General features: G+C 36.7%; 2 protein-coding genes and 2 long non-coding RNA genes across 24 annotated transcripts; 1 reads left to right on the plus strand and 3 right to left on the minus strand.

Annotated features, from left to right (window-relative positions):
• Positions 1 to 4,718: 4,718 nt before the first annotated feature.
• Positions 4,719 to 77,251, minus strand: SPEF2 (sperm flagellar and cilia associated 2). Of its 7 annotated transcripts, XM_086867659.1 has the most exons (34): positions 77,106 to 77,251; positions 75,276 to 75,378; positions 70,767 to 71,016; positions 66,932 to 67,069; positions 65,849 to 65,928; positions 64,787 to 65,003; positions 59,447 to 59,635; positions 57,957 to 58,144; positions 56,578 to 56,746; positions 51,946 to 52,162; positions 51,347 to 51,477; positions 51,064 to 51,124; positions 50,503 to 50,588; positions 49,611 to 49,714; positions 48,872 to 49,119; positions 47,278 to 47,383; positions 46,349 to 46,503; positions 45,311 to 45,483; positions 43,765 to 43,892; positions 43,528 to 43,666; positions 39,070 to 39,207; positions 36,662 to 36,819; positions 35,604 to 35,778; positions 34,690 to 34,846; positions 32,725 to 32,826; positions 30,943 to 31,081; positions 29,521 to 29,762; positions 17,745 to 17,851; positions 16,541 to 16,723; positions 14,481 to 14,573; positions 13,668 to 13,841; positions 10,362 to 10,550; positions 10,113 to 10,235; positions 4,719 to 5,067 (listed from the first exon to the last, which is right to left on the minus strand). In XM_086867659.1, the coding sequence occupies exons 1-34, from the start codon at positions 77,161 to 77,163 to the stop codon at positions 4,984 to 4,986; spliced, it is 5,004 nt and encodes a 1,667-aa protein (XP_086723785.1). In that variant the 5' UTR covers positions 77,164 to 77,251; the 3' UTR covers positions 4,719 to 4,983. The 7 variants fall into 7 exon arrangements, with proteins under 7 accessions (XP_086723785.1, XP_086723786.1, XP_086723787.1 ...); XM_086867660.1 differs by lacking the exon at positions 10,362 to 10,550 and having other exon boundaries at positions 77,106 to 77,250; XM_086867661.1 differs by lacking the exons at positions 64,787 to 65,003; positions 65,849 to 65,928; positions 66,932 to 67,069 and having other exon boundaries at positions 77,106 to 77,245.
• A 24-nt stretch (positions 77,252 to 77,275) lies between these two features.
• Positions 77,276 to 229,733, plus strand: PRLR (prolactin receptor). Of its 15 annotated transcripts, XM_086867672.1 has the most exons (22): positions 77,276 to 77,328; positions 79,348 to 79,432; positions 99,036 to 99,128; positions 99,352 to 99,413; positions 100,658 to 100,742; positions 112,373 to 112,576; positions 115,634 to 116,220; positions 118,703 to 118,870; positions 151,915 to 151,957; positions 164,467 to 164,557; positions 207,700 to 207,813; positions 208,823 to 208,955; positions 212,257 to 212,426; positions 213,216 to 213,382; positions 214,218 to 214,359; positions 216,319 to 216,451; positions 220,490 to 220,659; positions 221,902 to 222,071; positions 223,026 to 223,170; positions 223,994 to 224,093; positions 225,050 to 225,119; positions 225,745 to 229,733. In XM_086867672.1, exons 11-22 carry the CDS (start codon positions 207,744 to 207,746, stop codon positions 226,753 to 226,755), a joined length of 2,481 nt encoding a protein of 826 aa, XP_086723798.1. In that variant the 5' UTR covers positions 77,276 to 77,328; positions 79,348 to 79,432; positions 99,036 to 99,128; positions 99,352 to 99,413; positions 100,658 to 100,742; positions 112,373 to 112,576; positions 115,634 to 116,220; positions 118,703 to 118,870; positions 151,915 to 151,957; positions 164,467 to 164,557; positions 207,700 to 207,743; the 3' UTR covers positions 226,756 to 229,733. The 15 variants fall into 15 exon arrangements, with proteins under 15 accessions (XP_086723798.1, XP_086723799.1, XP_086723800.1 ...); XM_086867673.1 differs by lacking the exons at positions 99,352 to 99,413; positions 151,915 to 151,957; XM_086867674.1 differs by lacking the exons at positions 115,634 to 116,220; positions 118,703 to 118,870; positions 151,915 to 151,957.
• Positions 84,036 to 96,737, minus strand: LOC111941139 (uncharacterized). Its single transcript, XR_002869864.2, has 2 exons — positions 96,661 to 96,737; positions 84,036 to 84,143 (listed from the first exon to the last, which is right to left on the minus strand). It is a non-coding gene; the product is annotated as an uncharacterized LOC111941139 (long non-coding RNA).
• On the minus strand, positions 182,909 to 187,821 carry LOC147648557 (uncharacterized). Its single transcript, XR_015280311.1, has 2 exons — positions 187,661 to 187,821; positions 182,909 to 186,482 (listed from the first exon to the last, which is right to left on the minus strand). It is a non-coding gene; the product is annotated as an uncharacterized LOC147648557 (long non-coding RNA).
• Positions 229,734 to 235,403: the final 5,670 nt, after the last annotated feature.

Here is a 235,403-nt window from a genome sequence, read left to right on the forward strand (position 1 = left end):
GTACATGTATACATATATGAATATATATATATACACACATAAATTTAGGAAACCAAGGAAAGGTGAACCTCTGTCACAAGAAAAGTGAGGAAAGGTTAAGGTTTTGCCTAATTTAAACCATTAACGGTGCATGGGCACACTCTTTCTTCCTGACAAGTACTGCTGCTACTTTTTAATTAAGAGGTACAACATTCACAGCCCAAGATAAGTACAAGTTTTTCACAAAGTACAGACAACCACTTTTTTACGTTAATGTAGTATGGTTGTGAGCTAGAAGCTTGTCAAGCCTTTTACGCTGCTAAGTCAAAACTCTGCTATTATGAAGTATAAGGATGTCCAAAGCATTGCCCCTGAGGCCAAAAATTTGAGAAGTCTTGAATGTGAAGTCTTGGATGCAAGTGAGAAGCCTCCTAAATGTCAAGTATTGATGTCTTCCTGGTACTGGGAGGTCCAGAATTGTAGTCATCACTGTAAACATGATGAGTGCTAATTGCTTGAGGATAATGACTTTTCTCCATCTATTGCAAGCTGTGTTCCTGTTAACACATGCCAGGATTGCTCTTGCTGCCAGAACACACTGCTGGCTCATGTTCAGCTTGCTGTCCACCAATATCCCCCAAGTTCTTTTCAGTAGACCTGCTCCTTAGAATTAATCATTATGAGAGGCTGCCTTTGCTAAACAGGCAATCTTTTGCATGTTCCTTCTTGAATTTTCAGGGATGTTCTGTGATGAGATGTTGAACAGCAGAATTTTCATTATACATTTTATTTAAAATAAACTTTAAAGAAAATATTTTTTTCCTACTGCCAAGGATATTTTGTAAAACTGGGAATTAAATTAAATTGTTTTTCTACTTGCAAATAAGCACATTCTTTTATAGAATCTATTAAAGGTAATAAAAGCAGTATCAACCTAGGTAATCTTTACTGATAAGCAATATCAGTATATAATGAATAATAATATGAACAATAATAATATGAACAGTATAATATGAACAATACTACAACTTGTGAAATTTTCTGATTGATGTTGCTTTAATTTCATAACTATAAAATTGCAAAGAAGTTTGTGTAGTGTGCTTGATTTTCAGATTGCATTTATCCCTCTGTTCTTTCAATGGTTTGGAGAGCTTCTCTTAAGCTGTCTTCACACACTTAGAAATTTCAACAGAGCTAAGAGGCTTTTAACAAACCAGCTGGCTTTACTTAGGAAGAGTAAAAAAAGAAAGTGTGTCTGAACCTCATGCTCAGTGGAAATTTTGAGGTAAGGACCACAGAACAGATTGAGGAACTTTTCTTGCTATTATGGCAACAATGTGACATCACTCAGCTATTTTAAAGCAAAATAACAAAACAAAACATAACTGTCTTTTAAAGTGATCTGGTTACTTGCAAAATTCTTAATCTTCCTGTACCAGGCTCTGATTTCTAAGGGACAAATCTGGAGGTATTCTACCTATATAAAGGAATGGATCATAGCCATGAAACAGACTAATATGGAGCCTGAGTTCTGTACAGAATGAATTCTTGAGATTGATTTACACTGGGAGATTTTATGCAAATTAATAAAAGTATAGAAAACATCCTAATTCAGCAGCACCTTTTGGTTTGCAGCTTTTTTGAAAGAAGATTTTTCCACAGATGGAATACAATTACTTTTAATTATTATGAGAGCATTGATAACATAACCTTTGTTCCATCTTTTCTAAATCAAACCATCCAAGGTATTTTCTATGCAGCATAGACAAGAATATCTGACATAAGTATAATTAAGGAGTAAACATTAAAAGACATCAGGCTGTGAAAACAGGATTGAGCATGCTGCATACAATTAACTGAAAGCCAAACTAGCCTTTCAGGTACAGTTTTAAACTCTGTATGTTAATATCAAAAGGGCAGTTATTTCTTCTTTTAGTTCCTATCACAAACTGTGTCTGAAAGAATTACCTATCTGGATTACAACTCTCTGATGAGGAAATTGGTTCATTTAGCTAGTTGCTTCAACTGATCATCTACTATGAAAAATTATAAATCTATTAAAAATCTGCTAGTTGTTTTGAAGCCAAGGGTTCCAGCCATTGAATCTTTGTGGTGTCTACCAGAATGAAGATAGGTTCTTGTAAAAATGATATCTGAAATCCCAATTTCCTTTGGTGAAGTAAAGAGACCAAGCTCTTCGTACTTTCTTATATAAAACATGATTTCCTACCATTCTTGACAATATTCTCTGAATACTTTTTAGTTTCAGCTATCCTGCCTGAAGTGTAGCTATCAAAGCTGAACACGATGTAACTGTAACTCTCCTGCTCCATCTGAATGCAAAACTACTCAGCATTCCCCCTCCGTAACAACAAGGACCTCTTTCATGTCTGGGTCACAGCTGGGCTGGAACTCAAAATCTCTTTAATAACTCTTGTGATACTCAGCCATACTCAAGTTGAAAAAATACATTGCAATTGTCAGGGCATACATTCTTTGCTTTGTAAATGACACCTTTACTTTCCCATAGAGGAGTATGTGCTCACTGCATGAAGCTTGACACCTCATATAACTTAATTCACTTTTTACTATTTTACACTGCTCTGCAATCTGCACTTAATTTCATTATCATTATCAGTAATGATTTTATGTCACATTCTAAATCACAGGTAAAATATATGAGCAGTGTATGAGAAGGGAGGAATACATGAAGAATCTTAACTATATAGCAATATATAATTTTCAGTAGCTGAAGCTTCTTCTTTCTCTCAGGTTTATGAACTGCAGGGAGGGTTTTTTGAAAATAATACCTTTTTTGTTTGCTCATGGAGATCACTAGTATGCAAAGGCAGAATTAAACACTTAGTAATTAAAGCTGTTTTTTAATAAGAAATTAAATTTGGAAGAAAAGAAACAATTTAAAGATTATGAAATATGCAAAAGACAAGAGAACTCCATTATAATTGTTTTTATTCATTCTATATTTTAATATGGAGTAAAAACCCAAATTCTTGTGTGAATATATACAGGTAATGTTTAAAAAATATTGGGGATGAAACTGACTAAATTGTATATGTTCTGTGAAGAAATTCTTCTGGTAGAAAGAATAATTTGTATGTATATCATAAAGTCTGTTGTCACATCTAAAACAAGGATGTTGAGGTTTTAGCATGGTTTGTGGGGGCACAACAAAGTTACATCTGTTTCTGTGCTGGTGTGGTTAGCACAAAATATGTAGTCTGAAGAGATATTAACATTTTTTGCCTGAAGCGATAAGCTGACTGGCTTCTTTCCTGAGATTCATACATCACATATAGATGCTTTGATCTGCTATCCTTAGACTTTCTTTTCAAAATGTTAATTTAAATTTTTAATTCAAAATTTAATCAACAAAGAAATAAACCTGCCATTATTGGCATCGGGCTCTAAAAATCTGAAAAAACATTTGCTGTGAGATAAATTTATTTATCTGGTCTCTTAGTTGTTGTCTAACCTTTCGTCTTTTTTTTTAATATGCTGCTATTGCATTTTTGATACACAATTGTTTTATAACTCAAAAAAGCAGTCTAGAAATCTCACAAGGATCATCATATGTGGGTACTATACTATCTCATGCACACTTGGCTAAAAAGTAATGAAGATATATTAAAATGAAAAAATATTCTGTGCAGATAACATTCTCAGCAAAGGGTAAAGGTTTGTGGTCCCCTGTGGGTTATATTATTTCAATGGGATTATTTGTATTCTTAAAAAGCATCATATGTTCAAATACTTTGCTGAATCAAACCATGGAAAAGAACCATTAAACATTTTGTACAATTTTATGAGGGCAATGATGAATACAGAAAAAAATATACCCAGAATGAATGAGCAGTGTTCACATACAAGCTACTAAGACAGTGAAGAATGCTGGAGGTTTGCTAATATCTTGGGCAGCTGACAGACTGAAAATTAGACCCTATACTGAGTTCAGATAATCACAGTTATAAGTTTCCTATGTTTAGTGTTCAGAAAACTTGACTGTAGTCAAGTGTAGATCAGTAGAATACCAGAATACCACTGAAAACAGAGATATTTTTACGCGTCTCCGTTTTCAAATCTAGGGGAATTATTTACAAAGGGTATTCTGAAATGTATGTCACAAAGATCCATGAAAAAACAGTTCCTATCTACTTACAGTCAGCCATCACTAGACACAAGAGAACGGAGAAATTGGATAAAACTGCATTTAAACACAAAGATCCTGTTATTCAGGAAAACCAGTAAGACTCAGACTTCATATAGAAAAAGCTGAAGTGGGTGTTTCTTTTTCTATATGAAGTCTGAGTCTTACTGGAGTATATGGTGCCCTTGTGTGTCAATAAAAGCCGTGTGTCAATAAAAAAAAGGACTGCAAGCAGGTCTTTAGCAGGTGGTAGAGTTGAGATGTACTGCAAGGTTAGAAAAAGAAAGGTTCAGTGGCAAAGATTCATCATCTCCACTGTCAACAAACACATCATTTTCATGAATGTGATGCCCAGTTTATCCTCGTCTCAGAGGAAATTGTTTTCATTTATTTTATTAGCTAGAAGTTGCAACATGTTTTAAAAAGATTAATTGATTACAGCATTTAATTAATTACAAATAATTAATTAACTGTACATATAACAAAAGCTGAATAGATATCTTAGTGCATTTCGAAGAATGGGACATATTCTTTTCTTTAACCAAATCTTAATGAAGACACTACCAATTCTATCTAAATTCAGAAATTGGTTTAATTTTATTTAGAAATATCATCAGACTATTTAAGATGAGCAAACTGTAACTTTTCCTGTTGGTGGTTTTGTTGTTTTGATTTTTTTTAAATTTAAAGTAACAGAAAACATGTAGTTGGAATGGGATTTTGCCCTTGCAAAAATAAACAGAAAAACTTTTCTCATGGAAGAGAGGACTGGACCTGAAAGACACATTTCTTACAGAATTTGGGAAAAAAGATTTCTAATGTTCATGAACAGTAGTTTTTCATACATTGATGTCTTCACACCTGTTTTGCTCCTCATCAATTGATTGTGCTTCTTTGGATCTTTGGAGAAAGACTTTAATATCCTATGAAAAGGAAAAAGGAAATGTTAAAAGTGATTTTATGTTGCAGCCTGTAAACTGCAGTAATAGTACCTTAAAACTTGCAGTAATAACACCTATTCTATAATAACACCCTGTCTATCCATGAGGTGAGTTTACCACTGACTAGATTATGGTGAAAAACTAACTTCAGTGGAGGTAAATTATATATTCCCCACGTTACAGATAACGTCTTCCAGCAGGGCACTGGAACTCATCCAGCTGAGGTGCTGTAATATCACTGAGATGATGTTTTCATGTTATCCACAGGACTTCATTGCCTTTGGTGGTTTTACAAAAAGTGCTGTGTTAAAATGCAACTCTTAAACACAGATCTTAAACATCAGCTTAATATTATTGCTAAAGAGAGGTAACAAGACTGTTTAAACCAGTAAATGTTACTGAGAACATACTAAGACAAAATTTTCAATTAAGAGTGTTTTTTTTTGTCATATTTCAGTCTGAACTTAAACAAAAATTCCAGGAAATAGATATAAAAGAAAATAAGTAACTAACACTTTGAATAATATATAACCTCAGTAGGTTAATTTTGTGCTTAGTTCTTTATAGCATACTCTCTGATTTGTTAATTTTCAATAATTTTGTATTAGCAGAATCTCTGCATATCCCATTTCAGCAATACTATCCATTGTAGGATGTGTAAGTAGGATGAACAAGAAATTTCTGTTAAAAAAAGTAACATGCTGAGCATTCAAAATAAAGATAAATATTTAACTTTCTAGCATTTTCTAATACTGTAAGAATTCACATTTTTTCCTTTAGAAGAATAATTAGCTGTCAGATTTTTAAGATATAATAGCATTTTTATGTACATGTATTCCAGTATATATTTTGTGCATATTTTGGAGATACAACCTTTCATTAAACGCAGGAATTGCCTGCATGTAATGATGCCTCACAAACTTGCAAAATGTCAGAAGCATTGCAGTGAATACAGGACTATGCTAAAAGAAAATATTACCAGCCTTTGGTTTTAGAGGATTTCACTAATATTTATCTTTGACTCTAGGAAACATCTCACTGTAAGAAGGCATTTTTCAGCAAATTAAGTCAGAAAACATAGTTTCAATCCTCATTTGATAAAAATAACTGTAGTACTAAATACTGTAAAGAAAATAGGGATAGAATGCTCCAACAGTTTTGCTATGTCCATCTTTAATGAAGGAAAGTTATTTTTTTTAATGCGAACACCTATTATTTGTATTTTTTTAATATAAGAAAAAACATCTTTTATGTAAATTAAAGTTTCCAAGATTATTTAGGGGTGGGATACATGATCAAGAGAACCATAGCATAGGTCTCTGTTTTTAAATGAAGTACTTAAACACGGAGTTAGATTTTCCTTTTCTTGCACACTGAGACATTTGAAACACCACATGAAAAAAGCTTCTCAAGTTTCATAAGTATTACAGTTACAGCTTATGACTAGACAGTGCATCAGCAGTGCTTTTTTCTGTCAAAACCTTGATACCTGGTTCAGTTCATAAGATGTATTTAATATAATCTGTATGAGCTCTCCCTATGACAAGAATCTCTTTTACTTTGTGAAATGATACATGGAGTTCTGCATGTTTGTTGTGTAATATTAAATGGCTGTTGTGGGTATAAACAGGTTTTGTAATAGTTCTTCAACATAGCAATAAATGTTTTTTCACAAAGGCATGTTAACTACACATTAATAGAAATCCTGCTTCAGTGGAACTTCTATCTGAAAGAGTATCTGAATTATGTTACTGAAGTGATTAACAGAATGAACAACAGTAACAGCAGTAACTATATGACAGTTAATTTAGATTGATTAAGCAAGGGCCTGTGCTAAATGTATTCAAATCATAAACACATAGAAATATGACATGATATCCCTATCTTCAAAAACAGAGCCTTTTTTTAAAGGACTATTCAGGATTTGAAGGCAGAAGAAGAAATGTAACATAATTTATCCAGTTTATCATAATGTTTTTGATATTAATAAACTCCATGCTAATTATCAAACTACCTTGTCCTCAGTATTTATAAGAATGTAGTCCACTCAAAATCACATACTGCATTAAGCATTAAGAATTACAAAAGTAGAATATATCCCAGACTCTTTTTTTAAATTTATCACAATCAAAATGCTGAATTATTAAAATATGTGGTTGTTTCTGTATTACTGTATCTGTGACAGTCTCAGAACAGATGGTAAAATTTTTAACAATAAATAATGAGGCCAAAGGAAAACCCCTTAATTGGCCAAATCGAATAGACAAACACACGCAGTGGAAAAAGCAGATTGTTTACTCCTCCCATCTGAATCAGCTGGTCTAATAAAAATCTTCTCTCATTCATTACTAGAGTTATTTAAAGGAAATTTAATTGAGCATGTAATGAAGTACCTTCATAAACATGCACTTGTAAATGTCATCTGCCTATTCTCAAGGAATAAATTTCATCTGGTAAGTGAAAAAAATGTGTTGATAATGGCAAACACTTGAAAGTTCTAGTTAGACCCAGAAAACCTTGTAATCAGGACAGAAAAGACATGATGAAAAAGTAATAGAATTTCTGGTCATATTAATTTGTAGATGTTTGTACTAAGGCTGACAGAAAGGTCAGAAACATCATGCAGGATGTTGCCAGCTCACTAGCAGAGAAAACAAAATCCCTGCAAAAGACAATATAGCTCACACAGAAAAAAAATTTTTTTGAGCTATGACAGATAGTAATACCTGACATTGAACAGGTCATCAAGATCCAAAAGAATCAGGTATCCAACTTAAATATGAAAAATTGTAAGCTAGACATTCCCTTTATAGTTCTCTACAGAACATTTTACTTTCTGTTGTTTACAACTGCATTAGTAGAAACATTTTAACTTTTAGAAACCACACCCTAACTTGCTATATTTATCTTGTAAAAGATCTCAAAATAACAGCACTGTGGTTGACTTTCATTTTTATAGACATCTCTAAGGAGAATTTCTGCAAAAATAATTGATGCTAAAAATATTGTCTTGGAAAGAAAAAAGTTTACCTGTTCCTCAAATAGGGAATTGATACAGGAAAAATCATCCTGGAGTCCATATGGAATAGACCAGAATTATAACATACTTAAAACAATGGATCCTGGGTCTCTGTACCTGTTTGCTGGTGAATATAGCACTTCTTTTTGTAAACTTGAGTATAGGTTTCACGCATAAAACAAAAGTCTGTATTTCACATTACAGTCAAGGAATGCAATAATGTGGTTTTAGTACAGAAGCCATAGAGTACTCTAATTGAGATACAGTCAGTATAGGCCTTTTCAAAAGGAATTTTGAATTACTAAAAATGAGAACTGAAGCTCTGTATCACCTAACTGTTGAGTCAGGAGATACAGACATCAATGGAACCTGCCAATTAAGCAGAAAAATGTCACATTTAAATAAAATTACACCAACATATAAACAAGATGTAGGAACTCCTCTGGGCTAGAATATGTGCACTGAAACCCTCAGTTACTGCTAAGATTCATATCCACTATCCTAAAGCTTTTCTCATAGACCAACAATTTTTATACCTGAATTGCCCTGGATATATCCTACCAGCCAGAAATAGCACAGGCCAGAGTGAAAATGTTTTAACAAGGAATCCCTGTAAATTGCCTAGCATATAGATATGGCTTTACTCAGTTTGCACCCTAATTAAGTTTTTCTTTAGTTTCATCACATTTAGTCTTCATGAAGAGGGTGCATTATATTGAATACTACAAAGTCAGTGAGTGCATAAACAGTTCTTAGGGAAGAAAACATCTAAAGAGCTGGTTTAAAAAATGCTTTGGTCTACAGGAAAATCAGTGAGGTTATAAAAAAACCAAATTATAAAATGCAGTATTCAATTAAACAAAGAGTCAGGAAGAAAGAATGGGGAAGGGAAGAAAAGGGAAGGGAGGAATGACCTAACATTGCCTAGCATCCATCTTCCCAAACTGGCTGCAACATCAACATAGGCAGGATGGACACGTGGATAGTTATAACCTTCAATAGTCTTGTCTTTGTCTTACATTTTCTATCACTTTTTACTGTAGCAAATGGAATTTTAACCCTCACTTTCACTGAGTAAAAATTCTTATATTTTATCTTTTACTATCTTTCACTAAGAATGATTATGAGTGATATAATAAACACTGGGCAATTCACACCCTACAAGTGAGGAATATAATTAAGAAACAGCAAATCACTCCTAAACTATCATGTATCATGTATCTTATCCAGATTTACATTTAGCAGGACACTATGTGGGTGATCATCTAAACCTTGTGATGACTCTATATTTGATGTGGGACACAACCTCTCATCTTCTCATGGTATTTTCTTACACCCGGTATATCACGTACTTTTTGCATAGTTTGATACCTTAAACAGGGTGATTCTCTGGGCCAAACTTGCCTTTTGTGCAACTGTTTTAATTGATGTTTAAACATAGGTGCAGGCAGCAGGGAAGAACACTTGGACCTGTACTGCCTCTGCATGCTCTTTTCTGCTGCCTGGTTGGCCTTGGAATGGAATGGGATCTACCACATATCCTACAGTGCCCTGCAGTACAATCCTGTTGGGAGGATAATTCAACCAGACTCCTTTTTGTGGATGGGGAGAAAGGCAAAGCCTAATCAGACAAGGCAGTGGAAAACTTGGAGGCAGCTCCAGGCCAACAAAACTTGTACAAAAATTGGGTCAGAAAGCAGCCCCATCTTTGCTGGATGGAATTTTCATGGAAAACAAAACACTTGTGTCCTGGGGTGACTTTATGATACTGGTACCTTCAATCGTTTAGTTTATGTTATATATTAAGTTCTGCACCTTTAAGACTGGGTTTAAGAGCAAAAGAGAGAGAAGAAAACAACCTGATCTACCCTAAAGCTGCTGGGCTGTATAGCTGATCTACACTGCATTTTCTATTGGTAGTATGTACATTAATTACACGTACATTTCTGGGTTAATGCAAATTTATGCATGTGTGCTTAAAGCCTTTGGTCCCAGACAGAATACTTACAGGAAGTTTGTATTCTTGGCATGTGTTGATCAAATCTTCCATGAAAGGATGCTTCAAAAGGAGTTCAACTGCAATGGGTGTCAGATCTTCAGCACCTAATTCTTGGTACATCTTAATGAAATGCTTCAAATAAAAATAATACGTGGTCAATTTATTGTAAAAAAACCAGTGGAAAAGCATAAAGATCACAGCATATTTTTTTAATGTATGATGCAAGCTACAAAACCATCCTTGAATCAATCTGCCTACCTTATCATAGCTTTCTGCCTTCTTCAGACAGCTAAATCTATGATAGCCTTCATCTTTACTTCCTCCAGTGTGAAACACTTTGAGTAGACATGCCACTGAAATAATTCCTTCACCTGTGTCATTCAAGACTTCATTTTCATCCTCTATTAAAGTCTTTTCATTTGACAATATGTTAGGGCTTGAAGAATCCTAAAAATTTAGGCACAGGTATCACACTTGGGGAAAAACAGTCTGTCAGAAGATGATCTGTTTCACCTAAATGCCCATTAAGAACCAATGAATTATAATTCCAAACTTCAGTTCTTAATAAACAACAGTCATCATCTCACAAAAAATTATCTACTGCACTGTAGGATGGAGGTATAGATCCTGAAAGTCCAGAAATATCCATAATTTTGGCTTTATCAAAAATTTAATAGACAGCTTTTTCCATGAATGTGGCCAACATTGCACAGAAAAATTAGTATTTCTCAGAGCAACAAAACCTAAAAAGATTTAATAGTTACAAACAACAATACCAAGAACTTTTTGTTTATTTAAGCATTAAAGTTAATAATTCTGGATATTCACATGAAAGAAGTATGAATTTTCTAGTCCAAATCTAGTCAGCACAAGAACTGTGTTTTGACCAACAGTTAGCCAGCTCTCCACAGATATAGGTACTTTCTAGTTTATGCAGAAAAATTAAGTTTACTTTAAGCAAGCAATTAGGTAACTTTGTAGTGATATTACAGCTGGTCAAAGAGAAAAAGACCCCAAAAACTAAACAGATAACCCTCATCTCTACCTGCTGTAGAGATTTGTGAGCACAAAGATGAGAAAGGACCTCACATAGGTGAACAGTGCTTTTGACTAGATTATGCCACATTGTAGATTAACCACTAAGCAGCAGGAAATTGCATGTAATTGAACAAACCATTTCTTTCCTCATTAGGAGGGAGAGAGACTGCTGAGGTTCAATCATACTTGTGCTATGTGCCTTGGGCCTTAATACATTTCATTTTGAGGAGGAGTAGTGTAATTTACAGTCTTTTAAACACACAATCAAGATACAACACATAATCAACACATAATCAAGATTACAGAAATATCAGCACTGAAGTTTTTGGGTCTCTCATTGCATTGCTTACACTGAGCTGTGAGACCTACACAACCTGTAATAACCTTATTTAAACTTAAAACAAAGTTAGTAAAAGAAGTCTCAAGAATGTTTGTCTGAGCTTCTCTTAACAACATTGAAAGCTTCAGATGTATTTCTGCAGGCAAATACCAATGAGAAGTCATTACAATTATCAACACAGAACAAGAAAAAGAGAAGAGGCAAATTAGGTGAAATTCAGTAAGTGCCTATGTAAGAGCCAGCTACCTAAGATGTAAAACTTCTTAGAGATGAGCTGGATAGCTCTTTATATTTCACCAATGAATGTTCCACTGACAATATTTACTAAATTTCCAGTACCTGGAGTGAGAATTGGGATATTTAGATCACATGTAAATGGCCACAGGGAAATAACAGCTTAGGTTCTTAATTTGATGATGAAAACCACTTTGGATGTCTTCAAGACTCTGTATTTGATGGAGCTTGGCTCAAACATGACACAATATCAAAGCACTATTTCCTTTTTGCCCCCTCGTGTTTGTGGAATAACTGTCACGAAATTCACTCTACTAAAGTCTATAGAGAAAACTAATGTAATTTACTTCAGTGGTACAGGATTTCTTTTATTGTCCTTTGTCAGTATTCAACATTATTGTTTCAGTGTGTAGGCATGGGGCACAAGGCTTCATGAGGAAGAAAGAAAATATTAAAATGATGTTTTAAATTTGGTCCAGTGATTCTGTGCACCAGCCTAGATAACTATAAAGTCAAAGAGAATCCACACAAGCAAGATTTGTTTATTATCTAATTCTTATATATTCCCAGGTTTCTGAGGGACTCTCCAAGGTGAATTAGGCACACAATCCGTATGTTCGCTACACTGTGGGACATACATCAGACATAGCACAGATTCTCAGAGCCAATGGCTTGAGTGAGAAAGCAGGCATGAGGAAATGCTCAGGTTAGATGGGACATCTCTCTCCTCAGAGATCCAGTGAATTCTGGGTTGAAGGCAAATGATCCCATTCACTCTTGACTTACAACCTCAAGAAGTTGACACGTAGTTGATAATGTTGATGTCAGTGATCTTACCTATATTCTACCAAACTTCCAAAAACATCAATGCAAACAGAAAATGGCAAAGAGGAGAATAGGTTGTGTAGCTTTATATCCAATGAGACGAAAATTAGAACTTGCCACCGAAATATGGGAAATTAATACCACAATATCTAATTGAGAGCATTCTGTGCACTTCTTCCTATGAAATGTGGAAAGTATTATTGTCTTATTCAGTCTCTCCAGTGTACAAAAACAGTTGTGATAAACAGAACACAGGGAAGTGTAACTTCTGTTGTCTGAAATTACAAAATGCTATTTTGCATATGTATATGACTGTGTAGCTCAAAATAATGCCTTTTCTATACTGTTTCTAGATATCTCAATTGTACTTTAAGTCCTGTGCAAATGCTGTCACTGTGGTTGTGACAGGGCAATAAATCATTTTATTCTCTTGAGCAGCAACCTCTTTCCAAGGTGTGTACACGTAAATAATTTATGTCTCAAAAATGACTTATACTTCAATAAGTATTCAATAATAAGCAATTGATGCATGCAGTAGGGTAATTCAAGTGTTAAGACTTTAACAATAAAAACATACTCCAGAAATACTAATAATGTTCAAATGACAAGTTTCATTTGATGTAACAATGCATTCATCATGGCTGAAAAAGTTATTTTAAATTTTTTTTGTATGAAACGAATTATTATTAAACCTTCTGATTTACTGAAAAACTAAAGATTTGGAAATAACACAACAAAGATGTGTCTGAATACCCCAAAGAAAAGTAGTGGAAAATAAAGTAAGACCAGTAATAATACCAGGTCTTGCATTTTGAGTTAACGTTTGTGTAAGTCAGATTCCAGGGACTGACAGCTGGTCAATTAGGCAAAAGAATTACTTCCATTCATATGCACAAGGAGTAGTCACCAGTAAATATCTTAAACTTTCATTACTGGCAAGCAAATTTCCAGACTTTCGAAATAATCCTTCTGAGTTTTATTACCAATGCAATGTTCCCATGAATTCAGTGAGACTACTTGTAAGGACTGGAGCTACCCAGGATATGCAAATATAGAGAAGTCTAGTTAATTTATAATTTGAAAGTACTACTACTACTATTCTCTAGTACTTTTCTGTAATATTTTACCACACATGGAAGGGAAGCTTTCTTTCTTCTGTGAATATATGTTCCAGTAGCAATGCTAAGTGCTCTGTATACACCCTCCACTGGATCAGAGTGGGAGGCGAAATAAAGCAGCATCTCGATATAGTCCAGCAGAGCAATGTCTTTTTTTGTATCCGCAAATAAACTGAAGAAAAACTATAAAAGGGCAAAAATAAGCAAATTAATTTCTATATATGGAATTAAATGAAAGACAAATCAAGGACTGTAGAGAAAAGAATGGAATATAGTTATTCTATTTACTATAATATGCAGTTATTCTAATTACTGCTAATAAGAGCTACTATACTTAAGAAAATGTTGAGACTACACTGATCAAGGCTGTGATAAATCATGAATGTGTGTTAAGTAATGCAAGGAAACAGAAACTGAGTTTCACAGAAAAGGGCGAAATTAATAAAACCTTGTATCATGACAAATATGTTCAAAGCAGTTTTTGTATTCAGATTATTATTAGCATCCTCTTTCATGGAAAATTCTGTGAGCTCAGATGCAGTGATCATTGCCTCCATTCTTTACAAAGCTGCTTGCTGTGTAGCAAAATTAATGCCATTCAGCCAAAAAGAGGAGTAATTAAGTATTTCTGAGCAGACTATGATTTAGTATACTCAAGGCTGATTCTTGGATTCCTCTCTACATTATTCTGAAGCACCACTTGACCTGAAAAAAATACCAAAAAAATGCAGCACTTACTGAAAAACAGAGACCCAAAAACCTGAAATGAGACCTCTCATGTTTAAATAGTGATCTCTTCAAAATACCTGTGTTTTCAGTTACCTTTATGAGGTGGTTTATCCTTTCTAAAGACACAGGTTCTTCGCAACTTTTTGTTATGTTTAGATCTTCATTTCCATTAAACCATAAGCCAACCTGATTTTACAAATAAATAAATAAATAAGGTTGTTTATTTTCACACGTTGAAATAAGGTGCTCTTTATATTCTAGCTATTCAACACACAGGTTACTAAGGGCTTAATTTCTGGACCTAATCAAACTGAATTTGTTATTAATATACAATGACCTAAGAATAATTAAGTAGCTGTTTGTACGTTGTAACAGATACTTGAGAAATTACTGAAAGTCAAGTAGGATAGAAGTGAATGTATGCTTTTGAAAAAAGTGAAAATTAACTATGTAGTTGTGAATCTATGCTGCTAAAGAAGCAGAATATGATATGGAGTTTCTATTCATGTTCTGGTTTCTTCCTTTCAGGATTTTTTCTAACCCCTACACCTTTTGTCCAGACTGTATTTATAGAAGAAACTGTCCATACTGTCCACACTGTCCATACTATTCAGTATGGTGAAGGATAGAGGCAAGGCTCTCCTTAGCTTGCTCCAACAACAGCAAGCACCAAGAGTCCTACAGAGCCAGAGCTATGACTGTAAATTAAAAGTGCTCAGAATCAATTCTGTAGTACTTCCTCTAGACACAGGATCAGCTAGATCTGGATAGGCATGAACAAACTTCCTGCAGAAAAACTCACTTGTGTGAAACCACACCAGGGTGTACAAAAAACCATCACAGCAGGGACAACCCAGCACCATTACCCGGAGATGGGGCCCAGCACTGCGTAATTAACCAGTATAGGTGCAGAGAGAGAGGGCAGCTGAAGCAGCTCAAATCCTCGGTGGAAGGTTATTCAAATCTGTTTTTATTGCATATTTACTACCTTGTAATATTTAAGTGATTAATTTAATTGCTTGGTTAATATTATATTTTAAATTGGATCCTATACTGAAAATGTACATTCTTGGCCTGCATGTCTTGTTAGCTTATTTGTAAACTCTTCAGTAAAACTTACAACAGAAAAATAAGTGCACATGGACCTACATTTATTGTGGGTTTTCTGGCTGTGTAGAGTTTATGCATTAGAAAGTCTGTGGTGGGCAGGTATTGGCGGGTGCTCCTGGAAGTTTTAAATTAATCAAAGAAGTTCTGAAAATGACAGGCCTCTGGACTAAGACAGCCTTTATTTATTTTTCTTTAAAATCCAATGCTTGGTGATTGGAAAAAAAATTACAATAAAGGTCCTATGAAATTTATACAGAACAGTTGGGAAATTATATTTATTACCTTATTATACTTATTATCACCAAACAAATATAGAAACTGGCAAGACTGGAGTATCTACAGACACCTATAAGTGCATATATATATGATACTTCATAGCTAGTATAGTGTGAGAGGGTGAACCAGCAAGTATCACTCTAGGTATTCTTAAAAATGCAAAGTAAAAGTAAGTGAAAATAGGCATAATTTTGCTGAAAGAACAAAAATGTACTTATAATACTCTTTCAGAAAAACCTTGCTGAACTATTTGACAATTGAAATAGAAGTTGTCTTCAGAAAACTGATCAAATAATTTTATAATTTTCCATGTATTCAAGTTTTGAGGAATAATCTTGAGAAAATTAATTATTGGAAAAAATCTAGAAACATTTAATTAAAATGAAGCTGATGAGATGAAACTGAAATCCTTATTTTTAGTTAGAGGAAATGATCTTATTCAGTGTCAAGTGAGTTAATAATCATCAAAGTGCATGAAGAATGATTTCTTTAAAACAAAAAGGATTTTCACTTGTGATTAATTAATGGGAAAAGTAGGAAAATCAAGATAAAAGTACTTTTAATTAGCCTGATTTGTGGAACTGTGCATGAGATACATATTAGGCCATAAATTTCCTGAAAACACTTTCCACTAGAAAGCTCCTTCAGACCTAAAGCATTTAAAATTTAGACTGAGTTTCTCAAGGTGAATAAATCAAACAACATATCATTCAATTCAGGGAGTTTAACAAAATAAAATTTGATTGAAAAAATAAGAGGATTATAACCTGTGTATAATGTTCCTGTGTAATGAAGCCTGATCCAGTGACATCAACAGACTTGAAGCCATGCAGTGTTTGGAGGAGTTGTGTCACAGATGGCACAGGCCAAGGCTGTGCTGCTGCCAGCAAGAATCTGCGCCAGTCAGTAAGTTCTGAGTTCACTGTGAATTCAGATGCCATGTTTTCTAACTATAAAACCAAAATAGCAAATATTGTCAAATGTGTACATAACAGTCTTTCAATATATCCTTATATCCTCATATATCCTTAGACATTTTCCTGGACACGACGTACAAGGTTCTGCAGTGAGGTTTCACATTTCTATAAAGGGCAAAACAAAAAAAGGCCACAGGCCATGGTCTACTGCCATGTGCAGTTGATATCTCTCTAAATAAACACCCTGAGTGCCCAAATAGGTATCTATATATACCTCAGCTTGTGCTTTGAGAATTTCCTTTTGTTAGTTATCCATGATAAATTTAAATCTCATTTAAAAATGGTTCTTTTAAGGAAAAAAAAAGTCTATTATTAAAATAAAGTTAGGATTTATAAGCACTAAAAGTTCTCAAAGAATACAGAGCATGGGATACATGCACATTTGGTCTATTAATAGACAGTATTTGACTGATAGCTTTCCATGGATAATTAATTCCCTGTGCTGACATTACGTTTTTATATAGTCAAGATGACAGATGTGACTAGTTTTCACTAAACTTACTGGAACTACACCACTTTAGTATTAAAATGTTTTACTCATGCAGTTCATCTGTGTGAAGAATATATGAATAAAGTGGTGAAATCCTGTGAAATTCAATTAAAATCTTAATGTGAATCATGGCTGACTATCAGAAATAGTTATCAAAACATGCTGAAACAAGTAAACATTTTTATTCCATAGGTTTACCAGCAACATCTGAAAGAGAAATGAATTCAGTATGGAAGATTTGGAAGTTTTCATGTTTCTCAGTCTGAAAACCTGGATGGTGTCTTAAGAAATTATATAATTTGCAAATTATAAATAAATAAAGTGCTGACAAAATGTCTGGCACAGTGACTTCCATGATCCTTCCTTAGTGAAACAGAAGAATTTTAAACAAAAACTGGCAATGCCCAATAGTATTATAATATTCATTTTATCATACTAAGGGCAATGCTGCATCTTCTACACAAAACAACACTTGAGCTGAAGAGAATATAGGGGTTAACTTACATCTGCAAGTGTTAAGTTCTTCCATGTATCAGGAAAGCAATTTAGTCCAAGATTCAAATTAACCAAGCCACTAACAGTCTCAATAAATACTTTCTTTGGTATAAAACCTAATAAAAAATCAATATAGAAATATGTTTAGCCTTTTAAATAGACTTTTGTTAAAAAAAAAAAAAGGTCTATTTTAAAATTTTAATGCCCATATGAGAAAGCCATTTAGTTTCCATTTATGGACTATTGATAATGCTAATATTTTCCAAACCAAACATAAAATCTCCTCATTTTAAAACGAATCATATGTGACCTATCTAATAGCAAAATTTCAAATATTTCACTGCACTACAATTCTTCTGGTACTTGTCCTGATCATCATTAAGATCACTAATCCATCCTCACTCATTCACAGACAACAATCTCATAGATTTCTGTGTATTGAATACCTACCAACGTTTTCTTCCACTCTGCTCTATTTTAATCAATCATAAGTCTATCTTCACTCTTTAAAGCAAGTGTATGCTAGAGAATAGGGTGAAACACAAGAATTGTTGTCTGTTGAACTCTGAAACAAAATTTAACTGTTTGAAAAGCCTCTCATAACTCACATTTGGGAGTTAAAACTAGCTCCACTTACTTTATTTTAAAGAAATCCTAAGAAAAGATCAGTTAAGTCCAGCAAACCCTATTCGTTTTTTTAAGCAGGAATAGAAACTTCAAATTTCATGTATGGTATTAAAACACAAAATTATGCATAAAAAATTTTAACAGACAGACATGGGTCTTTTCTTTCAGAATTGGACTTTTCTGGGTCAGTGAGAGATCACTGCAAAACCTCTGCAGTAAAACAAAACATGTAAAATAAGTTTCAAGTTATTTAAATTTTGAGAGATAAAGCTGATTTGGTTAGGTTGTGATCAATTCCATGGCATCAAAACAGGAGTTTTCAGATTACCTTTAATAGCAAATACAATCAGTGAAATACTGGAAAGACTTACTTATATTTTTCCTTTTTCCAGTTAAACTTCTTGTCTGTTTGAAAAGCCAAAGCTGTTCACATTCTATGGCTAAGACACTTTGTTTGAAGTGAAACAGTGAAATGAGATTTAGGTTTATTAAAAAGATATGTGATAGGAATATGAAGAATGTGTTTGAATATTAATTCCATTATGTCGCTATTCAAAATCAAGTTGCCAATTTGAATTAATAGTCTGCATCTCTGTAGATCTGTTTATCTCCAATCAGGAAAACCAGGATTAATGCCCTCAACACATCTTAATACAGCAGAGAGATCCTACACATATTTAATCTTGTAGAGAAGAGGACAAAAATAGATTTAGGAAGCTCAGTCTGTTGGGACAGGAGGAAGGAAGGGAGAACCACCCGGACTTGAAGCCTTTGTATCCTCCCACATATTTCAGCATGAAAGCAAAAGCTAGGAAAAAAATACTGTCAGTGGTAACAGTGTTCTGATGACACATCTTGATAGTTTTTGAGTTTATCTACATTGAGAAAGAACATCTTCTAAAAATTGTGATAAACCATGTGCTGTTTCCTGAAGCAGCTTGGATTGCTAACATAATAATTTTAAGGTAGACAGAAGTTTGTTTTTTCCATGAAAACTTCAAGCCTCAAGAATCAGATCATTTCCATATAGCACAATGAAACCTCATCACAGGAGCATCATTACTGGGACATTTCATCTAAGATTCAATAAACCAGGTAACATTTCAGTGGTTCACGGGGAAAACAGGATATGGTCCATGAAGGAGCCAGTGAACAACAAAAAACAACAGGGAAATATTTTACATCTTCTTTGCAGTCTCAGATTTTCTACTGATTTACCATAAAGAGCCCAGCTAATAATTTTTATTTTGTTTTCTGCTAAACATTTCCCTTTCCATTTGTTCACTGCCAGTCTAAATTAGCTTTCATGATGTCACACCACCTTATGTTTTAAACTCTTTAACCCCTACTATGATTTCCCTACAGGACAATAAAATATGTAGTTCCTATCTTTTTTTATGAGGTTCTGACTTCCTGAAATTTGATTTTCTTCATAGAATTCTAAAAGGGTACTAATATCGTCATATCACTTTTAGTGAAGGTACCTGACTTCAGAAGCATATATTGAAAGTATTTGAGGGACAAGGAATTTAAAGAACTTGCATCAAAACTAATGTCTGAAATTATTAAAGGATTGAAATTTAAAACATTAATCACAATTTACATAAACTATATAATTGCTTATATTAACTATAGAACTGCTGATGTGCTGTAGGGCAACTTCTTTTACTTTACTACTTCCTCCTGAAACATCTGACAAGGGACAATTCCAGTTATAACAGTTCAAAAATTTCAAATGGACTGTGACTTAATTCCTCCTATTGACATATGTAGAAGGAATGAGAGTCTCAAATGAACAGAGGAAATCCCTCATAAACATGAGGGATGAAATATATTCCTCACTGTTTTTAGATATTTTGTCTATACTTGGTGGATTTGGCTATATATTACAGAGCACAGAACTGGTTTTGAGTATCTGATTATAATACCAAACAAGAGGTGACTCATCATTTCAGCTCAAGGGCTTCATGATCACAGAGAGATGCTGAGAGTGGGCAGCTACACAGATGGTACCCAGAAAAGAATACCGGTGTCTGCAAATGGTATTCTGCAAGCAGTGAAAGAAAATAATGTCCTCTAGGAAGGAAAAAGGAAAACAATTCCCAGAATTGGCTTTTTCCACTTAGAAAGTCTCATTTTAAAAAAGGTATGCTCTTTACAAAATCCTTTTATAAGTACAAAATAAAAGAAACCAAACCTAATAAGTTTTAGTTGAATAATGTAGGAGAGTGAATAGAAAATTAAACATTTTTAATTAAAAGGAGTAGCAGGCATCTTATAAAAAGAATCAGTATTCATGAAGATTTTGAAAAACTGGAGAGATGGTCAGGTCAGTAAGTAAGTTTCACCAGAAACAGATCAAAGAACTTTCTGGAAAATGACTGCATAAATTGATACATTTATTACATTGCAGATAAAACAATTCAGGAACAGACTTTGAGCACATTGAAGAACAGGATTAGAATTCAAAGTGAACTTCAAAAAGTCTAGAATAAAAGTACACTATCCAATAAAGATAAATGTCAAGTGCCCCACTGGGCTGACAAAATGAACTGAATAAATATCCCAAAGGGAATCTTAGTGACAAAGTAAAATTTCTATAGAAAAGTCTCCAAGGATTACAGCAGATTACAATATTATGAGAAAGTACATAGGAAGTAATTGAAAATAATCCTTTTTTTTCCCCTCCCCCCTAGACGTAAAGTCTTCTGCTACAATACAACTTTGGAAACTCTAGATCAATAAGGATGGATGTAAACAAAAGACATCTCAAAAGAAAGCAGCAAGAATCATCACCTGCTTAGAATATATCTCCTGAGACGTGAGGTTGAAGGAATTATGTTAGATTCATGCATGAAAAGATTATGAGAAAACATGCCTCCACCCTGCAGCATGAAAGTGACTTTAGTGTTACAGATACAGAACTACCATTTTTTTGTTTATCTTTCTTTTTTTTTTGTTTTCAACTGTGTAACATCCTTGGGACACATTTTCAAACTTTTTCTAATCTGAACATAATTAAAAATCTCCATTTGAAAACTTTGAGGAAAAAGAACCCTCTTGGTACTTATTATGTGATTTAAAAGAAAACTGTCTGAATTCAAAATTCTAATATATAATAAACCACATATCTAATAAGGTAATCCATTAAATCCATCCTGTTGCTTATTAGGCAAAGTATATCTAAGCTTTTTTTTTTTTTTTTTTTTTTTTTTGTCTATGAAATCACAAGTACAGATATTTTATACAACACACAGTAGTGATCTCTATTTCTGATCTCTTCAGATTAATTCTCCTGGAGTGGACTAACATGCTTTAATCAGGCATTCCTTCAAAACCTACTCAATTTCTGACACACTGTTTATACCCAGAAGTAGTACGAGCATCTTTGCAAAACACCAAAAAGAGACTGTATGTCTCGTATATACACACACACACACACACATATATATATCTGTGTGTGTCTGAGATATAGCATACACAGTACAGAGCAGAGCTGAGTAATGCAGTAGGGTGTGGGATATTGGGAATCTGCTATTACTACATACATTTTATATTGAAAATAGAGAGTTATCTTGATTTAGCAGAGAGTTGATTCAAAGGCAAATGACCTCGTATTCATTTCTCCCAAATTACCTGTAGTACATCTTCATTTGCTGTTGAAGGAACCAAAAAGGGTCTTTAATGATTTAATTTTAGCTATCTTTTGATATAAATCACAGCTATTTCCTTAATGGTAGAAATATATTCTGCTGGTATGCTTTACCTTTTGAAATTATCAAGTGAAAAGGTGCATTTAGAATACACAGAATTGTGAAAATACATATTCTCTAAATCATACTTATTCTCAGTTCCTAGATTAAAAATCAAGATACAGTATTCTAATTGCAACCCTTAAAAATATTCTTACAAGGAAATAAAAAGTAGTTAAAGCTGTGAGGTATATTAATCATATCCTGTCTGTAAGAGTATTTGTTATGGTAAGACTAATTCATGCAATTAATAATCAGAAATGGGAAGATGGATCTGTTCTGCCTGTCTAGGAAAGTCTTCAGAAGAACAAGTCTGAGGAAGGTCATGTTAAAGTTTATCTGGTTTGCACAATCCATCAGGGTTTGTATTGGAAGAGCCAGATTTAGAAATAGCATGGTATCTTCTAAAAATATTTTCTACTCTACCCAATGTTATGGAGTCCATGCTCTTCAACATTTGCTCTGCAGAAGCTGTATCTGGTGAAGCAGAACTGGCAGCTTCCATGCAGGTAGCCCAAGCATGAGCTTCACTACTCTGGTGTGTGTTTATAAATTCAAGTTTGAAGTCATCAGTGCCAGAACAAAAATTATGAATATTTTCCCCCAAATCCACATTATGTTTCCGACATGGTACACAAAACATTATTCCCCTTTCATCATCATATTTTAACCAGGAGTATTTTGTTAGCCATATTTTTGGAAACTGGTGATTCCTCTTTGTTTTCTGACGTTCCAAATCTTTCTTCTCTTTCCCTCTGTCACCAGCTTCTCTGTTGCTAGCAGAATTAGTCTTGCTTTTAAATTGCTTCAATGCTCTTATGGCTACAATTTAAAAAGAAACAACTAAATAAAAAATAATTTTTATTTGATAAAATATCAATTGAATCTTTTATTTTTTTGTCCATTTTTATCTTGTTAATTTGGGACAAGAGTGTGACTTGAAAGAACAGTCATGAAACAGCAAAAGGAAAGAAGATCTACTCTTAAATCTCTTGAAGGCTTCCCAGGATTCTTGCAAGAATTTGTCAGTTTTGATTTTGATTATTAGACATTTGTCAGAGTATGCAACCCATGAAGTGCAGCAGCATCAGTGTTATTTTTGAAACAGCGAAGAGGGAAGTTATGAAGTGGAATTCAGAATGGTCTTTTAGGCAAAATGTCTCCAAAAACTACTGCTGCAGTCACAAACTTATTACTGTGTCCATCATACCTGGCATTAGCAGAAATGTTAGCTTGGAGGAAGTCTGTAAATACATAATCAAAAACCTGACTATGTCAGAATGCCTAAGATGCTTACATAGTAGCTGACATGATCTGTATTTGTATTTACCTGCAAATGACAGTATTACTGCTCTCAGAACCATATATGCATTCTTAATGCACTGAGATTGTTCTCATCTCGAAAATTTTATTTCTAGATCCCATTTATCTCCTACTTTTGCCCAGTAATTTAATGATTCTTTTAGTACACCATTGCCATAATTTTAGGACTTTGAAAAGAAAGCAATCAAACAAGAAAGAGAAACTGCATGCAGAATGGAAGCAATAAAATGAGAAATCTATTTGTTCACTGGGAACTAACCAAAGTAACTCTGCAGATGACCTAAAATCTGACTCTCCACCCTCCTTATTGTGATGGGTACATCAAGAAGAAAAATTAATGAGTACATTAAGCTAATCATAGAGAGAAATGCTATTTCTAGTGCTTTAAAATGTCTTGAGAAAAACAGTTTTTGTATGCCACTCTTTTCTATTTTAGAAGAAGGAGCAAATTTTTATATACATATAATACACAACTTGTGAGAACTGTTTGTTCCCATTGTTGAAAAAAGTGACAACTTGTTCCATTCTATTCTAAGCATCCTGAAAGGTCATAATATTAATAAGTTAGGAACATGCATTAAATACATTTTCAGTATGAATTATTCTTGTAAATAACTTAAAATCTGAGGTAGCAGCTGTGGTCCACATGGACAACAAAACAAACAGACTCAGAAAGTTTTTCTGACATGTGCCCAGGTACCATGAACAGAACTGAAAAGAGGAAGAGAAATATTCTTAACACAGAGTAAAGATTAAAAATCTTCACTAGACAGACACAAAACCACAAGGTAAGGTGAAAAAGAGGTGGAGGGCTGGAGAATTGGACCTGAAACTTGAGAAGTAAAAAGGTTGTAAGAGACAGAAACATTTTAATACCTCTATAGTGCCTACCACTTCTTTAGGCATACAGAAACCTGTGGAAATTTGCTGGTGATTAGGGAAATAGGAATCAGAGTAGACCTGTGATGCACCATTAAGGGTAATATTCCCTGTACGATGAACCTTCAGGGTTTCCAATATTTTTTTCAATTCACATGGAGAAACTGCAAATACAGGAAAAGTTGGAATCTGTCGCAGTGGTACCATGGAAAGAATAGAGGATACAAAAGGAAACCAGCCTGTACTACTTATGAAGCAAATTATGAAGCAACTTCTTCCTATAAAGTTTGTTATCAAATGAAATCAAGAAGAAAACTAACGTGGGAAAAGCTACACTAGGAAGAATTGGTTTTCATTAAAATCTTCTTAAAAGGCAGTATCATTCTCTGATACACAGAGTGACTGGCAAGCCTTTACATGTTTCAATAAACAGTGAAGAAACTTAAAAAAAAAATGCCAAAAAAAAAAATTAGTGAAGATATAACAGATTATTACCACTAGTGAAACTGAAAACAGAAAAAACAAACATTTAAAAAGCAGCATGACATCAGCATAAGTTTACACTACAGCCTGGGAACCAGGACTGTGACATTTTAAATGGAACCTGTGACATTTAAAAAAAGAGCAATCACTATGCCTCAGTTATAAGGGTGATATACAAAAGAGACCATTTCTTAATGATACACCAGTCAGTAGAGTATTTTCTATAGGCACTGTATAAAAATAACTCCATAAACTGATGAAGTAGTAAATCTCTATTAAACATTCAGATTATAAATTTACAAAGGCAACAAAATCCTAAAAGATTGTAAACTTATACTAGAGAATTATGTTACCAGTTATTCCCTTACCATAAAATTTTACTAAAATATTTGAACAGATTAGTATTCCCTTCTATTTTCACTGAGAAAACTGTTTCCATAGCAGTTCCTGCCTAGAACTTTGGATAATAATCCTTTGCAAATTACATACCAGACTCTGTAGCAATTTTATATGGATGAATGAGTGAAATAAACCCTGAAAGCTGAATTATATTCTTTGAACTTCAGGACTCTAAAAGGTAGTAATATGGGATACTTGTACCCTTAGATGAAAAAGATGGGAGTCTCAAAAACACGATACTTTCCATCCAAGTTGTTGATAGACTCATCACTCCCTATAGGTCAATTTCACTGTAAACATTTGCATAATCTATTCACTAATTATTACTGCTGCTACTATATTATAATCTTCATTAAATAGCAAGAATTGGGACTTTAAACTTAGAAGCACTGAGAATTAAGGTATTTTGTTGCTGTACAGATGTAGTGAGGGATGAGGTCCTCTGTCATGCTGACTGACATCTTAAAATTTTATACATATATATACATATATCTATCAATCTATATATACACATATATATACATATGCATACATACATACACATATTTTTTTTTTTTTCAAATGCACAGAAACATGTTAAATATGTTCCACAAATTTTTGAAATTAAATAGCATACATGACTTAGTAAGAGTCACAAAAAGAGGTGTAAATTAAACTATTGGTGGAATTACTAAGTTTTCACCTAGAAAGAAATACTTCCTCTGTCCACAAATTTAAAACTTTAATATTTTCAAGTTTTAAAAACCCACATTGAAGATAAATAGTCCTTAAAAGATATGTTAGAGATGATGAAACTATTCCTATGCTCTCATATGGATTCAATCTCTATTTGTATCAAAGCCAGGCAGTTACTATTCTTAAATTGTTTCTACAGAAGTGCTTGGGGAAAGAAAGCATAACATGTAGACATTATCGAGGGTCATTATATAATTCTGTCTCCATAAAATATTCCATTGAAAAGGTAGCATTTCAGCTGAACACACATTTTAATATAACTGTCTGCTCCCAATCTATCAACACGGTAAAATTCAATTCACAAGTTCATAATTTGAAAGCAAACAGCAATGCAACATGGACATTTTTTGTCCCTTATAATTTAGCAGACTAGTAGTTTCAGAAATCAGTGTTTTAAACAATTTTTGGTTATTTGATATAGAATTTTTTTTAAACCTTACTGGTATCTATTTTATCTAATTACAGAATCATTTCTGTAATTAAACTGTAATGGGTCATAAGGATCATGGCTGTGAAAAAGAAAAAAAATTAAAATGCCCTTGTGTGATTCAGTCATAAGATGGAGAACAAATCTGGGATAGATTCTACTTTGATCTGCTTGGTAATGCAAAACCACACCCAAACTGAATTCTCTGAAACAGCTCTGGAATTAAATGGACACATTCCATATGTGTGCGCTAATTGAAATGACAAGATGTGCTTAGAGAAGATCACAGTGCTGAAGGGAATCAAAGAGGATGACAGACAATAATAGATATTTTAATTTTGTTGACTATAAAGGCATGCATTCAAAAAGACTGTAAGAGAGAAAATAAAAAAGGTGAATGTTAGTGGCTCCATTTAAGACTCATCACAGCTCTTCCTATGAAAAAGTACTCCTATGAAAAAGTACAGGGTAATATATTAGAGCACTGTTCAAAACTTGATCAGAGAATTAGTGAAATTGATTAGTGCAGACTCATGTTGACTTTGGGCAACAGCACTTGGGATAATAATAAAAAAAAAAGTAAATTGTTTTCTCAAATGAAAGACTGTCAGTAGGTAGGAAGGTCCAGCACAGGCTAATTTTGTCCGCTGATGTTTAGAATGGAGAATAATGTGCTTCCACAGAGAGCCAAGTGTGCAGGACTGCACAAAGTTGTCTGTGAAGAATCGTCAATTCTTTAAAACTTTAGATTCCTAGGAAACACAAAACTGTTTCATAAGAATTCTTCCATGAATATCGAACATTTTTAAAGTATACTGGCACTCCTACTTTTAGCTTTAATTTTGGTAATTTGTTAAATATATCTTGAAAAGACTTCCTTTTGACATTTACCAAATAACTTGAGAGAAACCTGTTTACGTGTTAATTTCTTCTAATAGAATCACTCCTCCTTTTTTACTCTTCGTTTGCTTGCATTTCTAAGTAAAAATATGCTTCATGCAATCTCCATGATGCTTTAGAAAAGCCTAATTTCCACTTTTCAGAACAACTTTAGGAAATCCATTATTCAGAACTACCTCTATTCTACTACAAGGAGATTGGTAGATTTATTCTATTTAGACTTGCCCAATAGCCTATACTTCATGTGATTTTTTTATGTGGCTTTCAACTATGAATGCTGAGAGATATGCTGGGGTGTGTAAGAATAAGAAAAGATAGGATATTTGGCAGCAAATCTAGATCTGTTTGGAGGTTCTCCAAGATAAGGCTTTGTTTGTTACTTTTTGGTATCTCCTTTAGAGATGCTGATCAACAATTTCACTACTGCTGTGCTGGGTGCTTTAGTGTTTTTTACTCTTTTGTTCAGTGAGAGACCAACTACCGAGATGTGTATTTTCTGTTGACCATTCTATTGAACAAGGGGAGACAGAAGGCTATGAAAAATTTTCCTATGTTTTAGGAAAGAAAGGAGTCTATAATGAAGTGGTTGCCTTAGGAAACCTATGATGTGATTTATGTTGTCTTAAAATGTGTAAGAGACTGGGAGGAAGTATTTTAAAGATGATTTGCACAGCTTGTGCTTTCCATCCTAATTCAGCTATCCAAAAAAGGTAAGTATCTTAACTTAATAGACACCAAAGAGAAGATAAATTCATAGGGTATAGCACCTTATTTTAAACAATAATTCTTTCCCATTGTCTCAGAGAACAAGCAATAGCATTCTTTTACTGTTTTATGGCAGCTAAGGCAAGAAATTTCCTCTTTCAGATAGTCACACAAGTCATGTTGGGTCTTTTTAGTGAATACAATACTATCAAAAGTGAAATATTGTAGAATGATAAAGACTTCAGTTGTTTTCTTGCTAATTATTACAACTTTACAAAGAAAATGTCTGTCTTAAATATGTCAAGAATAATAAAGTTTGTAATAGACAATTTTTTTTAGATTTAAGTATTTCAATCATGAGTGATCTAAAACAAAAAAAACCCTCTCAAGTGCAAGTACCAATCAAACTGGTATCTGTGTTTCACTTCCATGGCCCAGTAAATTATTACAAACATACAGATTCCTAGTTTTGTGTCGCATTATATATCTGCAATACTGTGTGCAGAATAGGTCTCTACAGGACATTTTGAAATGCTTACACCCACATCTACACTCCTACACTAGAGACAGGATGATATGCATCTCACTGAGGGAAAACTGTAAATATCTTTCTGCCTAAACCAGTTTTATATGCAAAAGAAAATTGGAATTGCTGTATAAATACACATGAAAAGGATTTCCCAATAAAGAACTAAACCCAACTTCATTGTACCTTTGTGGCCTTACTACATGGGAAGAGTTAGATCTTGAATTGCAAGCACCTGTTTACACATTGTATTTCACAATCTTAGTGGCAATAATACTAAACTTATAACCATAATATGGAACACTGGTAATGAAACAATCTGCAAATACATGTGTAACTACTTTCCATCTGAGTTTAAAACTGCCTTACCTAAATTACTCTGTAACATTTATACAGTCTCAGGAACTATTGCAAGGCTTTTTAGGCATCCGAAGCCTTGAATTCCCATAATTAGAGGGTAGACATACAATAAATGCATGTTTAAAGGTAGAAAAAATTACATACCTGATCTAATGCTTGCAAATCACCTAAACAACAGGCACACATTGACTTTAAGAATAGAATGGCTAATTTTATACTACAGCCTATATAACAGCTTCATAAAAATACTGATCATTTTAAAACGGTGTTTTAAAATAACATAGCCTTAATTCAATGAGCTCTCAATTAGTAAAAAAAAATTAAAATTGCATTTTTAAGCAAAGTAAGCATGATACACACTGTACTGAAAACCTATTACAGGTTAAGAGAGGTGTTAGAGAAATATTAAATATGTGGTCTTGACAATAAAAAGCCCTTAGGAAAGCTATTAAAAACTTTCACGTGGTCTATTATTTCACATTTCAACATCTCCCACTATGACTTTGTTTTTCTGTGTAGCAGGATCTTTAACTGTAGTACAATCTTTAACAACACAGATAACTAATATTACCTTTAACAATATAGGTAACTAACTAAGCTCCCAATTACTCTAGATTTTAAGTAGGTAACCAACAGTCCTTTGGGAGTTGATTGGAAAACATTTCTTACCTTTAGGTGCCAGCTGTAGAAACTGCTTATGAAGTGTAGTAAGTTGTGAAATTGTTAGAGTACTACTTCCTGAGATTTCTATGCGTTGAAATTCTGGTGGAGGAACAGGGTCAGGAACAGGGTCAGGAACCATTTTTACATCGCTATTGATGAAGAAATCTGTACCTTCTAAAGTCATTTCATAGTGGATTTTGCTAGAACTCTCAATATGATGTCGTGCAACCTCTACCAGTTTTTCAACACTGAAAACGTAAATGCAGAAACTTATGAGTATAATACACAATGTTAACAACATCGCTTTAAATTTTAATATGCTTGTGCTTTAAAAGCTTTCCTAAAGCAAGAATTCCAAATCCTCTGTGTGAATTCTGTAACTACCAAAATCATTATGAAGTCTACTCTTCCTCTGGCTGCAAGAAACCTTTTGACTCTAGTCACAAATTTAGATGTAGTCAGATCTAAGACAGAAAAGACCAGGAAAAACATGAAAGTACTTTCTAAGCTAGCATACTGGAGAGGCATATGATCTCCTTTTCAGTGACTCCTGTTTTGTAATGACTACAATTTATACGAAAGAGAAAGACATCAGCTCTCTATAATGTGGAGCACAGATTTGGCTTGCAGTGTCAGGTCAAAGGATATGATATTCTGTAAACGTGGTGTTTTTGCTGGCAGATATCAGGAGAGAAAATAAAACTGGCTGGAAGGAAGAGGCTTTGCCTCTTTGAGCCATTGCCTGTTAAAGCCTTCACATCTGCATTTATGCCTCTCTTCTTGGTCATGTCCTGACATGGATCAAGCAGCACTGTCCCAGGTATGATTCAAAAGTTAGTATAGGGCAGAAATACTTTGTAAAGGGCAAAGCTATTCCTTTCCTGTAGAAATGTCCTTTAATGATACAGACATTGGCCATTCTATGTCAGACTGTCTAATTTCCTGTAGTGATCCCAAGTACATTTTATTTAGTAGGACAGAAAAATTGTGAAGAACTGTTTTTTTAATGGTCCTTGAAATAATTTTGAGAAATGTAGTATGTAGTTTTAACAATAGGTGTTATTTCCAGTGTGTGCAAAAAACAGGGAAGAAAATAATCCCACACTCCAAAGTGACAGGAGCTACTGAAATGATAGAGAGCTGTCTATTAAATGAAATAACTGATTGTCTGCTCATTAATCTGCTAAACCTGTAGTCTAGAAAAATAGCACAGCATGATAATTACCTTTACAGCTACAAGCAGAACCTTTTAATCAGCCATGAATTGAGTTACTAGCATTCAGGTTTCTAAGGTAAAACTAAATTAAATTTACATTAATTTTCTACATTTTTTCCAAATTTCTGTCTCCAGAAACAACTACATTTACTACCATAGTCTAGGTTAAAAAAAGAAAAAAAAAAATCCTATTTAAAATTGATGCTTGTTACCTTGATATTTCCTCCAAGAACATGGATGCAAGCCAATATTCCATATCTTTATAAGCCTCTTCTGCTTTAGATTTTAGTTCCACAAGAAATGCTAAAGCTTTTTCTTTTATAAGTTCTAGCCGAGATTTTGTGGCTGCCTCTGTTTAAATGGTAAAGTCATAACGAATAATATTTATAAAATGTGAGGAATATTACCAGTCTAAGCACCTAAAGTTCAACATATTTAACTGTATTTAGCTAAAAACGATAGCTTAGAGGATACTTGCTGCCTGGCTAGTCATCTTTCTGTAGTACTGTTAGGCTGCTGTAATTGTGGCTTCTCTACATGCTCTTTGTGCAGCTGCTATCAGTATGTTACAGAGGTAAGTGCATGACAATTTTTGTCTCCCTGTCTTTTCAGAGGCAGGTACTACACAGAGAGATGACCGATAAAGCTGCACTCTTAACACTAACAGAATAAAAGGCAAGGTAGATTGGTGCAACAGAGAAATTAAATCAATGTTAAAAACTTAGCTACTGTACACAACTAGTGCTTTTGCTGGACTCTGTGTATCTGTGTAATGAAAAAAAGAAGTTACCAAAAGGTAGCCAGATAACAAAGCTGAAAGAAAAACTACGATTCTCAAATACCAGCTATGTGCCTGTACAAATAGGAAATAGAGCTCAACATGTTCAGCCTTCCTTAAGTTCTTGGCTTTTTCCTTAAACATAGGATGATGAAGCAATGTCAAGAAAAAAAAAACCAACATGTTAATGAATCACTGAAATTCATATTTATGCAATTAGGATCTTCAAAGTTATTACTATTCTTCTCATTACCCCAAAATATTTACTTTTACTTTACTATTACTTTAGAATATTTATTCCTGAACTGCTTTTGTATTAAACCATGTTGAAAGATGTAGGTGTACAAGCATTTGGTATGACTGGATCTAAAGAAGTCTTATGAGTTTGTAGTTTGTTCAATAACTGCTCTTTGGCCACTATCTTTCATAATAAAATACTATGCAATAGTTAGCCCACCAAAGAGGATCCATATGATGATGGGCTTGCCAACTATTGCCAAATAGAATCAATAAAAGCTGGGTCTATCTTCCCTTTAATGATAAAACAGTCTTCTAGTCTAAACCTATCCTAAAAAAAAAAAATAATCAGAAACCATTTTCAGTTTGGGACTTCCTATCTTCAGATATCTACTTCTGGCTGAAATGAACCATTCTGTTTGAACGTTACTGGGTAAGACAGACAAAGAGACAGAATGACTGAACTGTATGTAGGTTTTAGAAGAGTCTGTCCATAAAGCAGTTTGGAAGAACAAACAAAATCTAGGTCCTACTGCTTGAACTCCATGTTGCTTGAAAAGGAGGGAATCAGAGAAAAACATCAATGAAATATGCAACTGCCAACAAATCCTTTCCCAGAACAAAACATTTCAAATACTGAATCCAATTCAATTGAATATTGAAGTGTGATTAACAACTTATGCAAAACATTTTCTTTCAGGATGAATATTTGCTTAGTCATGACAAATTAAATTAGACTAAATGAAACAGAAGAAAAAAGGAATTAAAATCATATTATGACCTTCAATATATTTACCACAGAATGACTAGTAATTACCACACTAAAAATATTTCCTGATTTCTCCAGACATGACTGTCTCTCCTTTTTCTTTCATATCCGTCCATTTTACCTATTGTCTCTGGTTAGTACTGACTAGCACACTAACCAAATTAGGAATAATAATCACCTACCAATATAAGTAACCAAACAGTAACATACCCTCATGTTTCAAGGCACTGAAATATTCTTGCTTTATTTTAAGTGCTATCTCTTCTTTCCTTAATTCTTCTGGGTCTATAGGAGCTGAATTGGCTTTTGCTCCTGCAGGAAAACAGACGTCTCAGTCTTTGGACTTTGCTTGTAGATTTGTGTATCATGAAAAACTACATTTTTGATGTAGTGACCATTTATGAGAATGCAAAGGCAGCTACTCAGCTACCAAATGTGATTTACATCTGCAAGTCATGCTAAGGTTAACAGCACATAAAAATACCCCAGCATATACAACTGTATTAAAGTTGGTTAAATAACATCCTAAAATGCATTTCTGAATGGAAAATCATGACTGAATAAGTATGCCTCTCATTTGATCCTAAATGGTCAGAACAACCTGTTTGACCATAGTATCTGTCAATTTATCACAACCAGAACAGAATAAATGTCTTTTCAATAATACTTGTTTCTTTTGGAATAAACTCAAGTTTAACAAACTATAGTAAAAATGTTATGGTATTAGTTACCATCAAAGTAGTGGAAAGAACTATAGTATTAAAAAAAAAAAATAGAAAAAAAGAAGGAGATCAGTTACTTCATGCCCTTTCAAAACTGCATTTTCACCTTGTTTTGACTTATTTATCTATGAACAGATATTGTAAAGATATTTTATCGTGTTTTTAGAGATTGCATGGAATTCTGTAGCCACATGACTTTGACTATTACTCAAAAATATTAAAATATTTGTAATTGCTTTATCCTAGAAGAAGAGCAGATGGAGATGTTACAAAAAAAAATATGATATCTCATAAGGTCAAAACAAAACACATGGTCAATTCTAGAAATGATAAAACTACAGGTGATAAACTGTATAACTCTGTTACCAACCCATAACTCTGTCCTAGGGAGTTCTCATGTTACAGGAACACTACAGCAACACTGTGTTTGAAATTAAATCAAAGTCAATACTTAGTTACAAATCCATCCGTTCATACTTCATCTTCTACTAGGAAGAATTCACAGCTTTCTACCTGGTAATCTTGTACCACTCTGAACAAAAATTTTGTTCCAAGAAGTAATCCACAAACTCCAAAATAGCCACTTAGCATGCAACAGCTGCTGAGTTTTATTACAAAACTTTTCTGGAAGTCTGAAAAATCTGCTACTCTCTTGGCTGAATTGAGTAGCTGAACTAAGCCTAAGGCTCCCTGGGGCTCACAGCCAGCTAAGTGTTTGCAAGGCTATGCTTTTGTTCACTCTGTATGGACAGAAATAACCACAGAGAGAGAGAACTGGGCATAGTGCAAATGAAATTTCTGTCAAATAAAAAAGTCAATTGTGTTATGCACAATAACTCTGCAGTTACAGCTTTCTCATTTGGAAACAGGGTACCTGAATTTCAGGCTGCCCTACACCCACACAGCTTGAACTTCTCTCTTGCTATGTAGAATATCTTAACAAAAGACACAAAAGTTTAGGCTACAGGCCTCAGTTCCTAATGAAGTTATGACATACTGCACACAAAAGGTGAACATTACATAAACTACTACCTGCACAAGGAAATGGTTGTGAGAAAATGTATAAAAAGCCTTGTATGCTACAATCTCTTCCACCACACTACCTATTTTTCTCTCCTGTAAATAAATTTTAGGTTTTTCACCTGGTGGGACAGGTTCTTGCAAGGCCTATGTGCAAGACCCACCTCAACAGGAATCTGCTCTTTTTTAGGACTTTCCATTTAGAATATTTATTTCTACATACAATGACTACACATGTTTAAATAAATACAATTGCCATTCAAAAGCCTTTCCCCACTTTTATCACCACCAGCTTTTCATATTGATGTCACATTTGACATTTTAAAAGACAAATTAAATCAAAATTAAATGTCTTGGTTATTAATTTCTGTATTATTCATATATTTACATTTCAGTAACTTCACTGTTAAAACAAAGCCTGCATTTTAAATACCTTTTTTTTTATTAGGTGATTTGGAAGATTTTTTGGAAGATTTGGTATCTTTCCCAGATGATTTGCCTGCTTGCTTCTGTGCAGCTTTCGAAGCTTTCTGTTTCAGCTGAAGTTCTTTTTCTTCCTCCATTTCTCTAAACTCTATTTCAGCTGTTACCTTGACACCACAGTCACACATAGTACAGTACATAGTATCACCTCTGTGCAATTACTGGTTTTTTCAGCCTCTACTTGCTGAAAGTACTCGATGAGAAGTTAGACACATTAAAAAATAAAGGAGATATTTAAACTAATTGATTTACTTTTCGTTATTTATTAAAAATAATATTCTGCAGCACAAACGCAAGACAGGGACATATTAATTCTTATGGTCATTGCCTGTGCCTGAGGAAAACATTAGAAAAGCAAGAATCAACAGTACATAAAGCATGGCCAGAGTTACATGGTAATGGGAAAGAAATTCATTTATTTTAAGTGATCAAAGAGAAAACAAAAATCTAACCTAGGAGCCAACCTTTTGAAAAGCTCTCCTAATTTACTTTTAGCTACAAAGAAAAAATAATGTAACCATAGGATCAGAACACATGAAAGGTTTGAGCAAACATTGCATCACAGGATTAAATTTGTCCATCTTCTCACACTTCTCTTGAGGGCTAAGAGAAGAGTTTATCATGGAATAAGATATACAGAGGCAACATTTGAAATATTTCTCAGTAATGGAATGAAAGGCTCATTTATAAATATGGAGGTGCTGAAAACACAGACTCCAACGTTTTCCTCATAAAACTACAAACATATTCAATGGAAATATCTGAGATACACTGTGCAAAGATGATGTGTTTAGGCTGCCTACTGAATAGGGGGGCTTTAACTGTACAATCCAGAAATCTTTAAATAAATAAAACATTCCATACCATATCTGACACTGCTGTTACTGCTGTTTGCCATGTATCAATAATAATATTTTCATCATTCCTGCTAGTGGTCACTCCATTTTCAGAATTCTTATCCTTAAGATTCTTCTGAGTTTTACTCTTTTCTGACTTGGTATTACCTGGTGAAGGTAGTTTCGAAGAAACCAGAGGAATCCTCAAAAGTAAAATATAAGGAATAATTTACATACTGCTTTAAAAAAAATGTTAAACCTTGGAGAATATGCTGAAAGAATGAAAATGCTATTTTCAAATTTACAATAGCAAAAAAAAGGGAGGAACTTTCCTTATGACCAAAAGTGATGAGGTATGTTCATACAAGAAAACTGTCCAGTTTAACAACTAAAAATAATAATAGATGGATAAAACTACATCAAACGACTGTGTGATCTGTTGATGAATTCCACATGGATTAGACACAGTTTCATTGCTCAGACAATTTTTAAATTAACTCTAATTAAGTTAAAATCAGGTGTTATTACTGTTGTTTTTTCTATATTGTGAAAGTATCAGGTGGTATCCCTCATCTTTTAATTTGGCATTCAGCTTGGTGCATCTTTGTAGGTTGCTTTGATTTACATCTGTTTTTATATAATTATTAATTTTATTTACATGTACATAAAATTTATAACAATAAATTTTATTTATTGGCACAGATTTTAAACCTACTAATGTTCCACAACAATACTTTACATATGTGAGGATTGTGCTGTAAACTATCAGCAACATAAAGGAAAAAAGGAAACATTTCTAAAATAGTAGATTTCCTCCTAAGGCAGCTTTTAAAATGTTTTGAAATTCAGCAATGCATGAATTTGATACAGGTAAATTAGTAAAAATATAAATAAAAAATGAGGGATAAATATAACCTCTAAAATTATTGAAGAGTCATCATTTGACTATAATACCTGGTTAAAGAATTCTTAAATCTCCATCCTTTGAAATATACACACATATAATTCCATATACTCCAAAAATCTATCAGTTCATATTTGCAATCTATTCGTTCATAGTTGTATAATTTTAAATTGCATTTCTACCTTCTTGATTCATCTTGATCTTTCTTCTGCTCTTCGTTAATATCTAACAATGGGATTCTAGTAAAACCTTGAGCATCTTCTGTTGGGATTTTTCCTTCCATTGCCCTATAATAGTCATGAAGAAGTCTTTTTGTGTCTTGGAAACGATCCAGTTCAGCCTCAAGAAGAAAGGACAAAGAGATTGCAGTTCAACATACCACAGAATAAATTTTTGTTATCACATGTTAACAGAAGCAATTTTAAATCCTAAAAGTTTGAGGGAGAGCAAAAAACACAGTCATATTTGTTTTAAAATTTATAGTATACTGAATGCATACTTCTCCTTGCATCTATAATGTATTCACACTGTCATTTCTGGGCAGCAAAAAGAATCTTAATTGTTAAAATAGGAAAATCTATTTACAATAAATTATGTTCAATGCATTCAATTTAACTACAATATATTCTGATGTATATATATATTTCCTATAGCAAGTATACTAGTGCTGACAAATTACATGGATCTTCTTGTTCAGAAGATATAAAGCATAAAACAAAAAGGGTTATTTGATGGAGTTATTTGATACAGTTTTTCTGGATCTAGGTAATTCATAGACTTTGGACAACTAAGTGTCATGAAAATCTTTTTGTGTGAATCATCTTAGAAGATACCAAGTAAGATTCAAGAAACATTTAACACCTGTCATGTTTTGATTTATTGATACAGTATGATGTTCGTTTCTAACTGACAAAACAGTACTAAATATTCATGGGAAAATGCACAAAACCACATTCACAAAACAAAGGATAAAAACTTTGTGGTGTAAACCAGTACTCATCCTAAGTTAAGGAGAAAATATCTTCAAGTATAATTGTGCACATAGAAAGAAGGAATGAAATCTGATAAACGACATTTATACAAATCTATGTGTTTACACAGTTACAGAGCCACCAGGGAAATATATGTAACTTCCAACAGAAAAACCCACAAATAACAACTCTATAACAAAGAAGCCTATTTTTGGCTGCTTCTAAAAGAATAGTCATTACATAAAGCTATAGTTATTATATTTTTAGTCCTGTAGTTTTAGGATAAACAATTGATTTATTTGGGGGAATATGTACTAAGTAAAGCAAGAAATAATGTTTTCTATTAAATTTTCCTTCATGGAAACAAAAGCTAACATATGGTTAATACATGCTAGTAATTTTAAACAGTTATTGTGCATATCCACACAAGACAGATGAAATCAGATTCATAGTGAATCTCCTCTGAACTCCACCATGCCTGCCCATGAAATTCCATTAGAACTAGGATTGCAAAGATATAACTGAATATAAAAGGAGAATAATAAAATATTTAAGCTCTGTAATACTACTTTGTCTCCTTTATGCATATAATTCAAGATGAATCTTTTAAATATTCAGGATATTTTGATATTTTGACCTCTCTTTAGTCAGTGGCCTGAAGTCTATTTAGGGCTTTATGTAGACTCTTTGAAAACAAAGTCAACAATTTCCTTACTATAGCACTGACTATTTCACAAACTTTTCTTGAATTATCACAACATTAATACAAGAGAGTGGTTCCCTTTTTTATTAAGCATATAAAAATAGCACAGAGAATTAAAGGAGTGAAAGCCCACCCTAAACTGCTTAGGCCTGGCTTTTTCATCTAAATTAGCATCACAATGCATGTGTTTAAAACACTGTTTCCATTGTATTCCTTAAATTTACCAAAACTTTCACAGAATGGTCACTTCAGTTTGCAGAAAAGCCTGTCTAGCCTAGTCTAGTCTAGAATACTCCAATCCAGTTCTAAACTAAATTTATGCACCTAGAACAGCAGTAACAGGTAAATCTTACTTTACTGCAGGACTGAATGGACTCTTGAAAACTTCGAAGTTATATATCTGAAAGCTGGGTCATATTTGAACAGCAGCAAATGACATCTCAATCTCAAAACATAACCTCATAGTTTGTGGTTTATTTTTGTTAGCCAGCAGATAAAATTTTAATCCACATCACTGAAACTACAACTGAAATAAATTTGATGTATTTGATACATATCAAGCTGTGAATGAAGTGATTCATAAATTAAAAGGAGATCAATATGATCACAGAATGAAAAAGAGCTGTAACATTTCTGTCACAAAACTCAAAATGATTCATTGGAGTTACAAAATTTTAAAAAGTAGCAGTATAATATAGATTGATAGTTTTGGGAGTTGAATAACAAGAATGGCATTTTTCTTAATCTTTCCTGTATTTCAAAGTTAAATGTATAGAATGTCATCTACTTTTTGTCTCTTAACTTTCTATATGGATTCAGAAAACACATGAACATTTGCTTAACTAAATTTTAATCCTTCACATACTTGGAGCCGACCATAAGAAATTTCTCTCAGGCTTACTGTAGCAGTCCATACCTGCATAAGTGTAAAGAAATGGTTCATTGCAATCCCCCTACGATCTGGTAACCACTCTTCATTCATGACACCAATACGTTCCTGCTCTGCTTCTTCCCTTCTTCTGTCACAGATATCCCAGAGAAGATCTCTTAGGTCCTAAAGCACAAAATCAAATATGTTAATTAATTATGAAAGAAAACTTAAACTTTTTTTTTTTTTTTTTTTTTTTTTTTTCCTGTGTCTAGGGCAACTTCCTATCTGGGGCTTTTCCTTCACTGATATAAATTCCAACACCTGGTCAGGTCACATGCCCACAGAGGGCTGACAGAAAGTTTCCTTACAAGTGTGCTGGAGAAAAGAACACAAAGTTCAGTGTGAAGGCTGCCTTGCTTTCCTCAGGCAGAGATGATCTACCAAAGCTAGACAAGTATGACACTGTGAATAGCTAAGCTCTCAACTCCACCAACAACCTTCCGCTTGAATGGTTTGCTAATTAATACCCTAAGAACAGTACTCTCAGGGGATGGGCAACATGAAAAAACTGAGAAAATTGTGTCAGATTTCAAGCGTTTTTCAAATTTGAGTAGCTTTCACACCATTTTTCTCTAATGTTCTTTTAATTAAGGTCTCTTCAGCTAGTGATTATGTCAAATAGCACTGTGTGGCTCACTGACAGCACTGAGGACCAACAAAGCAACCCACTTGCTCCCTATTGCCATCTCTGCATGGAAACAGTGACAGGCCATTATGTGTAAGATGCTATGGGAGGAGAAGAGTGCTGTTAAATACAGATGCCAAGGTAGGACAAAATGAGATGTCTCTGGCTCCAGGCAATTCTACCCTACCTGACTTGTTCTGGGACAGAAGAAAAGAAGAGCTTAGGCTGCTGGTAAAGCGATTCCATACTATTCTATATTGCAACCAGGTCTTGGTTGCAACCTACTATGTCAGATTCTGTTTCTCTCCCCATCTGAAGACTTCAGATAAATCCACTTGTCCTCTGTTGGACAAAAGCCTCAAGGAAGTCCCTGGGCTACCTAACACACCAATGATAGCTAGAAGGTAGCCAAGGTGCAGGCAATCAGATATCCATGGCTTCACATTGTGGAATATGCACATAAGAATATGCTGTTGGATGAAAAATCTATAAGTATATGACTTAGCTATTGGCAGTGGTGAGTTGACCTTGGCTGGCTACCAGCTGTCCACCAAACTTCTCTATCACTCCTCAGAGGAAAGGGGAAATATGACGGTAAAGTTAATGCATTAAGATAATGATGATAAGATCATTCACCTATTACCATCATATGCAAAAGAGACTTGACTTGGGAAAATTAATTTAATCTAAAGCCAATTAATAACACAGAAGAATAATGAGAAAAAAAAAACACCTTTCCCCCACCCCTTCTTCTTCCCAGGCTTAACTTCACTCCTGACTTTTCTACCTCCTAGATGGCACAGGGGAAATGGGGAATGGGTAATTATGGTGAGTTCATTATACATTTTTATCTGCCACTCCTTTCCCTCACACTCTTTCCCTGCTCCAGAGTGAGGTTCCTTCCATGGAATACAGTCCTCCATGGATTTTTTGGATGCAAGCCCTTCCCACAGGCTTCAGTTCTTCAACAACCACAGCAGTTGGTCCTTTATGTGTGTGCAGACTGTACTGCTCCAGTGTGTGAACTCCATGGGCCATAGCTCCTGCCAGGAACCTGCTCTGGTTGGCCTCTCCAGAGGCTGCTGCTCCTACACAGCATGTCCACCTGATACAGCCTGGGTGGACTGTATGGACTGCAGGGTGGAGATCTGTTTCCCTGTGGTACTCCATGGGCATCAGTGGAACAACCTCCATCACCATGGCCTTCTCCAGAGGCCACAGGGGAATCTCTGCTCTGGTGCATGGAGCACCTCCTGTTCCTCTTTTACTGTCCTTGTTGACCACAGAGCTGTTTCTCACATTTTCTCACTCCTGTCTTACAGCTGCCATGCTTTCCAGAAGCCACCTCTGCAGATGCTTTGCCACAAAAAACCTTTCACATAAATGCAATACCACAGAAAAAAAACACACTAATGTTTTGTACAAACTGATGTGCAGCTCTTTTCAGTATCTTCCTTAAACAAGAAGGATTTTATTCTTTGTCCTCATATTATTTAAGTCACAGTTTTGATTTACTGTAAGCAGTGGAGAAAACTGCAGAGGGATACAGTGAGTTATATTCCTCTGTCAGAACCTTAAAACATGTTTTATGAATATCTTCTTTTTCTCTCTCACTGCTTTTCTTCTCACAGTGAAGAAGCTTCTCTCTCTCCTTTACTTGTAGTAAAGTGGTGAAAAAACCTAAAAATGGATGCATTTGCTCAGTTCTCTCCTATTTGGAACAAGAGAAGTAGTGATAGCAAGCAACCGATCACATTCAATAACAGCAATGCAGTGAGAGGGAATTTAGAGAAATTGCTGGAAGACAGATAGAGATGTGCTGCTGAAGAGTGTTTCATCCACAGTAATTCTGTGTTTGTATATTTAGGATGTGTGCTGGTTTTGGATGAGGAAGAGTTGATTTTCCTCAGAGTGGTGAGTATGGGCTATGGTTTGGATTTGTGCTGGAAACAGTGCTGATAACACAGGGATGATTTTGTTATTGCTAAGCAGCACTTGCACAGAGCCAAGGTCTTTTCTGCTCCTCACCCCACCCACCAGTGAGGGGCTGTGGGTACCAGGGAGCTGGGAAGGGACTCAGACAGGAGAGCTGACCCCAGATGACTGAAGGGACGTTCCATGCCATATGGCACAATGCTCAATATATAAAGCAGAGGGAGAAGAAGGAAGGAGGGGGACACTGGGAGTGGTTGTGTTTGTCTTCCCAAGTCACCGTTATGTGTGATTGAACCCAGCTTTCCTGGGGATGGCCAAACACCTGCCTGCCTGGCCATGGGGAGTAGTGGGTGAATTCCTTGTTCTGCTTTGCTCCTGTGCACAGCTTTTGCTTCGCCTGTTGAATTGTCTTTACCTCAGCCCATGAGCTTTCTCACTTTTACAGTTCTCTCCCCCATCCTACTGGTAGCTGTCAGTGGCTGTGTGAGGCTTAAGTGCAGGCTGGGGTTAAACCTTGCCTGACCTTAAACCTAAGTCTTAACTGCCCTCTAGGCTTTGGACCTTCAAGGAATTTTACATACATCATAAAATGGGGTGGGTTATTTACATTTCCATATCCAGTAAGTATCAGGGAAATTTGTTTTTCAGGTATTAGAGCTGGCACTTTCCAATGTTTTAGAAAGGGTCAAGCTGAGATGATAGCGTTGAGGAGTCTGTGAGTTTGAGGAAAAACATTATGAAGATTTTCACTCTTTTCATTTCCTCTTACAGCAAGGAAGGATGGCTGATGGAATTCACAGAGATACAATGAGCATGGCTTTAAAAGCATAGAGGAAGATCATCTTCGCAATCACCTATAGGTTTGGGATTCACAAGGGGTGAATGGGTTATTTAAAAAAATATTTCTGAAAATCCTATATTCACTACAAAGTGCTTAGGCTTATCATAGTATCTGAGTTTCACTGCATCATATGTGAGTATAACCTCCTCTTCACATAATTTGAACTGGATAATGCCAAACATGGATTTCTGTTATGAGGAAAAGGCCAAATATTCTATCTTTGTAAAATATAGATCAGAGTGATTCCAGTCTCTTCATAATGCCATTCAGTAGAAATCAGGAATATGGATGATGATTTTTCAATCCTCTACTCCATTCTCTTGAAATATTTGTATGGAAGAGGAGGTCCAATACTTTTTGCATCTCAGATACATTAATCCATTATTCCTCAAATGTTCCTTTCAACTAAAAATGTTGTCAGTATTCCTTGTCTCCCTTTTGAGGAGCATTCCTGATACCACTCAATTAAAAATCATGTCTGTTCTGAAATCGAATCTGATTAATTAAAATATAGCTCTACTTTTGGCTTATGCTAAATCTGTCTCTGAACTTGTTAGGACATTGAGTGTTAGATTTTTCTGAAAAAAGAACTCTCATGTTATCACCTAGAAGAGATCTACCTATCCGAGGAAATTCTATGTACTTTGTAAGAATCAGTTTTAGAAAGCATGTATTATCATATATAATTTAGAGAAAAAATAAAATATTGCCAAGATTTTTTAGATTGTGATAGAAATATCCAACTTGTAAAATCTCTGAAAACCACCAAATTTAAAGAAAAAGAGAGCAGAGAAATATTGATTTTACAATGTACCACAATACTGCAGTGTAACCTAAAAACCAAAGCAAGATGTAAGAAAATTATGGTGAAACAATAGAGGAATCATTTTAAAGGATACATTATGCACAAGAGGAAATTACGTAGTTTAAGCAGAACTGTAAAGAGGAAGAAAGAAGTAAATAATATCATTCATGTTATATGAAGTTTGTACACAAGGAAATAATAGTCTAGGGTATATTGTAATTTCTGTAATTTACTTACAGTAACCCTTTGGTGTAGTTCAGCTTTTGTTTCCTCATCATCTTGCAGGTCACTAGCAATTGAATTAAAATCTGTTTGCCACTGAGATACAAACTCCTGCTTAAAATGTGGACGTTTCAAATAATCTTGAAATTTTTTTCTGTAAATTATAGTAAAAATAACTTTTGGGTTACAGAATGCCCCATGAAAAATACAAAACGTTAATTATTACTGCAATAGGATACTATTTCTACTTACCTAATATCTGCTGTATAATGAATTATAGTGTACTGTTCATCCCTCAGGCATCGAAGTACAGTTTTGATTGTATTCATATATGTATTTTCTACCATTTCCCAGTAAGGTACTAAAAAAGCAATTATCTCCTGTGAATTTTTTAAAAACATTAAAATTAATTTATTTATCTATTGGTAATTCGTTGATCTGTAGCATCAGCAAATACACAAAAATATTTCATTAAATCATACTATTGATTTTTTTTCTCTGTGTATTTTTTTGGTTTACAGCTGATTATAGACAATGTACCAACTTATATTTTTATCCTGTGAGTTTCCTTGGGGAAAAGTGGTAGGTCTCTAACGGAATGGGAAATTCCTGCAGAATATTCCAGTATCTCTTGTTTTGGATGTGCTCATAAAATAAGTGATGATATTGAATGAGCACTTAAGTAAGAAAATTTGGTCATTCATAACTGTTTGAGCTCATAAAAATCTAAGCTGACTGCCTAGTGTTGCAAAAGTGATGTTTGACTGACTGACTGTCATGAAATGTAAATAAAGGCCATGGCCAGAGGAAATCCAGCATATGTGGGCTGATTTCAGTTAACAGGAAAAACTGGTAAACATTAGGAAAGCAATTACAGAACAAATTTCAAACCATCATTGTCCACCCTTGAAAAATCTGCATCTCAAAAACTGCATGCAGTCCCAGCCTCTCATCTCAAAAAATTTAGAGAAGAACTGGAACAGATTATAGCTGGATTGGAAAACAAAGCAACACTAAGCAAAATGAATGTTTAAGAGATGCTTGTCACATTTTAAATGCCCTCAGAGGTTGATTACAGAATTATTATTCATTGCATCTCTCAATATGTGAGTTAGAGTCACCATGAATTAGGGTCACCAAATGAACCAAGGAAAGCTCATGGTTTAAAGTGAAGAAACAGAAATATTTCTTCAGAATTAACATAATCATAGAAGCTGTGTCGCAGAGAACAAAAAGTAAAAAAGCTACTAAACCAAAAAAAACATAAAAAACATAATCATGGAAGAAAAGTCCATTGAGAGCCACTAAACACAAGATACAGATATGCAGCCATTTCAGAAAACCCTTAAATTTCAGATCACTAGAATCAGAGATGTCCCTGGGGAGAAAATATTAGGAAAAAAATATACTAGGAGAAAGATTAGTACACACTCTCCCTATTACTCTTTGTAAGAGACCCACAACTTACCCTTCTCAGAGAAAGAAAAGTGATCTAGTAAGTTCGTGTTAGTATTTCATAATAGAAAAAAAAAAGAATTATTATTTTAGCAGTTGTTTTCTTCGTTATAATTGCAAAGAATAAAAAAAATATATAAATTTGAAAGTGATTCTTTATTTTTTGTATTTTAGTAGCAACTGTTCTATGTATATTTATCACAATGTAATGGCATACCTTTTATCGAAAAATATTGCAAAAAAAACCATGAAATGATGCGAAAGGTTTAGGTAGAACATACACAAAATACTAACAGAAAGATATACTTCGATATTTAAGATTTTTAGTTGGGAATTAGTGTACCTGGGGAAGTGGTTCGTCTACATAAATCCATTCATCTGATCCTGGTTCAATTGGTGGTGGTGTGTCAGGAGACGGAGGAGGCTGATCTTCTTCAGCTGTGACTGATAAAACCTGTTCTTCATCTGTAACTGGTAAAACCTTTTCTTCTTCTGGTGCTACTTCTTCAGCAGACCCTTGATCCAAATGTACAATTAGTACTTCCAAATGTATTTTACGTAGCAATAAACAGAATAGATATCTCTGCTACTCTCACAGGTTCAAAATAATGGAACAGGTTTACTCTTTCTTTACCTAGGTTTTGTTCATCAAAAATATACTCATGAAATCAGCAAAATGCTAAAGGAAGACTAGATCAGTGAATATCTAAACAAATTTTCAACATCCATAAATCCAACTTTTCAAGTTTGCTTTTGTTTTTTTCTTTTGGTGGTAGAAGACACATGAAGATTTTTCACAATAGTTATTTAAAAAACTCTGATTATTTAGAGGTCACTATTGCTGATTTACTTCATGCATTTGTCCCCCTGGATGCTTCACCTTTTTTTCTTTTTTTTTTTTTTTAATTTGTTTATTTTTCTTTTTTTTTTTTTTTTTTTTTTTTTATTTTAAATTATTCTTTCTTTCTGGGTAACAAGGAGGAAAACTGAAATAAAGATGTATCAAAATTAAATGTCAAAATCACTTCTTGTTACCCATATTTTTATCCTGCTACTGATAAATGACTATATGTTCATAACGGCAAATTAGACTTTCTTATACAATTATGCTATCCCACAGATGAATGTAATTTTAAACCAGGAAAAAAAGACTGAATTTAATGCTTTAATATTGATGTGAAATTGGCCTATATACTCCAAAACAGCCAAAGTACAAGAGAAAAGTTCAGGGTTCTGGTGTAGTTATCACTAACTGGCACATCCTCAGATTTTTTCAGGGGCAGCATATAATTTTATAAGTGTATAAGTAATTATAAGTGTTAATTATGAAAACAACGCCTTTTGTTACTGAATCCTAGAAAGTAAGAATGTGAAAACTTACTTCTATTCTGATTTTTCACAGTTTCTTCTATTATTTCCTTCACTGTTTCACACACAAGACCTTCTTCTGTCTCTGCATTCACTTTCACTAGAGTGTTTTGATGGATTGAAAACCATTTCTCCAATTTTGGCCATGTCTTTAGGAAGCCTGAAATTCTACAAAAATTATATCAATGTATAAATTTAAAACCTAACTAATAGAAAATCAAAGATTTACTAAAATTTATAAATAAATGAGAAAGATCATCTAATTTAACACTAAAAGAACTCCACCCACATCAACACCTTCATTTTAAATATAAGAAAATTTTCAAAATTCTATTGATTACTAATAATGCATTTCTAACTCTTTCATGTCACAAGCTACATTTACTTTCTAATATCACAATTAAACCAATAGTAATACGTCTGAAACAGTTAAAAGTATCAAATATTCAGAAGATAGAACTGTTTTTGATTTTGCTCTTCGTGTAAAGTTAAACATCTAGTGATTCAATTAAAATTAGAAAATTAAGTGGTTTTTGTAAATGTAGAAATGGAAGATAGCATTTTACAAAATCTCTAACTCAAATCAAGTGTATGTCACTCAAGAGCAGTCACATATGTGAGAGACCTCAGATATAAGGGCACACACAGATACACACATATATACGGAATGTATACACATAGTTCATACAATATATACCCGAGAACTAAATTCTCCTTGGAACAATACCCTGGAAAGTCAAAACACAAGAATCCTTGTTTTCCAGGAAGATTCATATTGTGCAGAAAATGAAAATACCCTTTAGGCTCCACATTATAGAAACGTCTAAGTAAGTTCTTAACATTAAGCATGTCAGTATTGTCCTGGATCACTTACGAGATTCAGATCAGTTACATGCCTTAACATCTGCCTGAAGCAATTTTTTTGTATTTCGTGTAACTTACCTATGTAGAATCTGCTCCCTGGCCAAATCAATCTTCTCTTCAACAATTTCAGTGTCTGGATTTTGACTGCTGCTCCATTCAGCCTGAGATGACTTTCTTTTATGTACTGTGTGTAAAACCACATATATAAGCATATATTAAAAAAGGCAATTATTCAGACAGTTATTAACCCAAACTAAGATAATCATTACAAGAACAAATTTGGTGTTCTTTGGTCTTACACTTTTTCACTTAAAAGTTGAGTACCAGACTTCTTAAAAGAAAGTAAAAGTCAGAGAACATGACAGAAATATAAAATTAAGCCATAAAGGACCTAAGACACTGTCCTGCCTCTTCCTCTTTTTAAGTGCATAGCCAATTACAGCACTAACACTTCCTAATGGATGCTTTTCAGCCATAAAAACCTGCAGTTGAAGAGATGGAGCATTCCTGTAGGCAGACTATTTCAGGTTTATCTACTCTACCAGTTAGAAGGTATTTTTCCAATTTCATCCAAAGTATCTATTTTTCACAATGAGCAGATATTACACGTTATGAAAAGACAAGGCATTTTCTCTTTCTGAGTATTTCTAAATTTAAAAAGCCTTTAACTCATGAGAAATATGCCATTTTCAAGTAATTTTTAGGGTTTTTTTAATTGTTCTTTAGACTCTTTCTATCATCACATTAACATCTTATGAAATATCTTCTATTTGTATTTCTGAGATTATATTAAATATAACCACATGTTCCAAGTGTTTTGGCAGCACAAGGTCTTAAAATTAGCAAGATTCAAGTGTCTATACATTTATCCTCACCAGATTTTTAGTAAAAGCTCTAAAGATTTTGTCCCATCCTCACTCCTACCTATACATAAAAGATAAATGTAAATGGTGCTTTAACTCAGGCTATTTGCTATCTGTGCACTGCAATGAAAACAACAAAGAAGAATCTCCTCATAATTTGGATAATACACAACATACTCATTAAAAAAACTTCTGTTTCATCAACGTTTTAAAATGTGTGGTCTGGAAATAAAACAGTTCTCAAAAAGCCTTTGATGCCTTTCCCTTGGTTGGCCAGAATTTACTTTGATTTCTGATCATTCATTGACTAACTGAAGACAAGACAAAGGCAGTAATCAATAGGGAATTTATTCTGGCAGTGTCAGGGAATGACCATTGGCACATCCCTCTGTTTATAATTTCTTTTTTCCCTTTCTAAGTGTGTCTCCTGAAGAAAAATGCTATTTACAGACACTCATTTGTAATGCATCATAATCTGTACCTGTTATAATTTGTCTTTTTTCTACCTGCTGTTTTATGTGACTTGTAACACCACCCACTGTGCTATCTCAGCTGCAGTGAGAGTTCAAATACAAAAGAGACTATAAATAAAAAAAGCATATACACATGCACTTGCACACTTCTGCTTTGCCTTTGACTGAAACAAACAGAATTATCTAAAATAATCTGGAAGCATTCAAGGCACAATTAATGAAAGTGATACTGTGAGATATAGAGAAATTGTCCAGTAGTGCTATTTTGAATTAATAATTATGACTTACAAATATCTGCTTGTCATTTTACTTTGTTAATAGTAGTTGATAACTTACACTTCACATTAGCTGCACGTTTCAGTACCAGACTGTCTGAAATATCCAATAATATAGAAACATCAAATGCAGGTGAGGTAGGAGGAGGCTTGTTAGGAGCTCTGGGATCTATAGCAAGGGACAGCTTTTCAGAAATTGGATCTTTTGCTTCTACATCAATCCCTGTATAGGATTTTTCAAATAGCTTTGCCTGGTTAATTGTCATTGGAAACCCTTCCACAATCCACCCCTTCTCTGGTGGTATTTTGCTAAAAGGAAGTGAAGAACCAGAATTACACAGTGAAATGATAGCATATTAGTAAAACTGAAAGAACAGCTTGCTCTAGCCATCATTCATTCTTAATACACTATATTAAATTTCCTGATGAATACAGAATATGACAGATATTATTAAACTGTAAAGTAACGGATTTTAAATCAGAAAAAAAATAACAGTGAGTCAACTTAAAGTGAAAACATCAGAAACAAAACACTTTTTGCTGTCTTGATAAATAAAGTTTTCAAAACCACTGTATAGGTTTATATCTGCTCAGAGGTATAAATGCTCAAATAAAGTTTTTGCTAAAGTAATAAATAGGGAATTCTGTTTTATAATGTACAGTACACTAATGGGAATACTACAACTTAAATAATATCCATGTAGGAACTTAACTACAGTGCTAACTGCGCCTCAAGGTAGTTGAGACGATTTTCTGTCAGACAAGAGTAGATAAAACCAAGTAGCTATACAAATTCATACAGAATGGCTTCCAACAGGATGTCAATTAGTAATTCATCGGGAACACTTTTTCCGCTCTTCAGCCATTTCTGTGATGCAGCACCAAGCTGGGCACGTACAGATAGCTGTGGAAGAGTGCAAAGTATGCTCAGAATGTCCATAACAGTCATTGAAAAGAGTAGTTGAAAAGTGTATGACTCCATATCTTATATCAATATTTATATTGGGGGTGGTGACTGTTATTTATCAATATTCAGTAGTTGGGGGGGGGTCTATTAAAGTGAATACCTTTAATTGTAAAAAATGCCTAGTTTATTCAAAATCTCCAGCTGATTTCTGTGATTAGACTCATAAAAATACTGAAAAAAAACAAGGTAGAGAAAGCAAGGATATAAAGGCTGAGAAATTAAAAATTAAGTGTTCTGGTTCTCAGCTTATTCTGGTTTCCACTACCACTGATAATTTCATACAGCAGCACATAAATTCTTTAATTTTACATGGATTATTTTATATCTTAGCTTTGGAAGTAATTTTCAGTGACCAGTAAGCCAAAGAACTCACTGTAGAATTAAGCATTTTTAACATAAAGAAAAGAAACCTTGTCATGGGATGAATTATCTGTTTGGCAGCAGCAAGCAGAAATACATTTTTGATAACTCAGAAATGTAATAGAAAATACCATATCTTACGTAAATGTGAGATTTCACATGAAAATATAGAATTTTAACATGATGTACTACTAAAAACAACATATAGAAGTACAGATTTTCACAATAAGTTCTTCTAATATTTCAGAAAATACTTGAATTGATGTCAGCAATTCAGAATGATGAAAAGGTGTCACCATTTAATTCACTTAACCATTTTAATTAATATCTTTTTATAAAGTAGAAACTAAAATTGGACTACTAACCTTCGATAGGCCATCCTGACTGTTATCCAATTCAAATTCTTCCTGGGATGGATCCTTTTCAACAGGACAATTGTCTAAAATAGGTTCTAAAATAAAGTTCGATGATGCTATTACTATAGAATTCGTTATTATAGATAAAGAATAAAAGTACATGGCTTGTTATTCTTTGAACAAATCAATACAGAAGGTACATAAAATTGTTAGAATCATAGAAGCACTGAGTAATTCAGGTTGGAAGCAACTTCTGGATGTCATCTAGTTCCAGTACAACTTTGTGCTCGAAGTGGCATCAGTTATAAGGTCAGACCAGGTTTCTTAGTTATTTACCCCATATGATCTAGAAAATCTACAAAGATGGAGACTACACTACCTCACCAGAAAATTTGTTTCAGTACTTGGCCATTCTCATGGAGAAAAGGCCTTGTCTTATGTCTAGGCAGTGGGGCAACAAGAAGGCTTTTAACAGGTATCTCCACAAAAGGCTGGGGAAAATGTTTGCTGGGACACACAAGAGACTGAGGTATCCCAAGGCCCTGAGACACACAGGAAGGAAATATTTACCTGTGATGGTTTCTGTTTGGAGCTCCTCTAGAAGATTTGGTGGTGAATTTGGTAAGTTCTCCTGGGCCATGTATCAAATATGACAGGAAATGGATTAGAATGATAATTCCATCTTACAGAAAAAACCAGCCTGTAAATTCAAGCTGACTCTTCCAGTCTTACCTGTCAAAACTTGGAATTAAGTTTGAAATAGAGTAAAAAAACCAAAACATGCTCTTTTCCTTACATGTTTCATTCCCATCTACCTGTTAGAACCAAGACCAAAACTAGGGAACATGCTTACCTCATTTTTTTCTCCAGAACTCTCTGATTCCTGTGAAATCATGCTGTGTTCACTTTTCATTTCATTTTTAAGAAAAGCTTCAATGGCCTCCTGAACCAGAGTACCAACAGATAGTACCTGAATATTACAAACTAATACACAAAAATATTAGATAGCTACAATTTGAGTTGAGTATACATACAGAGAAATTATTACAAGCAGTTAAATTAATTATTTAATTTGGGCTTCTAATGTAAGTTGTTGTCATTCTTTCTTCTCTGAAACTACTTCAAAACGTATCAACAATAACATAGCTATCTTGCTAGTCTCTTCTAAAACAAGAATCTACAAAAAATTTTACCAAAAGCATTTTCAAATTCTCACTGAAGAAGTATTAATGTTACAATAATATTAATATTACTTTCAAGTCCCAGTGTTTCTAAGTTTATTTTGGAATATAACAAAGGAATGACATGCAACCAACTCTGGCAATATACATACACATCTGCGGTTCTAGAATTATTAATGCAAGGATTTGCTCAAACAATTTTCATTGTAAGCGCAGGATTTTAACTCAAAAATTTTAAAGAATTTTAGGTAAACAAACAAACAACCTCTACCTTTTTCAATAAACTTTGCACAGGTAGTTTTTCCACTAAATAATTTTCCCAAAATACATCCCTTGACAGGAAATGAAGGAAATTCAGGTGAAGATTTGGGTTTTGGAGGATAGAACATCTCCATCAGTCTACGAAGCACATGACCCAATATGTTATTATTAAGAGGAGGTTTGTTTTCACTGTTCTCTTCAGTTGGGCTCCATTCCCCTGTCATTCTCTGCATAAATGACAAATTAGCAAATCTCAATATATCTTGTCTTCCATCTTTCTAAATATATGTATTTATTCACATACATAATAATAAAATACTGAAATTTGAATAGTACTAAATAATAACATAGTTTTTAGAATAGAACCTCTTTAAAACCTATGATTTTGTCATAATCATTAAACATTCATTGATATTCACTAATAACAAGTTGAGAGACAAGCACATGGTTTTCATAGATTTTTGTGATCTGCTTTTGTTTGCATCTGGATGGATCCCATTGAGAAAATATAGTCAAAAGTACATGAGTTAAGGACAGGAATAGATCACTCACCAGTTACCATTATGGGCAAAATAGACTCAACTTGGGGAAATGTATGAATCAAAATCAGAGCAGGATAGTGAGCACAAATCCTACAAACACCATTCCCCCAGACCAGCCTCCTTCCCAGGCTAAACTTTATTCCAAATTCCATAGCTCCTCCTGCCCAGCAGAGCAGGAAAACAGGGAATGGAGATTATGGTCAATTCATCATGTTCCTTCTGCTGCTGCTTTCTCCTCGGAGAGTGGAACCTTCACCTGCTCAAGCATGCGGTCCTTCCCAGAGGAGCTGGTCCTCCACCAATATATCCAACCTGAGTCCTTCTCATGGGCTACAGGTCACAAATGGCTCTAGGTGGGTCCCCTCCATGGGGTACAGTCCTTCATGAACAGGCTGTTCCAACATGGGTCCCCCATGGGGGTCACAAGTCCTGCCTCCAAACCTACTCCAGCGTGGGCTCCTCTCTCCACGGGCCTCAGGTCCTGCCAGAAGCCTTCCCCAGGACAGACTTCCCATTGAGTCACAGCCTCCTTCAGGGCACATCCATGTACTCCAGTGTGGGGTCCTCCAGGGGCTGCAGATGCATTTCTGCATCACCATGAGCTTCCATGGGTTGCAGGAGAATCTCTACAACAATGCATGGCGCATCATTCACCACTGACCTCAGTGTCTGTAGAGTTGTTCTTCTCACACCTTCTCTCTCCTCTCTTCCCTGACATCTGTACCAAACCTCTTGTTTCTTCTTAAATATGTTATCACAGAGGTGTCACTGCTGTCCCTTGTTGGCTCAGCCTGGGCCAGTGATGGGTCTATCTTGGAGTCAGTGATGGCACTGACTCAGGCATGGGGGAAGCTTCCAGCAGATTCTCAGAGAAGCCATCCCTGCAGCCCTCAGCTACCAGAACTTTGCTGTACAAATTTAATACATATTCCGATAATAATTTTTTCCATTCCATAAACATGAAAAATAATTTCACCAATATTATAGAATTAATCAGTAGCAGATTTCTGTATTAGAGATCCCCCATCCTAATATTCTGCATTCTAAAATTGGGCAACATCATAGCCCTGTATCACTTTTAAATCTCTGAAAATTTCATGAACAAAGATTTCAAATATATGTATTTGCCTAGCATACATTCAATAGAGAGGAAAAAAATCAAACCAAAGCAAACAACTCAAACCAATTCAAACATCATTAAGTGAAGGAAATACCAGTTCATCTACCCTGAGATCAAAAGAAATTTATCAGTGGTATGATTTACTAGGTTTTACTAGTAAAGATCATTTTACTGACAATCACACTGGAAGTATAAAAGAAAGTAGTCCAAAGACTGGAACACAGAATTGTACTTTTACTGTACCAGTTTTGCATCTTACAGCACTGGTAAAGTCCTGATGTCCCTAAGCTGGGAGCAGCTAAAAGACATTTTAGTATGCAGAATAATACTATCCCTGTATTAACATTTATTTGGTTGGAGGATATTAAACAGCTGTTTGGCAAATATGTAGACTAACAATATTTCAAATTAGGTTCTAGTTTGCCACTTCATTTTGGGTGCACAACAAAGCATTGAAGGCAAAGTCAAATGTTTCAGCAAGGAACATTCCAAGCAGGAAAAAAGGAAGAAAAAACTGGTTCACAATGAGACTAATAAAGCATGGGAAAAGATTTCACAGAGAGTCTGTGGAATCTCCATCCTCAGAATATTTGAGAGTTGACCAAATGATGCTAAGCAACCTTACCTGACTCAGAAGTTGGCCCTGCTTTAAGCAAATGACCTTCACAAACCTTTAATCCAAACCATTGTGTCATTCTATAAATTAAATATTTCATCACCATCAGCAGAAGCGAACAGTGCTGAAGTTTTAGTTAGGTTTTGAACACATGTTCAGGGTTGAATATGCACCCTCTTCCTCTGAATTTACTATATGAATCATGTATTGTCATAGCATACATTCTAACTGTAGAATGATCAATGTTGACTTTGAATACACGTCTATTAGATAAACACAATTTAATTATCAGTCTAAAATAAATATAACTTAAAATTAGAAGTCATTAATATTTTATTGATAAAAACAAATAAATATTTTTGAGTCGCACAATATCCCCTCTCTATTATCTCCAGAAAACGTATTTCTCATGTGTAATTGAAAAGACATCCTAAAACACCCCAAATACTTGCACTATCTGAATAATTTTTATTTAAACATATAGGTAGAGATGGATCAGTTGCTTTAAATTCTATTAGACCTCTAGGAAAAATCCATTCCAAGTGGAATGGGTTCCCCCATTCTTCAGTTCTCTTGCCCTTTTAACTAGGAGATTTCTCGATTGTATCTGTCATGAGGTAAAATAATTTACCCATCAGAAACAAGTTATCAGGCACCCAGGTGGGAGTTACGTAACTCCTGGTTGAATACTTCTGAATGAAATGAGAAATTATTTGAGCGGTACCTAATGTTATGCTTGGTTTTTGGTTATTGTACTAATTTATTAAGTGATTAGCCACAACTTACAACATGGTAGCTTCAAAAAATATTGTCAAAATGAAACATAATACGTAATGCGCAATGGACTGATGGCATTGCATTTTCTTGTATTTTATCAAACATATTTGACACTTTCAGCTGGTATGCCTAAGGAAAGCCAGGTGTTCTTGAGAGATGCCAAACTGCCTGTCCTGGGCTTTTTTCACAAGCATTAGGAAGATCAGCATAAACATTGGCAGAATGACCTACCAGCAAATTTGTTATCTAGAAGCAAGACCTTGAAAGAGTTAGCTGTTCACTTAGGCTTTTAGAAGACGTAATTATAAATTGGTGCCAACAATTTCACATGTCATATGATGACAGTTTTTGATGAACAATGATTCAGAAAGTCATAAGACTAACAACATCTGGGAATAAATTAATTATGAAATAATTTGAAACAGCCTGGCAGGAAAGAAGAGACTTTAAATGTGTCAATAAATTTTTGTGATATTCAGTGATGTTAAAGTTAGAGAAGACTACTGAGACTTCATAATGTAAACAAAAATAAGACTGAAAAGTTTAATTTTTCACTAGTGCTCTCCTCTGTTTCCTGCCTGTCTCTTATATCCTCCTTGTTTACTTTGTGTATAGCCCCTTTTTCACCTAAGAAAACAATCACAAAATTCATACATGAGTTGGTATGCTGTAAATCAGGACCTTATAAAGAGAAAAATCAGAAAACCATACGTTAAAAATGAACCTACAGTAAATTGAGCTTTCAGGCATTCATTACAGAAACTCATAATGAACATCTATACTTACTGCAAAAGAAATATGTATGAAGTGGCTCAGGATGTGGATAAAAAACAAATATGTATTGTAGTTATAAATCCCCAGCAAGACAAAGACTAGGTATTTGCCATGATTTTGTCACTTTCTACTCACCAGGTTATTTGAAAAGTCTAAATATGTAGCAGGATTTAATGAATATAATCATGAAAAAACTGTACAATACATTTTAACAGGAAAACATCAATCCTTAATCTTTCAATTTTGAAATAATATTGATGTATTGAAAAGTTGATGAAGCTAATACACCCTGAAAAGTATTTACTTGTATTCTAACAGAAGATTAAGAAAAATGTCAGCCATTTTTAATAATTTCAAAACATTACTATATTAAAACAAACAGTTCATTCAAACCAATAAATCTTGTTACAGAGCTGTCACTCTAAATTGCAGATATTAAAAGTTCAGATTTTGTAACATGTCCTGTATTTAATTTTACTGCTTTTACTGGTTACTTCTGCATTTTCCAATCTGGTAATATTAATTATACCATTAAAATCCAGTTAGCTGAAAATTCATTTGTATTGCAATAAACATGCTGGTCCTACAACTCAAGAAATATAATCAAGATTATATATAAGAATGGAATTGTAACTGCTACTAGCATCAAATACAGTTTTCAAATAAAACATCAAGCAATTAAAATAAAATGCTTGTCTAAGTTTGACACTAGAAACCAGTAACAGAACAAAATGCAAGACCACAACATAAAGTTTATGATTGTGAAAAAGCAAGGTGTATTATCTTCCATTATGCCTTATCAGTTTGGTGTACCTTGTATTCACCATAATCTTTCTCATCTAACAGACTCATTTTATTCAGCTCTACAAGTTGTTCTGGGCTAGGTTCATCTGGCAAAGGTTGAATTGAGGCTTGCTCATATATTGGTTTTCCATTTAGAAAAAGTTCCTTCCAATCCAGCAACAGTTTTAGTGGAACACGGCTGCAGAAAAAAGAACAAAGAAGAAAAAAAAAGAGTTTTAAACCAAAAATTAGAGCATTGGATATTTGACAATGTATCCAAATTTATAAGAATCCTAATCGTGAAACAAGCATATGCCAAACTAGTAATAGTTTATAATGCATCCTGTAATTATTACAGCCTTTTGTATTTGTTTGCTTTTATGACAGCTGTAGACACTCATAGGCTTCAGTGTTTTCATAAATGTGTCATCACACAGTATTTGGCTGGCAGAGCTGTATAGCAACTATTATGCTATCACTACTTTTCCCTGAACCAAAATATTCTTTCCTTTTGTCGTGTAAAGCTGACTCTTGCCAAAAATCTATGGAATATTTTTTCCTTAAAATCAGAATTATTTCAAAATTATATGAATTAAATTTTTACTTTAGTTAGTAATTTCACAAAACTGTGTGCCTAGGCTGGCTATTTTATCACATACTAAATAAGCAAATTCATATAATTTCCATTAAATATAATAATGTGTATTTCATATGGTTACTCTTTTAACATACAATTACATTAAAAAGCAGTAAGATTTTGGCATACTTTCTAATACTGTAAGTCTAAACCCACAGTCAAATCAATGAACACCAACAGAACCATGGCAATGAAGCCCCACTCCATTTTTAAAACATTTCTACAGCACAGGCACTTGGAGATTACTGCCTTTGGAGGACCTTCTCAGAAACCCTGTGCAACTGGGGCATGTCAGAAGAGGGAATCACAGCATGGAGGACTCAGAAGAATTTGGGCTCAGTTGCTGTGCTTTGGACAGTCCAGGCAGTTTATATATCTTGGGAAATTCATCCTGTTTGTATTACTCTGAGGAAGCATTCGCCTAGTGAATCAAATCAGGATGAGATGAGCACCATTCAATTTTTAACTTTTAACTAAGGAAGTTGTTAATAAGAAAGGAAATCAGCAGTTCCACAAACTGTGGCACCAGTGGATTTTGGTGTCCTAAGAATTCAAGTTAGTTGAGTTTCCAAGAAATTATGCTAATTAGTTTCCCCTGTATTACACACCAGTGAATCCTCACATGAAAATAATGTTACCATTCTCACATACAAGCAAATTGCAGCTGCCATGTAAAATATCTGAGGAACTACATCATTTGCTGTAATGCTTAAACCAGTCTGAATAATGCAGCCTAACAGCTGTTATTTTTACCTAGCATCTCCGTACTCACTTGTTCGTCAGCTGACGATATTCTCCTATTTTTGTTGACAGATCAATGATTTGGTCTATCATTTCCCAACATATAGAATAATGCTTTTTATAGCGTGCCTGAGCTCTTTCAGCAGCAATTTTCATATGGTGTTCTCTTTCTCTGGTTATTTGTTCTTCATTATCAATAGTTTCTTGTTTTGCAAGAGCCTAGAATTGTTTTTAAGGAGTAAATTTGAGACTGCATTGAAAACAAAAGTGCAGAGGTACACAGTGCTGAAAATTAAAATGAACTTGTTTATTTAACTTAAGAAACAAAACCAGCTCAATCCTCACCAGAGCTGCATAGCCAGCAGGCAGACTAATGCATAAACAAATCTAAACATTTTTATTCACTCTATAAATTCCCATTTGTTTGCTTTCTAAAATAGAACAAAATAAAGGAGAAACCGATTACTTCTTTTATGACAAACAGATGAAGACATATTCAGTCCTTGAGGGCAGTGAAATTGCAGCTTTCAGTGTAACAACCTGTTTAGAACATGTAATTTATCTTACTAGATTCTGATCTTCAAATAATTTCATATTATTGATGTTGTTCAATCTTTGAAAGATTTATGGTTACAGCAGAAAATTATCAGTAGTTCCTGCAGTAGTGTGCCTCATCACCACCTCCTGTGATGGTGGCTGAAAGTATACTTAAAGAGATGATGTAATCAATAGCTATAGCTACTGATTACACAGGACTCCAGCTGTGTTAGAGGATTTGGAATTGCTGATCATTTTTGACAGGAGAAAAATAAAATTTCTAATACTACATTATGGCCTACTATGAGCATAGTACTTGGCAGTTTTCCACAGAATTGTAAGTCCTTTTAATCAACTTAAAGCTTCAAAGCAGAAATTAGCGCTCATGAGTGAAACTACTCCAGCATTTGTCAAAAACAGATCTTGATGCCTTTAAAAGATCATATCTAAATGAAATTAGAACATGATTCCTGAAACAGGACCTTAGGCTATTGTCATGTTTCATCTGTGAGACTGTGCCTTTTAAACTCAGGACAAAGAGATGTTTTCCTACAAAGTTAAAATCAGTACGGAAGAAAAGATCAAAATCAGACTTTCAGTTGCTCAGCTTTATCCCTTATTACAGGATCCTGGAATAATAGAATGGTTTGGGTTGGAAGGGACCGTTAAAGGCTACCTAGCTGAAACCCCCTGCCATGGGCAGGCAAACCTTCCACTAGATCAGGTAGATTAGCTGTTCTTTCTCCCTGCAAAATTCCCCTACATTTTTAGCACAGTACAAAATTCACTCAGTCCCACAGTTACAGTTATATCCTTATTGCTTATAGCTGTGACTCTGAACAAAGATAAAATAAGGTATTTATCACTAAATCATCATGTCCCTATAGAAAAGTCCTGAAATCTAACAGTTGACAGCACAAACTCCATTTTGTAACATGAAGGTATTCTAGCACTCCTACAGCAACCCAGAGCTCAGTCTTTTACCGCTTCTCTGTCAAGAGCTTCCAGGAACTCCTTCTGTCGTCTTTCTTCATATTGCTTTTCCCTGAAAATTCTGTTTTGCCTTAGCACCTCTTTTTCATGCCGAACATGCATGAGCTGAGCAGCAATCCTGCGCTCATTCTGAGATTGCTTCATTAGTCTGTAAATAAGCTGCTCCTCCCGGTAAGCCTTCTAAAAGATAAAAAAATAATAGTACTAAGCACAGTTGATAAACTATTTCCTAGAAAACTCATCAACATCTAATATGACAAATAGGAATGTCATTATATGACAGCATTCACCTGCTCATATGGGACATAAATTCAGAACATTCATATCTATTTATTAGTACAATTTTCACAAAAAATGTAAGAATTCAAAATATGTCTTAACTGAGATACCCAGTAAAAATATGCCTGGTCAGACCAACTCCATTTTAATGTGGTTATTTCCTGTGTGCAATGAAGATGCAGCATATTTCAAATAACAGCTTCTTATCTGAAGATATACCTGTTCCTCAAAAAATTAATTTAACCCTGTTATGCACCAGTCCCCATTCTCAGCCATAATCTACAGCATCCTTGAGCAATCTCTTTTCTACAGATTTGAAATTTTTTCCTGTTTTGGGGGAATTGGGTAATTATCTTCTCCATTCTTCCCTTTTCAGCAGACTGGAACTATGAGGAAGAATTCAGAACAGAGCAAAATACAAGACTTCTGGGTAATAGTTTCAGTGTCCTCATTGGGACATGAATATAATACACTATGCGGTACTAAAGGAAAATCACTCTGAACCATTGCTTGAGATGCACACCATTGCTGTGTGCACAGACACTTCGAAGGCTGTGAATTGTTATTTTTCAAAGTATTCTTGAAAGATAATAGTATCTTCTCACTGCTACGCTTCTCCAGACTGTTCTTGGTATCTAAACTAATGCTTAATCTAAACTAAAGTTTTGCCAGTCCAAAACTCCTTTTGAGTCCTGAACAAAAACATCAATTTGCCTTATAGGTATCATTGGCAAAAACCAATGCTACAGCAGAATTCTAGAGAAAATTTCTGAGTTGTTGAGTATTTGCTTCTGATGCATCAAAACTGCTACAAATTTAAGGCCGTAAATTGGGATCTGACTTGAAGATTTCAAATTCATTTTCCTAAAAACAGAGGCACAAGTAAAGTCAATTAGTAGTAATTTAAATAAACCCCAAAAGACAAACCACACCAAAATAAAGTATCACTTCTATTTTCTTTCAGTCTAGATTTTTTTTCATCAGCTGTCTGTGACAGAGAGGGAAAAACACCATTAGTAACTTTGAAAAGCGAAAAATCCAACTTGATTGCATATATTATTTATAAAAAAAATCTGCAAAGAGGTCTAGATCTGTCCTACACAATGCAACCAGGACACTTGTAATAAAATTCTAATGCCAAGCATGCCTGTTGCAATTGCAATAATAAGAGCAAGAACTTTCTAAATAATTTAACTATTTAATGTCAATGTTGGGGAGAAGACAAAAAACAAACAAACCTATTTCCATATTTTTTAAGTTCCTTTCCCTTCACAGTTGTTTGGAATAAAGTACATTCCAATTAAATTCTGACTTGAAAATATTAAGCTAATATAAAAATATCTTAATATTTTCCTTATTTTAGCCAAAATGTGGGCTTTGCCCTCTGCTTTCCCAGTACTGAGTCTCATGGCATTGCATGACAGTCCTAGTGATAAAAGTGCACTCATCTCAGGCCTTAATGATAGACTCCTTCACCAGGATGCTATATTATCTCTCTACAAAGCCTTTCACTAAATGAGAATCTAACTTCAAATGTGTCTTTTTTTGTTCTTTATCTGTAGTGTACTATATTTGTTTGTCTGTGGAGAAAATTATCATCATACCTACAACTGAAATGGAAAACAATGCAGTCATAACAACTTCATTCTATGTGTCATTTGATACAGCTCAGGTGATAATTTTTTCCAATTGTATTGCCTACTGAAAAGTTAATCTGTTCATTTGCTCTTACCTTCATGAACTCAAGGAAATAACAGGAGGTACAGTGCCCTTTGCTGTCTCTGTTCTATCCATGTTTCATGGTACTTACTATTTCAATTAAGATTTCAAGGAAGAGCAAAGGTTGCACAATTTACTTCCTGTTGCAAGTAAATATCCTTAATTTTCTTCATTAGTTGCTGCTTGCCCTCAACCACAAATTATTACAGCAGCAATAAACCTTTACCAGTGGAAAATTGATGCTAAAAGCCTTATTCGCAGGGAACTGAAGGAGCCACCCTAACAGAGTGGTCATTTGTCATACTCAAACCATCACTTGAATGGTGTGACCAGTTGTTCCAGTGAGAAATTAAAACACCTTCTCCAGGTGAATTTTGTCTTCATAAAGGAAACTGGAAGATGCTCCTTTAGAACACTTCACAGCAGCTAAATCAGATCTTCTAATTTTAAATGGTAGAGAAGTTCAATATTCTAAGTGATCAAATACTTTGGCATGCTCACCAGGCCTAAAAAGAGCCAACAGGAAATTCTTGAGGAACATGAAAACTGGAAAAGGTAATTAGCTCAAAAATACATAACAGACAAATAAAGGTTCAGAACACCAAACTCCAAACTCAAAGTTTCAAAAATTATCCTGATTGGATGGGGAGTGCAGCATTAGTAGCTCTCTTTCATATAAAAAGGAATGCACAAAGTACTCAAGCCAAAGGCTGGCAAGTTTTGAAACTTCTGAACATACAAGGACACAAAATAAAAATTGTAGAAAAAGTTTTCAACCTAACATTTTTCATCAACATCTTCACAAAGAACTGTGAAGTGTTTGAAGAAGTCATCACAAATGGGACAACTTAGTAATACTTTGAAAAATTAAGAAAGCATAATAGACACTTTTTTCGTTTACCTACTTAAGACAACAGTGGCATCCAGTGGCCAAACATTAACGCGTTTATGTTTCGTGTTGTTCATATAGTTACTATATCATATTCTTCTATTTTTCTATTTCTGAGTTTGATTTACATACAAGTGAGACAGTTCTGTGCTGTTGTGTGGTCATAAATTTTATGACCAAAACTTAGAGCTTAGCATATATAAATCCATTTGATCGACAAGCAATCAGCTAGTAATTTGTTTCTCCTCCCATTTTCACATTCTCAATTTACTGCTGATAATAAATTATGTCTGATGACTTTTTAACTCAGAGACATAAAATCTGAACAGAGCATTAAAAATAACAGGTACAAACCACCAATAATTTGTTGAAATGGTAAAGGTTCAGTAGGGATGGAGCCATAGAACTGTCAAATACTTTCAACACCTGCTCATGAAAATCTGACTGGCATCATGCTGTGCTCCACCTAGAGTACTGTCATGTAATTGTAAAGTATTTTCTCTCCCAGGCTCCAGCTTCTAGTGTGCCAAAAAATAAAAAATAAAAAAATATTTTAACAAGATTCTTTCAATAAACTTTTATAAATATGGTTATGAAACACATTACAGCACTCTGAAGGGATGAAATTCCTTTTACTCTAAATGATCCCATGCTGTGCTCAAGATTTATGCAATGAAGGTAAAACTCAGACCTGAATGCATATAAACACTGCAATTTCAGTCACCAAACCCTTTCTGGTTCAATATTTAATACAGGGAAAAAGCAATCTTGAACTGTTTTCTATATTCATTCATTTTTAAAAGAAAATACCTCTGTTTGCCTCCAACTTCTCTTAAATCAAGTAACACCTAATGTTTGAAATCTCACAAAGTTCCAACAAAACAGTTTTTCCTCTGCTAATACAGAACCAAATTACACTAAATAGATTGCCTGCATGGTCAAATTACTGTTTCAGTCAAATGCTTATTTGTCTTTTCTTCTAGTCCCTGCAATCTGTGATTTCAATTGTTTGTATAGCAAGGCTGATTTTAATTCCTGGGAAGCTAGAAACACTATTGCTAGTTTTCACTTGATTTGGAGCCTCTCTGGAGCCAGTCTGAGCTGCTGTATCCACCAAGTGCTCCAGAGACTGGTAGCTATGGCTTTTGGAATCAATGGTCCACACTGCTGGGGCTGCAAGAGCTGAGAGTGCTTAAAAAGCAAGTTTTGGGACTGCAGTGATTTCAGGCAAGTGGGCTGCAAAACTTCTTCACGGCCAATACATATGAACATGATATAAATCTCTTTGAATAAGAACTCAGAGACAGAATATATGGAGAGATGGACTCCTGGTCTAAGCCACTACAGGTATTTTTCAAGAATATAGGTTCTGAGATAGACACTGAAAAGCATCTGAGGTCTACACGTTTACCTCAACAAATGAAACTTTTTCTTAACATTTCCAAAGAATCTTCAGATATTAGGTGCCAAGGCTTAAAAATATATACATGTACCATATCTCATTTTTTCAGAGATGCTACACATTTGAAATGCTATTATGAAATATTATTATTACTACTAGTATTACTAGTACTATTATTATTATTATAATACCAGTATTATTAGTCTTAGCAGTAGAGACAGACTCAGCTATATATGTTGAAGACATATGACCCAAACTAAGGATTCACAGGGAAATATTGAAATGAAAAATAACCAGAAATAAAAAACCCCAGTAAGTTACAAGGCTGTGTTTTGATAGAATCATTATGAAAGAAACAATCTGTGAAATTAGAAAAAATTACTTTTTAAAGGAGGAATATATGAATAAGAATCTTAAAAGCCTTGTGCTTTATGGGATAGGAGTCAAATGTAATAATCTGCAACATTCATTTTTAGAAACAATACAGACATTCTCCAGAAAAATATCTTCTATTTCATAACACATCAAATATCAAGTCTCTAACCTGCAAATAAAATTTTGATTCTTTCTATTACCCAGCACAACCATTTCAGAATTCACCAGTCCAGATCAAAACCTTCAAATGATACACTGGTAAATACAAATTTTCAAACAAGGAATGCCATGGTTTTTTGTTTTTAAATAAGAAACTTCTTTAGAACCAGTATACATTTTGATACCATAGGATATTCAGCTTTTAGGGGAGGGAGGCAGGGAATAGAAGGTAGGTCTGCAATGGATTTTTAATAATCTCTGTTCTGCTGCATTAATTTTATCCTTTTAAGTTTCTAAGTATGGTGCATAACATAAGGGTGGTGGAAAAACCTTCCATATTTTTCAAGGGTTGATATAAAATATATTCAGACGTAAGTGTGCATCAGTCCCTTTATCCCCTTCAAATTTTATTCAGCCTTCCAGAAGTACTCATTTCATATTTGTAAGTACATTTTAGATTACTAATTATATGCATATGGACTATGACTTTCAGCATACAATTTCCCACCTCTTGAGCCTCGTGTGCTGCTAACTGATCCATTAGCATTTTTCGTCGTCTCTTTGCTCGTTGTTCTCTAGAGAATGTATCTTCCTCTACACGTTTATGAATTTTCCTTATATATTCATCATCTGAATAAATATTTAACAGCTCAGTTTTTGTCTCTGGTATGGTTTCTAGACTTGTTTCTGGAAACTCCTGTGTTTGTAATAATTCTTGCACATCACTGATTAAAAAAAAAATGGGAATTATCATTAAATAATTAATATATTTTATATCAATTAAGGGTCTTTTCATACAGATGCCTGTATAGTTATGTGCAAGTCTAACATGTAGAACCTCACTCTATGGGCTCTGTGGCTACATCTTGATGCTCTTCTGTCCCACAATGTCCACGAGGTCCAGAGGAAGGTTCCAGCACTGACTTGAGCCAACTAATCATTAGTTTGTCAATATAAAGCCAAATCCCACAGAAACAGGAAAGTAGGATGGCTATAATGTCAAAGATGGGTTACTCTTCAATATAGCCATGCATTCTGTTTTGCAGTTATTAATCACAGATTTACACACAGAAATATCCACAGGAGTATGCATGAGAGTCACATCTTCTCAGTAGGGTATCACTAAGGGTGACAGAATGAAAATTACTAACAATTATTCACAAATAAATCAACATACAGATAAGTTTCAGGATAAAAGTTACTTCTTTTCCTTTGAAATGTGTTATTGTGTATGCACATCCACAAGCATTCCTATCCTGATGCAAGGCTAACTGGCCTTACAGACTAAAATTAATGAAGAAAAGATGCATTTTGAGCCTTTTCTTACACAATGTGTGGCAAAAAGTAGTGAAGAAATCTTGAGCTGTCCCTACTACAACTAAAGGTAAAGCTGTAGTAAAGCTGTCCCTACTGCAACTCTCTGAAATCAGTGCTAGTGTGACATTCACTCAAAGGATAATCACAGTTTAAACTAAATGAGACATTATTCTTTCTTCAAGTAGCTGCCTACATAGCAGACACCTGAGGTAGAACCCTGCCAGTTCTTAACAATTTAACATCCAAATGTTACCTGTCAGTCACATGGCTGTGTACTGCAGAGGCATTTCCTTTCAAAGACTTCTCAAACTTTTCTATCTCCTTGTATACATTCTGAAGAAGTAACACAGAATTTTATGTTTCCTTTCTCTTCACAAAGCAACATAAAGAAGGTTCAACAGAGCAAGTACTAGGGAATTACTTTTATGTTAACAAAAAATAAAGGCAAGATGATTTCCATCTTACACCTTTCACTTCCCTGCCCTCTTCCCCTTTCCTAGCTACACCTACTTCCAGCAGCCAGAAAATCCTAGAATTTTGCAGCTGCTCTTTCTGCAAGGTAATTATGATTTTGCATTGAGCTCTAGCAGAGGATATAATTCTCACCATATGGAGATTTGAAAGAAGATACTTTGGAATATGAACAGCTTTAGATTTAATAGCTTGTATGTATCTCTGACAGTTATTCAAGTAACTATCTTACTATGTGTTAATAAATTCTAGATTTAAATACATCTGTTGCTGTTGCCCAGTTGCAAAAAGTGGTAATAGTTGCACCCATGATGACAACACAATCCATGAATTTGAATTACAATCCAAGAATTTTTTAGTACTACAAATGCAGATTTTTAAAAAATTGCTGCATCTCTTGATTTGAGTTAAGCTTATTGTCAATTTCAGCTGTTACTACCATTTAATAAGAAGACAGTTTCATAGTGTGTTACAGAACAGTTCAAACATTATGGTGCAAAATGTTATAATGCACAAATAAAAAAGGAACATTAATGCTTTTATTTAATAATTTTATTTAATAAAATTTTATTTAATTAGTTTTATTCTTTCTAGTAGACTCATAGCTACTCTCAGCAATAAATGTACTACCTATCTGTGGAATTTATTCCATATAAAATTTCTCTTACATCAAAACAATTATTGAAAAAAATGCAAAATTATAATCATACAAGTATTCAGCCCAACTTTCACTTTTTGAATTTATATTATTTTGACAGCAGCTTTTGGATGGTGCAAGTACACTATTTGTAATCATAAATGATCCCAGAAATCATGGGGTTTGAGTTAATGTAATTAGCATTAAAACAATATAGATGAAAATTACCTCTGCTTCCCTTTTCTTCTTTAAGAATCTTTTGGCTTCAAAAGATTTTATGGCGGGTCTTGATGGTTGTTTTTGGGTCTGTATAACAGCTGCTTGAATCCTGGCCATTATTTCATTTTGTCTCCTTCCTATGTAATGCTGATATGAAGCAAATATAATTAAGCTGAAAATCATCTTCCCGGAAGAAACTAGAAGAGATTATCAGGCTCCAGACGTGAGCAGATGAGCAGCGCTTTATAGGCTTTTAAGGGCTTTCATTGAATTCTAAGTCTAGTACGGTACCTGTTTCAGGCCTGAATATAGCACAGAAACTAGGAATACCAGTTTCCTGGTACAGAAACTGAGACTACCATTAGGTAACACATTAGGTAACACCAGCACAGATGATCAAGAAATAACAAACATATAAATTACACTCATTTAATGTGCACCAGACACACTAGCACGTAAAGGTGGAATAAAGAAGAAAAACAGTTTTTATAAAAAGAAGTCAAAGATAGTAAAAAATATATAATACATCAAAAAATATATATATTCCAAGATATTTTTTTAAAATGTTATTTTGAGTATTTTGTTTATTGCTTGCATTTTCTTTTCTAGATACATGAAGGGACCTTTTTTCTTTCTTATTCATTTAGTAGCAATGGAACAGATAAATAACCACAGCAAGACATTCTCCCTTCATTACCCACATAAAATGCACGCCAAATTATTCAAGGCATTTGTCAGTGTGGTTCAACACCTGGCCATTTCCTCTACAGAAACTACAAACTTTGCTTTGGATGAGTGTTCCCATGTCTAAAGAAATTTCTTCCTCCTTTTTTATTTCATCAGAATAGCTACACAGAAGTACAAGATGTTCTGAGGCCATACCCACTATAGATGCCCTTCTCCTGTCATTTTCCTGCTTTTGTACAAGGCTTCGTCTTTTCTTCACAAAAGAACAATGAGACAAAACTCTTTTACAAGGACATCTCAAATGCATATAAATTGTGATATGTACACTTTGTCTTCAAATTTATAAATATTTTCCATGCTTTACAATATGCAAATACTTTCAAACTTAATATTAAGTGATTTTTAAATAGGAACATTTATAAGGTCTCGTAACAGTGCATCGGCTTTGTTTCTATGCGCACCACTTTTCTTTGTGCTTCTATAAACGTGAGCGTGTAGCACAGAATCAGGACGCCTTCACACTGGCTTTAACTAACTCATTAAGCACATAACCTTCAGGAAATACTTCTTCAGAAGTCTACAAAAATAAGTAATAGTCACTTTTTCAGTGTCTTGGGCTCTTTGCTCTTATTGGAGGCTCTGAGCTCTCATCTGCTCTGCAACATGAACATGAGCTCTCTTATCTGTTATCGTCTTGGATTTTGTTTCATTCATGTGGCACCACAGTTTTCAAATGTTCAATATCCAGCAATGAAGAGTCAGAAACAGCAATAAACAAATTAAAGAAGAGACCACTGCTTTAAACTGTGTTTTTCTGTGTTAATGTACACAGAAAATCCTATAAAAATGTTTAAACAGAATATCAGGAATAGTTCCATAGAAAAGAACATAGAGATTTTAACTTCAATGATGTCAAACTTTGTTTAGCTGGCAGAAAAGGACACCTCATTGCTCTATACTGCTTCCTCTGGAGGGGAAGTGCAGAGGGAGGTGCTGTGCTCTTGTGCCTGGTATCCAGTGAGAGGACATGTGGAATAGAATCATAGAATGGTTTGGGTTGGAAGAGACTTTAAAGATCACCTAGTTCCATGCCTCCTGCTCTGGGAAGGGACAGCTTCAACTAAACCAGGTTACTTAAAAGTCCCATCCAGACTGACCTTTAACACTTCCAGGGATGGGATCTTCTAAAAGCTTACCATTTAGAAGCTCTTCCTGATATTTTTTGTGTCCCTTGCCAAGTTCAGTTCTAGCTTTGCCATGACATCCACTCCTACAACCATACTTCATCTCTATACTCTTACCAGTTCACTGCCCCAGCTTCAGCAACCTGTGTTTGTTTTCCCAGTGGTTCCCTAAGTCAGCCATGCCAGTCTCTTGTCTTCCTTGACTGATTTCTTGCTCCTGGGAATTGATAGCTCTTACTTATTATGGAAGAATTCCTTAAAGATCTGTCACCTCTGTTCTCCTCCCTTGTCCCTGAGGGCAGCCTCCCAGGTGATCAACTCCCTAAAGAGCTGGAAGTCTGCTTTCCTGAACTTCAGACATCTGCCTTCACTCCTTCCCTGATACCTCAGGACTAAAATGCCACCAACCCATGTTCACTGCAGCCCATGCTGCCTCCAGTCTTGATGTCCCCAATTATCTTGTTTGCATTGGTAACCATCAGATTCAGTAAGAAATTCCCTCTGGTAGGACTGTCAATTACCTGGCTCAAGAAGTCAGGAGTTTCCTGGATTGCCTACAGCTCCCTGTGCTACTTTCCCAGCAGATACTGGAGAGGTTGAAGAACGCCAGCAGGACAAGAGCCTGTGAACACAATGCCTCCTGTAGCTGGAGCAAGACTTTGCAAATAGGCTCAACTTAGGAAGACTGTAGTAAACACCAGCCACAGGGTTCCATATTTTGCTTCGGTCTCTGATTCTTACCCACAGGCTTTCAGCCTGCTCATATCTATTCCTCAAAGACAACTCTTCACACTCAATCCACCTCTTGATATAGAGGGCAAACCCTCAACCTCTTGTTCCCCTCCTGTCCTTTCTTAACAACCCATAGTCATCCATAGTCACACTTCAGTCAGGATTTGTCCCACCCTACACTAGGGGAGGCAAGGAAGCATTTCTTTACTGAAAGTCTCCAGCTTTGTAGATATTCAAAACTCCACTGAACAAGGTCCTGAGGAACTTGCTATAGCTGGCTTTGCTTGGAGCAAGGGATATAAACTAAGTGAGTTCCAGAGGCTCTTTCCAGCCTCAACTATGCTGCCGTGATTCAAATGCCATTCTGAACTTTTCTAAAGACAGGGCCTACTCTCAGTTTCTCAGTTTCCTTAAGCTATCCCTCTACAGGTGAAGGGATATATTGACTTTTTGGTACAATCTTTGCACATGTTGGTAAACTTTCTGCTTGTAGGCTATTTTTCAGAAATAGCACCAGAAAAAAAAAGAAAAAAAGTGAAATTTCTCCCAGCTGAATTTAATTCATGATATATACCTTCTTAAAAACTCCTCATCTTGGTAACAAATAATGGTCTGGACATACTGAATATTACTACTGAAAACAAGAAGGAAGTTTGAACAGAACCTATCATATCAACACTGACTTCCTCTTAGACGTTCTCTTTTCCCTTTGTTTTTCTCTCTTTGTATTTCTCAGGATATGGTTATTGCAGAATTGAGTGCAGTATAAATACATGGAGAGACACGCAACACAATGAACCAAACCACCGTAGCACAGAGCTAGGCATAGTTATAAATAGGTTTCCTGGAGGGGAAATTAGTCTGACTTGATACCTAGACCGCAATGCATTCTTCAATCTGTACTCATCAAAGGAGTGAAAAGGCAGCTGCTAAACAACTACTAGCTTTTGTTGTAATAATATTTTAAGTCTGGAGAAAGCTTGAAAATAGAGCAGGTAACACAGAATGAACCAAAACAAAGAAACACAGAACACAGAAGATCAATATCCAATTGAGTTCCTGATAAGCTGTGCAAACCCACTGTATAAAACATAGCAAAGAACTGGTTTTTTTCCTTATAAGTACTAGGTTTTGAATAGTAGATTTACAAAATAGAGAGGGAAAGCACACAACATGTGTGAATGGTACATGTAAATATGCTACTTTTTTTGTATTTATACAAAACAGACATAGTTAATTACCTCTTGATTTTCACTTTGAGTAGACTTAAGCTTTGCAGATGCTGCAGGTCTCATTGCTTCCACTGCAACTCCAGTGAACTTTGCCTTCCTCTTTTTTTCCAAAGCAATATACAATTCATATAAAAGATGTTTTGCAGCCCCATGCTGTCTTGTCATGATGTCTTGGGCCACATTCTCATTAAACTGCACACCAAGCAGGTAAAGGGTGGGTTTCAGGCGAGAAAAATTGTTAATTTTTGCATCTGCATCTCTATAAAAACAACAAAAAAACCCATAACATAAAGTTATTTTCAATTCCAACATGAAGCATGGTCATGACACTTACCTCATTCCAAGATAGGAGGAGAAAAAAAACAACTACAACTACAGAGTTCCTTCCTTAAATAATGTGATACACACATTGGCTTAAGTTTTATACTGCTGTACAGGTAACTGTACAGCATTGATTACTATACATAACTTGAAAGTTATAACTTGAGAAAGACCACACTGGATTACATAAATTCTGATACAAGTGCACCGAAAGTGCATCTAATAGCAAAAGCTAATCTGCAATTACAGCTTATGGTATACCATCCACCAAACACACAAGGATTTTAAACAAAGTTTCTATATTAGCTGTATCAATCATTCCAACACTCACCAGTTAAAACATAAAAAATGACAAAAAAAAGGTCTGTATTATCTATTAACCTTTACAACACTTCAACATATTTTTGCTCCAAGAAAAATAAATGGACACACAGGTTAAAGCAGTTAAAGCAGTGTTGAAAACAAGTATGTGTTCTAAATGAGCAGTTTACATTCAAAACTAAAAGAGTGGCTTGCAGGCTAATATTTCTTTTGATATGTAGGTTCTCACGAAGAAACACTCAAGATCAACAGATATACAGGGCAAAAACAAATAACAATAAATTACCAGTTTATAACAATCAGCACGTCAAATTTCATCAGACATATCCACAACTTCAGTCTGAGTCCAAAGATCATTGCTTTAGTTCACAATAGTTCCTTCACATGGACCAACAAGCTTTTGAGGTCAGCCAAGATGAAGCATAATTCTACAGAAATGCCTAATTTTAACTGAAGACCTTCTGATAACACAGTATTCATCCTATTTCTAGATTAAACTTTCCAGGAGCGCATTATTCTCACTGTAATAGCCCATACTTTATTTCTTACACACTTACACTGAACTGAAGCTTACAATGCTTATTGAGCATTGAGCTTATTATGAAATGATTATTGAGCATTTTTCTGATTCAAGGTTAAGATGAGACCTCTTGCCAGAAATCATCTACATGCACTGAGAAGCTCTTAACTTTTTATTCTGTGAGGCTTACTAGCTTGTATTTCTCTACTTCTCGCTCTTCGTATCTCTTGAAGAGAAGAGCAACAGCTGCAGTCTCCTGATCCTAGGGATTTCTCCAACCACCACAAACTTTTAAAGAGTGCCCCACCAACGGAATCAGTGAATAACGGTATCAGAGCCTAGGTGAATACATGAACTTGCACATTTCCAATTCACTTAAATGTTCCTTAAACTGTTCCTTCTCCATAGGTAAGTCTTGCTACAGACTTTCTTGTATGTCTCAGGCCCTTGAGATACCTTAGTCTTTTTCATGTCCCAGCAGGTCCACATTTTCCCCAGCCTTCCTTTTGATGTGGAAATACCTGTAAAAGCCCTTCTTGTTGCTCTTCTGCCCAGACATAAGACAAGACCCTTATTTACATGAGAGCAATCATGTACAATACATACAAATTTCATATTGAAATAAATTTCCTGGAGATGTAATGCAGTCTCCATCCTTGGAAGTTTTCCAGATCACACAGGGTGAACAACTGGTGCAGACCTTCCTGTTACTTTCAGGCACTTGGGATTTCTGAGTGTTTTATTTAGTAGGCTAAGATAGAGAAGGCATTAAGCACCTCAGCCTCAGCATGGCAGATACTCCTTTGAGAATCTGAGGGAGACTGATGAACAGCCATACTCTGCCATCTCTTTGAAGCAGGAAGACCACTCAGAATGGCCACTACAGAAGCAGATCCTGGATCTTCCCTACTCTCTCACATAGAAGGCAGCTCCTCTTAGTCCCCACCTTCCCAGCCTGTCCATTGTAAAGAGCCTATATCAAGCCATGGCAGCACACCAGCCCTGGGAGCTATCCCACTGCCCCTCTGTGATTATGCAGCTGCAATAATTACACAGCAACTGCTCACAGGTGTCTAATTGCTTCTATTTGATCCCATGCTGCATGCATTACTATATAGGCACTTCAGAGAAGCAGCCAGTTGTGTGATTTTAAAAAATTTACAGTAATTTAGAAAAGGTGTGAATGCTTCACCCAAAATACTATCTTCTTAGCACTTCCTTAATTGCATGCATACATTTGGGGTGGGCAGACTTCTGCAGTGTCTTGCTGCTCTTATTCATATGACCCTCTTGCTTGCCAGTCTAGGCCATCACTTCCTCTCTTGTTTGAGACTAAACCTCTCCATCAATACTCATTCCTAGTTTAAAGCTATCCTCACTAGTTTTGCCAGGCTGTTAGCAATGATTTCCTCAGCCAACTTAGACAGATGGATCCCTTCTCTTCCTAGCAGTCTTCCCTCTCAAAAGAGGATCTGTGACTAGGAAAAGAAAATCCCTGTGGCTGACAGAAGCTGCACAACCACCTGTTGACCTGCAGAACCTATCCACTCCTCATCAAGCCCATCCACCAGCAGAAGCAAGGCAAGTAAATACTTGGACCCCTCATGCTTTTGGCTCCAGGTCTCTGGCAGTATCCTTGGTGTCCACAGAGAGAAAAATAGCAGGGATATTAGTACAAGGGCTGGACAAGCTCTGGACTCAACCTCCAGCATGCAGCAAACCTCCCTGGCTAGTGTGTGAGGTCAGCTGATGGCAGTTCCACCTGCTGCAGGATAAATTCTCCCACTGCTATCCCCAGCTGTTCCTCCTGGTGCTCTGGGGTGGTTTACACTTCACCTGCTCAGATGTTTACTTACACAGTACCACGAGCACTCACCTGCTACCACCACAATGAACCTGTTCTGCAGCTGTAGTTCAGCAGGAGGAGCAGACACCTTCCTTTTCCTCACAGAAGTCACCAGCTGCCAGTCTCCTTCATTTCCTATCTCAAAATTTCTGCCTGCCCCTTCCTCAGCACAGCTGTGGGTCCAGGTTCCTGTATCTGCAGTGTGTCAGAGGAGGTCCAATGTAGAAACCTCATTCTGCCGCAGCTTGACTTGATAAGACAGCTCCTCCAGGAGCACACACCTACACAGGCAAAGCTACCACCTCCCCCTGATGAAGATACTCCAATCAGTCTGAAACGGAGAATTGACTCACTGGAGAGAAATTCAGGCTGAGGCCTCTGATACTCTGGGCTGTTGTTCCAGTGGATACTGGGTATCATGCCCTGTCATGCATCCCCCATCTTCCTGAGCACATATAAACTGTCTCATCACAGTTTCCAGTCACTTCTTGCACCAACTGAAGTGTGTCTTTACTAAATGCACCTCTCCAATCACCTACAGACAAGAGCTCAGAGCACCCTTTTATAGGGAAGAATTGAGAATACTTGTTAGAAGGTGCTAAAGCTTGCTAGAAATAAATCCTTCTGAAGCCATTTTTCCCAGCAACAGCAGGCACTCTAAGAATTACCTGGGTTTTCCAATGATCCCAGAAACTCCTAAAAGATCTAGAAGTCCTAGAAACAGAGCTCAGAAACTGCTGTGCAAAACTGCTTTTTGTTGGCTGCCTTTATTTGCTATGCTCAACCTGCTCTCCTACAATTTGGTGGGACTTGAGATAGGAAAGGGTGTGAATACATTAGAAGTTCAAAGAACATAAAAACAAGAGGTTCAGAAGAAGCAGGAGGATTTTATATTGCCTAGAGGTACATGTGCACCATGGTCTGACAAAATACAGCACAAGCCAACCTCATGAATTGCATCATCAGTGTATGAAAGTTCACAGATATGCACAAGATTTTTCAACTTCCCATTTTGCAGTTCTTCTTCATTAAACATATTATCTCAGATTACCTGTAAATTTATAAAATCTCATATGATCTTCTGCCCAAGCCCCTCTCAGAGCCTCATAAGGTTTCTCCAAAATTTTCATTTTAGTGAAAATATTACAGTCACCACCAGAACACAACTCTCTATTCCTTGCTCTACACCAATCATGGGCAGACTTCCACTATTCCCAATCTTACAGACATCCTTGAAAGGCATTTTGAACCTCTGGTCTAACAAGGTACTTTTGTAGTTACAATTAAAATGTATAATTTTCTTGAACTGTGATCAGTCTCTTTGGAAATAAAAAATCAATTCATGCATCAAACATATTTAGCTTTTGAATTCCTGTAAAAATATTTTAAATCTCAATAAATTCTACCTTGCACTAGCAAATCCTAGCTGAGAAAACAGATATTTTATCTACTTTATGGAAGAGACTTGTAACTTTATATAGGAGACCAAATGTTATCCATATGTACTAACCTGTTCTGTGAAAATTGTTTAAAGTCATCCTGAAGACCATATTTGTGCAGAAGTTCTCCTAGGAGGTAGCCAGTAGAAAAGTCTTCTGGAAATGATCCTGGAACTAAGTTTGGGGGTTCCATGATTTTTTGGGTTTTTAAAATGAAATAATTAAAAGAATCCAAAGGTTAATTTTAATAAAACTTGTTATTGTGTTTATAACAAAACTAAATCCAAGGTTTAGTAAATAATTCAAATAAATTTTAGGGGACTGATCTAGTAGTAATAGTTTTCAAATCACAAATAATTATACATTCTGTGCAGTCATTCTGCAACATCAGCTTTACATAGTAACTTCTAATTTTCAGTGTTAAAATGAAAACATCGTCATAATTGTCACAAAGATTGTGAAAATATTTATAAACTATAATTACTAAATTTTCCATACAAAATGCAAATAGAAAAAAAAAAACGCGAGCTAGCTCTAATGTGCTCCTCTTCATACAACCACAGAGTAACAGAATATGCTGAGTTGGAAGGGACACATCAGAATTTAGTCCAACTCTTGCACAGCAAACCCCAAGAGTCACACGCCACATGCCAGAGAGCATTTTCCAAACACTTCTGGACCTCTGTCAGGCTGGTGCTGTGACCACTGCCTTGGGGAGCCTGCTCCCATGCCCAACCACCCTCTGGGGAAAAAACCTTTTCCTAATATTCAACTTAAACCTCCAATGACACAGCTTCAGGCTATTTCCTTTGGTCCTGTCACTGTCACCCCAGAGAAGAGATCAGTGTCTGCCCCTCCTCTTCCCCTCATGAAGGAGTAGCTTCAGTGAGGTGTCCCTTCAGTCTCCTCCAGAATGAACAGACCAAGCGACCTCAGTCACTCCTCACAGGGCTTCCCCTTCAGACCCTTCACCATCCTCATGGACCTCCTTTGGACACTCTCTAATGGTTTAATATGTTTCTTATACTGTGGCACCCCAAACTGCCCCCAGCACTCAAGGTGAGGCTGCCCCAGCCCACAGCAGAGCAGGACAATCCCCTCCCTTGCCTGGCTGGTGATGCTGTCCCTGCTGTCCCCAGGACAGGGCTGGCCCTCCTGGCTCTCAGAGCACTGCTGGCTCCTCTTCAACTTGCCATGGACCCACAGTCCCAGGTCTCTTTCCCCAGCACAGCTTTCCCAGCATCTCCTTCCCCAGTCTGTATACACAACAAGGGTTACCCCATCCCAGATGCAGAATTTGGTGTCTTGTTAAACTTCACGCAGTTGGCAATTGCCCGTCTCTCTAATTTTTCTGACAGTTTTGCTGCATCCTTGCAGAACAAATGCTGTTCCAACGTCACCTACCATTCAAAACAAAGCACTTTCCAAACATATTAAACTACTTTTTATTCTCTGGAGTCCTGATTAGCAGTTTTAGTTTGAGCACCTTCCATCTCCTGAGAGCACCTGCTCCTTGAGGAGAATTAACTTCAGGTTGAAAATTCTCAGGCATATATTGTCCAGGAAGGTGGTGGAGTCACCATCCCTGGAGGTGTACAAGGTGTCTGGATCTGGCGCTGGGTGATGTGGGTGATTTAGTGGTTCAGGGGGTTACAGAGGCACTGCTGGGTGCATGGCTGGACTGGATGGTCCTGAAGGTCTCCTCCAACTCTGACGGATCTACGATTCTGTAGTCCCTGCCTTGCAGATGAAGATTAAAAATGTACCTGTGGAGGCACGTGGCCGCAGCAAGGGAGCGGGCCGGGGGAACCCCCTGCACGACGGCCCGACCCTGACCCCACTGACCCCGCTGCCCCAGCGGCCAGGCCCCGGCCGTCCCCGCACAGCGGGGCTCCACTCACCGATGCGCCGGGAGAGCTTCACGTCCTGGTTGAGCCATTCGCACAGGATGTGGGACATGGCGTGAAGCGCCCACGGCCGCCGCCGCCGCCCGGCTCCGCGTCCCGTTGCCGCGGCGACCGCGGGCGGCGCCTGCGCGGCGGGGGCGGGGCGCGGGGCGGCGCGGGCGCGCAGGCGCGGCGGGCGGGCGGGCGGGCGCGCGGGTGTCCCCGGGCGCGGGGCAAGGTGAGCGCGCGGCGGGGCGGGGCGGCCCCGGGGGAGGTGCTGGGCGGGCGGGGGCTGAGGCGGGGTCGGCACGGCGGGGCCGGGCCCGGAGCAGGGGGGACGCGGGCCGGTGCCGGGGGTCGATGCCCGCTCTGCCCGCTGCCTCGGAGCCCTACGGGGCTGCCGGCGTGGAGCTGCCACCCCGCAGTGCTGCCTGCCCCGGCTGCACGTTCCACGTGTATTTGTTTGAGCAGCTACTTGCCCATTCCGCCCCGACCCCGGCGCGGTCCGTGTTTGCTCATGAACTGGTGGGGGTGGTGCAGGGCGGAGACCGAAAGGCTGGGAATCAGGAGGAATTTGGTCGCAGGAAGAGTGATTAGACACTGGGACGGGCTGCCCACGGAGGTGGTGGAGTCATCGTCCCTGGAGGTGTTAAGAAAAGACTGGATGTGGCACTCCGTGCCATGGTCTGGTTGACCACGGCAGTGCTGGCTCACTGGTTGGACTCGATCACCTCAAGGATCTTTTCCAACGTGATTGATTGTTGTGATTCTGCAAAGCGCAGTCTGGCGGGAGAAAGAGAATTAATCCAGGGTGATTTTCCCAAATGCGTTCTCCTAGGAGCACGCAGTGTTAGTGAGTTGGCGCCCTGTGGGAGGGGGAGGGAGCGCTCTGGCAGTCCGGAGCGCGCGCTGCACATGCCGCGCGGAGCTTTCCAGCGGCGCCGCTGGTGTGAGGCTCGGGAGTGTCCCTGTGCCAGACAGCTGCTCGTGCGGGAGCCCAGCCCGCTTCGGGCAAAGACAGTGTTTGCTCAGCTTTAGTTTGCATTAAGTCATCTTTGTTTTAGGATCACGCCGAAACAACCATGCGTGGTTCCACTTCTCTTATTTGAAACGTGTGTTGTAAAACGCTACAGGATAGGGAAGAGAGCTACATGTGGAAAATGCACACGTATTTAAATTGGCCTTTTTTTTTTTTTCTTTCGTGGAAAAAATATTTTAACTACTCGTTTTCAAGTACCTTTCAGCAGAATTGGGAAGGATTATTTTTGCTACAAAAGGCAGGAACAAAATGATCTGGTGGCTAATGACAGACAGACAACAAGCTAATGATAATTTTCAAAAGTGGTAGTTAACTTGGAATGTTACAGATTCTATTCCCTGAGAACAGAATTCCTCAGATTAAATCTCTGTGCTTTGACAGAGGGTGTGCTTTAAATAAAATTTAATCCTGAGAATAAGAATATAAATATATAACTGGCCACGCATTTATAAATCTTGAAAAGGTTAGTGTAGAGTCAGTGGCACATGAATGAGTGAAGTAACAGGAAACTTCAAGAGAGAGGAAGCACTTTTAGGGCAGATGTTTAAATTACTATTTCTATTCTTCTAAGGATTTGAATATTTATATCTTAAGTCATAAAAATACACACACTTGAGGGGAAGAAAGAAGTTCAGTTTTTGATATTTTTATGATTGTAGTGGGCGAATCTATCATCAGAGTGTTTTTCTGGTCTGTCAGGCAAGAAAGAGCAAACATATGTTAGCTTCATCATGGAATTTTTCCCATGGCACCAGAAGTCAATGTATATGTATTTATGTTGATATACATTTAGGGGTTGCTTCAAGTAGTCATTAACAGAAGCTTATGTTAATTTAAAACATGTAAACCAGAATTGATTTATATTAAGTATAGAACTTTCCATATCACCTCTGACTTTGAAAGGCTGGTACTTCTGGTGTCTTTGATTTATTTTTTTCATGGAATGTATTCCTTCAAGTTCATGATCATAGTCAGTGAATTTCTAAGCACCTGATTTTCTTTAACATGAATTTTTCTGTCTGCTGAGATGACATAATAAAATCTTGCTCACATAAGCTAGAACTATGAGAAAGATGTGGAATTTCATATTTAAATTCAGTAATGGCTTGCTGTTTCATTTAAATCAGTTTTAACAAATTAATGTAGCTTTCTTTATTCTTAGAAGTGATTGGATAATATATTAATCAAATTTTACTTAATTCTTTCCCTGAATTTAAGAACTTGGAAAGATGGCTGCGTTCTGCACTGTGAAATCAAAGTCCAGAGACCATTTAAGGGACAATAATTGCAGAAAACAAATAAAGTAAGTGTTTCCCTCTTTCTACCCTTGCTAAAAACACCAGTGTTTTTAAAGAATAAAACTTCACTTCCTGTGCTTTCAATTTTTAACATCTCTGCTAGGAATGCCTCTGGGCATTACAAGCTGATTTTTCACAGGACTCAGTACTTTGAATAATACAGATTTTGAATTATATATATTTTAGTAATATGGGGTTGTGGAATGCATATTAATTTTTCACCTAAGACTCTGTGTTTATTTTAAACTTAATGCATCTTGTTGTGGACTTGCTTAGGAAGAGGAGAGGGTGAATTTATGATAGTCAAAGCAATAGAGGACATCAAGCTGCAACCTGTTGAGCAGAAGTTGAAGTATCAGGGATCATCTGTTACATTGAATTCCTTTTATCCATCTGAAAGAAACTGCACATATGAAGAACAAAAAATGATGTAACCAAGCCCATAGCTTTTTTTGGACATTAGTTTTGAATAACATGGACACAACAGTGGTATGCATGAAGAATAAAATGGCAAAAAACCAGTTTTAAAGGTGAGTATCACTTATAACGATATTATTATGAAAGGACAATGAAAATACTTCTAAATGTTCAATAATAAATTGAAAGGGGAATTAATTAGAAGGAATTACTGCAATTTAATACAACTAAGATTAAGAAAAGTCAAATGAAGCAGTACCTGAATTCTCAAATTAAATTGCATTTAGAGTGAAGGTGTGCCAACAGTAATAGCAGTAAGCTGATACAGAATAATTAAAGAGTGCCTGGGTTCAGGAGTTTCCTTTTGTGCACCATAATTTGCTTTTTCCTGTATCAACAAGATTGTTTCTAAATATACTTTTGAAAAGTAATTTTATATATATATATATATATATATATATATATACACTTTTTTTTTTGTTTTTGTTTTACTTGTAATGTTATGGTTTATATTTGCTAGTTTTTTTCTTTTCTGGGAAGTTACAAAGAGGCTAAATAGCCTCCACTTATCCTAGGGCTTCTTTTCACTCTTCCCTCTCAGTTTATTATTCATTTTACTTCATGTTATTTGACTCACAGAATTACAGAATAGTCTGTGTTGAAAGCTGGATCCATAAGGATCATCAAGTCCAGCTCTTCAGAAAGTAGAAATACTGGGTTTGAATCTGCAACCCTGGCATTATTAGCACTATTCTCTAACCACCTGTGTTAATATCAGGGCATTTATCCCTTCTTACAATGATCAAATGATCATGTCCTCTTTAAAATTAAGTTTTGAATTTATTTGTTCTTCACATACACTCTCTTTTGGGTCCTCATGTTTGTACTGAGGACAGAAAATGATTAAGCTCTAAACAAAAAGTCATGATCTTGAGGTTTGTGCCTACCACAGGTTTCCACAGGTGGTTGCATGGTGCTTTTCTGAGCTCCGTGTCCCCTGCTGGCCCCTAGAACAGTACATGGAAGCTTGTCCTGTTAGCATGTGCTCCATTGCCATACAGAACATTCCCCCTGCTGCCACAGAATATGGTGAAGGACTTTATGTATTGACATAAGCTAGTAAAATTAACCTTTCCTTTCATGAATACATGCAGACAGTTCTGAATTGCTGTAATGTTTAATATTGACGGTGGTTTGTGGTAAGGAGTTCCATAACTCAACCTGGCTTTGTGTGAAAAAATTAGATTACCCTTCATTATGCAAAAAATTGCATTGTTTTGTGTATTTTGAGATTGCATCCTCTGCTCTTAGTTTGTTTTTTTTTCAGCTCTCTAGCTGTTCTGTTATTTTTAAACAGGAAGTTTAGGCATGTGACTTTCAGGTTGAACTGATACTTCAAGTGCTATCTTGCTTCCAATAATTGTATAATAGGTGCGTTCTATATTAACATTTGCTGCCTATCTTTATTTTCTCTCATTGGGAGGTTGTGTCTCTGGAGAAATGTGGTTCCTATGGTATATTCTCATATTTTTATTATCTGCATGAAGAGCACTAGGGTGAGTCTGCTGTACCAAAGTCCTCCACTTCAAGTAGTTGCAGAACTAACACTTGGCAATACTAATAAGGCTACATACAGTACATATGCAAGATCTGCATGTACTGGTTAAATAATCTCTTTATGCTTAAAAAGTGTGTTCAGTACTGACAAGAATATATAATGAGGTTTGGAAAGTTGCAGGTGTGCTGTGTGCAGGAAAATATTGTGATTGGGTGCATTGTTTTCTGTACTGCAAAATGAATTATTAGTGTGTAGGTTCAGTTTGAGTAAATCTCAGTAAATTACTGGGCAAGATTAAGGCAAGAGACGTGCAGAGAAGTTCTGGCGCTTTTAAGAGACAGGTCTAAGTACTTCCAGTGTGAGGAACTAGTGGAGTTCTGTGGCTGACTGTTGTGATTCTTTTTTGTACAGATAACCAAGTAAAGAAGAAGATAATTTAATCTTCTTAAGAAAAATCCGTAACTTGCTGGCTGCTATCTGAGACAATACGGTTTCTTTTAGTTCAGTTATAGCGGCTGCACATTTAGATCAAGAACTGAAGGATTTTTCAGCTTCAAGAAAGAATTCGTTATCTCCAATGTAATGTGATTGGCAGGAATTACAATCTATGATGACAGAGAGAGGAATATGATATGGAATAACGTTTCAAATATTGATGCCAGTTGGCTTAATTTGTGAGACTACTTAAGAGACTTACTAAGGCAGATGGGAGTTTGATTTGGTTCTTGTTTGTTACTTCGGTTGTTTTTTAAAATGCCACTACTGACTGATTGAAAGGTTTTGGAGATATTTTGCAGCTTTAAGGTAGACCGTGCTTCCTAACCATTTCAAGTACCAGAATAGTAAAATACAGCATCAGAACAATAAAAGATGAGTGTAAATGATGGAAAGAACCAAACTGCCTTAAAAATTAAAAGATTAAAAATTCTCATAAGCAAAATGAAAGGAAGTAGTAAGCTCATTAGAACTTCTCTGAATAATGAGTACATGCATGTCTTAAGGACATAGTAAATTACAGGAGAAATAGAGACTGGCATGTCGATACAGCTTTAAACAAGTGCGCGAAACAAAGAAGTGAGGAATTAAGGACGTTTTTATTTTGGGGATGTTGCTGTGGTTTCACTGAATTACATCACCCATTTCTAAGCATCTCCTTCTTCTTAACAGTTTATTTTTGGGTTTATCAGCACTTTCTTTCCTTTATGGTTATCTTTTTCTATCAGAATGCTCTGTGTTTTGGGTTGAGGATTATGCGCTTCCTTAGTCGGGTAATAGGTGTTTTGTTGGGAAAGCAGTAGACAAGGGATAAAAAGAAGTTGATGATTACAGACTGGAATTAAACAAAGATTCATTGAGGAATGTGACTGATAGAAGTAGCTAGCCAAGAAGAGAGTTCCATTAGGAATGGAACAGAGAGGATCAAGGCAACACAAATTGCTTTAGTTCTATGGCTTAAATAACAGTCTTGAAATTCTGAGTCACTATATCTCTGCCTTAGGAAATTTTATGTAAAACATACTGTCAGAAGATGGTTTTAGTCAACCCCAGTAATTAAAGATATCTACTCATGTTCGTGTCACAGTACAGTCAGAATTAAAATTATGTGAACATTTCTCTTGTAGACATCCTTTTATGTATAAAAGTTGTGTGCTTGGTGTAGATGAACGGAAGATCTCTCCAGTTGGCTTTTTTTTAAGAAAAAAGAAGGCAGAAAAGTAGTAAGTAAAGTTCAGATGGTTCATTTTTGTCATGCACAATTTAATTCGTTTACTGGCATAGTGTTTCTGCAAGATAAAAATCCAGTTAATAAGTCAGATTTTTTTAGGCAGCTACAAATTATAAGTATATAACTTTATGGCTGGATTACTTCATAAACAATGGTCTGAAGTATTTTGAGTAGTACTTAGAGTACACTCAAAGCCTCATCAGCTATTATTTTATCTTTGTTATTCAATAAATGCTTATTAACTGTGCACATTTGTCCTTCTACTGTGGTTTTTGTATAGCATTATTAAAGAATGTGTGTAATGTAACTAGAATCCACTTGGAGATCACTGAAATGCAACTGCTTTTTCTTTCAGAAATAGTATTGCTTTTGTGTACTAACAATTCAGTTATGTATTTAGAGTATAAAAATAAGAATAGTGTGTCTGTTTCTGGCATAGAGAAGGAATTCAAGTAAGCATAATGTAACCAAGTGATCTGGAATTTGGCTAGCATTCTAAGAACAAATGCCAGCACTTAAAAGCCTTGGATAGTTCTTTCTTGTTATGTTGAAAGGGAACATTGGTCAAGCATCCTCTACATTGGAAGCATTCCTGGTAAAACATCAGGTTTTCAACATTGTTCTTTAATCCACAGTACTTAGCTAATTAGGGTAAAACTGATGATGTAAATAGTTAAAGTGATTTATTTTGATGTAGCTAGACAAAGGAGAGGTTCTAGGCTAAAATGCCCAGTTGCTTCTTTTAATAAAAAATAAATTATACATCATGGCACGATAATGCTAGTACACAGAATTTAACTTCTTTTCTACAATACAGAATATAACTTCTTTTCTACAATAATGATTTATCTTTCAAGTTGCTCTTTTCTCTCCTCTTGTGCCAGTATAATTTTGCTCTCAGGCTGATTCCAATAGATGTTTTCTTTTCTTTTTGATCCAATAGAGGTTTTTTTTCCTTCTTGAGTGTAGGAGTTGCTGATAATGACAGGGGTAGTATTGTGCTTCTGCTTGATGGCTATAGAAATACAATTTTAACAAAACTTTGAATTATTCATAAGCAGTTTCTCTGACTAGAAGAATTAAACAGAAATAAACAGCCTGCCTTAAAATAAGTAAAATTCTATAAAAAAGTTTAATTTAATATAGAATGTCTGAGCACAGTCCCTAGTGAAAGATGAAAAAGAAGCCATCCAATTGCTTGTGTTTTGCAGTGTGGCACAGATAAGCATTTCAAACAAGTTACAGAAATTTAGCAACTTGTGTGGGGAGGTATTGACTGCCTTTCTGTTACTGATGGATCACTTCAAATCATGAAACAGTGTAGAAAATTCTGATTTAATCAGTAGTAAAAACACACTAAAACAGTGTGCTACTCTGCCTCTGATTTTCTCCAGCTGTCTTACTCATTCCTGTTTCCAGCTCTTTTGGCTCTGTTGTATCTTTTGCTCTCCTGCAATCAGAATTATTTTTACACATATATTCCTTGAGTCTTCACATCTGATGATGTGTTTTTCTTCTCCTTTTCATCTACTGCCCCAACCCTTCTGTCCTGCCAAGGATTATACATGCAATTTTTTTTTTGAAAGTAATTTACACACATTCTGAATTATGTTTTGTGTCAGATTTCTAAAGTAACAACATTAACCATTCTCTTTTCATTCTCCAGAGTGATGGTAGAATTGTTCTTTATTATTGTAGATGTTAGAATTGTTCTTTAGGTTCAATGGCAAAAATTTATTCCATTTGAGTCGCGTGGAGTGTGGTAGGACCAAAACAGCTTCAGTACCTTTCCTGCAGGTACTTTGTAAGCTCTTGGTCCCTGCCATCTGGACAGATGTCTGACATTAGTCTTTGTAGATTACAGTTTTGAAATTCCTTCCCCTGAGGGATGATGGATGTTCTTCTTCATCCCAGAGAAATGTTGTATGAATGAGATTTGAAATTAAAACCTAAGAAAATCATGTTTGGGCTGTCAAGCATACACAAAAGCAGCTGGTGAATACACCAGCTCTAAAAAAAAACTTATGACTGGAAAGATTATGTTTGCAAAATACCTTAGAAAACCATTGATCATGTACCTTCGAATTTGTATCATTATGCCCATGTTCATATGTAGGTTGTGCATAATTCTGAACATAAGCTGTGAGTTGTAACTCATTGTACACTGTTTATATTCAAAGTCTAGCACATCTTGTTTTGCCCTTGAGTTTCAGAAGCTGTTTTTTTCACCTTAGGATCAGCTAGTTGTCTGTCTGTTTATCTTTTTATGCAGAATGAGTGCTGCCGAAGAAATTATATCAATTACAAGGTTTTTTAGCAGGAGAGGAGCAACATATGTCAGAATGAATCATTAACAATAGTCAGAATGCACTCTTCCTGCTTGTTCTGGAAAGCTTACCGAATTTGAAGTATCCTTAATCTTGGCATATACTCAGGTAGACCCTTATTCATTGTCTGTAAAGAGGTGACTCTTCGTTCTTTTCAGTGGTAGTTATTGATAGTAAAGCTGGTTTTATTCCTCTTGCTATACTGTTGCATCTCTTTGGCAATAATGATACAGATGCTCAGGCTATTCAAAACAGCTGTTTCAGCTGCAGTTAAAATAGTGGGTGCCTACTGGTATTAGACATTTTCTAATACAAACACTAATAAGTTACTAGTAGAATTTCTTCTTTCTTTGTAATTCTGTTGAACAATGGAGTATTTTAAATTTAGGAAAATATAGCTTTGAGTAGAATTCTTGCTGTTCATAACAATTTAATATTTTTTTTCTTTCCTTTCCATTTTAAAAATTAGATTTTTTTACATTACCTGTGGCAAGAATTCTCTTGCATGGTAATTAATAAGATGTGTAAGTGAAGTCGATTTAATCTGTCTTTTGGTCAGTTTACCAAAATGCTGGATAGCAGCATAAATTTCTTTCATTAAAGCTGATACCTGCTGCAGAGACATGATCAATACATGCTGCACAAATCAGAAGAATCTTACTGGAACATAATAGCCCTGGTCCTCCACTTTGAGAAATATGTCTTTCCAAGATTTATGTGTACATTTTTGTTTTCTGTGAGCATATAATTCTTTATCATTGTATTTGGAATAAGAAAAGGAGCAAAGCTATAAAAGGCAAGCACAACTAAACTTACTTTAAATCAATTAAAATCTGTGCTTTGGTTTGAATTTTTAATAGAATAATGTGTAGTGTTGTTTGAATGGGCCAGGTAAAGCACAGGAAAATGGTTCTAATTTTGAAATGAGAAATAAGTGTATCTGACAGATTTTACAGCTAATAGTCTAATTTGTGTATAGGTTATGTAAATAAAATTTAATACTATACTGCATAATATGAGGCATGGAACATAAGATGCATGTAATTGTGTTTATGGAGCTACACAGCTGCTGCTTGTAATTAGCTGCCTAGGGAACCTCTGTTCAACAATCCTTTTTAATGAGTGTTTTTAACAGTTTGGGTTCCATGGTAAGAGAAGAACCAGATATAGAATGTCAAATATAACTAAAATTCAAATAAATGAACAAAAATTAGGTATAAATTGTATATGGGTGTGCAAGCACATATGTACATGCTTTTAAAAGATTTTCTGAAAACATACAGTGATTTTGAAAGCTCTTTTGCAAACACAGTGTTCAGTGTTTCAAATGATAAATAAAAAATAGTAATAGATTTCTTACTACTGCAGTGTAGTTTCTTTCCTATAAAGTTACTTATTACAATAAAAAAAAAAAATTAACTTTTCCCCTGAATTTCACATGTGATTCACATATCACATATCAGATTTTGATATTCACAAATATCATTAAACATTTTAATGTTTAATGATATTTTTCTTTCATCATGATATTGTTGAAATTTAAATAACTAGAAAAATACAACTTGTTTAAACATTTTCTGGATCACTTCTAACTGAAATACTCTATTCTATTCTTTGTTGTTGTCCAGTTCTATGTATTGTTTGGATTTGTTTGTGCAAGAGGAAGACAACTAACTATAGCATTTTTATTTAATATCGCTAGCCTATTCCTCTTGAAACAGGGGAGGTAACATGGCTTTCCTCATGAGAGTTTTTGACACTTAGATGATTTGTTTCTATTGTCCCCTTCACTTCTGTTTTAGTGAGCTACTACTTCCAGACTTTTTAGTAAGATTAAAGTAGGTGCTTCAATCCTGTGTGTAACATCAACATGTAGAACAGCATTTCCCAAGAGTATAGTTTTTCAGTAATTGTAACTTCTTGTTTTGTTGAACCCTGTAATTTATTATACTCTATGTCTGAATTACACAACAGAAACTTTTAAATATGGTTAGTTTCTTCCATTCATCTTTATAGCATTTGTTTTCTTTAACACATCCTCATCAGTGAAGAAGACTTTGTTGTTGATCATTCATTTTCAGGGAGGATCCCTTAGGCTGTTCAAAGTATGCAGGTGTGGTTCAGCCATGGTTTATGATGCCATGAATTGTAATGTGGAATTTAACAGGCAGAAAAAACTGCATGTTTTGCGAGGTGATAAACTGCAGGAAATTCAGGACAAATAATGGAAGAATAAATGATGTAATTACTAAATAATGGAGATGTCACATCTGTAGAAGGAGTTAGTTAATTGTAATTACAGCTTGGTTTAGCAAGGGATATTTGGAGATACTTATGTTACATAAAAGAGAAAACAGTTTGGAGGAACCTTTTGGTTTTAATCCAAAACCAGTCATAATAAGTAAAATACGTATGATAGAGTCATAAGATGAATGATAATGCTTAGGAAAAATTCTTACAGAATTCTGTTGATCTGTTGAGAGTTCACTTGTCCACTCACTTTGTAACAGTCTGGGCTAAGGTGTAGTAGCCATAACCTTTAAGCATGCCATATAGAAATTTATTCTGACTTGGAATGGTGAATCATATTTTACACTTTTTGAAAGTTAATCCTATAATAAGACACTGCAGCATCCCAATTATGCTGATGAGAAGGTTACAGTTGTTCTCTTCATCCTCTGTGATGCTGACCCTGTCTGGCTGGTGTCTTGTCACCAGTTGGACTCTGGAACTATTTTCATGTAGTTGAAAGACTAGTCTCAGTTTCTAAGCTCATTTTCAGATTTGAAGTATGTCTTGGATTGCATACCAAGACAAGCAAGCATAAAGCAATAAAAGGGAGAAATGGAGAGAGCAGAAATCTAAATTATTTAAATTCTTTTGCATGAATTTTGCATACCCACTTGTATGGGTCAAGAAGTTTTTAAGACAACTGTAGATACTAGGCTATACTATTCCTTTTGCAAGCTTTATTTATCCTTATGTTTTAGATAATTAGGTGTAGTGTGCATTCCACATAGAGTCCCTTTGTTGCCCTGAAACTTAAAGCCTTCTGATAATGTTTTCATAGTTTTAGTTACTTTCCCATGAAAGTTCTAAAAACATAAGTTGTTTATCACATTCCTTCTAAGAAATGTCTTTTGATGGACATTTCACATGATCAGTGTGCTTGGGAAAGTGGTAACTTAATTATCCAATCCCTGGTCATTGTCAAGAATCTATAAATACTGGAGTCAGAGAACAAAGTTCTTCTTTTTCCTATTCTAACACTGAGAAGTGTTCACGTGAATCATTTTGTGTCCTTCAGCAACATCCATTTGTGTTTTTAATGCTGTAGTTGTAATTCTCTGGAATAGTGTTTCAAAGTAAACGGAGGATTAATTCAAACCCTGTGCTGTGAAAGAGCGAACCTGCTAAACACAAAAAATAGTAGAAAACCCACTGTCATTCTTACAGAAGTTCCATCTCAGACCCTAGCTGTCTGTTCTTAATATTTCTCTGGCCTCTGCTTTCTGTTATGATCCTGTCTTCCTTCTCCCCACTCAACTAATACTACTATAATTTTTACTGTCAACTGTTCATTGAGCTTGCAAGTATCCAGGAAGCATACTAGCTTTATTTCTACCAGCTTTTGTTTTCACTTATGCAAGACATGCATATTGTCCTTCACATTTCTTTCTGCTATCCCTCATCTTCCGAAGTCTATTTCCTCACTGAAGAGAAGACTTTTTTTTTTTCTTTATTCAGCTGAGATTTCTTTTCACATGTATTTCATATCTCAGAGATACTAACTAGAAGACCAAAAACTCTTACATAGGTTAAACAGTCCGTACAACTAATTCGTTTTCCACAAGTTTCATATTAGAGGTGCCTGGATATGGCACTTGGGGTGATAATGGTGATGCTCTGTTGACAGTTGGACTGGATGATCTTGAAGGTCTCTTCCAACCCTGATGATTGTGTGATGTACCAGTTCTACATCAGATCATGGCAATGTTAGTAAAAATCTTATCTGAATATATAGGATACCTCTGCCCTACAATTACAGAGTCTAGTAAATCCTATCACTAGCTCCTTAACAATCTGCTGATCTACAAGAGCCAGAAAAAAAATATTTACAACGAAAAAATCATGTGTAATGCTTAACTTGGTGATCAAAGAAGTTAAACCTAAGGTCCAAAAATTCCATGCTTATGATTTGGTGAAGCATTGTCATTACTGACAGCTTAAAAATGCAGGTATATCACAGTTACAGTTCTGCTAAGATAAACAGAAATTTGCAAACTGCTTAGTGGACCCAAATTTATCACAGTCAAAAACGACCGATGTATGATAAGCACTTTCATTATGTAATATGAAACACATGCGTTCTGGGCTGCCGGCACATTGAAAACTTGGAAACATTTAAAGACCTTCAAGCCAGCAAGTATGTAAAGCAGTAAGATAAAATCATTAATAATCAAGTTCAGGATAGAGATTACACAACCACTAATGAAGCAATTCTCATTAAAGCAGTTTTTCTGGATAGGATGTGCCTCACAGAAAAGGAATGCCACTTTCCCAGAGAATGTCATCAATGGCTAGTGACCCTGAACATCAAATTGGAGAAAAAGGTTCTGATTAAGTCTCTTTGGAGGAAAAAAAATAAATCTAGAAAATCACCATTTTTTTCTAGAATCTTAGATGTGAAGCTGTGCGGAAAAAGAAAAATGAGTAAAACAATAAAATAGACGAAGCACAGGCATTTTAGTTCAGAGTCCATTCATAAGCAATAAAAAAATAAAGTGTTATGAGAAAGAAAAGAGAATTAAATGAAGTGAGTTCTATTTGTTTAACTGGAGAACATTGATATATTTCCTTGCTCCATCCTTAAAATTTCAGTAACCTAAAAATCTAATAAAGGATTTCATGATGGATTAGTTTAATGGAAAAATGACCATACATACCATATCCATATCCCAGTGACACAGAGGCTTAAAGTGACCTTGTTCTTCATGCTTCAGTAATATACTTGTTTATACTGTCAGGGCTCTTGTGCAGAACAGATATATAGTAATTGATTGTTGAGAAACAGTGTGATCTACTTAAAAGCATTTATTTTTTCTTCTAATATTTTGCCTACGGTACAGTAACACTGAATGTGAAGGTTTGCATTCAATCAAATTGTAAACTTGGAAAATTTTTTTCATATATGTGAACAATTTTATTTCTGTTCTTATACTGATCAGTAGTTTTTTACTTACAATTTAAAATTGGGTATAATTTTAAGAATAAGAAATTCTGTCTTTGGATTATGGGGATTTTTTTCCCCTAATTTGGGAGCTTGCTCATTATTTAATCCATTTCATGCACTTTTTTAAAAGAAAATAAGATAAAATGCTATTACACAAAACAATAGTCCTTGCAATAAAATGACAGCTGCTAGGAACTAGGAACCAGTCTGACTTGACATTATGATCAATATGCTGGATCTCGTTTCTGACAGGTGTGGTACTTTTGTTGCTTGTATAGGCAGATTATATGTTTAAATGAAGTAGAAAATTATACATTGTAATTTATAGTTATTGCTAGTAATTACTGTTTATTGCATTGCCATGACTCAGAAATCCATTTATGATAGGAGTTAAATACAGAATATGCTGGTGCCTGAGAGCATGTGTGAGGTGAAGGTTAAGCCATATTTTCTAATTTGTTGTTTCTTTCTTAGTTTAGCATTTGACTTTTAGCATGTTTCATTTGATAGCAGCTCGTTAGTTGATGTAACTTGGGACTAATTCTCAGTGTGCTATGCACAGCTGGATACTGAGCTATCCATTTATTTTATTGTCCCAAAAAAATAGGGTGTAGTCTGTTTTTTAACTGAGGGACAATCTCCAAAATCACAACATCTTAAACTAGCGTTGTAGCAGAGACCATATATTTGTTTTTGCCTAAACTGTGCTGCTTTGTTGATCTTGCCCATCAGCCTTTTAGTTGTTTAATATGTTTGTTACAATTTCATAGCTCCATAGAATGGTTTAGGATAGAAGGGACCTTAAAGACCATTTATTTCCAGCCCCTTGCAACTAAATTGTTTCACAACATTAGAAGTGGATATGGTGTTACCATCTTTTTCTTTTATTTAATTTAGATTGTAAGTTGTTTCCATAGAAGATGTTAAACTATTAAGACAATCATCCATCTAGTCCTCTCCTGTCACTTTTTGTGTATTATCTATTTCTCACTTTGATCCTATTTTGGTCAGTCTGAAAGGGTGTATTTTTTACCTTATACAGTTTTTAAAATTTTACCTATGCTTTTGCTGGTAAATTACTTTTTGTATATACATAAGTTTCTTAATTTCCTTGGAATGTTTTTAGATGAAGTGATAAATTAAATATTATTATGAATAGACATGGTTTTACATTGTTTTGGTATATTGTTTTCTTGGTTGCTTTTTGTTTACTTTTCTGTAATGGGAAGTTCATAAACCCCTGTTTTTTTTCAAGAATATGGGTTCTTTTGCACGCCTACCAATACATTTTGGAAGTAGATGATATGATTATAAAGGCACATGCATGTTTTCATGATGGTGGTATTTTTTTTAACCTTGGTATATCACATATGTAAATGTTTTCAATATTTCAGAATAAATTTTAGTGAATATATCTGGTTTTATGTTTATGTGTATCTATGTCTATGTAGGCATATATTACTCATGTATGCATATGTAGTATTATACCTTTTATGTTAAGCTGTCTCACTATGAATCTGTAGATTAGTGTTGTGAGGAAATACTCACCATTACTAGTTTACTGTTGCAAATGAATGTTTTATGTTGCTCAAAGAATCACCAACAAAGGTGGTGGCCAAGGCAGGTTTCATATTTAAGTGAAAGTGCAACAAAGTTCATCAGCAAGTTTCATTCTACTTGATTAAAGCACAGGAAAAAATGGACTAGAACCTAAAATCAATCAACCTAAAACTAAAAGCAACCAAAAATTATCTACATGTAGGCTGGGAATAGAAAAAGGGCAAGGATAGGAAAGGATGAAGGATAAAAATAATTAAGAGAGACAGCCCTGTAGGGTCACCAGGTTTGGACTAGACCACTTGGCCCAGATTTGACCAATAATTTAGGCGTAATTTCAGCACTTAAACTTAATAGCACATTTAATTGCTAAAAGCACTCTTTGCTGGGTTAGGAACTGGCTGGGTGAGATTGGGCCCAGAGTGTGGTCGTGAACAGTGCTGTATCCAGCTGTCAGCCAGTCACAAATGGTGTTCCTCAGGGGTCTGTGCTGGGGCCAGTTCTGTTCAGTATTTTTATTGGTGACATGGATGAGGGTATTGAATCTTTCATTAGTAAATTTGCAGTTGACACTAAGCTGGGAGTGTGTGTCGATCTGTTGGAAGGTAGGAGGGCTCTGCAGAGAGACTTAGAATGGTTGGATGCTTGGGCAGAGTCCAATAAGATTACATTTAATAAGTCTGAATGCTGAGTCCTTAATTTTGGCCACAATAACCCCCTGCAACACTATAGTCTGGGGATGGTGTGGCTGGACAGTGGCCAGGTGGAAAGGGACCTGGGGGTACTGGTGACAGCTGGCTGAACATGAGCCAGCAGTGTGCCCTGGTGGCCAAGAAGGCCAAAGGCATCCTGGCCTGGATCAGGAATAGCATGGCCAGCAGGAGCAGGGAGCTCATTCTCCCCCTGTACTTGGCATGGCTGAGGCTGCACCTTGAGTTCTGTGTCCAGTTCTGGCCCCTCAGTTCAGGAAGGATGTTGAGACACTTGAGCACATCCAGAGGAGGCAACGAGGCTGGTGGGGGGCTTGGAACACAAACCCTGTGAGGAACAACTGAGGGAGCTGGGGTTGTTTAGCCTGGAGAAAAGGAGACTCAGGGGTGACCTTATCACTCTCTACAACTTCCTGAGAGGTGGCTGTAGGCAGGTGGGGGATGGTCTCTTTCTCCAGGCAGCAACTGGGAGAACAAGAGGACACATCCTCAAGCTGCACCAAGGGTTGGATATTAGGAAAGTTTTTTACAGAAAGGGTGATAAAGTACTGGAATGGTTTGCCTGGGGGGATAGTTGAGTCACCATCCCTGGATGTGTTTAAAAGACTGGATGTGGCACTTGGTGCCATGGTTGAAGTGTTAGGGCTGGGTTGGACTTGATGATCTTGGAGGTCTCTTCCAACCTAGTCATTCTGTGATTCTGTGATTGATATTTAAATAATCTATCAAAAGATTCTATATAATTTACTGTAAGCACAACAGTAATTCACCTCCTAATTTCCTTACAAAGGAAGTTCCTTTCCTTACAAAGGCCTAACTTCCTTACAAACCTAAATCACTTAACAATCTGAGAGCAATGTTCATAGCACATTTGCTTTAGCTTATTCACACTTGCACACTGAAGGTGTATGTACAAGGTAATCACGAAAAATTTCTCTCAAGGTCAGGGAAATACTCACATTGGATGCTTTTGCATCTTCTCAGCAGGCTGAGCCTCAAGGAGTGAGGTTATTAGTCCAGGATCCATTGTCGTTTTTCACTGGTCTTCCAAGTACTCATCAAACTTGCTGAGAGGTGCCCCACTCAGAAGAATTTGCTGATCACAGACCACTGCAGGCCAGAAGAGCTCAGAACTGGTTCTGGGGTTGCAGAAGACCTCTAAGATCATCAACTTCAACCTCTTACTGGTCACCAACTTATTGATAGACCTATGACACTTAGTGCCACATCCAGTTGTTTAACACCTTCAGGGATGGTGACTCCACAAACTCCCTGGATAGTTCATTCCAGTGAATTCTAGTCTAACAATCTGTTCTGAGAAGAAATTCCTTCTTAAAGGAAAGGTCTGCTTAGGACCACTGTTTCTAGGGTGACAAGAGAATTGGCTGAAGTAATAATAATCTTCAATGTTGGCCACCATGCAGGTTAGTAACTTCAGTTTCAAAAATGTTGTTCCACTGAAGTTGTTATTCAGACAAGAAAAATAAATTTCCAAAGTGGTTTGTGCTAGACAGCACAAGTTCTTGGGAGCAGCCACTATTTCTAATAGGATCAAGAGCTTAGTCCAGGTGCTGTTTGTCAAGGCTGAGGTCTAATGAGCATTTCTGAGATCACAGTGCAGCCCGAGGGGCAGGGAGCAGGGGGAATGCACCACCACACTTACTCAGTGTTTTTTGCTTACTGCATGGAACATATTTTAAAATATACATTTTAAAAAATGAAAATGACATGCAACTTGCAATTGTTTTTCTTGGCCCTGAGGGAAAATCGGTATCTTCACTTTAACAGTAGTTACTGTCAAAAGACGAAAGAGCAATAGTATTGGAAAGGGAAAATAAATTTTGAACTGGCATAAGAATTTGCTTATTTTCAAACTTGTTGAGGGTTTTCTTTTTTAATAATACTATATTGATGTTGAGAAAGAAATAATGGCTTCTACTGTCCTTTAAATATTTTAAATTAGTAAGCTGGTACAAGAATGACTTGGTACTGTGTAATTTAACTGTATATGAGGAGAATAACCTGCTCTAAAAGATGATGGACTGTCTGTTAATTACTTTTTTCTGAAGTGAGGTACATGAATTTTAAATTAAGGGAAAACTTGGTGCAGGCACAGCCATAAAAAGTGATTATTTTTTTAATTAATAAGAAATCTTATACCTGTAAGACTACTGTAAGACTCTGAGGATCATGAAAAGCAGAAGTAGTATGTCTCTAAATAAAATATCCATGCACATTCTCTCCCAGTCACTGGAAGTAATATTCCTGTCAGGCAAACACAGCCATGCAGTCTCAGAATGATTAGATAAATGATTAGATACAGAGCAGTAAGTCCCTATAAATTAATTTCCATTGACTCCCTTTACTCCTTATTTGCATGAACAAAGTAGATGGTGATTTTATATTCTAATGGTCAAGTCTAAATGGCTTTGAGTAATGTTTTATTTATAGAGCACTTGGTTGCCAATAAGGTGAGTTAAAGTGCAAATTGTGGTCAGGATTAAGAGTGACTTTTTCACAGCTGGTAAAAGAGCACAAGTAGCGAGGTCTGGGTGCATGAATAAAGTATACACTGGTAAGAGGAGTTTTGCTGCTGTACCTCAGACTGTCCCCCATATGTGATGAGTCAGAATTTGTTCTTGGAATCTGAAGAAATGTTGTGTGATTCTCGAGTCAAAAACAAATTGAATAGCATAGTGATGACAAATCTCATTCCATGAAGTATGGTCTTGATTTTGAAGAGATGTATCAGTGTATAAGTGGCAGCTTCCTCTTAATACTGAGGAGCATTTCTGGAGTATGATCAACATGATGAATCGGATCTACTCAGAAAGAGTTGTTTTGTAAACATTGAAAGCTGAAGAGGTGTATGTAAAATCAACAGTGATTTTGGTTCATATAATGTGCTTTTTATGTTACACATGAGGTTTACTTTCTATAACCACAGCTTTTTTCCTAAATTAATCTTTTTCTTTTTGCTTTATTTAAGTCTATGTGAACAGAACCAAAAAGGGACCAGGAAACAATCATATCATTTAACTAATCCTCTCCAGCAATATTAGTACAAGTTATTGATACATTAATCACTTCAATAGTGGAATGTCAATAATTCCAATTGCTCTTCATACATCAACTGGGCTAAGGTTTTGTGGCAGTTAATATTAGAAATAATATTTAGTTTAAATCCTCAATTGAATTTAATTATAAACTTGTTTGTGAAAAAAACAGCTGCACCTTTTCCTCATCTCTGTTAGTCTGCCATTTGAAATAATGCAGAAGTTTTCTTTAATGGGCGGAGTTATCAAAAGTTTTACACATGTAATCATACAATCTTTCTTCATTTGTTTGCCATTGAGTGATCTTCTCCAGTCTTTTAGACAGTAGTGAGAAAAACTATGCATCTCTGTCTTTGCAGAGAGTATTAATTGCATTCATAATTATCACAATAGATAAATAGTTTGTGGGTAAATTACACAGCAGATCAATCATCATTACACTTCCAAGTGTATGATTAGGAAAGAAATTTGGCTGTTAGCCATCATAATGACATGGCTTAACTAAAGTGAGCAGTCTTGAAGCAGATTGGATCAAAATTTTCTTTCCCCAGGGAATAGAAGTCCCGAGGTATGTTCTAGGCAGCTGATATGATAAATTTTTCAATACTTTTTTGTGCCAAGCAGGGATTGCAAATATACTATTTTATACCTTTCACAGAAAGAGATCAAAGGAGCATCTTCTTCATATTTTCATTCTTTGGGTTTTTCCATTAATGTACCTTCAAGATAGTGAGTACTAATTCCAGTAAAGTGATCTTCATGAAATGGAAGCCTCCTCTTCTGGAAGTGAAGTTTTGTTGAGTTGGACTTTGCTATAAACCTTTGTAAAATTCAGGTCTGCTGAAAACTGAACTGAACCTCTTCTTACTGTTAAATGAAGAGGAAATAATGTAATGTGAAAAGACCTATACTGCAAGAGTATAGTATTGCATATATGGAAGCTAATATACAAGGCAGGAGGTATCCTGCCTTCATGTTAAAAACGTAAAAGTTAAGCCACTTTCCATTACAAGTGTAGCATTTCTGTCTCAAAAACAGGTTCCATGCAACTGAGATGATGAGTTTTAGAACAGAGTGAGTGAGGAGCATAGGGTTGGGAGCCATGCAAGGGACAAGAAACAGCAAGGAAGCCAGTGGATGACAGTGTCACTTGAGGGGGTGGAAGTATTATCAGAAGTTGGAAGAATGCAGCATGTTAGTCAGAGTGAAAGGAGTAGGCAACAGTAACTGAGGTGTGATAACAGAAAGGAACATAAGAGACAGATGTGTATTGTTCTGGAGATTGAAACAGAACAGCCTAGGCAAAGCAAACTTGAAAATAATGTATTTCCTTGTGATAGTTCTTGTGATTAACTCGTGCAAGGAACAAGAGTTTCATACCTATCACTAAAATTCAATCTTTTTCCTTGTGTTGAGAATCCTGTATTTCTTATAAAGTCATATGCTTTATCACTGTGTATCTTGCCTTAGGCACAGCCAGCTTCTTACAGATGAAATGTCTACAGACCAATGGTAAATATATTTATCCCTCTGAACCTTAGGAAGGGATGACCTCTCTATCTAATAAAATTCAGAACACATATATATGGGAAACAAATACATTGTTGGAAGATATATTAGCTCAAGTCTTTCTGGTTCTATCACTATTTTACAGACAGTAAGAACATCAAGATTGCAAAGAATCGGTACACAGTCAGCAAAATATAAAAAACTGTTTGTGGATTGTGGATTGTTTGGGATTTTTTTTAGTCATTCATATGGGCTTTTTTTTTCATTAAGAGGTCTTTAGTAATTTCAGATCATTGAACTACATTCCTAGACTTTCCAGATATTGACTACTGCATAATTGATAATCTCAATATTACCTATTTGATTTTTAAGTTAACAGCTCTGAAATTGCTATAAGTATAAATTTCCTGACATGGAGTTCATTGTGTTATTTGATTCTGAAAGAGAAAAAAGATACAACATGTTCAATACTGTTTAAACTTTCTCTTAATATGAAAATGTAATACGTTTGTTGCACTGTGTTGAAGTATGTTCATTGTACAAAAAATATTTTGTTTTATATATATATAACTCTATATATATTATAACTCTAGAAGAGTCTCAAACTCTTCGGTAATGGAATATGCCATCTAAAATTTGTAAAATTTTAGCGGCCTTCTTGATGCAAATAGAGAAATAAAGTCTTAGACAGTTTGTTTTGTTTCAACCAGTTGCTAATATTGTCTTTAATGTTCTCTGAAATTAATTGATTCATTTTATTAACCAGAGACAATCACTTGATCTGTCACATTTTACAGACTATGTAAGACTCTATGTAGATTATATTTCTCCACTTGAATCTAGAAGGATGAGGAAATTTTGAAAGTTCTAAATGGCATATACCTCTGATGAAGAGTTTGAGACTCTCTGTTTTTAAAAAAAGTCTCAGTTTTAAAAACTGGTTTTATAAGCCTTACTCTACTAGGAGAAAGGTGAGGTCAAAAATCATTGTATATATTGTATCATTGTATTCCGGACCACAAAACCAACTTCATTCCTTTGCAGAAAAGGGGAAGATTATGGCATACCTTTCTAGCTCTCCAATCCAAAAAATATTCTCTTGTAGGAAAAGTATAAACAAGAAATATATAAACAAACAGGTAGTTAAACATGAATTAATACTGTAAAACTGTTAAGATTAGTGCCTGTCTTAAAGTAATTGCTGTAATGATCAGTAGTTATAATAGAAAAATAGAAATTGGAACTGCACTGATTGAAAACTTGTATGACAGATACATGGAGATGCTGGGAATTTGGGTTGTTTCAGTTTGTTATTACTTCCTGTAATTACCTCAGCACACTTGAAAAGGCATAATTAAGTATGACATTAAAAAAAAAATCTATCATCATCATATTAAAGAATTCATTCTCTATTGTAGGTGAAAGCTACATTAGTTTTTAGGAAATAGAAAATGTTATGTCTGATTTTAGTATCTGTGTCTAGTATTCCATTTTTAACCTGTGCTTAACTTTCAGGAAGAGGAGCCTTAAAGAATACATAGAGATTTTGAAACAAGAAGTGTGAAACAAATCCTTGTCCTGCTCAGGCCCCCAGCTGTGCAACATGATGTAAGTTATTAAACCATTTGTCTCTTTTTTTCTCTTTGCAGACAATGAAAACATACTGTTTTCTATATGTCTAATAATGCTTTGTTTTGATTAAATTCTTTAACAATCCTGGTGAAATTTTACTTTAAAAGTGAAGTTAATTTAGTAAATACAAGAGATGTTAAAAGACATATAAGATGTTTTGAAAAAAATCAATTGAAACCGTACTTCATTGCTTTTTCAGCTAAAACTGTTAATTAGACTTGTAATACTTTGACAAATTCTTCCAGCTGACCTAACCCTGAGGTATGTGTGACTGCTTATTGTTACTTTCTTTTCATTCTTAGTTTGTGCTTTTACAATATGTTGAGCATTTAGAAAGTAAATGTTCTTGTTACCTGAGGTTCTGTAATCTTGTTGTGTCGTTTAAATAATTTAATCCTTTTGGAGTTGTCAAATTTATGTTTCAGTGTTTGTCCCAGTGGTCTGGAAGGATGTAATCACTAGTGGATCCAGAAAAAGAAGTAATCTCATAGGAAAGAAATCAACAATTTTTGATAAAAGTTTTAGAGAATATGGGGAGATATCAGAGTCCTTAGAAGAAAAGAAATATTTAATTCTGTGAATGAATCAGAAAACTCTGACAAGTTTCAGTTCACTATCCATGTTAACACAGTATTAACACAGAATCTATCTCACAATCTGATCACAAATACAAACTGATATGTGTTACAGTATAATTAACATACATCCATAGTAACTTAAGGAAATATGTAATAGAATTTTTAGAGGAATTTCTTGGCTACCTAGATTTGTAGAACCCCATCTGCAAAAAACAGGAAGGAAATAAGTTGTTTAAGAGCAAGAGGTGGGGATTTGGAATCCTGAGTGGCCTGTATTTGAAGGAAATGTTCCTAGTTCTAATGATTCTCAGCCAAATGACAATACAGGTATTAACTCTATGATAAAGTATCAATTGTGATCAATTTGGATCTTGTTTTTAGTGTTACTTTGGTTGTTTTCCATACATTAGTATTACTTCAAATATATTTTAACATAATTTCTACCTTCATTCTTATATGATTGTTGTAGGAGCATAAGGACTCGTGGTTCCTCTAGAGTGAGTGTGAGCATGAACTATCACGTGGGAATTGTGCTTTTAGTTATAAACTAACCTTGAGTGTGCTTGTTTTATGTGATCACTGTCTTTTCCTATTTCTTATTCCTTCTTTTGTTGCAGAAAGCCCTATATCCTTTTAGTTTTGCTTTTATCATGCCCAGTATTCCTCCAAAAGGAATGAATTTGAAATCTTTGCTGTTTATTCTGTCTAATCTATGCTGTTTATACAGAACTAGCAATTCTTTTAAAATAAGTTTAGATTGTCACATCAGTCATAATTCTTTTTTAAGCATTTGCAGTTATTTTTTTCTGTGTTAGGCAACTGAAAATGTACTTACAGAAATTAAGTAATTAATTAAATTTTAAGGCATTTGTGAAATTAGCTTCCTTTCCTAGCTATAGTCCTTTTCTTTTCTTTTCTTTTGTACAGATGTAAAATACGTGATGTCCACACAACTATGCTTGCAACTGTCACCCGCTTCAAACTTTTTAAGAATTAACCCTGGGGGTTTGCCGTAAGTATTTTATCTAATACCATTAGCTGTCTTTCTAAATGCAGCTATATTTCTTATAAAAGTCTAAGTCTTAGGTGAAACTTCAATGTTAAGGCTTAAAATGCCTAATTAATGGTTTGGTTGTGTATTAACATTATTTTTAAAATGTGTACAGTATTTTACAACTGATTTCACAGGGCATTGATAATGCAAGCTACTCATAGTCTTTACAAACTGAACACTCTTTTTAAAAATAATTTAAACAGTCTGTCATTTTCCAAAAGCCCCTTAGTTTCTTTTTACTGTATTTTCAATGTACACATTTTGTGTGGTTCAGTCACCTGTGTAAATATCAGCTTTCTCAGAACTGAAACAAGTAAGTAATTACTAACAATTTTATATAAGCATTGTTTTATTCAAAATAACTTTTCACAATTTTACTCAAAAACATGAACCATGAGGAGACTAAAGTACAGATGGTATTCAACAAATACTCTTTGAGTAACTGTGGTTTTGCTGCTTTGCCTGCTACATCTTGCTGATCACTGTACTATCTTAGCATCTATGGAAATAGGTCCTGTCTCTCTTACTGCATTCTTTCAATGGTTCAGGTTTATTATTTATTTATTTACTATTCAGTCTCTAGGAAAATAAGTCAAATTATACATTCTACTTTTTTTCTGAAAGCAACAGAGTTGATAGTTTTTCCAGCTCCCAGGGTTCCACACTGACAAATGTAGGCCGGTCAGATGAACTCTTCATCATTGTTTGTTGGGAGTTTAAAAACAAAACTAAATAAGCAAAGTCAAAAATTCCCCCCAAACCCCGCAATAATTTTCTTCACATTCTAAGTCACTGTTCCTCAAGATGGAAGGTCAATGTCATGGGAAATTGTCTTCATAGTTGTGCTAGCCTGATCTTTTTTGTCACGTAAGCTTGTACACTTGAGGTATTTGAAAAAGAAAATTGAAAGCTGATGTATAACCATATTCAATAGGAAAACAATTATATGAGTGGAGTGATGTATTCTTGGTGACCTGTGTTGCTTAGATACAAACTGTTGTTTTGTCAGTTGATTAAATCCTTGTCTTCTAATAGTTTTTTACTGGAAAGTCCATTGCAATGCCTGGCTCAGGCTTGGACATTACTCCATTAACCATGAGGTTTCTTCAGTCTCACTTCATCCCAGCTAAAATCACTCAGACACCTGTAAGTGAGCATTTCTTACGTAAAATTTCAGTTATTAGTACTGAATTTACCTGGTGCAAGTTGAGTTAGAGTACACATGATCATATAGCGCATTTCTGTTACATAGCCAGTGCACACAAGAAAAGATTTTTAACAGCATTTTACTTTCATATTAAATTAGTTGATATGGGGCCAGGTAAGTAATTTGCCACCAGAAACTGACCCTGTCAGCATTACTTGAACAAATGTAAACCAGTGAAGTAATTTTGTATAGGAACTATTCTGTGTGTCATAGTATTGCATGCTTTTGATGATTTACAAGAAATTATCTGTCTATCTATCTATCTATAGAAATTATCTATCTATCTGTCTGGCTAGATTTACTATCTCAGTGTTTTGAGTTTTTTTCTATTAGTTACTGAAGAATATTTCTAGAATCACAGCTTCCATATTCATCTACAGGTCTGATGCGTTTGTTTTCCCTTGTTTCACATTTTATCTTAATTATTGTAAAATCCTTGTTCTGAACTGAAAAACATAGCCATTGTCCATATGTATTTTTGTAGAATATTGCTGCAGTGTGTAGTTTCTTACATCTCATTTCCATATCCTCCTTTAGACTTGTTTCCAAACTTCTAACTTTAGACCTCAGGTGGTTCCTCCCTTTCTAGCCTAGCAATTATTGCTCTCTTGTTAGACAAATTGTCGAGTGACTTTCTTTTGCTTTCTCTCATGTTGTATTTCACACTTTATAGGAATTTATATAAACATTCAGAAATTCCCTTACATTCCATGGCTTCTTACTGTGACTTTTGTTCCATGTACTCACTAATTCAAGAACTGAATTTCACAAGTGTTCAACCTACTTAGGGAATGTCCTTGAAGTAAGTAATAGTAACAAGCTTAACAGAAGAGTGTACAGATCTTCACAGCCTTTTTTCCCCCCTACAATTATCTATAGAAAATAGCATTAAATAATACATTTTCAGGTGGGATATACCTTAAATCTGGACATCATATGTATTTCTGGATACTGTGGTAACTGCTGTTGTGTTGTCAGGGTAACAGCCTTGTGCTCAGTAGGCAAAACCAATGAGGATTAAGCAAAGCTATAATATAGCTAAGTCCCTGTGACCTTACCAGGATCAAGATCTGTCAGTTCTTCACTTTGCAAGTGTCCCTCAGGAGTGAGGGAGATATGCACAACTAAAATCATACCTGCAGTATGACTGGTATAAGTATAAGACTTGGAGTATTCTAAGAAGTGAATGCATTTCTCAGTTAGATGGATTAAAAGACTCCGTTTGTGTAAGTAAAATCTTTATAAACTAAATGATAGAAAAGTTTTCATGCGAGCTATGAATGTGGAAGAGATAATTAAATTATGATGAATTCTGGAGTCTCTTTTATCTTTGTTAAAAATTCACACAAAAATATACCAATATAAAAGTGCATTAAAATCGCAGGGATAAGAAACAAAGTTTATAGCATTCTGGGGTGCAGAGTAGTTGCCAGTAGTTATCAGCACAGTGTTCTTCTTTAGTAGTATTGATGCATGTGTTACTAAAGTAAACCTCCATTATACACATATTAATTCGCTCCAGTTTTTTGTATTAAAAGAAGTTAAACTTTTTCTGCTTAGGCATTAACTTATTTTTGCTTTTTCTAATGCAAAATAAAATATTCAAATACATTAGTTGAATTTTTATCAAAAATAAGAATGAAGGAGGATTTACATCTGATACGGTCTGGCAAAGTCCTTGGAGTTCATTGTTATTTTCTTTCTTGTATTGTTGTGTAATACTGAACATGATTTAATGTCTTTCTTAATTAGCCCTAATTTTAATTATTCATCTGCATGTATCAACCATTTTATGTTTTTTACATATCTCTTGCATTACATGTCCATTATAAAAAAAATTAAAATCTGTGTTAATTCATCTCCAGACAATGGCAGATGAACCTTTTTCAATACTGATATTTGTCCCATTTCTTGTGCTGAGAAGGGAGCATCTGAGGCAAAGTGTGAAATGAGATGTCTGATTATGATAATGGCTTGGCTTCCAACATTACCTTGTGATATATTTCCTTTCTTAGTGCTTTGTTTTTTCCTTTAGGTTAATCTAAACCTCTGGCCAAAGGCATTGGATTTTATTACTTTTGATTATTCTTTCCAGCTATCCCAGTCCTTTTTATCAGTGCTCTTGCATTTCTTTTTTTTTTTTTTTTTTTTTGTATCTTATTATTTAAAATAACTGGGTGTTTTTCTCAAAATTATTGTCTCTACCATTTCATCAAAGTTACAGAAAATTTCTTTCTATAAGATACCTCTTACCAAAGTGAGTTCAGGCTTTTTGCAGCATGTTTAAAGCCATTACAGAAAACTTGAAATTGTCCTGATTTCATTGCTTCATTTCTGAGAGCAGCTACTTTCCTAATAAGATATTTCTATCAGAATGTCAGGGGAATAAATGAAGCAAGAGGACAGTGAAGACTTGGCATCTTTGTGAGTTCAATATGATGTTAGCCTTCTTAACTATATAAAATGCACAATAGAGAAGTTAGGGATGAGAGCACATTCACTAATTTAAATATTTAATGCTTACATATTTCAGAACAGGACAACATCAAAGTTTTTAGAATACATGCAGAAGTTGACTTAAAAGACTGCAGTCTAAGTTCTGGGAGAAAAATGCAATATGATGAAAACAGACCATTAATTTGCTAAGTAAAAGGATTAAGAAACATGTTGTGCCTTTTTCATTCCCATTTCTTCATTTATTATTAATTTTTTACTTTAAGTTTTCAGGTCAGGTACATAGCTGAATACTTTTCTTAATATACTATCTACATCTCAAACTCCTTCCCCTTCTTGTATTTCTTCTAATTTTGTACAAATAAATCTGCCCTCATTTTCTCTTACTCCACCTTCTATTAGAGTATTAGAGCTCACTTATATGAATGACCTTGACCAGTAAAGACTAATTTAGAAAACAGTAAGTAGAATCCAACTTTTTTTTTTTCCATTTTCTTATAACCAACTAACTAGTTTAACAGTGTTCCAGTAAATTACTGCAAGTTACCTACTACCCTGCTGCTTTCTTGGATAATCTGAAATCCTGAGCGATAGTGATAGCAGCAGCAGCCTCCCCAGTTGTTTTGTTTGTGGAAAAAGAGGCAGATCAGCCTTTCCCAGCTCATGGAGTGCATTAGGTGAATCCAGGACATGTCATCCTCCCTGTGCATGGGCTGTGCAACTGATCCATGAGTGCATAACAAGTTTAAGATATTTCTGAAGCTGTCGATTTACTGCAGGCCATCTGTGCATGACCTAAAGCCACCTGTCCAGGTGTTCCTACTTGTTTGGTAGATACCTGTTCTTCCATGTGATATGCTTACAAATACAGTTTTCTCATTCTATTTTAATTACTAGTGTAACTTTGCTCCATCTCTTCTAAATACAATGTATCATGGACATCTAATTTGTCTGATCAAATTCAAACATGGATTCAGAAGTAGTCATTGGAAAAATATTAATGTGAAGTCAGTTTAATACAGTAATACCAATACGGGGGAAACCAGAACTAGAGTTTGAGTACTCTAATCACATCTGATTTTTCTCCCCCTTTCATCTTATATAGCTATTGACAGTGCTGTAAAATTCAAGAACAGTATACAAAATCAAAGTATTCACATTTGTCATATATTGACAACTAAACCCCAGAAAAAAAAAATGAGGCTATGGAAGACCTGTGCTGTTTAGGTTGCTGATGTCAAAAGACTGAACAAAGAACTGTAGTTTTAATTAAAATAAGTGAAAGCATAATGTCCAAGCTCTGATTTAGTCCAGTGATCTTCTCAAATTGAATTCTTGTGAATTATATCCCCATAGACTCTGGAACATTAATTCCATCGCTGTTATGAGATTATGTGTTTATCAGAATAGTCTATCTTAATTATTTCTGCACTACATTGTAGTACTTTGAATTTGGATCACTGTACGTAAGACAAATATTTAAATCTGTATGTTGGACGCTTTCTTTTTCTATGTTTTTTTTTTGTGATTTACCTTTAGACTTCTGATCAACATATTTAAGAGTTACATTTTTCATGAGTGTAGCTTAGTGGCCATAGACCACTTTCTGGGTAGGTTTGGATGAGTGAAACACTCAGCCTTGAAACACACTTATTCAGGTTACAAAATACAGATGCTATGGAGGGTATATTAATTAACTGATGTGTGATTTCCTAAAAAAAGACATATAGCAATATGCTGTTGCCCATTAGTTTTAAGTCAAAGACTGTCAGCCACAGCAGCTACCTGTGAATAACTGAATGTATTTGCAGAAATCAAAGACACTAACAACTAATCTCATTCATTTGCAAATTGCTTCCCCTATTTTTTTCTATGGAAAAGGTTGCAAAATGTTTATACCAACATATTTGTATTCCTCTGCATTTGAGGAACTGACTATGAAAAATATGACTGTATTTTTTATCGTTTGTTCCATTAGTATTTATTTTACTTGAGTTTTGTATACAGAAATAATCAAACAAATAGAAAAATAGCCATAGGCTTTAACATCTATGGATATTATTTAAAGTCAGCTCACAGTAGATGTGGTTTTTGTGTAACTATGTGTGGTTTACATATTGATTTTTTAGTTTACAGCCAGTTTAAACTTAGATGTAGAATTAACCCAAAACTTCAATTGTAAGACTGTTATCACTAACTTTGAGTTCATATGCTCCTTAAAGTCAAACTGTTTGACAGCAGCAGTAATCATGTTGCCTTGAGGCTTACTGTGATCCAACAAGCAGCATGCAAGCTAGATAGTTCTTAAGGGTGCTCCCTTAGGGCTCATTTCATCTTTCAGGAGACAACAAATGACTTCAAGTGGGGAGTAGTAGCAATATGCCTGTCCACATCCTATCACAGGAAGCAAGGAGGCTGCTGCAGATGTACAGAGCAGTGAAGTTGTAGCCCTGCACTGAGGGAAAGTGAAGTGTGGCTCTCACAACTGTCTTCTGTGTATAAATAGGGAAGGTCTTTCATGCCAGAATCAAAGTAGTTTGGCTTAATTACCTGTAAAAGTTGGTAATACTTGCTACCAATGGATGATATGTTATTTTATAATTTCACTTTCAGACAGTTAAAAAAGGAGATGTTTGGGGAAACCTCAATGCCTTTTGGGCTCTTTGATCTCTTGCTAAGTGTTGTGCACTTCTGCAGATTATTGATTGAAGCAATAAAAAACATGCAAGTTCTCCACTATTACTTTTATTTGAAACACAGGTGTTTCAGTTTAATATTTCAGAAGTGATAGAATCAAGTCCAGAAAATTATTAATAGAGAAATTGTGAAAGATTCAACTGATTTGCTAACATTCTTTGCTGTCCCCATTTAGAGTCTGCAATTTAGGTAGAACTCAGAAAATACTGGTGATGCTTCCTCTGAGAGATATTGCATTCTTCAGAAATAATAATATTCAGCCTGCTTCAGCCTGAGATAAAAAACACACAGAGGATCATTTGGATTACCAGTTCTGTTTTTTTAAGGGTATTAACAGGCCCACATCCAAGAAAGTGATTAATTCAGTGCTTGTTGCTTAGGATTTATATTGAGGCACATGGTTGCTAACACTGAACTATTCCTCAGGAAAAGGTATTTAAGTCCTTTAAGGCATGAAAACACAGAAATGGCTGCACTGGATCAAAGCTGTTCTTTTTTCCTATATTCAGCCTGTGGCTGGAGTTCATAACCCATTCTACAGAGAAAAAGGCAAGAATATTGCATTTACAGAGTAATCATCTTAATAAAGAAAATTTCATGTTAGGTTCTTGATGATTGTGAGGCTTGATTTACATACAAAGATTCTGCTTAGTTGAGGGCAACGGAGAAAATGAAGAAATGATTACAATTACTTTTAGTTCTCTTGAGTAAAGGAGAACAGTATGACCAATTGAAGGAAAAAAATACAGAGAAGCTTACAAATTGCCAGTGGCACAAATAGCTGACAGTGTCTTCTGAATAATCAGTATTTGATGGATATTGCCTGAGGAAGTACAAAAAAGAAATTGGGTAAAATCCAGAATGAAATTTTAGGGAGACAATATGATTGCATCTGTTGAGAATATAAGTGAGAACCTTGGATATAAAGTAAGGAGAAGCAAAAGACTTTTGGGATATTGGGTGATGTTAATTGAATGTCCTGATAGACAGGTTAGGTCACAGTCATAAGAGTTCTGATGTGAGGTATCTTAAAAGCTCCCTGTTAAGGCTCTGACAGCAAACAAGACAAGCACTGCAATGCTGACCTTTGGCATTTCTTTTTGTACTTTGGAATTTACAGTTTCTGAGTTATAGTAGCTCAGTATATTTTCACTGCATCATTTGTTATTTTATAAGCCCACATTGTTATCTCTTTTCTAAGTCAGTGAGTCCAGGATTTCTTTTCTTTTTTGTATGGCAATTTTTTCTACACTTTTCCTTGTGTTTTTAACATTGTATTAAAATTCCTGTGTGAATTCCTTCAGTTATTTTGTATCCTTCCTGTTTTGTTTTTTGTTTTGTTTCGTTTGTTTATGGGTTTTTGGTTTGTTTCTTTGTTTTTGCTTAGTTTTGGGGTTTGGTTGGTTGGTTTTGGTTTTTGGTTTGGTTTATTTGGGTGTGTTTTTGTTTTGGGGGTTTTTTTTTGATTGATTTTGGGTTGGTTTTAGAGGTTTTTGGTTTTTTTAAATAGAGTATTTTTTAAAGTGGGATCAGTAATACTAATATAGATCTGTCTTTGATTTCCATAATCCACATGAACACTGATACAACTGTCCTTCATTCTAATTCTCAGAGCAATTGTATTAAGGGGGGGGGGGGGGTGTTTGTTAGTAGGATTCTTTCGTAGTACATGCATGTGATTTCATCTTCATCATATGTACTTGTAGTTGGGTTTTTTCTTTCAGTATCCACTGAGTATGTAGTTACCAAGAAAATTGTATTTGATAATGTGATTTTCAAAGTGGAAGTGAAATCTGTGAGTGTTCTCATGGTTATAGAGCAGAGCTCAGACATAAAGCACAGTCAGCTTGCATGTACTATACACTGGTGCTTGTGAGATTGGACTAGAGGTTCTTGTCATTATCTTAGTGTTGTTTCTCCCAGCAGATTCCTCTTTGAGATAATAGAACTTCTAAGAGTTGATGTTACAAACACCCTTTTTAACAGAGCAATGTGGTGTTTAGATAACCAGAATCACGGTTAGGCAAGCAGATACTTTTCATCCAGTCATCCCTTTAGTCAGCTGTCTGATATGTCCTGAAATGTTCAAGATTGTGGGTTTCAAGCCTACTGAATTCCTATGACATTCGGTGTATTTTATAGGCCCTACATTGTCTAGCAGGGCACGTTCATTACGCACAGGGTAAATGTTGCCCTGGAACTTCATCCAAGAATTTTCAAATTATGTAACATTTGAATCTTCTAAAAATATAATACACAAGCTTCAGCAGAACCCAGCAGAAAAAAACTAATTACATGCATATTTTGCACTGTACTAGACACAAGTGATACTTACCCTACTTTTGCAAGTCAAACATATGCTTTTCCCTTTAAAACTCCTTTCACATATCAGACTTCAATTTTGGTTAAGGCGGAAACTTAGACTGGTTATAACAGGTATTAGGTCTGCAGGAATGACAGATATTAGATACATAAGTTCCTGTTTTACTATGTTAGCCACACATAAACCTTTAATATAATCTGGCATATGTACATGACTCTGCTGCATCACATTTTCTTAACAAGGTTCTGTTTAAATTTCCCATCTATTCACTGGCATTTTGACAATTCCAGAAACAGGTCTGGCAGGATTTTTTAAATAAATATTCTAATCTACTTTATGTGTAATTTTCTTTTCTATAGTAGTGTACAACTCAGCTTTCCCATGCAGCAGTGTTAATGTCTTTGATTACTTCATTTCAGGTAAAAATTCCCTCTAAATTTATTTTTCTTGGCATGTCTGCAGTAGACGTCTCCTGTACACTACCTTGATGAAAGGAATTGTGTAGGTTGCTAATGGCCTGCAAATATTTGCCATCCATGGTCAAAAATATAAACAGAGCTGTGCTTCAGGTTCTGCAATTCTTTGATTGAATAGGACATTAGGAAGGGACAATTATCTCTGGTCCATCTTATTATCACAGAATCATAGAACAGTTTGTTTTGGAAGGGACCTTAAATATCACGTAGTTCCAACCCCCCTGTCATGGGCAGGGATACTTTTCATTAGACCAGATTTCTCAAAGCCTCTTCCAACCAGGCCTTGAACAGCTTCAGGAACAGGGCATCCACAGCTTCTCTGGGCAACCTGTTCCAATGCCTGACAACCCTCTCAGTAAATAATTTTTCCTAATGTGTGATATAAACTTACACTCTTTGCAGTTTAATGACACTCCCCCTTGTTCTGTCACTATATGCCCATGTAAAAAGTCCCTGTCCATCTTCCCATCTCTTATGTACTGCTCTAAGGTCTCTCTAGAGCCTTCTCCAGGATGAACATCCCCAACTCTCTCAGCTTGGCTCCAACAGGTCTGTTGGTCTTATGTTGGAGGCCCCAGATCTCGATGCACCCACTCCAGGTGGAGTCTCACAAGACCAGAGCAGAGGGGGAGAATAACTTTCCTTTTATTGGGTTGTGTTGCGCTCCTCATCCACTTAAAGTCCCAAGTCATTCTCCATAGGTCTGCTCTCAATCCATTCTCCTCCCAGCCTGTATTTGTGCTTGGGATTGCCATGACCTTGCACTTGGCCTTGTTGAACTTCACATGGTTCATACAGACCCACCTCTCAACAAAGACTGTCTTGTACGTGTCCAGTCCCTCTGGATGGCATCCCTTCCCTCCAGTGTGGTGACCACACCACACAGCTCAGTGTTATCAGAGAACTTGCTGAAGGTGCCCTTGATCCTCCGTCCCTGTCACCAACAAAGATGTTGAGATGCTGTTTCCATCCCTGAGGGACACCACTTGTCACTGGGCTCCACACGGACATCAAACCACTGATTGCACCTCACTGAGTTCAACCATCCAGCCCACCAAGATACTCAAGACTGATTCCTGTTCTTAGGGCTCTCCAATGGTTCCTCTGCCACCCTGAAATCTGTTCCTTTGGATTTAAGGATTTTCCTAATCATAAACCATCTACTGATCACACTGATTTGCTTTCCCTTTATATATAAGCCTTTACTAATAATTTTAAGTTTGCATAGGGTCTAATATAACCAACTTGTACCTAGTACTATTTAAATATGCAGTAAATTTTACTTTTTCTGAAGAAATAGAGTTGGTAAAACTTCAGGTGTGTGGTCTTGTTTTTTGAACAACTCTATGGCTTTTGAGAGGATGTTATTAAAACATGTACTAATGAATATAACAGGATCACTGAGTGTAAAGTCTGTATGTAAGTTCTGCTTCTTCTGTGTATTGACTTCCATTCCTTTTTTTCTAACTGGGAGTATTATTAGAAGATAGTCTAAATTTATGTCTGAATTTTCATCTGTTTAAAATCATCATAAGTCACTTTGAAACAATGCAGCTAATTACCTTGGTGGGTTTAAAAAAGAAGAAAAAACTTTACAAAAAATATGTCTATTTTTGGAAGATATTTAAATATAAAATAGATTTCTCTGGTATGAAAAACCATTTATTAAAGAACTATTTCTTTATATATTTTTATTTATTTATTTTAAATATTATTATTATTATTTATATATATTTATTATATATTTTACTATCATATTTAGTAAAATAATAACTTTTTGCAAATATATTATTAGTTATTATTGTGGCTTCTTGATAGCTTAAGAATAATTTAATAAGATATTATTAAATTTAATATTAATATAAAGAATAATTTTGTATTCTTTGTCCAAATACAGTTACAAGATTTTTTTCTATTCTTTTGCATGATTAAAAAATACTTGTATTTTCTTGTGTTCTTTATCTTTCTCTCTCTTAAATTCCTTGCATTCCATTCTGTAGATTATTTCACATGTGTAAGTTGCTTGTTGAACTGTCCCTCAGAAATCTAGGCATGTGTGATACAATTCAAATGTTGTTGTTGATGCCAAAACAAAATACAATGCTATTGAATTGATTCTAATAGTTAAGCAAGGGTCTAGATAATTAGGGTCTAATAGTTAAGCTAGAGTCATAGATTCATAGATTCTTTTTCCTTGGAAACAACCTTTAAGTTCATGCAGTCCATTAAGTTGTCTGAACCAGTAGCAAACACAGTAGCTGTGAGAGAATAGGAGAACTAAATCTCAGGATGCCATTGATTCAGTGTTTTTTCTTTTTGTATGATTTGTTACTTTTCTATGGTACTGCAGAAATAATTTTAATAAATTGTCTGTTTCATTGGCATTTAATATTTGCTTATCTTGTGTTGCTCTGGCTGTTCTGTTCTGCAGCTTTTCCCACGGTGAACTGAACTAATTTGCAATGTTGTCAGACTGCAAAGCAGTGGGAAAAAAAGCTAGTACTTATCTTACATTTAGGACTAAAGGAGAGGAACCTAGACATGTACACCTGCTTCGGAAAATGCTGCAATTAAAATGGATTGCACATCAACACTAATAATTTGGTGACTTTGGAGGTGTGTCCCTTCAAAACTAGTGAGTCCATTTCATTTAATTTTGGCAATTTTCAATAGTTCATTTTGTTATTCTGTTCCAGGTCTTCTACTATTACATGCATTTGAAACAGATTTTCCAATATAACCTCTGTAAAGAAAGCTCCTTCTGTTAGGTTTTTTGTTTTGTTTTGTTTTATTTTCTGATAGCTTCTCATGGCGGCACTAAAAAGTCTTCATGACACTCACAAAATTTTTACAAAGTCACTCAGCTGATTATTTCTTTCTTGAAATTAAACCCTAGATTGGTGGATATATAATTTTTTTTGTGTTGGGCATGAAATGAAGACTATGATGGACACAGTTGTAGATTAGTTCCTTAATAATATGAAGTTGGATCATGTCCTGTACTTTCCTGAGGAGTAAATCAGGAGCTTTTTCTCCTCTTGTGGGTTTCCTGACTGGAGTCACTGAAAATATCCATGAAACTTTTACCTCAGCAGTGCACCACTGTGTAATTTACCTGATTTACATCACTTTTTGCTTCTTGTTCTTGGTCTCCCACAGTATGTCACAGTGCCTGTCACCATCCTTGTCCCCCAATCAGTATTGTAGTCTTAAAAATCCTGTGCTTTCCTACTTAGCTGACAAGTCCCAGTCCATACTGATCCTATTTTACTTATTAATCCAGTGAACTTGTTTATATGAGTTGATTCAGGCGTTTTAGTGTTTAACACTACTCCTCTGTTGCAGCAAACAGTTTTTCCTATGTTTTGTGTACTGGCCAATAAGCTTTAAATTTATTATTTTCCTTCACCATGTTTTTATATGTTTACAATGTTATTAATTTGAACCCATCCATTTTGCTTTCCTCATTGTATTTCTGGTAATTTGCTTTGTATATGTTTTCATATTGGCAGTATTTTTTGAGTTAGCATGTCATATTTAAGTTTAACACTATTCTTAGTCAACCAATAAACCGAATCCTCCAATATCTGCAAAACAATACAAGTAAGTAATTTCTTTTGCTCTTAATTTCTTTACTTGCCCTACATTTCCACCAGTACAATATAAACTTCATGATATTACTGTCCTAAAATTGAGTATGTCTAAAAAATACATACCCCATATTTGATCAATGAGATTAAAAAAAGGGAAATATAAAAGTTAAAGAAAAGTGATTAAATCTGAATTCCAGAATCTGAGCAGAAAGCCACAATAGGCATGAATACAAAATGTTTATGGATTGATATATGTTTTGTGTGAGAAGGCTACAATTTTCATCAAGCACAGTAGAAGGGACAAATTATTTTTGTAGGTACACAAAGTACACAAGGTGCACTAAGAAATACACTTATGCAATAGATCATACATGATTCTACATTTTTTTTCTTGTTATATGGCTCTACACTTTCAAGAGAGCAAGAAGATTAGGAAATAATAGGATTTCCAGTGTTAAATAATAAAAGGTCTGTACAAAACATTATAGGAAATTGCAGGATTTTTTTTGTTTTGTTTTGTAAATATTTATTAATTTCCTACTTTAAACCTTCTCTAATTTTCTAAGTATTCTTCTAAGTAGAAGCCATTTTCATTGAGACTGTGAAATTATTTGCATTGAATGCCACAGTAGTTTTCATTCTCAGTCTTCTTTTGCATGCTTGACAGACAGTATTTCAGATTTGAAGTAATGATGAACCACACAGTTACTGTTTTGTTGTTTCAAACTTAGAATATCTTGAAAACACAACTTAGATTTTAGCCCAGTTCTGGGTGCATGAAACTCTACTTTTCCATCACCTTCAAGCAGGAGGTTTCCTTTTATGATGGATTCTATGGCTGTAGACTCGTGGAAATAATTTTGATTTGCTCTGTTTGTTCAGTTCAAAGGTAAGGGCATTCAGAGAAGGAGTTTTGATTGTATTTTTATTCTTTTTAATAACAGGAGAAAACATCAAAACAAGATATTAGATCATGACAGAAATAGGAAAAAATAAATCAAATTAGAAACAATTTCAGTATAAATAGATTTATAATTACAAGCCCTTGAATTTATGTAATTACACATACTCAAAAAAAATCTCTATGTCATTGCCATAATGAAAAAGCCATCATTTCAAAAGCACTTCAGAAAGCAAAATTCAGACAGTCTGCCAGCATATTCAATTTGTCCATCTCTCACAAAAATTGTACCCTGTCTTCAGTAAGGAAATTTGTCTTCTGTCAGAAGCAAATCACAAGAATTTCTCAGAAAAAAGAGCATTCCTCTCATCACTCCTTGGAATTAAAATTGTGAATATTTCTCTTCCCCCTTGCTCCCTCAGGTGTTTGATTTCATGAATATATAGGTCCCTGACCTTGGCCTGATTGACAAGGGAAGTTAAAACTGCAAGCACTTACTATTCCTTTCAGTGCATCAGTGAAAGGATGTTAGTAATATTAAATGGATGAACACACCTTAACTAATATTTAAATTATGGAAGGTATGATGTATGCCATTTTATAGTAAACAGTTTACTTAATAATACAGTTTTTTTATGTTAGTAAAAATCTGAAATACTATGATTGGAAGAAAAAGCATTAATTTTTTTTATGTATAATAAACATGCATCAGTGTATTGTATGCTTGCTACTAGAATTTATTTTATTTGGTTACAATTAGCAAATATTAGTAAACATGAACCTACAGACTGGTTATGCCCTATATTCCCTGAACTACTCTATTGAAACACAATTTTACTCTTCCTCATCTTTTTCCAGCTTCCAGATAATAACAAGAGGGCTGCTGCTTCATCAGCAGTTGTGTACATTCCATATGCCAGGTTATGAATTTTATTATAGAGAAGTAAAATTGAACAGAATGTGGAAGTTGCCAAAAATTATTAATAAAAATTGTCAGAAAAACCAAGATTGCTTTCAAGTTGGGAGTGAAGTGTTCTGTAGATACACTCAGTCTTTACTTTTCTAGAGATCGTAATATTTATACCAAGATCCTAGATCCCACAATAAAATATGTTGTAAGAAGTAGACTAAACAAGAGTTACCAGGCCATATTGCCTAGCAGTGATTTCTTTAATTCTCATTTAACTTCTCTTTCTAGCTTCTGTGTTCTTTGAAGATTCTCACACATAAACCATAAAAAGTGTGTTGATATTAAAGCTTGTATTTCCTCCCTACTACAATATAAAATTTTTCACCCATCCTCAGTCTTTCATTACTATTTTATTCAAAGAAAGTATAACCAAGAGTCTCATTCGGAGTTTAGTTCCAAGACTTAAGTTCATCAGGATGAACAAGGTTCTCACATTATTTTTATGCTGGTCATTGGGGAAGATTGAAGAGAGATTAAAAGATGAAAAGAGGACTGTGTACCGCACTGGACATGAATGGAGTCTTCATAGTCCATCGGACCTGATGATATGAATCCCAGAGTCCTGAAGGTATTGCCTGATGAAGTTCCCAAGCTGCTCTCCATGATATTTGAAAGATTATGGCAGTCAGTTGATATGACAAAAAGAAAAACATACCTATTTTTGAAAAGAACAGAAAGAACAAACTCTGGAAACTAACCTGTCAGCTTCACCTCTGTGCCTGGAAAGATCATGGAACAGATTCTCCTAGCAATTGTGCTGAGACATTTGGAGGACAAGGAAATGATTTGTGACAACCAGCACAGCTTCTCCAAGGGTAAGTCCTGCCTGATCAAACTATTGACTTTCCATGATGGAGTGACCACATCAGTGGATTGAGGTATGGGTTACAGATTTAATTTATCTGGACTTCTGTAAAGCCTTTGACATGATCCTCCACACCCTCCTCTTGAAATTGGAGAGACATGGGTTTGATGGGTGGACAATATAGGTAAGGAATGGGTTTAACAGTCATGTCCAGTGGTCAGCTGATGGACATCAGTGACAAGTAGTGTCCCTCAGGGGTCCTTCTGGGACAACTGTAATTTAATATCTTCATTAATGACATAGACAAAGGATCAAGTGAACCCTCAGCAAGTTTGCAGATGACACTAAGCTGAGGTGGTTTGACCTGGAGGACAGGATGCCACCCAGAGGTACCTGTACAAGCTGGAGGAATGGGCCTATGGGAATCGCATGACGTATAACAAGACCAGGTGCTGGTGCTGCACCTGGGTGGGGCAACACCTGCAATCAACCTAGTTTGGGCATGAACAGACCCAGAGCAGCCCTGCCCAGAAGGACCTGGGGGTGCTGTGGGTGAGAGGCTGGACATGCCCTGGCCATGGCACTCACAGCCCAGAGAGCCAAACGTGTCCTGGGCTACATCCAGAGCCCCGTGGGCAGCTGGGGAGGGAGGGGATTCTGCCCCTCTGCTCTGCTCTGCTGAGAGCCAGCTGGAGCATCCAGAGCTGGGGTCCCTGCACAGGAGGGACAGGGACCTGCTGGAGCCAGCACAGAGGAGGCTAGAGGAGGGACACCAAGGTTATTAGAGGACTGGAGCACCTCTACTGAGTGGAAAGACAGAGAACTGCTGTTGTTCAGCCTGGAGGACAAAAGGCTTCAGGGCCATCTAGTTTGTGGCCTTCTAGTACCTGAGGGGAGCCTACAGGAAAGATGGAAAGCAGCTATTTACAAGAGCTGGTGTCTCAGTTTAAGACAGTGTAAAGGGGAACACTCTAAAATGAGTTGCCCCCTTTATAGGTTTAAGCAATTTCTTTCCACAAATAAGGAGAAAACAAATATGAGCAAGTGTAAGTGAAAAAATAACTGTTTGCTAGCAAATGAAACTGCAACAGGCAAAACCCAGTAAATAATCACTAGATACAAAATTTCCAATGCACACTCCCCGAGAACCAAGAAAAACCAAAAATAGGTTTTTCTATTTCTGGAAATACCTTTTTTGGGATGGTGCCCCCATCAGGCAGGTGACAGTGTGAGGGGAGACAAAGGGAAAAGATGGCGGCAAACCCTGCCCCAAGATGGTGGCCTCTGCAGGCAGCAACACAGTCCGGGAGACAAAGGGAAATGATGGCAGCATACCCTGATGAGAAGGTAGGCGATATGGAGCAGTTCTAGTGGTAGGTGAAGACTTGCTGTCCCATGTGGGGTCAGCTCTGCCTCCCGCTGCCTCCTCCTGCCATGTGCAGGACTCCACCAGTGTTGCTGCTGTCTGCCAAGCAGCTGGTGTGTCCAGGGGAAAGAGCTGGCCTGTTGCCTCTCCCCTGGCCCCAGACGCTCACTCAAGCTCCATGCTGCTGACAGGGCTTGCAAAATTCACTCCAATACAGTTTTTGCTTGTGAAATACGCTTTTTCTGAGTGTCTGCTATTGCAAGCCCCCCCAAAACACCCAACCACCTGAAGCAACCATCTCCAAAGCGGAGCACTTCACCTTCTGCAAATGCTTCCACAAAAGAGAGCTCCCTGCTTCCACGCTCCAAATTAAAAAAGGATACAAGCAGCACTATTCTTCGCTCCCCACAACCCCCACCTCAGGATTCCTCCTGCTCTGGCTGCAGCACTGGATCATAAAGAGACTGTAAGGCTTTTATGGGGCATGGATAGATATGAATCACAATAACATTTTGGGTTGCCCAAGACAACATGGAATTGGACAAGACAGGACATGGGGCAGTTGCTTCAAACTGATGGAGAGTAGGTTTAGATTAGGTATTGGGAATATATTCTTTACTGTGAGGCTGGTACCTGAACAAGTCACCCAGAGAAGCTGTGGATGCACCATCACTGTGAATGCTCAAGTCCAGGCTGAATGGGAATTTAAACAACCTGGTATAGTTGAAGGTGTCCATGCCCAGGGGCAGGAGGCTTGAAACTAGGTGATCTCTTAGGTCTCTCCCAACATAAGCCATTTTACAAATTTATGGTTCTATTCCCACATTGTCCTCTTACCGGATACCAGTGAAAAGAGCACAGCACCTCCCTCTGAACTCCCTCTCCAGAGGGAGCAGTACAGAGCAATTAGTTTCTCTCAACTAAACAAAGTTTGCTATCATTCAGGTTCAAATCTCTAAGTTCTTTTCTATGGATCTAGTCCTGATTTTCAGTTTGAACATGTTTATAGGTTTTTCTGTGTACATTAACACAGAAAAACAGTTTGAAACAATGTTCTTAAAATTATCATATTTTAATATTTTTTATTACTATTTCTGATTCTTCATTGCTTGATGTTTAATTTTAGCATTTGAAAATTTAGTGCCACATCAGAATGACTTGCAACAGAATGACAGCAGATTTCAGAGCCTTCTGAAACACAATCCAAGATGGTAACATATAAGAGAGCTCATGTGCATGATGCAGAGCAGCTGAGAGCTCAGAGCCTCCAAGAAGAGCCCAAGACACTGAAAAGGTGACTACTTATTTTTATAGACTTCTGAAGAAGTATTTCCTGAAGGTTATGTGCTTAATGAGTTAGTTAAAGCCAGTGTGAAGGCGTCCTGATTCTGTGCTACACGCTCACGTTTATAGAAGCACAAAGAAAAGTGGTGCGCGTAGAAACAAAGCCGATGCACTGTTACGAGACCTTATAAATGTTCCTATTTAAAAATCACTTAATATCAAGTTTGAAAGTATTTGCATATTGTAAAGCATGGAAAATATTTATAAATTTGAAGACAAAGTGTACATATCACAACTTATATGCATTTGAGATGTCCTTGTAAAAGAGTTTTGTCTCATTGTTCTTTTGTAAAGAAAAGACGAAGCCTTGTACAAAAGCAGGAAAATGACAGGAGAAGGGCATCTATAGTGGGTATGGCCTCAGAACATCTCGTACTTCTGTGTAGCTATTCTGATGAAATAAAAAAGGAGGAACAAATTTCTTTAGACATGGGAACACTCATCCAAAGCAAAATTTGTAGTTTCTGTAGAGGAAATGGCCAGGTATCAGGGTGTTGAACCACACTGACAAATGCCTTGAATAATTTGGCATGCATTTTATGTGGGTAATGAAGGGAGAATGTCTTGCTGTGGTTATTTATCTGTTCCATTGCCACTACATGAACAAGAATGGCAAAAAAATGCCCCCTCACGTATCTAGAAAAGAAAATGCAAGCCTTATGCAAAATACTAAAAAATTTTTAAGAAAAATTTTAAGTATCTTATATATTATATATTTTAACTAGTTTTGTCTTTATGTACAAAAAACATTTTTCTACTCCACTCCACCTGTACGTGTATGTATTTGTAGTGCACTTTAAATGAGTGTAATTTGTATGTTTGTTACTTCTTGATGATCTGAGACTTGCTATTCAGCAGCAATGTTACCTGATGATATTCCCAGTTTCTGGGCTATATTCAGACCAGAAACATGTACCATACTAGAACTAGAATTCAAGTGAAGCTCTGAAATGCATATTAGGCACTGATCAAAAACTCTTTTTCTTTAAAGATGTGCTTCTATTGCACCAAATTTTTTGTTGATGCAAATGAAGCATATAAAGATATAATTTTCTGATAATGGTAATTCAAAGATACATGTTCATCCTCAAATATTGACAATCTACTATGATACTGATAAGGAGTCATTATTTAGAATTTATGGTGATACTTTAAATTAATTTTACAACATCTACTTCTTGATATAAAAATTGTGATTTATGACTGCAGTGGCTATTTTATTTTAGTGGCTATTTTTATTATAGGTAGCTGTTAGGTCACTGGTCACTGTTCAACTGTGGAGAAAAGGTAGAGTTTTTTTTTTGCTTTTACAACATTTTAGTCATTCACTTTAAAAAAAAAAATCAAAAAAGAAGAAAGAAAAAACTAAAAGAAAGAAAGAAAAGTAATTTACTCAAGTCTGGTGCCTGATAATCTCATCTACTTTCTTTCTGGAAGGTTGCTTTCCTTCTTGCTTAATTACATTTGCCTCAGGTAAATGTAGTGTATTACTTCAGAATTATTTGGTTGTATATTAGGGCCAACTGAGGTCTTTTGTTTCAGCCTATATATTTGAACACAAGATGTTGAATATTCAACATTACTTAGGAAGAAGGAGACAAAATAAAATAATAGCCAAGATTCAAACAGCCATTGTACAGGTTACCAAGCCACTATCAAGACTCACATAAAAGCTAGTGAAGCAAAAAAACTCTTGAGCAAGAAAAGAGAAGCAAAGGCAATTATCATCTATATTATTTTAATGCTAATTATATTAACTCAAAAAACATGATTTATGTGAGCATTTACTCTTACAAATACTGTACTTGCACCATCCAAAACCTTCTGTTAAAATAAAACAGTAGACTCAACCAGCAAAGATTGGGCTGACTATTTATATGATTATGATTCTGCATTGTTTTTTAATAGGAATTGCTTTGATGTAAGAAGTTCTTATTGAATTAATACCATAGGTATTAATTTGATTGCAAAAACTATTTTGGCTTCTTGTCTAATGAGTACAATATGTGAAATAAAAATATTAATGTTGCATCCTGATTTGTGCATTATGAAGTTTTGCACCATAATGTTTGAACTGTTCTGTAACACACTATGAAAATGTCTGCTCTACCAGTTTTTACGAATAGGCAACAGTGACAGATGCACTGAAATATAGAATATACTAACATAGTTGCTTGATTAACTATCAGGGATATGTTCATGCTACCAAATATAAAGCAAATCATAGTCTGGAATATATTGTTTCAAGTCTTTGCACCGTGAGGATCATGTACTCTGCTAGAGCTCAATGCAAAATCATAATTATTCTGCAGAAAGAACAGCTGCAAAATTCTAGGGTTTTCTGGCTGGTGGAAGTAGATGTGACTAGGAAAGGGGAAGAGGGCAAGGAAGTGAAAGGTGTAAGATGGAAATAATTTTGCATTTATTCTTGGTGTAGCTAATGCTTAAAATACATTCAGTGTAAGCATTTCTGTTGTACTAACATGACATAAAATTCCATAGTACTTGCTCTATTGAACCTTCTTTATGTTGCTTTGCGAAGAGAAAGGAAACAAAATTCTGTCTTACGTCTTCAGAGCATATACAAGGAGATAGAAAAGTTTGAGAAGTCTATGACTGGAAATGCCACTGCAGTACACAGCCATGTAGCATTTGGATGTTAAATTGTTAAGACAGGGAGATCAAGAGATCTAAGAGCAGCCCTGCCCAGAAGGACCTGGGGGTGCTGTGGGTGAGAGGCTGGACATGCCCTGGCCATGGCACTCACAGCCCAGAGAGCCAAACGTGTCCTGGGCTGCATCCAGAGCCCCGTGGGCAGCAGGGGAGGGAGGGGATTCTGCCCCTCTGCTCTGCTCTGCTGAGACCCAGCTGGAGCATCCAAGCTGGGGTCCCTGCATAGAAGGGACAGGGACCTGCTGGAGTGAGCACAGAGGAGGCTGCCAAATTGATGAGAGGGGTGGAGCACCTCAGCTGTGAGGAAACGCTAAGATGTATAGGGTTGTTCAGCCTAGAGGACAAAAGGTTTCAGGGCTAACTAATCATGGCCTTCCAACATCTGAGGAGGCCCTACAAGAAAGATGGAGAGCAGCTATTGACAAGAGCACAGAGTGGCAGGACAAAGGGGTATGATTTCACACTGATAGAGATTAGGTTTAAACTAGATATTAGGAAAAAATTCTTTACTGTGAGAGTGGTAAGGCACTGGATTGATTGCCCAAAGAAGTTTGGATGTCCCGTCTCTGGAAGTGTTTAAGGCCAAGTTGGATGGAACTCTGACCAACCTGTTATACTGAAAAATATCTCTGGCCGTGGCACCATGGCAGTGGGGTCTTTGCAGTTGTCTGTCATGAGACTTAGTTACTATCTCTTTTTCTGCCTGTCCCCCAGTTTTTTATTATTTGATACTCAATGCCTTCCCACTTCTTCCTGTGACTGCAGTTCTTCAAAGTGTGGGTACTTATAACAGCCTGCCTAGGCTCTTTATTCATAGTCAGTAAGAAATAGCTCAGTGAAATTTCTTTATTTAAAATAGGTAAGATGAGTCACCTTCTTTAAGAGCCTGTTTCTCTTCACTGACTGTGTAGAGACCCCCACTGAGCCACAAGCTCAGCTATAGATAGGCATGTGCTTAAGTGAGGTGAAATTTGTCATTTTGAAAGTGTTGTCTGACGAGGAATACACAATCACCTCAAAGTGCAGCTCAGTTGGACCCATTAAGGAGGGAACATTACTTTCTTGTCCCAAAATGGCCACATTACAGTGACGTTTCTAGCATGTATTTTACTTGGCAAAGTTGAGTGTTTTGCTGTTACCTAGTTCCCAATAGTACTTTCAGGATTGCTTCTTCAAATTACAAATTTCTCTACATCTCCAGATTTCTTTTCTTAACACTTATTAAATAAAAATATTTTGCCTTCATTAATATCCCTGAAGGTATGAATAGATCCTGGAACTTTGATGCAGGCTAGAAGTTAATGAATAAAGAGTGTATTTTTTAAAAATATGCTAATAAGACATTGCGTGAAATGGATATAGACACGTTAACAACTTTCAACATAAGAGTAAAAACATTTCAGGGTAGGAATGGGAAATCCCCTAACTTGTTTCTATTTCCCAAACTCGCTAAAATGTCAGAAAACTATCCTGGGAAAACAAGAAGCTGTTTAACTCATTAAATGTTTAATCTTGAGATTGTATGGGTATTTTATCTCGGGCACTGAGTTACGGTGTTGAAACTCCATTACTGAGGGTGGGAAGGGTCAAACAAAATCAAAAGTAAGAGGAACAGGGAGAAGTTAGGATGCAAAACCTCAGTTTCAGCACTGTTAAACTGTACTGTCTACTCATGAAGTAATTTCCAAATTTAATACAGCTGCTTTTCACTAAATTGAATCACTGAAATTCCACTTGCCATAATCTGCAGTCCCTTAGTCTGATGTCAGGATGTGTACCTTTGTCTTAGCCCCTAAAATTCTTAATTCAGGTGTGATTCATGAGGTTCTATAACTATTCTAAATGACTACATGTTCAGTCTCTGTTATTTAAATAATTACATTTTCTGTAATTTAAATTGTGTGACCTTCTAATTATGTCTTAAAGAATACTGACAAAGTATAACTGAAGTAAGAATATTTATGTTGAGCTTTATCAGTGCCATGAGTTTAATTCAGTAGTTTTCAGCTATGCAGACATAATGAGAAATTAACTATCATTAAGAATTATCTCATTTGTTGGCTTTTGTTCACCTCTTGTTAAATTTAGCTGCAAATTAGCTGAAGACTTTTACGAGAAATTAATGAATAGACATACAATTACACACAAAATCTTGCTGTTCCTTGTAGGTCTAAAAAGAGTTAAATTAAACATTGATTTTTTCCTGTTAATTAAAGCATAGTATATTGTGGTACACAATAGAATTTATACATAGAATTTTTGTGTCAAGGGTAAAATCTTTTTCTTAAGTTGCAGTTACAAAGACTACTTAATCTCTTCATTAAATATTTCTAAAAGTTCTAATTGAAATGCTACAAAATGTGAAGAATAGGAAACAGAAAAGTGTCTTTTATTATGTTTAGCAATTTTATAAATAAGTTTACTGTATTATGCTGAGCAGATTAATTTATTAACTATTTCTTTCAAAATTATTTGGTCGCTTCAGAAGACAGAGACAGTTTTTTATGTATTTGTTATGTATGAATATGTAGAAGATTTCAAACTCCAACCTTGTAACAGAAATTTTTAAAAAAACATAAGAGATAAATAAAGCTCAATGGAAATGTTTTTTCTATGATTATGATGATTTATAGTGCATTTTGTTTCTGATCAGATGTGGCAGCAAAACTGTTTCCATTGGCTTTTTTCAGGATGTTTATGTTTTCATGTTAAACTTTGTAAATATCAACAAAGAAAATAGTATTTCTGATCAAAACTATGGTAAAATAAAGATACTTCTATCCCATACACTGCTCAGTGGAAAATTTCTTACTCAATGGAATCCATAAATGTGCAGGTGTTCTTTTATAGACTAGTCTGGCTATTATTTCTTTGACATTATTTCAGTAGGTTAGCAGTAATTCAGAAATGCTTGTTTCCATTAGGGTTTCTTTCCATTGCAAAGAAATACTTTTTCTTCTGCAGTTACGGGAAAATTAGGGGATGCGTATTTGTTGCCAGGTCTGTGCATAGGCTTTTGGTTGAGTAGGCTTTTTTAGTGCATCTGATTTTCAGATGCACTAAATAGTTGTACATTTTTCATTTCTAATTTCAGTTCCACCACCATGCTAGCAAGATAGAGATTTCTAACATGTAGACACTGTTATATAACTTTACAGTAAGACAGTAAGAAATAGTTTTGCAGAGTCACCTTCAAGTTTTAAAGAGTATATATATCTCTTTTTCTGGCACTGTATTGATGGTCACCAATGTTTCACAAAAGCAGGTTTGTTTTTTTTCACAGTAACAAAGTTTTTGACTTAGTAGAGGCTTTGGTAGGGAAAAAAAAAAAAAAAAAAAAAAAAGCTTTGGTCATGTTGCTGTAGTCTTTTGCACTATTATTTCTGTATTCCATAGTGGTATTGCTTTGTGACTCAAACAGGAAATTTGGCTGCAATGATACTAGAAAGTTAGACCTGTTTCCAATTGATTTCACTTCTTATCTATCCAGAAACTGCATTAATGATTCTTAAGTCATGGAAAACATATTTCTTCTATCTAGCTGTGAGATAAATGGGATGAATAGGTTAATCAGAGACAACAACAAAAAAAGAAAACAAAAGCAAAAAAAAAAAGGAGGGGTAAATAGCAGCAGGAGAGAGAAAGAAGCAAGCTTGGAAATTCATCAGTGCACAGTGACTGTGGAGGGTATGCATATAAGCAAAGTTTTGCTCAGAGAAGTATGCTAAACATAGGGAAAGTGAAGTTGCTAAGAAGGGACTTAAAGGTTAAGAAAAACTCAAGAGTTCAACATTTAATTTTCATTAAGTGATTTCACGATTGATTGGAATTAAAATCCAAGCTGCTGTGTATGTTGATGAGAAGGTGATTACATGTAAATATACTTGAGATATTGTCAGTGTTATGGTTAATTATGTCTGTGAGGGATTGAGTACTAGCAGCTGCCTTCTTTAAGTATGAAGATTGTAACTCAATTTCTGTTTCAAAAGAGCTTTCTATGTAATTCTAAGAACGAAGTGTGAATCAAAATTGTTTTATACTTACTCATCTAAGAAAGGATTCACGTAAATTGGTGTTTCTGGGTCATTTTTTCCAAGGCAAATGGGTTATTTCTGAAGGAGGTGGCATTTTAACCATACACCCCTGTAATTAAGGGGGTTGTGATCAACAAGAGGTGGAATGCCTCAGTCTTTCAGAGTTAAAAGCTTACTTTTTCTCACTCAGCTTTGAATGCACACATGGATGTTGACCCTATTGTCCAGGCTGTCACTCTGGGGTGTGGATAATTGAGTGGCCAGTGGCCAGGAGATCATCTGCTCACCAAGGGTATATAATCCCTGTTAACAAGTTCTTGCCTTTGTTCCATAAATGTCCTATGAGTCTGGAGAACTTGGAAATCATGTAACTTGGAAGTACACTTAGCTCTTCTTTTTTTTTTTCTGTGTGTTCCCAGGTTTGCTGTTCTGATCACTTTCTGTAATTTTCCCAGTTGTCACTTAATTCAGAAGTTGCTTTACTTCTTTAAGGTATTATACTATTTTATCTCAAATCTTACTTAAGAAGTTGTAAGTCTCAGTGGCAGCTGCTCATTGTCTTGTTAGATTCTGGGTTTTCTTTGGTTACTTAAACTAACTGCCAGCTGCTTGACCTGCAAGAAACCAGGTGGCAAAATCAGCTTTTGCTTGGGAGTAAATTGTCTAGGATTGTCTCTCAGCGACAGTTGTTCACTAAAGTGGAAACTGTTACCTAACTTCAGTTTTCATATTCAAATACAACCTTTTCTTGGTTTTGTAACTCTTTTTCTTTAGACAGTGCTGTACATTTCATGTGCACAGCTATTCTTATTTTGGCTATTTTAAGATACAGTAGAACACTCAAATAGAAGTATAAAAGTAGACTACAAATGAAGAAATTACAATGAATAGCCAAAATCAAAACTTCCTTTTTTTACTTCTTTGTTTGGCATTTGATTTGAATGTATCTCAGGGTCTTGGGTTTGTAATCTTTCTACATGCTTTTCTATTTCTGCAAGCTAAACTGTTAGGATTTCTAATACACAATTTGGGTTATACTCTGCGTTATTTTAAAGACATTTTTCTATTTCACATTGCCCAGCTGAAGTAAGATGTTACTTTACCAAAATTGTTAGTGTCTGTGTGAGATAACCCCTTATATTCTCTAGGAGTTTGAATTGAAGGAGGTATGTAATCCAAACAAAGATGACATTAGTGGAAGTTTTGACTTCACTGAGAAAGAGTTTAACCTTTTAAGTAATCTGATTGAAACCAAAGCTCCCTGATGTCTCTTAATTCCTTAATACGTGTTAAATGACACGTTGTCTGGCATATGTCAGCTAATACATCAGGTTGGGATACTTTAAAAGTCACCAGCTCACCTATTGTTAAAGGACAAACATTTTCTTTCAGTTCCCTGACTTTCATTGTCTTGTCTTATGATACCATGATTTCCAAGTGCCATTTGAGACTGCATGCAATTTTATCTTTAATGTTAAGCTGAAAGATCTTAATTACTCAATTAATTATAAAGAGCCAATATATAAACTAATCCCAAATATTTTTCTCTTTACAAAATATCATAAAATTAATCTTCAAGAAATATAAGGATGTAGGTAAAGAACCCTGGATCCAGTTATATACACCCTGCACTGACCAACACTTTTACATATTTTATAAATTTATCATTTGCCAAAGCCTTTCCTATCATTTTATTTAATGCCCTAACAGGATGCATACTTAATAAGTAGGTTTTCCCAGAAAATGTGGTTTTATGCTTAAAGAAATTTTCCTTACATAAATACAAATAAGTATTGAGTCTTTCCTAGAACATTATTTTGCTGTTTGAAACCATTTTTAAGGAAGCTGGGTATGCTCAGCTCATTTTAACATTTTGTTCATTTCAGTGGTGAAAAGGTTTATGCTTATAATGTATTTGTGTGGTTGCATGACTAAAATTAGATAGGATTCATTAGAGTCTTGTTTTTCTTCTTCCAGTGGGCAGTGTGTTATGTTTCCTGTACTAAAAGGATTTTTAGGGGAAAATAAGAATGTTTTAATAGTAGACTAGGCTGCTAATAAGTGATATTGTAAGTACTGACACAGTTTTTGTGATGACGATACATGTGCATATTGTGTTCACTGAGTGTGTCTTGAGCAGTGCACAGCTCATTCTGTAATCAGATTATTAGTTCAGTCGTATCAGAGTACTTTATACCCTGAGGGTATTCCCTTAATCCCATTCCTTTGGCATGCAGAAAAATGGCAAATAGCAGTAATAGACTTCAGTCTCAAGAGATCATCCCTTGCTCTCCACCCCCATTTCTGCAGCTATAGAATTAAAAAGACTTTGCTTAGTATACAGGTGGAAGAAACCAAAGCCAAACACCAACAGTTAAATTTCACAGTTTTCTGTTCTAACCTTGTAACTGTTGAGAACCATTTTACCAAATAACCATTTGTACACATAGGAAGGTTACATTCATGGAATTATAGAATCATTATGGTTGGGAAAGACCTCCAAGATTATTAAGTCCAACCTTTGATCAAATACCACCATGCCCACTAAACCATGCCAGGAAATGCCACGTGTACTCATTTTATGAATGCCTCAAGGAACAGTTACTCTACCTCTTCACCAAGGAGCCTAGTCCAATGCTTAATCACTCCTTCAGCGAAGAAACTTTCTTATGCCCAACCCAAGTCTTCTTTGGCACAATTTCAGGTCATTTCCTCTTCTCCTGTCACTTGCTGCCTGGGAGAAGAGACTGCCCTCCCGCATGGTTACACCCTCCTTTGAGGCAGTTGTAGAGAGTCATAAAGTAAAACTACCAGATTCCAAATTAGCAGACTTCAGCTCTGAAAATCAATATATATTATTTCACAGGAGGGCAGCCTAGGAAAAAATGAAAAGAAAATATGTATCACCTTAAATACACAACATACAGTGTATAAATCAATGGCCCAGATAAACTGTAAGCTCTTTTTTGACCTCAAGTATAAGAAGTAAGTAGAAGTCAGAAAGCAGAAGCTAGGTAAAATGGCAAATGTTGAATAAAAGAGAATTGCAAAAGACTCAAATTAATCCAGAATACTTAGAGCAATCAAAATAAAAGAAACCCCTGGTTAATTAGAAGGTAGTGGCAGTGGGTAGACAGTCACTGTGTGCATTTTGGGATATAACATGAACCAGGGACAATTCCTTAGCCCCAACAACTTGTGGTACCACACATTCTGTATCCGTACAGTTAAATTATCTTTTCTCTGAAACACTATGGCCTTGTCACAGTCTGTCTGTAAGGAACAGTAAATGCTTCTTCTCAAACACTCCTGTACACCCTCTGGAAGACTGCTGTTTTGAGCAGCTTAAAAGTGGACAAGGGGTCTGCAAGCTGTTAAATAGTATGGACAGATGAATGCTTGAGCCTGAGCTTGTGCCATGACTGTATTTTGTTTATCTCAGTAAATATTGCCAGTGTGTCCTGTTCACATTTTTGTGTTGAGTGTATTTGTTTTCCTTAGGGACATCCTTACATGCTTTGCTATCCTGTCCCTCAAGGGGACATTTATCTTCCTGGATTTAATCCCTGTTTAAATCCTTGGAATACAAATAAATCTTCCTCCACTTAACAGCGTCCAGTCTATTTTTTCTTATATATCAAGCTTCCCCAAGTCATGACATGAGAAGTGACTAAAGTGGGACAATTTTGAAAATGTGAAATGTCGCTCTGTTACAATAAGAGCAGTAAGAGGAACAACAACAACAACATTTTTTTTCCTCCAGCAAGTGAAAAGGGCATAGATGTGAATTATTCTTTCATTAAAGAAGTCGACTTCTATGAGCTGCTGAATGCTGTTAATACATTATATATATACATATATATACATTATATATATACAATAATACAATACATGAAGATGGTACTGTTAAATTCTGAAGCAGAGAAATAAAACAACATAATCAACTACTTGACTGTAAACATCACAAAGGGCAACAAGGAGATGAGTAACTTAACAGCATTGTTGTAAACAAATTATGTCATCCCAGTTTTATTTCTTTCTCTAAAAGCACAGCAGGCCTTTGAGATAGAGACCATTAACTATTAAATACCTTGATTTAATACAGCCAGTAGGGAATAGGTTGTATCCTTTTATGCTGTGTTGCATATCATTTTCATAGATGACCAGGGATACATGGTCAGGATTAATTTATGTTAGAGTAAAACCAAAACTAGTAGGAAAATCAGACCACCGGTAGTTATCAATAGTTCAGCATCAACATTGTAACAACTGAAGTTGTGTTTGTGTCTGCCCTGTAGCAAGTACTAGGATTTTTATGAACATACTTAAACATTGACTTGAAATTAAAGAAATGAAATAAAATTGGTGTGGTAGAGCTGCAAGGATAGATATTTTAAAATAGTATTTCAATTTAAAAATTTAAATTATACTATGAAAAAAAAATAAAACATGACATAAGGGGAAAGGATGGAGACTTAAAAATGTAGGTAGGAAAAAATAGCCACACAATAATAAGATGAGAAACTAAATACCAATTCCAATTCCAAAAATAAAAGGAGCTATAGACTAAAGCAGCTCACAAGATGATAGAGTGTTAAGCACGTTAAATACAGTTTGCTGTTTATCCCATCAAGTACCTAGGTATGAAATTCGTTTGCACATTGAAACCATACTTTGTTAGCTAAAGAAAGACTTCTTGTTTTGCCATATGTTTCAGTTATTCTTTGTAGATAAGCATATTTTATCAGAGTTAGACATATGTCTACTTCCTGGTTTACTAGAAAAAAAAAAATAACCTACCATTTGTGAGGACAAATATGTCAGATATTATGATGAGTACAGTTCTTGAGATAGGTATTTTTCCTTCTATTCTTCAGCAATGCTAATGACTAAATTGAAGTACTTAATCCATTTTTTTGAGTGTTTCGCTTGAAGAACAGGTAGAATAATTTGAGAGAAACTATGGGAGAGCAGCAAGCTTTGCCAGAAGCTCTATGACAAGGGAAAAACTTGAAATTTTTGATCTTGAGAAGATGAGATAGAATAACAGGCTATTTCTTTTATGCTGAAGTATTTCAAACCATCCAGATTTTACTGCATTTCTCAGCTAAACCTGCTGGATTTACCACAATGGAGACTCCTGTGATCCCTACCTTCCTTGCTCTATAGCATTTAGATAATTTCTCCTTAGCACCTACACCACAGTGTTTTAATTTATCTTCCTTTCATCCACGATTGCGACCTCTGTCTCACAGCTTTCTGTTACAGTGAGCTTCAGGGCAAAACAATCTTCTATCCCAAGCTGTTGGAAGCTCTCAGTAAGTTGGAATTTGAATAAACAGAATTCATTAGTTCTTGTGTGCTGAGGCAGCCTTCCTTCCTGTCTCTTCAGAAAGTATATTTGTGTCTGTTGATACTCTCCAAATGAATGTGCTCCTGTTTCATTGCTCTTTATGTGGAAAATTCTTGTTTCCTAAGAATGTTTCTTCAACCTTCCATGCAGATGACTTCCTCCAAATGTAACTAACTTAGTTACTAACTTAGTTAGTAACTATTATTAATGTAACTAGGGTAACTAATGGTTGCTTTGTTTCTGTGGAAAGACTCCAGGGTTTCTTCATGAGCTGGTTTGAACCTTAAGGCCTCTGCAGTACCAACTGCAGATCTCTATGGTCTCTCTAGTATCCAGCCCAGGCACAGGGACACCCCAGCACCTGATTCTCCAGATTTTTATCGTAAAACAAAACTAAAGAAAAATTCCTGTCAAATATATGAAATGTATTTACTTGAAGCAGAAAATTAGAGAAATTCAAAGTAAAATGCAGCAAGGTGTGCTGTTGTCCACAGAGGTGCTGTGAGTTACACTTGCAATATTCTCAACATTTTTGGTTACCTTAGACAATAAAGGACCACAAATATCATGTGCCTTTATTTTTCATACTTTCTAGCATCTCTTTGAATTTCAGTACTCTCCAGCTTTGGTTTATTTCAAGTTTTAGTTTTCTTTGTGTTTAGTCAGTTGTTTCAGTCAAAGTTCTGTCCAGGGTATGTTTGATGTTTTTCATTCAATAATGACTGTATTGACATGCAAAAGTTGCAAACTACTAAACACAGATGGAAGAAAAACAGTTAACATTGCATTGCATAACTTTCACTGAACTTGTTAATTTCAAGGTTTGCTATTAAGCAGACAAGGATTATGCAGGGTAACAAAGATGCACAGAAGTAAATACCTGCAAGGATCGCTTATTAAAATAGAGCCCCAATATCAGGAATTTGCTGTAGGCATTGGTAGTACCACCAATGTGCCAGTACCACCATTGTTCTTTGAAATTCATGCCCGTGTGGTGCTCAAACACGCAGTTACACAAAAACAAGCTGAGCTTTGCAGACCTCACACAATACACTGGGAAAATCTGGCAGGGCAAAATTACAGCCCAGTGCTACCAGCGTTTGAATGAGAGCTCCCACTAATTTTTGTCCTTGCAGAAAGCTGAGGGATGAGACAGGTTATTAGTTTGTTTTCACATTCAGGCAGAAGTACTCTTTTATAACTGCAGCTTAAGAAACTTGGCAGTCTCTTAAAGGAACAAAATGAAGGCACCCACGCAAATTACTCTTGAGCAAAAGAAAGAGAGGCAGTTCAATGAAAGACTGAATTGGCTAAATCATGAGTTCTTCAATGAAATTAAAAACCTGACAAGTGACCTGAGAAAGAGGGTCACATAAAAGATGGAAAATAGGTCAAGGGATAAATAGAAAATTAATAGCATATGCTATTAGAGGTTACATCCAACATAACAGGGTGCAGAATGATAGACAGCTAGTCTTTATTTTCTCTGATTCATTGAGAAGACAATTATTAACCGGCTTATTTCTATTAATATAAATCCTCCTTTTAAAAGATGGTGCTTTTTTCTTGAAAATTTGATTTGAAGTATAAAATACTTCTCAGCCAGTTTCAAAGAAAGTAAAAATGTGAGTCTAACATCCTGAGAGGCAAAATCATTCAAGGGGTGGGGTTTTTAGGTATTTTTTGGTTAGTATGTTCTGATGAGCTTCAAAATACTTTTCTTGTAATAAAAATTAATTATTATTAAACAAGGATTCTACATGGAGACCTGTAAATTAGTCTAAACTATTTACTGAAGACCAGTATATTGATTAATTACTTTAGACAATCCACAGGAAATGAGAAAACCATGAGGAGAATTTTTGGGAAGAAATACAACTCCTATCAAAATCTCCTATAGGTTTTAGAATTGTAGAAGTTTCCAGTTAGAAAAAAGATATGCTATGTTTTAAAAAACAAATACAGAAAACAGGGACCAGTGAAAAATCTGTATGTCTTTGTATATTTTTTGAATATCTGTAATGAAGTAATTGCTTTGAGAGGTTTTGGAGTCTTACTCTATTAACAGGAAAATGAATAACCAGGATGTTTATTGCTAAGCCACATTTTAAATGGATGACTCCAGAGAATGAATTCCTATATTTAGTCCACAAACAGAGAGTGAGAGCAGTTCTATATCATTAAAAGTGTGTGTTTTCCATTACACTTGCAAAAGCAGACTTAGAAAATTGACATACATATGTGAATTCTTTCCTATGCCTATGCATCAGGTACACAGAAATGTAATCTATCCAACTATTTGGTGCAATAATTTAAGAAAAACTGTTTCCAGTTTAATTGTCTTCATCAGATGCCTGAAAAATGTAGAAGGTGGCAGGCTTTTTCAAGAACAGTGTTTCTTTTTCAAGAAAACCGACTTCAACATTGTTTGGAAACATAGAACCTCTACTGCTAGATGTCTTTGAAAACAGCTTAGAGAAGTATTTTTTTATAAATTCCTTTGGTACACTGGATTATACCTTAGAACTGAAGAATGATATAAAAGAACTCAGAATACTAGCTGTGCTCTGTGCCTAATTGTGTAAAATTTAAAACTTTACTTCCTTACACAGATTGGCTTTTCTGCTTTAACAAGCAAGATAAAAACTGAGCATTCTCAAAAAGCTAGGTAGATGCTAATTTTCTCCCAGAAGGTGACTTGTCCTATGCTTTAGACCATCCATTTCAAAACATTTCATACATCAATAATTTCAATGCCTTCACTTAATCATCCCCTGCTATTGAAGTAGTGTGTGTATGTTAACTGCTGTGCATCGAATTATAAAGGGTACTGAGAACAGAATGTATTGCAGTCTTTCAAAACTACTATAAGACTATGAACATAAAACTGTAGTTTGTAACAAAGGATCAAACCTATCACAAAACCGCCTTTGTGTCTTTTACTCCAGTTAATGATCTGTGCATATCAGCAAATTAATAATAACAGAGATTTGCTAACTACCCAGTATTTTAATTCTCCTCAACTAAAGCACCTTTTGCAGCAGATAAGCTTTTAACAAGGGATCTCACTTAGCTTTTTAAGAAAGCTTCTGATCTCACAAAAATAAAAGATGATCTAGAGCTGGAAAAAACCAACGTAATCTACTATAAACAGGTACTGAAGTGTGGAATTTGACATGCCAAAATGTATTTGAAAAGGAGGGTGTTTCTCTACATAATTACAATTTGTTTTCCTCTGCCATTTTGACCTACACAGGATGAAAATCTCTTCTCGTGTCTATGTAACAGGCTTACTAAAATGGAGGTCAGGCTATTAGACTGTTAGCTTTACTATCCTGAAGGGAGTAACTGTGAAAAGGGTCTTAAGAAACAAGAGTTGTTCTCAAGACAATAATCATTACTAAAAAAAAAAATTAAAAAAAAAAAAAAATTCTATTTTTGTAACAATAAACTGCAATTCTAGAAACCTGAAAGTTGTGCATAATGGTAAAACACTGCTTTGAGCTTTTGCCATCTATTGAGCACCTAAATCCTGTTCAAGTCATGTGAGTTCTTATATACTGCCACTTACTGTGTCTGAGCACCTGGGAATTATTCTTCTAGGTCTTCACTCTAATTCATGGAGTTCTGTCAGCTGGATTCTAAACTAGGCCATTGGCTCCTGTAGCTCATCCATGTCCCAGTGAGGAGTGTGGCTGTCTGCTTTTCATCATCCTCGTGTGTCAGTGTTTATCTTCTGCCCTAGACATTCTCCCAGCACACATCTGTGCACACCCAAACATGTTTAGGAGTGTTTTTCTACAAAGGCAGATTCTTCTAAAAAGAGAACAGTGACACAACACTGTGGTCAGAAATTGCAACACGGGAGACTTGCGTTGAAATAAGGAAAACGTATTTAAGTGTCGAGACAGTGATTAAACTCTGGATTGGTTTAGCTAAAGGGACATTGAAATCTCCATCTTTGAAACTCTCAAAGGCACCACTCCCCAATGGATTATGAGAAATAGAAACTTGCCCTCTATCATTCTCTTCCTAAAGTCAGAAGTTTGATTTCAGAGTTTATTTGTTAGAGAAGCAGTATCTCAAATGGATTCTTAAATTAAGCAGAGCATGTTTGGCCTCAGGGAAGTGTAGCAATAATTTGATTTGAAGAAATTGCTTTTTCTGCCTTTACAGTTTATTTTCTATGCACTACATTTTCTTTAATTTTGTGATAGTAGTTTGTTACCCTTTGCTGGGAATACTTCCATGAGAAACAGCATGAACAGACATAATTAGCATTATTTTTCTATTTGTTTCTAACTGAGGATCATTCATAAATATTCTTACAAGGGTTTGTATTTTTAATGATTTTGCCCAGATTTTTTTAAAGTCTTTATGGAGGTTCTTTCCAAATATGTGGTTCTATTGAAAAGGCCATTTATTGTTATGCAGAAAGAACAAGGCATGTACGTTCAATAAAAATTCTTATTTTAGGTTAAAGAAAACAAAAATAAATAAATTAAATAAATAAAAACCAGCTGCTGTCCCTTCAGATAGGCAGTCTTACTGGGATATTAAAGTTCAAATACCAAGAAAACAAACATAAGTTCTGCTTGCCAGAGTTCTTTGAATATACATTATACTGTTCATTTGCATGTGTTTTATTTTTGATTTTCCCTTCCATGGAAGCTTTTCTGATTATTGTGCTGTGTCTCACAGATGACCTGAGGAAATTATGTGACATTTCTGTTTTTCCAATCTCCAGAATTTGTCTCTGCAGGTGGTATCATTGGAAAGTTCTGTGTGTTGATTCCTTCTTTTCAGTCTGTGTTGTTTGTAAGAAATCATCACAAACATTTCCATTGCTAGCTTTCTACTGTATGGCTGTCTTTCTTCTCTTTATAGAATTTAGTTCTCTGTGTTAATATACAGATAAAAAAGCTGAAAATCAAAGTCGGGATACCCCACTGCTAAAACACTCTTCTGGTTTTGAAAGGCTATAATGGAACAGCATCAGTTAAAAACATGACTTATTCCTTGTAACTATTTGTTTCTTGTTAGCAAACTATCACATGCAGAACTGGATTGCATCCTAGAAAGAAAAGTTTTCTCTTGCACTTCTGCCCATGACTCACAGTGCAAAGGAAAAAAACAAACCTGAAATACAACAGAGAAAAGAAGAGCTAAGTAAAGATTAATTATTAGTAATTATATCAGTATTAAACAGATAGCCTAGAATGCTTTTAATGTACTAATGGTCTTTGTGTGATTTCTTCCAACTAAAAGATATGATTCTGATTAAAAGGTGAATCAGTGCCCCCAGATAATTCTGAAGAGCAATTAAATTATCTTGATAGAAAATAATTAAGTGGAAATTCATATAGTCTTGATGGGAGGGAGCTATTTCAAAATTTCCTGTTCAGGATCCATCTATTTTTGACTCTGGTTTCTGAAAGATCGTTAGATGGATAGTTCATGATGGCAAAGATGTCTTCCTTCAGTATTAAGAATACTTCCATGAAGTATTCTTAAGAATGTTTATGTGTTTGAGAAAAAGATGTGTCACACCTCCTGTTGCCATAATTTCTTGATTTAAACTGTGCTAAATAAACACTATTAGAAAAATATTCATTCTGGGTCATATGAAAGGTCCATCACTATCTCTCCTCCAGCAGTAACCAGTAAGAGTTATTGAGGAAGAGAATATGGCAAAGTTTAGCAGCTTTCTGGTTAATCTAAAGAATACTAAATAGGTAATGAAACATCTAAAACAGTGATTATTCAAATATTTAGTAAGACAGCATGTAGTGGGCTGACCATGGCTGAATTCCTGGTGCCCACCAGGCTCTGTCATTCCACTCTTCAGTTGCACAGGGACTAGATAATATGATGAAAAGCTCATGCATCGAGATAAAAGACAGGGAGAGATCACTCAGTGATTATTGTCATGGGCAAAACAGACTCGGTTTGGGGAAAATTAGTTTATAACCAATCAAATGAGAGAAGAATAAAGGGAAAAAAAAGTAAAACACTTTCCCCCACTCTCTCCCATCTGTCCAGGTTCCACTTCCCTCCTAATTTCTCTACTTCTTCCCCCCACAGGGGGGCAGAGGCATGGGGAATGGGGGTTATTGTCAGTTCCATTACACGTTGTCTCTGCCACTCCTTTCTCCTCACTGGAAGGACTCCTCACAGTCTTCCCCTCCTCCAGCAAGGGGTCTCTCCCATGGGAGACAGTCCTCCACAAAATTCTCCAACATGAATCCTCCACATGGGCTGCAGTTCTCCATTAACTGTTTCCACTGGGTCCCTTCCACAGGGTGCAGTCCCCCAGGAACAGGCTGCTCCAGTATGAATCCTCCATGGACAAGTCCTGCCAGCAAACCTGCTCCAGTGTGGGCTGCTCTCTCCATGGGCCACAGGTCCTGCCAGGAGCCTGCTCCAGCACGGGCTTCCCATGGGATCACAGCCTCCTTCAGGCATCCCCCTGCTCTGGTGTGGGCTCCTCCAGGGGCTGCAGGTGAATCTCTGCTCCCCCCTGGATCTCCAGGGACTGCAGAGGCACAGCTGCCTCCCCATGGGCTGCACCTCAGGCTGCAGGGGAATCTGTGTTCTGGTACCTGGAAAAGCTCCTGCCCCTCCTCCTTCACTGACCTTGTGTCTGCAGAGCTGCTTCTCTCACACATTCTCACTCCTCTCTTCAGGCTGTGGTTGGCAGTAATTTTTTCCACCTTCTTAAATACATTATCCCAGAGGTGCTGCCACTGTCACTGGTGGATTTGGCCTTGGCCAGCAGTGGGTTTATCTTGGATCTCTCTGGCATTGTCTGTGTTGGACATGGGGAAAGTTCCTGGCAACTGCCCACAAAAGCCACCACTGTAGCCCTCACTACCAAATCCTTGCCATGCAAACCCATACAGCAGTATGATTCTTAATGATCATGTAGCATGATTTTGAATAGCAATATATTTTTGGAAAGGAGTATTTATTTCTATTTCATAATAGTGTTCATATACTTACTGGAAAAAATTATTGAGAGTTTTCTTCTAATCTAGAATCTCATAATTGAGCCAGCCATTCTACTGCAGTGATGTTTATGATTAAATATCACTCAGAGGCACTGCCATCAGTGGCCATCAGTAGAATGGCATGCCATGTACATTAGGCCAAGTTTGTAACTTAATGGTGTCAAAAGGAGTATCATCATCATTGCATAGTTCTGCCTCCTACATATGACATACTTTATTAATTTAACATACATGTCTTCATCTTCTATAATTTCTGATCGATTTAGGGAGCAAACATCCCAACGGGGTTCCAATATTTTTGCATTTGAAGAGGATAAAATATAAGAATACAAGGCAGTACATAAAATGCACTTTTACAGCTAATGCTCATAAGGCAGTCATGTAAGTAAGAAATACAGTATTGTTTGTGTTTAATGTATTTTAAAAAGCTCTTTCTGCCCTACAGAAATGGATGAGACCATTCCCTAGATTATATTAATAGATGAATCACTTTGGGATATAAATAACTAGGAGACAAGCCCTTTGAAAGCCTGTTTTTGTAACCACCTCTTTTTCTATTTGTCTTTTCAGACAATGTGAGATTCTGTGGGACATACTGTGTTAATTAGATGTAGGGTTTTGTGGAAATGCATTCTGGCTTAGAAATGCAAATAGGCTTTCTGTAACGGTACAAATATCCAGTAAGAAATGACTTGTATGATAATGTAACTTCACATACAGATCAGAGAAAGGAAAATTACTCTGAAACAAACTCTGAAAAGGTTGGCTGGTTTCTCATTTAACTACCAATACAGAGAGACCATGTTATTGGATAAATACTGCTTTGTGTGTTGTGGCATAATTGTTTATCAGTTACTTCTCGGGTTGTTAACTCAGTATTTATATATATATATATATCTCACATCAGCCAAGCTGTTGTGATACAAAAATTGTTTTGGTTATAATTTGAGAAAAAAAAAATTCAGTTGGGTTGAATGTTTTGGTTCTTCCATGACTGTTCTTAAAAGAATAAAACATGTTTCAAGAAAATAAATACAGTTCATGGATTTTCTCCTCCTCTGTGTGATTGAATTGGTCAGTGAGGACTTCTGGCACAGAACTATAAGAAATAATATATTTAAATTACAAGTAGAAGATGCAATCTGCATTTCTTCCACGATGATCCAATTTTGTTTTGGTAATAACCGTAATTAAACTATGTACCAGCTGCAAGAGCATGAGACACTCAGTGAAGGTATCTGTGAAAGCTGTGGGTTTGTTACAAATGCACAATTAAAAGAAATAGGAACATCCATTAATTTCTTTAGTCAAGTATTCAAGCATGGCTTGATAAAGTAGAAAGTTGTCACCCTGTACAGTGATCCCAGCCTAGAAAAAAAAAGTTATCTGTATTAACATATAAATCCAACTGAACATGCCAGCCTTGTACAGAAGAATTTACAGACATTTACAGAGCAAGGGACAAGCCTGAATTAGCATATGGTACATTTAATATACAGTCAGTACTAAAAAAATGTACCAAAAGTATTTATGTATAAATATATATATATATATATATACACAAAAGTATATATATATATATTGGATATCATAAGACAACGATGATTCCTGAAGAGCAGCTCTGAGTGATGGCAGCTACGTTCCTTATAGTTATGTAAATTCCAGAAATGTGCTTATCATTTTATTTCAAAACAACAAAAAAAAGCATATAGTAATAACTTCTGTAAAACCAAAATACTTGGTAATTCATTTGTCCATTAAGTCATTCAGGCTTACAAAATTTTCAGCTTTCTTCAGCACTGTCAGAGATAGTTGGGTCTTTGAATTGTCCCATAAAATACATGCAGAATGTCCTGGACTTGCTGGCCCAGGAGCACTTCTGTGTAAACAAGAACCATTATTAGGCCTTTCTCAGATAGCATTGTCTACAGCTGTGACAAAAGGATGATCACCATTGTGCTAAGGATATCCTGGTCCTCTGGGTCCTTGCTGTACTTCTCAAGTGAGTTTTCTATGTGTTGGGAAGAGCAGGACTTTAGAGGCATGCTGCTCATGTGGGAGGAATTGAGCAGCCATGGCATCACCATGTCTTCTCTTATATAGCAGATGTTCTGAAAGTATATTTTGTCTTTAGAGAAAGACACATTAGATGATTTTGGCAGCTGCTTCTTCAGAGGAGGTCATTGTTGAGAAAGCAGGCAGCAGCATAAAAAATATTGTTCCCTTTGTAGTTCCATAGTTTCTTATTTTGTTGCTTAGAGTATTTCTACATTTGAAAACAGAGGGTTACCCTGTTTCCCTGTGTGATTTCCTCTGCTGCCTGTTTTTTTTTTATCTTTCTTCAATTGCAGGGAGGTTGAGGAATGGCAGGGTCAAACTGCCACAACCCCTCAACATGACTCTCCAAGGCAGGCTGGGGATTTTTGATAGATAAGGGCTGTGGGAGAGATAAAAACAGTCTGCAGTCTTCTCTCTGTACTCCTCGGAAGTAAATGCCCCTCACTACCTGACATGCTCCTTTTCACATTTTTCCCACCTGTAAAGCCCTTTCCAAAACCTCATTGATTTCTTTGACTGGTTCATCCAACTTTTATCTTCTTTCCTGCCTTTCTTCCAATCCTATATGCTTCCGGTTCTGCCTAAATGTCAGAACTGTGGTGGAGCTCCTATGCAGAGTAACTTCAGGTTATTTCAGTTATACTGATACAAATGTCATTATATTGAAAATAAAGGTGCAGTCTTAATATACTAAATCTTGCTAACTCTTGGTGTTAAGGACTGATTTTTAGAATTTAGTAGGTTATTTTAACAAATTCCAAGCCTACAAACTATTATCAATGAATCCATCTCAAGAAACAAAATTATTATGCCTCTAGATCAGCCACAGAGGAATCTTTCTCTGTTGATGATAGGGCAGCTTAAAATCCTGACCTAAACCATATTTCTGAAGTTGATACACCAGTTATATGAGATGGGATGAGTCAAGCTGATAATGTCCTCAGAGACTGGCCAAGATCTATTCCAGAAGTAGTTGTGCTTTTTTATACCCTACTGAAAGTCTGCTTCAATTTTTCATGCTCCAGTGGTTAGTATCCTTTTAGTTTACTGTCTGTTTTTATGTGTGTTCTGTTTCTACCTGTTGTCTTTTTTCCAGCATTGTTCATTAGCCTAAGCTGCTATTGCACTTTTCCAGTGCTTACTCTCTTTTGTATTTATAGACACATTACCTTTATAGGGACAAGTAAGTGCCTGTTCCACTTTCTGCCTCAGCCTTTACTTTGCCACTCTAACCTAGCCAAGTTCTGTCAGTCACCTTTTAACAGATAGGCTTTAGAGCCTTTACATCATCTTGGTGACCTTTCTTTTCTTCTGTCCTAATTTGAAAGACTTTCTTGAATGTAGGTGACCTGTCTTCTGTCTATACGAGATTTTACTACTACCTTAAAATATTCTCCTTAATCCAATGCTCCTAAGATCAGAGTTGCCTTTTCTTGGCAGTATTCCACCAGAGGCTGAGTGTGCTTGTATTGACTTGCCTGACTGGCTTAAATATTGTTAGTAGTGTAGCCACAGGGACACAGTGTTCATTAAAAGCTGAAAAAGCTAACTCAAAATCATGAGGAAATATTTAAGAGCTATCTCACACTGTTCTGCCTGCTGCTACAGTTACCAGGGCTGCATTATGTCAGCTGGCTATGAACTGGATAGTGCAGGTATAAATGTCTAAAGTTATCATTTTTACAGATCCCAGTGATAATTCTTTACTATTATCCCTCGTCTTTCATTACCAATCCATTAGTGATTTACTTTTTGTTATCTTTTCCCCATGATCCAGACTCTAGGGCTTTCAAGCCTGTTTTGATTACAGGCAAAACTGTACATTCAGACCTTAACAATATATACTTATCTTACAGAAATTAAGATAGTGATGGTGTGAACAGTACTTCTTGGTTCACCTTCATTCTGAAAGTTTCCTCCCTAGGCAAATCTTAGCTTTCTCATTCCCTCTTCCTTGTTCTGAGCTCCTTGTGTTTAGCAGAGTCAAGCAGATGCAGAAATAAAACTGGGTACAGCCTGCTACATGACTGGTTAAATATGTATTAGGATCTACTTTGTGTTCCTTTTCTTATTTTTAAGATTATAGCATCTGTTCAAGCACCTATTCCCTATTTAACAGGAGCAATTTTATCCATTTCAACAGAGAGAGTCACTAGTAGAATTTGTTCAGAGCTGGCTGAATGCTATGGGCACATGTGTGATAAATTTTAGGGATACCATCAGCTGAGTCTTTTCTGCCAGCTATACATTCTGTTCCTAGCCTTTGTTAGATCTCGGAGTAAACCTGTTCAGAAGTTTACAAATCAGAAGGAAAAAAAGGGGAATTTTCTTCCAGGACCAGCTGAGCTTCCTATACTCTCTGACCATGGAGTCAAATGGATAGCGCAGCACACATGATGGGAACAATGCAAGCAGAGGTACAGTCTGATCTTCTGAGCAGCAGCTGGTGCTTAGCACAGCCAAACCACACTCAAGGAGCGCATCAGAAGTTTTATAATCTCTGTGGGTAGATCACAAGGCACATACTCCTTACCTGAAAACATTTTTCAAGAAACACAAATGTTTCACAAGATACTGTTCTTATGATTAGTGATTAGTTTTGAATAGTCTGCAGAATGTCCATTCACATCTCACAAGATGTGAGCAATGCTGACCTTGATTGGAGAGATTTGACTCTAAAAACAATTTAGCAACCACACCCCTGAAATCTCCTTTCACTATTAAAAAAAGACTCCTTGCTGTCTTCTTCTTTAAAAGAATCTTCACTATACATACATACATTTCATTTTGTATTCAGTTCACTGGCTTGAATATGGATAAGATAAAAATATGATTCAGTGAAAGCATTTATAAGAATATGTAAAAATCTTTTTAGTTAAGTAGAGAGAGATGACTAGTGAATAGTTATGTTAGTAAAATTCACAGCCTTATTGCATAATGTGAAACTCTTTTCAAGTCACAGGAAATAGCTCTCAAAACTACAAAAAAAAGGGACTTTTTTCCTTCTGTTTAATCAGCTTTTTGATGTAAAGCCAACACCTTTCATTCTGTTGTAAAAAAAAAACCACAAACAAACTAAAATCTACTATCCTAAAATATAGAACATGGACTACTGGTACACAAAAAACTATTATGGATGCAGTTTATGTTGAAGAGGTATTAGGTTTCCCTCAGACAAAAAATCATGGTCAATAGGCATTCAAAAGGAATCACAACAACCTGTAGAGTATGTAGCTGATGCTCCCAATTATTCTTTTTCTGCTGCTGCATTCCTACACTCCAGAGGACACCTCTCACCTTTACAGCCACCACACTACAAACATTGCTTGCACTGAAGAGAATCACTGTTTTGCCTGAAGCAAGGAACATAAGTGTTGCAAAACTGACTCCTCCTCTAATGGGGTGAGCATGTACAAGTACACAGAGTTGTATTTCTCCCAGAGCTGCCAGGCTGAATATTTTGCAGTCAGAGCTCTAAAGCTTACAGGCTTTTTCTTTGTTTATCTTTCTTTTGGGTCTTTCTCCCTCTTTCTTTCTGGATTTTTTCCTTTTTAAAATATATGAGAAACACTTTGAAACACTGGATTTTCAAGTCCTTTTTCAGGAGGCATTCATGAGCTGGCATGGGTCAACATACATTTCATTACCAGGCAAAAGTAAGTACTGCAGTTAAATCTGTTCCTACTGTATGTTTACCTGACTGTAAAGGGTTTGTTGTATGAAGGACAGAGTAGACTGTAGTTCTGTTAGCAGAAATTGAAAACTTACAGAAACAGGCAAAAATCAGTTCAGCTTAATATGGTATGGTAAATATCATGTGGCTCACATTCTGAGAAAGAAAAAAAGGATTTTAACTTGTAAGTCAGTGAGCTCTTTTAATACTGAAATAAGCTGTGGACACAGAGATGCCACTCCTTCTCTATGCTTTTTTTAAGTGTCAGTTGGACTGTGTTTATTATTTCGAAGCATTTTTAATCCGCTTGGTAGTACATATGTCATTATATTACTGTTTGATATCATTTATGTTCACTTAACATACTATTATTTTTGTTATACATCAATGAAAACATCCTCCTGGAACTCCTATAACTGCCATAATATCTTCCACCATCTGATGTTCCCTAGCTATTATTTTATTCTTCCTGTGTTCCTGTGTCTGCACATACATTCACTAGTTATCAGATTCTTTTTTGTGTTATTATCTTCAGGATGTGTTGGTATTGGCATAGACTGGCAGTGAAAGGGAAGGATGAAGGGAAATGGATCTCAGAGAGAATGGAGAGGAAAGGCTGGTAAATGAGCTGGCAAATAGTAAAGAAAACGATGTGCTTTGATCCAAAGAGCATCTTTTCAGCCAATTTTCCCTGCATTTTATAGAAACGCTGTGCCGTCAACATCTGTAATATTTTCACTATTCCAACAATCACCTGGGAATTCATTAGTACTCTGGGAATGAATACAGTTTCCCTTGCTCTGAGTCCCCTCTAGAGAGCGCAGCAGCCTGCGAGACAGTTTTGCGGATTCTGTGTCCGTGTGACCACCGTGAGATTCCTGCTGCAGAAATGCTCTGCTGCAGCTATCAGTCTTCTCTTCTTCTGAGAGTTGGCTTGCTTTTGTCGAGCTGCACTGGGCACCCTCCCAAGGCAGGCAGATGGATTGCCCAGGCAGCGGGCAAGTTTAGCAACAGGTAATGCCCGAACGCCTGTGTCGGGAAAGCAGCCATTTACCACGTGCGTGTTTCGCAGCATCCACAGCGAGCCTGCAGCGTGAACGCTGGGCAGGCTCCTGTGGCAAACTGCAGCCTAAAGTCCTGCAAAAGGACTAACCTAAATCCCCACTATGGCTTGGAGCGCACAGACTGAGGAGGGAAACAAAACCTGGAGAAATGCAGTTAGCATAAAGCCAGCAAGGAGCAAAATATCTGATAGGTAATCCTAGCATGTTGTTGTTGTTGTTATTGTTGTTGTTGTTGTTGTTGCTGTTAAAATTGATCTTGAAATCTGCCAGACTAAATTTTTATGTCTGTGGTGTGATGCTTTGATAGGGCAGGTTTCCTAGTGGTCTGAGCTGAGTAGGATAGTTCAATCTCAGAACTTTCATCTTTATTTTTCGGAAGGACCTTAAAGTTTTTAAGCTATTTACATTGTATTATCATAATTTTTCATTGCTCAGCAACATACACCTTTTAAATGTGTCATGTGTTCATGGGTCCATCTGCAATTACCACCCATGGCAGGTAAAGTTCAGCTATATAAAGTTCAGAGACAGGGGGCAAATGGGGCTTTTGAAAGCTCTGGCCTTCATTTAGAGCTTGTGGAATTTTGACCTGCACACAGTCCTTATGGCAGTGGAGCAAATGGAGTTCAGCCACTTCATTCAGCTGTATCACTATTGGAGTTAAAACTTCTTTCCTCACAGGTGGTTTTCTTCTCCAGAATCAGAGAGAGATTAATTACGGACTCAAAGAACACTAGAAATGCTTTTGTTCCTACCGCCGCTTCCATCTGTCTTGTTTGAAACTAATACTCTGGTATTTCCAGACACTGAAATTTACAAACTATATTTTCTATGTATTTAGGTACCCACATGTACATACCAATACGCTTTTTATTCTTCAGGCAGGATTTTTTTAGTTTTGTAACAAGCTTGTGCTATGTAATACCCACCTTTCAAAGTTCTATTCCTCCAAGAAAACCTTAGTTTGCTGTGGCTTCAGCACCACTTTTGTTTCCCATTTATTTCTTCGGTACAGCTGCCTTTCAGAAAGGTTATAGGGTTGCTGCACAAGGTAAAATCAGAGGGCAGCTCAGCCTATACTCTAAGGTTTTCATTGTACTCATAACTTGGACTAATGTAATACTCTAACAACTTCACTTACAAGGACTTTGCCCCTCAACTATTCCTGACTGTTGTACAGTTTTGGGGGGATACCTTGTTTGGTCTCCACTCTTGTTTATCTGTGATTGCTATCACATTTCTCCTTAGCCTAGCCCTGAATTAAAAATCTCCTGTCAGGTGAGTCTGCACTTAGGCTGCATGGGCAGTTAAGCTAAACTTAGTTAATCAACCTTGAGGCTGATCTTAATCCTTTTAAAGAACCAGCCTATGTCATTTTAATTTTACAGCTGTAAAATTAAATAAAACCGATTCTGCAGTCCTCACTCTCAACCTAAGTTATCACCATGGATCAATTTAATTAAACATTATGAAGCCAGGAGTGTGGCTAAATAACAAGAGAAGGAAGGTTTCTAACTGTTGGCGTTCTTATCTTTGGTATTGCCTGGTCTCACTGAAGAGACCTTGCTCTTGCTTTATCTATCACCGATAGATGCAGGTTGGTAATGGTTCTATTTAATGTGAACTTTAATCCTTATGAAAACTTACTTGTTAAAAAACTTTTATATCCAGCAGGCTGTATTTACAACCACTTTTTAACCCTAAAACTAACTTTCTGTTAGAGCCACTGGTAATTCACCTGCTTGAAGCATATACCTGCCAAGTGCAGCTCTGGCTCTGTCTGACCCTTCCTTTACTGCATGTACCCCATACCTAGCAGCAGCATATGACCTTGAGAGTCAAGAAAAGAGTTGTTCTCTTTTCCTGCCACACTCTAAATAAGTGAATTAAAAATGAGAAAGGATGAACGTTCAAAGTAAATGTTAAAATATCTCTGCTGTTAAGGATTGCATTTAGGTTGAGTCCTATTGCCATTGTATATAGGTTAGATTATCATTATGATCCCCCTAGATTTACAGATAATGATCTCTGAAAAGACCTCATTCAGCATATTTGTTACATCTGATATCATTCGTTTTCCTTGTCTTAAGAAATTTTCTAATCTCCCATATTTCAAACCCCTTACAACCTGAGGTAACCCGAGGTTTTTGGCATGGCAATTCTCTTTCCAAATTCATTGTTCCCTCAGGGCAAAGTCATTCCATATTAACAGTGGTTTTATATTGTCACATTTCCACTTCTGGTGAACATGTGATACATAACATTGCCTATGAGCAAGTATGTACTGGTTCATAAAAACAGTCAATAAACTTGGCACCAATAGTTGCTGAACACTTTCAGACCTCTAACTGGAGCAAGAACAATCAGGAGCAATCATGATATAAAAATGGAGGGTTTAGAATTCACAACAGATCATCTGTTTGATGAACAGCACATTTTGGATGCTGCTGTATGGTGTGACCCTTCTTTCTTGGATGAAAGAGGAGATGATCTTTGGAAAAGCGAAGATGACTTGTAGCCAAATCTACATCTGCTTTCAGCCTCATCCAAAGATTGAATTGCTGTGTTGCTGTTTCTTCACCCCTAAACATTAGCTGGTAAATCATGAGAGTTCAAGAAAGCCAATCCAAAAAGAGAAGGCTTTTCTTTCAAAAGATTCCCTTTACGTAATTATGGTGCAAAGAGAATAAAGAACAATTCACTTCAGTGATTATAGGGCAAATTCTACGTACCTTATGAAAGGTAGATAGATCATGATTTTGTGAATACAGAATAAAAATTAGAAAAAATAGAATTAATTAATTAAGAATGAAGATTAGTCTTTGTTTTAAGTAGCAATATAAAGGATTTTTTGCCTAGATAAGATAATTGGCTATGATCATACTATTTTGTCCGAAGATAAGGAAGCCAAAAAAAAGTTTCTTGTCTTTCACTCAAAGTATGTCTTCTAATCTCTTCAGGAAAAGCTTTACCTCACATATCTTGTATCATCTCTGTATCCTAATCAGCATATATCTGCTTAGCCTAAGAAATGCCAAATTACCCCAAACTCTCTGTAATTATTACTGTTGTATTTTAAAATAGTATTCATATGTAAGTTCACTCCCTAATTCTTACTATATACTGCTCTCTAGTGATTTTATGCCTAGCACCTCTCTTCATTCCTTGTTTGAGTGGAAACAGTGTAGATTTCTATTGTGATTTACACAAATGAGGAGAGGACAAGAAAAGGCTACAACCAAGGGAGATGTCATTGGTCTCAATTAAAGAACGACTTTGGTGCCGGATGGTGCAGGCTCCATTCCTCCAACTTCCTGCTGGAAGACCTAATCCTCAAAAGTCTCATCACCACAGTCACCAGAAGCCTTTCCCCCATTCCAGCCATACAACCCTCTTACCCTAGAAATGTATCAAATCCATGAGACCTTGGAAATCCTCCCTGTGTCCACAGGAGTCACCATTTTGTCATGGTTGTGGCCATATCCCATGTGATCTCTGAATCCCCTGTACTTGCTGAAAGCCTTACCTTTTTCTTTGCCACAAAATAATGTCAAAGGCCTTCACAGATACACACACCTATGTGAATTTTTGTGTCTTTACAAAGACACAGGTGAAAATGTATGAAGCGGATAAATGTATGCTCATACAGAGTTATACTTCTTTATACTATAGAAGGATTTCATTTATAAAGTGTGCATATGAAAATGTTTAGTAAGAGATAATGAAATTAAGTGAATATTTGATGTTAGTAGAAAGAAAACAAAATGAAAGGAAAGTTCAGTTAAATGGTGTAGGAGTATGTCAGAGGGAGTGGGGGGACATGAAAAGATCTGAATGTGCATTGGACAGAGGGGTGAGCCCGAAACTGTCCAGGAGGCCACCCAGTCCCAGCTCATCCAAACAACAGACCAGACCTGTGAACCTGACCAAGAGGCCCTCTTCTTCTGCCTTCAAACCAACCAAGTCACCTTGGGGCTGTCCTGCAGCTTTTTTCCATTTTAGAAAATATAGTTAATATTGATTTATTAAAGTTGAAAGCCAGAAGGAAAAAATACTACATGTTTGTAGGGACATCTACATCCCAAAATGTTTTCCTAAAAAGACCATGTGCATTTAAGAGAAGATGGTTGGGCTGGAATTATGAAAACAAAAGTTTGTGTAAAGGGAGGTGAGGTAACTCTTGTCTACATCTCAGTGTTCTAACACATACTTGTAATACCATGAGAGGGATTATGCTCCATGTATTCCCTTATCCTTACGTTGATGTGGAGTTCCTACCACTTTCTTAAAACACAATCCTGGCTGAATACACAAAAGACACAATTTTTCTGTGAATTGTTTTTATTCCTTGTTAGAACCACAGGATTAAAAAAAAAAAAAAGTAAAATAGCCCATAAAACCCAGCTTTGAAAGAAAGGAAATGGTGACAGTAGGAGACAGGTCACCATCATCCCAGTGATCAATTAATAAATAAAATTTCATTGAACATGACTTAAATGTTGCCTAATGTTTTCCTGTGTGCATAGAGTAGCAGCATGTTGATAGACTGCAGCATCTGTTAAAAGACATTTTCTGTGCACCTGGAGAACTGGGAAGCTTTGGGAGTTTAAGACCCATTTTTGAAACAAGCTGTTTCAAATACTGTTAGCTGAACATAAACAGGTGGTCTCATGTCTTGTAAATCAAGACTTACAATATACATACATCTGTGAAAAAGTCCTTTACAAGTAACAGGTATTTGTGGGCTATTCTATGCACAAGAATAACAGCATTAAGCTCATTTTAATGGTGGTGAACATATTATCCAAGTGTGCCAGGACTGTGTGTCTGAAAGGCAGAATATGTTCTCAAGTAGCTGAAACTCTTAAAACCATTTTTTCTGCCTCAGTAATTACAGATCAAGGAGGGAATGGATGTTCTTAAATCAGCCTTCACACAAGCTGTTAAATTAAAATAATTTTCACATCTTTGTTACTAGTAATGAGGTAGATGCCTTTGTCACTTTTTGCTTAAACAGGGTGCTCAAAGCAAAGGCATGGGGATGTCTTAGAGCACACAGTTACCATTTGCTACATTGGTGTGTTATTTGAGTTCATAATAAAGGACTATAACCACAGCTTCTTCATTACAGCCAGAGTCAGACATGTCTGTGAAACATCCAAGCTGTGCAAAGAATTGGAAAACCATGTCTGGTAATTGGTGTAAAATTAGAGTAAAGATACCTCCACTCTGGAAGGAAGACTGTGAGGATGTTTAGGACAAAAGATTTAACAGTAGTTATGAACAAATGTTCATAGGTATTAGTTGAAACTATGAGAAAGGGTCAGATGTACTGCTTAGTAGACTACACTCAGCAAGGTATCAAGGGACATTCTATTCCTATGAGCTTTAAAAAGTGAACACTACTGAGAGCAAAATTTAAAAGTTTCTAGTAATAAAAAGAGGGAAGAAACAGCTATTTGTAAAGGGTGTTTCTTGCCCTAGAAATTTAACAGCTGGATAAAAGCCTCTCCAGTCCATGATGTTTAGCAGTTGGAGCCAGAGTGGGACAAAAAGAAGGATGGTAAACCACAGTTTTCACATCATGCTCCCCAACAAAGCTTGCACCAGAATATCCCCACAAAACACTAGTTTGAACTTTACCAAACAGCTATTCAAAGCCCCTGGAAGCCGTCAGGCCAGTGGGAGGTGAGGTTAGCAGAAATACAATACCCAGACAGCTGGAATAATATTAATAGTGCTGCTGGGTAAGACATGGCATTAATCTTTGCAGCAAGTCCATTATTCATTCATATACATACTGCTGGAATGTGTAAACACTTATTAGCTCCAACAACAGAGCTTTAATTGTTGACCAGCCATGGATCTGGTCTTTAGTCCTGCAGCTAGGAAAGCAAAACTTCAAATGGATGAAAATTCTCGTATTTTTCATACAGCCAGGAAACTAGCATGGGTTTTGGAAACTTCTCCTGGGGTTGCCAATGACAGTTTCTCTTTTCATTGACACGCCTGGAAGGTTTTCATCTCCATCTACTTCTACACTAAACATTATTGAATACCAGCTGGTTTGAGATTTATTAGTCCCATTCTTATGGTGAGTTCTGGAAAATGGTAATAGCAGTGAGCTCATCGCATAAACACAGTACAAACTGCATTATGTGCCAGTAAACCAATATTGATTTGATAGAGGAGGCACTGAAATAAATACAAATGAAAGCAAGCATGTCTTATTTCACAGTGGAAAGGAGATTGTGAATTTTATCTGATGACCTGGAAGGTTTTGGTGTTTTAACAAAGCCACCATAAAAAAATAAAGAGTAAAGAGTAAGTGGTAAACGGAGTAACAAAATAATTAAAAGGACACCTCCTTGTACATGAATTATTAAACATCCCAAGTGGACTAGGAGCTGTATTCTACACCCCTTTTTAGAAGCTATATAATTTTTCTCTAGTAGTTCAGGAATTATTAAACCAGATGTTAAAAGTGTGGCTAAAAACATGGCCAGAGATGTGATCAGATATGTCTTCCAAGCAGTTGTGGCCAAACTGAGGTCTGGCAAAGCAGGAGGTCTCCAGGGTTATTGAGAGACATGTCACGGCCCTGAAGGGCTGTCCTTTCTCAAACCCTTAAAAGGAAAAGGATGGGTGGTGCTCTGTGTTCCAGCCACCAGAAGAAGCAGAAGGATAGTAAACTCTACTGAACACTAGGAATAAAACAAGAAATATAGAGGAAGATGGCCCATTCTACCACTAGAAAAGGAGGTATATCTTAACAAGGCTGCTTTTTGTTCATGGCTGCTTCAAATAATGCACTAAACCCATCGTGGATTTGTCTGAAGTTTCCCCAATGCAAGAAGGCATCCCAAAGATCTTGTTCTTTGAGATGCTGTTGCTGTCAGCTATAACACAATTTTCCCCCTGGACTAGAGTGAGAAAAATTGTGTAGGTCTGAACAACTGTGCTGGATCTTTGCTGCAATATTGTTGAAGAGAATGATGAATTCTGTGTTGAGCACTTTTAGCCATGGATGATATGTTAGCAGATATCCTGAATTTGTTATTCCAGTCTGCTATGTAAGGTATAGGTGACCTCTAAGCTGCCTTCAGGAGTTCATATTTTGTCCTAACAGGAGCCATGTCTACTGGTGCACCATGTTCAGGGGAGGCCTTTGGGTAAGTGTAATCCCCTGCCCTTGTCATTATTACACTGGATAATTTGGGTTTGTTTCAGAAATTTCATCACATCTATCATTTAACCAGTGGTTTTTCTCTTTTGGGGAAAACCCTTGAAAACTCTCCTTGTTGTGCCCCTGCACATGTTCCTGTAAAGCTGTATTTTTGTTCTGGTTTTCCATTTTAGTAGTCAACATTATCTGTATCTTGCAGCACAGCACAGAATCCAAAGACTGACCAAGTGACACTGTATATATGTATAACTGGATTGGGTTTGTCAGTCATGTTAATGGGTGGTTGTGTATCTCTTTTTTCTTCTCATTTATTTTTTTTTCTGTTCATATTTAAATTTTATTATTGATTCCTCTTATTAACCAATGTGCAAACTTTTGCAAGTATAAATTAATTCACAAAGTGCATGCATTTATAAATATTTATGCACACCTTACTTTATATATTTTAGAAATACTTAAATGTTACCATAAGGGGCTGAACCTGCAGTAGAAGAAGGTGGGCATGGCACCTGCCCTGTCCTACCTTGTGTGAAACTGTCCTGACCCTAGAATCTAAAAAAGACAGGGGAAAAGGGAGGAAAAATGTTTTCTTTAGACAACAGAAGACAGTCAGCAGTTTGTGTAGCCTGTTAGGAATTAGTATCTTCTTCACAGATTTTTAAGAGATATTTTTTTAGCTGTACCCTCTCTGTGTTGATGACTTGATTATAAACTGCTATAAGACACTAAAGTAAATCCATTACATGTAGCACGGAGATAAGTAACAGCAACACAAGTTCCCACTGAAATGAAATATTCTCATCAGTTTTATTGTTATTGTTATTCTATTGAATATTCAGTGTTCTCTGATTTCCTTTTAAAGAAGGTAGCAAGATTCAAGGACAGAAGAGCAGTAGTGATGTCATATATCTGTGCTGTGGTCAGGCTTTCAAGACAATTTCATGAAATTTTCATAAATTAGCTAGAAACCCAGAGTCTATATGAAGCCACTGTGCAGGATGGCCAGTCCTTGGAAAATTATTTACAACTGGTTATCAGTGAGTCAGTGTCTGAGCAAAGGGGCAGAAAACTCCTTGGTGTGGCAACTAATCTATATGTCATTAGTGACATGGATAGCATTATACTAGATAATGGTGAAAGGAGAGGGACTTTAGCTTATTGAGAAGAAGAGAAAAAAGTTATTTTTATGTTATAATTTCTGTATAATTTCTGATAAATAAAAACTTGCTTAGTGGAAGTAAGACTAAGGTGCTGCTCTGAAATACAGGTGCACAACTACACAAATACGGGACTGAGGTAACAAGGATTCAGGAAGGTAGTTGGTACTGTGAGAGACTGCATTGCTAGTGATTATTGACTCAAATCATGCTGTGAGAGACTGGGCTATTGGAGCTAACAGCTCAAACAATTGGGTGAGTGCTTTGCTAGTGAAGCACAGAGTGCAGAAGGGTGTGCATGCTTGGGGCTACAAGCTGGGTTTCCAGATAATGCAGGAGGCTGATAAAAGACAAATCCTGAGGGGGGCCATAAGTCCTTCTTATCATGCCAATGTCCTCCCTTCATGATGACTCATCTGTGAAAACTCCCTTCCAAGGTATCAGGACAGTCACATGTAGGATGAAGATGGGTATGTCACATGTAGGATGATGGGCTATAATGGGTCTTGACTGATTCAACTACAATGGTAAGAGACAGCTGCAACATTTTAGAAGATGTCAAAGACTCATGAAATGTGCCATGATCCAGTGTTACATCATCCAGGGGAGGTACAGGAGGCGTTTCCACGCAGCCTCATCATAATGTAAAACCCATGGACCTGGTGTTTTTGAGTTCTTTCCTTCCACCACTTGATGGATAAAGTCTGCAAGCATCACCTCAACAAGACTGCAATCACTGAGAAGACCAGAAGAAGAGGACCAATGGGACATCATTGGAATCTATGGAGTGGTCATATTTTCTTCTGCTTTACCTTTTTCTCTGTTACTTTCTTTCTCCCCTCCTCTTCCCTCCACCCCCTCCCCGCCCCATCTCTCTCTCTCCCCCTCACATTTACTGTTTAATAAAAGCTGTACTGTTGACTTCAGAATATGGTCTCATTTGCGCCTTAATTTGGGCAGAGGGACCTCTCTAAAAATTTTAATAAACAGATCTTAAAAGGTATAAATGAGGGGTTTCACACTACAAAAAAAAGAACAGGAGTCAATAAAGTCATCCTGCTGTGCAAAAAGTAAATACCATGCCAGGATTTACAAATGGGAGTGTGGTTTGAGTTGTGCAAAGTGTTTCTCTTATTCCCTTCAATATTTTCAAGGCCTCAGCTAAAATACTTTGTATTTCAGAGGTGCAGGCTTTCAAAAACAATAGAGAGTCTGCAGCAGAGTAAGAAGATTGAGAGATCTGGAGAATGTGGCATGTAAGAAAACTAATCAAGACTGCTACATCTAAATAAGAGAAGATATATTTAAAGTTCAGAGTAGTGTCTCTAAGGTCGGCAGAGAGACAGGAGCTCTCTGTTCTGTTCCTTTTAGGCTGGAAAAGAAGTATTTGGATTAAGTTGTAGCAGGCAAGACATAGAATAGATATTAAGAACATTTTGTTAATACAAATATTATATCAGTATATCAATATCCTACATTGCCTGAGGAGGTTTCAGAATTTCCCTAATTGGATAGATTAAGCAAATCTAAGGAATTATATTGGTATTGTTGATCCCTCCTTGGTGCTCTTGGGGCCTAGATGACCTACTGAAACCTCTTAAAGTCTGAATTACTGAGAAGCTTTTATGCATGAAATTCTTAGATTTCACATTCTTTGAAAAGAGATATATATCTTTGATGTTTGTACTGTACCCAGAAAAGCAATTAGATCTAGAGACTCTGGTAATCACAGAAACTGTACAGTAATAATGGTATCTAATTAGCATGATGTGTGGAAATAGAATTGTAAAACTGTGATTCCCTGTGCCATAAGTGAGGTGGTGGGTTGATCTTGGCTGGTTGCCAGGTGCCCACCTAAGCCACACTTTCACTCCCCTCCTCAGCTGGGCAGGGGAGAGAAAACAGCGTGCTCGTGGGTCAAGATAAGAGCGGGAAGAGAACCATTCCTCAACTACCATCACAGGCAGTTCAGGTAAATTAATTTATTGCTTAATAACACGAGAGTAGAGCACTAAGAATAATAATGAAAAAACAAATCTAAAAGAGAAAAAAATCTCTATTCCATTATGCTTCTTAGGCTCAACTCTATTTATTTCTCTGTCTTCCCCTGAGCAATACAGGGGAACAGAGAAGTTTGTGGTCAGCACATCACAGATTTTCTCTGCTGCTCCTACTTCCTTATGCTCCCTCCCATGGAAAGGTGTCCATCCCATAGGAGACAGTCTTTCATAAACTTCTCTTACTCAACATTACTCTTTTCCATGGGCTGCAGTTCTTCATGAACTGCTTCAGCACCAGTCCCCTCCACAGGGTGCAGTCCCTCAGGAACAGGCTGCTCCACTGTGGGGCCCTGCTTGGGTTAAAATTCCTGTCAGCAAACCTGCTCCAGTGTGGGCTGCTCTCTCCATGGGCTACAGGTCCTGCCAGGAGCCTGCTCCAGCACGGGCTTCTCATGGGATCACAGCCTCCTTCAGGCATCCCCCTGCTCTGGTGTGGGCTCCTCCAGGGCTGCAGGTGGATCTCTGCTCCCCCCTGGACCTCCAGGGACTGCTGGGCACAGCTGCCTCCCTATTCACCTCCTTCACTAACCTCAGTACCTGCAGAGCTGTTGCTCTCACATATTCTCATTCTTCTCTCTCTGGCTAGAGGTGCTGTGGTTTTTGTTCCCTCTTTATAAATACATTTTCCCAGAGATGCTACTGCCATCACTGGTCCTGGCACTCAGCCGTGGCCAGCTGTGAGTCCATCCTGGATCCATCTGGCATTGGCTCTGCTGGACATGGGGAAAGTTCCTGGCAGCTGCTCACAGGGCACCCCCTGTGTCCATTCTGCTACCAAACCCTTGCCACACAAACCCAATACAACCACATTTCAGAACCACCTGGCATCATTCAAATTATCTCAGCTTGTCTGAACTTTGTTGGAAACTGTGGTAGTGACTGGTATAGGTAAAATTATTTTTTTGTGTGTTAGCAAACACAAACATTCCTATCTGTAATAGGAATCAACCATGATAACTATGATCACCATATAGTTATTATCACCATATTAGTTATGATCTTAATATGTTTTTGTCAGTGTAGAATTGTTGTTATTCATATCATATTTGTGGGGCCTTTCATGGGCCTTTGAGCCTTGGGCATTTCCTTTCAGAGTGCTCAGCTCAGCTGATCAGTAAGATGTATCCCATTGAACTCAGGGGTCTCATGACGTCCAATCTGTACATTGTTTTCATTAAAATTATTTTTTTAGGCACTCTTCTAGACTCTGCCTAACTAGTAAGAATGTATGAACAGTATGACCTTCATGTGCCACTGCTATTGGTAGCCATAGTCCAGAAGAAATTACAACTGGCTTTATGCTGAAAAGCTGTAAAACAAAAACTTTGTGAGCCAGAACAGTTCAGAGCAGACAGCAGATGGAAGTGGGAAGCTATTTACAGTGCACAGTGATGTTACACAACAGTTTTTGGAAGAAAATGTGGAAAAGAGTCTTTCATTAACTAAAGCTGTAAGGGGAATAGGCTACATTACACAACACTAAAAACCAGCATATATTAGCCCTGTGTAGAGTGATATTAATGCAGTAATAGTGATTTAAAATGCTCAAACTAATTGATTCAGAACTAGCTGGTTTATATGTGAATGGCAGTGACACTGACAAGTAAACAGGCCAGCAATATTTTGTGTTTCAGACAGAAGAAATCTGAATATTATTTCACAGCAGCAGTGTAACCCAGGGGTGAAGCTGATGAATTTAAAAGGTGCTTTTAAAGCAGATGGTGTTTTATGACACTCAGGTCATTTGAAAGCATCACCTGACCCCATAAAAAGCATGAAGGGGATAGTGCAGCTATTGAATTAGTGTGCTTAATATCTGATTTGATAAGCAAATACTGAACTCATTTTTCATATTTTCATTTTTTAAAGAAAGCATAGTATCCTATTTAAATGATTTTCTAATTCTTGTAAGATTGAACTCTTTCCTTTTTAAAACTTCCATGTTTCTTTTTCTTGTTCTTGTGATTCTTAATATAGTTTTTAACCAGAAATTTTAGCCAAAGTAGTTGAGAGACTGGGGAATTCATTCTCATGGATTTTTTAGAGTTTCAGCTCCAAGTTCTTGCTTTCTTTCAAATTTAAAAATCTATGTTTCAGTTGATTTATCTTATCCACTAGAATATAAGTACTATGATACCATTTTTTTCCAATTTGAAAGAAATCTGAATAGCTACTCTGGAATCATTTCACTCCACATCGCCAAGAAAGTTAACAGGTGTTAATATCTAATATTAATGAAAATTAAATAGTTTAATTTCTTCTGTCAGTAGTTTCACTCTTCATAAGTAATATGTTGTTAATAGTAGCAAGGATCCTGGCTGTCCAGGATTACAGATGAATATTTCTGCTGCTGTACTATGTTCAGCATTTTTCTCTCTGGTTCATTTAATGTGTAATAACTCTTCAAAAAGGAATAGTTCAAACAGGCTAAGTTGAGATACAGAAGTTGAGGCTTGTCCATAACTCAGTACTAATGGTATTGGATAGGTTTTGAGAGATATCAGAGGGTCCCTGGACTTTTTAATCTACTCATGCCTATTGCTGGAGGCCACAAGGCAGGTGCTGTAAAGAGAGGTAAACAAAGAGTGAACATACATAATTAGCTGTTTCTCACTTAAATTCTGCAGTGCATTCTGTGACAGGCAAGGGGTACTGTAAGGAGGAAAATATACTGAATTTAGGAAGGACAGGTTGTTTTGCTGCTGTATTCTAGAAAATTAACTGTAATGGACTGTTCAAATCTCAAGAAGAGCTGTACTCCTGTATAAGGTTGTTGGGGGTGAGATTAGCTAGAGATGGGGCCCAGAGATGCATTAAAATCATAGCATACTATGAAAGTAGGACAAGTATTATTGTGAACATTTGGGAGGAACAGGGAAGGAAATACAGAAAATATATTTTTTTAAGTTGAATTCAAGTGAGTTTGAGAAATTGCCACAAAGGAAAGCAGTCCAGAAAGCCTGGAACGTAGAAATGGACATGGCTCGGAGGTTTTCATGCCTGATAAAAATTGAGTAGTTGAAGTCTGAAGCAACAAGGCACCACCAGAAGGGCTTTTTGGAAGATTGCTGATGCATAATGAGGAGGGTTTTCATTTTCTTTTTGTGAAATGAAGGGACAGTACAAAAGTATTTTGTCAAGGCAATACAGAACTGTTGAAGGCAAAACTTTGATGAAACAACTTACCTAGATTGTTTTCAAAGAAACAGGATCAGGATATTCCAGACTCCCATTCAAGTGTTCATATATGATATAGAAGATTATCTAAGGTATCATCAGAACAGTTTTTCTTATAAAAAGGTGGAGGCAATTATTTTAGCAAAGCCAGGAGCTCTGTAGTTGAGGAAAAGAAGACTTGCATTTGGGTTCTTGATCTGAATCAAGAAACAGAAGGTCTTGAGCCTGTATTTCCAATAATCTACTATTATTCTGTTTGACTACTTGGGAAAATGTTCTTTCCTAAATGAAACAGGCTTGTAAAGGTCTTTGTTTTCCTTCTTCAAAGCTGAATCTGTAAAAGTGCAGAAAAGATAAAAGAGCAGAAATCTCTGCTTCAAGCTGCAGCCCTGCCAAAGAATCTCACTTCTCTACATCTGTTAACAGCTGTTCCTTCACATCAGAAATCAGGTTTGAGTCCCATTCTGCAGTATCACAAAATACAACTCTGAGTGGTCTAGCTTTTCAAAGTCTTGAAACATGGTCCTTTACAGCATGCAAACTGACACATCAGTGTACACCAAAATGCATCATTCACTGTCACAGAATCACAGAATCAATTAGGTTGGAAAAGACTTCTGAGATCATCAAGTCTGTAACAGGGCATCCTGCCCCACAAGAGTTTATCTCATGTTTGTTATCTGGTCAGATAGCTCAAATGGAACAAGCTGTCTTGTAGTGAGGTATTCTGGCACCATGGGGTTAACAGTGATTTGGTACCTCCCAAATGCCAATAGAGAGAGATCTGGAAGATAAGCTGGATTTCTGACAGACAGACACCTCACTTTACAAACTGTAATAGCTACAACAAAACTTTCACAAAGCAGAAATATTCTACACATTCCCTAGAAATGTGTGGAGTTTCTCACCTGAGCAGGGATGATGGCTTTGTGGTTACCCCTCTGGAGGCTGAGTGAAGAAATCTGTACAGTATCGACATTTTGGTGGTAAGTCACATTTGGCCCCTAACCAATACTGTTTCTTTTTCTACCTTTACTATAAATGCAACCTTAATGTTGTGTACTCTTCTATGTTATGCTGTAATCTATGAGTAGTTCTTTTCAATTTTATTTTTTGCAGTAAATAACTGATTAAGATCTTTTGTCTGTTATCTATGGGCTGTTTAATAGATAATTTATTTTATAAATAGACCTGACTTACCACCCCTAGAACTTGCGTGCCAGAGTGATTTCTTAAATTTAAGCAGTTGCCAGAAATCTGAGGCTAAGGCAGGGCATGTCTGAGGTTCCCTCTTGTCCTGTGACAGAGTCCAACCTATGACCCAACACCACCGTGTCAACCAGACCTTGGCACTCAGTGCCACATTCGGTCTTCCCTTAAATACCTGCAGGGGCGGTGGGTGGCACCTCCACTTTCTGGGCAGTCCATTCTAATATCTAATCACATTTCTGTGAAGAATTGCTTTGTGACATTCAATCTAAACCTCATCTGGAACAGCTTTAGACTATGTCCTCTTGATCTGTTGCCAGTTGCGTGGTTGAAGATGCCAACCCCCACCTGGATACACCCTGCTTTCAGGGAGCTATAGAGAGTGATAAGGTGTCCTCTGGGCCTCCTTTTCTCCAGGCTGAATGCCCCCAGCTCCCAGCTGACTTTGGTAGGATTTGTGCTCCACACCCTTCCCCAGCTCTATTGCCCTTCTCTGTCACTGCTGAGAAGATCCTGAAAGCAAAGGAATGGTGAACACCTGCTTGCTGTTTCCTGACTCATGTAAAAATTAATTTACAAGTTCAGGCTAGAACTCTAGAATGATCCAGAAGGAGGAGGAAAGTAGCTCTTTTTCCTCCCTTTTCTTGTCCCTGCAGTTCAGGCTCAGCTAAGCAGCTGTATTGGTGTTCATCCTTGTGTTGTAGAATTAAACTCCTAGCATTTGGAAGAGAGGTCACTGTAACCTACGCTACTTGTGTAAACAATGCCTGAGTTGAGGACTGTTACCCTGCTGTTGCTGGGGAGCTGCTGCCTTGTTCTGACTGCTGACAGCGGATAGTGCTTAACACAAACATGAGATTTTCATTTTCTATACACGAGGAATCACAACTTTATGTGGACTATGCATCCAAATACAGGAAGTCTAGAGTGTATGGTCTAGATTCTACAAACAGAAGATAATATTTACTGTGTCTGTAGGACTTTGTGCCCCCAGATAATTTTTTTCCACCTGACCTTAAAACTTTATTTTTCTGACTATGGAAAACCCAGTAACCTCAGCTTAAGAATCAGCACCATTTTTTTTTTTCTTCTCCAGCTTTGGTCTTGTTATCCCATTGTATGGGTATCTTTACTGCTACGTGAGAAAAGTTGCTCTTTATGTCTTTAGCTGATTTAAATCCTCCCTGCAAAATCTATGATTCCCTCAAGTAACATTTAAGGTTTCACACACTCACTGGAGTGTGTGGCTATTTTCTGTGACTCAGATAGCTGAGCCAAAGGTCAGGCAGGTTTAGAAGCTCTTTGGTTTTGTGATGATTTTACAACTCTTGCCTAGTAAATCCATGAAAGTCTGGTTATGTCATCACAGTTGTACTAGGATTTGCAGCATCATTTGTTTTCAAAGAGGCACAAGGGATTATTGTTGCAGGTAATAAACAATAGTCATGTGTACCTGAAAATGTGTCTTCACTGTATTTCCACTCTTGTTTTGCTCTTCAGCTCATTGTTGTCAAGAGACTGCTGCTTACTAGGTTCAACATAGTCACTGACTATGTAGGGACAGCCTTAATGGATATAAACAATCCATTATCTATTTGAACAGACATATTTTAATAGTAGTTTGATAGCAGGCAGTAAAAACCTGCTTTTTCATTGGCTTTGTCATATTACCTTTTAGCCACATTCTTGTAGCCAAACCAAAACTTCACAGGGGTTATCCTTAGTGTTTGCCTGAAAAAAAATGCTTTAAACAGATTGAGTTTAAGTGTTTCATAAGAGTTCAAACCATTTCCATTTCCTCCCTTGTTCTTTGACTGATATTCATCTGATTTGTTCAAGGAGATAAAAAACCAACAAAAATAACAAGCTCTACAGAAAGAAAAGTGATTAGCTTTAGTTCCTTGAACTGATTCATTGCAGATTTATGGCAGTACTGGAAATGATGCTAAGAGAAGTAAAAATACCTGGAGTTTATTGGTCAGGACTGCTGAAAATAGTCAAAGAGCTCTCCTGTTATCTGACTTAACTGTTCAACATCACCAAAAAAGACCAGGAGAAAATTACCACCTACTACAAGATGGTAACTTTTTTTCTCATGGGTTATTTATTTAGTTCTCATTTGTTATTTATGAGTAGGCTGAAGCTTATTCTAACAATCACTAATAATCAGTAGGGAGAAGTTTCTTTTGAAGGTGGATGTGCATTAGATGTGCTGACCCCCTGCTGTTTTAGAGCTGGAGTAATTCTGCATGTTGAAATCCTGTGCTCTGTTTTAGTTTATAACTCATAACATGCTTTAGGTGTTTTCCTCTGTTCTAATCCAAATAAGGAAAAAGTTAATATTATATTGAGTTTTATGAGAATAGCTTCAGACTGGTATAACTAGAATGATTACCTCTCCTTTGCTCAAAATATCTGATCTCTTTCATAACTAATAATCTCAATCCTGTTCTGCTGCCAGAATGAAATTAGCACCTATATTATTTAATCAGCTTCTTGAATGTGAAGCAGTCAGTGTCCAATGACTGATGACTGGCAGCTCATTAAGTACCCTATTAGCTGCCTCATGGGAAAAATTAAAAGAGATTAAATCAACAAATTAAGGACTTTGTTGCTGTTTATTAATTTCTTTATTTCAACTACATAATTTTAATGAGTTAGGTACTTTTCTATGCAGTTCACATCCTCCTACTGTTGGCACTAGAGTAGGTTAAGCTGCAGCAAGAAACAGTTTAGTAAATCAGTGTTATGGTAAGAACAGTTTCATCAGGTTTGATAAATCACTGGTGGATTAAAAACTGCCTGTGGTCTCCTCGGTTCTGCTGCTTTCCCACTGAGAAGCCTGCCATATTTATCTTGGTGGGAGGCTCTTTCCAAGCACCCTGGGAGCCAGGCTCAGGCTGCTGATCTGGCAGCGCAGTCCTGCTCAGCTGCAGAGCAGCGTAAGGGTTAGTCCTGGCTTTGGTAGGGGGCCCAAAGCTCACGTGAACATTTCCCAGTGTCTGGGACAAAACCACAGAGCGGGGCAGCAGCCACCGGCCTGCCAAGCGCTGTGTTCTGCGTGGGGCGGATGACGCGCGCGCCCCTCTGCGCCTTTTGTTTCCCTGTTGCCTTAGTCCCCAGCTGTACTGAAGGGATTCGCCTCAAGAAGTTGGTCATGGTTTTGTTTTGTTTCTTTTTCTTTAGAGACTCTGCTAATGCAAACATTCTGGGGCGTTTTACAAAGCAGATATCTTACCCTGTAATGCATCAACTGAAATCAAGTGGCATGACTTGCACTGAAGCTCTTCTCCATGTTGCCTAAAACAGAAGGCCAGAGTTAAAAATACATAGACTGTGTTTCTCTGTGTTAATTTTGCAGTCAAGCAGAGGATGTATTTGTGTAGCTAGTTGAAGAGTGCCACAGGCAAGGTACATGACACTGTAAACCACCATGCCAGCAAAAAATGAAGATTGCAGGTGCAGGGAAAGTGCAGTTTGTTCAGAAATCCAGTCAAAGCTGAACACAGAGATCCCCTGGAGAGATTCGGAAATACTACTGATTTACAAGTATGCTTTCTGCTAGAAAGCTATTAACTTACATAATCTTAAATCTCTCAAGGTTAAAAATAGCCTGACACTTTTACAACTGACCAGAATTCAGAAATAAATTTTATGAGAAGAATGTATGTTTAAACAACTGCACTGTTCTTTGAAAAATTATATATCACAGTGAATCTTATAGGCTAGCTCTGAGGGCTGATCTTGTTCTAGTTACAGAGAAAAATAAAATGAAAAATCATTCTATCCTGAAGATTTTTAGGTGTTCTTAGAATTTCCCACTGGATATTTTCATAAGAAATAACTGGTTTTCTTCTTAATTTAACTATATTTAAGACTTTTTAAGTAGAAAAAATAGCTTTTCACAAACTTTTAAGAGGGCTCAGTACTAGAAAAATTTCATCTTGTCCATGTTCTTGTGTGGTTTCAAATACACATTGTTGTTTCTGTCTTGCATTTGCTAATCCTCTCAGTTCCCACGAAAATTGGACATGATCTAGCAGGCAGAAGCATTAGATGTAGGTGTAATTCTTTTGAGTTCAGTGTAAGAACACAGACAAGCCAGCTCTTATTTGGCAGAATCAGGCTTTGCTGGATCAGAATAAGTTACAGGAACTAATGCAGAATAGCTGAAATTTAGAATACATCAGTCGTTTCTTAATTTGATTTGTTAAGCCATAAGAAATCCAAATTGAAAAAGAATACTAAAGCTCTTCTTAAGATATAGGGACCACTTTGAATCTCAAAGCATGATCTGTTTGTAGCAGTTCTTGAAGTTTTGAGTTACATTAATAATGTTAATTTCAGAAAATCACACATTAAATCTCCAGAGACTACAGGGTTTCTTAGAGGTGTTCTCAAAAGATCTCTGAAGGGAGCAATATTGACTGCATTTGCTTCTGCCTGGTTAAATCTTGAAGATGAAAGAGAAAACAAAAACACATGGAGTTAATGAGCCAGCAATTATCATGAAGGTATATGAAGATGGGAAGGATGTAATCATGTGTGGTAGTTTGGGTCACACCGTGGCTTAGAGCTCTTTGTAGAGGACATAAAGCCTGGTTAGGTACAAACCAGTAGGTAGCAAGTGGTGAGTAATGAAAGCAGTGTTGACAGAGAGGAGACTATGGCTGACTCAGAAGTGCTGAGACAAGGAGCAGCTTCCAGGCTAGGAACACCCTTTCAGTGCTGAGCATGATTCTCCCCCCAGATGAGTTATCAGGGATGAGCATGATTCTCCCCTGAGATGAGTTATCAGGGATGACGACAAGGACTGTCTGGTAGGCATCCATAGGGAGAAGTAGGACATGGGCTGACAAGTGACATGACATATTCTTTGTGCCCACTGACAGGGGGAAAGCCGCGACTCTGCACTTCAGCCAGGAGATTTGGAGTCAAGGAAGGTTTCTGAAATCACTGGAGACTGCCTGAGAACAGACCGTGGTAAAATCAGTTACTTCTGCCCTTTCTCTGGATGAAACTGATTATCTTGAGTTACTTTATTAAGTGCATGAAATGTGTTAGCCTCAAATGTGAAAATGGTACTGCATGTTCTGATTTTTTCCTTCTGTCCTTGAACTCTGTGGCTGCCAATAACTTGGGATTTGCTCACATAATAAGAACTAGAGTATGTGGAGTTGTTGGATAAAGCCCTACTGTGAGTAGCCCATCAGAAGCTTAAGCTGTGGGCAAACTACTATTGACATAAAATTCATATTAGCCCAGAGTTACAAAATATTTCTGTATCATGCTATTACCAAATATTTATATAATCTTAGAACTGTGTTTTAAATGCAGCATTATCCCATGAAAATTAATTTCCAGTGTGTAAAGTTAAGCTGTAAGGCAGGTACATTATTTAAGTATTGGAATAGACAACCTAGACAGTAGTAGGTGTCCACTCTGTTTTGTGTTTTATGAAAAGAAACACAGAGTTGAAAGGAAATAATTAAGTGGAAACTTTTGCAAAAGCACTTCAGATTTTGTTAAAAAGCAGATATAGGATCAAGTCCACTTAAAAATTATTTGTAACTAAATTTTATTCAATATAGCAAAACTCCCTGTGGCTTTGAACTGGCTGTATTATTTTGTTATTTTATTGTTTGGTTTTTTTTCTTTCGCATAAGCACACTACTAAATCTATTGTGTAGGCAATTTCTTTTTAAGTATTTTCCTCGCGATTAGGTAATTAAATTAAACAAGCAAAGCCTGAAAGGACATCTGAACACTTTGTATTTCTTTATTAAGTAGTATCACCAGCCAAGAAGCTATTTTTTTACAATAATCTGTTCTCAAAAAAGCAGTGTGTTTTTGCTTGGCATTTTCATTTTCATGTAAATGTGTAAAATTTTGTGCTTTTTGTGAGAATTTTGTTCCTTGAATGGAAGAAACAAACCTGAGTATATAACTTGAAACTACGCGTGAAAAATCAGTTATTTCAGGTTTTTTAAAAATCACCAAACATTTGCTTCTAAAATTGAAGAAGATTTTATGACCGAGCGGAAATGATGAATTGATAAACATCTGGGCTAAAGCCAGCTTTTGTAAGACAATGCCAGATCTGAGTGTTTTAGCCACAGTGACAGAAATCCAGGCTGCTAATACAAAATATATTGCCTACAGATCTTAGGACGGTGACGCAAGCTGCTAACACACAGCAACACACTGAGTTGGGTTTCAACATTGTTTTTCATTTCATAAACTCATGCAGATTTCAGTAGATGTTTACATTTTCTCCGACATTGGTTTGCACAGTTATAAATCAGTTGGAGTTTGTGGTTTCCAAGGTTTTTGCAAAGAGTTCTTTCCACAGATGATTTGGTGAGCTCCCAAGTAGTCTGCTAGTGTTGGATGTCTGCTAATGGGAAATCTCCATCACATAATTGTGTGGAAGTGATATAAAGAAACAGGGCATATAATGATAAAATCTGTTCTCAGATATTACAAAATCACTCAAGAATGTTGTGTATATAAAATCTATATTGAAGGAGATGTTGGAAGAAATTTATGCAGATAGCTTTTTACTGGCTAGAGTAATTTAGAATGTATGGGGAACTTCAAAACAGCTCTGAGCAGAATGAAATGTTGAAGCCATTAGAGTTGGGCTGACTGATACCTGTCTATGTACAAGTGCAGTAAATCTTATCCAACTTCAGTAAAACACCTTTTCTATACAGGTAGGAACCTACAGGATTGAGAAGTGGGATTTAGAAAATAATTTATAGGACTGTACCTCAGTACATACTAACACTAGCAGTGAAAGGAAAGCTCTTGTGTAGAGAGGGTTGGCTCTGAAATTCCACAGCATGAGTGTTGGATCTGAATCTTTACTACTTGTTTAAATCAATGACTGAGATTGGACTAATAACAAAAATTACTGTTTCAGCCAGCAGCTCATTAGTTGGAAACACAGACAAATTACTTTGACAAATACAAGTCTAGGAGTGTTGGCCTGCTGTAGCTGAACTACTTCTAGTGGAATTAGAGGAGTGTTAATGATGTTATTCAAAGTTCTAGTGAAGATGTCAAAGTAATTTGTGAAGTTCTACTCCTCTCATTCAAGGAACATGGATTAAAATTCGATGAGGTACAAAGAAAGCTCCTATTCTTACTATTCTAGTAGCTTACAAGGAGATATCACAAAAATAATCTTTCTAGCCTAGCAAAAAAATACAAGAAGTAATAAGGTCATAGCATGGTCGGTGTGGGAAAGGACCTTTTAAGATCCCCAAGCTCCACCCCTCTGTACCATGGCAGGGATATCAAAGCCCCATCTATCTAATTGTCTAATTGTCTGCCATCTGTGAAGGGCCTATTCTATCTCTCAATAACATGTTGTAGAGTGCAGAAATAATGCCAGGTGGAGGGTGTAACATTAAGGACAGAAAATATATTAAAATGTAATACTCTGTCCTGGACCATAAATAAGCAGATGTAAAACAGAGAATAAACTTTAACAGGGAATTGGAAGATTATTCTTTTCCCTTAAAGCAGTTAAAGATCAGATCAGTTTCCAATAACAACACAGTCAGAGCCAAAGAGGTTGCTACTTTAAAAATAATCTTGAGTAGCTAATTAAGAGGCTTATGCAGTATGATTATTCATAATAGCAGGTGATTTGGCTGATTTGGTTTTGTCCAGCAACTGCTCCCAATTGTTGTCTCTGTGAGGGTGGATCTATAGAGTATTCTGTGGATGACAAATCTCAGACATTACAGATATACTTCAATTCAAAAATTATTTTTTTAAAGACTGAACTGTGATGCCAGTGTCAGCTCTTTGGAATTGTGTGGTTCAGCTATTATTTTGGTGGCTTTTCACATACTTTCATTGCAGGTCTAGGCAGAGCTGATTTTTGTATGCAGGAGTATTAGGTTTTCTCACTTCAGAGCCTTTGACGTATCAGGGAAGAATATGAAAGGCTGAACTATGGCTTTGTGAAGACAAGGTGCTGGCTGTTGTGGGAAGAAAATACTTTGTAGCAGCTGGGGAGGTTGCGATGCCCTCAAGCATTGCCTACTGCTACAGTGGCTGGGCAGCACCTGCAGGACAGGTCTGGCCAGTGTTCCTGATGCTTTCTTGACTGCATTTACCAACGTGTGCAAGTGAGGGGGAGCTCCTTGGGATAAAAACAGAGGAAAGGGGAAAGGCACAGGGGTATAGTCACACCATTCAAATGCCTCTTCTTAGTTAGTCACTGTCACCCATGTTAGTGATAACTAACTGAGTTTCTCAAGCACTGTTTTGTTGACCTCTTGCTCAGGTCAGTACAGGTTATCACACTGATAAGTGGGGAAATTGTCTTGAATTTGCACTTTCCTTTCTGTGCACTGTTGTTTTTCTGCCATGTGTTCACCCCTGCTAAATGTTTTTGGAGCTTTACTTAGAGAATGTGCCTGTCTAGCTCCCAAAATAAATAGAGGGTTATGAAGAAGAAATGGTATATATGTTTCTATAGCCCAGATCTGTACAATGGAGATAGGCTTCTCACATCATTCTCTTAGTTTCTTACCCCATTTTTTTTAAAATCAGGTATCCAGTAACATTCCCGACCATGTCCAAAACTCTGGAAATTTGCCATGTGCACTTAAGGGGAAGTAGTGATTACATAAACACTTCTGGGGTTTATACACTTCCCACAGAACTCTTGGATCCCTTGTGTAATAGTCTTTTCCAATAAAGAAAACTGTATAGGCATTAATCGTCCAACACAGCAATACCCTATAGTTTAGTGGGACAGGCAGCTGGCTTCTGCAGAGTGCCTTTTGACATTTTCTGGCATTGGCAAGTTCAGGAAGGGTTGGGTTGGGGGACTTTCCGCACAGCAGCCTTCAGAGTGCTGTGCTATGTGTCAGTAGCTAGAAAGGTGCTCTAACACAGCAGCGTTACCTCGGTGTTACCAAGCCCACCACATAACATCGAGGCTGTGCCTCCAACTTTCCCCCTCCATGGGCCAGTACTCTGGGAGGGGACCAGACATTACAGCTGAACCAAGCTTAACAAGGAAATATTCTATACCATGTTGTCTGCTTAGAAATAAAACTAAGGCAAAGGAGAAGAGGACAGAACAATAATTATTGGGACATTTATCTTCCTGAGTAACCTCTATGCATAGTGAGGACCTGCTTCCTAGAATGTAGCTGGACATAACCTTCTGATGGGAAGTAGAGAATTATCTGTTTGTTTTCCCTTGCTTCTCTGTGTAGACTTTCCTTTTGCTTTACTAAACTACCAAAGCTAGTGGCATATTTAAGTAGGCAGTCTGGTGAGAACTAATATGTTTATGTATTCAATTCAAGAAGCTGAGCTACCTTTTCTGTACTCTCTGCTGTCTCCATTCATAAACCCTCAGAGAAATGCATGGTTTGAATTTAGGGTGATCAGGCATGTAACTGGCAGGGTTTGACACTGTGACTGAGTGCAGCTAGCAAATGCTTCTGTAAAAGGGGAGGTCCTGTTCGCCCACTCCTCCCCCCACTTCTTTCTTCCTGCCTGCCTCTGAGCACTACCACTTTTACACCATCTTTGGTGTACCCCTTTGGAAGCTGATTTAACTTCCTAAAGTCAGCCTGAAGGCCTTCGTCAGTGTGGATCTCAGCTGGCACATGGAGAAGTGGGAGCTCATATCCAGGAGCAGGGCTTGTGAGGGAAGTGAAACTCCCACTTCATTGATCCACTCTTCCACATTGTTGAGCTGTAGTCTCAAACACAAAATATGCTGCCCAACAAGGAACTAGATGGAGACAAAAGCTTGTTGTGGTGTCAGAGATGTGTATGTTCATAATTTGTGTCAGGACACAGCCCACAGTGCCCAAATAAGCCTAGTGACAGTAGCAGGTTCAGCCATGAATCCATAGACAATGGGGCATGTCAGGGATCAAGCCAAGAGCTCAGGCTGAAGGGTCAGGGTCCAGATTAGTGAGGCACCTGGCTCAGCACAGGCATGACTGCAGCACACCTCAGGTGGGGCTGGAATGAGGCTTCAGTTTTTAAGCCACTGCAGAGAGAAATAGGAGAGCCCACCCCTGGACACTTCTCAGCAGACCTTTTTGGAAGGGCTGTTCTCAAAGGTGGGCTCTTACCCCATTACTGAAGCTGAGCCTGAGCTCAGGCACCCAACATCCCAGCTAGGGGGAAGGTAGAAAGGGAGTGCTCAGAGCTCTGAAAGCTTTCAGAGAACATGTATTAGCTCAGAGCTAGAACTGTATTGTAGTAAGAGAAGTTTTGATGGGTCAGGGGACAGAGTCTGCAGTACATTTTATCCTCCAGTGCATACAGTGTCTGACTTTTCTATTCTCCATGGTGCAGAGAACAAATAGAACTTTGCTTTAACTGTAGTTAAACTCCAGTAACTCTAAACAATGTGTGCTTTCTCCAGAAACAAGAGGATGGTGTGTTTGGAGGAAAATAGTCACCTACAGTTGAATTTACCCACAGCATCTTTTATGGTAGCTCCTTCCACACACAGTGAATAGAAAGTTCCAATAGACAAGCTGTGCTGTGCATTCACAGCAGGCAGTCTTGTTCTCTGCTGTGCATCAGCCAAGAGTGGGAAAGCTAGACCATAGGATCCAGGATCTCCCTTTCATATATTCATTAAGCAGCCATAAACAAACACCACAGTATTTATGGGAGTTCATAAGGGACTGTGGTTCTCCTTCAGATTCATAAAGCCTTTTAAAAAACCCATAAGTATAAAACAAGAGAAAACTGTTATAACCCTCTCCCACAAAGAAGAGTAACCCAGGTTCTTGTTAATACATCCCTTGGGGCAGATTAGAGTGAATGACTGGTGTTTGTAAATTTATACATGTAGGGTTTATTTTAGAACAGTTTGGTTGCAATTGAAAGTAGGAGTGAAGCCTTTTGGTTATTATTCCCTATAGAAATATGATAATGTAAAAGCATAGAAATATCACTTAAGAAACATATATGGAGAAGAAAGAAAAAAGAAAAAATAAAAGAAGAAAGAAAAGGAAAGAGAAGGAAAGAGAAGGAAAGAGAAGAGAAGAGAAGAGAAGAGAAGAGAAGAGAAGAGAAGAGAAGAGAAGAGAAGAGAAGAGAAGAGAAGAGAAGAGAAGAGAAGAGAAGAGAAGAGAAGAGAAGAGAAGAGAAGAGAAGAGAAGAGAAGAGAAGAGAAGAGAAGAGAAGAGAAGAGAAGAGAAGAGAAAAGAAAAGAAAAGAAAAGAAAAGAAAAGAAAAGAAAAGAAAAGAAAAGAAAAGAAAAGAAAAGAAAAGAAAAGAAAAGAAAAGAAAAGAAAAGAAAAGAAATCTCACAACCTGAAGGCATTGTGACGAATCTTGGTTGTTGGAATTTCCATATCTGTTGGTCACAATCTCATCAAAGTGATGATTGCAGACTGGATTTGTTGGGTGGTGGGAGTAATCCCTAGGAAAATCCACAGAACGCACAATCTACTGGGTTTATATTGGCTTAGGTTCTGGTGAGAATACACTGGATGATGTAATGCTGTGGATCATGGGACACCCTGGGAGTCTTTGACACCTAAGATATCACAGTGCCTGTGATATCTGCCCAGTTGAGTCCATCATGGCTCATCAGCAGAGATCAATGCCTTCAGGGTGCTGTGTCCAGCACTTCCTGGCACACTTCCTGGCAGGGGAGTTATCACAGTTGAGTTCCCTTAAGTAAGGACAAAGAGACAGGGCTCACCTCAGGAGTTTGCCTTTCTGTATCTCATTCAACACCCAGCTGTAGCCTGAGGTGGGCTGTGCTGCCCTCTGCACCAGGGTAGTTACTTTGCACATCAGCAGCCATCAGAATCCCAGTGTCTCTTCCAGTATCACTTGTGGACACATTCTTCTCCTCTGACCTGGGCTGATTGGACAATAGTATACCCCCTTTACATTATTTCAAGTCCAAATTCCAATTAGGAGATGTATTTGGGGAAGGGTGGGCTTCAGTAGTTGCAGATGAATAGCTCCTTCTTTGCAGCTTGCAATAGTGGGCAAAAGTCCTTCAATGATTTTAACAATGTTTAAGCTATTAAGCATTTCAATCTCTCACAAACACATAGGTTTGAAAAATTCTGGTTCTAGCTTTCAATCAGTGTATATATGACTATGACACGCTTAATGAACGATGAATAATTCATAATGATATTTAAAGAAAAATGTGATCTAAAACCAGCTTACATTTTAAATGTTCTGGCCTTTCAGAAGAATGTACTTGTCATCATAACGTAGTGAAATTACTCTCTTAAGTAAATTGAAATAATATAGTGGTCTTTAGAAATGTCTTTGGGTGATCGGAGCTCTCTGTTGACTTAATTTTTACAGAAGATTTTGTAATACTTATTCTGCTTTAACATATTAAAATTGTGTTTCATCCACATTAAAAAGTTTTAGAAGTTTTAAAAGGCAAAGTTTTAAAGTCCCACAATTGTCACTTAGTAGATAATTATGCAGCTCTCCATCAGCAGTCTTGGCCTAGTCTTAGAGAATATCCCTGATGTAATTCTTCCTTCATGCTGCCTGTCATCCTGAGTCAGTAAGATTGAATCCAGAACAATGTTCTCTTCCAGTATCCTGCAAGTCAGCCAAGACTAGATAGTGATGGGAGAACAAAAAGGTCATACTTGAGTCATTCTTTTCAGTCTACATGTATAGGTTGATCAATCCTTTTTCACTGCAATCAGAAAACACCTAATTTTTCTGCTACACAGGAATAAAATCAAAATATATTTCTAAGGAAGATATGTTTTGGATATTATATAAATTTTTTTGAGTTTATAAACTATGTGTCTTGTATTAAATCTTATTTAATAAGTAACACATAAATGTACATAGTTCAAAAGAATTCCCTTCTCTACTCAGATCCAGTTTAAGATTTCGTCAACTGCTAGAGGTAGGGCAGTGAGACTAGATTGGTAGTGGCTGCTTTAAGTCTATCAGACATTATAAGTGAAATTTAAAACAGACCTACATTTTTGCAATGCTTCTAAGGATGAAAATATACTTATTTCTTCAAATTCACTGTCCCTGTGCATGAGATTTGAATATATGGGCAAAGGTAACTTTTTATAGCCTGGATTTTGTAAGATTCCTGCAAGACTTAATTTTAGAGGGGCTCCTGAATGTGGTGAAGATGTCTGCCTTCAGTTCCATAGGAATACCTCTGATTACTGGTATACTAATCTCTAAGTGGTTTTTTTTTCTGCAAATTTCTCTTTGTTCCTCTTCCCCTTCATGTAAGTAAGAATCAAAGGGTTTTGATCATCATCTCCCATTGTCTAAGTCAACTCACCCCATTCTACAGTGATGATATAACTTCCCACTTTGAAGTACAAAGACTTTGATTTTGTTTTTGTCAGTTAGGGTCAAAGCATCTTTCATAATCTTTAAATATACTTTCTAAACCAATTGAAAATACCTGTTGATTGCTGCCTCTAAATTGTTGCTCTAAATTTACAATCAGATTTGACATGATCTTACTGTGGTCAAAAATCATACCACCATTTTTATTTTTTTTTTTGCCTGAGTCATGAGCAAGTGTTCTAGCCACACCACCCAGGTTGCAAAAGGCAAAGGCAGGGGCAGGGAGAATGAAGAAACAGCTGCCATAGGAGGAGATCAGGTTCAAGGACATGTAAGGAACCTGAGGGTGAACAGGTCCATGGGCCCTGATAAGATGTGTATGTGGGAACTGGCAGATGAAGTGTCTAAGCCATTAACCACCATATTTGAGAAGTACTGGCAGTTCAGTAAAGTTCCCACTGATTGTAAAAAAAGAGAAACCTAACCCAAAGTGGAGGAAAAAAGCAAAGAGGCTGGAAACTACAGGTTGGCCAGTCTCACATCAGTGTCCAGTAAAATCATGGAGCTAATCCTCCTGGAAGTTGTGCTAAAGTACATGGAAAATATGGAGGGGATTTGTGACAGCCAGCAAGGCTTCAGTAAAGGCAAATCACACCTGACAAATTTGGTGGCTTTTTACAATGGGGGTTATAATGCTGGTGGATAGGGGAAGAGTGACTGAAGTTGTGCAAAGCATTTGACAGCACTCTCCACAACATCCTTGTCTTAGAGGTGGAGAGATGTGGATTTGGACAGGCTGGAGAGATGGGCCTGTGAGAACCTCCTGAAGTTCAACAAGAAGTTGAACGAGTGCAGCAAGTGCCAGGTCCTGCACCTGGATTGGGGAAATGCCAAGCACAAGTACAGGCTAAGTGGAGAATGAATTGAGAGCAGCCCTGCCCAGAAGGACCTGGGGGTGCTGGTGGGTGAGAGGCTGGACATGCCCTGGCCATGGCACTCACAGCCCAGAGAGACAAACGTGTCCTGGGCTGCATCCAGAGCCCCGTGGGCAGCAGGGGAGGGAGGGGATTCTGCCCCTCTGCTCTGCTCTGCTGAGACCCAGCTGGAGCATCCAGAGCTGGGGTCCCTGCACAGGAGGGACAGGGACCTGCTGGAGCCAGAGGAGAGACACAAGATGTTTAGGGGAATGGAGAATCACTCTTATGAAGACAACTTGAAAGAGTTGCAGTTTTTCAGCTGGGAGAAGAGAAGGCTCCAGAGTGACCTGATAGCACCTCTCAGTACCTAAAGGGGCTATAAGAAAACTGGAGAGGGACTTTTCACAAGGGATTGTAGTAATTCATAAGGAAGAATGGCTTCAAACTGAGAGAAGGTTGCTTTAGGTTGCGTATGGGAAGAAATTATTTTCTGTGAGGATGGTGAAACACTAGCAGAGGCTGCCCTGAGAAGCTGTGGATGCCCCATCCCTGGCAGTGTTCAAGGTCAGGTTGGGATGGGGCTTTCAGTAACCTGGTCTAGTGGAAGGTGTCCCTGCCCATGGCAGAGGGCTGGAGTGTCATGTCTGCAGCTGTTTTTCTGTGTGTCAGTTGTTCCAGTTTTAAATTTCATTGGATCAGGAAAAGAGGGTGGTGCATAGAGGACTGCTGAACAATGATCAGAGAATAATGGGATGACTTTATGAAGACTGCATATACTTATGTGCATGAAGTGCAATTATTACAGATTGGGTTTTGTGAATTTACTGTGTGCATTCATCAAGCTTTAAAGGACCTGTGATAAGAACAAACCTGAAGACAATCAAATGTCTTAACATCTTTCAAAAAAGCATTTGAGGGTTGTGCTTTCTCTATAACAATGCACTTCAAAGATTCTGCCAGAATGACACAGTTCTGTAGTCAGGTGTTGGAATAAAATAAGAAAAAAAGATCACTAAAGAATAAAAAACCTGCTTTGGATTAAGGAAAGGGGACAGTGTACTTGTCAAGTGGTGTTCTCATTGGAACAGTCTCAGGTCCTGAAGAGTTATCTTAGAGAAGCTGAGGCCCTCACTTGCTCTCAGAGAATGATGGAGCTTAGACAAAGGGCGTGTGTAAATGGACTTTTTAGGATGAGGCAATCCAAGAACCACTGCTTTCAGAGCATGTAGATGCTATCCTAGTGATTAAGAGAAAAAGCTGAAGCCCTGGAAAGCCATGGAAAGACTTAATTAAAGGAAAGAACATTTTCTTGAATTCAGTCTCCTCCTGTAGTTGAGCACACTCTTTTTGTGAACTTAATAGCATCTGCAGATAGACTACATTATTTTCCAGGTGTTGAAGTATTAGTAATGGAGTATTAATTTGGGAATGTGAAAGGTCCTTCTGGGCTTATTTCACGCATTCTGAATTAGCTATTCTGCCTTTTTAGAGATGTTTCTGGTGTTTCTACTGACCCAGAAGTCAGTTGGCATCCTTTGATAGTACTCTTTGAAGCTTTGGAGCTATTTTACCATTGGCAAGCTCAGATCCTGTAACTTTTCCTGTAGCAATCATGCTCAAGTTCATCCACTAACTCTGCATTTCTATGATTGTTGCTGTCCTAATACCAATCCTTTTTCCACAGAGGCAACATTACTGCCTGGGCCAGAAATTTTGTTCAGAAATATATATCTATAGTTCTCTGGAGAAGCCTGACAACACTGCACCATACTCTGGTAACTTACCAGCTACTCTGAACAGGTAGAGTTCAGCTTTGTTGTATACGCCATGAAGCAGTGAGATTTACATATTTCAGGACTTCAGAATCTTCCTGTGATGCTAGCTTATTCCCATGCAGAGATTTACAGTCAATAAATTAATGTTCTGACCATGATTCTTACTGCCTGTGCTCAGCTCTGCCCTCATATGGAATGACTCCATATTCTGATGTCAGCTTCTTACCTGTTACCTGGCTGCACTGTCAGATTGTTTAAGATCTACTGATAGTACCCATAAAATCAACTTGATACAAGCCTGGGTAAAATACTGGAAAATAGCTGAATGCTGTGCAGTCTGTGAAAGGACAGTAAAGTGCAATGGCCCTGGCTGTTTGTGTCTCCTGGTCTATGTAGATGTCTGAGATGTCTAAGATGTTGCCAAGCCCAGGAATAACTTTGGTTACAAAACCAAGAGTCTATGAGAAAAAGACCATGCTTAAGTTTTGTAGCACCATGACTATTATTGCCTTGTCTTTTACCTGGTCTTGAGACTCTAAATCTGCTCTCTTCATCCCTTGGAATTTTTTTTTTCATCTTCCTCCTCCTGCCCATATTTTCACAGCTACAGACAGAAAAGAGATAGAGCCAGACAGCTAGAACAGACTTTACTGCCTTTACATCCCAAAAGCCAGAGGATACACTGGATGTAGGTGTAAAACTGTCAGCATCAGGGTTGGCCTCTGTGAGAGAAGCTCAGGGACCGCCCTGTGCCAAACACAGCTGACTACACAGTGCACCCACTGTAGGACACCTCTGAGCCTGTCAGCCGAGCTGGTGGCACCTCTGTGAAAGCATATCTAAGAGAGGGTAAAACATTGCATGGCAGCCTGAGGAGTAATGGGGAAAAAAGGGTGAGAAACCTGCAGTGTGAGCATCAGCATGTGAGAAGAAGGGAAGAAGTGCTCTGGGCATCAGAGCAGGTGTTCTTTTGCATCTTGTGGGAGAGACCATGTTGGGGCAGACACAGCAGCTGGAGGAGAGACCTGCAGTGGCTCAGGTTGGCTTTTCCTGAAGGAACCATGCTGAAGCAGTCCTTGAGGGACTGCAGCCTAGGGAAGGACCTGTGCTGGAGCTGGGGAACTCTACAGGGTAAAACACAGGAAGAAAGGATTAACAGTGATGGACTAGTGTGTGCTGGCCACAACTCCCTATTCTCCAATTTTCGTTGGTCCAGCTTAGTGGTGGGGAGTAAAGGACTCCATGCATGAAGAAGTGAAATTGATGCTGGGAAAAAAGATAGGAGGAAGAAGGTATTATTTTATTTTTGTCTTTGTCTTCTCATCATCCAAATCAATTAAATTAAAATTAAATTAAATTTAAATTAAATTAAATTAAATTAAACTAAATCAATTTACCCATATTTAATCTATTTTGCCTGAGATGGTAATTGGTGGGTGATTTCCCTTTCTTTTTCTCAACTTACCCGTTTTTTAAATTTTGCCTTCTGTCTTGGTGAAGAAGGGCATAAGAGTGGACGTCTGGTTGTTTGGCAACCAACCAAGATCGTTTTTAAAAAAGGTTTCTACATTGGTTTGATTTCAGTCTTTTTATGATAAGCAAGAGGGCTTCCTTGGATTTGACAATAATGCTTAGATAGCCTTTATTTCTGCATGAGAGAAAATTCTCTGCCCAAGATGCAGTCTAATGGGGCACAGAGGGCTGTATCTGAATGAGATTTTACTCTGCTTGTGGCAGCAGAGCTTCATTTTTTTTCTTTTTTTTTTTCAATCTTCCTTTTTTATTCTTTTTTTTTTCTGATATTTTTTTCTTCTTTCCTCTTTTTCTATTGCTGCCCAGACTTTTCCTATTAGTGGGTTGTTTTTCTTTTCTGTCAAGACCAAATGAGCAGCTTCTATAATAGCTGGCAAGTCATTAGAGACCCAAGAATGACATCCATATTTCCCCTTTTCAGTCCTTACACTATGTAATCCAGTTCTACTGCCCTGCAGCTTCCTCTGCTGTTTCTAGCATAAAAAATTGGTGCTGCCCTGTTTTCTACAAGACCCTGCTGGCCTGTCTTTAATGCAGTCGTGATGCACTGACTCAAAGGACTCCCTTTCCCAGGCAGTATGATAATAGTAGTGTTTGAGTGAAGAGTTTATGCTTGCAATGTGGAATGCCTTACAAGAAAAGATGGCATGACATGACAAGGTCCCTGGCCTCCATCTGAAATAATTCTTTGGAGAAAGCATGGGGCAAAGCTGCCAGTCCTTGTTCTAATCAGCCTCCTCCACTTGGCCAGAGCATCTCTGACAGCCTTGCATGTGTCTGCTTGCTAGCACGTGTTTTTCCACAGTGACTCAAAACACATTCAGGAAGCCTTGCAGTGGAGATTTCACTGTAAGAGCATGACTAGGCATGGTGCTAGCACTGATCAGGTGCTCAGGATCCACAGACTCAGGAGGGTGCCCCATCCTTTGTGGCATCCTTAAGGGTACCTTCCTTCCAGAGCTACAATCTGTCTCACTGTCTTGAGTCTTTGCCCTTTGTATTAGGTTACAATGAAACAGACTCTCTGCAGCTCTGCTTCTTTTCATGGTTGGATAAAGTTTATCAGACTGATCATTCCAGAGGTAAGGGGATTTTGTTCTGTGTGAGGCAAAGGATGGGTAGGAGCCAATAAGCTCAGTAGCCTTCATATGCCTTGCCAGAAGGGGGAAGGAGTATCCCAGCTGGATGGATTTAGCTGGTAATTGTACCCCACTGTTTTTGAATTACAAACCTAGATGAGTTGGTGTCTGTGGAAGATTTATTTGAAATACAGTAAAAGGATACCAGGAGCTGAGTGAATAGAAGCTTTGCCTTTGCCTCCTGGGGAGGTATTTACAGACCTTGTATTCTTCTCCATCTCATCACAGTGATGAATTCATGCACAGTTATATGCTCAAGGATATTTAACTAGAGTTCTGCCTCCCCACTCCTCTTCCAGTTGTCCCTGTACTGACATTTGTTGCACTCATTGTCTCTTTACTTTAGTTTTGCACTGTTACCCAGTCCGTTTATGGACTGTGGGCACTGACATCCACAGAGTAGGTGGCATTTTCAAAACTTGAACCTATCTGCAAAGATGTTTTAAATAAAATACAACAGGTGCTGTAGTTCAGCTGGATTCGTGTTGTCTTTGTCTCCAACCCTGAAATGATGTATTGCAGCATGTTCTCTCTCCATTATGCAAGAAGATGCTGTGGAAAGTATAGTAAGCATTGGGCACTCAAGAGGTTTTGCTGCTTGGTGCTCTCAGGGAGCGTGTTGAACGTGCAGAGACTTGTCTCTCTTCTAAATGTAAGTGCCAGAAACCCTCTGGTACTTCAGATGCAGAAAAAGACTGGGCATCCTCCATTGCTTACAGAATTTCTTCTCTTGTTGGCAGTACAAAATGTTCCCTTTTTACATAATTATGAAACTCTCTAGTGTTTATACATAAGCAAAGAATTACACCCTTTTTGACAATGAGCAGCTGGCCTATCCACTCTATAGATTGTTTTACTGCTTTTCTTTCTTCTCCTATTTTCTTAAATCAAAACCTTATCCAGTCCCTCAGTAAGCTTCCATTTTAGCCTGACAGACTTAGGTCATTAATCTTCCTGCTGTGGTCTGGAAAATATCCCCAGACTCATTCCCAGATGTTTTGTTCACTTTTGTATCCAAAATGTGCACCCACTTGGTGAATCTAAAATTTTAACCCAATCATGGGTACTTTCTATTTGCAGTGACATTACAAACTGCATGTTTTCAAGATCACTTCCAAACTCGATGCATAAATAGCTTCACTAAATCATGAAATTTGCCAATTTGAATCGTTAAATTTAAATTGCTACATTTATCCATCACCACAACTAACACCACACAAGCACATACTGGTTTCATTTTCATATTAGTTTGTGTCTCTGCAGGGAGGATGAGAGGTAATTAGCTTGTCTTGGAGGACCAAGATTACTTTAATGAGCACTCATGTATTTGCTAAGGAGGTCCACTAGAGGAAGATCAAGCCCCCATTTTTAAATTCTCTAAAGCTTTCATTCAGAGAGTAGCTGTTTCCCTATGGGCAACACATGGTCTGCAAAAATATCTTCACACTATGATGTGGTCTGCAAACACTCACTTAGAAATCTGAAATAGAAAGTCCAATGTTTACCCATGATCTAAAAATGTATTCTTCTGGCAACTGGACTCTGAGAAATGCTGGAATCATGTTAAAGGTGAAGGCTGTCTTATTTTCAAATTCTTCACTCTTATTTGTGATGTTTATTGCTTTGATTTACTTCAGAACAATAGAAGGTATTTTAGAATGCTATAAAATACTTCGTCTTCTCCATCACAGCACTTTTGTCTGGTTAATGGCTTTTAGTAAGCCGTATGTTCTAAGTAATGTGTAAATGATATATGGCATGTAATTTCATCTTTTCAGTTGCTGTAGCAACATCACACTAAACTATGAATTAGTCAGTAGTCCAGACCAGCAAATGTCTTATTTCTGAAGAGTGGTTTACCCATTATGAAGACTATTAGAAATTAATACTGAAACAGATAATTGACTATACAAGCAATTCCAGCAAAAGAATGTGCACATGAGAAAGCATTACACTGAATGGTTTTAGAGCTGAATCTGTATGCTGAGTTCCATATATAAATCTTACTAACATCCCTTGCCTCCTCTTTTCATGCATGTAGATTTAGCAGTTCTACATACATGCAATGAAAAAAACATCATCCTTCAAAGGCAGGTAAATAAAAGCCCAAAAATCAGAAGTTCTTTGTGATGACCTTTGTATCTCTGTCCTGTAGCTGGAATACTCAGTTCTGTGATGTCACTGTGTTTGCCATGGGCTTTCTGTTCCTGTGTACAGTACGATGGCATGATCAGGTGTCCCTCAGGCAGAGGCGAAAGGGGAGCAGTGCAGCAGACAAATCAGTACTTCACGACTTTCAGACGAGTGAAATATTGATGTTGTGGTCACTTGCTGTTTTCCACTAGGAGGAATAGGTTATTGCTTTCCTTGTTCCCTTCCTTAGAATAAACTTTGAGCCATTTTTCTATGTTTGCTAATCTTCTGCACCTTGCAATGTACTCATTGGTATGATGGTTTAAAATTTACTTCTGGGGTTTATGTATTTTAGATATTGTTCTTCATTACTTTCATTTTGCTCAGCTTTTTGTGGGGATTCATTAACAGGCTGCTGGTAAGTGGTCTACAAACCTTGGATTGAGTCAGTTTGCCCCCCATTCCTTATAATTCCTTTTTATGCCTGACTTTGCTTTGCATACTCTATTCTCTGTCCTTATTTCACACATCAGACCAGGCTTGTATTCTTGTAGCTTAGGTCATTGTGCCATTATTAAATATTTCATCATATCAGAATAACTACCTGTTAATATTCTATATAAAAATTCTATATAAAATTCTATATAAAATTATTCTACACAGAAAAAGAGAAGCAAAAACTTAAAAAAATTTAAAAAAAATTAATTCTTCACCTAAACAAGCCAAACAAAACTTGCAGGTAGACCAGAAAAATTTCAAAGTAAGCCTGAGAAGCCGCAGTACTGCAGACTTGCAAAGTCAGGACAGTGTGATGTCTGTTGTCACCAATGGCTGTAGTGTTTTTACAGACCTACCAGGCTACAGTAGAAGACAGCCATACCATTAGAGAAAAATGGAATTGAATTTGAGGTGAAATTTGATCCTAGACCACAGGTGCTGTGATGTAAAATATCTATAAACACAAATAAAGAAATAGGAATCCTAACATGAAATCAGTATGTGGAAACCAAGTACTGATAATTTGAACTGGCATGAATTGTTCAATTTATTTGTCAAGTAAATGCCAGACAGCCATGGCAATTATTCAAAGTGTGTCCAGTCTTGAAAGAAAAGTATTGAAGCTGTTGTTCCCTTGGTAAACCATTACACAAATAATTGCTCCATAGTTAACTTTTGTGAGTTACCACTCTTCAGAATGAGAAAGAGGTTGATGATTTGAAAAGAAATTGGTTAACTTAAAATCTTGTTTGGAAAGCCGTTCTAATTAGCAAATACTTAACAGTTTTGTTTTCAAGGATAATATTGAATGTGTTATTATGTGTGCAGTTTTCACATGGTTTCTTACATAATTTGTGAGGCATTTTCTTGCACCACATTTTTGCTCTTGTTTGAGGATGTATTGCTACTTATTATGCTAGAATCCTTCCAATTAATGTTGGCATAGCTGGCAGTGGGATCAGGGGGATATCCTTGATCTTCTATCAAACTGTAAATTTTGGTTTTCTTTAATTGTGTGAGGTTTTCAGGCATTCTGTTACATTGTAAACTGTTAATTTGACTTTTGTGCCCAGTGGAGCAGAAAACTACTGTGTAGAAGTCAGATGTCTTTTAGCTAACGCTAAATTCAGTGAGATTTATCTGTATATACTGAATACTGATGTCTTGGGTTGCAATGCAAGATGTAACCAGAAGTATGTATTCTATTACCATCTGTTGAAACCAGGCAGGGCAGTGTTCCTTATCTCTTCTATGACCCATCCCTCATAACTGGGAGAGCCAGCTGTTAAAACCAGCTGTGGCAGTGTTCTTTATCTCTTCCACAACCCATCCTCCCTCCAGGGGGATCTCTTCTGTTAATGGGCCATTGAGTCTCACTGCAGGACTGATGAAATTGCATCATCCCATTGTGAGATGCTCCACCCAGGGGGAGGAGCCAAGCGTTCCTACCTGGATACTATCAGAGACCCAAAATGCCCCTGGCATCCTTTCTCCACTAAATTCCCAGAAGAAAGCAGGACCCATCTACACCACCACTAAACCTCCAGCAAAAATTGATATCCTTCTACAGAACCATTACATCAACACAACCACATCTGTCACTCCAGGAGGGTTGCAGCCATCATTTAATCAGACTTCCCATGTCGTTACCTGAAAGCCCCTGATTTCAAGATTATAATTATTTCTGAGGGGATACATTTTTCCATTTCAAGGTAGGTTTCTGCCTTCCTTAGCAGACACCTGTCTTTTCAAACCAAGACAACAGACAGTGCAGAGCAGAAGAAATTGCTGTATCTGTAGGGTTGATATAGAAGGTAAAATAACTCAATATTTAACTTAGATGACTGCTTGCCATATTTTCATTACTGTCCATGGTTAGAGATAAGATAATAATTAGAGAAAGTGCAGTAATTTACAAAAGAAGGATGCATATTACTTTTTTTTCTGCAATGCAGTAGTGTCTAAACCACAAATAAATCAAGGCTTTGCACTATACAGGGGAAAAATGAAGGCACCAATGTCTTTTGTTTTGGAATTAATTTTATTTTATGATTCAAAGCTGGAGATCTTTTACAGGATTCATGGAAAATTTTAGCACTGAATTTGGTGTTCAGCATTAAGAGTGGATTCTGGCAATGTAATAGAAGAAGTAAATCTGTAATTAATAGAGTTTCTGAAGAAATTGAATATGTGTTCACTGTATATGTTCCTGGTAATTTATTTCCTATTCTATTTAGGGCTGCCATTTTTTAATTGTCAGTAACTCTGATTTTGGCAGCAATAGCTGCTGCAGACACTTCTGCAGGTTGTCTACCCAGCCTTACAGGCTACTTGGGCTTCTTGCAGTGTCATTGTAGAGCGTGTCTGGGCTCCAGCTGGTGCACCCACTCTTCTTGTGTAAGAGTATCTCAAATCCAGTGCTTCTTTTGTCACATGGGGTTGTCATATCTAGCTTAATTGTAAAGAGAGTGGATAAGAAGGAGAATTTCTGATTTTAATACAGAACCAGGAAATAAATGTTATTCACTGTTTAAATGTACTATTAATAAATTGCTGTTTCTCTCTCTCTGAAAAAAAATATATATATATATATTTATACAAACTTTGAGACACTTTAAAGGTGTGTACTTAAGCAAAGCCTTATCAAGGTTAAAACTTCCCCTTCATCTAAGATCAGATATACTGATCTTGCATTACACCATTATTAATTATAAATAGTGTAGATCCATATTTTTCCTGGTAGTCTCATTATCAGGTATCAGTATAATCAAGCAGAATAGAAGAGAATGACTTTTTAAATAATGACCTGGAATGTCTAGAAAGACTGGCTCTATTTAGCATGCTGAGAACAAGGCTAGTTCACACCAACAGTATAGCTCCTCTTTTCCCAGTTACAAAATATGTTCATTATTTAGGAGTGCTCCTGATCCAAAGCAATTTCTTATCATGCCCTTGAGATCAGCAGATCAAGCACTGGAACCTGTATCACAGAATCCCTGTAGCTGGAAAAGACCTCCAGCATCATCAAATCCTGTATGTAAAAGGGTAACAATAATAGGGCACAAATCTCCCCATCATGTACCAGTGTCCTTGAGCTTTCTTTGGCAGCCCCAGCTGCCTCACAAGCTGGAGGTCTCTTCTCTCTGAACAGCATTAACAGCAGGAGCTGCAGGAGGGACTTCATCTTTTCCTGTACCCACCTGCTGAGCCTCTGCTCCCTGCCTTTGCTGCAGCTTTTCCTCCCACATGTACAACCGGTAACACAGTGGAATAAAATCAGTATTTGGGATCTAAAGTCGACAAAATTTTTGGACAAGTGGAAACAAAGCAAATTAATATCTCTTCCTCTTCAAGACTGTTTAAGATATGCTTTACAAGGCAGCAAAAGCTCTTTGTTTCATCATTATATGCAATGAAGTAGTTGTTACAAGAAGTAGTTGTTACTTAAATTGAAGCTGAGTTATCTATCTCTCTTTGTATGTATAGAGATAAATATATCTTCATCTAAGATCAGATATCCTGATCTTGCATCACAGCAATCTTAAGTTTTTTATATAAGATCCATATTTTTCCTGGTAGCCTCAATAATTAGAGTATCAGCATATTCAAGCAGAATAGAAGAGGATACTTTTTTAATTATGACCTGGAATGTCTAGAATCATACATATCACATGTATATGTATCAATCACATGTATCAATACACACATATTGGGTGAGTCCTTGTTCATCCCTTACTTATAGTCCTATTTAAATAAAACCATGGTTAACAGGATCTTGGTATTTCCAAGGATTTTAGGAAGGTTTTTTTGTTCAAATCTTCTTTATGCTGGCTCTCTACAGGAAAAAAGAATGCTTGAAATTTCACGTTGTGGTAATAAAAATGAAATATGCTATGAAATATCAGGTTTGTTTGTTCACAGGTATTTTTTGTAGTTTCATGCTGCTGGAGGCTGATATGTTGTTGGTAAACAGCTAGATGTAGAGCTGAAAGAGCTCCTGCATAGAGACAGTATTCCTCTGCATAATATTCAGAATAATGATTTTTAGAGAAAAAATAGATTAAGCTGAATGGATCAATGCATTTGTGACCTAATCCCACATTGGTTGCATAAATTCTAAAGCAAATCTTTTGAAAATTTAAAAACCACAGCAATTATTACCTCCATATGTAATTTTTTAGGCAGAATATTTCTTTATATTTAGATATTTATTCTTTATATTTAGATATTTGTCTTTATTTAGACAGAATATTTTAAAGCTCTGTGCTTTAGGCAGCCGTCATCTTTTCTGTTGTACAAAGGACTGAAGTTTGCATCTACACCAAGAATTCTCTGCTGCTGAGATCTACTTTTTCATGTCATGATTTTAGGCTACAATCAACCTTAGTTCCTAGTTTCAAGTATACTCTTTTATTCCCTTCTACATGTCTTTCCTTGCTGTTTTCCCCCATAGCTTCCTTAATTTGATCTGCTGTTTTGCTTACAGGATTGTGCTTGTGAACATGGTCTGTTTTAGCCAATAGGGCATTGGGATAACCAAGACTGTTGGTTTTTTTCTCATTCTTATCTCTTTGTTATTATTATTACCATCTTGTGATGGAGCAGGGCTGCTTGCTTTCCTATAAAGCAGCTCAGATTGGTGAGACCAGGCAGACTAATATTTTGTGACTGAGCAGCATTTTGGTGCTTCTGTACAGTCACAGAGTGAAAGAAAATACTTTATTACCTCATGGCCGCAGAATTTATTGCAAATTTGCTTTATAGTGCTGATATACATATATCTGAGGGCTTCCTTTCCTGAATGCGTAAATCATTAACAGAACTCTGTATGGGGTCAGTAGTCAGCTTATGGTCTAAGCAAATAGTGCTTACATTTGTCTAGGGCACAGGGTTACAGTAAATCATAAAGCTGTTGAAGGTTCAAATTCAGCAATGACTCCTCTCTAGTTGCAAAAATTACACCTGAAATTTTGTACTTTATGCACACAGTAATGGTTCAAAATATAAAGACTCCTTTTCATTACAGAAAAATCCAGCTAATGGAAACAGCTCCTGCATAGCATCTGCTTAAACTGAGCTTCTTTTCCTGTTTCTCCCTTTTCTCTGGCAGCCAGTGCACTCATGCCCTTTATTTCTTTGAAGAGCGTTTAAGCACCTTGTCCTCACCCTTGGGATCTATTCAGCCCTCTGCATTTACTCACAAACCCCATCCCCAACCTGTGGCTCCACTCTTGTGCTATCCGGTGTCAAGATCTGGTCTTGCTGTTCTTTCCATCAAATACATTTAGGTCAACATAAACTTTGTCTTTCACTTCTTTCCACAGCAAAGAAAGCATTTAAGGGACAAGTTAATACTTCATCTTGCTGAGAAAGGCAGTGAAGGCTTACACTTGTAATCTGAGTTTTGTGATACTCAGGTTTATTTCTTTTGTAGAGGTTTTTGTGAAACACTCAGTGTCATCGTTGCTGGCTTCCAAGAATACTTTCATCAATACCCCTTTCTTCTAGAAGTTCTTCCAAACTCCTTCTTAGTTTGTGATTTTCTACTTGATCCTTCTCAGCTTGTAAGGTGTTAGCTATAGGAATGCATCTCAACCTGAAGTTTGAAAAATAAACTGTAAAAATGCAGTGTTACACAAATTGTTTTTGTTAGCAGCTCATTTAAGAATAGTATGCTGTACAAAAACAGTTTGCATGAGTTCACTCTAATCCTGAAAAACCTAACTGTACATCATCCTAAAAACAGACTGCAAAAGGTGGTAAAAATGGTTTTTAAAGGGAAGATTATGTTTTTACTTCATCTTTCTTTTTTTTTAAACTGGAAAAAATAAAACAGTATTCAAATTTTTAAAAATGCATATAGTCATAAAGCTGTGATAGTGAAGTAACCTTCCAAGTGTTATTTTCAGCTATATTCAATGTATTTCACTCACTGTGCCATCATTGAATATGGAAATTATGTTAATTTCTATATAGTTGATGAGAGAAGTTGTGAAGCTTTTGTGAAATTTGGCAGGAAAAATTGTAAGCTGTATTGACTTTTTTTATTTTGTTATTGGAATTACCTCCATGGATTTGAAATCAGCTGTTTACTAAAAGAGGTGTACAATTTCCCCACTTTTTTGTATAAAAGGTTCCTTATTTATCTGAATAAGAGGAAGCATCTGAAAGATTAGGCCAGCTGATGCAATAAGTGCCTTTTCAGAAAATATTGCATAGGAAAAAGCAACCAGGGAATAGAAAGAATAAATACATAGTTACTGACATTCAGAAATAGAGAAGGTAGATACTTCAAGAAAGGAATCCCAAGAGATCTTACTGGTCTATTTATTGTGGTGAAGGAGACACTCTTAAGAATTTTCTTTCAGGTTTTCATTTCAGTTGTTTATACATAAACATAGAGAGATTAATATTTTTATCTTCAAATCAGTTTAATCACTAAAGGTCCTACTGGACCTCCGCTGTCCAGAACTAGAAATTTTGTAAGCCTTTTTCCAGAGTTATTGCATGTAAACAGCATGGTTTTATTTAAAATAAAGATGTTACATTTCCCATGATCTAAAATACATTCTGAGTCAGAGTGGCACTTGTTTAGTTTTCCCAAGTATTCCCTAGGTGCTTATATATTCATGTTGTGTGAGAGGGCATTGCACTCCCCATACAAGCACAAAAACAACATCAGTGGAACTTGCAAGTCTTATGCCTTGCATTACCAAAAACAAAAAACAAAAAAACAAAAAGGTGGGAAAGCATATGAGAATTTCAAAACCTTACCTTATTTTCTGTTGCTGAGTAAGGGCAAGGTGATGTTTTTTCTCTACACATCAACCTTAATTGTATCCATCCTTGAGGAAGTAACGTCAGCCTCTCACCACGGTGAAGAGAATTGCGGATGTGCTCCCAGGGCCTTGGGGAGACATCTCCAGCCTTAGGGGCTAAGAACAATGAAGTGATAATTTGTTATTGATATAGCTGCATTCATTTCAATAGCTGTAAACCTGGACAGCTGTTGTCAGTGATGTTATTGAACAGGCAAACAGACTTTTTCTGACAGGCCAGGAGGCCATGTGGCACCTCCTCTAACAGGAGACAGAGACATTAACAGGAACACACTAGAGCTGGGAACATGCAGCTCTAATGAAAATGACAGAGGAAAATGCATTGCTACCTATGCTTACCTTTTTTATCTGTAATGACAGGCAGCTGCATTAGGCCAAGCTCTTTCTAGCATGCCAGTTTCAGAATTACTCTTTCCCCAAGCACAAAATATTCTTGAACTATTTCTTCTGCACACAAAATATGAAAAGGTTTTGCTGAATATCTTAGCAGTGGGTTCTTGGGGTTTTTTTAGCTGCTTGCTCTTGCACAGATTTGGAACATTCATCCCAAACTGGCTGGGAAAGGCTGATATTACACCAGTCAAAATGTGTAGTCCTTTCCTGAGCCTGTAGTAAAATCCCTGATTTAAAGGCTGTTTCATTATCAGCCATTTGTCCTGAGTGTGTGAAAGCCCACAAGCTGGCTCACAGTCTTTGCTGAACCCCTCTGTTTTATCTGCCCTACTGAGACCAGCTGCTTTATTTGCAACAAAGTAGATTTCTAACTGCATCTGTACACAGACAATATGAATAGAGGGAAGTTGAAATACACAGTATAACAAGGCAAATAATTTAGTGTTAATATATGATTTGGTAATTGTCTCACACAGAAAGAACTGTTTTTAGTATTTTGGTGGGGTTTTAGATCTGTTTGCTGTCCTAGCTGACAATTCTACAATTCTTCTGACAATTCAGAAGCTGATGAAATTTTTTTCATTTAATAAAACTTATTCTAGAAAAATTAAACAAAATTATCTCTTCAAGTGAAGACTGTTTTGAAGAAACAGCAGTAGCTCATTAGAATTAATTTTAATGATATTTATATAATATGATATTTTCATGATATTTATATAATTTTTACTTCAATTTTGTTTCCTTTTATAGAAATATTCATATATTCACAATATTCATATTAGGTTGGTGCTGGTATACCATTTTTCATGTAGGTCAAGTGTTTTTTTCTTGTTTTCCTAGATTGTTCACACTTAGCCAAATATGACTGAAGGAGCTGTCCTTTTCATTTCACACTTTTCATTTACTTCCAAAATGGAAAAAGGGCAACAAACATCGTAGAATTAATACACAATTACTGCATCAGAAAGACAGCCTAAAATTCAGAAGAGTGCTCCAAGAAAGTAAAGAGTTCGGATTACAGCCAGACAGTGACAATGGGATGGTAGAACTATAAACAGAAAGGAAAAATACAGGCCTCCATTTTGATGGCAATAGTCCAGTACCTGCAGGAAAGTCACTGGGAGGATGAGGGAAGGCTCCACATGGTAGGAGGACAACAGACACCAGGTGATACTGAAACAAGAGAGGTTCTCACTTGCATCAGGTACTGCTTGTTCACCCTAAGGACAGTCAGGCAGTGGAACATGCTGCCTCAGAGTCTTTGTGCTGTACCCATCCTTTGAGATTTTTATGCTGTGAGTAGATAAACCCAGAGCAACAGGTTCTGGTCTCATGGGTGCGTGCTTTCAGCAGAGGATGAATAAGAGATCCTCCAGTATGAATTATTCTTTAGTTCTGTGGGTTTGTGCTGTTCTGATAAACCTTAATAGGTCCCATGAAATTTGGGTCACACTGCTGGGTCTTTCTGCTGCTTTTGTTTTCAATTTTTAGTGCATTTTTTTACAATCCACTTCCATACTGACGCAGTCTTTTTCTGCGTTCAGCATTTCCTGAATTAAATTATTCCTCTGTGCATGTCCCACACAGTTACCTCTGCTTTTTTAATCCTTCATTAGCAGGGCTCTCAGTAAGAAGTAGCACGTGTTTAGCTGATCTTTTCAGTCTTGGCAATAAGATTTACCTGTCATATCTAACTTAGTGTAATTCAACACATGCAGGAGAATATATGGATGTCACCCTTCTTAACCTTGCAGGTTTGTTTACTCAAACATTTAAACTGCAAATGTTCACAGGGTTTTATGGAGCTCTAAACAAACATGCACTTGGTTTTCCACATTCCACACAAAACAGCTGTTGTAAGTCTAAAGTTAAGGTCACCTAGCTTTTTTGGCTTTCTTACCTGTGTTCAGACAAACAGTATTGATTGCTCTTCAAGAACATTTTCAGAACATGTTTTTAGGACATTTATTTTGAAAATAAAGTTAAACAAATACATACTTCTGCTAGTCTAATTTGACAAACAGAAATAGGTGGCTAATTTCAACTGGCAACATCTCAAGTCTTTATATGCAAACTTTCAGTGTTTAATATACAACTTGTGAAATATCAGCTAATTGCCAAGTATTTGATTTTGATCTAAAAAAATTGCAGTGGTAAGTAATTTAGTCCTTTTTCCCCTACCACAATCTTTCTTCTCTTAGCCTCCTCTCCCTTCTGTATGCTCACATGCACAGACACACACAACAAAGGACAGTTTTCCTTTTACCTTTGTCTTCCACAAATCTACTACAGCATGTCCTCTCCTTTCTCTGCAGGGGTCTTTTCTTGATCTTCCTTCATTCTCCCTTCACATCTTATTCTGCATTTATCTGAATAGACAATTCCATCTGTCATCTCTGTAGTTGTCTGTCATCTACAACTCCAGACCTTCCCTTCTGACTTTTATCCAAACAAAACTACTGGCCTGTCCCTTTGACATTTCTTTGTGAATTTGTCACCAGCAGAGCAAGCTAGACAAGGCTCAAAGATAATTCCTAATCAGTCACACAAACCACTTTGTTTGTCATGTTCTTCCTTAACTTCTGTAGCAGACTCAACCATCCTGACAATTAAGCAGCAGGTAATTTTCCACATCTGCATTCAGACCCAGGCTATCTTGAAGATTCTCGTGCATTACTATTCTGAAATATTGTGTTTCCTTACTTCAGATCTCTTCACGTATTTTACATTAAGCTGCTACTAAAATAAAGAGAAAATTTGAGCAAGGATCAAGCAACCCTCATTCCTTCCCATCCAAGTACCTTAAAGATGAACCTATAGTTAGTCTGTCGTGGTTATATTTTTTGCTGTCACTTTAACTCTTGCATTCTCAGCCAGAATGGAAAAAAGAGGACTAGAAAACAATTCTAGCCCAGCTTATTACACACCATAAGATATTTGGGACTGATTTTCCTAGAACGATATGATAATTTAACTTACACCTCCTGGTTTGTTGGCAAATGACCAAACAAGTCCATTCTTACCCAAGTGAGACAGTAACTGGTAGGCTACATGTTCTTTTAAAAGCCTATGCCCTCTTTGCTCAGGTGGCAACCCATAAAAAAAGGACTGCATTGTCAGAGTGAACAGAAACACTGTTACAGACTTACCAGAAAAAAGTTAATAAAAGACATCAGGAAGAAGGAAGCTAGTGTTAAAGTGGCAAGGTGAAATAACTTCTTAGAAAATCAGGCTTTTTTAGTTCCACTGCATGGAAAAACATGTTTTTTCTTCCAGGCTGGTCTCAGCTTTAATCATGTGTTATTGACACGTTTCAGAACTTAACTTCTGTTGAGTCAGTATTGCAAAACTGTTACTAAGAGAGCTTTTGTTCTCACAAAATTACAGACTTACTGTATTCAAGGGCACAAAGTGTTATCAGTGGCCAAGTATTCAGTGCAGCTGAGGGTGTAAGGGATAAGCAATGTCCCAAGCCACTCATCATACCCTGACACCATCAACAAAGGTTAATACCACTGCGTAGAATGGAATTATTTGAAAACAATTTTGTTTCATACCAGCTGTCTGTGATTCAAACCTCATCTCCTGGCTTGAGAAGAAGGATGGTACATTAATCATTACAACAACCAGGATGAGTATTTTCTTCCTCTGTGCTGCCATGGTAGAGCTGGCAGAGAGCCCATTTCCTCAATTCACAATGTCCTTATTGGTTTTGTGTGCGAAGGGCTTCGTAGCAGGAGATGACAGGGGAGGCTTCTGTGAGAAGCTGCCAGAAGCGTCTCCCACATCCAACAGAACAAATGCTGGACAGATCCAAGATGGACTCACCACTGGCCAAGGCTGAGCCCACCAGTGGCAGCACTTCTGGGATGAAAACTGCTGCCTACCCACAGAAGGGAGAGAGGAATGAGAATGTGTGAGAGAAGCAGCTCTGCAGACAAGGTCAGTGAAGGAGGAGGGGCAGGAGCTGCTCCAGGTACCAAAGCACAGGTTCCCCTGCAGCCTGAGGTGCAGCCCATGGCAGCTGTGCCCAGCAGTCCCTGGAGGTCCAGGGGGGAGCAGAGATCCACCTGCAGCCCTGGAGGAGCCCACACCAGAGCAGGGGGATGCCTGAAGGAGGCTGTGATCCCATGAGAAGCCCGTGCTGGAGCAGGCTCCTGGCAGGACCTGTAGCCCATGGAGAGAGCAGCCCACACTGGAGCAGGTTTGCTGGCAGGAATTTTAACCCAAGCAGGGCCCCACAGTGGAGCAGCCTGTTCCTGAGGGACTGCACCCTGTGGAGGGGACTGGTGCTGAAGCAGTTCATGAAGAACTGCAGCCCATGGAAAAGAGTAATGTTGAGTAGGAGAAGTTTGTGGAGGACTGTCTCCTATGGGAGAAGGGGAACACTGTGAGGAGTCCTTCCTGTGTGATGAACACTCCACAACCCCCACTCCCCATTTGCCTACCCTGGTGGTGGGGGAAAAGTAGAGAAATTGAGAGTGAAGCTGAGCCTGAGTAGAAGGGAGGGGCTGGGGTTAAGTGCTTTAAGCTTTACTTTTTTTTTCTCATTACCTTAGTCTGAATTGATTGGTAATATATTAAACTCATTTCCCTAAGCCGAATCTATTTCGCCTGTGGCAGTAATTGGTGAGTGAGCTCTTCCTGATTTATCTGACCCAGGAGCCTTTCTTTGTTTTCTCTCCCCTGACCAGCTGGGCAGCCAGAGTGGAAGAGCAGCTCTGGTGGGCACCTGACTAATGAGGTGTCCATTCAGGACCAGTCAGGGCCAGCCCACCACAGTCAGGTGCTCCCCCCAGATGTCATAACCATTTTTTGATCATAAAAGCAGGGGACTTTGCTGGGTTTTAGTACCAAACATAATTGTGCAACTTAAGCTGCAGGAAAAAAGAGACCTGCATATTTTGTAGATGTTATAAAGGACAAAGGCTCATGTTCCCCAGCAACAAGATGTGTGCTGTCAATCTAGGATTTTTATAAAATTATTATGATTATGACATTTTGGGATATAGTTTCACTGCAATCGGTGAAAATGACCTTCAAATAGAAATGCCAAGTAAGTAGTTCTCATTAGGGGTTACCAACCTGAATGCTAATGGAGAGAGAGAAAAAAATACCAAGAAATGACAAATCTTTTATTTTCCATGCAGTTAGCCAAACATAAACAGATGAACTTTCTGAAGAATGACAGTTTGTTCCCAGGTTGAGAATTTATATGACTTATTTAATGGTTTGGCTGTAAAGTCAAAAATAAAGTGGTTTGTAAAGGAATTCAGTCATTGGCTGATGCCTTTGTTATGAGCAGATTTCCTCTAAAAAAGGAATCCGATTTTGACTAATGGAAAAAGTTCATATAAAATAAAATAGGAGATTCAGGATTAGAACCAGAATTTTATGATCCTCTGTGCCAGTACTTATATATATATACCAGTGGAAAATGAGCATTGCAGAGCTCTAAAACAAAGTTCTTCTCAGAGCTGGCTTCATTTTCTCTGTTTCTCACACAATGGAATTAGTTGTATATTTCAGCTTTATTTTTCAAGGGCTGTCCCAAAGGGTTAGACAGCCTCAGGCTAAAGCACCTGGAGTTCTCTCTGGAGCTCCCTAGTAGGAAAAAACATGGGCATACCACAGTAAATGCAGAAAAAGATATCTAAGATAATAAAGAGATGGAATTGTTCTACCAGCAAAACAACTTTCAGGGGAACTTCGTCAATGGGTGAATGGGGAAGTGGAGTAGATTAAGCCAGGCTTTTCCCAGTGGCATCCAGAGAAAGGACAAGAAACAGCATGAACAGTAGTACAGGAAAATGCACTTAAAAATAAGAAAAAACTTAACTATTGTGAGGGCAGTCAAATAGGATTAAGTCTGTCTAGAGAGGTTGTGGAATTTCTGTCCTTGGAGATACTCAAATCCCAACTGGACATGATGCTGAGCAAACTGCTCCAGCTGACCCTGCTTTGAGCATTGCAGGGGACTGGACATTCTCCAAAGGTCTTCTAACTTCATCCATTCTGTGATTCCTTGAAATGTTTGCTAAAATTTCTGCCACTTGGACTTTTTCTTTTTTAGTTACTTACAACAAAATCACTACTAATAATAATTCATCTCATGAATAATTCCTTCAATCAAAGTATCTTGGAAACATTAATTTAAATCAACTTGGAAACTATTAGTGTAGTTTAAAAGAAAAACATCTCAGTGAGATGCCCACCCATTTTGCAGATGAACAAGATGTCAGAGACTCTGCTACTGGAAGGGATGGGAGTAAAACCCTGGAGCTGAGTTCTAATTCTCCCTCTTCATCAGCAGAACATACACGTGCTTTCTGATACTCACTTCTGTCTTCTCAAACTCTAGGATGGTATCTGGAAGACTTGATGTCCACCTTGATAGTCTGCTCTATTTTTTTTCCTCCTCTTATGTGGAGTTTTGTGCTCCAAAACTCAGACTTTCACAGTGGAGACTACAAATAACACCAGGTCTTACGCAGCAGCAGCAGCAGCAGATGTCTAAACTGAGACTCTAATTTTGAAGGTCTTGAACCAATGAAGGTTCTTACCAATTTCACTTGTGGACAACGTGGAGAATTGCATCTCATTTTAATGTTTGCTGTCTGTATTTCTGCACTGGTTTTTAACATAGTTATTGATATTATTGGTGCACCAGTGCATTCTGCTGGTGGTTTACTTCTCTATTTGATGCATTTACCCCATAATCTGTAGTATTTGCCCTGTCATGGTATGAAAAGAAAAAATTACTTCCCATCAATTTTAGTTTCTAGTGAAGAATTGATTATGTATATTTAATGCACTGAGTAGCAAAAATGCATTAATTCAGTGACATAAAACTGATTCAATGTTCAAGTGTATACTAGTGAATTTAATTCCATAGCAAAACAGATGCTGAGAGCCTGTTACTAAGGCTTTAGATTCCTGGAGAATAAAGGGTCATACTTTGTACAGCAGTGTGGCTGTTACTGTGTACTTGTTGACTTGGAGATTTTCTGTTTGTCTATACTGTTGTATACGCGTTATTGTGAAACTCCTCTGGGTATACACAGGTTAAAAAAGTAAAGTCTCTTGCTCAAGCTAGAGGTTTTGAGACCTAAAAAAGAGTCTGTGATCTTTACCTTTCATATCCATAGCATCTATGCATACGTCAGTGTTTTCAAGCACCTGTTTCACTTTTCAAAGAATGAAATTTGTTTATATTATTAAAGAGCTGATCAGTAAGAATGGGAAACTGAAATAATGGAGCAGATTTTGAAATGCTGGGTGCATCAACAACTTGCAGAACCATGGTTCTTTCTCACCTCTGGAATGTTATAGAAATCTCTGCTGGAAGCACTGTCCCCTTGATTTCTTTTGCATATCAAAGACGAAGTGGGCTGTGAGCAGTGGCTAAATGTTGCCATGTTTATTTAACCTTCCAAAGCTGGGGTCTATCTCTTATCTGGATAGAGTAACACATCATTCTGACTGCACTTACAGCTTTCTCAAAGGGCAGCAACATATCCATACATGGGGTTAGTGCTGAGTGTTCAGATCTGTATGTCTGTGACCGACCCTCAATCTGCATGATTTTGTGCAATCTGTACATCCAGAGTTCATTCACACTGCGGTCCAGAATAGAGACTGAGGTAGACTGTAGGCTTCTGAACAAGTTTAAGAATACCACAGAGGTAGCTGTTGAACTGAAAATATTCTTGTTGTATTTGTTACTCAGCAGCACTTATCTGTGAAGAATAATGGATCTGTATAGTTGAAAATTTAATAATTTTTGTGCCAATCAACATACTACATAGAACATAGCTATGTTTAAATGTATGTATTTATGCAAATGTTTAAATGTAACGAAACACTGAAAGAATCTCTTTAAGAATGCTGAGTTTAAAAAGCAGAAAAATCATATTTGCAAACCAACAGAATTCCATTACTCACTTGATCTACTTATTTTTAAAATATATGTTTACATCTAAAGATTTCAAAATGCCTCAATTATTCATCCATACTGTCTGCAACAGATTTGCTCTCTTGAATTTGTGCTCTGTTGCTATTTGTGTCTTGAAAGGCCATCTTGAACTAACCTCAAAACCTGTTTTTCATCCAAACAGCAACTTTGCAAGCTGAGTTCCCTACTCTCAGCTATACCTGGGACTCCGTAGGGTACAAGGAAAATTGCCTCTTCTATGCACTTTTGTGGCTGGTTCCTAGAGCCTTAGTATTTTCTGTGAGCTCAAGTCCAGAGAAGAGCAACCAAGCCAGTGAAGGGTATAGAGAGTAAATCCTGTGAGGAATGTCTGGGTTTGTTTATCTTGGAGAAAAGGAGGCTCAAGGGGGGGTCTTATCACTCTCTGAAACTCCCTGAAAGGTGAGAATAGCCAGGTGGGGGCCAGGCTCTTCTCCCAGGCAGCAAGTGACAGGACAAGGGGAATTGTCTCAAGTTGTGGCAGTGGAGGTCCAGGATGGACATCAGGAAGAATTTCTTGGGGAGAGTTGTCAAGCATTGGAACAGGCTGTTCAGGGAGGTGCTGAAGTTGCTCAAGAAATGACTGCACATGGCACTCAGTGCCATGGTCCCGGTTGACAAGGTGGAAATCAGTCACAGGTTGGACTCAGTGATCTCAGAGCTCTTCTCTGAGCTGCTTCACATCTCTTTTGTTGTGTGTGCTGCTGTTTGCCACTCAAGACTGGCTTATTGACAGCCTTGTCAGAGGTGTAACCATCTGCAGAGAGCCCAGATTTCAAGTGGAAGCAGACCTTAAGGAAGACAGAAACCTAAATGGTTTTGGCTCAAGGTTTTTACCATGCCCAGTTTAAAAAAAAAATTTAAAAATTTGAATTTAATTTGAAAGTCTGGTGACAGGATTTTAACAGAGTCAGATCATAAATTCAACATACTGTCAATGGGGAAAATCAAAGATTAGCTTTAAAGAGAAATTTAAAACATGAAATTTAAAACGTGTTATTCTTCCGTGATTTTTCCCTTTAAATTCCCTAAAATATTCTGTGACCTAGGGCATGAAGCCAAACAAATTCAGACATATGAACATAAAGGCATCACTGAAAAAATTACTTGAAAAGATGGAGGTAACAATAATGACTAAAGGATGGATCCAAGTTTCAGTAGAAATTACTTTTATATCAATGGAAAAGGTCAGCCTTTATGCAAGCGAGGATTTAAAAGCCGTGTTGTTATTACCTAAAGTAATACCCACAGTTACAGCATTTTTCCTCCTGCCATTTCATAAATGTCAGCATAAGGTTTTTATTCCAGGGATTGTGGAAGAAATATAGTGGATTACACACAAAATGAATGTTTTTACCATTTGAAATATGATTGGGTAACTAACTGGGTGTCTACAAAAAACCTAAAAATTAAAGTTGATTGTGTTGGGATATGAAATAAAATGGGTTGATGGTAATTGCAGAGGCTAATAATTGATTTCTAGTGATGTAAATTACCCTGTTTAAAATTATGTAAGTTCTTACTAAAATTTCCTAGTTTGCTGCAATGTACCATTAATTCCACACTACAGAGGGCAAGCATGAATGTTTCTGAATGCCTATGCCTTTTCTTTGATTCCTTGTAGATATTAAATACTTCTAAAATAAATTTCAATTCTATTTAAGACTTATTAACTTCAAATTTGGGAAGTAGGGGAGCATTATGATTTTGTGAGATAGTCTTTGTAGGATTAAAAGATGCAGACTTGACATTTCAGATGCTTAGGTATAAAAAAAGTTACTCTTTGTCTACCTGCAGTTGTTGAAACGTTTTAATTTTGCTTTCAGTTTCTTTCAGGTAAGAATCAGATTGTTTTGCTTGCAATTAGCTCTGAAAGGATCACTCCAGTACCCCATTCCCACCTTCCCCTTTGGCCCCCAAGTTGAATGTGGGTAATAATAATTATATTGAAGAATAATAATAATATAATATATTCTTGAAGAAGCATGCCATTTCAAAGACAGAGGATGCCAGCACTGAGTCCAGTGTTCCAAGGTTAAGTCATTACACAGTGTAATAAGGCCTATAAAACTTGGTAATTACTGTACACACCATAGGTCCAATCTGAGGCTCTGTACAAATAAGAAATTTCACAGCCACTATAAGCTATACAATACATAGTGAATCAAGAGTATTTGCTGAAAAAGCAGGTGTAGCCTGATGCATTGATACATGCTCTAGCCAAAATTTCTTCATTTTATCCTTTTTTCAACAAGTAGCAGAAGTGTACTGGAGAAAAGTGTTAAAATAGAGTTTGGTCTAGTGTTGAATAATGGTTAAGTAGCTATTTCTTCATTATTTAAGTAAGTGTGCAAACTCCAGAGAGGATCAGGGCAAACTGATTTATGTTAATCTAGTTTGGCACATTTTTTGATCTAGCAGAGGTAAGAGAGAAGCTTTTTTTTTGTTGAAAATGAAACACTATGCATAGTCTAAAACTTAATATTCCATAGTTAGTTGATCTATTTGGGAAGCTATTTTTTGCATTTGCTGCACCATGAAGCTTCCACTTTCTTTGCAAAATTAATTTCATGTGTCAATTTATGGTTAGAGATGCAAATATTACCATTCAGCAATAGGAGACAGTGTTGTCATTGCAGTTCCTAAGGAGCTGAGCAAATGAGTTAATGAATGAATGGGTTAATGAATGAATTCAGTAATGAATTTACCTTTAACCTCTAGAGACTGCAGTGTTAGTCTTTATTCTGTAAACAAGTACATGAAAATCTCACAGTCTGCAATCTCAGGGTCATTTCCTTATACTTCAGAACAAAGTAAAAATCTAAACCACAGTTCACCATAGCTGAGAATCTCCAAAGCTTAGCAACCTGAGTTGAAGACGGGGAGTAGAGCAGGTTAGTGCTATACTTCACTCAGTATATGTATTCATCGTGAAGAAATCATAAAGGAAATTTGTACTCCTGATCAAAGGGTGATTCCCTCAGAATGCATATTGCAGCTTTTAGTATTCTTCCACTGCTAAACTCATTTTGATTTTTTGTTTTTCCAGGAAGGTGACAATCTATGCAGAACTTAACAGGGTTGTGATAGGGCAGTATTAATGCTATTATTGGTTTCACACGTAGATGAGTTAACAGTAGCTGGAACATTTGACTTTTCATATAAAGACTCTCCTTGTGAGGACATTGTGTGTTTTCCACCAATATTAGAGATAAATGCCACCTATCTAAACTCCTGTAGAGAATATTCTGACATAAGTCTGCTCAGGAGTTAGGTACCTGAGTAGATCCCTAAAATGCCACCAGGATTAGAACTAGGCATAATAAATATACCTCTTTGCATATCCACGTATTTCAGTATTTAAGGGTAAGAGTGCCAAAAGATAATAATTTTAAGCTCAGCACACTGAAGGTTGAATGTTTACTGTTGTTGTGTTCCCATTATTGTCAGCAATTTCTCTCATATAACTGGTTTTAGATTTACCAGGATAACATTGTTTCATTCCTTTAGCTAACCAATGTGCCACTTATCTGTACGTAGCATCAATGGTGGCCTTTAGCATGCAACCACAAAGCTCTTTTACCAACAAGTTTGAAGCTTAGAGAATATGTTGAAAAATGTTCATGCTCACAAATTATAGAACATTGAGTGTTTTTATCAGTTTGATTGGAGTAGTAATTTTTGATAATTGGTTCTTTCACAGAATCACTCTACAGTCACTGAAATCATTCAAGAAAGAGTATACAATAAGTCTCAGAAAAAGAAACAGTTACTTTCAAAACCTCATACTGAGGACCTCCTGAAAAAGAGAAAACTGAAACAGAAAACAATTGTTATTCTCTGCACCCACTGTTAGTACTGTTAATTGCTAAGCATATTTGTGATTGAAGAAGAAAATTCACTCCCCTGCAGCCAGGTTCTTTCTTTTAGAGTCTTACTGCAGGCATAAAGCTTTGCAGAGAGACTCCAGACCCAGCCAAAATGGGCTGTTCCACTACAAGGGAATGAAGAAACTACTCTAGAGCTATGGTCACAGCTTTTTTGCTGTGCAGTCATTGCCCCACTAATGCTTGCAGGTACTAGGGTGCAGGAGATGCTTCTCCCCCATCCAATCCTACAGCCTGAGCTCACCAAGAAAAGGCTGTCGGGGGTTGTCATTCAGTGGATGGAGCTTTGCAACTCATATGGGGTCATGGAATACATTCAAAATTACAGCTTAATCTTACCTGTGCCCAACAGAGTATTTCTTCTTTCCCACTTCTGCATCATTCCTCATTGTCTTATTCCAGCTAACCTCTCACACTTATGTCCAATACTGTGTTCCCTTTACTGCATTCAAAGTTCCTTTGCTTTCTCTAAGGTTTTCATAATTTTTGTCTCTGCAATAAACCTCCTCACCTCTACACCAGCATCTTCCCACAGAAATGACAAAATAGCAAGACTTTCATGCCATTGCAATACTCATTGAAATTCTGTGTATAAATAAAAATTATCAGAAATTTTTCATCATAACATGATTTTATTGGAAAATTGGAAAAAACCTACAAATACTTGATGAGAGTTCAGAAAATACTCTACTGGAAAACTGCAAAACAAAATTCTTTACGTATTTGGTGATACTTGTTCATTTTGGAATTTTTAAAATTTTCATTCCTTGACATTGCTTGAAAAAGAATTTGTGATATTCCAGAGTTAATTTTCTAAAACTGATCACTTATAGGCAGTTTCCAGTTAATGGAATATTTTGAAAATATTTTACCAATAAAATAATCTTTGATCTCAACCCAAAAATATGCAAGTACTAACTGCTTTTTAGATCCATTTTTTCCACACTATATTATTCATTGGCTACTTATATTTTCAGCTCTTAAGGGCAAGAACTCTTCTTTGTACAGTACCCAAGACAGCAGGATGCTGTTCTCAGGACTATCACAATAAATATGATTTGAATAATGATTGTTTGGTGTAGAAATCCTTGGATGAGAGTCATTGGTCTGGTTACAGCAGAAGGTTAAGATTTACTCTATCATGATCCTTTCCAGTCAGTGATATGATGAACCCAGTGCTTATGGCACTGTTGCAACTTTGGTAAAAAAACACATTTTATGTCAGTCACATTTGTAGGGACACACCACTAGTTCATAATATCACTTCCTGACAAAGGAAGGAAAGAAAGCAGAATGAAATTTGCTGGAAGGATAGAATTGTCTGCTTTGATGTAGTACCAAGTAGTAGAAGATTCTATTTAGCAAATCTTGAGTCAAACAGTATTCCCAGCATGCACAATCTCAAACAGATTCTGTGCTCTCTAAAGCAGGAATCATTTATTGAGCTCTATCTCTAAGCTACATTTCACCTTATGCTGTGGTTGAATAACAGCAAACATTATTTCTCCAGATTCAGCTACACATTATTGATGCCCTTTTAAATATGCACATAAAAAAACCCCTTTTTATGGCCTTCAATTAAATCTCTAATGGCATAATATCTAGCTGACAAATAACTTCATGGTATTTTTATTGCTCTCATTAGCTTTACAGAAATGGAGCCAAACAAAAGAATACCCTGGTAACTGAGTAATACGTCTTTCTACCTGGTGTCTGGGAGATACAGATCATCTATATTGTTAGTTAGAAAATACTCTGTTTTGTTTCAAATTGATTACAGACAGATTTTTTTTTTTTTTAGAAAAACAATGATGAAGTTAGTGTTTTCAAAGTTAGTTACCTAATGTGTAAGTATTTTTTATTGCTCTGGCAGAGTGGATGGCAGAGAGCAGGTAGTTAAACAAAGTAGGGGTTTTTTTGGTAAAACAGTGCATGTCAGTGTGCTAGAGTCTGCTCAATCAGGCAGCTCCGTAGATGTGAGGCTGCTGTAGGTCCCTAACCTCAGTTTCTGCCTGTAGCAAAGCTGAGCAGCTGCTCCCAGTGGATGGGTACATGGAACAAAACCCACACAGGGGCCATGCACATCAGCAATGCCCTAACGTGTTGACATATATATATATATATTTTTATTTGCACATAAAGAAATTGATTGCTCCAGTAGCTACTTTTAGATGTTTAGCTGGTTTCAGATCCTCTTGCTCTCCCCAGCTGTGTGGGATCTGCATTTGAACCTGGAGGTTTGCAATCTAACTCTTTCTTCACTGGCTAATCCAGCTGAGAGTTCACTGGCATCCAAAGGTACCACTCAGAACAGTCTGCCCAGACAGGAGATAGAAATAGTGTTTAATGAGATTATAGGATAGACTGTGGTGATCAGGCACACATTTCAGTCTGACGAGCCACCAGTTTACACTGAACTGAAACTGTTTATTCCCTTTATTTCCCATTCTTGTTTCTCCCCAGCCCACTTTGAACCTTTCTTTTTCTCCCCAAAACCTTTCTTCCACTGCATCCCTTAATGAGTGTTCTGCCTCCTTCAGTCAGTGAGTGAGTGGAGAAGGGGATTTGTTTGGTGGGCTGTATGAGGACAATAGTCTGACTGTGCTTTGGTAGTCAGATGTAGCTCACTCCCTGCACTCAATTTTCACTGATGAGACTGCTAGAGTTCCTCTCCCAGCCCTTTGTTTTTATGCAATCGTGTCCTGGCCAGTGCAGATGTTAGCTAGCCTTTAATCTAGTAGCCTAGCCCAGTCTATGAGTAAATTTACACTGCATCCAAAGCTCATTGCTACAAAATTTTGTTTTAAACAGATAAAGGAAATCATGTACCATATTTTACCACTGTCTCTATCACTCAATGTAATTAACTCAATGTTTAAGTGTATTTACTTAGAGTGTCAGTATCTACAACAGCTAATCCAAGAGTCACCTTTTTTTCTCTTCCTGTTTTTGGAATAAAATAGTGATACTTTCAGTAATATACTATTATTAGAATTTTTGTTTTCCAACATATCAACTAGTCTGACATTCATGAAAGAGAAGAATACAAAGCTTCCTCACATACATGAATCTCCTAGGTAGAAAATTAAATTTTATACTTTATGACTATGCTATATATTAAAAATACTTAAAATTGCTATAAGAAGATAGTGGTTGTGGAGTTGGGCTTGGTAGTTGGTAGAGAATGTACATAATATTTCAAGTTCTAATGTAAATTCTAGCTTTCAGTCTCTAAAATTTAATTCTTTACAGCTTATGATTTTTTATTTTTGTTCTGTAAGAGACTGCTGTAAAAATAAATCCTGAAGTTATGATTAAATATACAAAACACCAGGGAAGAAAACAGCATATTCAGGAGATGGTAGAGAAAGATTACTACTGTTAGCTAAAACATTATCTTTGTTTTTGTGGGAAAACAAAGGCAGTACAGTTGGTATTTAGAAAAGAAAAGAAAAATGGTAGAAAATGATCAGGTTTTAGCTTTTGTTACACTTCTACTATGAGTCTGTTGGGCATTCTTTACCTTGGCTCCCCGTCTGTAAAGTAGGGATAATGGTAATTTCTTCTTCTCTTGGCTTTTTTTTTTTCTTTTTTTGTCAGTTTAGGTAGTGAGAGTTCCAAGAAAATTTTAGGCTCAGTTCTGTAAAATCAATAGAAATGAAAAGCATAAATACTATGATGGAGATGTAAAGGTCTAAACTATTTTCAAGGATGTGGGGGTTTGTGATTTTCCTTTTTCAAAATTGACTCAAGTCTTTCAGACTGAGGAACATATCTCCGTGGGTGAGGAAATTTGTTTCATTCATCATCACATCTTGACTGCTAATCAAGGGAAGGACTGCCAAGGGCTGTTAGGAGGTGACTTGTTTAAGAGAGAAATTTTGGAAAAATATATTATAAGCCCATATACAGGCTTTTCAGGTGAAATCTAAAAGTCTTTTACTGCTCCCACTTCATGCAACACTGAAATATGAAATCCTTATGCCCAACAAATTAACTGAATATCTAGGTTCATAGCCAGCAGAAGATTTCCTAGGCTTCCTCACAAAGTATGCCACAGAACCTGTGTGCCTAAAGTTGCCAGCTAGAATCAGTCACAAGAAATTCAGATGATAGACATGCCTCAGCTCCATATCTTCTCTGGAGGCTGTACATCAGCATGAAGGCAGCCTGAGGGATTCAGACAGCCAATTAGGGCTCATACAGAGAGGAAAAGCAGAGCTCAGGTCACACTGCTCATCTACAGCTTTTAATTTGCAGTATAATCCCAACCATCACTGTCAGTCAGAAACACATCTGACCATGATGCTCAAGCCATGGCTAGGAACATGCATCCTGCATTTGTGATCTCTGTGTGGGAGTGCAGACTCCTGCCATGTTCACAGTACAGCTAAATATTCTGGATGGTCCTGTAGATCATCACAATCTTGCTTTGTTGAGTTCCTTTTTTTTCTGTATTTTGTTTCATACAGCTGCAGTTCAGCCTTCCAAATGGTAATTAACTCGTTTTGAGAGCTCCTTAAACTGCCTTCCCCCAGGCCTGAAAGATTAACATTGTTTATCATCATGACTAATGGAAATGTGAAACTTTTTCAGTAGAGATTGGTAAAGTACTTTTGGCTTTTGACTTCTTTAGCCACAGAAGCAGAACTAGTGTTGGACATAATGTCATTGTCAGTGGCTGATACACAGTTGTTCCTGTTCTTGCAAGCCTGAAAGTATTACAGATAGAAAATTTTTCCATCTGTGCAGAACTGAGTAAAGACTTCTCTGTCATTCTCAAGAAATTTATCCATCAGCAGAGCCAAGAAAGAAAGAAAGAAAAGAATGCAAGAACTAAAAGTCAGTTAGGACAAAGACATGATTCTCTCAACTCTGTTTCACAGCATCTGATTTAAGTATTGGTGTTTGGCTTTCATCTTCATCTAGTAGCACTGTAAGCACAGTTTTCAAACCTACAGTTTCATTATATTATTAATTCCAGGGCAGAATTGTTTCACAGGAATATCTAACTCTTCTGTGCATTCTAAAACACCAGTAATAATTTCCATTTCCATCAAGAAGCCTTGTATTCTGGCATGTGATGTCCAGCTGTTGAATACTATCTATCAGCTGTGTTAAAAGGGAGAAAATCAGATAGAATGTCAGAATGCAATAATTTGGTTGGAATTAAATCAAGACTTTTAAAAGGAGGCATATCATCTTCTAATTATTATTTACTCAACCCTTGGTTTTGGATAATATCTTGACAAATCAATGTCCAGTACATCCCTTATAAAAGAATGCATTCATTCCTAAAAGAGAGACATTGCCTCATACTATCCTTAATAATGCTAATTACCCTTTTATCAAAACATATTCATGTCATAGATAGGGAAGATGCATTTTAGATACAGTTATGACACAATGAGTATTACTTTCTTATTAAGCAAGTATTTTCAAAAAAACAAGGCATCTCTCCAGAAGCCTTTTAAGCCAAATTTGAGTTGCAAATACCAAATAGTAAGCAACCGTGTTAAGCAACATTCTTATTTTACACATTCTTATTTTCCCTCTTTTGATGCTTATCTCCTGTGTTTTCAGATGACAACTACAATTGCATGGAGTACAAAGCCAACTCTTAAATGACCATCATGAGACAGTCTCCATGTCATGTTCCTAGCTGTGTTCTAAAATGTTTGATTCTTTTTTCCCTATTGTAGGTTACCAGAACTGTAGACAGAGCTTAATCCATGGCACTCATATGTCCATATTCCTTCCCTATATCCCTCTCGTTCTTTTGCACAGCCACATTACAGAGATAGTTCACAATCATCTCATTTTCAAAAGCTCCAGAGGAAAAATACTTCTGTTTATTAATTAATGCATTAATTTCTTCCTCATTCTATTAATTTGGTTCTTCAGTTTACAAAAATCATTGCATTTTCATTCGAGAGCACTCTAATAAAGATCCTTCTTGATGATGCCTCTCTTTTGTTGTATTAAAAAGTTTCATTCTTTGAGCCAATGTAATAATTTTCTCTTTCTGCCAGTTCTTCACATAAAAAGATACATACATAAAAGTAAAAAAAACAGAAGGTATTAGTTCTTTATCTGTATGAGTCTTAGCTTGAAGGTTCAGAGTTTTGCAAATGTTCCAACTATTTTTAGAAGTAATAAAATATTGTAAATACTATAACATGTACATGAAACAGTTACTGTTTGTAGTTTCATTATTTCACCTTCACCTGAGAAAAAGGTATCTATTATGAGCACAATCATCTGTGTTCTGCATTATACAGCCCCAAATTTTTGGCTAATTTCTGAAGTAAAAGACTAATGTTTGTGCCTGTCATTTATTTATAGTAATAAAGACTGCATGTGTTTACACCACACTGCAATTTATATTTAAGTGGTTCTCTCTTCACTGTTTGTATATGCACAAAATGCTCTGACTGAGTTTAAAACTAGCCCAGATGAAATTTTCCAGCCTGTAGCTCAGTTACATGCCTGAAACATGTCTGGATATTCAGAAGTGGCATATGGGAAATGTAGCCAGCTGTTGTTATCTTCCACATTGTCCACAGTGAACATGTTTTAGACTTAGCTGCGTTAACTGACGCTTCACTTGGCTTTGCGCTTGAAAAACAGTTGCATGATGATGTATTCTAGTTTTTTGATGTAGAAAATGAATTGCATACTGAGAATTGAGTCATCTGATAAACCACGATGGATTTTTCCTCACCAATAACACAGCTTGTTCCCATGCTGTGCTACACAGAATTGGTTGCAAGTATACAAGTACCTGTGAATGTGCTAGGGGTAGGAGTGGAAAGCTGGCATAAGGAGCTCCCTATCTAGATAAATTGTTCTTCTTTAGTTTCGAAGAGTGAGGTTGGTTGGTGAGAATCCAATAGCTGACTGCAGTCATCTCCGAGCAGGGAGTGTACTGGTGGGAGAAGCAGGAGGTTTGCTTTAAGTCCTAATGTCTTTTCTCCAGGCTAAGCAAACAGATTTAGCCGCAACAGGGACTCCAGAGCACCCAGAATTGTAACCTGAATTCTGAGGACATCTAGTGGTGTCAGCCCACTGCAGAGACTGGGTCCTGGTCCCAGCTGGTGACTGATTGCATATCTGTATTTCAGCTGAAATTTACTACAAAATCAAATGCAGTAAAAACAATTGGTTGAATGCACTGAAAAAGTAGCATTCTTCAGCTCAAATGATCCTGAATTCAATACTGACAGTCTCAAATATTGAAAAGTTTTGAGATTGGATCAAAAATCATACACTTCTAAATAAATGTTGTACCTTTTCTATTCGCCTTCTGTTTTCAGGACTTTCAGATTTCAAGTATGTTGACCTCTTCTTTGCATCAGTAGGGATAAAAGTATATTTTTGTTGCTAAAAGACTGCTTTCTTAGATTAATTGATTAATCTAGAAGTTAGAACTCTAAGATAAGAACCCAGTATCCCAAGATGCCAAAGAAATATGCAAGATTTGTTAATGCTTAGAAATTGTAGTCCTATCACTGCTAACCAAAGACTTCTGGGAAGACCTACCTATTTCTCTGAGATTCAGGTTTTCAGCTTTCCAAGTGTAACTGTTGGTGTTGCCTCACCTTTTTGAGAGAGAACAAGAATCAATTAGCTGCAATTCAAAAAGGACTTTGATCAAGTCAAGCGATACGTATTGCACACTGAGCATTGTTACTGACTGCTGCATGATGGCGTCTTTTTCAGTGAGCCCTTGATCTGATACTTCCTCCCGAGGAAAGACAGGCATCATGAAACAGAGATTCATTTCATCAGTTCAAATCATTTTGCAGCTTGCTCTGACTACAGTAGGTCTGACTGGTAGGTACAACAATTCCTGAAACACTTCTTTTTTCCTTAAGACACTTCCTTCAGAAAAGTCTGAGGCTTCACCCAATCGATCTCAACCACCATTGGAGCATGTACCTATTTAAATTACTTTCTTCTGAAGTTTGGTATAGCAATTTTGAAAATGGCTGGAGCTGTCTTTTCTTTTTATAGTATTACTTTAAGGACTGTTTGATGGCAATACTGAAAGGCACTTACTCCACTCCTATATTCACTTCATTCCTGTCACCTTCTTGGGAGTTAGCATATGAATAGTTGCACCATTTGAGATATTTTAGGAATATATATGGGACTTTATGAAATAATGATTAGCTTAGGTTAAAAGGTCACACATTTGTTGTCTAAAAATGAATGTAAATGTATGATCTGTGTTCTTGGTATAAGTTAATGAGAACTAGGCTTAACAAGAAATATTCTTAAATGTATTTGGCTTAACAGGAAATATTTGAATGATTAATGAGTACATTCAGGTTACCAGTACCCAAAAAATTCCATCTAGCCCATTAATTTCCTTCTTTTCCTAATTGTCCTGTAATTTACCCCAAATATGCACAACAAATGGATTTTTAGTTCTGTTGCAAAGTTGAAGATGGAATTTAATCTTAAAATGATCTGAAGATAAAAAATGTTAACATTTATGAAGATGAACCGTAGAGATCATATTTCACATCTTCATAGTTTAATTTGGAGATAAATATACCATTTCGAGTTTAGGTAAATAAATAATAATATAATAAATGTTTATGTTAAAAAGCAAAAACATTCTACTAGCTATTTTATAAGTTTGAGGTAAAATGTGTTTACTTTTCTGAGAATATTGATCCTTTTCCCAGGCAGATTTATTTGCCCAATTCAATCCTCAGTTCCATGTAGTTTTAATGTCTTCAGAAAAATATTGCTTGGTTGACTTATCATTCAACAATAGCATCCAAAAGCATTGCCCACTTCTAATTTAACTAGTTGGGTCTTTGCACTTCCCTAGGTCAGTCGTATCCTGGAAAACCTCAGATAATAAGATGTCGTTCTCTAGAAAAGGAAACCTTTTCGTGTTGGTGGAAGCCTGGCTCAGATGGAGGACTTCCAAACAACTACACCCTGTTCTACAGCAAGGACAGGTAACGAGTGGTGCATACGTACTCTGTAAGTGATGGTTATGACAGACTGAGAGAATGACAATATTAATTTGTGAAGTTGTTTTTATTAATCCATTTGAACATCAGAGGGACAACAAGGGCTGCGTAAGATTTGTGGTTTCCCTTGTTGGAAGAAAACATGACCACTGACAGCCACAAGTCTTCAGCCTGTCCCTCCTGAAACTCATCTACCAAAAATCGCCCTTGTCTGAAGATATGCTGGGAGCAAAGACATATTTGCCCATCTTTTCAGGAAGCACAGAGCTTTCAGCTGAACTGGATCTCCTCTGAGCACTGGAGCATGAGGGTACCACAGGGCATCCAGTCTCCCATCACCCCAGCCATGGAGCAGGGCAGGAGGAGGGGAGCCCAGTCCTGGGCATTGGTCTCCTCCTTGGGGACAGGGGCAGGCTGAGGCCAGGCTGGGCCAGGACATCGACTCAGGGGCTGTGTCTGGGAAAGGCAGGGCTGTGTGGAGCAGGAGCCCTGCTGAACTGGGAGCCTGGGACCTAGGTAGTGCATGGGGGGCTGGGCAGGGGCAGTGAGGGCTGGTGAGGCCCTTGTACATCACCCTGCACACCAAAACCCCCATCTGGACTATAGTCATTTTTTTCCCTATTGTTTTTTTGATCAATGGTTCCCAAAATGCAGTGAAATGGGTACCACATCACAAAAGTTAATATTCTGGTAAATTCTCAACTGCCTAATGTTCAGGAATAAAGCATGTACATGCAGCTTTACTTAACCTGTCCATCTTTGTTTAACTGTACTTTCTTCCTGAAAACAAACAGTCTTTGAACAGGGACAAGTAAGCAGGGAAGCTCAGAAACTAAATTTTTTTAATAAATCCAGTGAGATTCAGAATAGGTAAGATAAAGCCTCAGACATCCCTGCTACAATTAAATATTCCAAATCACTGAGCAGAAAAAGATACAGTCTTTAATGAAGTTACTGTACACAATGATGATTTGAAAACTTTTGTTTTATGAAAGCCTGGATGTTTCAGTCTTGATCAAAAAGTTTAATGAACATTTAAATTCATACCTGTCACTGCCCAGAGCTGTTCTGCTTAGGGAAGGATAGGAGTGCCTATCCATTTCATTAAATCTGCTGCACCCAGGCTCTGCCAAGCACTTTAAACATTGGCCACAATTGCCTTTCTAGGCTCATTTTCTCTTAGGTACAGTCCCTTGTCTCCCATCGTTTCTTTATAAACTGTGACAAAAATGCCTGGAAACTAAGAATGTATTATTGATGATACATAGTGCATAATAGTGGAATTGAAGTTAATTCATGCACCACATCAGCTAATGCTTTGGGTTTGTGTAGTTTTTCACACCTGGGGTAGGCTGTGAGTACATCACCCCAGCCAGCTTTGAGCACAAAACAATCCCTCTCCTGAAGAAGACAAAGACCCATATAAAGGAAATAATTAATTGACTGTGAATAATTTTGCCTTGAGTGCAACCACACAGCACATATGGGACAACCAAGGGATCAGGCCTGGCTACCATAGATTTAGGAAAGGCAGGTCCTGCTTGATGTCCTTTTACGAATAGGTGACCCAGTCAGGAGAGGCTGTGGATGCAGTCTGCCTGAACTTCAGCGAAGTCTTTTGATAATGTCTCCCGCAACATTCTCTTGGAAAAGCTGGCAGCCCACAGCTTGGACAGGAGCACTCTTTGCTGTGTTAAGAACTAGCTGACGGCTGGGCCTACGGAGTGGTGGTGAATGCAGATACATCCAGCTGCAGCCAGTCACTAGTGGTGTCCTTAAGAGATCAGTGTTGGGGGTCACTTTTATTAAACAGTCCTGTTTAATGTCTTTATTGATGATATGGTTGAGAGGATTGGGAGGACCTTCAGTCAATTTGCAGATGATGCCTAGTGCTGATCTGCTGGAGGCCAGAGGGATCTGCATTGCTTGATGAGCTGAGGCCCTTGGTGTGAGGTGCAACCAAGCCAAGTGCCAGACCCAGTCCTTGGTCACAACAACCTCTTGCAGCTCCAGGCTGGGGCAGAGTGGCTGGAATGTTGCTCGGCAGAGAAGGATCTAGGGCTGAACATGAGCCAGTGTGTACCCAGGTGGCCAAGAAGGCCAATGGCTCCCAGGCTGTGTGAGCAAAAATGTTGCCAGCAGGACCAGACAGTGATTTCCCCCTGTAGTCAGCACTGGTGAGGGCCACACACAAATCCCGTTCTCAGTTCTGGGCCCCTCACTGCGAGAAAGACACAGAGGTGCTGGGGCATGACCGGAGAAGGACAGCTGAGCTGGGGCAGGGTCTGGAGCACAAGCCCTGTGAGGAGCAGCTGAGGGAGCTGGGGGTGTTTGTCCTGGAGAAAAGGAGGCTCAGGGGCCATCTTATCACTCTACAATTTCCTGAAAGGAGGGTGTACTCATGTGTGGGTCAGTCTCTTCTCTCAGGGCATAGTGATAGGACAAAAGGAAACAGCCTCAAACTGCACTAGAGGAGGTACAGGTTGGACCTCAGGAAGAATTCCTTCGCTGAAAGGATGGGTAAGCATTGGAATGGCTTCCCAGGGAGGTGATGGAGTCACTGTTCCTGGAGGTGTTCAAGAAATATCTGGACATGGCACTTGATGCTATGGTCTGGTTGACAGTGGTCAAAGCTTGACCTGACAGTCTTAGAGCTCTTTTCCAACCTAAATGATTCTCTGACCTTGCTGAAAACATACTGATCAATAAAAGACTTTTCTACCACAGGGGCCATAAGTTTAATTTCTAGGGGTAATATGCAAAGATATTTAGAAACTTATCAAATTGAAATAAATATTTTTTATTTCCCTCTTACTTGCTTAGAAATACTGTTAAAATTTCTTTATTCTGTCTCTGGAAATTTCTGTTTCTTTTCTTTTGTTGATTTATTCCTATCTATTAAGAAGAGGGTGAAAGCATTCATCAACTGCAGTAAAAATATCATTGAAGCATTTATGGTAATGGCATTTGATGTGTATAAAAATGTTCCCAAGAGATGGAGTAATAGATATATACAATATAAAATTATAAATTATATATATGTATTATAAAATATATAAAATATATAATTATATAGATAATTATATATTTATTTTTTATATTTATAAATAATTTATTCAAAATTATTTCTTTTTTATATATCTATATAAATTATATATGTGATTTTATATATATTTTTCATCTATCTATCTATATATACAAACATTTCAGATTTCTCTGCTGAACCATTACTAGAATATTATCTGCTTTGCTTAATTTCCTAAATTTTTTAATCATTTTGTTTCAGTGAAGAAAAAATCTATGAATGTCCAGACTACCTAACATCAGGTCCAAATTCCTGCTACTTCAATAAAAACCACACCAATCCCTGGACAACCTATATTATCACTGTAACGGCAACAAATGAGATTGGAAGTAACAGCTCAGATCCTCAGCATGTGGATGTAACTTCCATAGGTAAAATCAAAGCATGAAATGGAAAACAAACTAGTTGGAGATGCATACAGTTTTTAATTATAGAACAGCTAGTGGAGAGAGATTTCTTCCTCATGATGTGAAACTTGCTGTTGAGAAGTGTTTATTTACAGATAATCTGAAGTATGCATGTTAAATATATGTGAAAATTGAAATTTAATTATTCATTAAGTAACTACATTCTTGATTGTAGGAATTTCATGTATGAATATACAAAAAATTTAACTTCAGCTGAAAAAATTGTTTCAGTTTCTAGTTGTCTGCAATATTTTAATTAGACTCAATGTAGATTATGAAATTTTCAAATTAGGTTAAGCTACCTAATATTTCAAATGTAACAGTCTTTCTAACTGCTGGCATTGCCATCTTGGAAGGGTAAAAAGAACTGCCTGAGCATTATACAGGCTTTTTGTAGTATTTTAAATTACTGACTCCATTCTACTTTCTGCACACACATAATACACCATTTTAATTATAATATACTTAGTTTTTCTAGCTGTGAAATAGCTGACATTTTTATTTTGCAAGAGTGGCCTTATAAAATTATGATCTGTATTTCCTTAGCCTGACAAATTCAGAGTAAACTTTAAGATTTGCTGATACTGTTGGAAATCAGGTATTTAAACACATTAAGGAGAAAAATAAAAAGCTTCTTTAATATTCTTTAAAACACTGAATTATCTGAAATTTATAGGATGACATAAAAAAGCATAAAGAAGGTGTCTTTTCTGAGAGAAAATTAAATAGTGCACTTTTCATTCATTTATACAGTTCAGCCAGATGCTCCAGTGAATCTCTCTCTAGAAACAAACACATCTGCCAACATGTCATACATTTGGGCAAGATGGTCTCCACCCCCATTAGCTGATGCCAGCTTTAATTCACATGTATATCACTATGAGCTTCGACTAAAGCCTGAGGAAAAGGAAGAGTGGGAGGTAAGGGAAAAACATATTTATTTTACAAATGCTCTTTTCAGTTAATTCTCTTATCTCACTTTAATTGGTCTTATAAAAACATTAGTTTGTGCAAAAATAGAAAAATTAATGTAACCAAATCTGATTAAAGAAACTAAAATACTGGAGTGGTCTATAGAGACTGTGAAATTCAACATAATTTCCATAATCATCTTAATGTTATGTACGACAAAACAGTACGACAAAACCCAGTTATCATCATTCTCTTCAACATGATCAGTTGGAGACAACCCGCCCCTCAAAAATTTTGTTGTGGCCTGTTCACATTTAACCATTTCCACTGAGATTTCCCACCCGTTGCCGTATTTCTACGAATCAACTTCAGTACTGCTACAGCTGAGTTTTCAGGACAAAATGTCATTGTTAAAGTCATAGTCAAGTACTTCTTAAAGTTATAGTCCTCAATGCTATCTAGCTTGTTGATATCTTAATGGTGAAGAATGCTATGAATTTTGAAATAGTTCTGGGGAGAAATTAGAAGGGTCTGAGAAAGTCACTTAAAGACACTGAGAAGATTCAGTGGGGGGTTTATATGTGGGTTAGACTACTTGTAATGCTCCTTGCATTGTGGATCCAATGGAGTACTAGGAACTTTATAGTTCAACATGTTTTTGAGTATCAGAATCAGCAGTGATTTTTTTCTGCTAAATCACTGCTTTTGCTTTTAATATCTTACAAATACCCAACTTATATCCCTGACTTTCAGAAGTCAGTAACTCAATGCCTATTCCTTTATGGTTTATTTGTTAAAGTGGTCCAATTCTTTATTATTTTCCCTGTCTATTTTCATTTTCAGACAGTATCTGTAGGAATACAGACGCACTACGAGGTGACCAGCCTGCAAGCTGGGGTGAAGTACATCGTCCAGGTGCGTTGCATGTTAGACCTTGGAGAATGGAGCGAGTGGAGCTCAGAAAGAAGCATTCAGATCCCTAAAGGTGAGCAATGATTGCTGCTCTGTAAATTGCTTTTAAATTGTAGCAGGTTCAATGCTGTGAAGGTGCCTAAATGCCACTCCTGAAAGCCTGGCCTCTCGCACAGATATTTCTAGTGCTCAGTGCTTTTGACCATACTTTCTGTTGTAATTGCTTTGTTAATTTTGTTGATCCAGTCAGGATCCTCTGCTGAAGCTGGCTATGACAAACAAGGTAAGGGATTTACTAGGAAGTCACTTCTGATGCAGGTGTGTCTAAATAATTTATTGTCCCTGTCTTGTTATTGAAAAATCATGTTGATTTAATCTGTAGCTATAAATATCAGGTATAAGAGCCTCGACTAAAAGCCCTGCTGTGTCTAACAGAGCATGACACTTACAGATACTATCACATGGAAGTCACCATCTGTGTTTTACTGGATTTGAATAGACACACTAAATACGTATGACACCATATTTTGTTGCCAGACACTTTAGCCAAGTTGTCTCAAAACTTTTTCAGTTTTTAGTTGTATTATTCATTATTTGGCATGGAGATTGTTGAAGTACTGTTAAAAGAAAAATATTTTTTAAATGTCCCATTTTCAGGTCTGCCTCAGGCAATTAAAAATTAGGAAAATCAATGCCTCTTCTGTACATAGTAGAAAATATATATTATTGATGTAATAGGACCATATTTTTGCCCTAAATGTATAACTGCAAAAGTTTCAATCACTTCAGGGTTTTGACGGGCATCATCCTATTCAAAATTTAAACATTTTTCTCTGGCCAACTCTTAAGTGCTCTTCTTGAAACTATAAAAACTTGCCCAGGAGCAATCATGCAAGTAGGCTGAGTACTGAACATAACAACATTACAGTGAAATATGAGAGCTGCTTCTTTGTGTATTTTGAGTACTTCAGAAGAAAATTACTGGCAAGAACACAAACAAATAGACAAACATTTACATTCTTCATTTTATTTTACCTAAAAGCAAAAGAAAATGACAGCATCCCTTTCAAACAGAAATCATCTTAAAACACACCTTCTGGGGGGAAAAAAAATGTTTTTGTATGTAGTGGTTTAAGCCCAGCTGGCAACAAGCCATCACACAGCAGCTCACTCATATGTCACCATGGTGGGATGAGGGGAAGAATCAAAGGTAAAATATGTGGGTTGGGATAAGAACAATGCAATAATTGAAACAAAGTAAAATGTAATAACAATAATAATTGTAGATTATGATTATAAAAAAGGGGAAAAAAAAACAACAAAAATTTAGGGACAATGTATTTGCTCACGTACTACTGATCAATGCTAGACCCCATTTCTGAATCCTCCTGAAGGGCACTGGTTCTGAGTAACTCCCAACTTTGTATTCTGGAGATGATGTTCTATGGAGTGGAGTGTCCCTTTGGTGTGGTCACTTGTCCTGGCTATACTCACTCCCAAACTTTTTCTTCTGTTTTGTACCTCTTGACTGACAGAGCAGGAGACACAAAAAGGTACTTGGTTTAGGATAAACATGTCTTAGCAACAAAATATCCCTGTATTATGAAATTTATTCTCATACTATATCCAAACCACAGGACTATACCAGCTACTGAGAAGAAATTACCCCAACTGAAACCAGAACACTATTGAAAATAGATTGGATAGTATAGTGTATTTAAAATAATTTTATAGACCCTGCTATGACAGTATTTCAACATTACTTATGTGATTTTGGGGCAGAAGAAAGCCACAAGCAGAAATCTAAAACTGTTCTTCAATGCAGCTGCAGTGAGAGGGAATTCAGAATCCAGGTGAGAATAGCAAGTTGTTGCCCTAAGCAGGGAACGGTCCCTCCTTTCCTGGGCTACTACGAAGCAAAACTTTTTATTTTTTCATATTTACCTGTTCTCTGCTTGACATTGTTTTAAGAATTCAAGGTGGACCTAATGGATTAAACTTGCTAATTAGTTAATTTCTTTATTTCTTACAGAACGGTTACCTCCCGAAAAGCCTACAATAATAAAGTGCCGTTCTCCTGAAAAAGAAACATTTACTTGCTGGTGGAAACCTGCTTCAGATGGAGGACTCTCGACCAACCACACGTTGCTTTACAGCAAAGAGGGGTAATAGTGCTGTGTAGTTATTCAGCGTTTTGTTGGAAGGACCTGGAAAATCAATCCTCATTCGTTTCTTTTTTCAGGAGATGCCATTTTCTATAGTCCATGGTTTTGTCCAGTGCCATGTTCTGGCATCACACTAAAGCAGCAACACTAAGACATATTAAATCTTGATTTCTTTATAATGGCAGGTGAATTACTGTGAATTCTGTCTTTTCATTGCTCATCAACAGCATACTAGTAAACAATACAACTGCACAGTCCTAAAAGTCTTCAGCCATGCAGTCTCAGAAATAAAACTTTCCAAAATGACCAGATACTAAAACTTTCATCTTTTGATAAGGCTTGTTTTGCACTCATAGGCTATGAATGCCTCCTGGTTTCTGTAGTAATCTTTCCTTGGAACTCAGATAAAGTGCTAAACACTAATTTTAAAGAAAGTGTCAATAAAGTTTTTTAGGTCTTGTGAACCTTTTTGGTCCTTTTTAGTTCACCTAGTACTGTTCAACCTTGCAATGACCAAAATAGATTTCAAACTCTGTAACTGTGTCATGGTTTTAAACCAGTAACTAAAAAAATTACTTATTTCTGGTTGTGAGATATGGATTAGAACAAGAGCAAAACAGGCTTAAAACTTAAAAGGAATAAAGACAGTTTATTAACAAACTACAAGAATAAGAACACCAGAATAAACTTTCAGAAAACCCCCTTATCTTCCACATCTTAACTATTTCTCTGTACACATGACAACATAGAGACAAATAACTTTAGAACTTTGGTGGTTAAAAACAGTCTCAATTCTTGTTACAGTCTTTTCATCAGTCTTTGTAGAGAAACAGAAGTCTCCTTCTGTTAGCTTACGGAGTTTCTCACCAGAAAACTATTTTTTGTTGTAGTTTTCTATCTCTCTAATGCCAACTGCCCGGAAATCTGTCATTAGATCTTCTCCTCCCATCTCACATCTCTCCGAGGTGTGTATGGGTCACTGAGCTTAGGGATTTTATTTTTAAGGATAAGTTATTCAAAGGTAGAAGTCTTCTTCATCTGTCTCTGTGAGCCTTCCTGGAACAGTTTTCTCTTTGCCCCCCAAAGCTTCAAAATCTTCACTCTACTCAATTCCAGCAACTCACAGTATCACAAGTACTCTCTCTCTTTTGCTCAAAAGTTACACTTTGAATACTTTATTCCTCCCAATACTCTTATCATGAATTAAAGGAGTCTTTTTATACTATTATTGTCCATCTCCATAGCTTTAACAGAAAAGATATTTCAGCTGTAAAGCATCTCCTTATTCTCTCTTTCTTATTTAAACTTAACTCTTTTCTTCACTGTTTTTGGTGGTTCTATGATGTCTTCTCTACGTTGATTGTCTCTCTCTTTCTCTGTCTTTCTGAGAAAAGGAGTAATCTGTATGTTTATCCAGGTAGTAAAAGAATTAAAAGCTTTAGGAAAACTGCAAGAGTTCATGGTGTTAAGTTTCAGTCTAGCAGCAAAAACTGAAAACCAAGCTCGGCTGACGAGCGCTGCTTCTCTTCCCCCTCCACTCCGCGGCCTTGTCGGCCTGGAGAGGGGGGAGGAGGCCAAGACAGAGCCTTGTTACCTCCTCAGAAGCCGGAAACCAAAGAGAATAAGAGAATTCTGTCTGTACTTCTTAAGGGGGTGTTGACAAGTTGAATTCACTTTTTAATGGTCAGATCTGCTGTCAATTCTTGGAAATTACTGATAATTGGTCAGGAGGAAAAACTCCCATCAGCCACCAGCAGCTTCAACTTCCCCTCTTTCTAAGCTGTCTTAAAGGTAAAGCTACCCCATGACATTCCACCCCTTCAACTTGTAAACACCTACTCAAAAATTATCAATTATATTCAATATACAACTTAAAAAACTAATAAATTGACAGAAAAGAAGAAACAAATATTTACTACTTTCCACCCCTAGATTTTACTATCACTGCTATATAAACTTAAGACAATCATGCTTTGCTCTTAATTAATCTTTTATCTCACAGTAACACTATTAATATACTAGTCTAGATTTGCTAATTTTCGTTTCCCGGCCAATGCACCAATTAAATGTTGTGGTTTTAAACTAGTAACTAAAAAAATTACTTATTTCTTGTTGTGAGATATGGATTAGAACAAGAGCAAAAAGGCTTAAAACTTAAAAGGAATAAAGACAGTTTATTAACAAACTACAAGAATAAGAACACCAGAATAAACTTTCAGAAAACCCCCTTACCTTCCACATCTTAACTATTTCTCTGTACACATGACAACATAGAGACAAATAACTTTAGAACTTTGGTGGTTAAAAACAGTCTCAATTCTTGTTACAGTCTTTTCATCAGTCTTTGTAGAGAAACAGAAGTCTCTTTCTGTTAACTTACGGAGTTTCTCTTTCTGTTAACTTACGGAGTTTCTCACCAGAAAACTATTTTTTGTCATAGTTTTCTATTTCTCTAATGCCAGCTGCCTGGAAATCTGTCATTAGATCTTCTCCTCCCGTTTCACATCTCTCTGAGGTGTGCATGGGTCACTGAGCTTAGGGATTTTATTTTTAAGGATAAGTCATTCAAAGGTAGAAGTCTTCTTCATCTGTCTCTGTGAGCCTTCCTGGAACAGTTTTCTCTTTGCCCCCCAAAGCTTCAAAATCTTCACTCTACTCAATTCCAGCAACTCACAGTATCACAAGTACTCTCTCTCTTTTGCTCAAAAGTTACACTTTGAATACTTTATTCCTCCCAATACTCTTATCATGAATTAAAGGAGTCTTTTTATACTATTATTGTCCATCTCCATAGCTTTAACAGAAAGATATTTCAGCTGTAAAGCATCTCCTTATTCTCTCTTTCTTATTTAAACTTAACTCTTTTCTTCACTGTTTTTGGTGGTTCTATGATGTCTTCTCTACGTTGATTGTCTCTCTCTTTCTCTGTCTTTCTGAGAAAAGGAGTAATCTGTATTTTTATCCAGGTAGTAAAAGAATTAAAAGCTTTAGGAAAACTGCAAGAGTTCATGGTGTTAAGTTTCAGTCTAGCAGCAAAAACTGAAAACCAAGCTCGGCTGACGAGCGCTGCTTCTCTTCCCCCTCCACTCCGCGGCCTTGTCGGCCTGGAGAGGGGGGAGGAGGCCAAGACAGAGCCTTGTCACCTCTTCAGAAGCCGGAAACCAAAGAGAATAAGAGAATTCTGTCTGTACTTCTTAAGGGGGTGTTGACAAGTTGAATTCACTTTTTAATGGTCAGATCTGCTGTCAATTCTTGGAAATTACTGATAATTGGTCAGGAGGAAAAACTCCCATCAGCCACCAGCAGCTTCAACTTCCCCTCTTTCTAAGCTGTCTTAAAGGTAAAGCTACCCCATGACAAACTGTCAGCTGAGAGCCCAGTTGTAGTGTAAAAACTCAGATGCTTGTCCAGCCAGGTATGGCAGAGTAAGAGGTTCACATCCATCTTTTGTTATTGTGCACCTAAGAAGAGCATGAAAACAAATACTACATACTCAATTTTCTCTCCTACCCCTTCTCTGACTTTGGAAAGCTTGGGTATGGATGTGAAGGAGAGGTACAAAGTAGATTTTTTATTTTTTTTTTGATGATCAAGACCAAATAAATTCTGAAAGCATATTAGTGTAACACACAGAATTCCTGTGAGTGTGGAATGAACACTGGAAATACTAAAATTTTAATAGATGGGTTAGAAGACTTCAGCAATCAGTTGTACTCAGCCTCTGGAACATGTAAGGGCTCTGGGCTGTGCAGTGAACAGTGGCTTTCAGAGAAATAAGAGCTGAGCTCTACTAGCCCACAGCTGTATCTGCAACAGCCTAAATTCTTCGGGCTCTGTGGTGTTTACTTCATGGGGAAAATGCTTAGTACAGTCTCTGGGATTGTCCAATGACTCTTTAGTCTTGTACCAGTTTTCTGATTTTCTTCACATTGCCAGGTGTGAAAAATCAGATCCAGCCCCAAATAAAGCTGAAGTACTAGTAAACCAATCAGGTGTTTTAGTCTGTGTAACCTAATCACTGGGATTCTTTCATTTCAGAGAAGAAAAAGTTCATGAATGTCCAGATTACAAAACTGCAGGCCCCAATTCGTGCTACTTCGATAAAAAGCACACCTCTTTCTGGACCATATACAATATTACTGTGAGGGCAACTAATGAAATGGGAAGTAATGTCTCTGATCCTCATTATGTGGATGTGACTTACATAGGTAAGAGTTAAAAAGTAGTTTCTATGCAACCAAATAATTCAGAATCATGGGTTGACACAAGAATTTTAATTTCAGCTCTCCTCATATATAGTATTATATCCAAGTTATAAATTTGGGCAAATAAGATATTCCTTAGTGTAATAACAAATCAATATTCATCCCTTTACCATCTTATTTTCAGAAGATGAAAATGCTAAAAGGTTTAAAACTATGTTCAGAGAAACATTTATTGGTTTTCCGTATTTCTTGTAGTCAAACCCTAAGAAACATCATCCAGCTAAAATCTTTTTCCACTGTACAAGCAACTGAAATCTATTTGATCTTTTAACTAATAATACTTAAATCTGATTACCTAAAAGTAGTTTTCAGACCCAAGAGAAGCTGCATTAGTGCTTTTTATGGCAGTATACTGATAATCTCTTTCTCAGACTTTTCTACAGAGTGACTGTGGACAAGTAATTAGGGTTTTATCTAAGAGAACGGAGCATTATCCTTGATAACCATTTTGTTGCCAAGGATCTGGCTGCCAAGAGTCTGGCAACTGGAAAAGGGTTCTTGGAGAAATGGCTTTATATTTTACCTCAATCCAACGACCTGATGAATCTTTGATCAGACAGTGGTAAAATACATGCACAAGATGCAGAGGCTTTACCTTTGAACTGAGGAAGATGCAAGCCTGACTGTAAAAGAAACCTATGTTCCATTTTGGTTTATTTTTGGTATACAGACAGAGCTTCAATATGGGTTTTTGGTTTATTTTTAAGTATCCTTACATATGAGTGTAGGGACCACACAGTTGAGTTTTTTAAATGTGAAAGATGAAGGGGACAAGTTTCATTAGCTGCATCCATGTTTTCAGTGTTCCTAAATATTTATGCCAAGCTTTGATAAGATTATAGTAGAACACAACTTCCATAACATAATTTTAAAGGTGTTAACTTTGAAATATAGTTGTGGAGGAAAGTAACAATAAATGGTAATGTAAGAAAAAATATTTTTGATGATAAATGATTAAGGCAAATCTCAATGTGAATCCAACATACTACTATTCAGAGGAGTTTTAAAATTCATAAATCCATACTTACTTTACCTGAAAACTCTTGGTTTCTATACAGTAGCAGTTCTAAATTGTCAGACACAATGGAGATGGCAACTCTTCACTCCCATAATGTTGTATTTCTTCCTAAGATGCAAGGAAAAAAGTCACTTAAACTCTTATTGACGGTTATTTTATTTCAACAGTTCAGCCAGATCCTCCTGTGAATATAACTCTGGAATTAAAAAAGTCAATAAAGAGAAAACCGTATCTGGTCCTGACATGGTCTCCACCCCCACTAGCTGATGTCAGATCTGGATGGCTTACCCTTGAATATGAATTGCGACTAAAGCCTGAAGAGGGAGAGGAATGGGAGGTAAGAATGTGACAAGTTTTTGCTAGATAATTTTTTCCTAACCAGCTAGATTTTGTCAGCCAAGTCTCATGCCTGAACGTAATGAAGCAGACACTCTAAATACTCTAAATAGTTATAAATAATATTTCAAAAGTGTGTAACCTATGATTTCCTGCTGAGAACACTGGTATCTCAGTTGCTGCTGTACGATAGCAGGTGATAAAGTACCTGGTTTTAATTGTGGCCATTATTTATTAATCATACTGGCATTTTAGTTTAAATTGTTCATTCTCTTTTAGTCAGCTGTCTTTTGTGATAATTTATTCTTAACCACAAGCACTTCTTAGATAACAGAAAGATCAGTGACTTTACATAAAATAATTTAAATTTATATAAATAATCACTAGGTGGTAATTGCAGTGGGAACACAATAATAATAATGATTTTATATGGCCAGGATCTACAACTTAAACAACTGAGTGGCAAATTAAAGATTCCAGCTATTGGTATTTGACTCCATCCCCTTCTTGTCTGCAGAACTTCCAAACCACCTCTGTATCTCCTCCTTCCCCTTTCCACTGCACTTCCTTCTGGCCCTATGGCCAGACCTACTTTTTATTACCCTGTGCATTTCCACCACTTCACATTCCATCTTCCTCTATGCATTTTCTTTCTCCATCTCTATTTCTTGCCAGCTCCTCTTCCCGTCACTGTCGCAGTTCCTACCATTACCACAGCTCCTCCCCTATTTGCCATAAATTGATGATGTGTTTTTGCAGCAGTTTAATTTGCACTGTATACCAGAGCCAGATCTCATTCTCACCTGCTAGAAAGAAGAATTTAAACTATTGAAATAAAAAAATTTACTATTATTCCATGCCTGCTCAACAGTTATTAAGAAAAGATATCCAGACTCATTTTATGTTCTCGTCTTGATTACCAAAACCTTAGCTGTGACTTTTATTTTATTTCTAGACTATTTTTGTTGGACAACAAACACAATATAAAATGTTTAGTTTAAATCCTGGGAAGAGGTACATTGTACAGATTCACTGCAAACCAGATCACCATGGACTTTGGAGTGAGTGGAGCCCAGAAATGTATATTGAGATCCCTACTGGTGAGTGGCCAGACATCCCTTCAGTAATTGTTATTACATGCAAGTTCATGTTATATTTTTTTGTTAGCTGTTTGTGGCACTCATTCAGTTCCCTTACTTTCCCTGGGACAGACAAGGACATAATTTCTAAGGGAACCAAATCCTTCTCATTGTTGCACCATATCCGCTTATCTTTTCCCTTCTTTACTTTTTGATAGAGCTAAGAAAGTGAATAATTTCTTTGATTATTTAAATAATTTCCTTTCTGTCTACTGACTAATTTGTTCTCTTTATGGTAGTTTTTAATTAAAAGAACTCAGGAAACTACATAAAACTGTGATACAGGCAACAGAGAGCGACTGCCTTCAGACAGTAACAGCTCTTCATTATTCTTTATCTGGAATTAATATGAAATAATCACCTCAGTATAAAAAGTGTTACATTACAATAAAAATCCTTAAAAATATGTAATCCTAGGTCACTTTACCCAGCATTTAATTAATTGTATGATATATATTTAATAATGAAATGGCTATAGTTTTGATATGACTGGATTTGAACCCAATCTGTATAATTGGCTGTGACAAAATTTTCCTCTTCATGCATTTCTGTATGATTTTTCCAAGAGAGTTTCTTTCCTGCAGTACCATTAGTAAAAATGATATTCATTATTTGATATTACAGGGATTATTGAGATCCGTCTGTGCTTCTGAAGGCCTCTATTTGATAATAAATTTGGCAGTTTAGGCCAATTTTTAAAATAAAAGTAATTTGTGAGTTTTTATGGCATGCTGACTATATATATGCTAGGTGCATGTCCTTAAATAATTCTGTTTTTTCTTAGACTTCAGAGTAAAAGATATGGTTGTATGGATCATCGTTGGTGTCCTGTCATCCCTTATATGTTTAACCATGAGCTGGATAATGATTATGAAAGGGTACAGGTAAGCCACCAATTTCACAATTGCATGGAGTCCAAGATCAGAGAAAACTTTTCAAAAAGAGACTTCTAATATTTGATTCAATTTCCTATGGCATTTGCCTAATCTTATAAACTCTTAGTTATAGGTATTTGACTTAATTTACAACTGAAAGAAGCAGTGTTTCTGCTCCTTATGGAATCCAGACTAAATACTCAGTTGGTAAAGATCTGTCTCTATTAGATCTGATTAATCTTGGTTAGTCATGTAATATTCATCAAACATTACTTGGAGTACCACTGTTCCTGCAGGAGACATGTCTTTGGGTTTTGTCATAATCTCCTAAAGTAAACAAGGTTATATTATGAGATTGTCTTTCTTCCAGCCTCTCTATCAATTTCCCAAATGATTTCTTAGAATCCTGGCTAATTTCAATCAAATTTGAAAGAGAAAGGTGTTGCAAAGATTATTGCTTTTATACAAGTCTTACAAAGAAATACTGGCTGAGTAGAAGAAAGGGATAGAACCTGTGGTTGGAAAAGCCATGTCCTTCACCATAAATCCTGTTTATCAGTAGTCAGGTGGCAGTCAAAGATGCACAGACAGCCCCACCAGCCCTCCTGAACTGCACCTCACTTCACTGTTTCATGGCCAATGATGAGTTTACAATGGTGTTAGAGAACTAGAGGTTAAGGAACAGATGACAATTAAAGGGACATTAGTAATTTTACTTTTCCAGTTGAACAACTTTTGTAATACCGGTGTTTTTTATAAATACATCTAAGGCTACTTTATGAGCTGTAACTGGATTTGTGAATTACCTAGCTTGAGAGGCAGACAAGAGACAGAGGTCCAACTGGGATGAATAAGATATGGGAGAGGTGTTTCAAAGCTTAGTCACATTCTGAGGAAACGAGAGAACAAATAGTGAGATAGAGCCTGTATTTACATCTGGTATGTTTATTCCGGGCTTTTTTTAGAATGATGGCGTTTATCCTGCCACCAGTTCCAGGACCAAAGATAAAAGGCATAGATACACATCTGCTAGAGGTAAGTACCACAGTTAACAACAAAAGAATTCACAAAAACCCATGTTTTTTCCAACTTGTGTATTGGCAAGGACAATTACCACAATAAAGTGTAAAACTGCTTCAAGTAATCAATGCTGGAAATGAGCAACACTTTCTGGTTAAATACGTGGAGGAATGTGTGAGTCAGAGTTTTGCCTTGCACTTGGAACAGAAGGGTGTTTAAGAAGAGGGTTTGTGACTGCTGTGTTTTCTGGGACATAAAGAAATGCTTCTGTGACCTTCCTAGTAGTTCTTACAGAAGATGCTCTCCACAATCTTTTGCCATGCTGAAGAGGCAGGATATGTCTGCACTGCAATTCTCCTCCATTTCCTTCTTGTTAAACTCAGGAGAGCCATACCTGCCAAAAGCTCCCTGCTCCTCCCAAATTAGAAACGTGAATTTTAGGATTGTCTCCCCACTGAGGAAACTCAGGAATTTTTCTTCCCTTCTTTCGATAGTTTCTGCAACAATCAGGTTCAGGTCTAGCAATACAACTATCAAAGTATTTGTATATTAAATATGTAGATTGTTCACAATTGTTCTAGACAGGTAATCCCAAAGGCTGACAATGAAAAATTATATATCCTTTTCATTATACCTTCAGACAGGAAAATCTGAAGAATTACTGAGTGCTCTTGGTTGCCATGGTTTCCCTCCAACATCAGACTGTGAGGAACTACTGATAGAATATCTGGAGGTGGAGGACAGTGAGGATCAGCAGCTCATGCCAAGTCATGACACTCATTGTAAAAATACAAAAATTATACTCAAGGAAACAGACAGTGACTCAGGCCGAGGGAGCTGTGATAGCCCTTCTCTCCTCCCTGTGAAGTGCAGGGAATCCCACAGCCTTCCATCTGCTCTTCAAACACAAGATGTAAGAGCTAAAGAAAAAAAAGGAGGAAAAGGGAGCTGGGAAACTCAGTGTACGGCCTCAGAACAGAAAACGCTCCCTTGTAACAGTGAGAGTAAAAAGTCGTGCACGTGGCTGGCAGCTCAGTTACCCAGTAATCAGGCTGCTATGTTTGCCTACCACAGCACTGTGGAGGCATTCAGGATAACACTGAACACCACAAATGTGAACACTTCACCAGTTTTGGTGGGAAATGAAGAAAATCGTCAGTCGCTGTATCCCATTGCTGAAACTGCGTATGATGGCATGGAAAAGATAAATGAGATGGAATATTCCAAAACTGACCAAACCACAGTGCAGGTCAGACAAAACCAACAAAATGACAAGTCGCCTTTCCTGAATCCTAAACTAATGGACTATGTAGAAGTTCATAGAGTCAGACAAGATGAGGAACCGACACTATTACTGAAACATAAAGAAAATAGTGGAAAGACCAAAAAATGCACTGTTCCAGGAACCAGCAAAGAATATACCAAGGTCTCAACAGTTATGGACCATCACATTTTAGTATTATTGCCAGATCAGCGCACCCAAAACACACCTGTGTCTCAAGAACCTGTAGCAGAAACATCTGAGAACCCTCAGCAAAGTCAAGCTGAGAAGAATACGAGCTACAGCACGACAGCTCCAAGTGATTCCACAAGAGACACCAGTGGATCAGACTACATGGACCCATCTTCCTTTATGCCCTCCTTTAAATAACCTATTAGTACAGCACATACTTAGTGGTTACACACAGCAAAAGAAACTCACATAGCAAACAGCTCCTTTAAAAAGCCTAGTCTTCAAAAGCCTAACCACCTGTGTGCATTGTACAGGTAATAAAATAATCTGTGAGTTGAGGTTATAGTCATGGATGTCAGTCCTGCATCATTAGCACACATTTCTGACAGGGTGAAATGAGGAAATGGATCTTGTCTGTCATGAAAAATGCACTGTAAAATAACTATTCAGTTCTGCAAAACTTCTGTTGGTGGATGAAGCCTGAGGAGGTACCACAGATTCAACAAAGATGAAAATTGTTGTGGATTAGTCAGCAAACCATAGCAATCTGAGCAGTTCCTGCATTAGATAAACCATTGCACAATGTATTCTTACCTAAAATGTGTTTTCTTCTGAATGCATTCTAGCACTAGATTAAGTTTTCTTTATCTTTTTTCTCAATCCTTGAGAAAAAGGAGCTCTTGTACATTACAAATCATATATAAAAGAGAACATATTCTACAAATTGCAGTAAAATAACAAATTCTTCTAAATATATTTTTGCTTTGTTTCAATGTGACAGAAAACTGCATCCCATTCATATCTTAGTCCAGACAAACCAAAATGAAAAAGAAAGCAGGATAATATATGATATACTGCCTTACTGTATATAATATACAATTTTACTTTAATATAAGCCCATATGTTTAACAATCTATTTTTGAAGGCTATTTTTCTATTACCAAAAAAAAGAGCAAAATAAAATATTTTTTAATTTCCCAGTGCTATTTAGCTACCTAGGAACTTTTCTCTTTCCTTCTGCTGAGGCAGTAAAAAGTGAAGCTATAATTTCTATACAAAGCATAAAATTAAACTTTATACTAATTAAGAATATGGAGACTTTTTAAACTATATTTCTAATATATTACAGATATATTACTATTTGAATTGTAAGTTATTTGTTTCACAGGTTTTTTCATTACCTGTAATTATATAATTAAAATAGAAATTAGGTTTCAAGAGCTAAGGTTCTGTCCCTTTGAATTTGTACTCTGATGCCAATTATAAATGAAATGGGGTTCTCCTGCACTTTTCTCTGAGCCTGGAAGGAAAGTCGGATTTTTCATATTGAATTTATTAACATCAGTTTTGAAACCCAGCCTCCAAGGTCTGATTCAGACCTCCACTGAAAAAGCAGTGGGAATGAGGAGGCAAGTCCATGTACTTGGGCTGATCATGTGTCCCCAGAACAGCAGTGGGAACAGTAAGGATCCACTATATCCCATGTAACTGAAGACAGAATCAAAATGATATTGTAGTGGCTGCAAAGTTGTTGTGGTCCTTCCTTCTTGAAACAAAAGTTTCATTTACTCCAGAAAAGTATGACTGCGTGATGACTGATTAAAAGTGGGCAAAGTATTTAGCCAGTACCTCTAGCTTCAGGGGAAACTGGAAATTTAAGGTGAGGGAATGATCCTGTACCTGCGAAGGAGAGTGTATGTGATAGATGGGCTCCCTTTTGTTAGTCCCCTTCCTGAACAGCTTTACTTTTCCCCATATTTTTATGATTTTATGCACTGAGCAAGCCTTCCTGTGGTACAAGGTGCCTGCTGCAGAGCCAGACAAAAGAGAATTTCAGATTCTGAAGGTACCATAAGGCCACAACTAATCTGGCAAATCAGATTCTTACCCTTTACCTTCCAAGCCATGGAACTGCTCAAGCACAGATTAGGAGAACTGCCTAGCCTTTGCATAGGCAGGACTGCAGAACTTAGCTAATTATCTGTGTGTCTATAAACATACATGGTAATGTAGACATTAGGGTGGCATCAGATTTAGAGCCTGTACTCTATACAGGCAACTGCCCACTTTCAGGGGCTGATCTGAGCAGTCTGGATGCTCTGCTGAAGGTGTGGGAAGGTATCCTAGATTCCTAATTCAGCCACTTACTTAGCATATGAAGACACAAAGGGGCTACTCCAGGTATCAGCCAGACATAAAACTGTGTTCAGCTATGGTTAACAGAATAATTTTACCATAGATACTCTGTATGTAGTATACCTTACAAATTTCTAAAGATGCTAGTACTGCAAATAAACTCTTGAGTTATGAGGAAACTTATGCATGTGGAAGTGTGTAAGCTGATAACACACTGTGTCTGACAGTGTTTTATTTACCCTTCAGTTTTCTGACTGAATCTGACAGAGCTAACACCATCAGACACACTCTTCTTTCTTTACACAGATAGCTCTATCTGTGTAGTTTCCTACACCAGATGATGTGCAAAAAGATGCGCTGCTATAGGCCTTCTGGGATGTATCTGGTGATGCACAGAAGCTACAGTACCTTATCAAGCCTAGAGCCTAAAGATGTTCCTTATAGAGTAGATTTCTTAGGTTAGAACACAGGTGACTACCCAGATGTACGACAGTAACAGGCTGTTCCCACTGCATCTTTTTACCTGAAGTTACTTTTCACCTGAAGCACACAGACACAACAGTTAGCAGATTTTATATGATTCATCCTGCCTAACTGTAGCATGTGTGCCTCCAGTAATCCACACAGAAAGTTTCTCTGCTTTGTCATAAATGAATGCTGAAACTGTAAACTAGTTGTAGCTTAAATTACTATGTGTGGTGTTGAGCATCTCCCACCTTTGCTGATGAATGTTTCAATATGCCAAATCATCATGGCTCTCCATGGAAAGGGAAAGTCACCCACAGTGGAAAAGGGGCATTTTCTTGCTGCTTTGAAGTTTTGGGGGATTTGCTAGTTAAATGTAATTTGAATGTATTGTCATAAATATATTTAATTCTTGGAACTGAACTAATGTGCAGATAGATTAATTTTCCCTTGGATTTGCTTATATTTTTCAAAACACCCTGTTGCTCCCAGTACCAGAGCTTCTGAAAGTGACCTTAAACATCTGAAAGTACATTAAAAAAATAAAAAACAAGTGTTCTGTAAAATCAAAATAACCTTCAGCTAAGTGTTTGGCCATTTGAATGTTTAAATACTTAATTTTTTCTGTTTGCAACAGTATTTTTGCTTGCAGGTCTTTATGCTTTTCATTAGCAAGTACTTGAGTTTTTGCAGCACTTCGATAGAGTCAATCAGTGTAAAAAATTATGACACAACAGTGGGGAAAAACAGGCTCTTGACACCTCCTTTGATATCCAGAGGGAGGAACAGAATATACCCCAGGAACAGGGATCAACCCTCTAGCTCTTGCACCATTAGTCAAATTTCTCACTTGGAATAATAGTTTCAAGACTTTGAATGATGTTTTCAACATCAAAGTGATCTACGTGTCATTTAGAGTGTGATCTACTTTGTGATAGCATAAAAGGCCTAAAAAGTAGCATAAAGATTCTTCTACAGAAATAGTTTTACAAAACTCCTGAAATTTAACATATACATTTTATTTAATTACCTTTACTTCTGACTCAGACTAATTTTAACATGCTTTCTTCAGTATTGGCAAATATGATTCATTACCATATTTTTTTTTTACTAGATTTGTTTTCAGCAGAGATATATTTGATGTACAGTTTTAGTATTTCTGTGTAATATTTCAGACTTTAGAAGAAATACAAACTAATGAATTGGCACATGCTCACAAAGCTCAGTATCACATATGATTAAGACTTTAAGTTTGGTCTTGATGATACTATGTAACTACAAAGATTAGTTAATAAAAATGCAGTGAATTAACCTGATATAATATTAGTAAGAGGATATGTGTGTTTATGGAGCAAACTGTAAAACAAATATGTAATGATGATTTATGTCAAACCAGTGAATTTTGTAGTATATCTATCTGTGTGTCTATGTTTAAATGGCTGAAAAATAGACAGCTGCTTTAAATGTCATTCAAGTATCCCAAGTGTAGTAGCAGCAGGTGTTTAAAATGAATAAGCAGAACTTTTTGTGCTCTCTGAAGCATTGTATATGTGGGGCTTACATCATGAAGCCTGTAAGTGTATATCGTAATTTCATGGTAACTAAATGATCTGAAGGCGTTGTGCAAGGAAACTGAAGTTGTGTAAGCCTGTTGATAGACATCAGACATCTTCTGCAAAGCCATAAAGACAAATGAAGTAAAAAAAGTGTCATGAGATCAGGCATCACATTCTCAAATAATTGCTACCTCAGGTTTTATTTTTTTGTCCCTTTAAAAGGCAAGCAGGAAAAAGCATTTTGCTTTTTTTGTGTGTATAAATTTGTGACTCATTCTGTCAAGAATTTAAAAATCTCATTTGTAAGTTCAAATTATTTTGTTAAGAAACAGCTTGTCATGGAATCATCACTTCTGTTGTAGTGGCAGTAGGAGGATGGAATATTTGAGATGTGTAGCAAAATTAAATGCTTTAATTAATTTATTTGATTAATTAATAAATTAATTTAATTAAATGGAAAAAAGAAAGGTAAAGGAAATTCCATTTTGTAAGAATATCCTTGCTGCCCAGATTAGCAGTCAAGCATCAGTCCCTTTCCGGGCCTGAAAAGTTTTATGGCACTATTTGTATTCCCAGGTCACTAGGACTGATTGAGCCAATTTTCCAGAGGTGCTCTCATTCTGGATCTCCTCTATGGAACTTAGTGTTTATCAATATTTGCTATTTACAATTACCTGTTTTCAACTGAGTTCCAAGGAAGCAAGCCTTTCAAGTCTGTCTCTGAGTAAAAATGGAAAGCCCTGCTCTCAACTAGATCAAACTGTCACACTAAAAACAGGCTCCAGCTCCTGTGGGTGTGGAAAGACAGACTGAATTATAACAGTTTGAATAACCTTGTGGCCCAGCCTTGAAAACTATTTTGAAACAAATCAGGGATTTTCTTCGGGGTTTTTTTGTATATGTCAAGCAGAAAAATAAAGATAAATGGATGCCTAAACACATAATACATGGGGATATAAAGAACTTAAATATGATAGAAGCATAGAACAGTTTAGGTTGGAAAACAGCTGTAAGGTCATAAAGTTCAAATGTTAACCCAGTCCTGCCAAGTCCTCCACTAAGTGACAGGAAGAGCAAAAAGGTTGCTGCATGTGACAGAGAGGAAAAGGAGTACAGTCACTGTGGGAAGTACATGGTAGATGATGAGGGAAAAAATGCCTTTTGACTACAGCTGAGAAGAACGGGGGAAGAAGAGAAAATGGAAGGGAAAGAATCAAATGTGAGAATAGACAGTAAAAAATAAGAACTAGCAGAACTGAGAGGAGGGATAAATGAGTTAGTGAGGGGAAATAAAGGAAGAGAAGGAAATACTTTTATATCTAAAGTGGGAATGTGGGCAGCTACCTGATATAGTCCACAAAATCAGTAAAGCCTTATGCAGTGCTGAAGAGTTGGCAAAATGCTGAAATCAGCTACTATGGATCAGCTGTTATATATGAGCAGGAAAAGCCCTATACATGAGAAGTGGTCATTTGTTTTCTACCAGTTATGGGATTTTTCTTCCCCATATCTGACATTGGTCCCAGGCAAAAACAAACCTTGAAGAGTCAGTCTCAGCATCTGATCTGACACTGTGTTTCCTACATTCCTAAGGGAAAAAATCAAGAGAAATAAAGTGTACTGCACTGCTTTTATAAACAACCTTCCATTTTTCACACAGATATACAGGGGAGATTTATTTGTCCATTTACATTGTCCCACACATATGTCTACCATTCTTAAGTATTGTTTTGTTTTTATTTAGTATATATAAGGCAATGACCTAGAAGCTCCAAGAGAAAAAATACTTTGGGGATATTACTAAGCAGTCTCTTGGCATTTCTGGGCATTGTTTCACTTTGTACCTGTGACAATGTATCTTTTAATACTTTCCTTAGCTGGGAAGTCACTACCTTGGTAATAAATTCTGAAAATTACCAAGTGGGGTTTAAGATACATCTCTTCAGTATGTTACATTTTTAAAAGGCTCTATTGTATCTCTTGGGAGTAGTTAAGAAAAAATACCTGAATTAGTTGTGTGTCCTCTCAGAGTGCTGATATGCTAAAAGCTGATCTTATACTCAAGATATTGGTGCATAGAGCAGTTAGATATAAAAAAGTCTTTTTTTATATATTTCTCTTTTTGGAAGGTTTATTGTCCTTTTCTACTTGGTGATGCTGCTTGTCTTGGATCTTGACATTATTTAACTATTTTTTTTTAACAATGCTGCTTTTGGATCTATTTTTGTGAGCTTCTGAGTACCTTCACCTCATTTTGACATCAATAAACATTGAAAGATTTCATTTCAGTTCCTGCAATGGTTAGTTTTAGAGACTTGTAGCACTGAGTAGAATTTTTAGAGGATGCTGGAAATCACTGTACAAGTCACTTGTAGAAAAAAAACCCTTCAGTAGAATGGAAAATTATACATGTTTAGAAAAAGGCAGATTTTTCTACAGGCAGAACTATAATGACGTCGTATCATATTTTTTAATATTCATGATGCTGTAGACTACTTTTAATTCTCATCCCTTTGTCTTTCATTCCAAAAGGGAGATGAAACTACTGCTCAGCTGTACTCAGAAAGAGCTCCTGGGCTGCTTTAGTGTTGTTTATTTTTCATTTTGGAAAGTAAATTTTTTTTATCCTGACTATAAAAATGGTTTATCAGATATAATACAACCATCAGTTCTTATATATGTGTTATATTGCTCAGAGATATTCAGCATTATCTTGGCTTCTGAAATATTTTTGTTGTGTTTTGTGTATGTTTTAGTCATTGTGTAAGATATAGCAATACTGAAGGCACTGTTACAAAAAAGTACAGCCCAGAAAAAAAACATGTTAGCAGTCATTAACTAATTGTATTTGTTCAAAATTCTGATATACTGTTAAGTGAGGATGAAAGTCTCTGGAACTCCTTTGCCTTTAATTGTGCCAGCAGTCTCTCAAAGAAACAAAACTGACACCTTCCGAATAATATCCAGAATAAACAGTATATTTTCAGCAGGGAAAGAGATAACCCAATATTTAGAGCAAACTTATTTCCATTTGCATAAAGCATTTCATTGGTAGATTTGTAATACAAGCTAGGCATTTTTTCCAGTACAGTTTCAGAATTTGTATGCAATGTGGAACATGAGAGGTTATCACAGCATCATTACTGTAGCAACAGAATTACTTTAAGCACAATTATTCTGTGAACCAGATCCAAATTATTTTGCAAATTTCTAAAATAGAAGAAATTTTAAGAATTAGATTTCATATGTAGTATGTACTTTGGTTGGAGAATACTGGTATAAAAGTAGTTGCTCAGGAATTCTTCATTGTTTCTAAATGTATCTAAAGGAAAATGCTTTCAAATACATTTTTTAAGTTCTTAATATTGAAAATGCTGGCTTTAATAGAATCTGTTAGTGTTTTCACTTGCAAGATCAATATCGTTATGACGTCTGTAGCTTTCTGATGAATTATCTTTTGTCATTGTAAAATCTCTTTGCAATGGTGTTCGCATTTCAGTTCAATAAAGGTTCGTGAATAAAATTCACAAATTTGGTATTTCTCCATGATATGCAACACTTCTACTATATAATGTAGAGAAAGAAAAAGGAAAATCCAGGCATCCAAGACTCTCTGTAGGACAAGGAAAACTCCATGTAGATATTTAACCAATTTCAATGCACTGATCAGTTGAACCAGGTAACACAAATGGCTCACATTCCAGGTCACAACTTTTATGTTTCTTTATGGCTCTTTATGTTGATTTAAATTATATTTGTCATTGAAATTCAGGGAGTTGTTTAGCAAAGGTAAAGTTTGATCAAGAAAGGCTGGGGATTGGGGGAGGCCTAAGGTGTGTAAGCATTGCCCTGGTTACTAGAGGGTACAAATCTCTGACCCTTTGCACCAACACTGGGCAGTTCTGCAAAACTGGGGCTCCCCCCCACAGGCTACCTGTGGCCAACCTTCTACCTTAGGAGCAGGCAGGGTCATCAAAGGCACTGTGAAATACCTCTCACTGGCAACTGTGCCTGGTTAAACTGTGTTCCAATTTCCATTCCAGGAAATGCCACTTTGATCCTTGATTCTTCAGTATTACAAGGATGTGCTGGTTTTGGTTCGGGCAGAGCTAATTTTCTCCACAGTAGCTGGTATGAGGATTTGGGTTTGTACTGAACACAGATAAAAAAAGATGATTTTGTTGTTGCTCAGCAGAGCTTAGTCAGAGCCAAGGCCTTTTCTGAGTGCATGGGAGGAGACACAGCTGGGATATGTGACCCCAACTGACCAAAGGGATATTCCAGACAATGTGACACCTTGACATGGTCTTGTCAGCGTGAAGTACTGAGTAAAGACATTTGGAGTGATGGTGTTTGTCTTCCCAAGTCACCATGGAGATTGCTGAACTCCTGCCTGACCATGAGACATGGTGAATTAATTCCTTTTGCTTTGCTTGCACGTGTGGCTTTTGCTTTTCCTATCAAACTCTCTATCTCAGCCCAAGGGTTTTCCAGCTTTTACCCTTCCCTTCTTCTCCCAGTCCCACTGGTGGGGGACTAAGTGCATGGCCGCCTGGGGCTTGCCTGAGAGCAGGTAATGGAGGAAGGAAATACAGCTTCCCACTTCTCCCATCCTTGTAGGAGGTTGTGCTACACCTCTTTGCTGACAAAACAAAGCCAAAATAAGGGAATAAATGGGTCATCAGTTAT

Source organism: Cyanistes caeruleus, chromosome Z, assembly GCF_971803275.1.
Source record: "Cyanistes caeruleus chromosome Z, bCyaCae1.hap1.1, whole genome shotgun sequence".
Taxonomy (NCBI): Eukaryota; Metazoa; Chordata; class Aves; order Passeriformes; family Paridae; genus Cyanistes; species Cyanistes caeruleus.

Bases quoted from the DNA above. Each gene is read 5' to 3' on its own strand.
- SPEF2 (XM_086867659.1), bottom strand. From the start codon at position 77,163: ATGTCCCACATCCTGTGCGAATGGCTCAACCAGGACGTGAAGCTCTCC. The intron at 59,636-64,786 runs GTGGGAAATTGT...TTTATCTTTTAG, and splicing joins CAGCACACGAGGCTCAAGAG to AAGGCTTACCGGGAGGAGCA. The intron at 51,478-51,945 runs GTAGAGGTTGTT...TTTGTGTATTAG, and splicing joins TGCAAAGTTTATTGAAAAAG to TTTGTAATATTCAGGTACTA.
- PRLR (XM_086867672.1), top strand. From the start codon at position 207,744: ATGAAACAGAGATTCATTTCATCAGTTCAAATCATTTTGCAGCTTGCT. The intron at 222,072-223,025 runs GTAAGAATGTGA...TTTTATTTCTAG, and splicing joins AAGAGGGAGAGGAATGGGAG to ACTATTTTTGTTGGACAACA. The intron at 224,094-225,049 runs GTAAGCCACCAA...GGCTTTTTTTAG, and splicing joins ATGATTATGAAAGGGTACAG to AATGATGGCGTTTATCCTGC.